Here is a 243616-nt window from a genome sequence, read left to right on the forward strand (position 1 = left end):
CCGTTCTGCCATCTTTTCAATTCCATAAAACCACTTTCTTTAGTCAATTTTAAATATGCTTCTGAATCACTTGCAATCCATTCTTCCCTCCCTCCCTCCCCTCGATTTCTGTGTTGCGAGTAGGTGCTTGCTTTCGCATGTAGAGTCCAGAGAAAGCCTTCAGAATTCCCCTCTCTGGCCCTATCCATCCCGGGGGTTACAGGCGAGTGTCATCATGCCTGAGTTATGAAATGGGGGTGTTGGGGTCAAAATCGGGCCCTCATGCTTGCATGGCAAACACTTTACCCACTGAATCGACAACCCCCCATAACCTCCTCTATCCACTGTAGTTACTATTTACGTTTATTTATTCGTGTGTGTCTGTGTGTGTGTGTGTGTGTGTGTGTGTGTGTGTGTGTGTGTGTGTGTGTGTGCGCGCGCGCGCGCGTGTCTTTTGAAGGTCAGGGGATATCTTTTGGGACACAACTCTCTCATACCCTGTGGAATCTGGGGATGGAATTCAGCCTGGCCATAAGTTGTTTTTATCCTCTGAAGTAACTCTCCAACTCAAGGTACATATTTAAATAATGATCAAGTTCCTAGGGAACAGAGATACCGTTCACTTCTTTTGTCTCTCACAGCGGTTGACAAATCTCTATGCAATAAATTGGTGAAACACTATTTTTACTGTAATTTGGCCGTACAAGCTTAAATCTCAGAGTCCTGTTTCTGTGTAACCATCTCCGCCGCCGTCTTGATTGGTTCACTGTGGGGCGGAGGACTTTGAGAAACTACTTTTAAAAGAGGCAGTTAGTGGTACTCCATAATTGACTTTGAAACTATTTTCTTTCCTGTGTACGGTGTTGGACTTATCAAATGCCAAGCGAGAGCTCTATCACCAGCTTCTCGTCTGCTGAGACAGACTCTTCTGATGAATTCCAGTCTTGTCTGGATACATCTTCTGAGTGCTGGCATTACAGGTGTGAGCCACCAGGCACAGCTCTAATTTGGAAGGCTTTTGAATCACTTGCAATCCATTGTTTTGGTTTTTGTTTTTGTTTTTTTTTTCATTTTTCATTGATTCTTTGTGAATTTCACATCATGCATCTCAGACACCTCAATCCCACTCATTTCCCCAACCCTCTGTATCTGCCCTCCTTCCTTGCAACCTCCTCCATCCCAAAAGAAAACAAAAACAATCAAACAAGACAATCTTGCTATGGAAACTGTGGTGTGTCACAAGGTGTGTATAACCCAACCCCAACCCCACCCCCAAACAGCTTTACTGGCAAATGTTCATAACAATGGTCTGGTTGGATGACTCTGGCTCCAGTTACACCATCAATACTGGATCTTCACCAGGACTCCTCTAGGATATCTTGTTGTTGCCCTGTGTCATGGAGCTCCTGCAGCTTTGTTATACGAACCGGTCCCTTCACGGGCACCAGCTCATAGATGGACTAGATGCTGGGGTGGGCCAGCTCAGAGCCTTGCATCTGGGCCTGGGTGGTAGCTGAGTTGGTCATCTTGCTAGTTTTCCTGAGCTCACTCCATCAGGGCCACCTCTCCCAGGCGAGGGAGGGGCAGGGCCAGCTCTGTGCAGCCCACAGACATCGACATGGCCCCAGCCCAATCCAGGGACATCCATTGGCGGTAACATGGGCCATGGACATAGACACAGACCCCTGCTGCTGTAGGGCCATGGACCCATACATGGCCCTCTGTGGCAGCCTGGCCTGGGACAACACTGTGGCCTCAGGTGGCATCTAGGGCTACTCACATTAGGCTGTTCCTCATCACCCTTGAGTATCTAGTTCCTTTTGTCTTCCTAGTACAGAACTCACTCCGCTTCTCTTTCCCATCTCCCTACCACATGCCTGCTCATCGGGAGTAGTACTGGGCAGGCCTCTCTAGTTTAGAAGATTTAATACGTTGTCAGCGAACCCTCTCTTCCTACCAAGTTTTATCCCCCATTTACTTATGAAGTATAGTGATCCATTGTTCCAAGGAAGATGCGGAAATGTGTTATAACCTCACTCTTTATTAGTCAGAATACCACTCAAAGAAGAACTTCCTTCTCCACTTATATATAAGAAAAACAAAACAAAACAAAACAAACCAGTCTCCAAGCTCTTGCTGCTTAGCGAATGGTGATATAGAAAGAACAGGGCTTCAGGCATCAGGAAGTAGAGGCAGGCTCAGCAGAGAGTTGAGAGAGTGGTAGGTTAGAGTGAGGCCCGACCAGACACCACCCATCTGGTCCTACATTGCTACAGGGCGGTTCTTCCAAATGCTCAGTGGAGAGGGAAATTCTGGGATTATTTGCCTTGTAAATAAAGGAGGGCATCAAGTAAGATCCCACAAGACAGTGGCAGCTGTCATACTGAGCTGTCAGGACTGAGGTTAAATGTTCTTTGGGGTTTTTTTCCCCACATAAGCGAAGGCGACTGCTGGTAATATGGGAAGGCGCGGGAGAAATAATATTTCATTTAGCAAAAATTAGGGGCCTCGTTTCCTGCCCATTAACATCAACTCATGTAATGATTTTGCCTCAAATGGTGAAGAGTTAAAATCAGGCAGTTTGAGAGTAAGCTTCAGATAGGGACCTCAAACTGGATCTTGAGCATGCCCACTCCAGGGAGCAAAGCCAGTCACTAGGAAATTGGGGTATCGACTTGCCTTGAAGGGCTCCCTCTTTTTCCTGAATCACAGATCATGGCCTTCTTAGAAAAGTGCTCTGTGACACTCTTATTGATCAGGCTTCAGAAGGGAGCAGAGCTGAGAGAGGGGGTTGGGCGGCCTCCCACTGTACCTCCCTGAGACCATGGCCTCAGAATGTGCTCTGTTCACCCGGGAAGGACCTCCCTCATCTGACTGGGATTCTCAAAGCTTTCTAACTGGTTGATTCCTAGGTTCTCCTGGTCAGTTGCTCTCAGTGTATTTTCTCCTTCTATACCTGCTCCATGTTGTCAGGTCAATTGTCATATGAGGTATAAGGGGAAGCTCCTTGTCTCCGGACAGAAGACACTTAGAAAAATGTCATTCTGTTTCCTCCCAGCTCTTCCAAACACTTTTCCTCCGTGGAGAGAATCCTAAGTGACAAGTACAGAGATAAATGGTTCGTCTGGAAGACAAAGAAACAGCAGAACAGTATTTTCTTAGGGTATTAATTAATAACCTGCTAATTGTAGGATTTAAATCACATAAATGGCGGATACTGAAGTGCCATTTTGAAAGAGGCTCTGAGAAAAAGCATGAAAACCCAAGTTCCATCCCTAGAGTCTCTCTCACACACACACACGCACGCACACGCACGCACACGCACGCACACGCACGCACGCACACGCACACAAAGCTGGGTATAGCGGCACGTGCCTTTCGTTCCGGCACCTGTGTGTGCTCACAGACACCACTCACACCCACTGACAAAGAAGCTTTGCACCAGGTATCTCATGTCCCCACAGAGTCACCCCTGTGATTTCCTTAAGTGATCCTGATAAAGCCCTGAGGTTTACAAAGCGCTTTTAGACTTATTTCTTTTCCTCTGGTCACCATGAGCCAAAGCACAATGGGTGCTTCCCACTTGTTTTCTAAATGAAATGAAAATGTAGAGCGATGTTAGGTGCTCTGTTCAAGGCCACCCCAGCTCCCTGCAGCCCGGGTCGCTCACTGCTGTTTCTGAGCACAGACCAGCTGTGCTCTGTTGTGGAAAACAGTGTGTTCCCCTTAACACTATTTTGTGGGTAGGTTTTACTTGCCTTAGTTTTGCACCCAGACACCCTTTGAAATGTGATTTTGAGCTGGGGAAAGGTGACTTTCACGTACCCAAGAGAGGCTTAGCTGGTTGTTCCCTAGCATGTGCGGATGACTAAGAGAGCAGGGTATCTCAAGTGTTCCTTTGGTTCTCTCTCTCTCTCTCCCCCTCCCTCCCTCCCTCCTTCCCTCCCTCAGATCTCTCTCTCTCCCTATTAAAATAATCGCCCGTCTGAATGCACTGGAGATATATAGTAACCAATGGGAAAGAGAGACTGGTTAAAAAGTGACTTTTAAAACAATGATAGTAAGTGAGAAGAATGATTCTTTCTAGGTTGAGTCAGAAGCAGAGAGAGTTCCTCAATATAAAGTTCTGGGAAAAGCAGCCCCTTCTTTAACAGAAAAGACCAACTTCCTATATCAGACTTGGAACTGGGGCTGCTTCAGTAGTGTCTAGGGAGAAGAGCTTATGACCCAACCTCACTGAACACATACCTGGAAGTTTGGAAAGACAAATGGAACTGATGGGGAGTCGCCAGGACATTTGTGTAGCAATGTGACCAGGATTAGTTCCGGCCGAGAGACACTTCCTGGCTCCGTAGCTTCTAAAGTATCTAAGACAGTGGAAACGTTTGTGATCAGCTTCGAGAATGTCGGGATCAACCCTGATGCTTACTGATTAAAGCAAGATTTGGCAGGGTTATTTTTAGGTTTTCCTAAGACAGAATCCCAAATCACCACGGCATTAAATAAACGGAGTTTCTAGCCAGCGAGGGTGAGAACATTGCCAGGGCCCAGGTTCACCTTGAGCTCAAGAATTATCACCTCCTCAGGCTCGGAGGTGCTGACACCACGGGCGAATTTTCCAAATTGAGAATTTGGGTCTCTTACTTTATTTTTGAGGTCTTTAAAAGAAGAAATGATAACCCGTTGGATGCCTGCTGTCATGTGACAGCTGTTAGGAAAACAGAAAAGCCGAGTGGGTGACTCATTGTCCTTTGAACAGGCCACTCTCAGTCTCTCCCACCCCACCCCCACCTCTGTTTCTGCTATACTCTACTTGGGGCCTGCTTATCCTCCCCCACTGTTCTACAGGAACGTGGCCACAGGCCTTCACCATCCAGAGTCAGTCTTCTCTCAGGCCTGCTCCACTCCTCCTGATCCCCTGGACCCCTAATCTTCTGCCCAACCAACACTTTTACAACCCAGCTTCCTGTGTCTGCTTCCTACCATTATCTTTCAGTATCGCTGAGCTCCATCCATCACACGGTGCATGGCTCTCTCTCTCTCTCTCTCTCTCTCTCTCTCTCTCTCTCTCTCTCTCTCTCTCTCCTGATAGCATGCCTCACAGCAAATAGGTAGCCCACCCCCACTGTCTAAAATCTGCTCTCTGGCTTGTGACTCATCGTCCCTTGGTGTAGGAGACAGGACTGTGTGTTTCTAAGAGCGGCCGACTTGTCATTTCTTCCCTCAGGTTTGTGCAGACTGGCTTCTCGTGTTCTCGCCTGTCAGAGCCAAGGTCATGTAAAAGCACTCTATTTGAATGTCTGCTCCCTCTTATCTGGGGCTATTGTCCTAGCCAATGGCAAGGACATAATTTAGAATTATGAGGACTCAGGAAGGCAGACTGGCTTAATGGAATGCCAAACCTAGCTTTGAGAAGGCCGGGGAGATAAGAGGAGGAAAAGGACTTCAGCTTGGGGAGCCCTCCCTGCCCCCAGCTGTGGGAGAAATGAGAGACTCGCTGTGTTGTCACTTTATGGGTTCCCCTGATTCAAAAAGGGGGTAGAACAAATGAATTCTAGTTCCCGGTATGAAATGAGGCTCGTTCCTTAGTTGACAGAGTATGAGGAAGGGGAATAGGGACAGAGACAGCAAAAAAACGTTATCTAGAGGAGTCAGAGAGGCGCCGCCTCTGGGAAGGAGATCTGGGCAGACATGAAAGTTCTCTTGGGGGTGGGGGGGAGGGGGGAGGATTTGCCAGAGCAAAGGATTCAATTGCATGGGAGAAAATGTTAGGGGAATTTTTGCCTGCCTCTACAGAAAACTTCGCTGAGTTAAGGGGTAAGTAACAGATCTGAATTCTGATGATCTAAGGAGTGTGTGGGGCGGGGCGGGGCGGCCGCACAGCAATTAGTAGCACAGGCTTGGAGTAGAAGGAGCAGGGTTCTGATCCCAGCTCCTGCATTTCCTCAACAGCAGACTAAGAAAACAAAACAAAACGAACAACAACAAAAGAAAACTCTCACCGGGAAGTAGCTACACAATGACTCCAGCGGGGAACTGTACAGAGTATTAAGGGAGATACAGCAGGCGGTTAGTAGACTCATTGGCTCTTAGTAAATAACAGTGCCATCCATATAGACAGATGGGATATTTCTTGATCTCCCTTTAGACAGCTTTGGCTTTAGAGTGCCCTGGGGATGCCAAGGAGGGACACACAAGCGGGCAGACATTCTTCACAGAAGGAATGGCCAACGCGTTTCTAGGAACAATAACATCTGATGTTAAATTTGAAATTATTTCCTGCTCTAGGCAACAGTAGCTCTGTCTGTTCTCATTAGCCACAACATCTTTGGGAAAGTCTGCTGCTCACGACTGCTTCGTGTTAGTGCTGCTTTAGGACAGAGAGGAGACAGGCAACGTCTGGGCTTTGCCCGTGCCTCAAGTGGGAGGAAAGAGATGGAGCAGGAAGCAGGATTTGAACTCTGGGAGTGATGGATGCACCAGAGACAGCAATAGAGACCAGCAAGGGCAAGAGGCTTCCTGAAGAGAACTGGAACTTATCACATTCACACTGTCACAGGCAGAAGAAGAAAAAAAAAATCCTGAAACACTGTTAGTTACTGAGCTAATCAACCCAGGGCTGGAAATTGACACAAGGACTGTCTCAGGCTCTCTGCCCGGGAGCAGTTTATCACTTCTGATTACATTAGGTGACTCACCTGGAGCGTGTGTAGCACATTCTAAAGTCTGCACCCGGCATGTTTGTAAAGCCAGCGACACTGTCCTTTTGCTTCTGTGTACTGCTCTTCCATGACAGGAAGACCCTCAGGTCCCCACCCTCAGACACAGGTGCAACACAGATTAACAACCACACAAAAACGCTTTTGCTCCAGATGGGATAGATTCTAAGGTGTTTCAAATATTCCTGTGCTCAGGGCTGCCCAAACACTTACAGAGAAGTAACTCTAAACTGAGGCCCAGCCACTGCGATCACTGCAGTTACTGCCTCAGTCTTGGCTCCCTTTTAGGACAGTGCCCTTACACACTCAGGCATCCCAGGCCTGGGGCCTGGAGTCCCATCCAAACTCGTGTTCCTCTCAGGCCCGGCTCCTGTCAGGTGGTACCACTGTGCCTGTGACCCCTCCTACTGTAACCTTGGGCTTTTCACCATACCCCAGTTCCATACTGTTAGGGTTCCTGGTTCGATCCCTGTGTTAGTTTTGTTTTGTTCCCCCACCTCCCCACCCCCCATCCCCACCCCCACCCCCACCCCCACCCCCACCCCCGAACTGAGGACCGAACCCAGGACCTTGTACTTGCTAGGCAAGCGCTCTATTACTGAGCTAAGTCCCCAAACCCCGCTGTTAGGTTTTACATCTCGGCCTGTGCCTGGACAGAACACACCGAGACACCATGGTTCCACGTGAAGAGGTTTAATGAGAGAAGAGTAGAAGAGCGGAAAGGCGGCCGGCCACGAGCACATGGGAGCGGGGGTGATGGGGAAGGGGACAAGAGCAGCAAAGAACAAAGAGCAAGAGAGGGTAAAAGGAGGAGGAGGAGGAGGAGGAGGAGCGGCAAGCAACCCCTTATATAGTCAGGCACAGCTGGCTGTTGCTAGGCGACTGTGGGGCGGAGCATACCTGGCTGCTGCTAGGTAGCTGCGGGGGTGGAGCTTAGACAGAATACCAACACATACCATACCCAGGAGATTCCCTCTACGTTCTGCCAATGGCAAGGACAGAACAATTACTCATTACCTTTTCCTGCCTCTTACAGAAGCTCCACAAGTGCAGAAGCCTGTCTGAAATTTCTAGAATTTCTTCAGGCCACCTCCCGCTTGTTCATTTGCAAACGCCTGTTCACCTCAGCCTCCCTGTCTTCTTTCTACTCTTCTCCCTCCCTAATTTTGATTCTATACCTCAACTTCCGTCTATGTTGGAAGGGACTTAAGCATCCGTTTGGACAGGGCCCCCAGCTTTTCTCTGCCTCAACCTTCTAGGGCTAGACAAAAACCTGTGAGACTCTAGGCACCAGGAGGCGTGGAAACTATTAAATGTATGTTGAGAAAACCAGAAGACAAATATAAACGCCAGCCACTTACCGCTTAAATACTTTTGTGAGTGGCTAAACGTTCTTCCTCGCCCTCACATTTTGGAGGCCTGATTGCCGGTGCTCAGAGTCCATGGTGGCTGTCTAGCAGCCATGTTCTCTTCCCTGTTCTTCCCAGCCTCCTGCTCTACTCACTCACAGCGGCCTGGGAGGACACAACCGTCATTGCCGCCTGGCCCAGCCTACCTCATAAGAGCCGGCGGAGCTGGTGGGCTCAGTCCAGGTCTTACTTTTTGTTCCCTTCCCTCAGGAAGCCTACGTCTTTTTCCCCCTCCCACCTCCTGAGGACCCGTGTGTGTCTGGTTTATCTCTGCGGCTGGATGTGATTGAACTGACTGCTACTCACTGCTTCTCTGATAAAGACTAAAGCCTGTGGCTCTGTGTTCTGTGTAGTGACAGGCGCTACACTGGAGCTATGTGCTGGGATCTCAACTGTCGCTCCTTCCTCCGGGCCGGCTCAGCCCTTCAAAGTGGGTAGAGATGGTGAAAGCGATTTAAGCAACAGGCTGAGACAATTGTTTTGAACCCAAACAAATTACACGGGTCACGAGAACATCCATCATTTCCCACCACCAGGACCGAAAGCAGCGGAGATGGTCATGCATAATTTATCACTTAATCGATGGGAACCAAAGGCCACCAGGAGAATAACGGGTCTCTGAGGAAGACCTCTTTCTAGCCTGCCTCCAGCCTTTCTCTCTTTTCCCTTTCTTTCTTTCTTTCTTTCTTTCTTTCTTTCTTTCTTTCTTTCTTTCTTTCTTTCTTTCTTCCTTCCTTCCTTCCTCCCTTCCTTTCTTCTTTCTTTCTTTCTTTCTTTCTTTCTTTCTTTCTTTCTCTTTCTCTTTCTCTTTCTCTTTCTCTTTCTCTTTCTCTTTCTCTTTGTCCAAGCTCATTCTAACACAGGCTTGCTTTTTCTCAGCTTTACTCGAAGCTGTTCCTCATGATGTCATTCTTCTCGGCATAGCCTTCCCTGCTTGCCTTCCCAGACCTTCTTTGCAATCAAGGGCAACTACCTGCCGGCAGGGCTCTGGCTTTAATTATTAGTTGCTCCCGCTGAACCCAGCTTTTTTTTTTTTTATTTTTTTTAAACGACTGTCTCATAGGCATGTTGAGGAGGAAGCCTGTTTGCCAGGGAGCCCAGAAATGGCCTCTGCTAACTTGAGTGCAGCCCCTTCTGAGTTCCCCATGCATCCCATCATCCTACTTTTCAGTTCCGGGCCACCTTTGCTTGTTTTCTTCTTGGGTCTCGCGTCCTTCGTGATTTTCCTCTAATGCTCATTTTATTCTTTATAATTAACTATCCATCTCTTTGTGTCGATCCCTTCAGAGTGCCCTGCCTGTTTATCCCTGTCCTGCCTCATAGCAGACACAGGTGCAGTGGAAGACAAAAGGAGCCAGCCAGCCTGCTATTTTGGATCGGATTTATAGGTCCCACCCCAAAAAGAGCCATTTTCAGTGTATCCCGATGGAGATGCTCTCTGATGAACCCTGAGGGTGGGCCAGAGAGAGGCAGCAGAACATGTGGGATGAAGAAATCAACAGCTTTGAACAACAGAAACTGCCTCACAGTCCTGGCAGTTAGAACTCCAAAAGCACAGTGTAGGTGGAGCTGGTATCCCTCAGAACCAGCAGAAGGAAATCCTCCATTGCCTCTTCCAGCCACTGCTGGTTTGCAAGCGTTCATTGGCACTCCCTAGCTTGCTGCCCCAATGGTGGATGGATGCGCCCCTGCTTTTTCCCCTTTATATGTCACTCTTCACGTGGCTGATGAGGAGCCTGGCCGTACTTGGATTAGAGTCCACTCTAATCCAGAATGACTTCGCTTTAACATCTACAGTGACCCTACTTCCCGGTAAGGCCATGTTCTGAAGTACTAGGATTTCAGCTTACCTTTTTTTTTTTTTTTTTTTTTTTTTTTAAGAGATGCAGTTCAACTCATGACAAGGAATATGCCCATTCTGAGGACAGCCAACAGATAAATTTTGCTGGAAAGAGGGGGGATAGGTAGGGATGAGTAGAAGATGTAAAAGAACTTAGCAGAAAAAACTAACTGGAAAATAAAACTATAGACTAATTCACTTAGTCTACATAGCAAAGGTCTTTGTGTCTCTCATTCTGGTCTAGTACTTTAAAGGCCTCTGCCATCCATCAAAAGTTAAGTGTATTCATTACTATTCTCATGGCTTTGGCCAAAATAACTGTCAGGGTGGGAGGATTCCTTTGGCTCACAGTTTCAGAAGATCACAGTCCACCAAGACAGAGGTCTGTGGCAGCGAGAGCATGAAGCAATGGCTTCTTCCCATGGCCACTAAGCAAGAAGTAGAGAATATAAGCTAGAACTAGAATCATGTAAAACCCCCAAAGGCTCACTCTCACCAACCTGCTTCCAAATGCCCAGGCCCCACATCATAAAGGTTTTGCAACTTCCTGAAACAGGGTTTCGAGCTTGGAGGGACCAAGTGTTCAAACCCATGAAGCCTCTGGGGGACATTTTACATTCGAACCACAGCTGTAGGATAGAAAGCTACCACACGGGTGAGCCTGCCCTGTTTTCCTCATTTGCTCGTCTGATAGTCATTGAGTCATGAACAAGGAGGAATCCCACACAGTAGGGACTCAGTGATGGATATTACAGGCATGAGGGCTGCCACCCAGAGAAACAGCTCAAGGGAAGGTATTCCTAGTCCTCCGTCTTGACCTTCCTTATCTCCGAAGAAGAGTGTTTAGAAGGAATTCCAACCCAGAAAAAACTACGGACAAACAAGTGGTAAAGCTGCAAAGGCAAAACAGGAAGTCATCTTACAAATGGAAAATGGATGGACACATGCCCAGGACGGTGGCAAGCCTGAGAGAAGTCTCCTGTGTCAAGGCCATGCCCTCTGTGGTATCAGGTAACTAAACCCTCCGTCTGCTAAGGCACACTTGTTATTCTTGTAACGAAAACAGAAAACCCTGAAGTGACCCTTCTGGACGGAACAGTACGACACTGTCCAGTCCTCAGCCAGGAGCTCAAGTTCAAGGGACACTGGGAAATTCACAGCTATGTCTCCCATGAATCACAGAGACCGGAACCAAGTCTGGACAAGTGAAGTGACTTGGAAGCCTGCCTTCCCCTCTAATCTGGGCCAGCACACTTGCTGGGAAATTGTAGAATGCCTCATGCTTCCTTGGAAAAGAGGAGCTGCTGATGTGTGACTCAGGGGAGGTGTAGTCACCAAAGTTCACGTTTTCCGTAGACTACAGACGGCCTTGGAACTAGGCTGCATTTGCAGAAATTATGTGCTACTCCCTATAACACACCTGCATGGGATTACTTTTCAAAGTAAAGCAGCTCAGGGCTTGCTTGTCATTCAGCAAGTGACTGTCCCGTGAGGGGCTTTCCCTTGTGAAATACAATATGCTTTTGCAGACAGTAGGAAAGGAGACTAGGATGCTCCTAGCTGTGTTTTCTTCTCATTCCACCAATGTAGTAGGACTGCACTTTGTTCCAGTTTTAAACCCAGAATGAGCTCATGAGGTACATGCAGAAACGACCTGCGCCACCCTGACCAGGTGACTGCACCAGTGCACGGTTTTTTCATTTCTCTCTGTGGCTGCTTTAGAGATCATGGAAACAGATGTCGTGTGTGTGTGTGTGTTTGTGTGTGTGTGTGTGTAGTGGGGGGAATCAAAGATTGATGAATTGAAGTCACTGAAGTTTGTAGGGATTTTGTTAATGCTACAAACAATCTATTTGGCCCTGATTGGTATCGGCTGTGAATTCTTCATATAACTCACTTATTCACAACCTATATGTTCATAGACAGAGTTCTCAGGCAGATGGGAGGTATAACCCATAGGGGATTTGTTCATGTGTGCACCTGCCAAGGTAGATCTATCAGGAGGCCAGAATAAGGCTCCAGATAAATTATAAAGGTTTTAGTAGGGAGCTTCTGGAAAACATTCCCATTAATGTTTAATTGTATTAGATCAGCGGTTCTCAATCTGTGAGTCATGATTCCCCCATATCAGATGTTTACATTATGATTTTTAACAGTAGCAAAATTACAGTTCCGAAGTAGCAATAAAATGGTTTTATGGCTGGGAGTCACTACAACACGAAGAACTGTATTAAAGGGTCGTGGCATTAGAAGGTTGAGAACCAGTGTACTAGATACTTTAGTTAACTGTGAAATCGTTCAGTATGCTAACCGATATTTCTACCCACAATTCCATAGCAACTTCCATAATCTCCCCCAGGAAAGGTAGCGAGCAAATGGAAGAACAGACAATTCTTTCACTCTTGGGACATCTGAGGTTTCCTTTTCCACGGCCTTATCCCTGTCTCCTGCTCGCTTTGTTCTCCCGGCTTCCTAACCAACTCCATATGTCTCAAACCACTGTCCTGCAAGGGCGTTACAGAGCTGCAATCACATGATCTTATCCACCTGCAAGGTCCCTTCCTTTGCTTTTTTTTTATATTCAAATCCAGGCTCTCAGACCCCATTCTCAGGAGGCTCTGGAAGTTTTTCTCCAGTTCCATCCCTCACCCACTTGCTTTTTCTCTGGATTCCTCTGGCAATAACAATTCTGAACACACCACTTAGGGCTGGATTGCATAGCAGCTCACCCCTCTTTCGTGTGTCAGTCTTGTTCTCTGTGTTGGTATGCTTTCCTATCTCTGGGATAAACACCAGGACCACAGGTGACTTGGGGAGACAGGGTTTATTTCAGCTTACAATTTACAGCCAACTCAGGGAAGGAACTGAAGCGTCATGCTTACTGGTTTGGTCTCCCTGGCTCGCTTCACCTTCTTTCTATGAGTAGCACCACCCACGGTGGGCTTGGCCCTCCCACATCAACTGTTAATCAAGAATGTGTCCCATAGACTTTGCAACAGGTCAATGTGATTAGGGCAACTTCTCAGTTGAGGATCTCTCATCCTAGTTGACTCTAGTTTATATCAAGTTAAAAAACAAAACAAGACAAAACTAGCCAGCACACCCTCCAATCACTATGAATAACTTTTCTGCCACCCCCTGTATCCTCCTCTGTCTTATTTCTGTATAAAGCATACATCTGGCACAGAAACACAAAATGAGACAGGCCTTACAATTTAATAACAAAAATGCACACCTGCTTATTATCTAAGGGAGAGTTCAAATTTAAGATTAGTAATATGTGCTTTGGTAAAAGTATGACCCATACTTTTACCGAAGATATATTATAAAAGTTAGATCACTGTTTGAAAGAACATCCCAAATCTGCATGTTTAGGATGAAGTATCACAGCCTCACCTCTTTGTTTTTTAAATATTTTATATGAAAGTGTGGTTTCTTGAATCATTTTCAAAACATACTAGTTTAAAAATTTGGGGGTCTTACAATAAAACTTTTAAACCATGGCAGAAGGATCATGATACCTGCACCTTGGTTCATCAAAGGCTTCTGTTAACACAAAGCAAATATGGCAGGAATTGGACGGCTACTGAATTTCAGAGGCAGAGCCTTGACTGATGATTCATTATTCAGCTACTTTTTTGTTTGCATTTAAATTTATTATAATATACAACCGATAAGAAAATTATAATTTAAAAAGAAATCAGGAGGAAAACATCTATATTAGAGTCGATTAAAACAGCGGGAGCTTGTGTATGTGAGAATGCATGATGTGTGTGTGTGTGTGTGTGTGTGTGTGTGTGTGTGTGTGTGACAGTACGAGCATTCTGTAGTTTACAGGTTCTCCTTTCAGAGCCATAGTTAATGCACTCAAATAACTTACTGTTTTCTTGATTCATTTGACGGCTACTGAAGAGAGGGTTTAATTTTTATTAGTGGCCTACAGATATTCATGGTTATTTAATATCTGAAGAGATTTTATTTATTTACTTGTTTGTTTGTTTGCTTACCGGTTTTTGAAGACATGGTTTCTCTGTGTTGCTCTGGCTGTCCTGAAACTTGCTCTGTAAACTAGGCTGGTCTGAAACTCAGAGCTCTTACCTGCCTCTGCCTCCCTAGTACTAGGATTAAAGACAGGCAGTACCCCATCCAACTTGCAAATTTAAAAAATCTTACAGTCAGGCAGACTTCAAACAAAGAAACCAAGTGGGTGATTTAACTTTCGGTTTAAAGACAGTTTTGTAAAAGATTACTTCGTTCAAACCTATTTCACTGTTATTTCCTGTTTTAAGAATAATATACATGAACTATTATGCCTGATTGTGTTTGCCTGACCAGATTTCCTTGACAGTAAAAACTATTCTGGGCCTTTGATGGCTGACATCCTATCAATTCTTTCAAGAAGAAACCCCACAAAAGTAATTGAAGCCATGGATACCTCCAAGATGAGGCTCAGCGGTGGCCATCGATGTTAATAAAGAAAGGGTGACTCCTCTTCATGTGTATGTACAGGGGTGCCTTGCCTGCTTGTCTGTCTGTGCATCCTGGGCACACCCGGTGCCTTTGGAGGCCAGAATAGGGCAGTAGATCCCCAGAGACTGGAGTTAAGAACAGTTGTGAGCTGCCATGTGAGTGCTTGGAACTGAACCTGAGTTTTGAAAGAGCATGCAGTGTTCTTAACCACTGAGCCGTCTCTCCAGCCCAAGAAAGGATATCTTAACAAGGGCAAAATTAAAAAAAAAATTTTTAACCGCACAAAAATTTCAAATTTTAGTATATCCTAATGTCTTTCTTATATAACTTCTAATAAGCATGCTAAATATTTTAATTCTGTGTACTTTAGAATATTGGCTTTAAGTTTAACATCCTCTAAAATGGGAGACGAAAGTGACGCACAAGTACTTGGGAATGCTAGAACTGCTAACTCACTCAGGGGCAGCGCCAGGCAGATCCCTGAGTTTAAAGCCATCCTTAAACTGCATAGCAACTTCCAGGGCTATATAGACCCTGTCTCAAAAATCAACCAACCAATCAAACAAACCAATACAGCAATAGCAACAACAGAAAGAATGTCTAAAGCAAAAACAACCAAATGGTGGATCTCAGACCACACTTTATGACCGATCTTGCCTTGTTACTGTACTCAGGCTAAGAAATGGATTTCTGAGAACATTTTTTTAAGCTAACCAGAACCTGTGTTCTTCATACGCAGTTCTTATGTGTTTGTGCATAAAAAGTAACAAAATTGGGATAGAGCTGCTGAATTACATACATAATTGGTCTATTCATTGTGCAGTATAAAGGTCAGTCTTAGCAAGATAATCCAATCGGCACTTACCAGTGGCAGAACACAAATATAGCTCTATGTTGCCATCTCCTGGTTATTATGTGTACTACACTTGCACTTGTCTGTTCCCATCAAGATAATGCATATATAAAATATTTTGTTACTAATTTTACTTTACTTTTTTTTTTGAAAAATGACCTAATTAGGTAGCCCAAGGTGACCAAGAACTTAAAATCCTCATGCCTCAGCCTCCAAAGTTATAAGATTATAAACATGTGCCACTACGTCCAGTAGGATCTGGAATCACCAGCAACCTGGAGAAGCAACAAATTCAGAGGACTGTTTTTCTATAAAGATACTATATTTTATGACGATATATATTTATTTCCTTATATCTTTGTTCTTTAAACCAATAACTTAAAGTTTGAAAAGATTATGAAAATGGATAAGAAGATTTTCAGTGTTTTAGTTTCGAGTTCAATGATTTCCTGGAAAGAGCTTTACTTTGATTTTTTTTTTCTTTTCTTTTCTTTTTGTCGGAGCTGGGGACCGAACCCAGGGCTGCTTTTTTTTTAAATTATTATTTTACCCTTTTAGTTTTTTGAGACAGGATTTCTCAGACTCAGAGATCTGCCTGCCTCTGCCTCTCAAGTGCAAGGATTAAACCTGTGTGCCTCCACTGCTTGGCTGCTTGTGTATCTTGAGAAAGAGTTTCTATACATAGTCCAGGCTGGTTTCAAAATCCCCATCCTCCTGCCTCAGTTTCCCATACACAGGCAAAGAACTTCCCTCTCAAGGTACCTAACTGAAAACAGTTTGATGTTCTCTCCTTCCAATAAAACCAGCTCCTGGCCCCTTTAATGTATTCTGAGCGCAGTGTGTTGGTTGAAGTAAAAGGCTTAGACTTCTTAGAAAATCTTAGTGGCTCAACATGGTGACTCACCCAAACTCAAGGCCGAAGACGAACCCTTTGATATTTGAGGAACAGCTTCTGGGAGGTAATGCGCTCACCAGGGGAGGCCGTCCAGCTTCTTTAAAGCACACCACTTGATTTACACTCTAAATTTACCGTCTCATTCGAGGTTTTCTTTTTAGGTTTATTTCTTTTATGTGTATTTGCGTTTTCCCTATGTGTGTGTTTGTGTATCACGCACTTGCCTGGCGCCAATGGAGGCCAGAAGAGGGCGTCAGATCCTCTAAGGCTGGAGTTACTGCAGTTATGACTGTCACCTGGGTGACGGGAATCCAAATCTTTCAAAGCACAGTCAGTGTCTCTAAGCCACCTCTTCAGCCCCTATTCTTAATTTTTAATGGGAAATTGAACCATCCTTGAGATTTAGGAAAACATGATTTTTTTCTTCTTTTTATAATCACAAGTTTTAGTCATTTTACACATTCCACAGTCTCCAAGGTTAAGGCGACAGGATCCCTGTTGAGATTCACAAAGCAGTGTCCTGCTGACTATTTGAAGGTGTTTATGTGAATTTCAGGATTGTGGAAATTGAATAACACCCTTTTAGTGTCTCACTTGCTTATCCACCCAGGGTGCTGCCAATGTGCTTCAAGAGTGGGATTAAAGGCCACTGTTTCCTTTATTATTCCTAAGGAAATCTGCTAACTTACTTTATTGATGTCAGAATAAGCTATAGATCTGTAACAACGTTACTGTCTTAAATATTTGCAACAACAACAACAACAAAGTAGCCTTTAGTAGCTGAAGTTTCTTCTGTTGGGAGAAGTGGATGGCTTTACTATTTAGTTGTAAGAGAGAAAAACAAATAAATGTTTGAATTTTATTAAGTAAAGCAAGAGATACTCTGCTTTTTTTTTCTCCCGCTATTGTGACTCCCGCAACGAGTTTCAGCCTGGCATGCCCTTCTCTGTGGTACTCACAACATTTTATTGCCCTCATTCATTTACTATCTGTAAACACTTAAAAGAATGATGACCGTGTCTTGTATATATTTACCCATTTATTGATTTAATAAAAGACTTCGCTTGGCACCAGCTGTGAGGAATACAGCAACAACAATAAACTTCCTTTCCCGCAGAGAACTTAAGGAGGGTAGAGGTAAGAAAGAAATGGAACACAATTATACTTCAGTGACCAGAGCTGAAGGAGTGGGAAAGTGTGGAGAGAATTATGACTTTTTATAGGTTAGGCAAGGAAGTGTTGACTTATGGGATATTTGAGCAAAGACCTAAAGGGTCATGTTTTTACTTCTCTAAGTAAGCAGTGTTTACCTAGCAGGAAATCACGGCAGTTAGTGCAATCTAGAAGCACATCAGCAGGGCTCTAGAGGCAGATAAGAGGGTAGACAGTAAAAAGGCAAGAGCAAACCATTCGGGGGTAGAATGTTCCAGAAATGAGGATGAGCAAGTACCAGTGCTCTGTTTGTCTGTCTGGTTGGCTGGACATCCCTGTGGCTTGGCTGCAGTGAGAAAAGGAAAGAATCATTTTATTCATCTTACTAGTAGTGTGTGAAACATAGTAAAAATTAATGTATTTTTAAAAAAACTAATCCATCTATATTTTGTGTAATAATATAGAAATATTGTCGGGACTGATGAGATGGTTAAGATCACTGGCTACTCTTCCAGAGATCTTGAGTTCAGTTCTCAGCACTTACACGGTCTGATGCCCTCTTCTGGTATGCAGGCATACATGCAGACAGAATACTCATACAATAAAAAAAACCCATAAAATTTTAAAATTATTAAAAAATATTGTCAACATTTCACAAAACCTGAATTATTCTAAATATTTCTCCCCCCTCCTCCGCTCTTTTTGAGACAGGGTCTCTCCGTGTACTCCTGGCTGTCCTGAAACTCACAATGTAGACCAGGCTGGCCTTGAACTCACAAAGATCTGCCTACCTCTGCCTCCCTAGTGCTGGGACCAAATGGGACACCATTTCTGGTTTCAGCTTGCGATTTTTCCTTCAGACAAGGTTTCACGTAGTCCAGGCTGGTCTCAAACCCGACGCATAGCTAGAGATGACCTTGAATTTCTGATCCTTCTGCATCAGTATCCCAAGTGCTGATGTTGAAGGCAAGTGCCCCACCCCTGATTAATGCAGCACTGGGCTCAAGCCCAGGGCTTTGCACTTGACAGGCAAGCTCTCTGCCAACCAAGCCCAAGCCCCGAGAGTCCAGTCACTTCTATGACAATGAAAATATTTTGATTGCTGTCCTAACTTGGTGCCATTAAAATCGATCTGACTTTTGTTTGTTCATAGTTTTAGATCAGTTCAGGATGTTACATTGGAAATATTTTTACAACATTCCTACCTGCTTCTCTTTGGGCTTCTGTCAAAAATCATAAGAAGGAACTATGGTTTATAGGGAACGTGAAAACACTGGGAAGTGAGAATGGCCACGCAGAGCTCCTGGCACGGTTATCAGCTCTTCTCAGGATCATGTGAAGAGACGCCTGGTTTAAAGATTTCGTTTTGTTTTAATAATTTACCACTCTTAGGTATATCAGGTCAGCATTTAATTTTCTTGGAGAGATGTCTCGTTTGCAATGCACACACACATGCACACACACACACTATAACAGTAGTCACAGGCTGGACGAATGAGCTCATGAAGCTTCTGCCTGCTCCACTATAGTCCATTGTGGTCCACTGAAGCCCCCAGGAGCTAATGTTTTAACTGTTGTTTTTGGTTTTGCATTGTTTGTTTGAACTCATAGCGACTGTTAACTTTTATCTGGAAGATTGTATTTTCCATTTGCCTCCTTGTTTTTTTCCGATTCATACAAACATATACCTTTCCCAAGAAACAGTTGGACGGTGTACAGACCAAAAGCCCTGGGTTTCATTTTTGGCATTACCAAAAGAGAAGGAAAGAGGAAAACAAACTGAAATATAAATTGTAAAAGATTTGTTTTCTCAAAATCACTAGATCTGTATAACTTGGGGCATGAACTGAATCTGCAAGGGAATAAAACATTTTTTTTTTTTTTTGGTTCTTTTTTCGGAGCTGGGGACCGAACCCAGGGCCTTGCGCTTCCTAGGTAAGCGCTCTACCACTGAGCTAAATCCCCAGCCCCTAAAACATTTTTACTAGCTGTGCCACACCTGTATTCCCAATCCAGGAGATGGTGGCAGGTGGATTGTGAATTCAAGGTTAGCCTGGGCTCTATACACAGTGAGACCCTGTTTTATAAACTGGAGACTGATCGATAGCCCTGGGTTTGTTCGCCAGCCCTGGGAGCAAAAGTGTTGTCAAATGTCTGAACCTAACCAGAGAGCCCTAGCTGCAGGAAGGGGGAACTCAGAGCATGGGAGTCATGGCTCTCCAGGTAAGAGGGGGCTAAGAATCAACTCACAGGCTATGAGCTTTGTTTAGTGATTTGAGAGAGGAGCTACAGTAGCAGGGCTTTGCTCTACATTGGCTGCTGTCAGGTGACTAGGGCATTTCTGTGACTGGGCATCCCAAGCTAATCTCTAGGGAGAGGAGAGTCACATGAAAACAAGGCTGTCAATTTTGATGTTTTGTACTCATTTTGACCAAGAAGAGGGGATTAGTGTTTTGTAGTCGGCAGTGGCCTTGTTTTTGCCTGTGCTTTGACATACATAATGAAATGCTTAGCTTTGTCTCATGTTGGCATGGCTTCTGAGTAACTTGTCTGAAGCAGGGGTTTGTGTGTGTGTGTGTGTGTGTGTGTGTGTGTGTGTGTGTGTGTGTGTGTTCCTTCTTTCTTTAATTATTTACTTATTTTATGTATATGAACACACTGTCACTGTCATCAGGCACACCAGAAGAGGGCATTAAATCCCATTACAGATAGTTGTGAGCCACCATGTGTTGCTGGGAATTGAACTCAGGACCTCTGGAAGGGCAACCAGTGCTCTAACCACTGAGCCACCTCTCCAGCCCTGTGAGCTTTTTCTACAAAGCAGAATACATGCATAACTGTGTCAGGCCAGCTCCTCCTCATCCTCCTCTTCTTCTTCCTCCTCTTCCTCCTCTTCCTCCCCCTCCCCCTCTCTCACTTTTTATATTCCCTGCTTTCCTTTATTTTTGTGCAGTACTGAGGATTGGACCTAGGGCCTGGCTCTATCCCCAGGCCTCCATTTCAATAGGATTTTTTATTTATATCTATACAGGTACATGTTTGTGTGGGTATACATGTGTGTGTATGTGTGCACATGTGTTTACAGTGTGAAGACTAGAGAACATTATCAAGTGTTGTTCCTTAGGAGGCCCCACTAACACTTTATGTTTTGAAACAGGCTTTCTTACAGAGCAGGCAAGGCTGGCTGGGCAGTGAGCCCAGGATCCACCTCTCTGCCTCTCTGGCACTGGCGTTTTAAGCACATGACACCATGCCCAGCTTTTTTATGTGGGTTCTGGGGATCCAGCTCAGGCCCTTATGTTTGCACGGCCAGCACTTTATAGACTGACCTGTTCCCCAGCTGCCCTTCATCTCCTGCTTAGTTTCAACATTTTCATTCAAATATAATGTACCAGAAAAGTACACGACTTTCAAGTGAATTTTCAGAAAACAAACACACAGGCTGAAGAGATGGCTCAGCCATTGAAGGCGAGGCTCACAACCAAAAATGTAAGAAAACGAACACACCCAACATGACTTCCACTCACAAAGCAGAATGTTTATCACTTATGTTTAGAATTCGCCTTGTCTTTGTTACTGTCCTATTGCTGTGGTAAAACCCCATGCCCAAGGCACCTTGTGAAAGAAGGCATCTAATTGAGCTTAGAGGGCTTGAGTCCACAAGGGCGGAGCAAAGACACATATGATGACTTTCCTTGGCTGTCAACCTGACTACATCTGGAATGAACTAAATCCCAAGTGGATGGGTGCACCTGAGAGGGATTTTCCTTATTGAATCACTTAAGGTAAGAAGACCCACACTAAATACAGATCTTTTGAGGTGGGAAAATCAACCTCAGAACTCGGCCACACCTTCTGGGGGCAGCCTATAGAAAGGATCTGGACAAAGGAAGCTTTTGCTCTTTGCCTGCTTGCTGTCACCCTGCTGGCAAGTCCACCCCTTCACTGGTGTACCGCCTACTTCTCGAGCGTTTGAATGTGAGTTGAGACATCCATCCTTGTGGACTGAACATGTACTAGATTCGTTACAGCCATGGTTGGACTGGTTGGACCACAGCTGTAAGTTAATAAATCACATTACCCGTTCTATCAGTGCTGTTCCTCTGGAAGACCCTAATCAATACAGCACAGCAGCAGGGACAGTGGGGAGAGCTCACATTCTGATATCCAAGCAAGAGGCTGAGAGAGCACACTGGAAATGGGATTGGGCTTTTGAAACCTCAAAGCCCGCCCCTAGTAACACACCTCCTCCAATAAGGTCACATGTCGTAATCCTTCGCAAACAGTTCCACCAACTGGAGACCAAGTATTCTAACCCAAGAGCCTATCGGAGCCATTCTCATCCAAACCACCACACCCCTTTTCTGTGCCTTTCAATGTTATTGACCCCCAAGGCTATTCGCTATCAGACTTCTAATATGACAGCAGTTTTGCTGATTTCGCTCATATAATCCATGGAGGCGCGTAGTACCTATTCTTTTCGGTCAGGCCTTCTGAGCTCAACATAGTGCTTACGAGGCTCGTTAATGTTGCAGAATACTTTCATTGCTGAGTGTGTCTTACTGTGCAGACACATCATGCTTCACTTGTTCCGTAGATGGCAAGAAGTTTGGCAGCTCCCATTTGTTGAATGGAAGAGCGCTGCCACAAACATTCTTGTTCACGTCTTCGGTGAATTCATGGATGCGTTCCAGCCGTTAGGAGTATAACGCGATACGTTTACTACTTTCAGGGAGAATGGCAAACATATTCTCACACTGAGGGTAACAATTTACGCCAGCAGTGTAAGAAACATCTGTGTAGAAGATTTCCAACATACTTATACTTCCCCGAACACAGAAAAGAATGAAAAAAATTTAACAGGTTTGAAAAGGCTACTATTTTCATTTTCTTAACTTAAAAAAAAAATAAACGTAGATTTAGTCATTTGCTTTGTGTGTTTGCCTGTATATCTGTATGTGTTTCATGTACCTGCTTACCAGTCCCTGGTACCGAGATGTTTCTGAACCATCATGGGGGTGCTCAGAATCAAATCTTTGTCCTCTACTTGGGCAACAACTGCTCTTAGCCACTGAACCATCTCTTCAGCCCTGCTTTTGAAGATATTTATTTATTTTGTGTACTTAAATATGATAATATAGATTCACAGCTCTTACGGTCTAATATTATCTCCATCAAGTTGTACTAAAAGATTTAACATTTCACAGTTCTGGAGGTAGGAAGTCCTAGATCAGTGTTTTAGTTTGCCTTTTACTGCTATGATAAAAACACCGACCAAAAGCAACTTGGGAGGACAGGGTTTACTTTGTCTTACAGCTTATAGTCCATCATGAAGGGAATTCAGGGCAGGAACTCAAAGCAGAAACCTGGAGGCAGAATCTGAAGCTGAGGCCAAAAAAATGCTGCTTAGTAGCTTGCTCTCCTGAATTGCTCATTTCGCTTTCTTACACTCCGGGTGCCAAAAGCCAGCTTTGGTATCACAGGGTAAACTGAGGCAGGCAGCAATGGGCTGTGGTATTGGTGCTCTGGGCCAAAAGTCACTGACTTTCTTGCTATTCTAGAACCAACTACTGCTGGCTTCCTGCAATTTAACTCTTTCTTGCTATTCCAGGGTCAAAAGATTCTGGCAATTTTACTCCTGATGATAGTGGCAGGGGTTAAGAAAAAAAAGCTTAGTTACTTGGGTTCATTTCTTTTTGGCTCAAGGGCCCCTCACTGGCCAGTCTAGAGGCTCAGGGTTTGTTAACTCTTTGTGAGACAGAGAGAAAAGAAAAGAAAGTCAAGCACATACATGAACTCATGCACACACACATACACACATTAGTCAGCCCTGACCACCTTTTTCATCAATTTCACAAGTGCACACACATACTTACATATGTACAATATGCCTACATATATATACACACATATAGACAGACATATACATGTATAGATTTGGTAGAGGAGAAGAGCCCCAAACAGTCACACTTTATTTTTTCTCTCAGCCTTTTTATACTGTCTTAGACAAAATTTCTTTATAAAATTACCTTATAGACAAAATGTTACACAAAAGGGTAATTACAGAAGGATTTTGATAGTAAGTTAAAAATGGTGTTTCATTCTATAAGCTCATTATAAGTTCAAAACAACAGTCTCACACAGCCTTGCTTTATCATAGTACATACCTATGGCTTCATCCTTGGACCCGACCTAGAATGAATGTTTTTCCTTGATCTCAAATTTCTCCCAAGCCTACTTCTCTTCTTAGATTTATGAAATCTCATTGTATTCCTTATTCTGTAGTCTTAACTTACTATTCTATGAGGAGGGGACACATCTATTCTTGATTCTAACTTTATTACTTTTCTATTTCTGGCGAAACAACTAAAACCACCTCTCTAAATATTCTTCCTAAAATTATTTGAATCAAATCGGGACTACTATAAAGTCATTAGTTCATCTAAACAGCATTAATTCATGAAAGTTCATCTTCATGTTGATCATCAGGAAATTTGCCCAATAGGGTAGACCGATGCCCAAGAATCATTAGGCTATGTAATAATGGCAGGAAAAGCAAATCAGTAGCGAGAGACGATCCTGAGATGAAGTCTCTGGGCTGTACCTCTCCAGAGCGCATCCATCACAGCCTTGCAAATTGGTGGGCCATCTCCAGGAAACTCGCTTGCTTGCCGTAGCCTTTCCTACATGACTTCTGTCACCCAGGACTGCTTGTTCATGTCTGGTTCTGCCCACAGTGGGCTGGGCTCTTCCACATCAATCATCAATCAAGAAAATGCCCCTGATCTGTAGAAAGATTTTTAATTTAGCAACATAGCTACTCTGACTAGAATATAGACATGACCTTGGTATACATCTTTAATCCCAAACAATGAAAAGTTAGTTTGTAGAAGGAAGCACCTATATTTGAAATTAAAAAGCAGACAAAGTGATGAATCAGAGAAAAATTTGACAGAACAGAGGGGGAAAAAAGAGGCAACTTAAGAGAGAGCAATGGATAAAGAAACGGAGAGAGGACAGTTTTACTGGGACTGTTGTACAAAGACCAGTTGGAGAGAGAGAACAAGCTAGACACAGGTGAAGACAGAATGAGCCAGAGAAGAAGTTTAGAACATATTGCCAAAGATAGGTCTGAGGCCAAGTAGAACAATTCAGTCAGAAACTGAGAGAAGCCAGTTTGAATCAGTCAGCCCAGAGAGAAATTTGAGCTAGAACAGCAAAGTTGGACCAGCGATCCCGAGTTCAGAAAGAGCTAGAAAGGGTGAGTTTACTCAGCAGTAAGTCTCAGAGGCTGAAAACATCCTAGGCCTAGATAAGACTATACAGAAGCTAGAAGCTTCCAGGACTAGGCCTAAGATTAGCAGTAAGCTTCCAACATGACAATTATGTCAGGTGAGTAAAAGATACTTTTACACTTGCCTACAGGGGTGTCTGATGGGGGCATTTTCCCAATTCAGTTCCCCTCTTCTCAGATGACTCCAACTTGTGTCGAGTCGACAAAAAACAAAAACAAAAACAAAAACAAAAACAAAAAAAAAAAAAACCAAACCAAACCAAACCAACCTAATCAGCACAAAGGAAAACCATGTTAATGGAATCTATAAACAGGTATTTTAAAATAAAATATTAGCCAATAGAGCCTACAAATCCTTTTTAAAAATCCAGACCTGGGGCTGGGGATTTAGCTCAGTGGTAGAGCGCTTACCTAGGAAGTGCAAGGCCCTGGGTTCGGTCCCCAGCTCCGAAAAAAAAAAAAAATCCAGACCTGTTGTTGGCTATTTAATAACTCGGTTAGTTCTTATTTTGATCCAGCCAGCCCCCCAATAATTGAGACAGAGTCCTATTAATTTATTTAATCAGTTTTAGCATAATCGCTGGGTGATTACCCCTAACCTATTTCTCTGTGCTAGACTATGCATTTTCCAACTGCTCTCCCACGTTACTTGCTGTTTGAGTCTTGCCTGGGCTGTTTCTGTTCCAGTAGTCTGTCCTCAGGGTGCACCACTCTTGGCAATGTGTTCCGGGTTCATCCAGTCTGACAGCGACCTCCTGTTCTCTTCTTTCTCCTCCCCCTCTCCTCTCCTTTTCCCCCTCTCTGTTTCTTTCTCTGTCTCTCTTTGTGTTCTTTACCTGTGATACCCAGCACCATAACTGAAGCCCCACCTACCTCTATTTTCTCCAACAATTGGTTTCAGCCACTTTTATTCATTTACTTATTAATCAGTCAGAGAAAGACTGACCAGCAAAGTTCATATAATATTATTTGGTAAGAATGTGCTCATCTGGAATGCAACCAGATCTTGGAGGCCAGTATTTAGCATTTGAATACATAGCAGCACCAGACCAACACCCCCAATATAGACCAGAGTGGAGACTTGATAGTCTATTAAAATAGATATTAATATTTATATTAATTTATCAATATTAGTTATTACATTGCTAGTAATTCATTAAATATCTATTAAATCCTGGCATTGTAAATATAATTTAGTGATATAATTAATTAAAATTGAAACTATAATTCTTTTCAAAGATTAAAGGAGAAAAACCTTGATCTCTGGGGCTGCCAGATGAGTTGTTTGTAATATTTCCACTTCTGATAAAGACTCTAGAGACAGCCAGGCATGGTGGGGCAGGCCTTTAATACTAACATTTAGGTGGTGAAGGCAGGAAGATCTCTGTGAGTTCCAGGACAGGCAAGACTGTATAGTAAGATCCCTTTCAAAAACCAAAATAAATTAAAAATTTAGAAACATAGAAACATAAAAGTCTATGAAGCTCTCATTCAATCTACCTTCGAGGTTCATAATCTGCTGCTCCCTGTGTTCAGATTATCTCCTGGCTCAAGTCTTTGATTTTTCTTCCCTTGCTTTCCCACTTAAGACCTGAGCAGCTTTGGGCCTGTGGTGTGTCCATTTTGTTGATTTCCTATGTATAAAGCAGAAACAACAGTATCTATCTTACATGTTAAAGATTAGACTCTCAAACAGGGGCTGAAGAGATGGACCAGCAGTTAGGAGAACTATTTGCTATTCTAGAGGGTCCTGGTTTGATTTCCAGCACCCACATGACAGCCAACAGCCATCTATAACTGCAGGCCAGAAGATCTGATGACCTCTTTTGGCTCCTGTGGACACCAGGCACACACATAATGTACAGGCATACATGCGGGCAAAACATTGATATGCATTAAATAAAATTAAAAGTATTTTTTAAAGACCCCTGAAGCTGGACAATAGTGGCACACGAACTTAATCACAGCACTCGGGAGGGAGGTGAATCTCTAAGTTGAGGCCAGCTTGGTCTACAAAGTGAGTTCCAGGACAGCTAGGGCTCCACAGAGAAACCCTGTCTCAGAAAAACAAACAAACAAACAAACAAACAAACAAAAGATTCTCAAACATTAAGAGATTTAATAAGTCATTGTCATTAAAGAAACCTCCTTCCTCAAGACCAGGGCTATAAAAGCAGGACTGAGTTGTCAATCTCCATGGAATTCCAGAGAGCAGTTAATCCCCATCACTACCCTGGAGCCAGAAGGCCTCAAAAACCAGGCCATCTGGCTTCTCTCCCACCCTAGTGAACCCCTCCTCCCCTCAATTCTCCATTCCAAAGTCTGGTTCTCAGACCCTGCACAGCAGTCTCCTGTCTCCTCAGATGCTGAGTCACAGAGTTTGGGGACACCAACATCTCAGACCAATAAAGTCTGCTGTCCATCTAGAATTAAGTAAGTCCATCCTTTCAGTCTACTCTGCTGACTTATTCTCTTCAGTTATCACATTGTCTTAGTGAAGACACACCACGGTCACGGCAACTCTTATAAAGGAAAACATTTCATTGGAGCTGGCTTACAGATTAGTGCATTATCCTCATGGCGGGAAGCATGGTGGCACGCAGCCAGACATGGTATTGAAGAGGTCGTTGAGAGTTCTACATCTAGATCCACAGGCAGCAGAAAGAGAACAGGAATCTCTAGGCCTGGCTTGAGCTTCTGAAACCTTAAAGCCCACCCACCCTCCTCCCCTCCAACTCCCCTCTCCTCCCACCCTCTCACCCCAACATATGTCCTCCAACAAGGTCACACCCACTCCAAGGCTACACTCCAACAAGGCCGCACCTCCTAATAGTGCCATTCTCTGTGGGCCTATGGGGGTCAGTTTTATTCAAACCACTATGGATGTTTTAAATGGGTGTATTTGCCCTTGTTTTTCCTTCCGAGGAGGGACTAATAGTGGAAACATTCATTCTCTATTCTCAAAGACTGTTGAATTCAGATGCAAGCCATTGAGCTTCTTTCTGTTTCTCATTGTTCACTCATTCTGCCCAAAGTTTTGTGTAAATGGTCAATCAATAACCATTCTTTGTAGCTCTTTGTATCAGCCTTATGTTTACTAGTGTTTTTATTAATTTTATGCCATTACTGATAAGTGAATACACGTGTGTGTGTGTGTGTGTGTGTGTGTGTGTGTGTGTGTGTGTGTTCACAACATTTAGGACATACTAGCCACTGTTGATACCAAAACCACATCCCTCATTATCTTAGTTAGGGTTTCCATTGCTCTGAAGAGACACCACGACCACAACTCTTGTAAAGAAAGCATTTTATTGGGGCTGGCTTACAGTTTCAGAGGTTTAGTCCATTTTCATCATAGTGGAAGCATGGCAGCAAGCTGGCAGTCATTGTCCTGGAGAGGCAGCTGAGGGGTCTACTTCTCAGATCTACAGGGATCTGGAAGAGTGAGCCACTGGGCTTGGGTTGGGCTTTTGAAACCCCAAAGCCTATCCCCAATCATATATTTCTTCCAACGAGGACCCACTTCCTAATCCTTCACAAGTAGTACCACTTCCTGCTGATGAAGCATTTGACTATATGAGCCTATTGGGGCCACTCTATTTCAAACCACCGCACTCATCTTAAAGATGAATAACAGCTTATTCTGGAGTCACTTTGAGTGACCACAAATTTAGGTTACCCCAAATCCATCATTTCAATGTGGAAACAGTTTCATGGATTTACAGAACAAAGAAAGTCATAAATTAAAGCAAGCTAAAAATACATTGGTAGGTAACATAGAAGCAGTAACGTTGAGATGGGGAAAACTTTTCTATAAGCCCAAGAAGATAGTTGATGACATTCTTAGCTTTTGGGTCGGTGGAAGCTACCACCACCACCACCACCATAACCACCACCACCACCACCATCACTACTAGCATTACTAGTAGCACTACTAGCAGTAACACGCGTGCGCGTGCGCGCGCGCGCGCACACACACACACACACACACACACACACACACACACACACACACACGTTGATGTGAGACACCTCAACAACTGAGAGCCGTTTCTTCAAGCAACATCCCACGTTGAGGTTCTCAAGACCCTCCCTGCAGGAGAGAACACTAAAAGGTGTTTTTTCTAAAAACTGATAGTAAATGTACGCGGTCGATGGGTGGATATAATGAAGTTTGTGTATGCGTATAGTTTTTCTTTTTGACAGTGTGCTGGCTGTGGAAAGACCTGTCCCTTTGCGACAGAGCTACAGGATTTCTGGGTTTCACTTCAAGAAGTACAGCCGCAGCAGAGATGAGGTGATGCTAAAGGAAGGTGGTTCGAGGGGCCTGGGGAAGCCTTCTCTTAAAACGGGAAATGAGGGGTCAGCAGGTATGGAAAACAAAACACTGATGGGAGTCATTTGACCATTTAGACACACGGTGGGGGCAGTGAAGGAAGGTTCCAGCAGTTGTTGATTCGCTATTCAAAACAGTGAGTGGTTAGGAAAAGGCGGAACCTTTGTCTTCCGCTCTCTGTTTCCCGCGACTCCACTCCTGCAGCTACACTGCCTAATGGACCGCCTCCTTCCCTTTCCCCGGGGGGCCTATCTGGGTGAGTTCCGGAGTTTGTGACTCCAAATTTCCACCAAATCACGAGCGACCTCCCCTAACATTGAGGCCGACCCGCACTGCGCCCGCCTAATCCACGACTGCCTTCTCGGGAGTGCGCGGGCTCGCGGAGCAGGCGAGGTCCCGTATCCACGGGCACGTGCCCGGGCGCGCGTCCCGCGGAGCTCGTTCCCAGCTTCACCTCCCAGCTCTGGTCCCAGTAGCTCGCCGCGCGCCGCCGGCTTCCCCTCACCTCCCAGCCGAGCGGCCTCTAGACCCCGCGCCGTTGGAGCGACCTGGGCGAAGCCAGGCGCTCGGTCCGCCCGAGGGGAAAGGGGAGAAGGACTGGGCGGTCCTGTGCGCCCGGGTAGGCGGAGTGGCAGAATCACCTGAGACCACCAGACAGCTAGCTGCTTCCCACTCCTGCTCGAGCTTCTCACCCGGACTAGTGGTCCAGGCCCGGGAACCCGCGTCACACCGGAGAGGACTGATCACAGCGAGCTAGTGGACATGGCAACACCATTTCTACCCGCGGGGGCCACCACGGGCGACAGCGGTGGGGAACTGAGCTCCGGGGACGACTCCGGTGACTTGGAATCCTTCCAGACCCCTGAGGCCGAGGCGACCCGGAGCCTGGCGGAGCTGTTTGAGAAGGCTGCCGCACATGTTCAAGGCCTGGTTCAGGTGGCCAGCAGGGAGCAGCTCCTGTACCTGTATGCCAGGTACAAGCAGGTAAAGATGGGTGGATAAGAGGACACGGGCTTTTCCTCCAAAAACTTAATAGTAGATGTGCGTGGCTAACGTTCGAGCGTGATGAAGTTTGTATATGTGCTTCGATTTATTTATTTGTTTATTTTTGACCCTGGAGAATAGCATCATTCCGGACGTGGAAAAAAAAATCTCTCTGCTGTCCTGCGAATGATATTTATATAGCCGGGCACCGAATAACAGTGTTTCAGTGGCCTTGCCTCTGAACCTTTACAAAATGAGGATGAGAAAATAAAATTTGTCATTCGCTGTTGCCAACTGGACATGTGGTAGGAACTATGGTAATGCTAATAATAAATTTGGAATTTAAGGGAGTATTACTATATATAAAATGCGAAATACAATATTACTATTGTGATTCTTAGAAACTGTAAATGTAGTTGCCGTGTTTTTAGCTGAATTTGATCCTGCTAGATACAGTCCCTACACTTTTTTTTTTTTTTAAATTAAGGGCTCCATGCAGGCAACATGGAGGGCTGGTGATGAACTCTCGACTCAGCATCCTGAATCGCTTTCATTTCCAAATAAAAGACCCAGGGGAGTAGGCCACTTAGAAAGTTACATGGATATACCGGAATTAAAGTGCAGTTTTTGACTCTAAAACTGAACTTTACCTGAAAGTAAGGAAATGTATGAGTTATAAACGGAAGACTGATTTATCTTGCAAGGTTAGGTACCACAAGGAAAGACTGTTGCTTCCCCTTAGTCAACAGAAACAGCTCAGCAGAACACTGGGTGTTCTGTCTACAGAGAATTCGAGGATGAAAGAACATGATGACACCGCCTTTAAGAAGCTAACAGGATTAGTTAAGGAGTCTAGATGTAAATGTGAAAAAAAAAATCAATGGTTAGGAAATTAGGAAACCCCCAGCTCTTTAGAACTTTGAAAGAAATGAAGTTATGGATAGTAGCCTCTTTTATTTTATTAAATTAAAAAATGCTTCTTGATAGAGTTACATATATTTCTTCTGAACTCTTGTCTTTTTTTTTTAGGTAGTCGTGAGGACCCTCCAGTATTTCTAATTACATTTTGTATTGGGTGTGTGTGTGTGTGTCTGTGTGTCTGTGTGTGCGTGTGTGTGCATGTGTGCACTCGGGTGACAGTGTAGGTCAGAGGACAACTTGCAGGAGTTGGCTCTTTCCTTTCAGTGAGTTGACCCCAGGGTTTCAACTTGGGTTGTCAGGCTTGCTAGCAAGCACGGTTTACACGCTGAGCATCTTGCTGTATTCTTAAACCTGAGATACTGGGTAGAGATGAGCCTTCTTTAGAGGACTGATGGTTATTATGAACACATGCTAATAGTGATGTGGCCTGAGAGGCCCCTGTACAAGGGGTAGCCAGCATCTTGTGTGATGCCAGGTGTGCTGGTGCATGCTCTTGTTCCCAGCACCTTGGGGAGGGAAAGGTGGGTTCTCTCCAAGACAGCAGGTTGCAGGTTAGTTGGAACAACACGGTAAGCCTGTCTCAAAACAAGCAAAAAGTCGTGTAATGGAAAGAATACACAAGCACTTCTGCTACATACCTGGTTATATTGGTTATTTTGAGGAAATTGAGGACAATCAGATATAATTGAATTACAAAGTCAACTATGTTCTTTTTCCTTGGGACTTCGTTTTTACTTAACCAAAACTTTATGGACTCCTTTTAGATGTGGGTGTTTGGCAGATAGTTTCTTGAAGATGAAGTGAACCTGGAAGACAGCTGTAAACGTTTGTTGCCAGTGACTATATTTGAGCTGTCCAAGGAAAAGTAGAGGTTTGGGGAACATGGAGTCTACCATCATGAGCTTGACAGCTCCCCAACGCTCACAGAGTACTTTCATGAGATACGTGTTGGTGATAATGAATGGGAAGTTTCAGTAATGTCTAATGCAGTATGTCAACATTTGGAAATGTCGACTGACGCTGAGCTGTTATCTCTGTATTTCATAAGATAATGTTAAAAGTCAGTGTGAGCAGAAGTCCCATTCAACATGAAAATCAGACAGGTGGTTTTCACTACAACTGTGTAAAAGACCCACAGTGCATTCAGATTCTGCATCATAACTGGTCTTGGGGAAACTAATATTTATTGAGTTTGGGTGTAATATCAGAGAATATCCACAGTTCCTGGGAGTGCTATAAAAATAATTTCTAACACTATATGTGCGATTGAAATTGCTTTATGGCCTCCATCCAAACCAACATACAGAGATAGGTCACTGAAGTATGGCAGTACGACTGTGCCAGACAGTAAAGAGATTTTAAAAAATAGACAATAAGATTTTTTTTTTGTTTTCCATTCTTTTAGTTTACAATGTAGTTGTTTTTCCATACAATTTTATTACTTAAATTATCATATACTAGATTTATTTTTAAATAAATTAATAGTTTAGAGATATGATTTATTTTTTTGTACATGTATGTTCACATGTGTGGGTGCATGTGTGTATTTGTGAGTGTATGTAGAGGTGGGAGGTTGATGCTGGGACTCTTCCTGGATTGCTCTCCGCCATATTCATTGAGACAGGGTCTCTCATGGCACTCAGTTGCTGATGTAGCTCATCTGGGTAGCCAGCCAGTCTGGCCTCTCTAAAATCACATCAACTTCTGAGTTCTGCTACAAGTATAAATTTGCAAATATAAACTATAAATACAAATATAAAAAACTATATACACACTATAGTACATGAGGCTATGCAACTTCTGCCTAGCTTCCAGGACTGGATATATACGAAGATTACAATCAAATACCTTGCTTAAAACAAAGGGGGTGGGAATACTGGAGAGCTAGCCCAGCAGTTAAGAGCATGTGCCTCAGGGATCCCTGTCTTCTGAGATTAGAAGTGAGTAGCCATGCTTACCTGGCATTTCGTTTGACTCTGGGCATCTGAACTCAGGTCCTTACACTTGCAGGACAAGCGATTTAACCACCGAGCAATACCTCCCACCCCAGTCCAAGTTCTCATTTCTAATCTGTATATAAAACAGGTAAAATCCACACATACTAAAGCTCTTTGGAGATTCTCATTCTAAAAATTCAAAGGAATCACATGACCAGAGTTCAAGAACTCCTATTTCAAGTTCCACTTCCATGGCCAGAGACTCTCACAAACATACTATGTGTGTTCTAGTTCAGGTGAAGCAAAGAGGATGAACTCCTTTTGTTTTTTGATTGTTTAATTTCATTTGTGTGTGTGTGTTTGTGCGCGCGTGAGTATGCAAGACACAGTCTGTGTGGAGGTCAGAAGACAACTTTCAGGTTAGTTGTCTCCCTCCACTGTGGGTTCCAGAGATTTAATTCAGATTATCAGGCCTGTGTGGCAAGTGCTTTTACCCACCTACCTGTCTTACTTGTTGCCCTAACCCCTCACCTCTTGAAAAAGTTTCAGTCTGAGTGGGTGTGCATGGTGCCTGCCAAGGCTGGAAAAGGTTATCAGATCTACGGGAACCGGAGTTACAGACAGGTGTAAGCTGCCATGTGGGTCCTGGGAACCGAACCCAGACATTCTGCAAGAGTGGCAGGTGCTGGGCTAGCAGCTCTCCAGCACCCACACTCCTTTGTTTTTAAACAAGATATAATCTTCATATACATCTAGTTGGAGAAGCTAGGCAGAAGTTGCGTGACCTCTGTACTATAGTGCGTGTCTAGTCTGTCTGTCTCCCTTTGTATTTGCAGCAGGGTCTGGCAGTTTATGTGATTTAGAGATGTCAGGATTGAAACGTGTAAGACAGATGATACAGTGAAGGAGTCAGGCCCTGATAAATCCTGATAACTGATCCAGGATTTGCTTATGTGTGAGTTGAGAACATGCTCTTGAGTTTCTGTATCCTCAGTTGTAGGACGGGTTTGTAAAGACCTCACAGGCTGATTGGTGATTATTTACTCTCTGTCCAATTATAAGACAGTGCTCCTGCAGAAGTGTGCTTTTTAGTAAGAACCAGAGGACTACGTGGTCCACAGCTGAGGAAATGACTGGGGTGACACTTGTGGGGGTATACTGCATGTGTGCAGGTGCTCTTGGAGGGCAGAGGGTGTCAGATTGATCCTGAAGCTGGTGGTATTCAAAGACAGTTGTGAGCTGTCCGATGTGGGTGCTGGGAACTGAGCTCAGGTCCTTCAGTAGAGCGACAAGCACTCTTAACTGCCGAGCCATCTCTCCAGCCCCATGAGTGAGTATATTCAGTGTTTATAATGGAGGTTATTTCTGGCAGTGGTAAGCAAGAGCTGAATTCTGTTCTTGTATGACTTTCATTTTTACATTGTTATAATGAAAAGAATCTATAATTTAGCTACAAATGTCATTTGAACCTTAAAAGTCAGGCATAGTGGTATACACCTGTAACTCCAGCCTTGAGAAGTAGAAGTAGGAGGCTCATGAGTTAAAGATAGTCTGAGCTACGTGAGACCCTTGCTTGAAACAATAGCAAAAGTGGTGACCACATGGATGGCATTTATACTATTGTTGAGACTTGAGTGGTTTTTTTTCCAGCTTTTGACATCTAAACTTATCTACTGTGGTGCACTTATTAATTTTATATGTGTACATATATGTGTATGTGTATGTGTACGTGTGTGTGTGTGTGTGTGTGTGTGTGTGTGTGTGTGTGTGTGTATGGAGACAGTGTCTCACTGTGTAGCTCTGAGCTTTTTTCTTCCAGCTTTTGACCTAAACTTACCTACTATGGTACACTTATTAATTTTATATATGTACATGTATGTGTATGTGTATGTGTATGTGTACGTGTGTGTGTGTGTGTGTGTGTGTGTGTGTGTAGACAGTGTCTCACTGTGTAGCTCTGAGCTTTTTTCTTCCAGCTTTTGACATCTAAATTTATTTAGTATAATGCTTTCATTATTTATTTCCTTTTTTTTTTAAAGAAAGAGTTTCACTGTAACCCTGGCTGTCCTGAAACTCACTCTGTAGACCAGACTGGTCTGGAACTCAGAGATCTGCCTGCTGTCATCTCCTGAGTGTGTATGTTAAAGGCATGTACCACCATGCCCAGCTAGTATGGTACATTTTTAGTACAGTGTGTCCTGGATTTGAGGAGGGATTAAGTGCTAGTAGAATCATGAAAATCAGCATTAAAAAAAAACCCCAATATATGAATTCTGAAAAACTGAACTTTATATTTTGTTAACTACCTGTTATGGGGTGGGTGAAATGACTGAGCATGTAAAGCACATGCTATGCAAGCCCAACTTTTTCCCAGAACCCACAGAAAAGTGGGAAGAAAGAGAAGCTACTCCACAGAGTGGCCCCCTGACCTCCCCTACGTACACACACAATAATAAATTAAAACTTACAAAGTTGTATTCTAATGGCAGTAAAGACTATACTTTTATTTGTAATTTGTCTTATAATTAGTCTGCTAGTTTAGAAACTGAGTTATTTGTCACCCATTTTTCCCTGTGTGTTTAGTAGTTACCTTATGTAGAAAGCTGAGACTGCTTGTGTGCTGTTTTTATTTTATTAATTAATTTAGACAAGGTCTCACTGTGTACCTGCCCAGCCTGGAGGATGTTGTATAGACATGGAGGGCCCTGAACTCATAGCTTTGACTGCACAGAGTTCCACGTGCCCCTGTTGCAGGTACTGCTCCTCCTGCTTCTGTTACAGGTGTACACCACCACACCTGGTGCTGCTCCTTGTGCCTCTGTTGCAGGTGTTGCTGCTGTTTTCACCTCAGATTATTTGATATTTTTCTTTTGTCTGCTTTTTGCAAAGAATGTTAAATTTTATTATCATATATATGTGTATATATATAATGTATAGTTATTAAATATGTGTAATAAACTTGAAAAGACAAAAGTTCTCAGATGTTCTTTAGAATAGTAAAATAAATTCTTGATATTTTTCCCCTTTTCTTTTTTAGGTCAAAGTTGGAAATTGCAATATTCCTAAACCAAACTTCTTTGATTTTGAAGGAAAGCAAAAATGGTAAGAACAATTCTTGGAATCTTTAATAAGGTTGTCAGAAATGACTTAGGGGTTTAGGAATTAGAAACGGGTTTAAAAGCAGATTAAAGAATTATTTTTATATTAATCCCTTTGCTGTTCGCTGCTAATGACTGGGAGTTGGGAGGATTAAAAGAATCTGCTGTTAGCTGACTGTAAAGGATCTTTGGCACTGAAGTCAATAAGCGTGCTCACAGCAGAGGGCGCTCTCATGGGAGAGCTCTTTGTTACGCATTGCTCAAGGTTGTCTCCTTGCGTGTTCCTCTGGGGATTGCTGTTTTCCACATACAGAAGCATCATTTTGGAAACACCAGAGAAAGGGAGGGAGAACAAGATAAATCCCCATCTCAGACTTTTCTTTTCTTTTTTTTTTTTTCTTTTCTATTTTTCGGAGCTGGGGACCGAACCCAGGGCCTTGCGCTTGCTAGGCAAGCGCTCTACCACTGAGCTGAATCCCCAACCCCCATCTCAGACTTTTCAATGCCTTGGCCTTGCAGTGGGAAAATCTAAAAAATCCAAAACTAGACCCAGGTTCTCTGTACTCTGAATACATTTTTCACCTGTAATTCATATTCTCACATACTATTTTTTCTTACCTGGCCTAAGTAAAAAAAGAGAAATTGTTAAACAGTAGTGAGCATAGTTACAGAAAAGATTTGTGAGCATCAGCCCTGGTGGTAAAACCAAACGAACACCATTTGGGTGGAGTTATTTACTGCACTGTACCCATTATGTTAAGGAGTCAGTCCTATGTCTGAATAATTACTATAATTCTGGTACCTAGACTTAAGCCCGTGAACATGACTTCAAACCTAAGTTAAAGTTGTCCGTCGTAATTTGTTGTACCCAGTGTCAGTCACAGTCTAAGTCACATGGTTCCTTAGGAACACCTTCCTGTATTTATGCTAAATACTTGGGTTAAAGATCTCTTAGAATAGAGTTTTGTTTGTTATGTTCATTTTTAGATTTATTTTATGTATATAGATGTTTTGCCTGTATGGATGTCCACCACATGTGTCCTTGGTACCCATGGAGACCAGAAGAGGGGTTTAGATCCCCTAAAACTGAAGTTACAGATGGTTGTCAGGTGCTGGGAACCAAATCTTGTTCCTCTGTAAAAAGCACCAAGTGCTCTCTTAACCGCCGGATCATCCAAGCCAAGAGTGGAAGGAGGTTTAGAGAGATAGGCTAATGCATGGATTTGCCCATATAGTCTGTCACTGCCCTGCATAGAGTGTGCGCCCCCGGACACTAGTGCAGCTGTGAGGAGGGCTGAAGCTCAAACCTGGACAGGAGCCACACTCTATAGTTCAGATGGCATTCTGGGGTTATTGTTGTTCTGCTTTTTGAGACAGAGTTTCTCTGTGTAGCCCTGGCTGCCCTGAAATTCACCTTGTAGAGGGGCTGCTCTCAGGCTCAGAGATCTATATGCCTCAGCTTGATGAGTGCTGGGACTAAGGGTGTGCACAGCCACTGCCCAGCATGTGGGATATCCTCAGGGCTTTGATTTAAATTTTTGTCAAATTTTCTCTTAATGATAAGCAGGTTTTGGAATTTTACTTTATTCTGGAGCCTGTCAAATGTAAACTTTTCTCTGAGCTGCTTTGTTTTGAGAAATTCTATCACCTTACTATTACTTTCTCTAATGCATTCCTTGGTTTTCTGTTGTTTTTAGAGTATTATTGAAAAGTTTACATATTTTTCACTGCCTCCCCAAGTTTCTATTTTATAGGCACTCTTATTAATTAGTAAACCAGAGAGCCGTCAGATACCGTCATTGCCAGCACATCAGTCTATTAGTTATAGGACAGACTGACATCCCGCGTCCCTGTTGTGATCCATTGTAAAGGACATGCCACTTACACATTGCTCTTACCGAAATATTTAATCTCATTTTAATCATGATTAATCATTTTGACAAGAATGCTATTTAGGTGAGAAAACAATTAGACAAATCCAAACTGAGTGGTATTTTGTAAAATAATTGTTTTTGACTCTTACAAATGTCAGTGTCATGGAAAGAAAGAGAAGGATAAATGAAGCAGTGTTGTGGGTGAGTTTGCTTGGCTTCTGGTCTGGGAAGACAAAGTCATACAGGGCGTTGTGGTGACAGTCCAGGGACTCTGGATAGATTGTGTCTATGTAATAGAATTGATATGATTCCCGGGTGATACAAACTTACGTATTTAGGAATGAGGTGTTATTATATGTATAAATAACTATCAAGAGGGCCAGAAAAATTTTAGAAAACCTCAGAAAGACCTTGCTTTCTTCATAGAGGCAGGAAAGTAGGGAAGAACAGGACCAGGCTCTCTTTATAATACAGTGAAGATAGAGAGACCTGGTTAGAAGGGTAGAGTTGGGGGTTGGGGATTTAGCTCACTGGTAGAGCGCTTGCCTAGGAAGCGCAAGGCCCTGGGTTCGGTCCCCAGCTCCGAAAAAAAAAGAACCAAAAAAAAAAAAAAAAAAAGAAGAAGGGTAGAGTTGGCTGGGGCAAATGGAATAGGCTGTCCTGGTAACCTGGGTAGTTAATTCGTAAGACAGGAAGTATTCTACTGGTCTGTAAATGATACAGTCTCAAGAGGGTGACTCTGGGCTTAGGGAGATTAAATAGTAGAATACCATAGTTTGTGATATTTCAAAATTCAACAGGTCTGCAAGATATCTGTGTTCTAAAATTTCATGAGAGAGGGCAAATAGGGGAAGAGTATTTCCAAAGGTCCTAAGGTAGTAAGTTTTATACTTCTATCAAAACATAATTGGAGTGCTTCTCCTCTACACAGTTATCTTTGCCTTCAGATCACTGAAATACACATGTAAAATATTAATAATAGGAAATACGGTAGCTGGATGTGATATTGTGAGTTTAAAGTCAGCCTGGGCTGCACACTGAGATCCTGTTTAAAAACCTGCTGTTTGTGTTCTTGGCTGTTCTGTGCTGTAGGGAGGCATGGAAAGCCCTCGGCGACTCAAGCCCTAGCCAAGCAATGCAGGAATATATCGCGGCAGTTAAAAAACTAGATCCAGGATGGAATCCTCAGGTAAGACTTCCTAGCTGTATACTTTCTGAAAACTTACCTTTCTCCCAAACAAATGTCTAACTAAGCTTTGGTGTGTAAGTAACATGTCTTAAGCTTCAGTTCATTAAAAAAAAAAAAAAAAAAAAAAAAAACAAAAACCTCTAAGATAATTGCAATATTTATCTGTGAAAATAACTACTTAAATATTACCATGAGCAGTAACTGATACAGTAACTGATACCTCTGAGGTATAGTTTAATCTTGTAAGAACTGAATTTATATCAGAATTTGGAGACCATCATCTTGGGAGTAAGAAAACTTCTTTTAATTAAAAAAATTGGGTGGGGTGGAGAGATGGCTCAGTGGTTAAGAGCATCCACTGCTCTTCCAGAGGTCCTGAGTTCAATTCCCAGCACCCACATCAGGTAGCTCACAACCACCTGGGAGAACAACTTCAGGGGCTCCAACTCCTGGATTCCATGTCATTTACAGACACCCACACAACAGACATACATATAAAGAAAATAATAATACAGCTCTTTAGAGGCAGATGCAGGTGGATCTGAGTTTGAGGCCAGTCTGGTCTACAGAGTGAGTTCCAGGGCAGCCAGGGCTACACAGAGAAACCCTATCTCAAAAAACACAACCAAAACCAAAACAAAAGTTTGGATTTATTTATCTTATTTTATAGGAGTGCATATGTGGACCCTGTGAGTGCAGTGCCCTTGCAGGCCATAAGAGGGCGACAGTTTCCCCTGAAACGGTGTCATAGCTGATAGCCACCTTTAGTGCAAAGTACTGGGGTGAGCAAGGGCTCTTCACTACTGACCCAACGCTCCAGCTCCTCTTTGATATTTTAGTGAGCGTTTTCTATGCAAGTTTGAGAGACAACATAAATATGACATCATTTCTGCCATCATGTAGTTTAAGGCATGAAGGAATAATAAAACACTTTAAGATTCATGTTTAACATATAAATTCTAGAGAATTGCACAGGGAAAAAAATGACTGTGGATGTTAGAGGCATTGGATAATGTTAACTTACATGGACTGCCTTTCTAGGATACTTATGGAGAATGCCTAGAAAGAATTTAGTACAGCTGGGGTTGCTAATTTTATTTTGAAATATTTTTAAAGGCATTTTAAAATTAAATTATTGTGTGTGTGCTTGTACCACATACATTTGGAAGAAAATAACTTACAAGGGGTTCTGTTTTTTTCCTCTACCATGTGGGCCTTGAGGATTAAACTCAGGTAGTCAGGCTCAGAGACAAACAGCCTTTACCCTCTAATCTATCCTGATGTCCCTGAAAAATATATTTTAAAAAATTTAACGTGTATCTGTGAGTCTTCACAAGTATGTATGTGCATTGTGTGCATTCCTGGTGCCCACAGAATGCAGAAAAGGGTGTTTGACCCCCTCTGGAGTTAGAATCGCAGGGGTTATGAGCTGCCATGTGGATACTGGGAACTGAACGCCAGATCTTAGAAAAGATATATGTGCTCTTACATGTATTATATATGTAATATATGTATTAGCTGCTGAGCTCTCTCTCCATTCCCATTTAAAATATTAAAAGAAAATAAAACCAAAATACTGGTAGAAAGGTACGCAGGATAGAGGTTGGGTCAGTGTGATTGCCTGGGATGCAGAGGCAGACAGAGTTCAAGGCCAGCCTGTTCTATAGATTGTGTTCCAGGACAGCCAGCACTACAGAGAGAAACTATCTTCAAAACCAAAACCAAACACTGTAATCTCTTAAAGATGCCAGGCAGAGGCAGAGAACCAGGTAGATCTCAGCCTGGTCTACATCCCAGAACAGCCAAGAGAAGTTTCAGAAAGCCAAAACCAGTCCTTCTTGACTTCCTTTTTATCCACCCCCACCCCCCTTTGCTTTTAGACTGGTAAGAGGCATACTACCCGACCTCAGTGTTAGGAGAGCTTTGACATTAGGTTTGATGTTAGCCGTTTAGGATAAAAAGAGTGATTTTCATGGACTAGATAGAGATGAGCCCAGTGTTAGAGCGCTTGCTTAGCAGTTCTGAAGCCCCAGTTCAAGTTACAGCACACCCCCTCAAAGAAAAAAGAAAAGGAAAAAATTACTTTCTTTTGCCTAGTTGTTTCTAAGACATAAACTAAACACACATTGTATATGGCTTAGGTTTACATGTATTATCTTTTGAAATTACCATAGAAGTCTTAGAACTATTTTTGTCTATATTTTAGAAGTTAGGAAATTGAGACATAGAGAGAGGTTTATTAACTTCCCTACAGTTAATAAGTAACAAAGACATTAGAAACTTCTATCCTGGGGAAGTGGCTCAGCAGTTCCTCATGAGGTCCTGAGTTCAATTCCCAGCAACCACATGGTGGCTCACAACCATCTGTAGTGAGATCTGGTGCTTTCTTCTGGCCTGCAGGCATATATGCAGGCAGAACGTTGTATATATAATGAATAAATAAATCTTTTTTTTTTTTTTTTTTGGTTCTTTTTTTCGGAGCTGGGGACCGAACCCAGGGCCTTGCGCTTCCTAGGTAAGCGCTCTACCACTGAGCTAAATCCCCAGCCCCAGAATAAATAAATCTTAAAAAAAAGAAAAGAGAAGAAAAGAAAAATAGGATCCATCTTAAAAATAAACAAAGAAATTTCTACACAAAGAAATTAAAGTGACTTAACCTTGCCACACCGCTGTTTGAATCACACATAGACACATCCACACACAAATACAAACACAAATACAACCAAACCAAACCTTTATGTTTGACTATGTAAAGTTCCAGGCCTTCAAACAGTTATTTTTGTTAAAGCTACATAGTGACTTAATACAGCCCTCTGCCTGGGTTTTACTCAAGAGTGTGTTGATCGGTGGGGATGGAAAAAGAATCCTTTGTTTTTATGTAATTTTGGCAGGGAGAAGTAGAGTTTTAATACAGACAATTAAAATTTCTAATAGTAGAGGAAATGTCTTTGTAGATGGCCTTTCTCTAGCTTTAGCGGTTATATTCACTCTGCCATTCCGTTTACATGTTCTCACACTCATCTGTATCTATAAACTCTGGTAGTTTGTTTTGGTTTCTGAGACAGGGTCTCTGTGTCACCCTGGCTGTCCTGGAACTCACCTTGTAGATCAGGCTGGCCGGCTTCTGCCTTTGAGTGCTGGTATGAGCCACCACCGCCCAGCTAAATATTTTTTTCTAAACTGTTTGAGATAAATTGGTGACATCGTGTTCATTTTCCCTAAATACTTGCATGTTTATTTTCTAAGAACAAATAGCTTTCTTTTCATAACTATACCTTAGTAATCAAAATCAGGAACTTTATTTTAATTTTTATATTTTTGTATGTATTTTAGGAAGCTGTTAGGAAGATTAGAAATGTTGATCCATCCTTATTGTGGAATCTGCAGTGCATATTCAAGTTTTCATTTACTTTAACGATGTCCTTTCCGTTTATTTGCTAAAGTTCCTACCACAGCCTGGTTTAGCACTGTGCATTGTATCACTTGGCGCTTGTCTTTAGGCTCCTACTTTGCAACAGTTTGAATATAAAAGTAAACCTGTTATTTTGGAGGATGTCCGTCATTTTGGATTGCTTATAATCAGCTTCAGATTGCACATTCTAGGAGTAACACAGAAGTGTGTTCTCGATGCGTTTTACCAGCAGCGACTCCAGGATCTCTGTTTTGGTATTGATGATGTCAACTTTGATCACTTGGATAATGATGGCGTCTACCAGGTTTCCCTACCGAGAAGCTCCTGTTTCTTTATAATTAGTGAGTAATTTGAGGAACTCTATGAACTGTATGAAAGCATCCTGGCTAATTTTATGTCAGCTTGACACAAGCTAGAGTTGTCAGAGAGGAGGGGCCCTCGATAGAAAATGCCCCCATAAGATGCTCTGCAGGCGAGCCCGTGGGGGCTCTTTCTTAATTAGTGATTGGTGTGGAGGGCACGGCCTGTTGGGTGGGGACCCCTGGGCCGGTGGTCCTGGGTTCTATAAGAAAGGATGAGCAGGCCATGTGAGCAGTGCCCTGCCTTTGCCTCTGCCTCCAGGGTCCTGCCCTGCATGGGCTCCTGCCCTGACTTCCTTCAGTGATGAACAGTGATGTGGGATCACAAGCCGAATAAACCCTTTCCTTCTCAAGTTGCCTTCATCATGGTGATTCACCACAACAATAGTAACCCTAACTAAAACAGAAAGGACTTTTCATTTCTCCATTCATCTGTCCATCCACCATCCACCCATAAATTCCTTAAAAAAAAGTGCGAAAGGTCTGAGATTTCGCCCTGTATACAAACTAGGTTACCCTATTTCTGTTTCTTAAATGCTGGCAGAAGCATTTCTTCTGGCTCCTGGTCAGCCCAGGGCTTGGCAAACTGCATGAACTTCATCTGTTTGCATCCATTTCCCACATCTCCCAAGTCCCAAGGAGGACACAGGTAGGGTTAGCTGGAGTTCTGCATATGCAGTGGGTTGTGCATATAGGGAAAGAGAGAGCACTGGGTTGCAGGAATTCACAATGTATAGCAGCCCTGCTTTTTGTTAGGGGCTGGAGAGATGTTACTGCATTCCCAGAGGTGTTTTGGTGGTCACACAGGCCTGAGAAATGGCCTACGTAGAGAGCGGTGAGGACCTGGTCAGTTGAGCGAGAATGCGTAGGGATTTCAGTGTCTGCGGTAGCTTGGCTTTCCCAGGGTCCGTGCATTTATTTTATATAGACTGTGGGTTTCTGTTTTATTCATGCAGTATAGCCCCTTGACCACAATTTGTCCGCTAAAATCCTTCAAACTGGGTCCTCTGTCCTTTTCACATGCCCTTGGGGCATTTTCTTTCTTACTTATGGACACAGATATTCCAATGCTATAGGTTTTCTAGGGGTCTGTAGCAAAGTGCCACAAGCTCCTTAAACAACAGACATCTATTTTCTTACAGTCTAGAGGGTAGGTGTTGGAAAGGAGGAGTTAGCATCTATAGGGAAGAAGCTTCTTTCTTCTGGTGGCTTGCAGACATTCTGTGTCTTGTGGTGGCTGTTTTAGCGTCCTCCTCTGTTGCTGGGACAAAACAGCAGCTGAAAGTAACTTGGAGAGACAGGGGTTGTTTGCCTTATATATTACAGTCCATGACTGGAGGAAGTTAGGGCAAAAACTCAAGGCAGGGACCTAGAGGCAGGAACTGAAGCAAGCCGGTGACGGAATGGTGCTTTCTTGTATAGCCCAGGCCACCTGCTTAGGGGCAGTACTGCTCACAGTGTGCTAGGTGGCCCCCATGTCAACTAGCAACAAAGGAAATACCCATCGGACATGCCCACAAGCCAGTCTATTGGAAACAAATCCTCAGTTGAAGCTCCCTCTTCCCAGGTGTGTCAGTCAGGTTGGCGACCAAGGTTAGCTGTCACAGTGGCCAAACTCCAGTGTCTTCACACGGTTGTCTTGCTGAGGTTTCTCAGCTTCCTCTTTCTTATGTGGGGACATCAGTCCACCCTAATCCACTGTGACTTCAGTTTACATCTGGAAGATGATTTTCTTTCATTTTTTTTCTTTTTGTTTTGGTTTTGGAGACAGGGCTTCACTGTGTAGCCCTGGCCTTCTAGAACTCAATCTGTAGACCAGACTGGCCTAAACTCAGACCCCTACTTATGCCTGGATTAAGGGCATGCCCCCCCCCCCCCCGTGGCCCTTCTTTTAACTGAAGATGATTTTCTATCCCCCTGCTCACCTTTTAAAGACAAGATCTCACTATTCTTCCAGAATGGCTAATATATTCACCAGGCTATAAAGTTTTTTTCTAAATTAAAAATCAGAGTTTTTCAAGATTCCTGAAGACTGCTTGGCATTTTCCTTACCTCTTTGAAGATATTCTTGTTTGGTAGTGAGTAGTGTGATGGCCGCTGTCTCTCTTGAGCTCTTTACGAAGGTTTCTAGTGCTCACAAAGAATGTGATTAAATTTAAACTCTTCTCCAGATCTCACTGATTAAAATACACCATCACATATTTTGAATGTGTACTTGCATTTTATCCTAATATGTAAAAGATTATTGTTATAGTGAACCAACTATAAAAGACTTTTCTAAGATTTTAGTTGGCTTTATTTTGCAATTCTAGTGTTGATAACCCTCAAATAGATTGGTTTTTAGACTTTAATTGGCTTAATTTTGGCTTCTAGAATCAGACAGTCCTTCATTCTATAAAATACAATAACTATTTTTCTTTTCCCTAACATCTATTAAATGATTGTTAATTATCACCCTATGCATTGGTTGTACTTTATCTTATATAAGTTATAGCTCGTGGAACTAGAATATAGCTGCTGGTAGCATAGGCAGACAGTGTCTGCCGGAGGAGCGTCTGCTGCGGCGGGAGTAAGTGATGTTTAGGTACACAGCACGGCGCTTTAGAAGGTGATTGGTGTATGGACAGAAAGCGGGGAGAAGCAGAGGGATACAGGAGGCGGGAGTGAGTCCAATGTGCTGAGCAGGGAAGGCCCACTTAAAAGGTGACCTTGAGCATTAAGGAAGGGAAACAGTGAGCCACATGTGTGGAAGAACATTCCAGATGATACAAGAGATGGCTGGGTCATACCTGCTGTGCTTTACAAACTGCCAGGGCTAGTGTGGGAGGGAACGAGGAGCAGAGAACTAGAAAATTTACTGGACAATAAACATAGTAGTTTACTGTCAGGATTATGACTTTTACTCTAATGAAAAGGGAAAGAGTTCTATGGAGAATATACTCCAGTCATAAGCTTGTAAAAGTATAAATATTCTATATTGTCCAGCAAACAATACCTTAATAAAGTTAATGTAGGCATAAAATATATGGGACAAAAATATGAAACACATGAACGAGTGTAAAATGAAACCTTGCAACACACATGCCACACACCAAACCATGTCTTTAGAAGTGTGGCTCCATGTGCGCAGTTCTGAAGAACTGCATGTGATACTGAGGTGCTAATGTCAGCAGGAGTGGCAGGGATGCGAGGCACGGGGTGGGGTGTGAGCGTGTGTGCGTGTGAGCGATCACAGTGCATTCTGATGCTTGCACAAAGAGTCACGTGCCATGGCCAGTGAGCATCTGCAGGTACTAACAGTTCCAAAGGCTGGTAAGTTTCGGTGTCTCAAATATTTTCCAGCTGAAATGTTTCTAGTAGATTAAGAGGTAGAATTTGAACATTTATTTGTTAATCCATAAGTGGTGAGTCTGGATAGCTCACGTAGATTAGTGTTTCTTCATCTGGTACTGTATTTCTCCTCATCCCTAGTCAGACCTCTCGTGACCACCAGAGGGCGGAAAGCTCATAGGAAATGAGATGAAGATTTTATTTGGGAGTTAACCAGGGCTTCCCGAGTGTTTCAGTGCAACTGTCCGTACTTCATTTTTCACCGATTATCCCCTCTCCCTTAAAAAAGAAAAAGACGAAAGCTTAGATCTTGACATTTACTTAGAATGTCATTAGTAAGGTCATTTCTCTTTGCCTCACTGGTCGGGCGACTCTTGGATCCATTTTATTTTACCTGTGTGTTATCTAGAAAGATAATAGCTATGAGAACTGAGTCTCCAAGTAAAGTAGTTGTGTAGATGTCCAGCAGCCATCCAGCCTCTGCAAAGCCTGCTTCGTCCAGTTTGGGTAGCAGCATCTACTGGTCTTTTATCTGTAAGAAATCATTTAAAAACCCAGGCACCGAACCCAATGGCTGTCACCCTAGCTCTTGTGGGGTGGAGACAGTTGCATATCAGAATATAGACACGTGAGCAGCACGCGGGTAGGCCTGGCATCTGTCTTTGCTGTTTTTTGTTTGTATGTGTCACCAAATTAATTTGGAGCACATCCCAGAGTTGTGAGTGCCCGCTGCCCCACACCCTGCTCCTTTGAGTATTAGTTCAGTTGTCTGTCTTTACTAGCTGTGTTCTCAGCCCGTTCGCCTGCAGGAATAAGCTCCCTTCTGTTGTATTACCATTTGGAGTTGGAGTTATCTTTCTCTCCCATTGTACTGTAGGCATCAGAGTCAGGGCTGTGCCACAGTCACGGCACCTGAAACAGAAGCTGTGGATTAGTAACTGTTAGGCCTAACTGGACTCACAGGACTTCTGTGGCACCAAACACAGATGTAAGAAGAGGGCTGAGGTGTAGCTCTGTGATGAAGCAGTTGCCTAGCACACATGAGGCCCTGGGCTCCTTCCCCTGCACTGAACAGTCTTACAGAGGAGAATAATTTGCTTCAGGAACAAGCTGGCAAGAAAAACCCAAAATTTGTTGGCTGGACTGTACTGAATAAATTCAGTCGTCATTTGAAAAGCTGTCCTATAGAGGGCAGTGTTTCCTAGTTGACATAGCCTGTTCTGCCTCTCACGTGAAATCCTTGTGCTCATTTTGTGTGTTTATCTCTCTTGTAGACACAATAAGATAACTGCTAGGAATTAAAGTAAGACATTTTGAGTATAATTAAAAATAAAATTGAAGGATCAAGATGACAGTTTAGAAAAGAACATTTATTATCTTTGTATCAAAAATGTTATTGTCTTGTGTTAATAGATTAAAACCTATAAGATGAGGGTTTGCTTTCCTGTGTAGTTCATGTAAGTTAAGAAAATTTAGTGACCCAAATTTCCTGGTGACCCTCACTTATTGAAAACTTTGGAGGAAACTAGTATTCCATGCAGCTTCTTTCTCATCGGGACCTGAGCCATTTTGCTTGTGCAGTAGAACAGAGCTTTTTAATTAAAACAGTTGTACATTTAGGTAGACTAACTGAATTCTGATGTTAAAGCTCGAAATAATGTAAGAATAAGTTTTGCTTAGTTTAAGAAATTATTTTTTTTAAATTTTGTGTTAAAAAGTAACCAGAATATTTTAATTAGAAATTATGTTATTATTTTACCTACTACAAAATCATTATTCTAATAACATACTTTATTATAATGTGTTCTGTTATATTAGAAACAGAAATCTATTTTGAATCAAATTTATTAGTCTCCAAATATAGGATATTTCTTTTTTTTAAAATTTATTTATTATATATAAGTACACTGTGGCTATCTTCAGACACACCAGGAGAGGGCATCAGATCTCATTATAGTTGGCTGTGAGCCACCATGAGGTTGCTGGGAATTGAACTCAGGACCTCTGGAAGAGCAGTCAGTGCTCTTAACTGCTGAGCCATCTCACCAGCCCATAGGTTATTTCTGATACAGAAAAGCACCATGTATAGTAATAATACAGAGTAATCTATACCATATTGCTTTTTAAAGGGTTGGAAGTTTTCTAGGAGCTATAGAATTCTTCTGTCTTACTTCAGTGTACCCATTTAATCTACCAGAACCCTGACTTAAAGGGGTGTGGTCTTTTTGTTAGCTTCAGGAGAACTGGCAAGATGCATATAGCAGCATTCCTGTTGGGGTTTTCAGTTTCTTCTGCACATGCATTTATCTGAGCTTCAGAGTTTTCCTGTTCTATTTGCCAGTTAAGGAAAGGAAGTAATTTGTTAGTCTGTATTTTCATGTTTGTATAAAGCACAGCTTCATTCTTTATTTAAAAGTATATATTATATATATGTATATAATATGATACACACATATATACATATATGTGTGTGTATATATGTGTGTGTGTATGTGTGTGTGTGTGTGTATATATATATATATATATATATATATATGGTAACAAAACTTGTGATACGTTTAGCTTGAGATAACTGTGTAGTGTCCACACTGGGCCTAGTGACATTAGGTTGCTTTGGAATCAGACACATGACTACTTAATTATGTAGACGTAATATATAACTCAACATCTTAGAGTTTTTCAGTTTTTCCTTAAGTTGAGTTTTTAATATATTTGAAAAATATTAGTAAAACTCTAAATGTCCTGTGATTTTTGGTTCATAAAAAGAGGATTGTGGGGCTGGAGAGATGGCTCAGCAGTTAAGAGCACTGACTGCTCTTCCAGAGGTCCTGAGTTCAATTCCCAGCAACCACATGGTGGCTCACAACCAGCTGTAATGGGATCTGATGCCCTCTCCTGGTGTGTGTGAAGACAGCTACAGTGTACTCACATACATAAAATAAATCTTTAAAGAAAAGAGAGAGAAGTTAACTAATTTAGCCAGGAGACTGAGTCAGTTCCCCATACAAGCACACTCGATCGTAAGGTCCCAGACAGCTTGCCTCATTTAGCCTTTTGGGTTATTTTTCTCATGCCACATTATTCAACATTCAGGATTTTCTAGCTCTTTGGTATATGGGTTCTACATTCTGTCTCCTTACGGACCCCGAGACTTTGGTCCATTTCTTTGGAGCCCGTTGACCTTTCCTGGGGCTGCCATTGGTCTCAGGTACTTCTGTGGTTCTTTCAAAAGAGCACTAGCTGTGCTGGAGCTCAGGTCCATTACTCTGCAGCTGTGCCTTCTGCCTTGACAGCACAGTCCTGTTTCTCTCTGTATTTACCAGTGATGTGAGTGAGTGTTGGCAGAGTCATAACAAATTAGGGATCGTAAAGCAATAGACAATTTGTCTTCTATTTCCCGGTCTTAAGCTGAATCTCTAAAATGACCTCAGTCAGTGTGTGGCCTTTGAAGTATTTAGAAATGCTGCTCTTATATTTAGACGTACACTATGAAACTTCAGCATGGATTGAAATATGGAGTTTCATAATTTTAATCATGTTAAGTGTAAAACGACTAAGGGTATATGTGTCTAATGTATACACAGATATTGGTATGGGCATCACCACTTTTTAATGTAAATAAAAAGTTTCAAAGTGTATCAGAAGCGAGTGTAGACACTGTTTTGGTGGTGGTGCTTTCCTTTTCTGTATGTGCATACATGTGCATAACCTTCCTTGTTTTTACTACTTGCTATACATCATTCCATATTGGCTATTACAGAAGAAGTTTGATATTATTGATAAACAATAAGGCATTTCAAACCCTGAATCGGCAAAACTGCATCTCCGTTATGAATGCTGCATTCTAAATACTGCTCTGACCACTACTTGAAAATTTCAAAACTGTTTTGAAATTTATCTTTAGGTGTTTCAGTTCTTAACATTTGGGAGTCTTTAAACTTGGTATTATGAATCTATTTGGAGGAATTTTGAGGTTAATTTCCTTTCCTGTACCTATCCTGTGAAATTTGGCTCAAAATTTTATATATTGAGGGACTGAATATTTCAAGTCTAATGTTTATACACAGCTAGTTAAATCATTTTTATTTTAATCTTGTTTGCTTTTTTTAAGTATTCAGTGAGCATTTCTCTTGTTTGTGTTTATCCCACTGAACTCTGTGTTGTTGTTTTCTTGGGTATTCTGCAGCATTTCTTCATTTCTAAGTGTTACGGTTTGTTTGTCTGTTTTTTAAATATATTTCTATTTGCAATGTAAAATTGAAGGTAGCTATGTTAAACTTATCTTTGGGAATTGATTCATTTAAGATGTATTGAGCCCCTTCGGGCTGTATTAGTATAAACTAATGCTGGAATCCCTCTGAAATCTTACAATAATGATGATTAACTATGTATCCCCTTCTGAATTTTGTTTTGTCTTTGTTTTTGCTTTTTTAGAGACAGGATCTCACTATGTAGCTCTGACTGTCTTGGAGCTCATGATATAGACCAGGCTAGCCTCAAACTCACAGATCCACCCACTTCTTCCTCCCAAGTGAAAGGACTAAAGGCAGATTCCTTCATTACTGGCTATCTTCTAAATATTTTAAGGAATTAATGTGCTTTCTAATGTGATTTTCCCAGTAAACTCAAGATTGCAAATGACTCAGTTTTTAGTGTCTTCTACCATTTCCGCTGATCAGTGTAGAATCAACAAATCATATCATCCACTGTCATTGACTTACGATTTCGTAAAGCTGAGTTAGGTCTTAAGATTCTTTCAGAGGTTAATATTCTCTCTCTCTCTCTCTCTCTCTCTCTCTCTCTCTCTCTCTCTCTCATACACAGACACAGACACAGACACAGACACACACACACACACACACACACACACACACACACACACACCGTCTCTCTACCTTTATAGTGGTTTCTAAGGAGAATTTAAAGTGAGGAAGTTTCTCTTTAGCGCAGCACCTGACCTCTTCTGGTTTGATCAGGGTTCAGCTCGTGTTGACCGGGTGCTTCGGCTGAGCATGTCCGTGGAGCTGTTGTTCTGATTCTCTGCTTCATTCTTGTCTGTCAGTGATGCTGTGCTCCTTTTTCTCTGTAGTTTAGTTTTTTTCCTAGTGTCACCCAAGCCCATAATCATCTTTGAATAGTGAAATGATGAAGAATTAACACATTTGGTCCCCAAGTGATACCAACAGAGCATCACTTAAAGGATGGTGACACTGAGATAGACAGTATCATGGAATCTCTTGGGTCAGCACAGGCGCTGTGAGTTTAAACTGCACCGCGTCAGAAGTGAGTAGATGCACAGCTTTCGTCATTGGAAATGTAAACATTTCTGTGTTTACAGATGTGCACGCACACGTGTGAGAAAGGTGTTTTTGAGGAAATACATGTGTGTAGAACAATTTTTTTATCAACTACATTTGCTTGTGTTTGATTATTTCCATGCTTGGATAATATCCGGTCTTTTTATTCATTACCTGTGCCCAGTGGAGAAGTGTCATGTGCCAGTTATCTTCTGTCTTATAAATTCACCACGTTGCCAGAAATATCAGCCACAGAGGAAACAGAACAATAGACATTCAGGTCGCCAGTTTCTGCTTGTTTCATTAATAAGTTTTGATATTTGGAGAATGTAGACTGTACTTCTGTTCAGACAACACTCTTTTTCCTGAGATTTGCATTACTGCATAGCCCATGTCAGCTTTGAACCCGTGATTCTTCTGCTCCACCTCCCAGGTCATAGGACTGCAGATGTGCACCACAACAGGCAGCTTCAAATAGTACTTGTAAGAAATTGATTTAGCTTGACAAAATAAATAGAGCAGTTAAGTGTTTTTATCCAGCTCGACACAGCGGCATTTGGTTTAAATACCATTTAATCATAACTTGTAAAAAAAATCAATTCAACTTAAGTTCATGTATTCTTTTAAATATACTTCATAGTGTGATAAAATGTGGATTAGCTCTTGTTTGTATGAAAACACTAGAAAAAAAAAGAGCTAGTTTCTTTAGGCCTTTAAAAATATTACTTGAATTTCTTGTTGGTGATATAAATATAGAATAATGGGAGACTTGGGATCTTCTAGGTATTTGAAGTGGGGTGTGTGTGTGTGTGTCTGTCTGCATGCATACCTAAGCTTAAGTGTGTGCTTTTTTTTTTACAGATCTCCCTCATTTCATACAGAGCCTGTTAAACAACTCACATCATTGCTATTCTAAGTCATGCCTTTGCAGTCAAGCATTTGAAAGGTGATTGACTTTTTCCCTATAGCTTCATAATTTGTAAGAACACATAAAATGGAAAGACCAAGATGATTTTGGTACATGTTTATAATCTTAATCCACTGTGCAGCTTAAAAATGGAATCTGTTTAGAATAGACTGGCTAGCTGACTGGAGCCTGGTATGTTAACTTCTTTTCAGTTTTTAGTTGTGGGATTTTTTTTTTCTTACTTAATTTGTAGGTGTTGGGTATCTTTGATTTTATGTCTGTTGAGAAATTTATGATCAAGTACTTTCTTTATGACGTTATAGTCTGAGCTTAGGCAGTTGATTGAAATACAATATAGGAAATTTAGCACGCATTTTTAAAGCTCAAATTGGGAAAGTGAACCAATATGGATTTGCTTTAGGGCAAGCAAAAAAAAGGCATAATGGGTTAATTTCTTTATATTTCTGTTACCATTTCTTGCTAAAGCCTTGCTTGCAGTATTGACACATTTGCTTTTGGAGGTCGGCTGTGCGTCGTCATGTTGTTGAAGTGAGAGAAGAGACTATAACTTAGCGAAGTTAGATAGATAGAAAGCAGTCTATAAACTGTAGGTACAATTAAAACGTAGAGGCAAGATTTTATTAATAAATACGCTATCAAAAGTAATCGAGACTCAATGCTACTGCTACTAGGAATGTTAGTCATACTGTAGTATTCAGTGGGTCCTTTTGAGTAAATGACCAAGGTGAAGTTATAGAAAAATTATTGAGAGGCAGAGTTAACATCTTCCCTTTCTGTGGCTGTTCAGTAGCAAACTTTGATTCTTACAAAATCTAAGTCATATATTCTTTAGAATTGGGAAGATAGTTTTTCTCCAGATCAGTTAGATCAGTTGAGTGAATTAAATTCTGTGAACCAAGTTGAAGATAAACGCACTCCTTGTTTTTCAGTACTGTTGCAGACACAGGTTTAGGACAGTGTCAGAACACTGTTTTAGGTACACTGTGTAGTATCCCTTTCTGGGACAATGCACTTTTATTTCACAGTGCAAATGGACTAGAGTTTGTGGTCTTTGACATAATGTTTAATTTTTAAATATCTACTTATATTTTAAATTATGAGGAGTGGTGGCATGTGTGTGTGAGTTCAAGTGCCATGGGAGGTTAGAGGTGTAGGGCCCTTCTGGAGCTGGAGTTACTAACTGGATGTGGTGCTGCTAACTGAGGTCATAGCAGTGTGCACTCCTAACCACTGAACCATCTCTCCAGACCCACTGTTTGAGAACATTACTACTTTATAGTTCTACACTCAGAGCTAATTTGTCTGTTAGACTTCTACTTCAGAGAATGGCCAAGACAGAATGGGGAGAATTAGGGGAGTGGATTGAGCAGTAGGTCCAATTCAGAAACAGAATCTGAAAGAACAATCAAGTTCTTCAAAAGAAAAGGGGGGAAACATAATTTAAAAAAGAGATAATGTTGTTACAAATACATGGTATTATAAATACTTGCAGTCTGAATTTCCCAGTGCCCATCCTTGTATGGAAATAAGTTTTTGTGCTGATTAAAGTGGTTGTCTGTGGTCACAGTCGTATGTGATAAAAGAGGCTTGCAGCAGTCACCAAGCAGGGCTGGTGGAGTGGCTCACAGAAGTCCCGGCAAGCAGGTGGTGTCCTAACAGTGAAGCATCCTCTCCAAAGTCGATGACCTTAGAGCAACTGCGTGAGAGTGCAGAGCTTTCTTACATGCTAATGTTCTCCTGACCTTGCAAGATTTGATTCTAGAACCTGGGGATAAGTTAGTATTCGCATCTTTGCCATGTCCTCTTTGCTACATCTAAGGACTAAACAACCACCAAGAGGTTTTATGGTGCTGAATTCAAGCTGACTGGTTGCCTTCACTGATTTATAAGCAGCCTTAAGTAATTTTAGGAGGTAGGACAGAACTGAGTGTAGCAAATTCTTGCCATAATTGTCTTGTCTGTGATAGCAAAGTGAGAAAAGCTCACCTGAAGTTTATAAGCGACAACACGTGCCAGAAGCAGGACAGCACGTGGAGCAAACAGCCGGCTACTTCTCTGACGGATTGCATTAGAAAGGCGTTGGCAGGGCAGGAAGTCCTAGGCCGGTCTCCATCACCCACCTATAGTAGAAGGTGGGGTTGGGGTGGGCAGGACCTTGTAGGATGCACTTCTTCCCCCTCTTTAACCTGCCTGTACCTGGCCTCCTTGGCTGCGAGGGCCAGCTTTACCAGGACTGCCAGTGACTCACACCTACAGTCTCAGATGTCAATGACAGGAGTTACTCTGAGTCTGTATCCTTCAGTGACTACCGAGGAGTAGGTGCCAAGCCCAGAGCTTCAGGGGCACATTTGACTGAGGAGAGGCAGAAAGCTGAAAGAATTGGCAGGTAATTGCTGTTCCCTTCTTCCCTTTCCTCCTACTGCAGTTGCAGGCTCTGACGGTGCGTAGCCTGAACGGAGACAGCCTGTGAGGCCTCGGTCAGTGGAGCAGCTCTGTCAGCAGAACTTGTGTTTGTCTCTCTTCTTTGAGGATTCATTTTCTTTCCTCCTCATCATTCATATACTGGGATTTTACATCCCAAGAATTACTCATTTTGGAAGCTTTGCCTCAGGTTCTGCTCCCTAGGGAATCCTGGGAAGAAGCTAATGGCTAACTTCTGAAACCAAATAACAATGTCTGCAGGTTCCAGAAGGGATGTAGATGTGGATACATTGCTAAAACATTATAGCAGTCAACAGGGAATGGTTAAACAACAGCATATTGTTCAGAGGAATACTCGGTGAGAAGTGGTACAGGAGGTTGACTGCATGGAAATGTTGAGACAGAAGTCAGCATATTTAATCTGCTGTCATCTTGGAAATTAAATCTTTGAAATGTGTTCACAAATGCACACTGGCAGGTATTAGAGGAATGATGTGGAACCGAGAGAAGGATGAAAGGAACTTTTGTTTTACTTTTACCACAGACTTGTTGTAGATTAATTTTTTCACAATGAAACAATGGAAAGTGATTTATTTAACTGCTAGAGACAGTGTGATACTTATTTAAAATGAAGAACAAATGTTTAAGAAACAGAAACCATACTAGAGTACTTATACTTGATCTTAGCGAAAGGCTGAGAGCCAGGCTGCTAAGGCACATGGTTTTCCAGTTTTTAAAGTGTGTGTGTGTGTGTGTGTGTGTGTGTGTGTGTGTGTGTGTGTGGTTTCTGTGTCTGTGTGTAAATGTCTGTGTGTAAAATAGCCAGATTGCATTGTCTTTGGTGGGTGAAAATATTTTTTTTTCACAAAATGGAAATAGTTTTTATTTTTGTCTGATTTTTACTTTTTATATGTGTCAGGAATTGAACTTGAGGCCTTGCTCATCCTGAGCATAAACTGTACCACTGGGACATAACTCACCCCTCCCCCCACTCTATCACACACTTTTTAAAGAAAAGTAGGCAATAGGACTGTTTGGTGAAAATAAGAGTTCTTTTTATGTTCCAATTTTGAAATTTTTCAAATTCACATGCACACAGAGCTGGGATTTTATTTGATTTTTCTCCATACATGTGATTTCTGATGCTTGCATGCTGTTCTGTCGTTTGGGCAAGCCCTGACTGCGTTCTCTGTATATTCAGCTGCTTCCTCATTCTCCCTTCCCTCTCTTTGCTCTTTCCCACTGTATATGCTGCAGCAAACATCTTTCCACTTATATTTTTGCACACTTATCTAATTATTTCTTCAGATGAATTCCTAGCAGTCAGTGGCCAAATTTTATAGTTTTGGTTATTGATTGATGACGTAGACTCATCAAGTAATGCATTATTTGTCTAGGAAGAAATACAGGCTCATGTTTTCTATTAGTCACTTGTGACTTTTCATTAGTGGTTAATAATTATCGACTGCTCACAATGGGTACTGAGAACACTGTGAACATGACACCGGAGTACTAGGTCGGACTTTGCTCTGCTCAGATCTGAGCAGACTGGGGCAGAGGTGACTCATAGCTAAGGATGAAAACACTATGAGAGAGAATAGTCCTTTATAGGATTTAGAAGGGAAAGGACAAAATTTAGTTTTAAAACTGTAGCATTTCTCTTCGTTTGCATAATATTTTTTCTGCTTGCATTATAGTTGACTATTTACATGTCTCTCGTCTCCTTTAGACTTTAAGCTCCACAAGAAAACGTATCTGCCCGGGTTATGACTATGTTCCCAGTGAGCAGGCAGCAAGCATCTGTGGAGTTATTTACTAAATGGGCAAGTGCATGCACACAACGAGCTATGCATCTGTTTCCAGTGTCGTTTGTGGAAGCATGGCTACCAAGCTTTCGGGCATATGTTATGATGTTGCTAAAAATAGTCTTCAACTGCATAAAGAAAGGGACCCCACATTCTTTATTTAATTAAATTGCATCATTTCGTATGTTCATACCATTTCATAAAGCAAGAAGGTAAACCATCACTCTGCTTCCACATTATGCAGCCTAATTATAAACCCAGGGTCAGACCTCTGTACTGGGAGGCAGCCGTTCAATAAATCAGTATTACAAATGATACGCCCCAAAGGAGTATTTACTGGTTACTTTAGCCAACTTATAAATGAGTAGCTTAAGACCACAAGTAATTAGATGGGGTCAGGAGTAAAGAATACCTATAAAATAGATGGCAAGTTTTTCCTATTCTTTGAGGCTTGTTACTTCCTTTATGCTGATTTGTGTTCTAAATTATTGTTGATATGAGGGTTCCAATTTTTGCTCTTTCCTAGTAAAACGTAAATAATTTTGATTACAAGCACTAAGGAACAAATGACTCATTGAGGAGCAGAAAGCTCTCTGCGCCAGTAAGGAGTTATCTTTATGTTTCAATGCACATAATGCAGTCAATGAGACTCTAATCATGCTCTTACTTGTGTCAGCTTCTTACCATTCATTTCGTGTGTGCGCGTACACATGCTCATGTTCACAAATGCACATGTGGAGGTCAGAGGTCAGCTTCTGAGTGTTCTCTCACTCCACAGTGGGGGTTTGGGGGTTGAACTCAATTTTCAGGCTTGGTAGCAACTACTGAGGAACCTTGCTGGACCTGACAAACTATTAATTGGAGGTAAGTTTTATGCAGACTTATTATTGTTTTCATAATAAAGTTTTAAACATTTTAATATTCTAGTAATATGTTCTTAATTTCTTTTTTTAACAAGTCAAGAGTACTTACAGGTGTTGACACACTTTTAAGCTCTTATTGAACAAACTGCCAGATTACTTATCAAATATTTTAAATACCTATCAAATGTTTTTATGTGATTATAAGTAATTCCAAGACATCCCACTCAAACACACTGTATATTCCAGTTTCATGTTCCTGTGTTTACTGCTTTGAAATTGAATGTAATTAGAATAAACACAATTCTGGTATTTTGAATCATACCTTCATCTTTAAATTTTTGTCTTAACTAAACACACACCATTTTTTCTAGAAACCCCACTGCTAAAGTCGGAATCTGACATTACCGGATATCCCTAAGTTCATGCCAGACTCCCTTTGTCAAAGGCTTTCTCTACCTGGGAGATCCGGGACCCTACACCCACTACCTGAGGAATGTCATGTACTCGTTAGGGAAATTACAGCTCCAACTCCCTTTCCCCCAATAAGAAACCTGGTCATCCAGACCTGAGATTCCTGCAGTGCCTCCCCATGCTAATGGGGTATCTCAGTGCCTTAGCCTTCAGCCAATGACCTTTGCCCTGGGTATCCCTGACCCCATCCCCAAAACTATATGACCCTTGATTCACCCTGAATAAAGTGATCTGTCTCCCCGAAGCTGATCCCAGAGATAAGTCTGTTATTTTGTTGTACTCCTGCCATTCACATACCCTGAAACCCTGTTGACCCTGCTCCCTTTGTCCTCATGGGCTGGTGGCCAGCAACCTTGGGGGGAAGGGAGGACCACTCTAGCTTTAAATGTTTTGATTTTTTTCCCTTTGTGAAATTTGGTAGTGTTTTATAAATACATGTAGATTATGTGATGCTTGTTCCCTTTATCAACAGCCCTCATTTAGTATAATAGAGCTCCAAATAAGGGTTTATTTTGTAAGAATTAATGGGATAAATAACAAATTGATTTTGAGTTTTTTCTCTGTGACACTTGAGGAACTTGGCAGTGCCTGTATTTGGCAGCTAAGCTGCCAGACTATTCTGGTGTGATGTTTAAACCAGTGAATGGAGCATGTGAGGACACTTACTAAACATAGCTGGTAATGGGCACTTCTAGCAAGCAGATTTCCGTGTTCAAGATAGAGGGGTTTCAGAGCTCTAGTCTTCCTTTTGCCCACTGCCCCTGTCTCTAGGGCAGCATTAGTTGTTGGAGGTTGAGTCCCCACTTACTTGAACACCTTAGCTGCTGAGGCTGAGTGCCCACTTCACTCTATGAACTGCTGTTCAAATTCCCTCCATCCCCCTTTGGGCAAAGGCTTCTCGGTGTAGTCCAAGCTGGCCTCACACTCAGAGACTCACCTGCTTCTGCCTCCTGAGGGCTGGGATGAGAGGTGTGTGCGACCACTACTGGGCATCAAGACTGTGTGACTGTAACTGGAGGAAAGGACTAGTGATGAACTAGTGACAGGCTGTACTTATGGGAAAAGTGCAGAAATACTAAATTACTGACCATGGTTTAAAAACGACAGAATGGAACTGGAGAGCACTTGCCCAGTTCCCAGCTCCACGGGGCAGCTCAACCATCTGTAACTCCAGTTTCAGGGGACCTAGCACCCTCTTCTGACCTCCTTTTGCACAAGGCATGCAGGTGGTACACAGACATACATGCAGCACAACACTCACTCATATATATAAAATAGAAATGAAATTTAAAAATAAATAATATGGTGGATAAAGCCAAAATACTGCACCTTTAGAGATTTCTCTTGAACAGTATTTTTTCGGTTGGGCTATGAGATTGCCTGAAAAACTTATCACTTTCAGTATTTTAATATCAGGAGTAATATTAGAGTTTTGTAACATGAATTATAATTTAGTTCTTTAGTGAGACCTTAAAATATCACCTTTACTAGAACTTTAAATTCTTTTTTTTTTTTTTTTTTCCCGGAGCTGGGGACCGAACCCAGGGCCTTGCGCTTCCTAGGCAAGCGCTCTACCACTGAGCTAAATCCCCAGCCCCCAGAACTTTAAATTCTAATAAAGCATTCTGGTGGAGCTTGAAAGCTGGGTCGCTGTGCGGGTGGTTGTGTGTGCAGAAGCCAGACAACTTAGCTGTCGTGCTGTCTGTCCCTTGTCCTTAAATGAGTGTGGTTTTTCTATGCAGCATCGTTTTCCACAGCAACAGATGTTTTGAACTGTAAGTGACAGGCCAAGGATGACGCAGTTTTCTGCTGCTTGTGGCTCGTGAGCTGGCAAGCTCCGATTGCCCACCCGCCCGCCCGCCGAGATTGGGTGAGAATGGAGTGAGAGACCTTTCTTTTCCTAGGACTCCGTTAACACCAGTAGAAGCTAGGATTTCCCTTAGGTAGAGCCGGGACAGTCAGCTTACCAGCATGGCGTTCATTGAGAATTTCAGGCAATATGTTTGGATCATATTCTTTCCTTCCCCTCCCCGAGATGCTCTTCCTTCCCCACTCCCTACCAATCCAACTTTATTATGTTCTTTCTCTAGCTAAAAAAAAAAAAAAGGCAAACAAACGAACAAGCACAAAGTACCAAAAATCATGGAGTCCTATTTGTTGAAAGTTTTGTTTTTAATGTTTGTGTGTGTTTTGCACGTACATGGTGTCTGTGTACATGGGCATTGGATCCCCTCAGACTGGAATGATAGATCCTCATGAACCACAATGTGGGTGTTAGGAATCAAACCCAAGTCCTCTGGAAGAACATCCTGTGTTCTTTTTTAAAACATACATAATTTATTTTTATTTTATGTACATGGGTGATTTGACGTTGTATCTGTCTGTGTGAGGCTGTCAGATTCCCTAGAACAGGAGTTATAGACAGTTGTGAACTGCTATGTGGTTGCTGGCAACAGAACCTGGGTCCTCTGGAAGAGCAGCCAGTGCTCTTAACCACTGAACCACCTCTCCAGCCCCTATTTAAAAGTTTTATATTGACTATTGTTGGTCTCACTAAAGATCAACGTTTAGTTACATTCACTCTGATTTTTTTGTTTTTGTTTTTAAAGATTTATTTATTAATTATATAAGTAGACTGTAGGTGTCTTCAGACACACTAGAAGAAGGCATCAGATCTCATTACAGATGGTTGTGAGCCACCATGTGGTTGCTGGGAATTGAACTCAGGACCTCTGGAAGGGCAGCCATTGCTCTTAACCACTGAGCCATCTCTCCATACCTCCTTTTCAGGTATTCTTCATTAATTGGAAGTAGAAATACCCTTTATTATTATGTATGAGTTGTACCTATTTCTTGCTTTGTCAAGTCTCTCAACAAAGGACCTTTTGTGTGCTTTCTTAGGGCGGGGTTCCTGCATCCCAAGTGAAGTTTCCTGTGGATTTTCTTCCACCTGACTCTTGGTAGTAACAGAAAATGGCAGAACAGTCTTTGCATACACATCAGTGACTTCAATCTTCACACTTGCATGTAATTGCTGCTGTCAAGTACAGTTACCGTCTGCCCAAGTTTCCTTCCTTGGGGACAGCTATGCCATGTTTTGATAAAGAGTTATAAATTACGGGTTTCTGGGGCCTTTTGAAGGTTTAGAACCTGTCTTCTTTGAAAAATTGAAGCTATAAAAATAAAATCATATTGTCTTTTAAATATTTTATAAAACTGACCTGAATCACTTTGACAATAATAAGAATAACAAAGATTTGAAGGCTTGCTGATTATATTTCCGAATTAATTATGAATATATTCCCTTTATGGATTCACGCTATTGGTCACACAGCTCAATACATGTAAGATCCCAAGATCATAGCGCGTTTCCCTTTCAAACATATATGTATGTGATTCCTGCGTCACACAGGATTATTTCAGTCCTGTGAGTTTAAGACTACATGTTCCACTCAGGCCTCCTCTACTCCAGATCTGGGGAATGAACTACAGTTCTATCTTGGCTAACAGCAGTCGCAGTGTAAGACACATGTCAGTAGAGGAGTCTAACTGTGAGAACACCAGAGTGTATTACACAGACTAAGGTAGCTCTGAGTATAATAGGTAATGAAGTCTTGTACTTGTTATGTGCTTTGTCTCTGCTCGCCTGTCTTCTGTGCAAGTGGGCTTTCTTGGCTTTCTGGACGCATGTTTTTATTTTCTTCCCAGGGTTATCGCCTCTAGACCCATTAAGGCATAAATGGTCTGTGTCTAGTAATATAAGCTTTGTACTCACTTCAGGTGCTGTTATAGTTAAATCAGAAATGCCCCACAGGATCTTGTGGGTAAGGCCAAGAGTCTCTCTATCCAGTCTTGCTGGCCTGAACCCATTGTGCGTGCCTGTGCATGCTTGCCCATGGAGGCCAAATGACAACCTCTAGTGTTCCTCAGGAGCCTTCTTTGAGACAGGGCCTCCTATTGCTGTGGAGCTCTATAGGTCGGTGAGGCCAGGAAGCCCTAAGGACCCTCTGTTCCCCACCTCCCCAGCACTAGGATAAGTAAATGCACCATACTTGGCTTTCTGTGTGAGTTCTGAGGATTAAACTCAAATATCATGCGTGCTTGACAAATACCTTACTGTCTGAGCTTTCTGTCCCTTTATAGATGCATGATACTCTTTTGTGTGGATGTAACACATTTTGTTCATTGTTGTTGGACTGTTGGGCTATTTCCACTATTTTAAATTATTTGTTTATATGTGTGTGAGCATGCATGAGTATTTATGCACCACTAGCCCTTGGAGGTCAGAAGAGGGCATTTGGGTCCAGAGTTACAGGTAGTTGTGAACTTTCATGTGGGTGCTAGGAACCTAACCCTGGGCTCCTGCAAGAGCAGAGGCGTTCTTAGTGCTGAGCCTCTCTTCAGCCCCACAGTGGTTCTTTTGAATCATGTTGCTGGGAATATTATGTACAACTCTCTATTGAATATATATCTTCACATAGGATATAAACCTAGGGGTGGAGTTGCTTTATCAGAATCTGAGCATAATTATAAACACAGTAAATCCTAAATATCAAACATTTGCAAGACAAGAGAGCCCTAAAGTCTTAGTCCCAAAAGATTAAAATACTGAATGTTGAAACCCCGACAACCAAAATTATGAAAGTTGGAGTTCCTTTTCAAAAGAGAATGCTACCAAAGAAGGTAAAAGCTAATCTCAGTGCTTGGGAGCCGAGGAGGAGAATCACTGAGCTCAAGGCCATCCTGGACTACTACAAGGCTATTCCAGGCTAGCCTGGGCTAAAGAGTGAGGCTCTTTGTCAGACAACAAAAAAGTAGAAGCTGAGTTTCTGGGTAAGGGACTGATGTCTGGTCAGTGCTGTGCTTGCCTTTGAGGCTGCCCCCCTTCCAGGATAAGTGGACAAACCAGTACTCTTCTAACCACACCACTGGTGTTCGATTGCCACGGAAGGTACAGTTTCCATTTAACCACCCACTCTAACCTTGAAGGACCAGTACATGACCACTTTGCCTGCTTGGTAGTATTTTCAAAACTGTCTCAGTGTTTGTTTTGTTATGTTTCTTAAATCAAGTTATAGAATTCATGCCCTTGTGTAAACTGAAAATTTAGAACTCATCCTCTCATTTATTTATTAATGATGGGGAGAGTGAAGGACTTTATAGTTATTGATTTGGAGATTTGGTGGACCTTGCAGAAGAAAATAGGTTTCAATTGAATCCCCAAACCATAATGATATATTTGAGGTAGGGTGTGACTGAGTCTTCTTCTGAAGGTGCATTTAAGATTGCTACCAATAAAATTCCATTTGACCCAGTATATTTGATGGAAATTTTTGATGGATTGGCCAAATAATGTGGCAATGACTATTTTAAAATGCACCATTTATCTGCATTGGAATGCCATCGAGCTCATGAAATTCCAGAAGTACTTAATAAATTAAAGTCACATTTGTCTGAAGAACCCATTCAGCTGCTGATTGGTTTGAAAATAATTACATGCATAGCAGGATAAGAAGACCCCATCATGTCACTATTTGATCAACGACACTGTTCCCGTCAACCTTGAGGAGTGCTTTTATGAGTACCCATAAACTGTATTTCTGCATAACCAGTGTAACAAAGTGTGGTCCAGATGAGAAGACAGGAGAATCTAATAGGGAGTGACCTATGTTTTAGATCCTAGGAGAAGCATGGAGAAGATGATCGTGACTGCATCCTGTGAGGACGGACTTCAAGTGGTAGAGGGCTCGACAGCACAGTTAGTAACTGGGAGATGGCCAGCTGTATCTGGATTACCTTGGTCCGGTTGCCCCAATTGTCATTTGCTGCAGTATACGTTTTTGGTTTTTTTTTTTTTTTTTTTTTTTTTGGTTTGTTTGATTTTAGTGCCTCACCCCTCTTAAGTGGTTGACATTATTTTACAATTTTTTAAGTTTTATATTTTATCTTCACATCATTTCTAGTTCATTTTATGCCTTTTGTTGCAAAACAGACCGGACAAGAAAGTGTTATCACTTACATTCCTCATAGAAGCAGGGCAAGAGGGGATGGGAGAGGGGGAAACCGGGAAAGGGGATAACATTTGAAATAAATGTAAATACAAAAACTATCCAATAAAAGAAAGTTTTGCTGAAAATAAAAAGAATTGTGCAGGTGCATAAAACTCAAAATTTTCTCAGGAGAGGTGTCCTTTTTGTTCGTTTGTTCGTTTGTGCAACATAAAATTTCTTACTGTCTTGACCCTTTGGGTAACTCGTAAATTTTGATTTGTCTCCTCAAAACACTTAGGTTTCCAATTTTATTTAGTTGTGATTCGTGTGTGTGTGTGTGTGTGTGTGTGTGTACATGTATGTAGGTGTATGCATGTTTGCCATGTATGTTCAGGTGCCCTGGGAGGCCAGAAAAGAGTATGAGATCCTCTGGAGCTAGAGTTACAGGCAGATGGGTGCTGGGAGGCAAACTCTGGTTCCTTTGTTTTGTTGTTTATTCATTCATTCACTTTACACCCCAATATCAGCATCCCCTCTCCTAGTACCTCTGCACAAAGCTTTTCCCTCATTTCATTTCCCCATCCCCTTCTCCTCTGAAAAGGGAACCCCCCCGTATATCTCTCTCCCCCCCCCTCTCTCACACACACACACACACACACACACACACACACACACACACACACACACACACACACATCAAGTCATCACTGCAGGACTAGGCGCATCCTCTCCCATTGAAGCCAAACAAACAAGGCGGTCCAGTTGAGGGAATGGGATCCACTGGCAGGCAACAGATTCAGGGACAGCCCCTGTCCAGTTGATGAGGGACCTGCATGAAGACCAAGCTGCACATCTGCTACATATGTGCCTAGGTCCAGACTATGCTTGCTCTTTGGTTGATGGTTCTGTCTCTGGGAGTCCCCCAGGGTCCAGGTTAGCTGACTTTATTGGTCTTCCTGTTGAGTGTCTATGCTCTTTGGGTTCCTCAGTCTTTCCCCCAACTCTTCCATAAGACTCCCCAAACTCCATCTAACGTATGGCTATGGGTCTTTGTATGGTTCCATTGAATACTGAGTGGAACCTCTTAGTGGACAGTTATGCTAGGCACCTGTCTGCAAGCAGAAAAGGAACTCTGGTTCTTTAGTCTTCTCTCTCCCTCAGGATATATTAGACAGCAGCACACTCTCTCCCTCAGGATATATTAGACAGCAGCACACAGAAAGCAAAATAAAGTAAAACGAAAGGTTCTTTGAAAAGATTAGCAAAATTCTAAAAAGAAAGGGGAAAGATTATGAAGTCATGGAGTGTAGCTGAGGCTGGCACTGTGTGGCAGGGCTGTGGAGTCCCTGAAACTAGGCTGGGAAGGAAAGGCCATTGGTAAAATTGCAGCCTGAGTTTCAGCTGAAGCCCCAGGATTTGAAGGGATCATGGAGAGAAGTTGGAGCTTGGTGCCCTCTCTGTGCCAGGGTTAGGATCCCTGATTAGAGCCCAGGAGAGGCTATTGGTAAAAGTTCAGGCCACTTGAAACGGGAGACAGCAGTGTTTTGGGGATGCTAATACCATGGACAGTAACCAAGACCAGCAGCTGAGGTGGAGTAGAGCTCGGCCCAGCATATTCGTGTTTAGAAGCTCATAGTTCCAGAAGTCTGACACTGACACTGAGTCTGTGTTGTTGATCTTTGCTTTGTCAGTTCGTCCTGCTTTTCCTCCTCCTCCTCAGAATAAGAAAGTATTTAACTTTTTTTCTTTTTTAAAGAAAGGCTTTAAATTTTTAGAGATTTTGGATATTTTAGAGAAACTTTGAACCTGGAAGAGATTTTTAGGTGGTTTACATTTTAAAGGGACTGAACTTTTAAAGTGTTTGAAGTTTTAGAGGCTATGGGACTTAAAGTTTGGGATATGTTTTATATTGATACTGATATTAGTATGATATGTTGGGACCACAAAAAGGGAAAGGTTATGGCTTAACAGTGATATGTTTGTGTGTCAAGTTGACAAGAGGTCAGTTGTGCTGAGTAAGTTAGATGTCATCTTGATGTTGGCTGAAGTCATTGGGAAGAGGACCTCTCAGTTGAGAAGTGCCCCCATCCGATAGGACTGATCATAGTTTAGGCTGATGGTTGATGCAGGAGGACCCAGCCCACTGTGGGAGTCTCCACTCCTGGGCAGATGGTCCTGATGTGTAAGAGAGGATGAGCAAGCCAGTAACCAGCACTCCTCCATGGCCTCTGCACCGGCTTCTGCCTCCTGGTTTCTACCTTGTTTGAGTTTCTGTCCTGAAGCCCCTGCATGGTGGACCACAAGCTGTAAGATGAGATAAATGCTTTCCTCCCCATGCTGCTCTGAGTCGTGATGTTTAATCAGCAATATAAGCCATAACTAAAATACTCTTCTAATAACTTCAGTCAGATAGATTATGTAACAGAAATGTATGAAGTTCTCAGAAGTACAGTTCACCCAAACTGACAGATCGGGAGTTAGGAATTCTGAGTATAATGTATTTTTTGAAGAAATTAAATCTTTACAGATCTTACTACAGTAGCTAAGGATGTTCCTTAGTGATAGAGGCTTGACAGTATGGCCAAGGCCCAAGGATGGATCCCAGCACCGTCCAGTGACACCCTCTCCTGACCAGAATCCTAACCACAAACCTTACACAAAGAAAGCCTGAGGTTAGGACGTCTTCTGGAATGACTAACTTTTAGTAGAAACAGTACACGCTTTGGCTGTCAGAATCCTTTGGGCTGAAATCCACTTACTGTGTCATATGGCCTACTTCACCTGTCTTCAGGTTTCCAACCTGTCAAACCTAAGACAGACAGACATCCAACTTTTTAACATTTTGAAATCTGACCGTCTTAAAATTAATGGTAGACCACACATATTGACTGTTTCTTTTTTTAAAGACTTCAACTTTATTGGATAAAAAATTACAAATGATACAGCAATTAGAGCAAAATCAGTTCTTGGGGGGCTATAATTTAAATACAACAATAACAAAAAAAAATCTAATTATATCCTTGGTTTTACCAAGTCTGCATGTCAATGCCATCCTCACGATGCAGATTTACCGGCAACCATCAACCACAGAGAACAGAGTAGTTCCAGTGTGAGAGGTCTCCTTTCCTGTGTCCTAGAACACGAAATGCTTCCAAAATTAAAGCCGTTTACAGTGTTGAAACAGCAAAATACTTCAAGCAAAGTTTTAATTCTTTCCCGTGGAGCCGAAGCTTTCTGAGCCCCTCTCAGTGTCGCCCTGTGTTTGCACCTCCTCTCACTAGTGAGCTGCGCAATCAGATCGCCTTTTTCCACCTCAAACTCTTTTCCTAAATTGAACAACACTGCGACCACATTTCCGCTATAATGGTGGTCTATGACACCGGCTCCTACATCTAGGAAGTGCTTTACAGCCAAGCCAGAACGTGGAGCTACTCTTCCGTAGCACCCAGAAGGAACAGCTATCTGAATGTCTGTCTTCGCAGTGGCTTTCTCCAGGGGTGTATATAATGATAGGCACTGTACAGGTCATAGCCTGCAGCTCGAGCGCGGACCCGCCGGTGGGTGCGGTGGCGTGCTCCGAGAGCCGCACAAAGCGCTGAGAAGCGCCATCCTCCTCTCTTGGAGACAGAGCCGGTCGCAGGGGTGGGAGCGGGGCATGGCGCCGGGCGGGGGAAAAGCAGAAATCAATGAGTGCACGAGCTGGCCCCGACTGTTTTTTCTTTCTTCACATTGTAGAAAATAGTGACACTTGCGATACGGTGCCAGTGCCACATCTCTGTACCCTTGTTCGGAAGCTGAACCGGGATAATGTAAATTTCTGGAAGATAGTGACCAGATGCTAGTCTTCTTTTCCTGTTCTCCATTTTCCAGCAGAGTTTGCATAAGGCTGGCATTATTTTTCCTCTTATCATGTGAAAGAATGGGCTAGTCCTGTTTTGAGAGGTTTATGTTAATACGATAGAAGAATCACAGGGTAACAACTCCCAGTTGGATCCTTTTCCTCCATATCCGAACATCTCGCACCTGTGCTTCTGAGACACTGAGGGCAATGACTGGATCTTACTACATCAGCTGCCTTAGATGATCTGGATGCTCTTCTTTTTAACCAATTTAAGACCAATCTTAAATCCTGAAACAGTCATTTGAGCTAGGTAAATATTTCCAGCTTTACACATGAGGAAAGTGAGACAGAGCCATTAATTTGCACAAAGTTCCAAAGTCTGAGCTGCAAACAAGTTAAACGCACCAATAGGAAAGAGTCCAAAAAGGGATCCGCGTGGAAATGAGAAACCACCTCATGTGTTATTAGTGTGGTAATTTTTGTAGTATTTTTCTAATAGAAAAGAGTATTTGTTATTGGTTTTATTTTGACCCCGACACCATGCTAGAACACAAAGCAAATGATAAAGGTTCATAGAGCTGGCTGCCTTGTCCTCTTTCATGAAGGAACATTTTGATGCCTTACATAATATAGCTGGGATGCTATAAGCATGGGCAGATTTTCTCACGTTGGCTGCCAAATCAGTCTTTTCCTTTAACTGCTGAAGCAACATAAAATAACTTCATGGATTTTGAGTAGAGAAAAATAGGATAAACCTCTAAGCTTTAAAAAAATTAATTACATTTATTTATGTGCTGGCAGGGACATTTATGCCACAGCAATCCTTAGGAAGTCAGAGGACAGTTTGCGGGAGACTCTTGCTCCACCGTGTGGGTTTAGCATCGTTTGTAGGATCTCTGCTCCTCAGTATGAAAGCAAGAGGCAAGGTGAGCCTGAGGTGCCTGGGCTTCTTTCCTGGAAGTCGAACCTTCCCTTGAGTGTCTGCTCAAGACAGGCTCAGTGCTCCACTCTTTGTTGTTAGGAAGGGAGGAGAAGACCAAACACTGTCTTCTAAGTCTCCCTGATTTGAAAGGGCAAACACTGGAGAGGACATTCTGCCTCGAGCTCCAAGGACCCCTTTGGCTAAATGCTAACCTGTGCATGTATGCAAGGTAACTGATAATCCAGGGGAAAAAAACCCAGAAAACAGGGGTTAAGCCATTTTCCTGGAGCTAATACAGTCATAAGAGTGTTTTCTCGCTAGTGACCTTATGAATGTGTCTCAAAAGGGTCAGACAGATGTCAGGTAGCTTTATTAACTTGGGCCAAAACAGAGCCCACCATAATGAAAATGTTGTAACAAGATCTGGAAAGCAGGAATGTAAAGTTTACATTGTGGCTTACAATAGAAGTCTTTAAAGCAAGCAAGAAAAAAAAATAAAGATAGGAAATACCCAGGAGAATAAAAAGACAATAAAAGCAGATGTAGAAACGATAGTGTCTGAGGGTTTTATTGCTGTGAAGAGACCCTATGACCACGACGACTCTTACAAAGGGAAACATTTAATTGGGACTGGATTAGAGTTCAGAGTTTCAGTCCACAGTTGTCATTACTGGACGCATGGCTGCAAGCGGGGAGACGTGGTGCTGCAGAAGTAGCCAGCAGCAGGACGAATGAGTGAACCACTGAGCCTGTCTTGAGCATCGGAACCCTCTAAGCCTGCCCCTGCTGACATACTTGTTCCAACAAGGGCACTCCTACTCCAACAAGGCCCCAAGGTGCTGCTCTGTGAGCCTGTGCGGGCCCTTTTCATTCACACCACCACAGACAGAGATGATGAAACACCTCTTAAACCTCTTCACCTTTTAAAGATGCTAAACTATTGCCTGTACGTGTGTCTTGCATACTGTTACATGTTTCTTATATGGAAGTCTTCAGAGTAGAAGAAAGCTTGAGCATCATACAGAGCAACGTAAAGGCCGCATAAAGACCCAGAGGGTAAAGACCTGTACAGTACAGTACTGATCTACAGTGAGAAATACACAGCGAATTAGAGATGGCCTAAGGAAAGAGCAGTGGACTGCAAGATGTAGCAAGGGAAGCTAATCAAATGAGGCAAGGACATAAGAGAGTAAGAAGACAGGAGAAAACAAACAGGCATGCAAGTAACCAAAATTCTCAACCTTTGCCTAAAACTGCAAACCAGAGATTTTCAACCTTCAGTCATTAGTATTTGGGACGGCAAGCATTCCAGGTATTGTCCTGAGTATCATAGGTCAGTTACTAGCGACTCTGGTCTCTGTTTACGAGGTGTGATTGGCACTGCCATGCAGCGGGAGAAGCAGTCACCCCTGGATGAAAATCCCCTCCCAAACCCACAGGTCTAGAGACTCAGGGAGCCCCCTGCAAGGAAAGTTAGCAAATTGTACTAGCAGCCACCATCATCATCAGACCAGCGAAAAAGAAAAATCTTGGAAGCAACCAGACTGCAAGCATGGTCCAGAGACTCAAAGGGGGTGAGAATGGTCGCCAGCGTCTTGCCAAAGGGAAGGACCCCAGCTTAATCTGGACAGTGGTGTAACTTTCAAGAGTGAAAGTCGGTGTTGTTGAACACTCAGATTCTCCGCTAGTGTGGTCTGATTCTCCGTCTTCCATTTGACGCAAAGCTTTTCCCGAGTGTTGTGGGCTTTTGGGTTCCATCTACATTTCCCGTGAGTTCCCTTCAGTGTGACTGTCTCTACTGAGTTCGGTTTTCAAATCCTGGGCCTTTTCCATCTCACCAGCCTTGTGCTTTCATCATCTCGGGCATCCTCAGGGTTTATCCCCTCTCTGTTCCTTGAGCTGCTTGTCTTTAACTTCCCTTAATTCTTTGGTGGAGTTCACCGTTGTTCTTTCGATGCCTTGGGATTGGAACAGGTGATTCTCACTGGAGAAGTTAGGCCTGGTGGACTCGGAGCAGACGTACTGTTTTGGTTGTCATATTGTTTGCGGTTTTGCAGTGAAACCTGAGTGTGAGTGTTTTGTTAATGATTTTGTGTCTCATGAACACAGTGAGTTTCACAGTGTTTCGTTCCAAGCTGGGATGTTCAGAGATACAGGCAGACCTCCCAGAACTGGGCCGGAGCCCTGGGGTGGGGTGGGGTCCATCTGAGAATTGGGATAAGCGTAGGAAGGGGGCTGAGGGATAAGAGGGTGGACTCACCAGGCTCGGCCACAGCACAGCGTGTGCTGACTTGGCTATTCTTAGGATGCCGTGGCATGAGGCCATGGAGTCAGGTCTTGCAGAGTGAAAGCGAATGTTTATAATATGATCGTGGACATTATAAAAACTCAGGCACTGCATCTCTGTGGTAGAGATGGAAACCTTCCCTTGTGATCAGCAGGAAGGCAGGTGGCTTGTATCACCACTGCTGTGCGACACTGAATTGTAAATCCTAGCCTACAACGAGAGAAAGTACTAGTCACTTCTAAATCAGAAAGGCAGCAGCGGTACTGACTATCTGATAGTACATAATGTTGTTATGTAATTTGATCTTACATAATAACGTTAAAAGGTGAGCTGCTTTTAATCCACCGTCAGAGGTGGACTTGCCGATCTGACGGGCTTGCCGAACCCCAGCCCCTTTCGTAGGCGTGGATCCAGTCTCCTTGATATTAGGCATCTTACTTCTGCATCATGTGAAACAGTCTATGAGTTGCCTTTCACGCTCTGTGACAAAAGCGCACAGACCAGGACAGAACGGAAGCGAGCCTGGGTTAGAGTCCCCAAAGGTGTGCCCACCTCCTGAGGTGTCACAGCCCTCCCCCAAAACAGCACCACCCGAATGGCGCTGTCTCTTCAAACCTGCATCATAATCTGCTTTCTTATTATTGGCTTTTAATGATTATTTGAGTGTTTTAGATACCGGGCTTTATCAATAACGTGTTGGCCAAGTTTTCTTGTTTGTAGCTTCATTGTCTGACCAGTGTGTTTCACAGAATACAACTTTTTAAATCTTAATAGAAGCTACTAATTTTTTTCTTTATGAATCACACTTTTGGTTTTATATCTAAAAACAAAAACAAACAAAAAAACCCAATCACTGACAAGCAAAGTTGTCTGAGGTTTCAGCTCTATTACCTCTGGGGTGGTTTCGTTTTAAGAGACTCAGTACTTGGTTTGTTCTCTCCCCTCCCCCCCTTTCCCTTCCTCTCCCTCCTCCTCCTCTTTTTCCTTCTTCCTCCCAGTTTTCTTATTTTCATCTTTATTTCAGTTTGCATTTCCTCTATTTGTTTATTTTACAGTGTGGGTGTTTTGCTGGCGTGTCTGTGTACCATGCGCATGCCTGATGCCCACAGAGACCAGAGCAGGATGTTGGATCCCCTAGAACGGGAGTTACTGTCAGATATGAGCCACTATACAGGTTCTGACTAAACCTAGGTCCTCTGAAAAAGCATTAAATGTTCCTAACTTCTGAGTCATCTCTCCAATGCCACGGATGTCCCAGCTTTATTCTGCCAATGGGGCAGAAATTTAAAACATTAGAGGACTAAGTAAAGCAAATTGGTACTTTGCACTCTTCTTGTATAAAGTAAAGCATTCTCAGACTGATGGCAGCTGTAAGCTCAGCACTCAGGAGGCTGAGGCAGGAGGATCGCCATGAGTTTGATTTTATTAATCACCTTAAAATTATTACTAGCATTGAAGAATTGTTCGACGATAAGTTTTAGTGTCCCTTAGAAACTGATGTCTCATAATTTTTCAGTACGTACTGCGTTGGTCCGTGTGTCTTTTTCCATCTTGCCTTTTTCTTCCACAGGTGTCAGAGAAGAAAGGAAAAGAAGGCAGTAGTGGGTTTGGTGGTCCAGTCGTTAGTTCTCTGTATCATGAAGAAACAATCAGGTAATTTCTGTTCTGATTTTTGACAATAGAAGTGTACGTACAACATGCATGCATATATGTTATGTGTGCACGTAAGTATCTATGTATATTTATTTTAATCTGGTAATATACAATCTGAAACATTATTCTTCCTTCCCTGTTCTTCTTTCTCTCTTTCTTTTTCTTTCTTTCTTTCTTTCTTTTTTTTTTTTTTCTTCTTTTTTTGAAACAGGGTCTCTATGTAGCCTGGGCTGTCCTGGAACTCAGTATGTAGAAGAGGGTAGCCTTGAACTCAGAGATCCATCTGCTTCTCCTTTTTTTTTTCTTCTTCTGGTATAAAGGTGTGTGCAGCACTGTTGGCTTATTCATTCTCTTACTTGGATTTGGAAATATACTATTTAACACCTTTATTAGTTTTTGTGCTGTGTAAAAATGTCATAATCCTTTTTCTTCAATACCATGTAAGTCAGGAAAGGAATCCTGTGCTACTTTAAGGAATCATGGAATAACTCTTAAGATTGTCACTTTACACACTAAAGGGGAGAGTGTTTAATGCCTTTATCCTTTTAGTTAACCAAACATTGCCTTGCTTCCTCTCCAGTATCAAATGTTTCAAATGGAAAACTCCATTTGGCCTCCCCAAAATTTACTGAGGGGGAAATGAAGAGAGGGTTGTACCAGAGAGAAACTATGAAGTTTTAACTTTCCAACAGTATCAGTCACCTATCTGTGGTAATGATCTTTATTTGTGTGCTAGTTTATGCAAGGGCCCAAGATTGAAAGTATTTTCCAGAATGACTTGATTAGTCTCTCTTGGAGCATAGGTGATGTGAATGAGGAGTAACTTGGCGGGACAGAAGCCCATCAAACGTCTTCCAGGAAAGCGAGGTAGCGCTCTGGGGAGAGCTTTCCTGAGATAGATGTAAGCTGATTGGAGTGGGTTGATGTTGCAGGGCTTTTGGGATCCTGCTTGTGGTTTAGTTGTAAGGACACAGAGACATCTATAGTATAAGCCTGCTGGCCTGTTTGCTGGGGCAGTCTCTGAGCCAGCCCATTTAACTTTACCCAACTTCCCCGCCATTGCATCTCTCCATGTGGCTCTCTCTGCTCTACCCCCTGCCCTTCTTCCCTTCTCCCCTCACCCACTTCCTAAAGCAATGGCTCTTAGATCAAGTCTGATGGCACAGAAGAATATCGCTTGTTTTGGTGACATAGATTTTTTTTTTATCTGTGTGTTGGGTGAGCATGTTGAGACAAGGTTTCTTTGTGTAGCCCTGGCTGTCTTGAAACTCACTCTATAGACTAGGCTGGCCTCAAACTCAGAGATCTTCTTGCCTCTGCCTCCTGAGAGCTGGGATTAACAGCATTTCCTACACCCCCAATTCTAATGGAGATTTTTAATTCAGCTCAACACGTTTTTACACATCTACTCTGAGACAAAACATGGGTATTTGTCTTCCAGCTTCTTCACTTTGAATAGTGTTTTCTTAGAGCTTTTTGTTGTGGTTCTTGTTTGTTTTTTGAAGTAGGGTTTCTCTATTACGTAACTCCTGCTACCTAAAACCCTCAATGTAGGCCTGGCTGGCCTCAAACTCAGAGATCCCAGGAGCTGGGGCTAAAGGCGCGTGCCTCCATGACAAGCTACTCTTAGTACTTCTGTTTCTTTGTTGTTGCTTTGTTAGTGTTCTTAAGACAGGGTCTCATTTGGTCCAGGTCAGCCTGAGTGCACCAGGTGGAGGATGACCTTGAGCTCATGACTTTCTCGCCTCCATCTCCTGAGTGCTGGGATCATAGGTACATGACACATTTGCCTTTTCTTAGTACTTTTGACACTTTCATGTATGTATAATAAATACTACTGAGCCAAATATGAACTTTCGCTATAGGTAAGCCTGGTTAGACCTGGTTTGATCTTTATGCTATTTCTGATTTTTATTATATGCTTATTCATTGTATGTGTGGTTGGTGGGGCAGGTCTGAGCCACAGCGTACATACAGAAACACGAATGCTAAGACTCACTGAAAGTCCTTATGCTATTACAAGCAAAATAATTCTCTTACTACTTAATACAATAGATCTGGAAACATAATCAGTCATGCTTACATTAAGAAACTTCATTTGAATAAAGTGGAATAATTCTGTTATAGTAAACTTAACCCTAGTAATGTTTTCCTGCTTTGAATGCTGGATTACTGCAGTGAAGTGCCAGCTGTACACTTTTAGAATTTCTTCCTAAGTATTAAAATGTTTTCAACGATGAAAACAGGCTATCTTCTGAAGTTTATGTCATGGGTATTTGGCGGGATATGGTACTACTACTTTTCTAAGATGAATTGTGTTTTAACTGATGTTATTGACACATTCTTTTTTTTTTTTTTTATTAACTTGAGTATTTCTTATTTACATTTCTTTTTTTTTTTTTTTTTTTTTTTTTTTTTCGGAGCTGGGGACCGAACCCAGGGCCTTGCGCTTCCTAGGCAAGCACTCTACCACTGAGCTAAATCCCCAACCCCTCTTATTTACATTTCGAGTGTTATTCCCTTTCCCGGTTTCTGGGCAAACATCCCCCTAATCCCTCCCCCTCCCCTTCTTTATGTCTGTTCCCCTCCCCATCCTCCCCCCATTGCCGCCCTCCCCCCAACAATCTAGTTCACTGGGGGTTCAGTCTTAGCAGGACCCAGGGCTTCCCCTTCCACTGGTGCTCTTGCTCATTGCTTCCTATGAGGTCAGAGTCCAGGGTCAGTCCATGTATAGTCTTTAGGTAGTGGCTTAGTCCCTGGAAGCTCTGGTTGCTTGGCATTGTTGTATATATGGGGTCTCGAGCCCCTTCGAGCTCTTCCAGTTCTTTCTCTGATTCCTTCAACGGGGGCCCTATTCTCAGTTCAGTGGTTTGCTGCTGGCATTCGCCTCTGTATTTGCTGTATTCTGGCTGTGTCTCTCAGGAGAGATCTACATCCGGCTCCTGTCAGCCTGCACTTCTTTGCTTCATCCATCTTGTCTAATTGGGTGGCTGTATATGTATGGGCCACATGTGGGGCAGGCTCTGAATGGATGTTCCTTCTGTCTCTGTTTTAATCTTTGCCTCTCTCTTCCCTGCCAAGGGTATTCTTGTTCCCCTTTTAAAGAAGGAGTGAAGCATTCACATTTTGATCATCCGTCTTGAGTTTCATTTGTTCTAGGCATCTAGGGTAATTCAAGCATTTGGGCTAATAGCCACTTATCAATGAGTGCATACCATGTATGTCTTTCTGTGATTGGGTTAGCTCACTCAGGATGATATTTTCCAGTTCCAACCATTTGCCTACGAATTTCATAAAGTCATTGTTTTTGATAGCTGAGTAATATTCCATTGTGTAGATGTACCACATTTTCTGTATCCATTCCTCTGTTGAAGGGCATCTGGGTTCTTTCCAGCTTCTGGCTATCATAAATAAGGCTGCTATGAACATAGTGGAGCACGTGTCTTTTTTATATGTTGGGGCATCTTTTGGGTATATGCCCAAGAGAGGTATAGCTGGATCCTCAGGCAGTTCAATGTATTGACACATTCTTATCAGAATTGTGTTCAATTGATACGAAAGCAGAAATAAATTTAGAAATATCAAATAATAGATGGGCGAAAGGAAAAAGGCTTTTTGCATAATCACTGTTTTTCCTTAGGAGATAAACAATGTATTTTGAGTGTATTGTGAAGTTCAGGAAGTCAGCAGGCTTTTGAATAGCTTGGGACCAATGGTTCGGCTCTCCTGGCCATGTTACAGATGAGCTCAGAGCCCAGTTAGTGACCTTCTGGTTCAGATCTTTGTTTCTGCCGTATAGGAGAAAGTGACAGCATGATGTCATCATAGTATAGGACTCTGTACCAGTGTCCCAGAGGCCACACAGGGCAGCTAGTGCTGAAGTTAGTTAATTGTTGTGGGCTCCACCACTCTAGCTGGGACCTGAGGAACTTACTCATCTGTAGAATGGGGTGATAGTGTGGAATATACAGATGCATACAAGTGCCTAGAATACTTCCTGGCAGAATATGCATTTCCATAAAGCTTTTATTAGCACTCAGCACAGAGGGCACCACAAGAGACCAAGCGCTGAAAATAGGAACCAAAAATTACAGTTCAGCCTGCTTACAAGTCAGGTGCAAACTGTTTACTTTTGCAAGAGATTCTGGAAAACTAGGAAGGGAAAGCCAGGCTATTAGATTTGGTACACGTGTAATCTTATCATTTGGTTAGCTGTAGTTCTCAGATGAGCTGTATTTGTTTATACTCCCACATGCAGGGGTACTGTCTACAGGGCTCTGCACATGGTGCAGTCACCAAAATGACTTCAGTATGCAGTGAACGCCTGCTTGTGTTTGCTCTAGAAGTCAACATATGCATTGAAAAAAATTAGGGCCAGAATTAAAAATAGAAAAAAGAAAAGGTATACTGCCTAGCCAGCCTGCAATAAGATTTGGTCTTCTCTGTTATATTTTGTAGTTTGATGCCTTATAATCTGTTAGAATTTTAATTCCACTTACTCAGGCAGCCATCTGGACCTCCTCTCAGTGAGACCAGTCTAGTATACAACTGAAATGATTGATGGGCTCTGGAATTGATTAGTTGTTCTGTGAGACAAATGAAGTGTTTTGGCAGAAAATGCCAGAGGTCACTGCTGTGGTCAGACAAAAAAGCATGCAGAATTTCAAAGAGATGTTTGCATTGTTGACTTTACAAAGTTTCCATTTTTAAACAGTAATAACATTTGAAGACTATTTTGAAAAATAACTTTTCATTGGTTGCTAGTTGTTCTTCAATATTGATTATAAAGTAGAAGAATATAAGTAAAAACTAGGATAAAAATGCTTGCTTTATGCCTTGTTTTCTTGGTTGAAATATAAACTAGACTGAAAGCACAGAAGCTTGACACTGATACAGAAACTATTGTAAATTTTTTGGAAGCAAAATGTGATTGGATAACAGGCAGCAGTATGACATAGTATTATTGCTATTTGTAAAATTCGTTGGTATAAAATTCTACTTAGGGTTTTATTCAGAGCCTACCGTCGTTATATACTAACCTGGTTTTCGCAAGTCTGTTTAAGGACTGCCATTGTTAAACATCTCTTATGTTTTAAAGATGGAGTCTTTGATCCTTACACTTTGATTAGGCCCAGTCATCATGAGACACCACGGTCCCAGTGACAGCACCGTTCTTAGCACTAAGAGCATCTGTTTGGCTGGCTAGTGTAACCCTTCCCTATTTCACTGTTGCCTGCGATCAACACTGTGTTAACACTTTGGCGATCGGGAATAAATTAGATGACATATGTCTTGTTACAGTCTGGTCGTTCCTTGAGGACTCACAAGTGTGCACAGGCAAGTGGGCAACCCTCTCTTGAGGATCTGACTGCTCAGAATGAACTTGAGCTATGGATTTATTCAGCCTGTAAAACCTCAGCTGGCATAAATAATTGAGAAAGCAAAGGTTTGTCTGTGGTGCATACCTCAGGGACTCATGGCTCCCTTCCTGCTCTCTACCTCCCTTTCTTATGAAAATGATCCCAGTTGCACTCCCAGATAATAACACACCAAGCAATTAAAAGCCATGGGTGGCTGGAGAGAGGAGAAAAGGTTTAGTTAATGAGCTTTTCCTCTTCCAGTGCCCATGAGAGCCTCTGGAATGACAAGGCGATTAAAGCAAAGAGATAATTATAGATTATGTGAAAATGGGTCCCCGGGGACTAGCAGGTCTTGACATAAACAGTAAGTGTTGTAACAGCCTCCTGGCTCTCATATCCTCCCTTTTCTGGTGTGCTTCCTCGGCTTCTGTGTGCTCGGTGCCATGATGCCGACCAAGCATTCAGGCAGATCCACCTGTTTGCAGATCAGAGCTCTTTGAAAAAGGGGTCATTCATCAGCCACAGCCATGGACTTCCCTTTTATCTCCAATCCTGTTCCCTTTCCTTTGTTCCCTCTCTTCCCACTTTGATCTCTACCTAGTCCTGCTCTCCTTCCTCTCTGATATCCTCATCTTTAGCTAGCGACTGACATGCTTACACTCGTGTGTGTGTTTCCTGTGTGTTAATGGACATGCACAGAAAAGGCTAGAGTTCATAGTTTTGAAGACAGTATGGCTATTACAATATCAAGAGAAAATATGTCGGGGCTGGAGAGAGAGGGCTCAGCAGCTAAGAGCATTCATTGGCTGTTTTTTTAGAGGTCCTGGCTTTGATTCCTGGCACCCGCTTGATGGTTCACAACCCTAGTCCCAGGGGATCTGACTCCCTCTTCTCATCTCTGGGCACCTTGGACACATGGTATATGGACATACATGTGGGCAAACACTCATACACATAAAAGAAACTTTAGAAATTAAACAAGAGAGGCAGTGTACGCATTATAAGTAAAAGGAACAAGGTCCCTCACCACGACATTAGGAATAGTCTTCTCTTATGCTTTGGTCACCCTGCTCAAGTCACAGTGCCTTATTTTTATTTTTCAAGGTCTGATTAATATTGGGTTTATTGGTGGATTGATTGATAATGATAATGTCTAAATATGATAAATTATCCCACCTTCAAACATATGATAAATTATTATATATTTTAGATAAGGTCTGACATAGCCCAGGCTGGCCTTGAACTCTTGATTCTTCTGCTTCTACTTCTTCTTACTCTGCAGTTAATATAACAACACTATCATCTATTGACTGTTTATACTCATATGATGTTATATGAGCTATCTCACTCAATTTTCATCCTGGATTTGTTAATGAACATCTGTGTCACAGATGAGGATACAAATTCAAGGTTAGGTTACTTGTCTAGGGTCACTGTGGCTAGTAGCTCTCCTACAGTTTGTGTGCCCTGCTGGATCCTGAAATGGCTGAGGAGACATTGTAATTTTTAATTAATGAAGTGGAATTTGACAGCTGGTATTATAGTTCTATACTATCTTCACTTTAAAAATTAAATACTTTTTCCTTTCAGCATTCTTAAGAATATACTTCCCTGAAAAAACAGATGATGCTTCCTCTGTATTGTTTCATTGATTTTTAAACAATTTAATGGTTGGGAATGTTAACTCACCCTTCGGAGAAGTCTTTTAGCAAAGCAGGTGTGTGAATTTTTCTGGTGTTGGCACTGACTTTCCAGGGATCGATCAGAAATTTTATTTTCTTGGACACATTAAAGCACCACAATTTTCCTTCAACTTTGCTAAGAGGCAGATTTTAGAAGGTAGAAAGGACTTCCAGTAGTCAGTGTCTTTATAAAATCATAGTTAATTTTTCCAACATAACTAATTATCTCTAATCAATGGGTGACTTCCACATACATGTCTGTTTGACATGCAGGGCTTCAAGAATAACATTACAGTAAACCAGACAATAAGTGCTTTAATCTTAAAGGGTATGCCTTAAATGTGATTACCGTTGAAACAAGTGTTTGCCAACACTACGTCTTTGCTTCTTGGTCTTGAAAAAGAGTGTTTCAGGAGGGAGCTATGACTTGAAGGATATTTGTGAAGCTAACAGAACAAACTCTCAGTAATAGTTTTGATAAAATTAAGACTCAAAACTGGTGTTCTATAGGGAAAAATTATCATCTAAGATTTTAATTACATATTAAGTAAAAGCAAGAATTTTTTTTTTTTTTTTTTTGGTTCTTTTTTTTTTTTTTCGGAGCTGGGGACCGAACCCAGGGCCTTGCGCTTCCTAGGTAAGCGCTCTACCACTGAGCTAAATCCCCAGCCCCAAAAGCAAGAATTTTTAATACACTAAATTAACCCTTGTGTGAGTAAAATTGTTTTGTTTGTAAATATTTGTTTGGAAATATTTACTTTGGGTTGTTGTAACACAGTAAGGGAAGGCATCTGCAGCAGCAGTCTGCCGAGGTGTCCACGAGGCAGGCTCCCCTCTGTTAGTACTCACCTCGTTTGTGTAGAAGGACAGTGTGGTGTCCTCTTGCCTCTGATCCAGAGTGTAGGGAACTTACCTTTGTTCTTCCCCAGCTAACTCGCTGCACTGCGCCAACATGTACAGGGCTCTGTATGATGGGCTGTCCTGCCTACTCCTCCAGTGCCACTGGTACCTCAACCACGGCTGTGGACAGTTGCTTCTTCCTTTGTCCATGCAGTCCTTTTTATTTTACTTTTTTTAATTGAAGCTCAATTTATTAATTTTTATTGGATTTTTTTTATTTACATTTTAAATGTTATCCCCTTTCCTGGTTTCCCCTCCAGAAACCCACTATCCCATCCCCCCCCCCCTGCTTCTATGAGCGTGCTCCCCCCCACTCCCTCCTACCTCTCCGCCCTGACATTCCCCTACACTAGGGCATTGAACCTTGGCAGGACCAAAAGCCTCTCCTCCCATTGATGCTCTACAAGGCCATCCTCTGCTACATATGCAGATGGAGCCATGGGTCCATCCCTGTGTTCTCTTGGGGTGGTGGTTTAGTCCCTAGGAGCTCTGGTGTGTGTGTGTGGGGATCTGGTTGGTTGATATTGTTGTTCTTCCTATGGGGTTGCAAGCCCCTTCAGCTACTTCAGCTCTTTCTCTAACTCCTCTATTGGGGACTCTGTTCTCAGCTCAATGGTTGGCCATGAGCATCCACCTCTGTATTTGTCAGGCTCTGGCAGAGCCTCTCAGGAAACAACTATATCAGTCAGGCTCCTGTCAGCATGCACTTCTTGGTCTCCACACTATTGTCTGGGTTTGGCGTCTGTATATGGAATGGATCCCCAGGTGGGGGAGTCTCTGGATGGCCTTTCCTTCAGTCTCTGCTCCACATTTTGTCTCCATATTTCCTCCTGTGAGTATTTTTGTTCACCCTTCTAAGAAGGTCTGAAGCATCCACACTTTGGTCTTCCTTCTTCTTGAGCTTCATGTGGTTTGTGAATTGTATCTGAGCTTTTGGGCTTATCAATGAGTACATTTACTTTTTTTAAACTTTTTATTTTTATTTTATTTTACTTTATTTATAAGGTCTCATTTGTAGGCTCACTTTCTTTTTTTTTTTTTTTTTTTTTTTTATCGTGTCAAGCCAGAGGAGAGAGAGAGAGAGAGAGAGAGAGAGAGAGAGAGAAAGTGACACAGAGAGAGAGGGAAAGACAAAGTGACACAGAGAGAGAGGGAGAGACAAAGTGACACAGAGATATACACACAGAGAGAGACAGAGACAGAGACAGACAGACAGTACTGGAATGATGTGGGCTTTTGAAGCCTCAAAGCCCACTCCCAGTGACACACCTTCTTTAACAAGGTCACCCTCCCGGGGTTGGGGATTTAGCTCAGTGGTAGAGCGCTTGCCTAGCAACCACAAGGCCCTGGGTTCGGTCCCCAGCTCCGAAAAAAAGAAAAAGAAAAAACAAAAAAAACAAAAAAAAACAAGGTCACCCTCCCAACCCTCCCTATCCCATGTTTGGGAACCAGACATACAAATTAGACTCTTTGGGCAATTCTCACTCAAACCAACACACTCTGTTTTCTGTGGTCCCACCTGCGTTCTGTATTGTCACAGACAGTAGAATCTTCTTCATTCATTGCATTGTGAATGTCACGTCTCCTTCACCCATCCACTCATCGATGGACACACATCTAGGCTATTGAAATAATGCAGATACGAACATGGAGTGCAAATATCTCCTCATAGCACTTCAAGTCCGCTAGCTATACACCCAGAAGTACACTTGCTGGAAACATGGAAACTTCATATTTGTTTTTTTAGGCACTCCTATAATTTTTCAAAATGCTCTATTATTAACAGCATGTGGGAGTTCCTTTTCCTCCATGTTCACCAGTATTTGTTAACATGCACCTTCTTGGTAATAACTGGTTTAGTAGGCAAGAGATGGAGTCTTATTGTGGCTTTAATATTCAATTCACTTCTGATTAGAATTTAAATTTTTTTCTCATGTGGCTATGGGTCATCCATATCTCTTCTTCTCCCCCCTATCACTTTCCCCTTTCCCCCTCCTCCCTTTCTCCCTGTTCCCTCCCCTCCCCCTCCTCCCTCTTCCTTTCTCTACCCCTTTTTCTTCCTCCCCTCCCTCCCCTGCCCCCAAGAAATGCCTGTTCCGACCCCTTTTCATTTAAAAATCAGGGTGTTTGTCTTCTTGCCGTTGAGTTTTTGAGTTCTTTACACATTTGGATATTCTTTATTTGGGGAGCTGGCTCCTGGCTTCTGGCCACTCCTGTGCAGAGTACTGGGTCAGAGCAGTGGTGACCCAACATCCTTTTGTAGTGCCTGAGGACTTTAGGAAACATTTCCAATTTTTTAATAATTGCAAAAGATAATGACTTTACTTTCTATAAATGATATAATTTTTAAAATAAATTTCACTTCAAAAATGTGGTTAATGAAATTTAAATAAGGTGATAATAATTCTTTTTTAAAAAAAATATGTGACAGTTATTGAAGAATTGGAAAGGGGTGATGCATGGGAGATGTTCCCCCAAACCATGTGATGCTTCGGTTATCTCAAAAAGCTATATTCTGATTCTGATTAAAAAGTGTGTGAGTGCGCTCTCTATAAGAAAATTCATATACATTTCTTCTTAGTTTTCACTTCCGTGTTTCTATGTGGTCATCATGTTATCACAGTTCTCTACAACAAAATATGTGTATAAGCTGAAGGTTAAAAATTGTGTTTTCTGAGACATCACTTACTTTTTTTTATTTGTGCCTCTTCAATTATTATATCTGAATATTTGATCAAAGTAATTCACATGATACATTTTGTTAAATAATTAACTATACACGCTTTAAAAAAAAAAACCAATGGAGAAGAGATTGTTTGAGTGAAGAAAACACAGGAAGGGTGAAAGGGAGTGAAATTCTTAGCGCCTGAAGTCCTGTGGGCAGATGAACACAGCAGAAGGTGTTGCTTAGCTGAGACTGGGGATGAGCTCCCTGGCCAGCACATCCCCTGGAGGCCTTTGAGTACTTGTATCTTCCTGGGCCTCTGGTCTAAGTAACCATCGGCATTTGTTTGTATCTTTTTGGTTTTATTTTATTATTTTTTTTTCCAGAGCTGGGGACTGAACCCAGGGCCTTGCGCTTGCTAGGTAAGCGCTCTACCACTGAGCCAAGTCCCCAACCCCTTGTTTGTATCTTTTTAAATGTGGTCTTACTTCCTTTGAGTTTTAATCCCTCAAATATCTCCCACTATCTCTTTACTAGAATACTGCGCTATATATCAGTCTTCAGTTGCTTAATATTTTGAAGTAAAGTGAAGTGTTTTCTGAAGACTAGATTTCTGAGCTGGCACCATAAGTATATTTTTAATTTTATGAGATAGGTGAACTAGGAACTGCATGGACTTCATGGATCGCATGAAGCCTACTTGAAAACAGCCTTTGGCAGGAAAAGATAGTCTCTGCAGAACGTGGGACAGACAGCAGTTTTAGGAATGAGCAGGGCCCTCTCCTCTTGAGATTAGATGAAGTAGCTGTGTCAGTCAGCTTTGCATTGCTGCCACAAAATACCAGGGATAAATGAAGTTCAGGAAGCCAAGGTTACTCCGGTGCACTTGCAGAGGCTACGGCTCTCCAGTGCTACAGGCCTGACACTGAAGGTGTGCTAGCAGGAGTGCGAGCCACAGGACGTTACCCCCACGGCAGCCAGGGAGAGAGAGGTGGGTGGCAGGCCAGATCCAGGGACAGAACTTATCCTTCAGAGACATCCTCCTCATCTAAGGTCTTCCAAGGAGCCCCACCCCCTTAACAGTCCATTCAGCCTGCACTGGTCAGTAAGATTAGTCCCCTCGTGGTCCAAGACTCTCTCAAGACCTCCACCAGCCAGAAACCAAGCCTTCAGCATAAGAGTCTTTTAGGGAGACTGCATGTTCAGACTGTAACAGTGGCCATATTCTAACACCACCCCCATTAGGGTGTGTCTTTACATTTCAAGTGAATTTGAAAAATGCCAGTAGGTTCTTTCCCCTTTAGGTATAGTGATATATTTTAAACCTTTGGAGTGATCTTAGAAGAGACTTTTGTCTTGTGCTAGGAAAAAACTCATTCACCAAAGAGGAAAAAGATTATTAAGTAAAAATCATAAGAGAAAGGGAGATAAATCAGAAGATGCAGAAAGGCCCTAATTAATATTTCTAAGGTCTACACTGTATAAGGTTAGGGTCACTCGTCTCTTAAACAGCATCAGAGGGGGCTGGGGATTTAGCTCAGTGGTAGTGCGCTTACCTAGGAAGCGCAAGGCCCTGGGTTCGGTCCCCAGCTCCGAAAAAAAAGAACCAAAAAAACAAAAAACAAAAAACAAAAAAAAAAACAGCATCAGAGGGTGATTGTTTCAGAGGACTTCTCGGGAGATTGCAAAGGGAGGAAAAAAGTTTGGTTTGTATGTGTCAGATGTGGTAACACGTACCTGTAATCTAGCTCTTAGAAGGCTGAGGCAGGAGGTTGCAGATTTGAAGCCAGCCTGAGCTACATAGTAAGATCCTGTTTACAGGAATTAAAGTGGTTGGCGGTGGGGTGGGGTAATTATTTGATTTGTTTACTAGTAAATAAAATAGTATTCTGGTGTAAGTATTGATATACGTATATATTTAACAGATAAGACCAAGAATATCTTTAGTGTTTTTTAATATTAGACACTTGGCTTTGTAGCACATTTGCAGTGGTTTTATTAAAGTTTTTTTTTATATTTAAATTGTATCCCTTACCATGTAGTGTTATTTTAGATGCCTCTGCCTTACCTGTTTAGCAGTAAGAGCTGCCTATTATAAACAGGTAATAGATTTTAAAATGTCTGCTGCTCTTTAGAAATTTTCATACTAAACCGAATAGTTGATACAGGTAAAGCATCTAGGAAACATTAAAAACGCATTAGACAAGATACACAAGTGAGTGTGTCTGTGCTGTTCTGAGTGCTAAGGGGCAGGCGTGCATGGCATTGGGAACTTGTGTTCAAAATGGAGCAGGCTAAACGCCCTCTCGCCCATGAGTAACCCTTGCATATTACCAGGAGTGGTGGCCCAGGTGGCCTGCAGTTTTCCACTCTGCCCCACCCCAGCTGCCATCATTCCCAAGTCAGAACCGTTGTTCCAGAGACCGAGGTTCGTTCTGCTTCAGGTGATAGAATCATTTTCTCCAGCAGTTGAGGTCATCGCCGCTTGAGTTCCAAGGCCCTGTTGTTCCCAAGATGGAAATAGAAACCCACTTTTTAGCAGAAGTAGTGTTGCCATTGGTAACCAGTGACAGCAAAAGTCATAGTATATACAGCCATAATTTTAAAACAGACTTTTCTAGGGTTTGGCCTTAGTTTTTCATAGTTTGTTTGTTTGTTTGTTTTGGCTTTGGGTTTTTTTTTGGGGGGGGGTGTCTAAAGCACACTTTGATTTCTGTGAAACAAGACATGGTTTCTTCCTTACAACCGAGCTCACTTTCACTGGCCGGAAGCAGGCCGTTCCTTCTGCTCTCCTTCAGTCCTTTCCCCAGGACAGACTGCCCGATTTAATGATGCTTATAGTTTGTCACTTTTACTCTTCTGTCACGTTCTTGCTCAGCCTTGTACCTCTGGTTGGTATCACCTTGCCCAGTGCCCTCTGTGTAGTGGGCGCACAGTGAGATATAATAAATGCTTCAGAAAGGCCGTGTGTGGTTGCTGCCAGAGTTGTGTGTTCTGAGATCGTCAGCTACGGTTGCAGTAACTTTTTACTCTGCATGGGTACTCAGATTGTCTTTTAAGGTAGACAGATTCTGAAGGGTTTCGATTTTTTTTAATGAGTAGATGATAAGGTCTTGAAAATAATAAAACACATTAATGGCCAGTCGGTGGTGGTACATGCCTTTAACTCTAGCACACAGGAGACAGAGGCAGGAGGTTCAAGGCCAGCCTGGTCACAGAGCAAGTTTCAGGATAGCCAGGGCTATACAGAGAAACCTTGTCTCAAAATAATAGTAGTAGTAGTAGTAGTAGTAGTAGTAGTAGTAGTAGTAGAAGTAGTAGTAATAAATTTGGGAATATAAAAATTCTTTTATACCTGTCCATAAAGTTCATCTATTTATTAGAGATGTTAGAGATGTTCTAAATTACCTATTGCCATTTTTTGAGTCACTAATCTAGAAAAATGCACACATAGGCATTACAGGGATAATTCTATGTAATATTTTTGAGGTCTTATTTATCTTTATTGTATGTGTACATAGGTGTTTGTCTGAATGTGCCCGTGCACTGCATGCATGCAGTGCCCATGTAAGCCAGCTGAGGGCATTGGATGCACTAGGCCTGGAGTTAGAGACAGTTGTGAGCCTTGTGGATGCTGGGAATTGAACCCAGGTCTGGTGGACAAGCAGCTGGTCGTAACTGTTGAGGCATCTCCCCAGACCCAGTTCCAGGTAGTATTTTAGAGAGCTTGCAGACCTCATACTAAAACAGTCTGCCATAAATTCTGCACTGGACTGCCGCCGACTAGTGGAGGCACATGACATAATAGAAAATATATTATATAAATAAAAATCAGCTGCTCTCAGTGAGTTCTGTTTTTAAAGATTTTTAACTGTGTGCGATGGGGGTGCCGTCTATGCACTTGAGTGCAGGTGCCACAGAGACCCGATGTGTCAGATGCCCTGGAACTGGAGTTACAGGAGGCTGTGGGCTGCCAAGAACTGCACTTAGAGCCTCTTCAGGCGCAAGCAGTGTGCGCTCTTAACTGCTGAGCCGTCTCTCCACCCCCACAGCTTTGCTTGTTTGTTTTTACATTTGATAGATGTGGGTTAATTTGCAAGGTTATTTAACCTCTCTTTGCCTGTGAAGTGAGAGTATTGTAAAAAATGAAGACTAGGGAGAAGGGGCTTGGCTCACAAGAATGAAGACTGATTTCAGCTTCCAGGGCCTAGGGCAGAACTCAAGAGGCAGACAGGGGATCCCTGGTGCAATCTGGCCAGCTAGATTTACGGAATTGGTGAACTCTGGGCTCCTCGAGTGACCCTGCCTCGTGTAAATGAAAGAGCAATCAAGGACATCCACACGTGCTCACCCGCCTTCACACACAGGTGTGTCCTCACACTGTTGACACAATTGCCATGTTACCACAGTGCTGCTCTAAATGAAAGCCCACCTCCCAGGAATGTGCTGTCAGGGTATGAAAGTGACCGGTGCAGGACAGGGTGCAGAAAACCCACCTTGAGGCAACTTTGGAGGAGGGGAAGTCTTTCCTACAAGGACCACGGTTTCTGTGGTCCTTTTAGACACTGGATTCATTATGTCAACTGGGAATCTAATGCTCTGCCTGTCACTTTAAACCCACTAAGGTCTATGTCCTCAGAGAACAACTTGTGTTAAGACCATGTAACCTTTGTGTTTTATCCAGTAGGACAAACAAACAGCTTTTTTTTTTTTTACTCTAATTAGGGAAGAAGACAAAAACATATTTGATTACTGCAGGGAAAACAACATTGACCACATAACCAAAGCCATCAAATCGAAAACTGTGGATGTGAATATGACAGATGAAGAGGTATGGAAAGCAAGCCCTGGAGTGCCGATGTCGTGCATGGGTGCTGCGGGTGGCCGGTTACGTCCTATGCGTTTGTTGTTCTGCTGCAGTGACACTTTGTCACTGCCGTGCTTCTCAGCTGCGACTCTTAAGTGGAGCGGGGCCAAGGGCATCTCAGAGAGCATCGTCCATGCTGTAAATTAAGTTAGGAGCTGAAACTTGCCAAGTAGCTTCCATTTGTCTGTGGTAAAGGAGAGGAGCCATGAGCACGGTAAGCGATATCTGTAGGTATGCCTTCGGTTATGCTGTAAATGTGGCGAGTCTTGTTCAGAAATATATTCCTAGAAATCTGGCAGAAGTTTTGTAAAGCCAGTCATTTAAACGCTGGCCCACTATACTAAATTATTTTGTAGGATATACTACTTTGCAGCTGACTTTGTGTATAAAGTTGCAGCATACCGAATAATTGAGTTACAGTTAACACAGGAGCAAAATTTGCTAGTTACCGTTTAATGACTTCTTGTTATTTTGTGATTCTGTACAAGAAAATAGAAATGGTCATAGGGGCCCTTGGAGGGGTGGTGTGCACAGCTGTATAGTACTTGTCCAGCGCCTGCAAGACCCCAAATTCCCTCCTTGCCACCAACAAAGGAACAAAGAAGGGAGATCTAATAGCAAATGGCTAAAACGCAGTCGCTCTTAGGAAGGAGACACACAGCGTCCATGGGCGATCTGCTGAGGTACAGACAATAACTGTGTGTAGTTAAGAGCTCTGTATACAGGCAGCCTTTGGTAGCATCTCACCTTTAGGAAGCATCCTCCCTATACTATGTTGTCAGTGACTTCTGGAGGTGAAAGGGTAAATTACTATTCTACAAATACTAGAATACATTTGACTCTAGCTCACTTGAGGCCAAAACTTTGAATTCTTTAATTACTTCTTTTGTAATTTCTATATATCATGCTAAATGACACACTTTTGTCTTTTCAGTTATTGAGTGCCTTCTGTTTTGTATTTGCACTTGCCTGTTTTAATCATCTTGCTCTCTGTCTTTCTCTGCCCTCTTAAATTTCAGCTTTCTGGTAGAATATTAAATTGGTGTTTATAATTCTACACTGTGTAGACACTGCTTGTGGTTGAGCTGTCAACTGTACTATGTTATTAATCAACTTTTGCTGCAGAAATGAACAACTCCCAGAGTTCAGCAGCTTACAGCGTCTTGCTCATATCACCTTCTGGTCATGGGTGATAACATTTCCCATATTCCGATATTCTTTTACTTCATTTCCTGTTCGATGGTAATCTCTCTATTTCAGAAGGGCTTGGGATTAGCTGAGGCCTCTGCAGGTTCTCCTGGCTTTGTTTGGCCCAGTTCCTCTTCATTTCAAGTGGCTTTTCTCTCAAAGGTAAAAGGTCAATGAATTAGATACTGTGGGGTAGGAAGAACTAAAGATAGGCACAGCCAGGCCTCCCTCTACACACACTCCACGTCCATTAAATGTTTCATTACAAGTGTTAGATATCACATCTACCTACATTCCTTTGGCCAGAACAGGTCACAAGACCAAGGATTTTTGGTGGGATGTTCTTTCTGATTACAAACTAGCAAGGCAAAAAAGAATCAATGACTATATAACTGTACATAGTAATACCTACTTACTGTGGAATAACATTTTGTCTTGACCTGTTGTGTGCATGTCATCCTGGGCCTTTTTTTACTGTTTTGAGATTTGTTTTCTCTCTTGCCTGGCTTCATGTTTTCTGTGTCCTGTGAGCTTTTCTTTTATTGTTTACTTCCTTGATTTCCTGGAGCATCTCCTTCATACCTTTTCCTTTATTATTCATTTCCCATTTTTGTGAGTCACCTCTTCTAGTAGCTTCCTTTTTTAAAAAAAAGTATGAATGGCTTGAGAGCTCATTGAAATTCTCTCAGAATTCTCGGCATACTCCCTGAATAGCTAATGAACTAGTGAGTGACTAGGTAGAGATAATGGAATAATGGTGGAGGCAAGACCCCATGGATTCACATCCGGTCCCTATCACTTTCAAGCTCCACGACCCACGTGGAGCTTCCTGTGCCTCAGTTTCCTAATGATAGATGGAGATAGTGGTGCTTGTGTGGATCACTTTGAGTATTAGTGAGTTAATATATGCGTGTAAATTGTACCCACCACGGTGAGCACACAAAATTGTCACCTTGTTAACTTTAATATGAATGAAAAGTGATAGCAAAACTAAGAAATAAATGAAGGAACTCGCTCTCAATAGCCACTTTCCGGGGCTGGGGACTTAGCTCAGTGGTAGAGCGCTTACCTAGGAAGCGCAAGGCCCTGGGTTCGGTCCCCAGCTCCGAAAAAAAGAACCAAGAAAAAGAAAAAGAAAAAAAAAAAGAGCCACTTTCCATAGAAAGTATGCAAATACCATTTGACCCGTTAGCGTTTTTATCTTTCCAGAACAGTACTTGGTGCAGCGTCTGTAAGAGTCTGCAGTGCATTTTTACTTCTTACTCTACCATAGTGACAGGAGCTCTTTAAGTTAAATTAGATTCTTCTTTATCCCACAAGCAAGAGCTGACATTTGGAGGTGAGCATTTGCCTTTTCAGTGCAGACAGCTGCCAGGTAGGAGTGAGGTCCAGCAGAGTGCTCGCCTCTGGACCCAGGGAGCAGCAGCAAAGCCAGGGAGCAGCACAGGTGCCCAGCTCACTTAGGGTTTGCAGCAGCCACTCTCCCTCCCTCCCTCCCCTCCCCCTTTCATCCCGAGCAGTTGTGAAGGTCATATCCAAGTGCGCCCTCTGCAAAGGGTAGTGGGTAGTCCGAGTAAGTGAGTGACTGCAAACAGCTTACACAGCAACACATTCTTGTTGATGGAGCTGGAAGAACTGGGAAGGCTGTTCTTGACCACTCAGTGTTGGATCAGCGCGGCTGCTCAGCTCCTCCGGTTTCTTACCCACGCAGCTGCCGGTACCCCAGCCTGCCAGAACACTGTTTCCACGACAGATGAAGTGCTTACACATTCATAGACTGAGACGCCGAGAATTCAGTTGGGTTCTCTCATTGCTCCAAGCAGATTTCTGCCTTTCCAACCATGACAATGCAGGCTGAGCTTTGAATACTTACGGCAAGCCCTTTATTATCGATCAGGGATTTCTATGAATTAATTTAAGAACATGGGGACCTGGGGCTTCAAATCAGAATCAGATTTGACAGCCTAAGTGAAATAAACTGTAGTGCTTCATGGCCTCGAAAGCTCTGACAAGTAGAACATTTGGTGAGCGTTGACGATACTAAATTAAGTGCCGCAAAGTTGGGCTTCTCAGCTGAGAAGGGAGTTTAGTGTCAAAAGGGCAGCCTGTCCATGAGTCTGAGTTTGAATTTAAGGCGTTTCTGTGCAAATTGTACAGGATTTCTGAAGATACCATTATCTTTATTATTTTTATTGAAAATACTCACCTAACAAATTCAAACAATTTTAGTCTCGCCCTTATGTGACTAAAAATTACATTTCTTGCTTATAAAATTTGCGTATAATGAACTTTGTAACTTCATTATAGTCATAAAGTGAAAAGCACATATACTGTGAACTATTATGCTAAAAATATTATACTAAAAATGACACAATAAATTGGTAAATTATTTTAAATATATTAATCATTTTATCTAAGATTCACGTGTTTGGACCTGACTATCATAAAGTAGGAAAATATGTATATGAAAGGCCTTTTAAATAAGCTGTGTTTTCTTGTACAGTGAGGCTGCCTGAGTATATATAGGTCCATATTCGTCCATATTTACTATGTAATTGCTCATAACATAGTAAAGCCAGAAGCTATGTTTCCTTTGTTTCCTTTTTATTTTTATTTTGCTGTGTGATTAAGTCTCAGGCCTTAGGCATTGGGCCACACTTTCAGCTGAGGCCTATTATTTCTAGAAGAAGTTTTTTTTATTCTTTGAGAATTTCACATATGTGTTTAATAAAATATGATCATATTTACCACCCAGGACATGTATTTCTAATTTGAGAAAGTACCATGGTCTTTTTAGTTGACGAAATTAGGAGATAGTACTTTGCGTAAGAGAAAAGTTCTTGTAGTTATTCCTTCTATTCGGGAAGATTTTCTGTCAGGTGTGTTTCAAAAAGTGTATAGGAATTCGGTGTTATATGGGATGGCTTTTACATTTAAATTACAACTTTTACTGTAATTTTAATATCTACAAATGTTTGGAGCATGAGAATTATGAGAAAACCTGAAGGGTCGACTGTCAGAGCCGCTCTTCATTTCATATACCAGCTTGGGCTGTGTATGTGAGTCAGGGCTGTGTATGTGAGTCAGGGCTGTCTGTGTATGTGAGTCAAGCTGTGTATGTGAGTCAGGGCTGTGTATGTGAGTCAAGCTGTGTATGTGAGTCAGGGCTGTGTATGTCAGTCAAGCTGTGTATGTGAGTCAGGGCTATGTATGTGAGTCAGGGCTGTGTATGTGAGTCAGGGCTGTGTATGTCAGTCAAGCTGTGTATGTGAGTCAAGCTGTATATGTGAATTGGGGCTGTGTATGTGAGGCAGGCTGTGTATGTGAGTCAGGGCTGTGTATGTGAGTAGAGCTGTGTCTGTGAGGCGGGCTGTTTCTGTGTTCAGTGCTCACTGCATGTGTAGTGATGTCTTGGAAGGACAGGAAAAAGCATCAGATCCCCTGGAGCTGGAGTTATAAACCCTCCTGGGCCACCAATGAGTGTGAGTACTAGGAACCAATCTTGGGTCCTCCGGAAGAGCAGCCAAGTACTCTTAACCTCTGCACCACCTCTCCAGCCTCAAGAAAGAGTCTTTTAAGGGGGAAAGAAGGTATAAATAATTTGTAAAGTATATTCATGGCATAAGCAGATTATTATGAAAATAAGCATAAATTATATAACTTTGTCTTGTATATTACTTCTCAATAAGTTGCATAAATAAACACTTAATAAACACTTAATATTTACTGATGACATTTGAATAGTATTTTAAATCTTTACAGTAATTCGAGTTTAGTTTAGAACACAGTAGTGATGTGCTAACAATGTTAGAGGATGACTTAGGGTTTACTGCTGTGAACAGACACCATGACCAAGGCAACTCTTAAAAGGACAACATTTAATTGGGGCTGACTTACAGGTTCAGTCCATTATTGTCAAGACAAGAGCATGGCAGCACCCAGGCAGGCATGGTGCAGGAGAAACTGAGAGTTCTACATCTTTATCTGAAGCTGCTAGAAGAAGATTGTCTCGTATGTGATTAGGAGGAAGGTCTTAAAGCCCACACCCACAGTGCACTCTTCCTCCAACCAGGCCACATCTCCAAATAATGCCATTCCCTAGACCAAGCATATTCAGCCTGCACAGGAGACAGATTCTCAGTGCGTGTCTACCACCAGCCCCAGTGTGCTCACACACGAGGCTTGGTTTCTGTACTTACACAACTGGCTGCTTTAGGTTGGTTCTTTCCCTTCTGACCGCCGAAGCCATAACTGGTATCATTAGCTACCACCTGTATGTCTTTGCTCTTTTGTACACTTTGAGGGTCACCTTTCTGTTGACCCTGTCACTTCCCCTTGCTTTATTTTAAATCGGTGTCGTATAGCATAATGTAATGTACAGTTTTGGCTCAAGACACAGCTGAAAACTATGATAAAACTGACAGTGTTAACCCAGCAGAAAGTTAAAGATTTAAGTAGCCTTTGAACTGAAGCCAAGTTCATGATTTTATTTGAGATTTGGAAAGGAAAAGAAGAAAAAACACACACAAGACACTAAACTGAAGGAACTTTTGTTCTCCACGCTGATTGGGAAACACATGACTAACTCTGTAATTATGCGTATTTGCACTGGTACAGGCAATGGCATTTAAAACCAGTGGCTATGATTTTCATTAGCAAAACTGCTACAGTCATACATTACATTAGAAACTCACACTTGCTGCTGAATCAGATAGCGAAGTAGCTTTAATTGGATGAAGTAGACATCTTCTCTCTTAGATGGTAACGGACACATACCGTTGCTGCTGTATTTATGTGTATGTTGGTGCAGTCGTCTCCCTCCCATAACACATCTCCCTCAGCTGGAGCTCTGTCACACTGCATCAGTCTCCTTTATTGTTTTAATTTTTTATTTAAAAATAGTTTTAACAAATTTATTAATAAATTTAATGACAATTTAATAATTAATATTAATTAATAATTTTTAAATAATTTAAAATTTATTTAAAGGTTATAGAAAAGACAAAACAAAGCTTTCATGTACTTTATGGTATTCTTTATTAAGCCATAATGGCATTTTTTTCACGGACAAACATACAGACAAGTATGCTACGGTTAAGAAACTTTCTTTTCATGAAAGAGTCAAAAGTCGCAAGGTAATTCCAGGGGCTTTTCAGTGACATTTCTTATTTTTGGGGACTCTGGGAAATCCTCAGCCCCTACAGGTACCGTAAATGCAGCAGATTCCCCTTTTATCGGTATACCAGTGAGGGAAGCAGTGTTTACACAGCCAGCTAGATGTCCAGCCCATGGATTCTCAGCTCCCACAGCAGCTTCTGGACAGTTTCTAGTGGCGCTTATTTGATTTCCACTGTCTGTAGTGTGGAAGTTCCAGTTTACCGTGTTCTTGTTCATGTCCACATCTGGAGGCCAGGTCTGACAGCAGTTGGACCTCTCAGGGCGTTCTCCCATTCTTTTCGCAGTGCTCTGCAGGCCTTATGTCAGTTGGATCACATGTATCTGCCTTCTTCTGACTGGCTACTTGTTTAATTATCTGCTAATTATATGGTTACTCCCCCCCCCAATAAATATTTGATACAATGGCAAGGGGAGAACTCTCAAAAACGTATATATAGCAGCTTTAACCTGTTCTCCTTTTTTTTTTAAACCTAATTTTTTTAATAAGACAGGGTACATATACTTTGTATATGATCTCTAAATACCATAAGAATACTCATTTAAGTATCTGCATTTAATTTTGTGGTGTGTAGGAGAAAAGTCTCATTTTAAAATTCTACATGGTTTAGGACAATTAACGATATCAAAGAAACATCTAAAGTACTGAGACCCACTTTCTGTTTTCTAGAAGATATAAAAGTAATACCACTTAATAGCGTTTGCTACTGTGCCTTCCAAAGCACTTTAGAGTCATCCGTCTGTCTAAGGAGGACGTGCTAACACCAGACATGCTAACACCATGTTAATAGATGAGAACCTTCCCTCCCTGCATTTACTACATTTGAATTGCAGAATTTACCCAGAGCTCTCCATACAGTGCTTGTAGTGTTCTGAGGGCCTAGCAGAACCTTTTTAATAACCATCTTCTCGTCCCCTAGCTACTACCAAGATAGTTTTCAGTAGGATTTTAAAACTAGAAACATTATATTTTTTAGTAGTGAGAAATATACTTAGCTCAAAAATTTGTAAGAGATTATATTACTTATTAAAACAAATTTGGAAGAAGTTTTTGAGCGAATGTAGCTCAATTCTTGTACCTACGGTAGTGCACAGCTGTATTCTGTTAGCCCATGCGGGATGTTAACCAAAACGGGAAGAAACCGCGGTGTCGCCCGCCCCTGAGCCTGTCTCCCACTGTGAGGCGGCTCTGCATTACTGGTTATGTCCTCACTGGGAATCATCTTAGATGAGGGCATGCTCTCAGAAACGATAACCTGAGGAAGTAAAGGGTACAGGCACTGCTGTCCTGACACTTCCTCATCTAATTTACATGCAGGCGAAGTCCCCAGCCTGCTTTGTCTGTCTGTCTGTAAATGCTTACTCCAGAAAACAGTAATCATTGATGTGGATCTCTCTAGCAGTTCTACAGAAAGTCATTGTCAGAATTTATTCTAATTCAAGGTTAATTAGTGTACCATTAAAATAATGTGTTACAAAAATTAATTACAGTGCAGGTCAGAATACGTGTTAAAAAGCAAGTGCAAATGTCTGCGAGTGCATCATCCTTCTTAGGCCCGACTGTACGCCATCCTTCTGGAAAACGCATCCAAAGGGAAGAGCACCCGACTCCGCCCACAGGTGTCTCCTCTAAAGTAAATTTTGGCACCACATGTGACAAACTTAAAATATAACCCCATTAACGGTGAGATGTGCTGCTCAGCTGCTCTCCCATCACAACAGTGAAGGAGCCATAGGTCAGCATTCGTCGGTGAAACATGACGGGGTCAGACCTAAGGCAAAGTCAGGAGCCTGCTTGAGAGGTAGAAATTACCTATTCATCTTGTGGTATGAGTACGCAGTCCTAGGTTTTCTAACGATGATGTCCTTCTCATGTACACCATGTAAGTATGTCACGCACCTTAATTATGCAGTGAGTCTTACTAATGGTTGAACTTACTACCTACTCTCCAAATACTTAAATTGGACTAAAAATGATAAGCTTTTATCTGATTTTTTTTTTTTTTTTGAGACAGGGTCTCTGTGTAGTCCTATCTGCCTCCCTAGTGTGGGAACTAACGGCGTGCACCACCACACAAGACTGATTTTCTTTTTTTTTCCCCTCAAGAGAAACAGTTTATTTAGAATAAAACAAAAGCAGCTCAACTGTGAGCCCATGTTTGTGTGGCAGCTACTTTAAGCTGTGCGAGCCATAAAAAGGGTTTTTCTTTACTTTTGTAGAAATCTTGCGTACACAGCACAAAGCAAAGAGGTAATTTTTCCACTAAAAACACCGGCTTTGGCATTACTATAGCAGATACACAACGTTAAGCTGCCATTTTAGTAAAAGGCACAAAATACTGAACAGATTAGCTTTCTTCCATCAGAGGCCCATGTAGCTCCACATAAGCCACTTCTCTTCAAAGAGGTCCATTAGAGCTTTGAATTCCGTTTCTTCATCCGCTGTTCACCAGTTTTGCTTGCAGGAGGAGGGAAAAGGTTATTCAGTGCAAACGTTCACAGTATTAAAAATGTGTAATTTCCCCTGTGCCCTTATAGATGAACATAGTAGGAACAAGTCCTTAAACTTTAACTTCAGAAAGCACCAGTAATATCCACTGGCACAAACCTTGAAATAAATTTACTATATGAATACACAAATAACAACAATATGGCTTGACTTTTTAAAAGACTTAACCAAGGTTTGTAGAACTGGAAATATTGTTTATCCTCAAAAAACTAACGAATGGCCAAGTGTCCAGGAACAAGTAAATTTATAATTAACCAATATCTTCTAAATATAACTAAAAACATGGAACAGAAAGATGGAGTTAGACAAACTTAACCCCTCGGAGCTCATTTCTGTTGTTTATGTGAAGTGACGAAGACTGGTTAAAGCTACTAAGCCGTTAACAAACCACCTTTACCTATGTTACCAAAGACAGTAGCTGTCACTTTCTGTAAGAAAACACACCTACAGTTTGCCATCCACACTTTCAAACTCTTGTTTCCCTCTTTTACAATTTTTATGTGTGCCAGATCCTTTTTAGGATTTTGTGTTAGAAAGTAGAAACTCACAGATCAATAAAATCAGTCAAGCAAGTTAGACCAATACAAAAGGGAATCTGCAGGGAGGAAGTTGTCCTGGCTATTTACCTGACTAGTTAGGCTGACACATGCATCCAGACAGTCTTGAGTGGTAAAAAGCAGCCTAGGCAGCTTTAGAGAAGTTACCTTGGAGGCTGCGTTTTAAGGTCTCCCTTGCATCAACTTCTGTATATTTAGATCTTTTCTACAGTGTGGAAAAGCATCTTATTCTCCATGAGATATCACTGCTGCCCTCAAAGGAGAGTTATGCCATACACCATTCACCCCCTTGTTCAGAGGAGACCAGCAACCTAGGAGGGGTTGTTTGCTGGGGCAGGAGAATAGGCTTCACTTATTAGGTACACCAAGATTTTCTGACAGTCAAAAAGCACATTAATAGTACTGTAAGTCTTTGCTAGCTAGAAGTCCATAGTAGTAGTACGTCATGTGGCTGAAGACATGGCGTGGCCGTGAGGTCATTCACTCAAGTATTTTGATTATATTTCATATGTTTATTTGTGCAAGTATGTGCACACATGTGTACCTGCACAAAGACCAAAGGCCAGCTGGCAGCGGGCAGTTCCCTTCCTGGAAGTGGAGCTCAGGTCATCAGGCCTGCAGCAGGCATCTTTGTGGGCCAGGCCGTTTCGGCAGCCCAACTCAGATACTGGTCTTGTTGTTTGTATTACCATTTTCCGTTATTCAGGTAAGGAGAGTGATTAAACCAAAGCAGTTACGGGCCAGCGTGCGATCAGATCAGAAGTAGAACTCAGGCCTTCCCATTGCTTGTCTATTGCTTTCCCATAGTGCACCTTAAATCATTCTTAGAACAGCAGTTTTCCCATCTTCCTCAGCCTGTGAGCTCTGTATGGCCCACACATATTTAACAAGTTCCTTTGCCATTTGCTACTCACAGGGCAGAGCTCTGCTCCACTGGGCATGCGATCGAGGACATAAGGAGCTGGTGAAAGTCTTGCTACAGTGTGAAGCCGGCATTAATTGTCAGGTAAGAGTACATTTAAAAGGAGCTTGCTTTTCTTTTTAGTTAAGATTCATTCATATTTGTTATGTGTATGGGTGTTGTTCCTTTATGTATGTCTGTGCATCATATGTGTACAATGCGACAGAGGCCAGAAGAGGGTATTGGATCCTCTGAGAGGAATTACTGAAGGTTGTGAGTCTTGGGAATCTGATCTGGGTCCTCTGGAAGAGCAGCCCACACTCTTACCCACTGAGCTAGCTCTGCAACTCTACAAAGGAGCTTTAATATGCACGCGCGTGCGCGCGCACACACACACACACACACACACACACACACACACACCTGAAGTAAAATTCTCATAAGAAAAATGTATGTGATTAGATGTCTTAAGGCATATGTCACTCGAGCCCCTGCTGTAGAGTTCCGCAGAATCATGAGGCAAGTGCTTTCCTGTTTTCTTTCTCATACTTACCCTCAAGCTGTGTAAGTGGTGGAGCACACCACAGGACCTCATTCATTTTTATGACTAGATCGCTAGTGTATGAGCATAAATGACAATGGTGACATGATTTCGATTTACGTTTTCCTAACGACTAAGCAGTACTGAGCCTTTTTGGGTTTTGGCAGTAGAGGGGCTGGGATGGGCTGTGTGGCCCTGGCTGTTCCAGAACTGGCTCTGTGGATCAGGTTGGCCTTCGCCTCCCTGGTGCTGAGATTAAAAGTGTGTACCACCACCCAGCTCTTCTGGCATATTTTAAAATTTATATTATATTATACTTTTGTGACCCATTTGTTCATGTCTTTTGCCTAATTTATTATTATATTGATAACTTTAAAAGAATTATATAGGAGCTGGAGAGATGGCTCAGTGGCTAAGAACACTGGCTGCTCTTCTAGAGGTCCTGAGTTCAATTCCCAGCAACCACATGGTGGCTCACAACCATCTGTAAAGAGATCTGATGCCCTCTTCTGGTGTGTCTGAGGACAGCTGCAGTATACTCATAGCATAAAAGAACAAATAAATTGTAAAAATATTTTAAAAAAGAATTATATAAATATTTTATGTAATTTTAAGAGATTATAAACATTTTATGCGTCTTAAGACAAAGTTTAATACATATGTGACATGTTAAAACTGTTCCTCATGCTTTTTCCTGAAATTTTCTCCCTTTCATGACTTCTTTGAGCCATCTAGAATTACCCAATGTTTTGTAAATGTTAATAGAGATTTTACTTTGTCCGGATGCCCAGCCAGTCGTTGTAATGATGTTTACTGAATAACCAGTCCGGATGCCCAGCCAGTCGTTGTAATGATGTTTACTGAATAACCATGCTTGCTTCTTGCAACTCGCAGCAGCTTCCTTAACGTAGTCTCTGGCTTCATCTCAGTCTACCTCTGACTTGTTCTCCTGTCCCATACTCTGTTCTTCCGTATGTTCTTAGGCTGTGTTCCTAACAAGCATAGCTTCAAACGTTTGAACATTGGATAAGACTTCACTGTTCATTCAGAAATTTTTCTACAGTGCTGCTTCTCATTTTGTAAATGTTTGAAGTTGTCTTCTTACCCTCACTTTACTTTCACTAAGTTAAAGCAACGAGAGAACCCCCCCACCCCCCCCACCCCCCCGTGCACACTTGCCCACACAGGACTGTAAATTCGTCAAGGGTACTTTAAAGGAGGGTGTCCCCACACTAGGCCTTGTCTGAGGTTTCTGCCAGTTCTGTGTTGGGTTAGTACGAGCCTAACAGTCTAACAGTCTCAGTCTCTGCCTTGTGTGACATTAGAGCATCGTGGACGCCAGCTTTAATGCAGCCAAGGTTCCATGCAAGTTTTTAGGACGGATGGGTTAGGACCGTGCTGCCTGACACAGTGCTCTCCTGGTTCTCTGCATTCACGCAGCCATTTTACGGTGCTCTGACTTTGTTCTCGACAGTTATAATCTGATCTCTCTATGCCGATATTGGAAATGGTTTGGCTCTCTCAGCTTGAGCTGGTTACAGGCCTCCAAGTCAGAGGGCTTCTGCACTTGGGTCTCAGAAGGACTTTCCCACTGTTGTTTCTCTTTTGGTTTCCTTACGGAACAGCACTTTTCAAATAGAGACAATTCAAGCACAATAAATGGACATAAAGATTCACCTCCCTCATGACTCAATCTTTCTTAAACAATATTATTAGTGACTGGCTTATTGGTTGCCAAAAAAAGAAAATCAATTTTATTAGGACTGTTTGCTTGGCCATAGATCTTGGTACTAACCCAGCACAGGCAGGCTGATGTGATCAACTGAACAATAACCTTCCTGAGAGCCTGGAGGGAAATGATTAGAGCTGTGTCAGGTCTGTTCCGTGTATTCCCGTCATTTTACTCTGTCCGTCTCATAAATTCCTTTACTGAACTGCACTGGTTGGATTCTGTGGAACTGGTGAGGTTGGAACTAATATTTATTTCTAAGAAAGATCTTTTATGATTCCATCTATTGGTGTGTGTTAACAGATATTTTGTTTCTTCCTGCTTACTTGTGACTTTTGCTTCCACTCTGGAAGTTGGGGTATTGTCATATTTAGTGTTAGGGTAATGGTGTAAATGCTGTGTGTGTGTGTGTGTGTGTGTGTGTGTGTGTGTGTGTGTGTGTGTGTCTGTGCAGACTCATCTTTTCAGTTCTTGAAACCCCTCCACAGCACATGATATAGATACTTTTGTCTTGACATAAAACACTTTAAAGCAGCTTAGGGAGGAAAGGGTTTATTTTGGCTTGAACTTCCAGTCCCAATCCATCACTGAGGGGTCAGGAATGGAACTCGAGCAAGAACTTAGAACAGGAACCATGAAGGAATGCTGCTCACTGGGTCACGTTCACCTAGCTTTCTTATACAGCCCAGGGCCGCCTACCCAGGGATGACCCCACTCACGGTTGGCTGGCTCTCTACATCTTACCTTAGTAAGCACAGTCTTTTATGGTCTTTCACAATCACAACACGAGCAGAAGGCCAGTAAGATGAAGGTCTCCCCTTCCCAGATAACTCTCAAGCATGTCATGTTGACCACCAGACTAACCAGGGCAACATTAAAAACATTTGGAGTGTGAGATTCTGTGTGGGATCACCAGTGTGAAGGCTGAGGCAGATCAAAGCACACACAATTTGCCTAGATGAATAGAAGCACAAGCTCAGTGTGCCTTCAGTGTGCCTTTCCGCTAGCTATTTGTGGTAAAAGGTTTCCAAAATGCGAGAAACTACGGCATAGTAAATAAACCATTGGCGACACCTCTGAATGTGGGGTGAAACTTCTCCCAGCACTGACATGTGCCCAGTGTTTTATGTGCACTGTTTTAGTCACCACATCAGCCCTGTACTGTGCACATACTTTTCTTGTCCTACTGAGGGAGAAGCAAGAGCCTAGAGAATCCCTGGAGCGATCCTAAGTTTAAGCTCTCAACCTCGCCTCTGTAAAATTTGAATGCATTGCAGTCTCATCTTTTCCATATAACCACTTTTCTTTTCTTTAAACTTTTTGAAGTATAAAGCAAATTCAGCAAGGTACATTGTATATAAATCCTAAGGATACGGGATACACACATGCACATGCACCTGCCCTTGTAACTACCATTTACATCAAAAGGCAACATTTCTTGAACTAGCAGATTCATTCTCTTAAGCTACTTCCTGTTAAAATCCACACTTCCTGTACCACCCTGAAATGACTGCTACTCTGCTTTCTTTCACCACTGATCCCTTCTGGCTCTTGGTGAAATGTGAATCTTTATAATAGTGTTCAGTCTACAGTGTAGAATATAGGCATTGGATCTGGCTTTTACACTCAACACAGTATTTATGAGGGCGATATCTGTTGTTACATGTATTGTTCATTTATTTATTCATTTATTTATTCATTCATTCTTTATTTTTATAGCTGGGTAATATTCCATCGTACACACATGCTGCTGTTGGACAGTTAAAGTTTCTTTTTTCCCTTCAGTTTTTCGTTTATTATGAATAAAGCAGGCTGAGAACATTGTTGAATGTGGATGTACATTTAAATTCTCGTTCTTTTCAGTATGTGTTCCTAGGAGGAGAATTGCTGGGTCGTAGGATAACTCTGGGTGTGACTCTGAGGGGCTGCATGTCTTTTCTAAGAGTGGTACCATTTTACATACACACCAGCCAGTATGAGGGATCCAGTCCTCTACATCCCGTTGACACTTGTTTCCTAAGCACATATAAAATGGTGTTTCATTGGGCTTCCGATGTTCAGGTGTATGACAGTGACTCCAGTTTCTGTCCGTGTGCTTACTGACCATTTACACATGCTCATGGGGAAATTTTCTATTCAGATACCATGTCTGTTTTATTTTATATTATCTATTTTACTTATTTATTTTTTTTAAAGACAAAGTCTCACTGACTGGCCTGGAACTCACTGTGTAAACCAGGCTGGCCTCAAAGTCACAGAGATCCACCTACCTCTCTCTGAGTTCTGGGTTTAAAGGAGTGTGCTACCACGGCTGGTTCTGTGTCCACTTTAAAAAAAGCAGGGTTGTCTGTCATGGAGTTGAAGGGGTTGTTTATGTATGCTGGATACAGACCTCTTCACATACATGATTTGCAAATATTTTCTTGTATTCAGTGGATCTTTCTTTTATTGATAGTGTCTTTTGAAACAATGTTCTTGTTTTAAAATTTTTAAAAGTGTGAATCCTATTTACTTTTTTATTTTTGTGTGTTTTTAGTATTATTTCCAAGAAACTATTGTCTAATCAAAGATTGTGATAATTAAGTCCTTTTAAGAAGTTTACAGGTTATCTATTTGGTAATTGATTCCTTTTGGATGGTTTGCATAGAGTATGAAATAATAGTTCAACTTCACTTTTTATATGTAGATATCTAGTTGTTTAATCATTTGTTAAAAAGTCTATTTCTGGACTGGAGCGATGGCTCAGTGGTTAAGAGCACTGACTGATCTTCCAGAGGTCCTGAGTTCAATTCCCAGCAACCACATGGTGGCTCACAACTATCTATAATGGGATCCGATGCCCTCCTCTGGTGTGTCTGACAGCTACAGTGTACATACATGTACATGTACATATATACATATATACATATATTTTTTTTAAAGTCTATTTCCACTTCCATTAAACTCCTGTGGTGCCTTGTCAAAACACTTGACCACAAAGGTGGAAATCTGTTTTCAGACTCTCAGCTTTCCCCAACTGTCACTGTGGAAATTAACAGCCACCATCGTCTGCATATTCCTTCTGATCTTCTCAACTCTCCACTGCCTCTCCTTCTGATAGTCTCATTACGTACTGCACTTTCTAAAACTGGGGTTCTTGCTTCCCCATCCATCCATCCATCCATCCATCCATCCATCCATCCATCTCTCTATCTCTATCTGCATCTAGTACTGGGCTGGGAATTTTCATTTTCTCAGTGTCAAGGTCTCTGATCTCGTCTAGCCGTAGTTACCTTCTAAAGGCCATTCAGGTATTCTCACGTGGGAGGTAAGAGCTTCAGTGCACATGTGGAGAGTGTACTGTGTTTTCATATTAACATATGTTCTTTATAAACAACATGTTGTTAGGCCTTAATTTTTGTCCTGTACGATAAATAACTTTGTCTTTACTCCCCGTGTTCCATTCGTTAGTATTTAACGAGACTACTGCTATCGTTTATTAAGCGCACTGATTTGCTATTTGTTTTCTGTTTGTTCCACCTGGATGAGTGCTTTTGGTCTCTCTTTCTTTATTAACTTGTTTGGCACTTATCAGGTATTTTTTTTAATTGTTGAATTTTGCCTTCTCTATTGAGTTTATTTCGTAGATCTTTTAAAAACTGCTTTTTAGTAGTGGAAATTACAAGTTAGAGTAATATACTTGTTGTGTCTTGATTAATATAAGAACTGTAAAATAGTTTAATTCTGTTCTTTTCCCTGCCAGTGTTGCTATGGTTATGGTGTGTTTCTTTTTTCTTTTTTTAATAGATTTCATAAGGTGCTCTTTGAATCAGATAGCCTTTTAAGATAGTATTTTGCCTGATAATACTTTGCATTTCTCCTTAAACCTCCCTGACACCTCTGGTATCTTTCCTTTAGCCTGAAAGACTGACTAGGATGTGTGCTGTTGCATTGGCTTCCAGTGTTGAAGTGTCTCATCCTTTCTTTGTATGACGGTGACTCACTTACAGTTTAGATGCAATAGTGATTGATGAGAAAGCATTGTATATTGGCTGGAAATTTTGTGTCTTTGTTTTTTGTTTTGTCTGTCTGTCTGTCTTTCTGTCCTTTGTTGTCCTCCCATTGTCTTATAACCCACATATTTTCTACAGAGGAATTAGCTGTAATTCTTATTATTCTTCAGATAAAATGGACACATTTCTTGAGAAAAAGACTTACTAAAAGTGACAGGACTTTAAAATGTGAATATTCCTAGATCTATTTAAGACACTGGAATTACAAACTTGACTTTACAGTTCAAAACCCCAACCTTGGGTTGGGGATTTGGCTCAGTGGTAGAGCGCTTGCCTAGCAAGCACAAGGCCCTGGGTTCGGTCCCCAGCTCCGAAAAAAAAGAAAAAAGAAAAAAACAAAAAACAAAAAAATCCCAACCTTGCTCTGATGGCTTTTAAGATTTTTCCACACGTTCCATGCTCCCCAGCTTTTTACCTCACAGCTCCTAAAGTTTGGTCATGTAGAGGTGAAGGTTTGCTATTGCTTCCTCTCTTCTATTGTTGTTGCTAGTTTGTGGAGTTCGCTTTTTGTTTTTTGTTTGTTTGTGTTTTTCTTTTGCTTTGTTTTGTTGGTTTGGTTTTAACTAGATCTTCCTGTATGTCCCAGACTGGTCTGGAACTCACTATGTACCCCAGACTCAACTCAACTTACAATGATCCCCCTGCCTCAACCTCCAGAGATCTGGGATTATAGGCATGAGTCACCACCACTGTTGTCTCTACAATTTGTTGTTTGAGACACACCCCCCCTCATCTCTTCAAACAGAAAATGTTTAAAGACTGCTTGAGATTTTTGTGTGCTCTCTACACATGGTGTGGGAGAGCAGCTACTCTGTGTCCAGAAGTTGTGCTGATTTTATTTTTGTCACTGTCTGTTCCACTTGCACTAAGCTCTGGCAGAGTCCTTGCAGAGTCAAGAGCGGTGCCAGAGAAGCAGCCACAAGACACAGTTGATTCCTCCCAGTACCCCCCTGCTTTAGTTAGTTTGCCTTTTGTTTCCATGACTCCACATGTCTTTATAACTACAATCTTGTCTATTACCCAAACTTAAAAAATGCTGCAAGGCTAGAGAGATGGCTCAGTGGATAAAGCACTTGCCACACAAGCAAAAACACTGGAGTTGGGAGTCCCTAGGACCCATGTAAGTACCCAATAAGCTTGGCAGCCTGCCTATAATTACAGCACTTGGGAGAGCAGGAAGGTAAATCTCTAGAGTAAGCTGCTAGGTTAGCAGAGCTATCAGGCTGTGGATTGAATAGAGGCCCTGCTTGGGGAGAGCTCAGGGCCACAGCTGACATCCCCTGGCCTACACACACACACACACACACACACACACACACACACACACACACACACACGCCCAGGTATACATGACATCCCTCCCCCAACCAAAAAAATGCTGTCATGAGAAAACTACCCTGATTCAGTGTCAATTCTACCTAGAACCGGAAACCAGCCATATAGATTTGTTATGTAGTGAGCACTTTTCTATGCCATTTGCTACGTTTTCAAATTATTTTTTATTTTCTTTTTTATTTAAATGTCTTTCCCAACTGTAGATTTTATATCCTTGGCAAGAACAGAATACATGGTATAATTAGAATATATGAAAAACTGCAAGATAAATGTGCTGCTTCTTCCCAAAGAAACCATTTTCCTTAAAAGTTTCAGAGTACAAATAATTTAATTTGAAAGTACCTGTAAATCACTTTATGCATACACATACAGTTGTAGATTGGGATATAGAATTACTTAGCTGAAAGGAGGCATGGTTTCATGATCTCACTACAACCATCAGAAAGGAGAGTTTTGATAGTTTCCCAGTTCTTTTGATTTTTCATCAGTTTTTCTAACTTTAGTGACATGTGAAGTTTCCTTTCGATGAACATCCCTTGAAGAAACACATCCCAAAGAAATAAGCGGCTGCCTTTTCTTCTATTACAAACGCAGATGATTCTGGGACATGAAATAATAAAGTAGATATGCCACAGGTATACATGTAGACTGTAAGCTTACTCAGTATCTGCGAGTGGTCCACTGTTTTCATATTCTCAATTCTTCAGCCCATTTCTAAGAGCAGTTTACAGAGACATGGCCAATATGCTCTGCAGCTGCTGTGGGTCAGCAGAGTCGAGCCTTGGAACCACAAAGCAGCAGTATTTGGCTGCAACATTCAGTTGTGATGTGTTAAACAACCACATTTAATCAGCTCTAGGATGAAATGTTTTCCTTTACATTTTAACGTCTTGAAATTAACGTAGTAATAAGTTGTGATAAGTTGTGAGGACTGTGGGAGTGGATGTGATCTTGACTGTCAGCATCTCAGTTCAGTTGAGTATATCCACTGCTGTGTTGGCTTTGTTACTTAAAATAGTTTCAGAAGGACTGGAGAGGTGGCTCAGCAAGTTAAGACCCCTGGCTGCTCTGGAGTTCTGTTCTTAGATTGGGTGATTCACAGGCGCCTGTGACTCCAACTCCAGGGCGTCCAAATCCTCCAACCTCTGCAGGCACCTGCATTTACATGTCCACACCCTTGCAGACACAGACACATCGTCAAAAGTTATTTTAAAAATAAATCTTAAAATCTTTTTTGAAAATAATGACTATAATTGAATATTGAAACAAAAGCATTATTGTCTCTGTTGAGGAACAAAGGTAGGAGTAGATTTGATATTAGTAGGACAAATGTTCATCATAAGGAGAACAGCCATTGTTCTGTATGTATGTTACTTACTTTTTGTGGGGTTTCTTTGGTTTGTTTTGTTATTGTTTGTTTTTGATTTTTGTGTTTTTGTTTCTGTGTGAGACATGCTATGTCTATGTAGTCCTGTCTGTCCTGGAACTCACTATGTAAACCAGGCTGGCTAACAGACATTTCCTGCCTTTGCCTCCTGAGAGCTGGTATTTCATGTGTGCGCCATCACATCAGCCATTTTCTTGACTAAGATCGATAGGGAGAGATACAGCCCACTGTGGGCGGTGCTACAGCCTAGGCAAGTTGTTCTAGGTTATTTAGAAAAAGCAAGCAGGATGTGCCATAAAGAACAAGCCAGTAAGCAGTGTTCCATTATGGTTCCTACCTGTGTTTTTGCTTGAGTTTCTGCTCTGACTTCCTTCAGTGATGGACTTCCTTCAGTTGCTTCTACTCGTGGTCTTTATCACACTCCAGTAGAAACAACCTTAGACAATGGTTTTTTCATATATTCCTTCTTGCTTAATTAACATATTTCAGATTTATTTTGGTGTGTGTGTGTATGTGTGTGTGTGGTGTGTGTGTGTGTGCGAGTGTGTGTGTGTGTGTGTGGTGTGTGTGCGTGCGTACGTGTGTGTGTGTGTGTGTGTGTGTGTGTGTAAGTGCCCACAGAGGCCACAGGCATCACCTCCTCTGGAGCTGCAGTCAGTTATAGTCAGCTGTGAGCTGCCCGATGTGGATTCTGGAATGAAACTTGTGTCCTCTACAAGAGAAGTATGTCCTCTTCACCACGGAGTCATTTCTCTAGTCCATAAATGATTATTTAGAGAAATCATGTTGTGCTATTGGGTGCACATGTGCCACAGCACCACACGCTGAGGTCAGAGGGCAACTCTGAGGATTGGTTCTCTCCTTCTTCCACCTTATGGGTCCTGGGAATCAAACTCAGGGCTTGGGACAAACGCTTTAATCCATCATCAGCCATCTTCTTTCTTATAGGTAAGGTATATTTTAGAGACTCTGACACACACACACACACACACACACATAATAACAATTTTTAAGATTTTAAAAAATATTCTCTTGCCGTTCACATAACATATTCTACAAGTTACTCCATCTCATTTCTCTGAGTGATTTCTCTTTTATTCATACATAAGTTATTCAGTCTTTTTCTTTGTGCATGTAGCATACTTTATTCAGAGCCCTCTCTCCCATGTATGGGCTTGTATGTTTCCAATATTCGGCAATTACCAACCTAATGCATATGTATTTCCCTATAGTTGGAATTAGACCTTCAGAGAGAGTTCTGGGAGTAGAGTCAGTGGGTCAAAAGTATGTGCATTTGTATCTTCGGTAGGTGTTGTCAAACATCCTTCTAGAGGAGTTTCCTGGCTTGCATTTTCCCAGCTGTCCGTGAGAATGCCTGATCCCCTACCACCTTGTGGTATATCTTGCTGCCAATAGATTGTACTTTTTAAAAAAGAATTAATTATTTATTTATTATATGTGAGCACACCGTAGCTATCTTCAGACACACCAGGAGCTGACATCAGATCCCATTACAGATAGTTGTGAGCCACCATGTGGTTGCTGGGACTTGAACTCAGGACCTCTGGAAGAGTAGTCAGTGCTCTTAACCACTGAGCCATCTCTCCAGCCCAGATTGTACTTTTATATTTTAAATGTTTACTCTTGACAGAGAACTGGCCTCAGTGGTATTTGAGTTTGCATATTTCTGTAAGTGAAGTGTTCATCTCATCATACGTTTATGTTTGAGAGGCAATTTATGTCTATTTTCAGTAAATTGTCCACACATTCTTATCAAGTTTATTCTTTTGATATTTCCGTTTTGACGTATCTCTCTATATTAAGAATATTAACCTTTGTGGCATATGAAGCAGATATTTTGCCCTCATTTTTTTATGGCACTTTTTGCTGTGTAAGTGAAAATGTTTTTAATTGCTAGGTAGAATTTTTATTGTCCTGGATCTTAAGTCAGAGTTTTCAAAAGCTTCTTGCTGGGCATGGTGGTGCATGCCTTTAATCCCAGCACTTGGGAGACAGAAGCAAGCAGCTCTCTGTGAGTTCGAGGCCAGTCTTGTCTACATAGCAAGTCCCACGGCAGTCAGTTCTTCATAATGAGAGCATCTCCCCAAAAGGCACTAGACAAACAATGCTTTTCCTGCAGAAAACTTAAAGGGAATGTGTGTTCTCTTTTAGTGCTTGCTTGGTTTCATAGTCTACAGTTAGATCTCTGGATGTATAGTTGGACAGACAGATCGACTTTCACATCGTTCCCCAAGTGTCTACTTAGTCTAACCAGCACTGTGGATTGATATGGAACCTAGAAGCTGCCACACTCATTTACTGCAGTCCCGTGTGCATTTGTGTCTAGTTCTCCTGGTCTCATATTTATGTACACTCTCTTAATTAAAAGTCTTACAGCAGACTCAACACTAGGACAGTTATTTCTCCCTCACAGTTTCTCTTTTAAGTGTTTTCTTGGATGTTCTTGCCTTTGTAAAATATGAGCTTAGGTATCACCATTTTGCTGCATAAAAGAGCTTGGGTTATTTATACTGGAGTTGCACTGAACTCTCTCCAAGCAAAATATCGTCTCCAATTGGATAATCGTCTTTACGTACTCAGGAGTCTTTAGGATTTGCCTCATATAGGTTTTGCCCATTTCTTATATTTGTTCTATTTTTGTTGCTGTTTATGCTTTGCAAACAGGGAATTTTAGATCCTGATATTTATACTTTCACATTGACTTTATTCCATTTAGTGATGTTAAGTATTAGGAATAAGTTCAGGGTCTCAAAGACAGACCATCATTGGCACTGTGATGCCTGGGCAAAACTGCACTCGATCCAGAGGATGTGAGTCTGAAAAGAATTGGTGCACAGGAAGTGAGGGGAGAAGAAAGGGGTAACTGTCCCAGGGAGAAAGTGAGACCTGGAGCACAGCAGAGGACCTTTGTGGAAAGAAAGGTTTTACTGGGTTGGGGGGGATTAAACATTTGCATAGAAGTCTTAGGGGAGTGTCAAAAGATTTGAATTCCTTGTCCTAAACACATTTTATAATAGTTGACAGAAAGGATACATATTTGAAATCCCTTACATTAAATCATTGTCGATATTTCAAATACTCACATGTAAGAAAAGATGTCATGCCACTGTGCTTAATTTTCCTGTTTTCCCTGGTGTATTTCCCCTCATTAAGGAGTCATTGGAAAAGGCTGGGCTAATGTGTTAAAGCACCTGTGTGATTTGCTATTATTCCATTAAGAACATTGCAAGTTAATGAAGGCCAGGTGTGAAAACAGCTGCTAGTGCCCAAACCCTGTGTGTTTTGTCATTTGATTTTTTTCTGGAGGTGGAGCACTGCGGAAGCAGCCTTTCTCTGCAAATTCTTAATGACTTCTCTTAATATTTCCCGTGCAGTCACGAATTTTATGAATTGTACTTTCTTCCTAGATTGCCAAGATGCTTTGAGAAAGAAATGTTTACTAGTATTGAGCATAGCAATGAGAAAGTGTAAAACACTCTCTAAAATGAGTGTTTCGTGTACTCTTCAGACCCATCATCAGTATGCCCACCTACCTCAGTGTGTCCAGTGACGTGGTAGGGAAAGGATGAGCCGGTGGCCTTTAAATCCACGTCTAAAAGTGAATATAACTTTCTGTTACAGGCATCATTTGTACATGCCAGTTCCTACCCCACACAATCACGTGATGGGAACAATTCCATTTTTAAAGGTTTCATAAGGCATTGATTGAGTATAGCATCATTTGCGGTTTTATGTTGAAGATGTGCCTTCCAGATAAGCTTGCCGTCCTTACCAAGGTGAGGGCAGAGTTTAATGCTTTAATTTTGCAGTGATTTTAATAATAAAATAATGCCCAGCTCGGTGGCTCATGGCTTCATTCCCAGCACTCAGGAGGCAGAAACAGGTAGATCTCTGAGTTCTATGCCAGTTTGGTCTACCTTGTGAGTTTCAGACCAGCCAGAGCTACATAGTAAAACCTGTTTTGTTTTGTTTGTTTGTTTGTTTTTTAAAATGAATGAGTTAGAGGCTGGAGGTGGCTGAGCAGTTGAGCATACTTGCTGGTCTTGCAGAGACCCAGGTTTAGCTCCCAAACCCCACCTACTGGCTCACACTGTCTGTAACTCCAGTTTGGAGTATCCAAACTCTCTTCTGCCCTCCACATGCGTGCACCAGGTATGCACAGGAAACATGAAGCGCACACATAAAATACATATTACTATTTCCGGGGTTGGGGATTTAGCGCAGTGGTAGAGCGCTTGCCTAGGAAACGCAAGGCCCTGGGTTCGGTCCCCAGCTCCGAAAAAAAGAAAAAAAAATCACTATTTCCCTTAACCTGATCAATTCTTTTCCGTATGTTCTTTGGAGCCAATGAAAAATCAGTATTTCCAGAATTAAAAAACTAAATGAGTTTTTACTGCATCAGAATTATCAATTGATTGTGTGTTATGCTTTTAAGATCTCTTTATACTTTATGAAGATTGGTCAAAGTACCAAATGCCAAAAAAAACCTGTCCCAGAATATTGACATTCTTTTTTTTTTTTTTTTGGTTCTTTTTTTTCCGGAGCTGGGGACCGAACCCAGGGCCTTGCGCTTCCTAGGCAAGCGCTCTACCACTGAGCTAAATCCCCAACCCCGAATATTGACATTCTTATGTAATATTCTTTACATAGTCAAATACATTTTCATGTATAGGGGCTGTCATAAAGTTAGAACAATACAGTGTTGTTCTAACTGTTGTTGTAAAGAACATGGTGTAGAATTCCCATTGGCCTATCCCACTGGCTTCGGAATTTTAAAGTAAATAGATTTGCACATTCCTATTGTTTTTAAACTTGGACATTGCTGTCTTGGTAGTATATCTGTCTACATCTCATGTACTGACTAGCTTGATAGGAAAACTGCATTTAGCTATTGGCTGGCCTTTTTCTGAGATGGCACAGTGTGTGTGAGAGTGTGTATATGTGTGTGTGTGTGTGTGTGTGTGTGTGTGTTGCTCTTTTCTTGACATACTTACGAATTTCTTTCTTATTTATTTATACAAATCATTCTTTGTGAGTTACTGTCTAGTGAAACCCTGAAGTAGCTCAGAATGCTAACATGACAAGTCCTTCCATCTCTCTACCCAAAGAACTAGTTTAAAAACTGTAAGAAAAGGTGAGTTTACAATGAACAAAAGGAAATAAAAAGTAAATGAGGTAATCAGAGTCAGAGAAACTGATATTGGCAGGTTGTTCCTAGATGAGCAATCTTTCAAAATACTTCTTGTACACTGCCACTATTCCTTTATTTATTATTAAAATAACATGATCCATGAGGAGCATAGGGTGACTCTCGGCCTAGCTAATTCTAATTAATCCAGTCAGAGAGCAGTAGGGTAAGTGGAGCAGTCTATCGGATTGAAATTCATAACTTAATTGAGGTCAAAGTCCCGGTCTGGGAGAACAAAAGTCTTTTGCTGGGACCAGGCAGATCAATAGCAATAAATATCTGGCTTGGATACAAGTCGCTTATAGTGACAGATTATCTGACACTGGCCAGAGGTCTTGGTTCTGTTAAGGGCAAAGTCTTGAGCATGCCATGGTTCTTGCAGATGTTCAGTCCGTACCCATGACACTTGGTAAGAAGAAATTCTCTTAAGAACTCTGGGAAGTCTTAGGGAAGCAGTTTACATGAACTTCCACATGGCTTGCTATTATCCAGTGAACATTTTCTAAGGATAATTTTCTTTAAATGGCAGAGTGTTTCTGTCACATTGATGGTAAGACCAAAGGATATACAATGTTGGTTAATGTTCTTTTTCGGTGTGTATTCACTATATAAAGAAATGGATTTCATTATGACACTTCCCTATTAAATGCCAAATATCCTGTCCTCCCTGTTACCCTTTCTCATTACCCACCCTCATTCTGTTCTCTTTCCAAATAGTCAAACTGGTTAATGTTTTGAAAGGTGTGTGCATGTGTGCACTGTGTGTGTGCAGGTGCCACAGAGGCACGACGTCCTGGAGCAGGTGTTAATAGGCGGTTGTAAGCAGTACATGGGTGCTAGGAGCAAACTTGGATCCTCTTGAAGAGCAGGAAGCATTTTTATCCAAGCTATTTCTCTAGCCTCTATTCAAAACAATGTATAGAATTGTTTTCAAGCAGAAACGTACTAAACTATGTTGTCTTTGTTTATATATAATTGTAAAAGTGAAAGGGACAGTGTCAGTTGGTATTAACTCTTTTAGATGTGCTAATGGCATTGTGGTTACATAGGAGTATATTTTTGTTTTTAGGTCTGTACTGATATATTTAGAAACGAGGTAATAATGTCTATAATTTCCTTTTTAGGCAAAACAAAAACATAAACATGGGAAGTTATTCAATCTGAATAATGAGTCTCTACTGTATATATTTGTGTGTGTATATATATGTAAATATACATATATAAATATAGATATACAAATATATATATTTTTGTTTGTTTTTCATAATAAAAAGTAACAGCTCAGGGGCTGAATGATGGCTCAGCAGTTTAGAATACTGACTGTTCTACCAGTGGACCAAGGGTCAATTCCCAGCCTTCCTCTGGTGGCTCACAGCTAACTGTGACTCCAGACTTAGGAGCTCTGACCCTCTTCTGCCGTCCACAGGCACTGCAAATACATGATGCACAGAAATACATGCTGGCAAAACATCCACGTGCAAACAATAAAAGTAAATAAAACCCCCCCAAAAAAACTTTTTAAAGCTTAGAGAGCCTGCACGGTGAGACCTTTAGACTGATGTTCTGACTGTTGTGAGAAAAGGCTTACCTCTGTCTCAGCCTGTTTGTAATCTCTCAGATCATCCCGAGCATGGTGCTCTTTACCAATATGGCACTATTACAGTTAGTTAATATTACAGCATTCTGATATACCTCTCATCAGCCAATACTATTGCCACTGAGATTCAACAACCTTCCGACTTGGGAAAATAAACCCTTGAGGTCAGCAGTTGTTGGCCTTACAGAGTGTGGAGAACTTGACAATCAGGATTCTAATGTGTTTCCAGTGAGCTCCAGTTTCAGTCAGTTCATCATCGTCAAGTGAAGAAGGGCTTCATGAGGAAGATGGCTTCAGGCAGAACGAAAGGCAGGGCAGCGTGCTACCAAGTCATTTTCCTAGCATATTTCCCGTTAAGACAGATACTGCCCTTTATTTATGTTGTGACCTACACATGTCTTATAAGTTTATACACATACCAAATAATAATGAAACAATAACACCTCTTATGCCAAATTAGGAGAACAACAGTACAGTCTTTAGTGGGTTGTAAAAGCCAAATCTAGGCCAAGTCTAATATCTTAAATTTGAGAAAGCATAGAAAACGTCTTAGCCAGAGGAGTTAAGAGGATCATGAGCTTTCTAGAAAACTTACAGACATGTCATGTAACTTTATAAATAAATACATCTTTATGTACAAAGATGGATTTGTACAGTCTCTGCTTTAAATCCATTCACTCTAAGATCTCCTTTTTGCTGTCCTTGCAAAATATTTTTTAAAATCTGTGGTGGAAAAATTTATTGCTGTCTTATGATTTTGTCTGTCATTAGATTTGGGCTGATTCTTGTGATTGAGAACTGATATTTTCCCTGTTCTCAATACCTAGTATTTTAGTGGACATACACTTAGTATGTTCAATATAAACAAAGAATAAAATTTTAGAGTAGAAGTAATAGTACATCAAGATGTGATGAATGATGTGTTTTAGAAATTGAGGGAAAGGGAAGTAATCTGTTTAAGTATCTTTGTGTGGAGATGTGGTGTGTGCATGCACACTTCTGTGTGGAGACCTGTGTCAGCATTGGGTGTGTTTCCTTGTTTGCTCTCTGTAACCTCACTTTTTGAGACAGCTGTCACTGAGCCTGAATCACATGGAGTTGGTTAGGCTAGTCAACCAGCAAGCGTCAGGGGTCCTCGTGCTTACCTAAAAGGTGCTTTGTCAACTCAACTCTCTCTACAGTCACAGAAAGGGAAAAATCTCAATAGAAATGCTTGACATTATGATACTGTAATATTTCATGACTTTCTTCATACATCTTGTAAATATGTTTATTAGCTTTATAGAGACTGGTTTAAATGTAGTGATCTAAACAAATATAAGAGCCATTCTTGAACCGCAAATGTGAAAGACTTTGTTTTAAAAATAAATCTACTCTCTTTTTAAAAAGCTCTGTGTATGCATATTTGTGCATCCACATACATGTATGTGTGTGTGTGTGTGTGTGTGTGTGTGTGTGTGTGTACACACGTTTCTCTGTATGAGTAAAGGCATGTGCCAAGGTAGGTGTGTGTGTGTGTGTGTGTGTGTGTACACATATTTCTCTGTATGAGTAAAGGCATGTGCCAAGGTGTGTGTGTGGGTGTGTGTGTGTGTGTGTGTGTGTGTGTGTGTGTATACATGTTTCTCTGTATGAGTAAAGGCATGTGCCAAGGTGTGTGTGTGTGTGTGTGTGTGTGTGTGTGTGTGTATCCACATGTTTCTCTGTATGAGTAAAGGCATGTGCCAAGGTAGGTGTGTGTGTGTAGGTCACAGGACAACCTGAGTGTCACTGCTCTCCTGTCTCAGGTTCCCCGCTGAGTAAATGCGGCCAGCTGGCCAGTGAGCTTCCAGGGATTCCTCTCTCCCTGCCTCCCATCTTGATGTAGGACTTTTCAGATCCTGGGATTTCAAATACGTGCTACTAAGTCTGGCTTTACATGGGTTCTGGGTATCTACACTCAAGCCTATGTATTTCTGTGGCAACTTTTCAGGCCCAGATGTGCTTGTTTTTGAGACAGGGTCTCACTGTATGGCCTTGGCTGGCCTAGAACTCCACCTGTCTCTCCCTCCTCAGTGCTGAGAATGAAGCCCTGCGACCACCATGCCCAGCTATTCGTACATGCATATTGCAGTGCCTATTTTTAAATAATTCATTGTCTTTGACAATGGACTGAGTGTATTTCATGAGGCTGTTACTTGCCTTTTTTCAAACATTTTTTTAGAAATCTATGTCTTGTTTTAATATTTTTAGCACTATAAATGAATTGAAGAAAGTACAAAGAATTTCCTTAAACGGGTAGAAGACCTTAGCTTGTGACTAGAGCAGAAGGAAGAGCTAAGGTATCAGATAAAAGTACTTCTCTTTTATTTCTCCCTTCCCAAATGTAAAAGGGACACCTGCTTTTCTAATAGCGTCTTCTTTTTTTTTTTTTTTTTTTTTTTTTTGGTTCTTTTTTTCGGAGCTGGGGACCGAACCCAGGGCCTTGTGCTTCCTAGGCAAGCACTCTACCACTGAGCTAAATCCCCAACCCCCTAATAGCGTCTTCTAACAGAATTGCAATGGGCTCATAGGACAGTCCAAACTGCACAGCTCAAGATGTGCACAGCCAGGGCAGGCCTGAAGAGTGGCCAAGGGACAAAGGACTGGGAACTACAGGAGCAGATGAAGAATGGCCCGGGAGTTGCCATGGCTGTTCTCATGTAGGGGAGGCCTTTTGTGATGTGGGGCCTCCATCTGTACTTGTACTGAGGACCCCCAGAGATGTTGGTGGAGATGTGCCCACCACCTTGGTGGCTTCAGAATGCGCTGTAAATCTTCACAGTGACCTCAAACTTTCCATCTAAACCTAGAGTTTTACCTGTTTTCAGATTAAGCTTCCAAAAAGATTGTTTTTTTAAAAGTTTCCTATAAGGGGTTCATTAAGATTTTGAAAGCACATCCAGATCATCCTCACACCCCACAATGAAATCCTTTTTCTTTCTTTCTTCCTTTCTTCCTTTCTTTCTTTCTTTCAGATTTATTTATTTATTTTATGTATATGACTATTACTGTAGCTGTCTTTAGACACATCAGGAGAGGGCATGGGATCCCATAACAGATGGTTGTGAGCCACCATGTGGTTGCTAGGAATTGAATTCATGACCTCTGTAAGAACAGTCAATGCTTTTAACCACTGAGCCATCTCTTCAGCCCCCAACAATGAAATCCTTATATGTGAACATCGTACATACCTGGTCTCCCTCTTTAATAAGTCATTTTTATGTTGAATAGTCACTTCTGCTAAGTTTGTACATGAGATTTAACTGGCTCACAGTCTACTGTGAATCAAGTTCAAATTACTTTGAGTCAGAGAACACCCAATGTCACGTTATTTTTACATCTAACTGAATTATAGGACACCATCAAAGTGTTATGACCTTATACAGTAAATTGCACCCTCTTAACAGTTCCCTGGCTACATTCTCTCTTGCCATTGTTAAAAACCTGCAGTCGTTGACATCTTACGCTCTTGTAAGCTTGAAAATAAAAGAATTGTTTTTTTTTTTATATCTCTCAAATAACCCTCTTGACCTAGAGATTTCAGACCTTCATGTAAATCATACCGTCTTGTAGTGCTTAAGGCTGATTCTAGCCTATGCTTAGTAATTCTATATCTTTCTACTTTTTAAGAACTCTGGAATAGAGGTGGATTGTGCAGAATAATCACCAGGAAATCTGATGATAGTAGTGAACAACTCATGAGTAATGAGGCTGCAGTGTAGCGCCGAGCAGACAAAAGGCAACAGTACCAACCGCCACAGAGAACGGGAAGATAATCCGTAAAGGCCACTGCAAATACTGTTGCGCATGTGCAGTTAGCAAACTGTTTTAATATAAGGCATAAAGCTTTGCATGCTTGTAGTCCAGAAAAGATATGGATAAATCGGAAGAGTCTAGAGTAGGATTATTAGTTTGCATATGTAGTTTTTGAGGCATAGCTTATGTTCACATGGGCGAGGTCTTTTTGCTTGACAGATCTGTTATCCACAGTCTTTTGGTTTTAACTGCCAGTTAATTCCACAAAAGTACAGGCTCTGCTTCTCTTTAAAAGACTGAAACTATGGCACCCTGGCTGGCACTTGCTCAGATGGCCCCAGTCAGCTAGAGCTCACAGCTGCTGCCCGCTGTTGACAGGCCTGAGCTCGTTTCCTACCATACAGCTTCTCTCTGACCCAGATGACCTCACGCTAATGTTTTCTGCTTGGTGGCGTTGTGGGGGTTAGTGACTGTTGTTTAAAAAGAACAGCCTTGCTTTTCAGATACTTGGTTTTCATTTTATATTCTGCTGCTTGAATAAACCATAATGAGAAATCCTAAAGATAGAGAGAAATGTGCTGATCATCTGGTTCAGCATCCGACATTTAAGACATTTCACTGCTTACCATCCAAAGGTGCTTAGCCAAACTAGCCCTGGAAGAAAGTAGCCTGTGCCATTTTAGAGATTCTAATTGTTGCAGACTTTTTCTGTATGCTGGATCTACGTCCGTCCGCCTGTCTGTCTTTCTGTCCGTCTTTCTGTCTTTCTCTCTCTCTCTCTCTCTCTCTCTCTCTCTCTCTCTCTCTCTCACACACACACACACACACACACACACACACACACACACACACACACAGAGTCATGCCATCTTTGGGTTCAAAGAAGACAAGTCAAACCTCCCTCTCTCGTGTGACAACCTTTGTTGTTATATTTGAGAACAGTGGTCATTTCTTTCCTAAGTCATCTAAACTAATCCTACCATTCCACTACCATTTCCACAGTGAGTCATGTCCTTTCTTAAACACATATTTTTAAAGCACTCAAACTGTGTGTTATGCAAGGTGTCTGCACAGTAGCACAGAAAACAGCACAGTGGAGCTGTGAAGCAATAGGTGGAGAGCAAGGGCAGGCGTCTGCCTTTACACCTGGTCTTGTTTCAAGTTTGCTTATGAAGAAATGTTCTTAGCCAGCTGAGTGAATGTTTTTACAGCAAAACATTACACAGATGTATCCTGTTAGACTGTCTTAGCCCAACCAGCTTAGAGGGTTTGTAAGATTTGTAGCCAGCCTTTATTGTAGCTTTGTTTCAACTACTTGCCATCTTCAAAAAAAAAAAAAAATTAAAAACAAAAACTTTAAAAGGTTAAAAATGCAGATCTGGACATATCTTGTTTTCTTACTGGTGTAATGGCATTTGTTGATGTGGTCATACGTTTTAATTTTCTGGGACTTGCAGACTTAATCCCATGAGCTCACTTCTAATTCAGGAAAGGGTATGAGCTGTCTGTGTGGTTCAAGATGCCACTCAAGAGCTTCTCCTTCCACTGGAGCTTTCTAATGGAATTCAAGGTTCCTTCTAAGGGTGAGCATTACAGAACCTTCCCAGGCTGCCGTGGGAGGGATTATAGCCTGGGTTCAAGGACGCATACAAGGTTTAATGTGCACAGCGAGCCCTGCTCTTCCGCGCCTGCTGGCTGTGATTGGCAAGGTTAACTCTGAGAGGCTGCCGCTCCTTAGAGTGATTTGATTAGACCCACCACTCTGATCCTCTCACCCCCTCCCTCCTCAAGAACCACACAGCCCTCTTCTCTTTGTCTTTACCTTGCCGATATCCTTTTAAATCCCATCCCATTTTTCAGTCAACTTTGTTGTTATGTGAAGCAAAATAAAGAATTGAAACATAAAGTAACTTGTCTTTCTGAAACTTTGACAAGCCCTCCGCTTTGACTAATGGCATAAGAAAATACAGGGTCGTCATCGTTTCTACTAGTGACTCACAGAGATTGACAGATGTCATCCCACGTACCTCCATCAAGACTAGGTTTGTGCAAATGGGTTTCCCTCATGGCAGATGTTTAAAATCCTTTTTAATTACAAAAGCTTCAGCAACACTGAGACTTAAAGGCAAGCGCAGTCACTGTGCTCGAACACCTGTGACAGTGCTCCTGTTTCAGCAGCTCCCTCTGACCAGGCTAGTTCAGTCTTCACTGCTGTCCCCTGCAGCGAAGGACAGCGGCTGCTGTCACAGATGGAGACAACATACAGGTCGAGATCTGGAAACAGTTTTAGTAGGTCTGCATATTTGGAAGTGCTAACTCTAGCTGGCCTGGAACTTGTGTAGACCAGGCTGGCCTCCTACTCAAATCTGCTGGCCTCTGCCTCTAGAGAGCTAAGGTTAAATGCTTGTGGAATTCTTTTTAACAGGCTCCCTCGTTTCCAGGGTCAGTTGTTTCCTCTGATTGCTCATCACCTTTTCTTTAAAGACGATGCTTTTTTTTTTTTTTTTAACTGATGGTGACACGTTTGGGAGACTAAGCATCTCAACTTTAAGGCCCAACAACTCAGAGTCTTATCTGGAGCTTCTAAATTCTAATTGCTAGCAGCAGCTAAAAAAAAAAAAAAAGCTGATTGTGGTACTTGACCACAGGGCAGCCTTTCCTCAGCATGCTTCTCCTCCTCTGTCAGCTGGTACTTTACTCAGTCTCTTTCTGGTCTGACTGTGGTCAAAGCAGCCAGTAACTCTGTGTGGTGGTGGACACTCGTACTTGTTGAGGTTGAGGCCGAGTGTTGTTGAGTTCTGAGCCATAAGTCAGTACCCCGTTTAAACAAACAAACAAACAGACAGACAGATCCGAGCTGGGACATGGCCCCAGCAACCCAAAGGATTTTTCCATAAAACCATTTCACTGGGGAATTTCATACTGTCCAGCCTTTATATGAGCCAAATGTACGTTAAGATTTATCTTATTATTATTTTGCTTTTGGTTTTGAAACAGAGTCTCAGTGTTTGGCTGGCCTCAAACTCATAGATATCCACCTGCCTCTGCTGGGTGAGTCCTGGGGTTGATTTATCTTTATTTTTAATTACGTTTGTGCATGTGCATCTCTGTGAAGTATGTCTGTGCTCAGCTGCCCACGGGGCCAGAGGACGGTGTCAGGTTGCCCTAGAGCTGGAGTTTCAGGTGGTTGTGAACCACATTAGTATGGGTACTGAGAACTGAACTCAGGTCCTGCTCAAGAACAGAACACGTCCTTAACCACTGAGCCATCTCTTCAGCCCTAAAATGTATTTTAAGTAGATACTGAAAAAGCAGTGATCTAATTCAATTACTAATTATTTTATAATACTAGATGTGTTGGTTTTTGTTTTTAGTGTGGTTTCTCTCTCCCCAATCCCCATGGAAAGAGGGACTAGAGTAAGAAACAAACCCCTCATTTTAGATTTTTAATCCTTGACGGTTTTGTTCAATTCCTTCACCTGTTTGTGTTTTCCTATTATTCTTTAAGGGATGTACGTGTTTCCTCTTCAAGGGCTTCTACCTGTTTACCTGTGTTCTGCTGTATTTCGTTAAGGGAGTTATTTATGTCTTCCTTAAGGCCCTCTACATCATCATGAGATGGGATTTTAGGTCGGAGTCTTGCTTTTCAGCTGTGTTAGGGTGTCCAGGGCTCGCTGTGTTGGGAGAGCTGGCTTCTCATGGTGCCAAGTGGTATTGGTTTTTGTTGCATATTTTTTTGTGCTTGCCTCTCGCCATCTGGTTATGGGTATTAACTGGCCTTGCTGTCGCTGACTGAGTCCTGTCCCTCCTTTGAGCCTGTGAGCCTGGTTGTGATGGAGCTCCTGGGAGTCCTGGTTGTGATGGAGCTCCTGGGAGTCCTGGCTGTGATGGAGCTCCTGGGAGTCCTGGTTGTGATGGAGCTCCTGGCTGTCTCTGGGTGTGGGAGGGGTCTGGAGCGCTGACTCTGCCCTGGGCCTGAGTCATGAGCCACTGGAAATATTTTTAATTTTATTGAAAATGGTGGAGGGGCCCAGTAACAGCAAATGTCCTAGAATGTTTAGTGACTCTTTTTGACAAACCAAAATAAATAGATGACTGTAGACAGTAAATATAGATCACCTTGTCACCCTCTTTCTGTGAGTGAATGTAATCCGTGTGACACAAACCACGTTTGTGGTGGCCCTGTGGAGTTTGAAGGCTGAAAACCTGGGTGTTTACCCCCCACTGTATGTTTCAATCCCTTCCAGCAGGGCACACATGGGTCTGTTTCTTGTATAGTGTTTGTTGGCCAGAATAGCTAACTAACCTCTATTCTTTTTTGAGGTTGGCTTTACTGAAGAGTGCCACTGACAAAATCACTAACCATTGTTTTTGGTCTATCTTAAAACATATTTTTGATAAAAATATCCATAAAATTTGAGGTGCTTTATAGATTCTGCTGTTTTCTTTGCTGCTCGAGCTGAAGTTACGTTCTCAATTGTTTGAGGGTGTGCTCTGTGTAGAGATGCCTACCTGTGCCCAAACACCTGTTTTAAAGAGGAGAAAGTTTCTTCTAATGAAAACTATCTCTACCTACAATTTATTAAACCTTGACATACCGTGTTACTTAAGAGTTCTCAGAGAAAATTAAAACCCTTTTGACTGGGTTTTTGCAATGCAGGGAAATTTTTAGTGACATTTAAAAGGGTTCTCTTGTGTCCCTCTAATGGGATAAATAAAAAAAAGGCTTGTTTTAGCCCAGCAAATAGGGGGACAATCCAATTTCCTTGATTCCATCAAGACACTCTTAAAGCATTAGCTGTGCAGTTAAAAAAAAAAAAAATTTCAGCTGACCCCCTTTGCCTGATGGCTTTGAAAAGTGTCCTATGCATAGGTATTTGCTCAATACAGCATCCTTGGTTATTGCTCTCCCAACACATCCGTTGATGGAAGAGTCTTATGTGAAGCTCCAATAAATGTCAGCTTATGTTATAGAACTATAAAAGCAGTGCACAGACGGTAGCGGTCTCCGATCTGCAGCCTCTCACTTGGAGATGAAAAGAAATCCTGTCAAGTATGCTTAAATTAAAGAATACAATAAATCATGTAAAATAGCATTCTAGCAAACACTTTGGTCACTTCAATGACTTCCCTTGGGTTGATATTTATTTTTGTTGTTCAAAAGATGGTTCTGGTTTACAAAGCCAAGGGCAGTGGTTCTCAGAGAGTCAGCCACAGAAGGAAGGAGTTTTGATTCAGAAGGGATAAGGCAAGACCCAAGAATTTTAGTTTCTTAAAAGATTAAACTATGATGCATGTTTATTAAAAAATATAAATTTCTGGGTTGAAATCCCAAAAATTCAGTTCTGAGAGTATAGGTTGTTGTTGTTTTATAATTAAAATATAATCATAGCACTTCACCCTTCCCTTTCCTTCCTTCAACTCCTCCTCCACTTTCTCCCATGTCCTTACCACTCCTCAAAGTCACAGCCTTGCTGTCTGATTATTATTATTACATACAGGCATAACGATATACAGAAGCCTCCTCCTGAGTCCATCTAGTGTGGCTTGGGTCTAGGACCTACACTTGGATAGCAGCTGGGCTTGGCCGTGCATAAAGAGTGGTAGCCCCTATATTTGCTGCTCAAATTCTCAATCAAGGTAATTACTCTGAAGGTCTTCAACATCTGAGCATGCCTCAGTGTGTGAGCAAGGGCGCAGGGTACACATCAATACGTCTCACGCACCAGCATTTATTGTGCATTTGGCTCTATTTTCCCCCTCAGCAAAGTTTAGGTAGATTGAATCCTTAATACCCAGTGTTAAGGTGGAAACTCTATCTTCTAGCATGAAGATAGACTATTATCTTCTCTAGTTTTGTCAGCCATGCTTACTTAGAGCTGCTGTCATGGTCCACTTGTATGTCAGAGCTTAGAGATCAGCCATGTTTTGGTCTTCTAATATGCACTTGTAAAATGTATGGAAGTGTAACCACATTTGTGCTGACTTGTCCACAAGTCGGAGCAGGAAGACCTAGACTGGAAGGGGAGGCTTCAGAACTTTGACACTCTCAAAGCTGTGTGTCTAGCAGGCATCCCCATTGTCTGCTGGAACAATGCATTGCTCTTGTCCCTTCGCTGCTGAACTACTCTGGAGAGAGGCGCAGTGCTCCATGCTACATTTCTGTTCTTGTCCATTAGTACAAGAAATCATAACCTTTGCACAAAATAATATATATTTGCATAACGCTGTTTTTTAAGTGGAGTCTTATATGTATTGATTTCACATTGTCCTCAGACTAAAGTCACAGGAAATCTGTAGACCGAGGTGGAAGACTAGAGTCCTCGCTCCCTGGAAGAAACAACCAGACATTATAAGTACCTTCGTCAGCATTGTGACCTCCTAAAGTATTTGTTGCATTTGGAACTAGCTTTGAAGCAAAACGACACTGCTTTTTTTTTTTTTTTTCATCTTTATTAACTTGGGTATTTCTTATTTATATTTCGATTGTTATTCCCTTTCCCAGTTTCCGGGCCAACATCCCCCTAACCCCTCGCCCTCCCCTTCTCTGTGGGTGTTCCCCTCCCCATCTTCCCCCCATTATCGCCCTCCCCCCAACAATCACATTCCCTGGGTGTTCAGTCTTGGCAGGACCCAGGGCTTCCCCTTCCACCAGTGCTCTTACTAGGCTATTCATTGCTACCTATGAGGTTGGAGCCCAGGACGATGCTGCTTTTAAAGTGATCCAATGTGCCACTTTAGGGGATAAAGTTCTATTTGCGTCATTCAAACCCAGTGTGAGAACAATTCAAGCCAACTTGGAAGTTGCCATAGGTTCCGAGAATGGGGTCAGGTGAGCCCCACTCCAGGAGCCCTTTCTCATTTCCCTGTATCTTGTGATTTCCATTCAGCCCCAACTTTCTCATTTTTCCCCCCTGGCTAAGGAAAGGTAAACCAAGTTAAATGACCCTGCGCATCGTAGCAGGTAGTTTTAAGCTGAACTTTCCCTCAGACGCAGAGATGGAGTCCAGGGAAGACTGGGAGGTCTGTGGAGTGATGGCCGCTAATCTCTGCCGCTCTGATATCCGACAGCTGGTCTGCCGTGGGCCTGGTGCCAGCAGTGTCTTTACAGGCTTTGTAGCAGAGATTATTCAAAGGAGATTAATCGCTCTAAACCCCTTATATTTTAATTATTTCTGTATGTATTTATAAAGCCTGCAGTCTGCTAGTTTCAGAACACAACTGTCCAAGACTGTCTTTAACCTGGTTTCCACAGTCAGGAAGTGTATCTCTGCTGCCACAAAGGGTACACTATTGGTTTGCTTTGTTTTTTTTTTTTTTTTTTTTTACCATTAAACTTGTTTTTATTTTGCTTTTTTGTTTTGTTTTTTTGTTCAGTGTTGACAACATGACTTTTTTAAATGAAGGGTAACCACCCAAGGGCTCAGGGATCATCTTGAAAGAAAAGGCAAAACGATCATAAGAGCCAGAGGTCAGGGAGGATGAGAAGTGTCCTCTGGCCATGACTGGACTGCCATGTCCATGAGCTCAGAGCATCTGTGGCTGCCTGCACCCGATCACAACAGTGTTCTAACATGGCGCAGTGTTCTAGGGGCTCACAGGCCCAACTGCTAATTCAGGAGTATTGACCTTTCATGCCCCTGAAACTGTTTCAGGTGATTGTGAACTACCCAACATGGTGCTGGGGACTGAACCCTAGTCCTGTGGCAGATGGCAGGCATCTTAACCACTGAGCCACCAATAGGCATGTGCACTGTACTGTCCGGCGTTGCCAGGTAACCTTACATCTAACCTGCAAGCATGTAGAACAGAAGTTTTATCAGGGGTCCTAAAACCTCCCCCATGTGTAAGGGCTCGCACAGAAGGAAAGAGCAGAGAGCTGGGAGGGCCCTTGAAGCCAGGCTCCTGAGCATCAGCGCTATGGAGGTGCGGCCGCGTCTTAGAGACGGAAGCGCTGTCTCTATGCTGCTGCCCCTTTACATACAGAGAAAAGGGGGGTTTGGAGAGCTTCTTCCTGAAGCTCTTCCAGCCTCTAGGGAACCTCTAGTAAGAACTATATTCATCCAGAATGTCTCTGTGACAGTCGTGTCTCCCAGCACTTGTTTTTGGTAAGTACAGCGTTGTATGTTCTCTGATGAGTTTATTACAGGAGGTGGGAGTGGGTCCTGTGCTGTCCTACGGCACATTTGCAGAGGTCAGAGGACAACCTCATGGAGTCATCTCTCCCCTCCATCTGCATGTGTTCCAGACATGAAACAGGCGTGCCTGGCAAACAGCTTTGCTGCAGAGCGGTAGCCCCGCGGTTGCCTTTTCCAGTCCTCAGACGCCCTCTCTATTCCTCCGTCCCTAACTGCAGCAGCGTATGGGGGCAGGTGTGCAAAGGGTTCTTGTTAGCCAGAGTAGCAGTATGCACTGTCTCATACTCCATGGCTTTCTCTTCCGCTCCACCATCAGGAGTGAGACACATACCTCACAACCTGCTACTTGCACTATGTAGGTCAACAGCCCAAATTGTTATAATCCTACACTGTGGCTTACTGCATTGTTTTAGACAATTTATTTCACCTTGCTGAATTCGAGTTTTCTTATCATAAATTGGATCCATAAATAACTCCCCTTCTTCAGGACACTAGTTGAAAATAAATTGTTGTATATGAAAGTAGTCCGTCTATAAAATAACATACTAGTATAAGTTTTTTGCCTTTTCAAAATGGCATTTCTGTATCATGAAATGATGTGGAATGGTGGGTAGTATAAAAATTTCACAGTTCTTATTAAGTTTATTTATTATTGTTTATTATGTGTATGTGTGAGAGTGCACACATGCTACATGTGGAGCTCAGAGGACAACTGGCTGGAGCCAGTTTTCTCCTTTTCCCCTGGGAATCCCAGGGGCTGCTGTCAGATACCAAGCGCCTTTACCACTGCTCCATCCCACTGCCCCCCTAGTTAAAGCTCTTCTGTGCCGTCCATATTTTGTGATTGGTTTTGAAATTGACATTAATTGAGCTTTTTCCCTTGTCTATTTCCAAACAGTATATCTTTTCTCCCCTATAGTTATTATGTTGGAAAGTGTCTTTTAGCATAATGGCTGTTACAGAGCTTGACCATAGGAAGTAAACTCTAATCTAATACCTGGTATGAACAACCAATTTGTTCATACAACAGATTCTTATATTTGAGCTGATCTACGCTTCCTCCATATGTATCCTTAATTCTAGTGTTATGCCAAATTCTAATCAAACCCAAGGAAAGCAGTAGGAAATTTTGTCTGATTTGAAGATGACTAGAATACACTTAAAAACTATAAGTAGATAATTTCATAATTAGGAAAATCCTTACAAAAGGGAAAAACCAGAAGTTTTAGGGATGCTCTTGTAGGAGTTAGTGGATGAGGAGATTAGAACCTGGGTACTGCAGGATTCATTACCATGAAAAAAAAAAGGATCAGAGACAGTACAGAAGAGTCCAGCCAACCTCGCATCAGGACAGGTATCTTTAAAGTCATGAGTGATGGCTGCGTAGGGCTCATGTGGGGTCCTTGAAGAAATGTCTTTAAGAAAAAGGACTCATCAGGCTAGAGAGATGGCTCTCTTGGTAAAGCACTTGCCATGTGACCACAAAGACCTGAGTTAGAGTCCCCAACCCTTGAATAAAAGTGCTGCTGTGTGCCTGTAACCCTGGTACGAGGGAGGCAAAAGTACACTGACCCCTGACCAGCCACGGTAGCCAAACCTGTGACCTGTGAGCTCCGGCTTCAGTGAGAGGTCCTGCCTGAGAAATAAGGCAGAGAACAATTGAGAAAGATACCCAACATTGACCTCTGGCCTCCACATGGTACATGAATGCATGTGCACACACCTACACAAAGACGTATACACACATACTCATCACATACAGAAAGTCAGTGTAAGACATCTATGCATAGAGATGTTTTCCCAAAAGACCAATGATAGACTCTAAGAGAAAACTGAATCTTTTTTTTTTTCTTTTTTCTTTTTTTCAGAGCTGGGGACCGAACCCAGGGCCTTGCGCTTGCTAGGCAAGCGCTCTACCACTAGCTAAATCCCTAACCCCGAGAAAACTGAATCTTAATACCTCAGGATGCTGCAAAATCTTCATGAAAATGCATAGGAAAAAAAACCAGAACAAAACATGAAATCTTTGTGGTGCTCGAAAGCATAAGCTTTGGAGCCAGAGACATAGTTGACATTCACTTTGACACCTGTGAGTCCTGTGGTCTTGGGCCAGACGGAGCTTTGGTCTTGGCGTTTGCGGAAGGAGGTCATGAAGGTGCCTACTTGTTGAGGGTTAAATAAAACAGCAGCACGGCTCCCACGCCTTCACTGAGAAATAGTGAAATTAGGGGTGGACTTTTGTTGTTCCTGTTACAGCATATAGTATGCACAAAAATATATGAAGCAAGGTACTATTAAAGTTGTCTAGGGGGTTGGGGATTTAGCTCAGTGGTAGAGCGCTTGCCTAGGAAGCGCAAGGCCCTGGGTTCAGTCCCCAGCTCCGAAAAAAAAAAAGTGTAAAGTTGTCTAGGATATGGAATAGAAGATGGTGTGTATGTTGTTGGTATACAGTTCTAATTCATAGCGGGCTTGGGTGGCATATTTTATTTTGTACTGTATTAGGAATAAGACCTTTTCATTTGTCTTAGTTGTACAACCATATACAAAAGTTATCTCATTACATAAGGATGGAAAGAGGTAGGGTGGAGAGATCAACTCAGGCTAACATTTACTGAAAAGGCAGTCCCTTTAATAAAACTAGTTACTTGCACAAGAAACCGTGCCTCACAGTCGCCTCCTCTGGAATATATGGTCTTTGTCCAGCCCCCCACCCCCACTCCCGGCTTTGTGCCCTACTTTTATTGGGTCCCAAGCAAAGCAGATTATTTAACATTTCTTTAGGAAGCCCAGGCAAGGATTTAGAAGGACTAACGTGCACAGTAAAAATTGAGGTAAACATTCTCCCTTGTTTGTAAACATTTTGGGAAAAAAAATTCCCTAAAATCGAAGAAAGCTTGAAAATGGTAATAAAATTACAATTGATAATATTTGTAGGCAAATGGTTCTGAAGAAATTATAGGACTCAAAAAATCAGAGATTGTAGCTTGAAGGAACATGGAGGGTTAAATCTCTGAGCTGTAGGAGCAGATTGTGTTTTCCTTTTGTGATCTGGTCTGACAAGACATCAGTATTCTATTCATCTGTTGGGAATTAGGCTGTTAATCCAATCAATGACTCTTGAGTGAGCTGTGGCCTACCTCCCCCACTGGGGAACAATCGGATCACACTGCAGATTGTTTAAGAGCACAGTGCTGTCCTCATGTCAGGTGGAATTCTCAAGCGTTCCCTGGTGACCGGGGATAGGGAAAGCTGTCTTGGCACATTTATCCTGCTCCTTAAATAACCAGGGTCTGTCTCATCCATAGGAAGCATTTGGCAGTAATGGCACAGGAGAGCTATAGAAATCCATTAACCTGGACTCACAGAAATGCGGTGAAAGGAGGGACGTTTCAGATACCCACAAAGCCCTGATGCAGGGCTCTCCACTTTATTCAGATATTTTCCTACTCCGCTGCCCTAAATCATTTTCCTTGCTGAGCTATTATTATCGTTATTAATTATCATTTACTCTTTTATGTCACTGAGTTTTGTTAGCCACCACCCGCTCTTGTGGACCCTCCCTACCCTGGATGTATGTTTCTAAGTCAGCAGGTTACAAATAAATTTTAATAAAGATTATGGGAACACTAATTAAATAAAATTTTAATTAAAAAATATCTTTCTCTGAGGAATGCTAATTAAATACAATTTTAATTGTAAAATATCTTAGTCTGAGCATACATAATTTTGACATCTTTTGCAGCCTAGCAAAATTTGATTTCTAATTACTGATGTAATAGTCCATTAGGTACTTTTGGAAATTATTATTGAACTGATTAGACAGAGGTTGAGGGTTGCAGTTATAATCTATAAAATACTGTCCCAAAGTTTTCCTGTTAACCAGTAAGGTGACATGAGCTACCATGGGGTAAATTATCCACACTAGCAGAGAAAATTCCACACAAAGAAGCTATACACTTCCCCAGTCTCCATGATGATAGCTTAAGCAATATTTCCATTGTTTTCCCACTGGATTACATTGGCATATTCCAGAAGATTTCTAAATCCGCCAAATTTATCCAGTCATTCTGTGAATGGATACCTACTGTCCTCTGTGTACTCAGGCTTCTGAGCCTGGAGTCATCACTGTGAAGGACACAGGAGTTCCTATGAGCAAAGCATAACAAAACTGCCTCCGGTGGGTGCTAAAAGATGAAGTGGAGGGATGCTCAGGTGAGGCATTTACTAAGGCGACAGTTAAACCTAAGGTTAAATGAAGAAAAGCCACGCCAATCATTTCCAAACAGGAGCACTGGCATGCTGAGGACCAGGGTGATGGGCCTGCCTGTTTTCAGGACCGGCACCGTTCGGCCGGCCAGGTAAAGCATCTTCATTTTCTTAGGAACTTTGTGAAAATGAAGATATCAGACTGTCCCAGATGCTGAAGGCCTGGGGGTGAGCCAACCAGCCTGCGACAGTGTTGAAAACCACAACTCCGTTTCCTGTGTTGTTGTTTAAAGAGTGTGAATGCAGATCCAGACAGGCTCCTGAATCTGTCTCTCCTCCTCCTCCTCCTCCTCCTCCTCCTCCTTCTCCTCCTCCTCCTCCTCCTCCTCCTCCTCCTTCTCCTCCTCCTCCTCCTCCTCCTCCTCTTCTTCTTCTTCTTCTTCTTCTTCTGCTTCTTCTTCTGTTTTGGGGTTTTGTTTTTGTTATAAAGAATCTTTGAGATGTTTGGGGAAGAAAGGACACAAAATCTGGAACTCAGCTTAAGGAGAAAAAGAAATAAATGAAATAGATATCAAAATCTGTATGGTTATTGAATCCGAGAGATGACTCAGTGGAAGATTTGTATATGTGGAGTTTTTCATTTCAATATTAAAAGAACATGAAAATTTAATGTTTATCTAAAGGGAGCATAGATATTTAAAAGTTGGGAAACAACTTACTATAAAGAAGAGTTTTTCTAAGTTTCAAACATGTCAGTATTTTCTAGAGCATTTCGACCGTTTCTTGGCATAAGCCACATCCTCAGGAAGAAATCTATCATGTTAGCCACCACCAGCTCTTGTGTACCAAGAGCTCAGCCCCCCATCACCTCCCTGTCACCTCCATTTTACATTTAAGATTTTCTAGCATTCAGAATATTTACCTTTTTAGAGAATCAGTCATCATCTGGCCCCTAATGAGATGAAGTTTAGTTTCATTTACCTCACTGAATTCATTTACTTTTCACCTCAATGCTTACTGAAGTGGGAGAGAAGAGGTGTCAATCTTGCCTTTTGTAAATCTAGTGTGATTGTAGGGTAATTTCACAATAGTGAAAAGTTAAGCCCAAAGTCATTACTAGCGTAGCACACCCTTATTTTCAAGTACCCTAACATATCTTACGTAGCCAGTGAAGGCCGCAGGCACCTGATCCAGCTGCATTGCTGCACACAGCTCAGGGCCGAGCCAAATGGCGAAGAAAGTCTTCACGTTCAGGAACAGTGGCTCTTCCCATGACAATAAAAGGGACGTAAAACAACGGAAAGGAATAGAAAATACACCTTAAAGTGAGATCTTTTACGGTTTATACTCATGTCCATAATTAGACCATTTCTGTTTTCAGATATGTAGGAAATGAAATTGAGCATTTTAGTTACATTTTATCTTAATTAGAATAGAATTACTTCCCCATCCCCTTTCTTCTCTCCAAACCCTGCCATGTCCTCTCCCATACCTCCTTATTCATGGCTTGTTTTTATTACTGTTACAATTATAGGATTATTGTTATATATTTATGCACATATACATAACTATATAGCTATAATCAGCTGGCTTCATGTAATGTTGCTTGTGTATTTGTGACTGGGGCTGATCACTGGGTACTGGGTTCTTGGGGAGACCGATTCTCTCTTCCTCAGCAGCCATCAGGTTGGCTGTGGTTCTCTCTTTAGGGTGGGGCCCCTGAGACTTCCTCCTCCGATGTTAGCATGTCTGTTAATGTTGATACTGTGGGGTCTTGGCTTAGGCCCCTGCACAGCTGACTTCTTGGTCCTCTGGCTTGTAAAATGTCTCTGCCCCTTCCTCCGTGCGTTCCCAGAGCCTTCGGGGCAGGAGTTGTAGATGCAGCCACTGGGGCTGGACACGCCATGATCACTTGATCTCTGCATTCCGACCAGATGTGATTTTCTGTATTGATGACTGCAGAGATGAGGATGAGTCTAGGATGCGGTTAGCAATGACACTGATTTAGTACCAGGTTGGAAGTAAGCTCTCCTCGAACGTCAGTGACCTCATTAGTCCCAGGAAGTTAGCTAGAGCAGGCCTTACGTCCATGCAGATAGTCGTAGCCTGCCACTGAGGTAGGCTCACCACTACTTCACCCCTGAGTATCTCACCATGCTGTTGGGTTCGTAGCACAGCTGGGTGAATCCCTTCCTTCTCTTGGTAGCCTGCATGGCACCTTCTGGTCCTAGCAAAACTGGAACTCAGGAGGCTTTCAGGTCAAACCTAGCCAGAATCTTCCAAACCCTGTGTCTGAAGTGTATGCTGTCTTTAGTGATGGGACTTATCTCCAATTCTGTGGAGCAGCCAAGAGGAACTACCATAGCAGCCTGTACTGTTTTCAGAGTGTCTTGGATTATTGCCCTGACCGACAATTTTAAAGAAGTTTTCTCATGTCTCATACTGGGTTTTTGTTAAACTATTGTTCTTGAGGGGACTATTATCAGCCTAAGAGAATAACCTTATTTAAAGTGTGTGTGCAGGGGGGTAAATTTATGTAAATATAAAACAATGTGATTCCTTAAGGCTGTTCCAAGTATCTTTGGTGTTATTTGTCCCTCCCCTCCCTCTGCCCTCCTTCCCTACTCTCTGCTTGTTCTGTTTACCCCTTCATGTTTCAGATATCCTACTAATCCTACTTCTAGCCCTTGCCTCTCCCTGCCCCTCCTTCCTCAGGATTCCTTTATACTTTGCTGGTGTCTGCAGTTACTCCAGGTCATATATTCCTTCTGAAGGGTTAGAACCAGGAGCTCTCAGGTGAGCAAGAACATGGAGCTTTTGTTCTTTCTGCATGTGGGTTCCTTCTCTGAGATAATAGTTTCCATCTCCATCCGTTTACCTACAGACGTCACATTCTTCTTTACAGTCAGCTGAAGTTCCGTAGGGTATATTACCACATTTGTTATCCATTTGTCAGTTTCCGAGCTGCTGTGGACAGAGCAGCAGTGAACACAGCTGAGCAAATGTCTGTAGGACAGGATGTCGGGTCCTGTGTGCTGTGACCAGGAATGGTATGGGTGGGTCATACAGTACTCTGCTCTTTAGCTTTTTAAAGATTCTCCGTGCTGCCATCTAGATGGCTGAACCAGTTTGCATCCCTAACAGATAGGGATGAGGGCTCCCCTTTCCCTGGATGCTCGCCAGCAGTTTTTGTCAGTTGTTTTGTTGATCTTAGTCATTTTGACTAGGGTGAAGTTTTTAAGCCAGCAGTGCAGTTACATTAAGAATGGTTACATTGGGGACTGGAGAGATGGCTTAACCCTTAAGAGCTCTTGTTGCTCTTCCAGAAAACCTGAGCTCGATTCCCAGCACTATATAGCAACTCACAAAGCACTTGTAATTCCAATCTGGGGATCTGATGCCTTCTTCTGGCCTCAGTGGGCACCAGGCACATACGTAGTGCACAGACATGCAAGCAAAACGACATTACACATAAAAATAATAAATAAAAAGATAAACTTTAAAGCACCCAGATTAAAGGGTGCTAGCAAAGTAATGTAAGTTATAGAATGACGTCACAGTGCCTACACTGAGGAGAAAACTTTATATTCTTCTCCATTTTATATGGAGTAGATAGCTACAACTTGGCAATTCCAGTTCTGGGAGATTTTTTAATCATGATTAAAAGAGTAATTGCTAGAAATTTAGTATATAGTCAACCACAGAAGTCAGTAATGCAATATACTCTTAACAGCTGGGCGGTTGTTAGGCTCAATGTAAATATTTTCATTAACTACTCTCTGACCTTGATGTGCCAAGACACGAGGAGACACAAAGGAAGTATGAGTGTGGCCTCTGTCCTCAGGTCATTCCCCATCTAATAGAGGCAGCAAGGAGCTCGTTAAACAACTGGCAAACAGTATCAGGCCAGTCTCTCAAGTGCCATAATGAGAGAGACGCTGGAAGTGCAAAGGTGAGGGAGAACTGAGAGAAATCAATGGAACCAGAGTAGTGAGAGCCATGCTTCAGTGCGAGCTGTGGCACATGAACCACGGTGAAGGGAGGTGATGTTTGCCGGATGCTGATGTGAGGCTAGGGATAGGTAGCAGAAACAGATGGGCAGAATGGGAGAGTTGTACATACTCAGATCAAGATCTCCCCCGCCACCCATGTGTGTGTGTGTGTGTGTGTGTGTGTGTGTCTGTGTGTGTGTGTGTCTGTGTCTGTGTGTGTGTGTGTGTAGGCCAGAAGTCCAGCATTAGTTGTGAGATGCCTACGCATGCTCATTTGTGAAGAGAGAGCCCGTCTTCCCATGACTTCTGGTGGCCTGAGCTGCTTCATGGCTTGCAGCTCTTATCATTCCAGTGCCAAGCTATCTTCTTAGGCTTATATTAAGAAAGGTTCTTGGAAGAAATTATAAAACTTGCTTTCAAATTTCTAAATTGACAGATTAATTATCTGCTTTTATAAAACACAGATCTGAGAGGCACAGATTCCAAGCTTAGAAATATTTCTTAAAATTGTATTATATAAAAAGTCAAACTATTTTTTATCACCACATCTAATTCCTCATAGCCGGTGTTCTTGAGCATTTCCTTTAGCGTGTCGTGTCTGCACATTCTCTTCCTTCTGTGTGTGTGCTTACCATGAGGATCAAATGTGATGATTTTTTTTTTTTTTGGTTCTTTTTTTCGGAGCTGGGGACCGAACCCAGGGCCTTGCGCTTCCTAGGTAAGCGCTCTACCACTGAGCTAAATCCCCAGCCCCAAATGTGGTGATTTTTAACATGCTAATTTGTTATAAGCATTTCTATTACTCTGGAAAAGGGCAGGAAGGCAAGTGAAGATATCATCCTATTCCTGTGGGAATCGGTAAAGCTTCTGCATTTGGGTAGAAAATGTGTATTGCTTTCACATAGGTACTCAAATAGTCTCTTAACAGGTTTGTTAAAGAGTGCCAAGGAAAAATATTTAAACTAGGTGTCCTTAAAAGTAGGTTCCACTGCTGTTGTAGAGGCCGGTGGGTTATGTCTGAATTACGCATTGCTGAGGGGGAAAGGAGAGAACCGATTTAGCAGTGCGTTCGAAGAGGTTAAGGACTTGAGAAATAAAAATCAGTTTTGTGGTTAGATTCAGAGAAACACACTGAATGGGGCGATAATTTAATAAAAATATAGGTTTTGTTCTTTAGTTTAACTAAAGCTGAAGAAACATAACTTTATGAAACATAAACTTTAAAGAAGTTTATAAGAAACATTAACTTTAAAGGACAGAAAATAAGTTGTTTAAACAGAAGGGTGGATCTGCCTGGAGAAGATTGGGCCCTGAGGCTTGTCCTTGAGGACTGTGCCTTGTCTCTGGTGTCTGTTTTTCTGTCTCTTGTTTACTGGGAAGCAGCCACAGTGCTCTGCTCTGTGATTCTCACCAGGGTATTCTGCCTAAACAGAAATGGCCACAAACAGTGGATCATGGGTTGACATCTTTGAAACTTTAAGACAAAATAAAATCTTCTTCCTTTAAAAATAAAAAGGATTTTTTTTTTGCAGTGTCCTAATGTAGTTTAAAATTTTCAGGAAAAAATTCATCTATAAGTGATGCAAAAAACAACTTTGGTGAATAGGCATATTTTTATCACTAATGGCATTTATCTGAAAACTTTAGAAGTCAGAGGAGAGGCCCTTGGTCCTGTGAAGGTTCGATTCCCAGGGTGGTGAGGAGGGAGTGGGTGGGTTTCAGAGGGGGAACCAGGAAAGGGGATAACATTTGAAATGTAAATACATAAAATATCCAATAAAAAAAGTCTAGGAGCAAAAGAAGCCAATTTGAATTTTACTTGTTCATACATTGTTTAATATGTCTTAAGCTCTTAGAAAAAGCAATCAAATAAATTTAGAACTGTTTAGAAGGCTGTAAAATATAACTGTCAAGAAATATGCAGTATCTATATATAAAAGTTAATGACCCGTGTTTGCTGTTGAGTGCAGGCTCGTTGTTCCTGCCTGCGGTCTGTTCTCTGCAGTCCGTGTAGGCGCTCTTCAGTCTTGGTCCTCAACTCTACCTACACTCATCCTTGTTCCATTCATTTTAACTCAGGTGCACACTAACGTGTCTGATCCAGCTTCCGGTCTAAACCTCAAACCCTGATGATTCTCTAGACGAATTACCACATTGTAACTCAATTCCTCACCGTTTGTCCATTTATTAGTTTGTGGTGCCGGAAGTCAGAACCAGGATCCTTAGAACCCTAGCTTGTGCCCCTGGGTGGATAACTCACTAATTGTTTTTTAATTTAGTGGGGAGGGAGAATGATTGTGAATCTCACTTATAGATCCTGCTGGCCTGGCTGTAAATTCACTATATGGCCCAGGCCTCAACTTTGACCTGTCTCCTCGCTTCTGCCCCCACCCTCCTATTGCACAGGCATTTGCTACCACCTGGCTCCTTAACTCTTAATTTCTCTTATTTTCTCTGCTTGCCTGATCCTTATCATGGCTCTCAACCCAACCTGAATCCCAGAGCTAATCTTTTTTTTCCCCACAGTTTAGAGCAGGAACTGAGAGTGGCAGTGCCAAGACTGGAGCTCACAGTCAGTTCCGTCCCTTTCCAGATAGTGACTTACTTTCTGGAAAAGACTAGCTGCTGCCAGCATTATTACCGTCAAGATTTTATTTTTAATTTGCCCAAAAAGAAATTTTAAAAGAGGAGTGGACCCTGGCATTACTACTCTCATCACTTGTTCTTTTGTGCATTCAACAGATAGTTATAGGTGCCTACAATGTGGCACCGCACTTTTAGAGCAAACATAAAGCCTGTCTCGTATACGCTCAGTACTTAGAGGTGTAAATGCCCATGAAAGAGACCATAAAGAAATGTCCTGGTGTGCCTACTGGTCGGTCGTGTGAGACGACACCCCAGGGCGGGAGCCAAGGAGGGCTGCGACAGCGGTTCATCTTATGTTGGGAAGCTTGTCGTCGTCATTGTCGTCATCCTCATTTTAAAGATGACTGGTTGCGGTCTCCTCCTCTAATGGTGCAGTGCAGATCCACTTCCGGGCAGTCTGGATTCCTGCTTCCCGATGTGTCCTCTTTTGATGCTCAGTTATTTTACTGTCCAGCCTGGTGTCCGGCCTTCCACTGAGACCCTTTCTCTTGTCTTGTCTTGTCTTCTTTTCCATTTCTTGTCTTGTCTTGTCTTCTTTTCCATTTCTCTTTTTTTTTTTTTTTCTGGAGCTGAGGACCGAACCCAGGGCCTTGCGCTTGCTAGGCAAGCGCTCTACCACTGAGCTAAATCCCCAACCTTCTTTTCCATTTCTTGTCTTGTCTGTTTGGTTTTGTTTCTTTTAAAGAAGATACTGTCTTGTAACAGATGTTCTGGCCGTCTGGCTCTTTCTAGTTTTGTGCTCCCTCTTCGGCCTTCCCTGAGCCTTAGGTGTAGGGATCACGTTGTCAATGTTACACTAGGAGCAGGCACTCCAATGAGGAGTGGCTCTCAGTATTTTGACCCAGTATGGCTTTTGTAATAGGCTCTGTCTGCTGCACAAAGAACCTTCTTTGACGAGAGGGCAGCGCTGCACTTACTTGTCAGTATAAGTAAGTGTTTAGAACGTGGTTAGAAATTATACTGACTGAAGAGAGTTAAAGTAGTAGGTTCTCCTTTAGAGCCCGTGCTCTCACCAGCCATGGGTAGTTGGGTACATTTACAGTGTGAGGCATGGACTCCTTCCTGCCGGGTGGGTAAAGTCCACTTGGGTGGCCGTTGGTCTCCACCAGTGTAAGTGCCCCTATTGCTGTTCTCAGAATATCCTGCTCTTCTCATCACTGCTGTGGTTTATAAGCATTGATAGTTGGATAAGAGTATTGATCACTATTCTCTTGTGGCAGCTTGTGCCATTCCTGATATTCTGAGGGCTACTCCTCAGGGAAGAGACTTCTAGGTCAAATCCAATGGACTTCCCCAAGTTCTATTACGTCTAACATGCTAGTCTGTAGTTTGGGAGATGAGTGCAGTCACCCCACGTAGTATAGTTTAAAATACATGTATGTATATCCACACAATTTTGTGCATATATACTTGTAGGTAATTTTAAGTATGTATAAAATAATAATATTACCTATGGGCTTTTTCAAATATTCTCGTTCTTCCTCCTTCCCTCTCCCTTCCCCAAGCCCCACCATTTTTCCCATTTCCACCTTCTAGCAACTGAGTCCTACTGGTCCCCATAGAGTGTCTTTCCCTAAGTGAGGTGTAAGTATACGGGGGAGATGGTTTAGCACTAGTTATTCTTCCATAGGACCTGGGGTCAATCCTAGTGTTTCATAAAGGCAAAGAGTGACCTCTTGTTGCCTTCTCAGCTCAGCTAGAATTCTCCCATAAAGCGAGCAATTAATTATTTATAGCATGTTTAACACAGTACTGTTGTCTCTGTACCCAGATCCTGTGGCCAGGTACTTAGTGCCAAAGCCAAAAAAAGTTGGTCAAACTGGTTTTCATTCCAATAGTTTATTTTTCTTTAATCTTCTTTAACTTTTATTATTATATAAAGAAGTTTGGCATGAAGGAAATTTGCATCTATCAAATTAAAGTATGCCATAGTCCTTGTCTTCAAAGAGCAGAAGATGACCTACAATCACAAAAAAAAAAAAAAAGAAAGAAAAAAAAAAAAACAAGAAAAAGATGGAGGAGATTGGAGAGAGTTTTAATGCAAATGGAAAAAGCTCAAGATTCTCCTTTATTTTCTAAAAAGAGAGTTGCAGGTGGAATGTACTATAGAATGTACTATAGGTGCAGTGTTCTATAAGTGTACTGTGGATACAGTGTTCTATAAGTGTACTGTGGGTACAGTGTTCTGTAAGTGAACTATGGGTATAATGTTCTATATGTATACTATGGGTGTAGTATTCTATAAGTGTACTATGGATGTAGTGTTCTGTAGTGTACTGTATAGATACAGTGTTCTGTAGTGTACTGTATAGATACAGTGTTCTGTAGTGTACTGTATAGATACAGTGTTCTGTAAGTGTACTGTATAGATATAGTGTTCTGTAAGTGTACTATATAGATACAGTGTTCTGTAAGTGTACTGTATAGATACAGTGTTCTGTAAGTGTACTGTATAGATACAGTATTCTGTAAGTGTACTATATAGATACAGTGTTCTGTAGTGTACTGTATAGATACAGTGTTCTGTAAGTGTACTGTATAGATACAGTGTTCTGTAGTGTACTGTATAGATACAGTGTTCTGTATACAGTATTCTATAAGTGTACTGTATAGATACAGTGTTCTATAAGTGTACTGTATAGATACAGTGTTCTATAAGTGTACTGTGGGTGTAGTGTTCTATAGATGCACTGTCCTGGAAGAGAAGGCAGCCAGATGAAAAGGGGCTTTTGTGCGTCTGCATCATTGTAAAGCGATGCTAGCTAAGAATCGTGCACATGACGCTGCGTTCTCTTTTGCGGGGAGTGTGGGATTCAGAGTTCTATGTTCCGTCCTCATTCCCCTCGGTGTGGGTCTTATCTCTGTGAAAAGGAATGGAGGATGGGCTCTTCTACCTTTATAGTTTCGATTTTGGGCAGTGGTGGGTTTTGATTCATTTTAATATTACTCTGCTATTTTGGTTTACTTTTAATTCAACTGAGTAGTCTTATTTTACCCAAATGTATCATCCGTTACACAGATTTCAAGCCCATGACCAATTCTAATGTATTGGAGTATATTTGGCTGTTCTTTATAATAACTCCATATTTATTGAATTTGAACATTTCCCTTAAGCTGAAACAGAAAAGGAAGGATAAATAACTATGACAAACAGCTTTCTTCTGCTGCGCTCATTTGAAATGAAACAGCCAAAAAATTTAATCAATTTAAATCTAGAAAAATTAGCTGATATAAGTTGTAAACCAAATGAATAAGAGCTGCCACTTACTCTTTCTTGACAGTCAATTCCATTTATTCTTTCTAATATATTTAAAACGGAATGCCTGTGAGGACCAGTGTTTGCCTCGCTGTTTCCTTTTCTGAGGTTATGCTTTACTCTAACGTCATTCTAACGTGTACATAGAAATAATGCTTTGTTTGAGCCTCATAATTATAATAGTTTATTATGCCATGGATGACTTAAAATAATTGGTTTTTTTTTTTTTTTTGGTTCTTTTTTTCGGAGCTAGGGACCGAACCCAGGGCCTTGCGCTTCCTAGGCAAGCGCTCTACCACTGAGCTAAATCCCCAACCCCTTAAAATAATTGTTAATAGTGATTTAAAAGCCTAGAGAGTCTTGTATTAGTGGTCCACAATCATTCCAAATAAGTTCACAGGATTATGTTTTGAGTGCTTATTATTTGCTAGAAATACAAAAAAAAAAAAATGGATAAAAGAACAACTTACATTTGAATCCCTAAAGCCTACAGTTAGGTAAAGATTACCTTAAAATAACCGTCTTTCCCATTTCACCCAAATACTTGTCTCCCTTAGATATAAGGTGCTTAGATGTACAAGTTATTCAGAGTTTAAGAAAATTCTTTTAAGACTGCTTCTTTTCTCTAATACCGTTGGAAGGCAGAAAATAGAATTACAAGACAGCCAGTTGGTCTCCTCTCTTCCTAGTTCCCCTTTGCCAATCAATTCTGTGAGCGGAGTCATGGTTCTTATGTTCATGCCCCTGCTCTAATTGATTTCTAGGTGAGTATGTGCCTTAAGTTAAAAGGAAAAAAATCTCAATATTTCGTATTAAGCACCAGGACACTTCAACCTGCAACATCTGAACTCGAAAGCCTCAAATTAGGCATGGTGACCCACAGAATACATCAGACAAGGCATGGATCAGGAGGTGGGGATCAGCTATGGTGCTCAGACTTGTGAGAACTCATTAATTTAGAAATAACATTTTAGTTGGCTTTGTATTAGAAACAACTAGTTATCTGGATGGTCTTTGTGCACCCATACATTGTAAAAATCCATAGAAAGTACAAGTGGTTGTATAGTAACTATTTCAAAATTTATATGTATAATTTAAAATTCTTCTAAATAACAACTATGAAGAAAAATTATAATCATACATTTAGTCCCCAAGATAACCTCTCATTACTTATTCTTTTTCTTACAGAGACATACACATTTTAATTCCCAATTGGGATCATCCCATATGTGATTTCATAATTTAATTAAGCACAGCTTTTTATATACATATATACAATTATTTCTGGTGGGGCTGGAGAGACAGCTCAGCTGCCCTTCTGGAGGACCTGAGCTGGGTTCCCAGCACCCACAATGATCAGGTCACAAGCTCCTAAGACTCCAGATGCAGGGTCTGATGTCCTCTTCCGTCCTCCGCAGGCACCCACACACATGTGGCATACATTCACATAGGCACACACGAAAGCATAAATTAAAAAATAAGATTCAGTGTATCTGGTTTTATGTTGAGCTTTGTGCACGGTGACAAATATGGGTCTATTTTCATTTTTCTACATACCGACTGCCAGTTAGACCAGCACCATTTATTGAAGATGCTTTCTTTTGTCCATTGTATATTTTTGGCTTCTTTGCCAAAGATCAAGTGTCCATAAGTGTGTGGTTTTATTTCTGGGTCTTTAGTGCCATTCCATTGATCAACCTGTCTGTCTCTGTACCAATACCGTGCAGTTTTAATCACTACTGCTCTGTAGCATAGCTTGAGGTAAGGGATAGTGATTCCCCAGAAGTTCTTTTATTGTTAAGAATTGTTTTCTCTATCCTGGGTTTTTTGTTTGTTTGCTTGCTTGCTTGCTTGCTTGCTTGCTTACTTGTTTTTCATATGAAATTATGAATTGCTCTATGTCTTTGAAGAATTGTGTTGGGATGTTGCTGGAGATTGTGTTGAATCTGTAGATTGCTTTTGGTAGGATGGCCATTTTTACTATGTTAATCCTACCAATCCATGGGCATGCGAGATCTCTCCATTTTTCTGAGGTCTTCGACTTCTTTCTTGAGAGACTTGAAGTTCTTGTCATACAGATCTTTCACTTGTTTGATTAGTTACCCCAAGGTATTTTACGTTATTTGTGACTATTGTGAAGGGAGTCATTTCCCTATTTTCTTTCTCAGCCCATTTATCATTTGTATAAAGGAAGACTACTGATTTGTTTGCGTTAATTTTATATCCAACCACTTTGCTTAAGTTGTTTATCAGCTATAGAAGTTCTCTGATAGAATTTTTGGGGTCGCTTATGTGTATCCCCTTGATCTCCTTTTGTTGTCTTATTGCTCTATCTAGAATTTCAAGAACTATATTGAATAGATATTGGGAGAGTGGGCAGCCTTGCCTTGTCCCTGGTTTTAGTGGGATTGCCTCAAGTATCTCTCCATTTAATGTTATATTGGCTGTTGGTTTACTGTATATTGTTTTTATTATGTTTACGCATGGGCCTTGAATTCCTGATCTCTCCAATACTTTTAACATGAAGGGGTGTTGTATTTTGTCAAATGTTTCTCAAATGCTTTCTCAGCATCTAATGAGATGATCATGTGATTTTTTTCTTTGAATTTAGTTATATAATAGATTATGTTAATGAAATGTTGTATGTTGAACCAATCTTGCATGCATCCTTGGGATGAAGCCTACTTGATTGTGGTGAATGATGGGTTTAATGTATTCTTGGATTCAGTTTGCGAGAATTTTATTGAGTATTTTTACATTGATATTCATAAGTGAAATTGGTCTGAAGTCTCTTTCTTTGCTGTGTCTTTGTGTAGTTTAGGTATTAGAGTAATTGCAGCTTCATAGAATTAATTTATGTTCCTTCTGTTTCTATTTTATGGAATAGTTTAAGGAGTATTTGTATTAGCTTTTTTTTGAAAGTCTAGTAGAATTCTCCACTAAAACCATCTGGCCCTGGGCATCAGGAAATGGCAGCCCAGAAGCAGCAAGGTTTCTTGGAAAGGAAGGGGACAAGGGCCCAAAATCCACTCAAAGACACACCTCAGGTGACCTAAACTTCTTCACCTGGCCCAGGTGGTAATCAAACCTCCATCTCATTGTCTTTCTGTTATGACATCTGCATACCCATGTGCCATGGTGTGCTCTGCTCATATCTGTCCCTTATTACCCTTTCTTGTTCTACCTGCCCATTGTTAGTAACAGTTTTCCTAAATGTTCCCATCTACTTTCATGCTGTGTGTGAGCATGTGTGTGTGTCAGTGTGTGTGCCTTCGTGTGTGTGTGTGTGTGCCAATGTATGTATGTATGTATGTCTGTATGTATGTATGTATGTATGTGCATGTGTGTGTGTTTGTGTGTGGTGTCTATGTGTGCCTGTGCATGTGTGTGTGTGCCTCTGTGTGTGTGTTTATGTGTGTATGTGTGTGCATGCGTGCATGGATGAGTGTGTGCGTGTGTGTGTGTGTGTGTATAAAATCTAGATTCTGGGCTAATGAACTCATCAGCTTACTAGGTAAAGTTCCTTGCCACCAAGCCTGATGACTAAGTTTGGTCTCCATGACCCACATGCTCTTAGTAAAGAACACGCTCTTGCAAGTTGTCCTCTGACCTCCACATTTACACCATGGTGCACACATGCACCCCTACCACAAAATAAATAAATATAACAAAAGTTAAGTTTAATCAAGTTTAGTTTGAAATATATATTCTTCTTGAGCTAAAACATACTTGTCTTTCTGTGTCTGACCTGTCTTGCTTACCATGGTGATCTCCAGTTCCATATATTTTTCTGCAAATGGCATAATTTCATTCTCCTTTATCCCTGACTGAAATTCATATATATGAATTTCTCATGTAGTATATTGTACACATATGTAATATGTGTGAATATATCACATAGTATATGATGTTATGGATAAGATACATCCTCAGGTCTCTAGAAAAGAGTTTTCAAGCCGTGCACTCTGGGAACACCTCCAACTGATTGTGTTGGCAGCTGGTGGAGGTGCCAAGGGTCCAGGACTTGGGTCACTGTTCTGCTCGGCCAGCGCAGTCTCTCTTTATGTGAACTTCATTCATCACTACATGCAGCATTTGGCTTCCGGCAGACTTTAAAAATCGGAAATGACTCATTTTAAGAATAGAGTCTAAAAACAAGATATAACTAACATGAAAATAGAACACAGAATCCCTGACAACCCACCTTGTGAGACACCAGCAAATCATAACCCATGTTTCCTGAGATGAGAAGGGGAGGCTGTAAAGATCCGGGCCCACTGACAGTAATGCAGGGGAATTTAAAACCCTCTCCCCAAAAAGGAGCTGCTGTTGAAGAAAAGAACCAACTCAGACTCAATAAACAAAGGGAACTTGCAACTGCTTATTAGAAGGTCAAAGTCCTATCTACCTGGGACTCTCCAAAGGCATCATTTATAGTATAGTGCGTGCAATAAAATACGGTTTCGTTCACTCATACTCTCCAACATTTGCCTTGTCTATATATTGAGAGAACATGGTCAGCTTATGGTTCTAACTCCAAATCATCAAGAAAAAGTTAAAGAGTCTCGACAGGACGAAGGGAAGTAAAATGCTTTGGAAAGAACTATATGCAAGAGAGCTGCCAAGCATGGGCGGCCCAGCACATGGGAGGCAGAGACAGGCACCTGGGTCTATGTAGTGAGTTCTAGGACAGCCAGGGGTATGTAAAGAGACCCTGCCTCAGAGAGGGCAGGCGGGGTGGGGACGGGGGTGTTTCAGGCGCTTGAAGGTAACATTTCAATTGTTTGGAAAAACCTGCTGGCAGGAGCTGCATGCTTTCCTAGAGACACCAGTTAACGGGGTATCAATGTACATACATTTTCTTTCCAAGAAAGACAGAATATGCCCAGAACTTTCAGTGAGCAACGTATATTAAGAAAAGTTCTTAAAAGAGTAATCACTTTCAATTTTCTAAATTGTCAGATTGATTTAATCATTTTCTGATACAGTTGCAGACCTAAGAGGCACTACATGCCAGACTTAGACATAATTCAAAACCACAATTAGTAACTCAAAAGATGTTAGCCTGACATCTAATTCTTCACAGCCAGCTTGCTTGAGAGCCTCCGTTATAATATAGTCTCTTCACACTGTTGCTAAGTGCGAAACACTGAACAGAAGGAAAAAATCTCATTTTCATTCCCATCACCATATCATGGGAAAATGCCGTCCTCTGCTGCTGTTAGCTAACCCAGGAAGCCTGTGGGGGTGGGGTAGGTGTCCTTAGAAGGACAAGACCGCAGGCTGCTTCTCCACGCTGCCCAGTGGGTTTGAGATTATACCCTTCTCTCCTACTGCAGTTTCCTCCAAAGGGAGCCTTGCCACTTGCTCTTTACGTTTTGTAGGAAAATCATACAATTAATTTTATTATATATGTGTTGTTTTGAGATTGGACGTTTTATAGCCTAGGCTGCCCTTTAATTTGCTATATGACCAAAGATGACCTTGAACTCCTGATCCTCCTGCCTCCACCTCCCAAGTGCTGGATGTCAGGTATGTGTCACTACACCCAGTTAAAATGTATCATTTTAACCACTGTTAACTATCCAGTTCATTGGCATTAAGTGTTGGCAGCCATCACCATACCAACATGAAATTGTACCCACTAAACACTAACTCCCAATGGCTCCCTCTTTCTTCCCCTGAGAATTTAAGCACCTTAGAGACCTCATATAAGCAGAACCATCTGTCTTCTTTAGTGTCTCTCTGGTGTCACTTTGCTTTTAAACTTGTAAAAAGAAAAGCACCTTCTTCACTAGACTTCCTTCCCTTTGCTCCATTTTGAAGACTCCTGAGAGAAAACTCTCAGGCATGGCTTGGGTAACATGCTTGCTTCCAGAACAGGGTGACAAGTGCTGATTGCTAAGCTGGGTTACGTGTCGTTTCGGCATCTTCCCAATTACCAGTCTTCTAAACTGTCCAAAGTAGTACCCAAAACCACTCTACTGAGTTACTCTGGTCTATTTTCTTCCAGAATACTTGGCTTGTGTGCATGTGTGCATGTGTGTACGGCTGGTTTTGTGGTTTTGTGTATCATCTTGACACAAGCTAGAGTAATCAGAAAGGAAGGAACCTCAATTGAGGAAATGCCTCCTTGAAATCCAGCTGTAAGGCATTGTCTCAATTGGGATCAGTAAGAGAGGGCCCAGGGTGGTCCTGGGTTCTTTAAGAAAGCAGGCTAGGACTTGAGAGATGGCTCAGCGGTTAAGAGCACTGACTGCTCTTCCAGAGGTCCTGAGTTCAATTCCCAGCAACCACATGATGGCTCACAACTCTCTGTAATCGGATCCAATGCCCTCTTCTGGTGTGTCTGAAGACAGCTACAGTGTACTCATACATAAAATAAAAAAAATCTTAACTAAACCACCAACCAAAGAGTACACATGGAGGGACCCATGGCTCCAGCCGCATATGTAGCAGAGGATGGCCTTGTCGATGCCTCAGTGTAGGGGGATGCCAGGGCAGGGAGGTGGGAGGAAGTGGGTGGGTGGGAGGCAGGGGGTGGGGGATGGCATAGGGAGTTTATGAACAGGAAACCAGGAAAGGGGATAACATTTGAAATGCAGATAAGGAAAATATCCAATAAAAGAAAAGAAAAAAAGAACAAGAAAAAAAAAGGAAGCAGACTAAGGAAACCTTCCATGAGGAGGGAGCAGTCAGCAGCTCCCTCCATAGCCAGTGCGTCAGCTCCTGGCTCCAAGTTCCAGCCCTCCCCTCCTCAACTTGCCTTTTGGTGATTCCTCACAGCAGTAGAAACCCCAAGATTAAAAGAAATTAATTCTCTCTTCCGAGTGAGGATCTGAACTTTCTCGCTATGTATTGTATAAACACAGTAATTAAACATGAACGTTTGCTCAAATGGCAAGATAATCTTCTCTTCTCCTTCCTTCCTTCCTTCCTTCCTTCCTTCCTTTCTCTCTCTCTCTCTCTCTCTCTCTCTCTCTCTCTCTCTCTCTCTCTCTGTCTCTCTCTCTCTCTCTCTCTCTCTCTCTCTCAATTCCCAGGTTTTTTTTATGCTGTTTTTGTTTGTTTGTGGACAGGGCTTCACTATGCAGCCTTGGCTGACTTGGAACTCAGTATATAGAAAATGTTGTCCTCAAACTCACAGAGATCTGCCTGCCTCTGCCTCCTGAGTGCTGGGATTAAAGGTGTGCACCACTAAACCCATCTTATCCCCCACCCCTTCCCCTTTTTTTGAGACAGAATCTCTTCCTGTATCCCTGACTCATTTGGCATTTACATTGTAACTCAGACTGACCCTGGGCTTAAAGCAGTCGTGCCTGAGCCTCCCAAGCACTGCGTTACAGTTGGGTGCTGCCCCGTCGGAGAACTGTGCTTGTGAAAGATTTAATGATGGGAGAAACGGAGAGTCCTAATATCAAACTAGACTCAAGATTGCAGTAGATCCCTTCTGGATCGTGGTTTTGTGAGGCATTTGTACTGAGACTATAAAAGTGAGTATAAACCTATCATACATTTTCAGTGCCTAACACTGAAATCTAGCGAGATAGATTTGAGTCTTAAGCTGTTTTGACTGGTTCTGCTCTCCCCACTTGCCCTTAGCTATACCCAGAACCGATCAAACTCCCTGTTATGAGATGCAGGCTCTGCAGTGGCATTGCTCTGACCTACCCTGTCCATAGACCTCAGCTCCCTCCTCACTCTCCCCTGACCTTGTGGGCACAGTGAGATGACTGTATCAGTTACTGTTCTGTTGCTGTGATAGAAACACCCTGACCAAAGCAGCTCACGGAGGAGAGGACATGCTCACCCCTATGGCCCCAGATGGCTTAGAGGCCTTCATCAAGGGCTGGCACAGAGCAGCCTGGAGCAGCTGGAACAGGGTGCTGAGACTCAGTACTTCACTTAATGGTGGCGAAGCAGAGAGCATGTAAAGCGCTGTAAAGACTTTCTGCTTCAAGCCTACTGTCAGTGATGATGTCTCCACCACGGCTGCACCATGTAAACCTTCTGAGCAGCAGCACTGATGGAGGACCTCAGACCATACCTAAAACTGTGGGGACAGCTCTCACTCAGACCGCACCAGGGACCATCTGTGCTTCTCATTTCCCATTGCCGTGGGCTCTATCTTACTGTTCTTAGAGCTTATTATTATCTTTATTGTTGTTGGTGGGCACCCCAGACTTAGCCACTGTGGCACCCCAGCCACATGTACCCTCCCCACCCCCTCCCCAGTTACTTCTGTCCTTTGTTGACTCACCCACTCAGAGGCACCTCACCTCTAAATCCTTTGAGAAGCGTGCGTGCGCGTGCGCGCACACACACACACACACACTCCCTAGAAGGACAACAAACTCCATTGCCCCGTGCTTGCTCCCCTGCCTCCACCAGCCGCCATCCTTGCAGATTCTAGTGCTAAGAAACCCTTACGGAATGACTTGTTCTCTTTCTCTCTTCCTGTCCAAATCAGTAAATGGCGCTTCTTGCATTTTGTTTAGAAGCTTAAATAGAGATGCCCATAGGCAGAAGTTTTGGAGGTAATCCCCAGCCCCGCATTAAGTGGGAACCGGGTACAGAGTGCTCAAGGACAGTGTGACACTAGTTCAGCTGTCATTCATTCTGTGACAGTTGTTGTAGGCACAGGCTCTCTCTGCATTGGGGTGGCTGCTAAACTGCCTTGTGCCTCTGACAGTTTGTTGCATGTATTCTGTCTGCAGTCTGCTCTCAGTTTAGGAGGTAACACTGCTTAGAAGTAGCAGTCTGTGGGCTGCAGAGATGGCTCAGTGGTTAAGAGCACTGGCTGCTCTTCCAGAGGTCCTGAGTTCAATTCCCAGCAGCCACATGGTGGCTCACAACCATCTGTAATGGAATCTGATGCCCTCTTCAGGTGTGTCCGAAGACAGTGACAGTGTATTCAGATGTGTGTGTGTGTGTGTGTGTGTGTGTGTGTGTGTGTGTGTGTGTGTGTATAGACATCTGTTCCATTGTTCTCCATAGCTTGGGTTTAAAGAAAAAAACTGGAAAACCTCACTCTCCTGTGGGAGATCTTGTTCTTAACTTCTGGAACTTACATATTTTGAAATCACCTACCTTTATGATGTTTAATCTGGTTAGAAAGCCTAACATCTTTAGCCTTGAATTTGCAAATCTTTTTAAAAGATATTAACCCTACTAAAAGTCACAGATTCCTTATATTTGGGTAGAGACTTAGAAAACAGCATCTAGGGTTGGAAAGATGGCTCAGTGGTTAAGAGCACTGACCACCCTTCCAGAGGTCCTGAGTTCAATTCCCAGCAACCACCTAGTAGCTCACAACCATCTGTAATGGGATCTAGTGCCCTCTTCTGGTGTCTGAAGATAGCTACAGTGTACTCATGTACATAAAAAAGAAAAGGAAGAAATCAGCATGTGGTATCCAGGGTAAATGCTACAGCTGAGTTCTTTCTCTAAAGCAGTGACCATGCTGCCACATCTGGCTGGCTCTCCAGAGATCTGTTGTTCTCTTCCTGTGCTGTAGCTGCCGCCATGCACTGTTAACAGTTCTCCAAGGTTACAGCTTGATCTCAAGTGACTGAGGTGCAGAGAAACAGGGCTTTCCCTGCGTCCCATAAACCTGCAGAACTCTGGTACCCTGTGTGTTTACAGTAGTCTGTGTACTTTGACATTCTTGCCGATCTTTTCTAATGTTCTCGTTTTTGTTCTTTTTGTAGGACAATGAAGGTCAGACAGCGCTTCATTATGGTAAGATGTTTCTGAATCACTGGTCACACCTTAACAGCGCCTCTGTCTAAGCCCGTAGCTTAGCTCTGGTAGAGCTCGTAGAGGTGTGGCAGTCATCCGCGAGGAGGCTTCCCCACCCACTGCTGAAACGCTGTTATTTCATTCCGGGTGCTGTCAGGAACAACCAGGATACTAACCTTTGTATTGTAGAATCGAATTTCTCCTGTTATTTTGTTTTTTTTAAGGGGAAAAAAAAAAACCTTTCTTGAGGCTCAGTAGTAAAGTGCTCTCTGTGCAAGTGCAAGGATCTGAGTTCAGATCCCCAGAGCCCACATAAAAGCCAGGCACAGCGGCATGTGTCTGAGCCCTGGGCAAAGGCAGAAAGATCAGTGACAGACCTTGTCTCAAAAGATGAGGTGGGACTCGACAGAGGGAGACACACACCGTCGACCTGCGGCTTCCACATGCATACAGGGCCCCGCCCTCCTCACATACAAATACACCACACGTTTACAAAAACAGTAACTGTTTTGAACCCCTAACCTGCAGTTTTACTATTTGTAGTTTTAGTTGCCCACAGTCAATTACAATCCAAAAATATGAAACGTGAAAATTCTACAAATAGACAGTTAATAGATTTTAAATTACATGCTGTTCTGAGTAGCATAAGAGACTCTGGCCTTGGTCCTTCAGTCTGGGACATGGCTCATCTCCCTCACTGACCCGTTGGAGTTATGTCTGTACCACACTCCTCTGCGTTAGTCCCTTGGCAGCGTCTCAGTCACCAGAGCAGCTGATCACAGTGCATGTGTTCAAAGGACCCTTTGGTGGCAGCCTGACCCCTGGGCCGACACTGCCATCATTCGCCCCACTGTATCCAATCACATGGACACCGAGTCATCTCACAGCATCACAGTAGTGAGTAAAATACACTACACCACGTTTAGAGATAGTATATTCATTTATCTCATTGCTTACTACGGGAATCTCCTAATACATCATACATTTCTCTGAGTGTAGAGAAATAAAAACAATGTAAGCATGTATATACACACATATACATATGTATACAGTGCGTGTGTGTACATGCTCATGTGTATGTGTGGTGCTCCGTCCTGTCTTCTCTCAGACAAAAGGAGAATACTATAACTGAATAAAGAAAACAAATTTCATTCTTAATTTTTGTTTCTTTACTGATTATCTTTACTTCAATGTATGAAATCGAGTGGAAATGGCTGTAAAGTAGAAATCATAGCATGGCCCTTAGGGAACATCAAATGAATTCAGCTAATGCAATTCAGAGATTCTATTGTGTATGATGTTATTGAAAAAAATATAGATATCAATGTTTAAATCAAGCTAAGGTTACCCACCTGTGGCCATCTCAGAAGCGAACACTCAGGCTGCCTTGCCAGTCGTGACACTGCTGGGCTAGGATTAGTATCAGGGGCCCCGATGCCCTTCTGTACCTTTGTCTGGTCTGAGCATCTGTTTAGGAGCCGTGAGCATCGCTGGGTCACCTGGGAGTCTAGACTGCAGACTGTTAGCTGCACATGCACATCAGACTGATAATGAAAATTGAAATGTCTAAAAATTTATGAGTTTACCTGGTATTACCTAGATAGTAAAACTAGCAGGCAGAAAGGAAACTTGTGAGTCCAATTCACTTTTGAACATAAATACCAAAATCCTAAAGAAAATACTAGCAAACAAAACCGTCATCGTATTTTAGACACAAAGATATGTCATAATCGTGTTGAGCTCTTCCCAGAAATTGAAGGATGGTGTAAGGTTTTAAAGTTTACTAGTATGATTTTCTACATTTCCAAGTTAGGTGAAATGCCCAATTCAGTAATTCAGATGTCTAAAAAGCTTGTGAGAAAAGCCAACACTCAATTTAAGAAGTTTACAAAAGTAGTTCAGACCTCCTGGGATTAAGACAGACTTGTGTCTGACATTCGAGGTCTCCTGCCGACTCTGCACAGATTGTGTCAACCACTTACTTTAGTTTACACTTGACCAAACAGGGCCCATGGCCTCAGACTAGGTCTGAGAATGTAAGGGGTTAATTTATGTGAAGTGCTCAGGACAGTGTCTAATACCTGCCATGTGTGCAGTAAGTGTTAGCAGGCTCTATGACAGAGTCCTTGGATAAACTAGAATATGGTATTAAGGTTGTAGCATTACTATATAACACTCTCACAATACATTCACCACCAAAGGAAACTGTGTGGAAGTAACGTTCCTCACATCACCGGAATTTAGCTAGTTTAAATATGAAGATGGTTCTAGTAAGTTTACATCAAGATGGTAGAGTGCTGATCAAAAAATAGAAAAAAAATCATTAAAGAAGCTAAAATCCTGTGTTAACCCTGTAGAATGCTGTGTGCCTGGTACAAAGCAGCAGTGAAGGAAAGACATGGAGCAGGAGGCAGAGTCGCAGATGTGACTCACGTGGAGAATAAATGAGTGAATAAACACCTGTGCTGTCCTGTGGCCTCCATGTGCAAGCATGTACATGCATATTCACGCATGCGCACCTGAGTGCACACATAATCATCGTCATATATGCACAAGCACCCACATGCACACTGTATTGTAACTTTTCTATTACTGTGATTAAAACACCCTGACCAAGGCCATTTACAGAAGAAAGAGTTCTTTTAGGCTTACAGTTCCAGAGGGTTAGAGTCCATGATGGTGAACAGGGGCAGCAAACAACAGACAGCTCGAGCAGCAGCTGAGTTTACATCTCAGGCCACCAGCAGGAGGCAGAGAGAGGAGGCTAACTCCAAGCCCACCCTGGCGCCATGCTTCCTCCAGCAAGGACACACCTCCTAATCCCCGGCAAACAGCCACTGGGACAAAGACTTGAGGGGAACACCTCACACATGTGCATGCGCACACACATACACACACACACACACACACACACACACACTCATACACACATGCACACACACAATCATGTATACACATGTGTACACACAATCATGTACGTACCCATGTACGTATCATGCATGCCTACACATACAAAGAGCCAGGCAGGTTAATACATGTCTGTGGTTGAGCTTCTCTACAGGCTGAGGAAGGGGATCTCAAATTCAAGGCCGTAGATCTCACTTTAGGCACTAGAATGAAATCACCCCTAGAAGGATAAACAGGTGAGGTCTGGGGGACACCAGCATGAACGAGTTGACTTCACCACAGAGGTTACAGTCTGTCAGTTATGGCTGTCACACAGGCGAGGGAGAAACTGCAGGCCCAGTTACTCTCCTGTGAAAAATGTGTATTTCCTGTTGATGAACTGACCTGTGAAAGGGCTGGATTCGTAAGTATTTCCAGGAAGAGGTTAAAGTGATGAACTTGATGTCAGGTGACTGGTCTTTTGTGGGAGCAGATTTTGCTCCATGTGTCCCAGTCCTCTGCAGGGTACAGAGGAAGGTACATCAGGACAGCAGAACATTTTACCCCAATATGGGAATGATTAAAACTACTTTTTATTCCCAGGATTTGGAAAATGCATAGAAAGATTATCTTACAGATTTATTATTAGTTCACTCATAACTTTAATTTAGGAATAAAGTTTTACTGAAAATTTATAGTCTATTTCATTCACATACAGGAATTGTATATTAAAAGAAAAAATCTTGCTCTTGCTCTCTTTGTTCTTATTTCTCTTGCCCCCTCCCTGTCCCTTCTCTCCCCATGCCCTGCCTTCCCTCCATGTGCTCATGGCCGGCCTCCTTTCCTCTCCTTTTCTCTCATTAAACCTCTCCACATGGAAAAAAAAAAAGAAAGAAAGAAGGAAAGAAAGAAAGAAAAAATCTTGCAGTTTTCAGTGTTTTTTAATTTCATTTTTATAAATATGGAGTTCAATTATGAAAAATTAAAGATATATATGTCTTTAAAAGTTTTACAAACTTTTCAGTGACTTTTTCAAAAAAAATTTAAAAGATAAACATGTTTTGTTTATAAAATTTTTGATTTAGTCTAACAGTTGCAAAAAAAGAAAAACAGACTATCTACATCAGACCAGTGTCTAGTTGGGGGAAGTCCTATTTCACACAAATTTAGAGTTCAAATTTATATTCTTGATTGTTTGGGAAATCACACAGTAAGGTGAATAAGGAGCTAAGGTTAGTGCACTGGTCTGGTTTGTCCTCTCCTGACAGAAGTGTACACAGTCCCCACTCCCTCTCTACCTGAACCTGGAGCTCACCAGTCCTGCTAGAGCCAGCTGAGGTCACCTTGTCTCCGCCTTCCCAGCCCTGGGATTACAGGCACACACCACTGCACCCAGCTTTCTTGCATGGATGCAAAGGTCCCCTTGGCTGTTTGTTCAGCATGCACTGTACTGACAGCACCATCTTCCTGCGCCTGAGTGCTAACTTCTCCCAAGGGCACATTAGTGCAGCAGCACTCTGAAGTTCTGTAGATGAAAATGAGCTCACGAGCTAAAGTTACAGACTCTAGTCACATGCCAGTCTGCGGGTGCAGTAAACACGGGGTTCGGCATCTTTCACGGTTAATTGTTAGGAGAGGGGTGCACATTGCCACAACACACATGTGGAGACAACTTGCAATTGGTTCCCGTCCTTCACCATGTGGATCTCAGGAATTGAACTCAAGTTGCCAGGCTGGGTGGCAAGTGCTTTGACCTCCTGGGCCACCTCACCAGCCCAGGTTTCTATCTTAAAGGGCTTTAGGGAAACCGTTGGATAAGGATTACCAGGGCAAAATTGTAAGGAGGGGCTCAACAGCACAAGAGTGGCAGATGTGAAAGAGAGCCAAATTGAGGGGTTTGGTTTCTCTGTGGCGCCCTGGCTGCTCTGGAACTCACTCTGTAGCCCAGGCTCACCTGGAACTCAGAGATCCACTGCCTCCGCCTCCAGAGTGCTAGGTTTAAAGGCCTGCACTGTCATGCCCAGTGCCAAATCGGATTTAAATAAAAAGTTTAACAAATAGAGAAATTTCACAGTGGTTAGGTTAAAGCATGGAGTTAGCACAAGTAGTAAAAGAAAAAAAGAAAAGAAAATGGTGTGTTGAGAGCTGTTTGTAAGAAGTCACCAAAAACGCAGGACAGGAAGGAAGAGACAGAAATGGAGTAGAACCGTGGCTCTCAAGCGGCGGGCCGGGCCTCTTTAGGCTACATATCAGATATGCACATTATGATTCATAACAGTAGCAAAATCAGCTATGAGACAGTAACAAGAATAATTTTATGGTTGAAAGTCACCACAGCCATATTAAAGAAACCATATTAAATGTTCTAAGCATTAGGGAAGTTGAGAACCATTATATTATTATATTAGAGCCTAATAAAAAGCCAGAAATGTGGCCCAGTGATAAAGCACTGGCCCATGCCTTGATCTCTACCACCATTCATTCATTCATTCATTCATTCATTCATTCTCACTCTCTCACTCTCCTCCCCACCCTTGACTTATTTTTATCTTATGTACATGGGTGTTTGCCAGTGCTTGGTGCCCACGGAGGCCATAAGAGGGTGTTGGATTCATTGGAACTAGAGAGGCCATAAGAGGGTGTTGGATTCATTGGAACTGGAGAGGCCATAAGAGGGTGTTGGATTCATTGGAACTGGAGTTACAGGTGGTTGTGAGCCACCATGTGTGTGCTGAATCCAAGACCTCTGGAACGGCGGCCAATGCTCTCACCATCGAGCCATCCCTCCAGTTCCTCTGCCATCATTATTGTTGGGTTTGTTTTTGTTTTTGTTTTTGTTTTTTTCAAGACAAGGTTTCTCTGTATAGCCTTGGCTGTCCTGGAACTCACTCTATAGGCCAGGGTAGCCTCAAACTCCGAGATCTACCTATTCTGCCCACCAAGTGCTGGGATTAAATGTGTGTGCCATGACTGTCCAGCTATTTTTTTTTTAAAGGGGAAATGAGAAATTTATAATACATGTTCCAAGAAGGTTCTAGGAGAGTGAGTGTATAAGAATATGTACTGGCAGGGTACACTGTACAGTGGCATGTTTTAGTCCTAGCACTAAAGAGGCAGAGGCAGGTATCTCTCTGTGGATTTGAGGCCAGCCTTATCTATATAGTGAGTTCCAGGACAGCCAGGGCTACATAGACAAACCCTGTTTCAAACAAGCAAACAACAATAAAAAGAATATTCATGGTAATTTCTCAAGTTGGTAAAGCACTGGACTCTTCAGACCTGGGAACTAGACAGCATAGTTGTGGCAACCTGAAGTGATTTCTCAGCAGGATTAAGAATGAGCACAGCTTAGAGCTCTCACAAAACACTTGGAGTTCAAGACGCTGGACCCAAGAACGCATGCACTTTCTGTTACGTGAAAGTCAAAAATGGGGAGACTCCAGCATCAGGAGACGGGGGTGACTAATTTAGCAGAATTGTCTTGGTGAAAGTAGGAGGGGTGCTTCTGGGATTCCTATACTGATGTGATAATGTATGTGTACAGTTACATGAGTAGACTCATCTTAAAACACAGATATGACTGATGTCCTCTTGTATGTATCTTGTAGCCTATAAGGCTTACAGAGAGAGACAGGGCCTGAATGACGTAGAGATCAGTAGCAGTGTTGCCCTGTTTGATTTCTAGTCCTCCCAACAAATGGGCAAGCTTAGGTGTTTCTTCCCCCACTGTGGGATAAAAATCTGGTGGCTGGGTAGGTACTAGGACCTTGTCAACAATCCATCTGTAGAGAGCAGAGTCACCGTATGTCCAAGATGGATGGGGCCACATTGACTGCTTGTGCTTGCTTGCTTGCTTGCTTGCTTGCTTTTCATTTCCTTTATTGGATATTTTATCTATTTATGTCTTAAATGTTAGCCCCTTTCTCCCCCCACCCCACCCCCGCTTCTATGAGGTTGCTTCCACTCACACCCACCCACTCCCACTTCAACATCCTGGCATTCCCCAATACTGGGGAATCAAGCCTTCACAGAACCAAGGGCCTCTCCTCCCATTGGTGCCAGACAATGCCATCCTCTGCTACATATGTGGCTGGAGCCATGGGTTCCTCCATATGTACTCTTTGGTTGGTGGTTTAGTCCCTGGGAGCTCTGGAGAGTGGTTGGTTGATATAGTTGTTCTTCCTATGGGGTTGCCAACACCTTCAGATCCTTCAGTCCTTTCTCTAACTCCTCCATTGGGGACCCCATGCTCAGTCCAATGGTTAGCTGCAACCATCCTCATCTGTATCGGTAGGGCTGGCAGAGCCTCTCAGGAGACACCCATATCAGGCTCCTGTCAGCAAGCAGTTCTTGACATCAGCAATAGTGACTGGGTTTGGTGGCTGCATATGGGATGAATCCCCAGGTGGGGCAGTCTCTCGATGGCCTCTTTATCTCCAAATTTCCTCCCATGAGTATTTTGTTCCCCTTTCTAAGAAGGACTGAAGCATCCACATTTTGGTCTTCTTCTTGAGCTTCACATGGTCTGTGAATTGGGTATTCCAAGTTTTTTGGGCTAATATTCACCTATCAGTGGGTGCATACCATGTGTGTTCTTTTGTGACTGGGTTACCTCACTCAGGATGATACTTTCTAGTTCCATCCATTTGCCTATGAATTTCATGAAGTCATTGTTTTTAATAGCTGAGTAGTACTCCATTGTGTAGATGTACCACATTTTCTGTATCCATTCCTCTGTTTAAGGACATCTGGGTTCTTTCCAGCTTTTGGCTATTATAAATAAGGTTGCTATGAACATAGTGGAGCATGTGTCCTTGTATGTTGGAACATCTTTTGGGTGTATGCCCAGGACTGGTATAGCTGGGTCCTCAGGTAGTACCATGTCCAATTTTCTGAGGAACCTCCAGACTGATTTCCAGAATGGTTGTACCAGTTTGCAATCCCACCAACAATGGAGGAGTGTCCCTATTTCTCCACATCCTCACTAGCATCTGCTGTCACCTGAGTTTTTGATCTTAGCCATTCTGACTGGCCTGAGGTGGAACCTCAGGGTTGTTTTGATTTGCATTTCCCTGATGACTAAGGATGTTGAACATTTCCTTAGGTGTTTCTTGGCTATTCGATATTCCTCAGTTGAGAATGTTTTGTTTAGCTCTGTACCCCATGTTTTAATAGGATTATTTGGTTTTCTGTAGTCTAACTTCTTGAGTTTTTTTGTTTATATTAGATATTAGCCCTCTATCAGAGGTAGGATTGGTAAGGATCTTTTCCCAATCTGTTGGTTGCCTTTTTGTCCTAATGACAGTGTCCTTTGCCTTACAGAAGCTTTGCAATTTTATGAGGTCCCATTTGTCGATTCTTGATCTTAGAGCATAAGCCATTGGTGTTTTGTTCAGGAAATTTTCCCCAGTGCACATGTGTTCGAGGCTCTTCCCCACTTTCTCTTCTATTAGTTTGAGTGTATCTGGTTTGATGTGGAGGTCCTTGATCCACTTGGACTTGAGCTTTGTACAGGGTGATAAGCATGGATCGATCTGGATTCTTCTACATGCTGACCTCCAGTTGAACCAGCACCATTTGTTGAAAATGCCGTCTTTTTTCCACCGGATGGTTTTAGCTCCTTTGTCAAAGATCAAGTGACCATAGGTGTGTGGGTTCATTTCTGGGTCTTCAATTCTATTCCAGACTCCTGTTTTCTACTCTCATGCACTACGGCAGTGCCAGAGAGAACTCTCATTATTTTCTGGAAGATAATTAAAGAGAAAGGAGGCAGAGGGGAGGGGTGTTATCTTGTTTTTTGAAAGAAGGCCCTCCCCTATCGCCAGGATTAGCTTGGACTTGCCACATATCCCAGGCTTGATACTGATACTCACACTGATACTCCTGCCCAGACAAAGTGCTAAGATTACAGGTATGCACTGTCACATCCAGCCTGGAAAGTAACCTTTTACAGGACTAATAAGATGGGGAAATCCCCTCCCACTGGTCTCCTTGGTCAGCAAGGCAGAGCCATACCCACAACTATACCATGAGTAAACATATCAATGCTAACATCCTGTGTGCTTTTATAATCTTTCTGTTCACTGGGACGTTAGATATTAATAAAAATCATCCTTAATTTAGACCGTGCCTAAACACCATCTACTGAAACATCTATTTCTGTCTCTCAGATCATATTACTGTGGAAAAACCAAGCAAATAACCATACATGTTACAATCAACATAATTAAACACTAAAATAATATTGCCAGTCAGACATCTTGACATTAAAGATATATAAAACAAAAATGTTTGACAACTCAGGATTGTTTCATGAAAACATTTTCAAATTAATAATCACTTTTATAGTAATTCGCCTTTAGTTTTGTTTCTTTACTAGTTTACTGGACTTGTAATAGATACTTTTAGAATAGTCAAAACCATCTTGTATGTCAGAATAATAGTGATCATTTATTAAGCACCTATTATATGTCTAGAAGTCTGTTGAACATTTAGTCATTTAATGTTATTCAATCCTTCTTATTTAGTGGGTGCTCAGTGGCTGTTGATTTGATTTGGTTTTTAGGGTCTTAACCTGTTCTTGGAATTTTCATAAACCTGTAAGTGTGGTTAAATACAGTGTGTGCAGACAGTGTTGGGGAGGTCCTCAGGGGCTCAGCCATTACTTTTTATGAATTATGGTTGAGCTTGACAGCTGTCCTTGTGTTGACAGCTCTTCTGATTATAGCAGTTGTCAAACTCCATCCTTAAGCAGGTTGTAAATCCTGGCTCCTTCCGATTAAAACTGGGTCAGAGCCAATCTCAGGGTAACTAGAGGCTGTTATTGTACTATCGGATGTCTTTACTAGTTCATCCTCAGTGGTCTTTGTGTGGAAACATTAAAACCCTTATTTCCCCACATTTTACCTGAGTGTTTTGAGTCTTCAGATACTGGTCCTCTTGTTCTTTTGTGTTTAACCGTGGTCCTTGCTGGAGTACGTTGCAGTAAGTGTGGTCTCCTTATAAATGGCCTGTTAGCTTTTCTCTCCTCTTCCTCCACTGGGAATACTAATATCATTGCATCTGAGTCTCCCAGGGGAAATCAAGGTTTTTCCGTGCACGTGTGGTCATGTGATTGCAGAGTGGGCCGGCTTTGTATCCTCATGAGCCCTCAGGCGTCCACGAAAAGTACCATCTGTTCTGTTCCTTCCACACTGTTTCAGGGCAGTGGGAGGAGGAATTAGAGTGAAAATAAATAAAATAAAAAAAAGAAAGAAATTCATCATCAAAACCCCAAGGATTAATGGAGTCAGAAGGCTCACTGCTCTGAATGGGAATTCATCTTCACCTGGGCCAGTGTCAGGACTGCCTGTAAGGCACTTGACAAATAGAGGTTCCCAGGGTACCATAAATTCAGCAACTGTGCTGGTCCCTGTAGACTGGCTCGGGCTTTTCCAACATGGGCCTCTGACTGTTCTTGTATTTCCCAGCACAGTGTGGGCACCAATACGGCCCTTTGATAAGTTGGTGTGTGATATCACTGGTCCCCCTCTCCGTTCTTGCCTTCTTTCTCTTTGCCTTTGTTTTGAGAATATGAGCAGATGACAAGTTCTGGCTTGTGACCTGTGGTTCTCTAAAGATGCAAAAGGGAGGGCATTGAATTTTGAGCAAATTCTAACTTCTCAGCACCATTGTAGACAGAGAGGACAGCCAAAAAACAAGAGAACGAGACAAACAAAGCAAGCAAGCACTGGGCTAACTCACCGTGTGATTGGCGGTCCAGGTCCATTTCTTCAACTGCAATTTGCTGGGCATCTGTGAGGGCCAGCCTCCCCCAGGTACCATCGTGCTCCTAACGTCCCTTCCTGTCAGCATAACATTCACTTGTGTGGCTTTATAGGCAGGGCCCCATCATTTAAGTCAACCTCATTTTTCTCTCTGCTATTACTCCCTGCTTGCGTATGCTTGTGTATGGGTCTGTCTTTTTCATAAGCCTCAAGTGCTTATTAATAAAATCCCTTTATACAGGTATGTGTACCACACCCCTGCTCCGAAATACTGTGAGTCAAATCTCACTTTTAGTTAGACTGGAGCTAGGATTTCACTCACGTCAGTCATGCTAGGGGACTGTCACACAGGGCAAGTACTGTTTGCTTAGTTGGGTGGCTGCCGTCAGCTAGCTATGGGATTACATTCTTACTCCCTCTGCTCCTGAGTCTGAATCCTGAGATCATTCCACACTTCACTGCTGGGAAACTCATCCATGTACAACACAGGTGGAACCATCCCTGTGCCTGAAAACCATGGTCTGCATCTTTAGCAGACGTCTGCTTAGCCCCACTCCCCTGTTTACGTGTTAGCTTAGAAGAACTAAGATTCCCAGCACAGTGTGGGCACTGATACGGCCCCTTGCTAAGTTGGTGTACGTTATCACTGGTCCCCCTCTAAGTTCTTGCCTTCTCTCTCTGTTCATTCATCAAATGTTTCTCTCACATACAAGAGATCCCACAGCACTGAAGGCAGAGAGAGGGTTCTCATGCAATCTTGTGTTAGCTCAGAAATTCTCCACTTTGGCTCACTTAGGACCAGGTTCTCTCTGATTATGTTCAAGAGTTTAGTGACTGAGTATATCAGAATATGGAATGTAAAAAGGAATCGGAAGGCTGCTGAGATGATCCAGCCATGAGAAGACCGTGCTCGCAACCAAAAGAATAAAAAGACACCAGAGCTACACCAGTTTATAGCCCACCATAACCTGGCTTTTGCTCAACAGCTCTTGCTTCACAGCATAAAACCTGAATGCTCTAAGCTAGAAAGAAGCACCTGTCTGGGAGTGGAAATAGCCAAGTTCTTCAATTATTAATACCAGCAGGGCAGGATAGTACACACGCGTGCGCGCGCGCACACAGACACACACACAGACACACACACACACCAGTTTGGCTGACTTGAAGATTTAGGGAAATGCAGAAATCATCACCCCTGAAAGCTAATGAGGACTGTAGCCAACTCAGAAGGACAAGGCGCTCCCATCCCATCCCAGGATACGCCTCAGCCCCAGGAATAAGCAGCAGTAGTCTCTTGGGTGGGAAGTAGCAGGAGGTAAGAACGGACAGGCTCGCTCTGTGGTTCTGCATGTGGAAAAGTACACAGTGTACACAGAGAACACTTTTCAAGATTATTAGCAAGTAAAATACACCCAAACACACATGAAGTATTACCTAGGCATCCAAATTGGTTTGATGGTTTGAAATCATTGCATTTTACCATAGCAATCGACTCGAAGCTTAAAAACATCCACTCTAGGACTGTTAGTAAAATTCATCCTCCTGTTGTGGCTAAAATAACCACCACAGAGAGAGCCTGGTGAGTTCACCATTAATTAACCTGCACTCAGGCCACAAGGGCAGATGAATCTCTGAGTTCAAGACCACCCCAGTCTACATGGTAAGTTCCAGGACAGCCAGAGCTACACAGTGAGACCTTGATTCAAAAAGCAAACAGCAAAGTAGGAGAAGTGGAAGCTTCCTCGGCCTAGGAAAACAGCTTTGAAAAGGCCAAGTGCTTTCTTCAGTTTCCTCTTTCTCCTCGGCCTGAGCAGTGTGCCCTGCACAGCATTTACTCACTCCTTACACTAGAGTTGGCTGATGACCTTTATATGTTCTTAGAGTGGACTCTCACCTGTATCCTTGACAGGACTGGTACAGCATTTGCTCAATGAAACAGTCTAGGGTCCACCGCCATTGCCTCTGTGCCTTTTCTCAGACAGCTTCCTGCTGTTGTATGATGTGTTGCACCACAGAAGCGACTGAAATGTCTGAGTAAGGGGAATTACAGCTGTAGAAAATATGTCTCCTCCCTAGCTTAAGAATCAGGAACATCACCAGTACCATCTCGTGAGCCTTCCTGTGTGCCTCTCCAGTCACGTCCCTCCTTAGTGCCCCCGTAACCATGGTTACCAGTATTGCACTATTTCAGTTTCTGTTAACTTCATTGAAACAGGGGCTCACTGTGTGACTCCATCTGGCCTAGAATGCACTCACTCTACAGGCCAGGTTGCCTTGAACTTTGACCTCCTGCCGCTGCCTCCCAGGTGCTGGATTTCAGGTGTGTGCCACCCTGCCCAGCTTTATCGTGGGTTTTATATAAATGCTTTCTTTTATAGTTTCATTACATATGTGTATGTCCACGCAAACATGTTTAATTCTGTCTGTTTTTACATACTTCTTTAAGTAGAATCCTATTAAACTGCATTATTCTGAGTTTTCTTCTTATTCTTCAACATTATGTCTTTGAGATAAACCCAGTGGTGTATGAAGTTGGAGTTCCTTAGTTTTCCCTTCCAGATGAACAGTGTCTGTTCTACATGGGAGAGCTCATGACCATTTGAGCCCATCAGGAACAAGGCTGATACATACATTCCTCAAATACCGGCTGGGGAGCACGTGCAGAAAAACCTCCACAGGCTGTCACTAGACGCAGATCCTTCATTGAGGGACGACCTATAATGACAGGCTATTGTCCCAAGTGACTGCCCCAGCATGCTCCGGATCTCAGGGTGCTTTCCCTGCACCCGGCCTCCCCTGCTCTCCTTCAGGTGTTAATCGCTGTTATGATTCATTTGGGGCAAAGTGCCTGACTTGTCATCTCAGAGCCATCTAATTGTTAGATCTTCTTTTCCTCCTTGTTAGTAACACTGGCTTTGTCATAAATCTGATCTCTGTTTATATGCCGAAGAGTAGATGACTCTCTGCTCTAACCTTTGGTCTGTCTGTCTGTCCTGGGGCAGTAACAATACCATCTTCATCTCAGGTCTTGATGTTTGGAGGTGTCCCCTCCTGTGCCTTAGACTCAGTGACCCAAGTCATGCCTGTTCTCTCCTCTTAGGGTTTTAGGGGCTGGGAGGTGGCTCGGCTAAAACACCTGCTGCATAGCCACTAGGAAATGAGTCCAGGTCCCATCACATACACACATACTCGCAGGGATGCACATCTCTAACCCCAGTTCTGACGGATGGAGACAGGATTCCAGGAGCTTGCTAGCCAGCCAGTAAGAGACCCTTGTGGGGAGCAATGGAGGAGGATGCTTGCCCCTGAACTTTGGCCTCCATACACACACACAGGAGAGCACACCTGCACATACATCTGAATGTACAAACCTACACACGAGATTTCACACAGTGATGGTTTAATTACTAGACCAGCTTTTCTCCTTCCTAAATTCAATTATAGACACACACACACACACACACACACACACACACACACGTATGTATTCAAAAGCAAAACAAATGGTTTTATTTGATACAGTGCATGTAGCCTTTCGACATGGGTTACTCAACTATTATTATTTGACAATACAGATCGACATAAAACCATTGCATGTTTTATTCTCTGCTGTTACTCTCTCCTTGCAAATAGGGTCAAAGTCTCACAATTTTACAAAAGAGCTGTGTGGTTCTACACGAGGATAAAGATATAGTTTCTTAAGACTTGTTCTGGCTGCAAGGCCCAAGCGTCCTGCAGCCACCATGAGGGTGGGCGCTGTGCAGGCCTCCTTACTGCCCGCTCTCGCAGTTCCTGCTGCATGGAGTGGCTCCCTGACCTACGTAAACTTGGGTGTATGTTTGTCACTTTCTCTTGCAGCTGCTGCCTGCGAGTTTTCGGACATTGTGGAGCTGCTGCTCCAGTCTGGCGCTGACCCCACTCTCCGAGACCAAGATGGCTGTTTGCCAGAAGAGGTGACAGGCTGTAAAGCGGTCTCTCTGGTGCTGCAGCTGCACAGAGCTGGCAAGGCTTGATCCAAAGCCTGGAGCAGCACAGTTTGGCAGAATAGGACTTCCAGGAGAAAAGACACTGCAAAAATAACTTCTTTTACCATCCATCTTTGGTATGCATTGGCTAATAAAATCAGTTCGAGGAACTGGGATTTTTGACGTCTCAGCAATTCATTCTCCATGCATACATTCTGGGGGAGTACGGGTTTTGGTGATGAACATGTGTACTGTGCATAATATAATCCAAATCTGCCGAGCATGCTTTGAAATTTATCACTGCTGTGGAAGGTGGGGGAGAGGAGCAGACAGATCATATTTCACAATATTAAACATGGCTCCCCTCTCCTCCTCCTCCTCTCTCTGTCTCTCTCTGTCTCTCTGTCTCTGTCTCTCTTTCTCTCTGTCTCTGTCTCTCTATCAAGTCAAGTAAAATGTGCCCATGAGCGCTACATTGACAACTAGGGAAGTTCTGTGAAACCCAGCCTGGCAGACAGCAAGTGGCCCTGTGACATTTCACAGCTAATCTGAATAGGTGAAACGGCTGTTCTCTAAAGTCAGGCTTGAAAACATAAGGAGGAAGATGATGGGAAGAAAGTGAGAGGAGGAGAGTTTTGTCAGCCAGGGCTATGGAAGTCAGATGGACAGTGGGTACGGAAAAGCTCAAAGCCTTTAGCCTCTCATGTTGTACTCAGCAACCACACTTGAGAGTCCTGGCTTATCCATCAGATCAGGATTCCATAAACACAGAGCAGGAAGAAGTTCCCTACCGACTCTTAATTAGCTAGAACGTCCTTTGAGGCAGTGATCTAAAAAAATAACCAACTGAGACCCAGCCTGCCCTCCGCTGGGCTCTTTGCTTGCCCTTGCCCTGGTGTGCTACTGCTGGGCTTATTTCCAGGTACCAAGGAACCTCTATTCTGTAGTGGGCGAAAATAAGCAGGCAAGTGTGCCGGGCTTTTCACTCTAAAGGCAAGCCAGTGTGCCCTTCCTGAGCTGACTCCCTTGCAAGAGCTTCACCCAGGGAAGCCCTCGGTGTTCCTATTATCTAAGAAAACTAAATAGCAAATGAAAGGAGAAATTAGTCACAGTGCAAACACAGCCATTAAGAAATAGTTCTCGGGGCTGGGGATTTAGCTCAGTGGTAGAGCGCTTACCTAGGAAGCGCAAGGCCCTGGGTTCGGTCCCCAGCTCCAAAAAAAAAAAAAAAAAAAAAAAAAAAAAAAAAAAAAAAAGAAATAGTTCTCTAGCAGGTGTGACTGTTAGACTGGGAAGTGCCTTGCATAGTGGGGCCACAGCTTACAGTTTTTGTTAGCCTGAGCTAGTCTATCCTGGAGCAAACCCCTCCACAACATAAGGCTTATGAATACTGCTTGTTTTGTGATTTTTTTTTTTTTGTAGCCTACCTTCGTACAATCTGAGATGCAAAACCAAACCATTCACCAAAACTAATCATGTTTCAATTTATCTCCTAAGGGCCTGTAGAAATGGTGCACACATTGGTGCATGCCGAGATGCTAGTGTGATTCTCCTTTGTTCCTTTACCGCCGTCCCAGCTGTGTTGAGCCCACCTTTACCCTAACTTTTTTGTGGTCCACACTCATCAATATATTTGTAAAATGCTATGCATTGGTTACAGTAAAAGCAACCTACACTCCATGTGCTTCTTAACTGGCATTGCCTCGTTCGTCTCTAGAGCCTTGGCAAATCAAGTCACTCGTTCATTTAAACATGTCAGACTATTTGTCTAAGCAAGGAAACATCCAGGAACTTCATTTTCCTTATTTCTTCCTTTTACAGACCGAGCTCAGTATTTCTTAGACACATTTTTATTGTTCGTTCTGCCAGGTTTAGAACTATATAGACTTTAAAGCCCTATTATTTAAACCCCTATTCTTTTGTTCCCACTCTCTGAATTTCCTAAAACCCTACTATCACAAAGTCATCTGTGGATCGTTTCCCTGGGTCTTCCATAGATTTCATCCATAAATGTCAGAGAACACTGAGTCATGGTTAATTCCATTCTCTTTAAATTATTGAATTACGTGCTAGCCCGTCACATACCAGTCGGATCCTGAGTTCATTACCGAAGGCTGCAGTTCATCAACAAAGAGCCCTGCCCTGAAGCAGACAGCCTGTCATCTTCCCTGATGCACACTTTCCCTACAGTCAGTCCAGCAGCTTCACGTCAGTCGTGGGTAAGGCAGCTGATCACTAGGGAACACCGTAGAAAGCCTTCTCCTCCCAGGAGATGCATTTCTGTTTATTCCTCAGCAAACACTTGAAGATGCCTAGCTTGTTTTGGTTTTGCTTACTAGTTAGAATTCATTCTTTCTCATCATGCCTTCAGTTTGCTGATATTTCTAATCCATACAGGCATTTTTAAAGTGGTTACTAGACACTGGCAAAAGGACTCGGAAAGTGGTAGTAACTAGACACACCTGCTTCTTCCCCACCTCCGTTTCTAGACTGCACACACTGTCTTCCCATTCCGAATGCGTTCCAGAGCCTTTATTTCTTTTGTTGTTGCCCTGAATGCCACCTTCGTAGATATGTGCCTCTGCATGAGCACGTTAGCCTTGCGTCCTGAGTTCCTTCGTTTATTATCATTATTATTATTATTATTATTATTATTATTATTAATTTTACTGAAGATACTGTGATCAAAACCATGCTGTGACTTTCTGTATTTAATATTTATTCACAGTTGTCATTTACTTTGTCCTCTGCCTGCTGATCTAAGAGGCCCTCATTGCCTCTACATTAGTCTCGATGCAGTCACAATAGTTTCGGTGCACACCGATGAAAAACGAGGAATAAAAAGAAAATCGTGTCAAGGCATATCACAGAGAAGGCATAGTGTCTGACTCACTTTAGCTTCAGAACTCAGGCTGAGTGTGTGTGTGTGTGTGTGTGTGTGTGTGTGTGTGTGTGTGTGTAAATAACACTAGAGCCTTGGTGAGCTAGGCAAGCAAGCTGCACTAACCCACACCCGAGGCCTTGCTCGAGCCTGACTTCAGTGTGAGGGAGTTTCAAGTCACTTTGAAAAGCTGCCTTGGGACAGTGCTCCAGTTGGAATGGAATTCTGAGGGCTTTATGCTTTCCAAAAACCCATCCTCTGACGCCATTAGTTCCTGGTTCCTATCACAGGAGGAAAACCCTTGGTGAGCTGCCCAGTGCCTCCAGCAGATGATATGCATGACGTGGCTGTGCCTCCTTAAAAGAACTGGGTAGGAGGCGAGCTGGTGGTAATGGTGGTGGTGTGGGTGCTAGGGCTTAAAAGCCAGGACCTTGCACTTGCTAATGCTTGTTACCAGGCTGACTGTCCAATCCCAAGTCAATGGTGATTTTGTTTGCTTGTTTGATTCTGTTTTGTTTTTAAGTCATTGGCCAAGAATCTAGCCATAATACCTAATCCGTACTGACTACCACACTCAGAGTGGCCGAGACGTTGGTCTCTGGAGTATTTGGTCTCAGATCTGTTACGGTACAGAAGTGAGCTCACCGGTGGCACTGTGGGTATCTGCTGGGATTTTACCATGTCTGCTTCTCCTTGACTTTCTGGGATGATTCCATAGGCATTCTCTCTGTATTCACCCCACTTGTATAGAGAGGCAGTGCCAGGACGAGGCAGACACGGGCAGGCTGCTTCGCCCAGGAGCCACGGGTAAGGACAACTCTACTGAGTCCTAGTTGCTCTTCTTGTTTGACCCCCCAATGCAGTGTGAAGTTTTCCAGCTTTTCATTCAACCCTCAGACAGTTCTCAAACCTATTGACAGACTCTCTAGCCCAGCCCACTCACTTCCCACCAGCGCAGATGTTAAGAATTAATGTTCTGCCTATCTAGACAAATCTAAAATCATGAATTGTCATCAGAAACTGCCTAAATCTTAATAATCTCTCTACTACTGAAGAACAAGGAGTCAGTCAGCTGGTCACATGCTGCTGTCCCCTTGCTTGTCAGGTAGAAGGAGAATAGCTGAAGCCTCGTCTCTGGAATTCTGTCTGTTCTGTCCAGTTTTAATGTTTCAGCAGTTTCCAGTTAAAAGGTTCCTATAATCCAGTGACCCCTCTTATTAAATAAGTATTTCATAGCTTCCTGCCAGGTTTAACTACTGGGCTATAGGTTATTATTCTGTGTACGGCACATCATCTCCAGGATTAATGAGCATGTGACTGGCAGAGCCAGCTGTTGAAGGGCTCCTTATCTAAGGAAATATGTCATCGATTTAACGTGAAGACTTTTACCTGTTTATTCTTTAAGTTGAAACGCGGAGGATATTATCAAACTTCAAGCCCCTAAAACTCATGTTATAAATGCTTCTTAACACCCAATAAAAGTGAACCTACCCGATTCCATTTCATAATGAGAAAGATTAAGTTTAAATATTTATCAACTCCTGGTTCCTAAGGTGACTTTGGCCAAATGTTTTCAAAGTAATTAAAATACTAGGTCTAGTTCTAAGGGGCAAATTTCTCACATTTACATTTTTGGAGTTGGCTGCCTCACGGGCAGTGCTGGGCGTGGCTCATGCTGTGGTTTGAAACGGAAATGTTCCCCCATAGACTCGTGCTTAATACCTGGTCCCAGTTGGCAGAGCTATTGCTTTGGAAGTCTGTAGGACATCTGGAGCTTGGGGCTTCCCTGGCAGACATAGGGCAGCAGGACCAGCCTGGAGGGACACAGCCTGCCCAAGGTCTGTGCTTCCTCCACCTCTGAGGTGTGGAGTCCACAGCAGCCCCTACTCCTGCCGCTGTGCTCCCCGCTGTGATGGATGTGCCCTTACACTGTCAGTATTCTCCAACACTGCAAAGCAACAACCATGAAGTCAGTTGTCTCTTTACTTAAGGAATGTGTACACTAGCATGGCCCCCATCAGTGATGTCAACTGCAGTGTACAAGCTGCTATCTGTATGCAACATTAATTCCTGGGAACTTAATTCAACCTAAGAATAATTGTAAAGATAAAATAATTGCCATTTCCCCTAGTCTACCAAGTAAGGAAATTGAAACTCAGAACTGAGACATTGCCCGAGGTCAGAAACTAGGAACTGGGAAAGACCCATTTTAAGATAAGCTTCATGATATTATAATATATACATTATACATGAATCTTATTTCTCCAAAATCTAAGGGATTTTCTAAGCCCTTTGATACCAAATCCAAAAGTTTTCCCCGAGTCATATTTTCAGGATAAGCAAAATCGCCACCTTCAAAAGTTTCAGCATTGGGCATTTAGTGGATTTTTGTGGCCACCTATCGGGCTCTCTCTTGAGAAAGCAGGACTTCCTTAATGTGACTTTAAGAGTATGGGGATATTATTGAACTTTGCCTGGAGCAGGCATCTGCCCTGTAGCCATTCACAGTCCCTCAGAGGTTTTGGTGCAAAGCTTAGAGAGTGTCAGGCTCTAGGGAGGGAATCGTCACTTATTCTCGTACTCATCAGCTAGTATGTGTTACACCCCACGTATGATCAGTTCTTCAGACGTGTTGACTGGTATCTCACTGAAGGGTAGAACAGGCAAAACTGTGAAGCCCAATCTGTAATCAGAGCCCCGAGATACCCTTGGCATGCGCCTCCTTTCAGGCAAGATGCAGATCCAGGCTGTGAGTCTTCAAGCTTTTCTCCGTTAGTCTCCGTCAGGTGACTGACTACTTGAAGTTTTAGGGTGCGCATGCTGAGCACTTGAGAGTCATATTCCTTCCTTCACCAATGCCCAGCTCCCTGGCCCTAACGAGCAGGGTGTCCCCAGAGTGCCCACTGCTTTGTCTGCAGGACAGAATCATCTGACTGATTTTCCTGACTCAACTTCTCAAGGAGTTAGCAGTCAAAGCTAGAAAACAACTAGAAACTGTGTGGTGATGTACGCCTGTAGTTTCTGCACACGGGATACTGATGCAGGATGTTCAGGGCCAGCCTGGGCCATGTAGCAAGATCCTGTCTCAATTAAGCCAACCAACTTAGCAACAAAAACATGGAACCAGGAGGAGCTGCCCTACAGTGGGACCTTGAAGGCAGTCACTTTCAGCGGGCTGCCCCACCCCCGCCCCATCACCAGGATTTCTCTCTCTCTCTCTCACTTGTGTGGCAATCCTGATTTCTATTTTAATATTTAGAAGGTAAGTTCAGTTGATGGACACTTTGTGCAATAAAAGGCTCTCTCAAAGCACACGCGCACCGACGCACACAGGATAAAAAGTGGCACCCGGTGCTGTGGCTTTCACAGAGTACATTTGTGGAGCCCAAAGCTTAGTCCTGGGTATGTTTATAGCACTTTAGCCCTGTCTGTGAGTTTGGAACCCTTCCAGAAAAAGAAGAGAAAGACATATATCATTGTCTATAATCTGCTTTATCCCGCCAAACCTTGACTGAACAGACTTGTGGATTGCTGTTTAAATCCCTCGGTGCCTTTAACTACCGATGCAGAAAGTGGTTAATGCGCATTCGGAACAAAGCTTGGCATCCACTCCAGGAAATCACTTTAATTGAGGAGCATTAAATGTTAAAATGATTTTTTAAAAAAGGAAAAAGCCAGCACACAACACGGAGTACGAAAGTCCCAGCCTACCAGTAATAGAGTTTCTTGGTTATCATACATACGCCTCCAGCCCGGGTGAAGCTCTAACTAAGCCTTGCAGTTGACAGGTGCTGAAAATGTAACCTCGATTCCCTAGGTCCCTGTCTGCAGGCAGCCACCCCTCAGCTGGCCAGAGAGCAGTCAACTTCCAGGACTCCACTTGAGAGAAGAGGGAGCTGTCAGGTCTGGATGCTTGTTTTTCTGCAATAATAAACCAGTCCCGGGTGACTCAGGTATGAGATTTAACCCCAGAGTCCTTGCCTGTGCTTTCTGTTACTGTGGAAGAGCCATCCGTTAAAACCCTCTTACCATTTTAATAGCTCAAAAAAATAAAAAATAAAAAAAAACACAGAAAAGAAAAGAAAAAGCTGCTTATTTCCAACTGGAAGGATACGCCAAGACCACTTACTTCAGTTTCTATTTTATCTTTCATAGAGCACCCCCCTTCACAGATCCCCAAGTCCCTCCCACACACAAAAGATGCTGGCCCAGGTTTGACTAGCAAGAAAAAGATAAAGCGTTGCAGTAGTAGTAGTAGTAGTAGTAGTAGTAGTGGTGGTGGTGGTGGTGGTGGTGGTGGTGGTGGTGGTGGTGGTGGTGGTGGTGGTAGTAATGAGAGCAATAATAATGATAATAATAACAATAGTAATATTGATAGCAAGGTAGCTCAGCCAGTTTAATGTCTTTGGCCAAGGCTGCCAACCTGAGTTTTTTTTTTTTTTTTTTTTTTTTTGGTCTTTTTTTCGGAGCTGGGGACCGAACCCAGGGCCTTGTGCTTCCTAGGCAAGCGCTCTACCACTGAGCTAAATCCCCAGCCCCTGCCAACCTGAGTTTTAATCCTTGGGACCCATATAGCGGAAGGAGAGAACCAACTTGTGCAAGTTGCCCTCCAACCTCTGCCCTCTGCATGTGCACTGCAGCATGTGTGCAAGCACATGTACACAATAAATAAATACATTTTAAAGCTGTCAAAAAAAAGTAATATATAAGCTGGGCAGTGCTGGCTTCCAGCACTCAGGAGGCAGAGACAGGGGTCGGCGGGGGGGGGGGTCTCTGTGAGTTCGAGGCCAGCCTGATCTATGGAACAAGTTCCAGGACAGCCAGAGCTACACAGAGAAACCCTGTCTTAAAAAAGCCAATAGTAGGACTGGAGAGATGGCTCAGTGGTTAAGAGAACTGACTGTTCTTCCAGAGGTTCTGAGTTCAAATCCCAGAAACCACATGGTGGCTCACAACTATCTATAATGGGATCTGATGCTCTCATCTGGTGTGTCTGAGGACAGCAACAGTGTACTCATATAAATATAATAAATCTTAAAATAATAATAAACATAAAATCTACATCCTGGCCTTGTGAGCTCTGGCTACCCTGTCTGTGTCAGTGACCACTTGGAAGCCATTTATGTCCTAGGAACCCCACCTGTGGTGCTGTTCTTGACCATATTGTTTTGAGAATGGGCCTCCTGTCTGAAGTACAGCCTATGACTTGTTAAATTTAATTACAAAGTAATATGCCAGTGTGTGTATGTCTGAAGTCAACCTTGTGTTTGAGATGAGCAAAGGGAAAAATCATTCTCCGGGTGGGAGACCTTGAAGTCACATTGGCATAAAAACACAATAATAAATAAAGGAGAGGAAGGAAGGGGAGAGAAAGAGACAAAGGCTTCTTTGGGGGCGGGACCTGCTCTCTCTGAGAGGATGCCAGCCAGGGCAGATGCCGATGGCGTCAGACATTTAAGTTTGGAAACCTGGCTTTCATGACTCCTTTAGAAAACCCGTGTTTGCTGGTGATTGGCCCACTTTACAAGCAGTGTTTCCCTGCCCCTAACTCCCAGCGTTTCTCCAGTAGCATTGACCACATTGTTTCCACCCCACAACAGCCATGATCCAATAGTCCTCCCTAAAGGAGCACTGCACAGCAGCAGAGCGACTGGCGGAGCCCCCTGTGAAGGCGGGCACTGAGAACTCTGAACGATGTATCCTGAGGAAGTATGGTAGCCGTGACGGAGCAGCCTTCCCTTTGGTGATCCGTCTGCCTGGGGCTGGGATGGTCGGCATCCACCTCCACACTTTCTATGCTTCCCACTTGAATTCTGGGATTGAAGCAAGGTCACCTGTTTACCAACTGAGCCATCCCTTCAGCCCAGTGGGTCTTAGTTAATGCTTTCTGGCCTGTGGTTTCTTGTCTGTATCCTTGTCTGTCTGTTTTTGTTTACTTTTAAGAATTCGTTTGCTGAGACAGAGTATCTCTGTAGTCTTGGCTGTCCTAGAGCTTCAATGTACACCAGGCTAGTCTCAAACTGAGGATGCCCTTGAACTCACGTCTCTACTTCCCAAGTACAAGGATCATAGGCACGTACCCGCCACATCTCATGTGTCAGAAGGGAATATGCTCAGATACCAAGGATAGTCTCACACTCACACATTCACCTCCCTCTGCCACCCAAGTGTCGGGATTAAAGGCGAGCACCTCCACGCCTAGCTCCATTCTTTTTTTAGAAGTTATTGTTTTTAATTAGTATATATGTCATGAAAGGATCATGCTCATGTTGCGTGAACGCCTGTACCTCAGGAAGCTAAAGGTGTTAGAGCACAACCCCTGGTGCAGGAGTTAAAAGCACTTGGAAGCTACTTGATGTGGGTGCTGGGACTAAATTCGGGCAACTCTGGAAGAGCAGTGCATGCTCTAACCACTAAGCCACTTCTCCAGCCCCCACCCTATCGCTTCCTTTTGTTATTTAAGTAGTTGCCCTCTTGAAAACCAAGGGTGGGAAGAACATTGAGGTCCTCTTTCCTTCAGCAATTCCAAAAGTTTAGCACTGTGGTGGGAGCGACCGACACCACAGCACAGGATGAAAATGGTCCCATGGGTTGTCAGCAAACTGCACTCAGGACAAGCCAGACTCACAGGCTGGCCAATGAGGGGCTGAGAATGGAAGCCAAATGAGAGACTCTCCAAGGTGGGTTGGCAGCAGTCCTAGTATCAGTGTTTCATTAATACATAGTGAAGACGCCAGCCGGGAGGCCCCAGAACTTTTCCCTGTCACTGTGGTTTTCCCTAAAAACCATCCAGGACTGGTCTAGCTAAGAGAAAAGAAAAAAAACTATTTCCTGTTGATGCCTTCATCTCTTCTCCTTTTCTTTGATACATAAGCCAGCAAGACCTTTAGCCCTCCTTGGCCGAATAAAATACCAACCACAGGTAATGAGTTTGGCAAAGGACTTAAATCTCCTCCATAGCAGACACTGGGGCACAAGGTGTGTCTAAGACTTTGATCCAGTCTCAGCATCCCAATGGCAGCAGTACAGACCTCGGGCCCAGAGTCCAGCCTCGGAGTTTGGACCTTACGCAAGTCAGTTGAATGCGCTGCTTTAAACAAAAGGTGTGTATCCATGGAGGAAGAGAGGGGAAAGAGAACCCAAAGGAAGGCAGACATTTTCCATTTCAGAACATGCAGCTCCAGATAGCCCAGGTGGGCCAACAGCTAAACGGGTGACAAGAGATCTCCTGGCCATTCTTCCTAGCCAGACTTTATTAGCGCTGGCCGTTGGGCGCTTCTGCAGTGCGAGAAGTTACATCGCCCTCATACAGTAGCCCCCAGTCAAAGTAGCTACTGGGCGTTTGCAATGCAACAAGAGTGAGAACTTTCAGGCTCACTTCCTATTAATCGCTTTAAACTTAAATAGCCATGTGTGCCTTGTAGCTACTGCTTAGGACAGCACAGCACAGCTGTCGGGATCATCTCTTCAACCAGCAACTCCAGTGTCTGGTGGGGGTGGGGAGTTTTTTGGTGGGGAGATGATTGTATTATTGTATAGTTGTGTGTCTGTGTGTGGATCTGTGCACATAGCACTGGTACCTACAGAGTTCTAAGAGGGTATTGGATCCCCAGGAGCAGGAGTTATAGCAGGCTGTAAGCTACCCAACATGGGTGCCAGGAACCAAATTCTGCAAGAACAGCAAGCACTCTTAACTGTTGAGCTATCTCCCCAGTGCCTTGGGTGGTGGTGGTGGTGGTGGTGGTGGTGGTGGTGGTGGTGGTGGTGGTGGCGGCGGCGGCGGTGGTTGTCATCGTCATTGTTTTTCTTGATGATGATGATGATGATGATGATGATGATGATGATGATGATTTTATTTAATGAGATGGTCTATTGCTCTCCTCGTTTTGACTAAACTTCATACTAATATGTCTCCTGCAGAGAAAAAAAACGGTAATTTCCCCAGAAAACACTTGTCTAAGACCCCTGATCACTCGGGTGGGGGTTTCTGCCCTCCTGTCTTCTCTCACCCAAATATAGACATCTGCAGATGCTTTTTAAAGAAGAAATCATAAATGTGAAAGACTATAAAAACATAGGACAGTCATTACTAATCACGTGGTCAGTAGATGTTTTGGTCTGTTTTCTTCCTGTGGAAATTGATATTTGAACACGAAGACGGGACCGCAGTCATAGCTCCGTGGCTCTGAGCACCTGCTGTGTAAGCAAGCCTGAGTTTGGATTCCCAGCATGCACTGCAGAGCTGAGCTGGGGCGGGCGGGCATGGAGACAGCAGAATCACCAGGGCTTGGTGGCCCGCCAGCCTGGCATCTCGTGATATTTCAAGGCTGTGATTTTTTAATTCAGAATTATGGTTTGGGTTTCTTTGTGGTGCTGACAGGCTCCTGTGTCAGCCCAGCTTGCTAAGCTACCTATGTCAAGAGAGAAACTCCAGAGAACCAAATAAAAAGCAAGACACATCAGCTTCTAAAGAATCTCCATCTTTATTTTACAGTTTTACCATACACATCTCATGCCAGCACACAGGAGGCATATACAAACAGACGCACCAGTCGGGCTCTCCAAAGTCACATGGCAATAAATAAGGAGGGGTGGGTGCTTTTTTTTTTTTCCTTTTCTTCTCTTTTTGCCAGGAAATGCAACTTCGTTTCTTTTTAACTGTACAAAATTTACACCATGGAGGATGGGGCGACAATCCGATGCCTAGGAGATCTGGGACTTTGAGGTCTTAAGTGTGAGCTCAGAGCAGCATCGGGGGTCCTGTGGCCCTGAACCTGCGCCTCTGACCGGATACATCGTCCTCCTCACACAGGAAAGTCCCTCGTGATCCCTGCCTGTAGGTGGCAACGTCAGGTGGGAGGGGAGGTGGCCTGGCTCTGTCCACCTGTGTTCTGCCTCACTAATCGAAGGAACGCTTGGTGCCCCTCCCACACCTGCAGCTGTCCGCTCACCCGAGCTAGCAGCATGAATCTGTGCTTTTAGTGTGGTCCTAACAAGCAGAGTGGGGATGGGATGGCTTTGCTGGACTCTCTCTCTCTTTGGCTCCAGTCACTGGTAGAGCAGTTGGAGCAACGATTGCAAAAAAAAAAAAAAAAAGGAGGGGTGGGGGGCCCTTGACCAATCCAAGAAAGAGAGAGCCAGTGGTGTGCTTTTATTTAGCTTTCAGCGTGCCCAGAGCCCTTCAGCAGCAGGCAATAAAACAAAACTCATTTCCGCTTAATTGAATTTTTCTTCATCTCATCTCACTGTTTCCAATTTTTAAAGTGCACCGTCAAAAAATGAGCCTCCGGCCCCCGCTGGCTGAGGAGGTATGGTCATCTTTGCCATGGTTAGAGCTAGGGGTCGGTACTGGGGTGCGGGAGGGCCTGTGTGGGGACGCAGGATGGCAGACTGTGGTACAAGCCCCAGCTGAGAAGCCTTGCACCCTTCCTGGCCCCACGGCCTCAGCCTGAGCGCATCACGTGTGGGACTGGCCTTTCTTCCTTCTACAGGTTTCTTTCTTTTACACGTGTTCTTGCAAATTGGGCTTAATAAGGATGAGCTAAAAGCCCTCAATTATCTTACTAGATTTTATGTTTTTTAAGGGCAGAAGATCTTCAGGCCACACCTCCCAGTGCTTTTCTCGGGTCTTAATTTTGGTCTCTCCCTGTGGCTTGACTGTATTAATTAGCGGGTACCAATTTCTCAATATGGTCCCTGGTGTTCACCTCACATTATAACCAGCAGAAGGGGCCTGAGGGAAATGGACCTGCACTCACAGACTTCACCAAGATCACCGGCCCAAATGACCAGCAGCCGTGGGGTTTGACATTTTGGCCATTTTGATTACCTTCCCACTTTCTGGAGAAAGACTTCTTCAGACTTATTCTGCCTCCACCCTTGCCTAATCCAGATGGCCCTGGAAATGGGATTCTTTTTAACTTAATTTTTAATTTTGTCCCAGTGTTCAGAGGTCTGATGAACATGCCCTAACATGTATCAATTAAGTCTTAGAGCCAAAGCTGGGCCCAAATGCTGTAAGTGACTCTACAAGGTCACACTTCGTGTTTTGAAATCATCTTTCCTCCAAGACTAGGAGGGAAAGGCTATCAGAGGGCACCTGGTATCGTAGTGTAGACCCTCCTAAGGAAGCATTTCCGTTCTCCATCTTGACCCACAGGCAAGCCGTAGGTCTTGGCATGCAGTGCCCACTGGGATACCAGCCCAGCCGTAGTCTGAACAGAACTTGCAGGGAGATCCACTTAAAATCTGAGCCCTGTAGTGGCTGTGCTTCTAAACGGGTCCCAGAGTGTGCTGCCCTCAGGAGAGCTGGCTCTGAACAGAATTTAAAGCCCTCAGAGCCTCCTACCCAGTGCTATCCTAAGAGCCCTGCCAGCCCAATGACCTCCAAAGAAACCCAAGAAGCGTCTACCAACATCACAGCGGTGCTCACCAACTTCCTCAAGACACTCGTGTTAGCATGAGTGAGAACAGCCTCCGTCCTCCCATTACTGAGTCGAGAGTATAATTAACTCATTTACAAAACCAAAACCCAATCAACTGCAATCAACAATGTTCAAAGACACAAAGCCAGGAGACACCAACCGACAGTCCAGTCGAACTGAGGCAGGGGCCACCTCGGGCAGCCTTTCACCTAGAGGGCCCAGCCTGTCTTGTTCCTGTGTGTTATCGGCTCTGCTGAGAATGGGGTGTTTATGGTGTTTCTTCACATGTCCTGTTATCTTGCATCTGTCTCTCCATTGCCCCCCGCCCCAGCATTCACATTTTTGGGGAATTCTGTTAGCACTGACTTGTGGATATCATCACTTACAGAAGAGATCTCAAGAAAGAAGTCTGAGTTTGTACTCTCCAAAGAAAAGCAAGACCGGCCCACCAAAACACTACTACAGAGCTGAGCAGGAAACTTGTCCAATGAATACGTTTAACTGAACTGAGCTTTGAAAGAGGCTTGCAGAAAAGACAGCAGCCAAAGAAGAAATGGGTTTCTTCCTCTCATCCCCCTGCCACCTCAAACCCTCAAAATATGGCTGACTGACTGACAGGAAAAATAGGGCGAGGGTTGGGGGTCCTTGGGCCTTTGGTCTCATCACTTCATGTAAAAGAAAGGCAATGCCCTCTCCCCTTTTCCTTCCTCTCAGGTCTTGTTTAAAAGAATGTGAGGCCAGAAGAAATCAACCAGTTTCCTGAGGAGGTGGGAATGAATTCCAGCTGACTAAGACCCCATTTTGGAACCGGAGCACCTGAAATGGGCCACGCCAATGGCAGTTGCCACCACTCACAGCAGTGTCTACCAGAGGTGCAGCCTTGGTGACAGACTGAGAGCCAGGCTGGGCTCCCTACTGCAGGTTTAGTAAAGCAGTAACTGCCAACCTTGCAGGCAGAGGGTCCCTGCCTTGGGGCTGGCCAGAGAGCTGGGGCTTTCTAGGTACAGGGCTGGAGCCTGCAGTATGGCACAAGTCCAACTAGAAAACTCTGTTATTCTTCCGAAACAAAACAAAACAAAACAAAACAAACCAGAAAAAGAAAAGTTTGGTTGGTCCCTGGAAGTAACAAAAACAGAATCAGCTAGTGCGGCAGAGGAAGCCATTGTTTTAAGAGAAAATAGCCTTGCAAACTCATCAAAGCCAACTCTCTCAGAGTACTGTGGACTCTCCCGGCTTACTTCTGCCCTATCACAAAACCAGGAGGTGGGGGAAGACTGACATCCGAGTGTGGCTAAACAGACCTCGTGTTGGGGATCCAAGCGTATCTATAAATGTCTTCACTGATTGTCATTCTGGTCTGTGTGGGCTAGCGTTGATCATTTCGTGGCCCTCAGCCTGTCTAGGGGAGCAAATTAAAAGGCACTGTGTACCAAGGGGACTCATCAGACTCTGTGGGAAGATCCAGAGTCACTCGGCTCCGTGAGAGTCACTTGCAGTGGAAGCCATTTCTTGCCATCAGGGGTTCAACAATATAGACAGGATGTTTTTTTAAACCCAGACTGACTCTGGGTTACGTTTGCAGGTAGGGAAAAGAGTCATTATTTTCACAGCAGCAAACAGAATGGGATGGGGTCATTTTTTTTTAAATATCAAACTGGCCGTGGTGTTTTTACTAGCCTTTAATAACTGACTTTATTTTGAAAATTAAGGTGTAATCAAGGAGGTCCAGAAACCATTTTATTATTCTCAGGGGACCATGGTGCCTCTCCCTCAGGAATCCTGATTCTGGTGAGAGGGGTGATTAGGGAGGCCAAGTGAGAAATGTACCAGCTGGAGCAGAGTTCCCAAAGGCCAAGGTGGCCTGTCACGGTCACCTGGTGCTGTCCAAGCGCTGAGCAGCCAAAGCCTGTAAGCAGGGTGGGAAGGGAGGGAGCCAACAAGCCAGCATCCTTGGAGTCCTAGGCTGTCCACCCCTGTGCTGTGGTAGAGATGAGGCCGCTCTCCTGTCTCTTCCCAAGAAAGCAGCATCCTAGTGTGGTCTCCACCTCCTAGGAATCGGCCGAGGCCTTCCATTGAAAATAATGGAAATTCACATTGGCGTATTTTTGATCCTTGAAGACATTCTCTCCCGCCAGGACAAGTAAGGTGGCAAGGAAGGTCTAAAAAGGAGGATGGTCCATTTCATCAAGCCAGGAGGCTGGGCTAGTTGGAAAATCAGGGTAGCCTACACTGCTTCCTGTCGAGAGGTCAGAGGTGGGCCCCCCAGCCATGGCTCTCAGTGTCTGGCTTACTCCCTGCCCTGGATGGGCAATGACGCCCAGATTACTGTCCACTGTGTAATCCAGCCCACTGAGCAAAGGAGCATGGGATGGCAAGGACGATATGGAGGATGGAGACTGGGGGATTCCATAGGGGCTCCCATCCCTCAAGTCCTGATAGGATTGTCCTGTCCCATCCATGGAGAAGCTCCCATTCATTAACTGTCCGCCTGTAACGTCCCCCACGTTGCCATAAATCCTATTGGTGTGGCCAAGCTCTGAGAGTATTTGATCTTCTGTGGACAAAAGAACGGAGATTGATCGTCAGTGCCCAGGACTCTTGTGGCCCCTGCTTTTCACAACCAGCAACACAATGGCCAGGAAGGATGCCCAGGGACAGCAGCTGCCTCCCTGCCAAGCCCGGATCAGACACCAACACGTCAGCCTGCCACCCAGACAGCAACCAACCAAAGGGAAAATAAGGAAGGCCTGTAGCCAAGTCCCCAGGCCCCAGGGGCTGGAAGTGGCTGCTGAGCTTGGTGGTCTAGAGTAGCTCCTCTGGCCACCCTGAGGAGAGTGAATGCCTGCCAGGGGTCGGTGGACCACATTCCCTCACAAACGGAAACCATGCTGATCTGGTTCACTTTGAAGGTTTTCAAACCAAGGAAAGTACTTGTTTGGGCTGGTTGAGAAACAGGCCTATCTGACAAAGGTGGCTAAGGACCACTCTTAGACTTGTAGGTAAAGTCCTGATCCATCCCAAAACGGAGTTCAATATCATAAACTCAGTGCCTTTCTATATCCCATAACCTACTTACTGAGGATAAGAAAGACTCGATTAAGGTAAATGGACCTTCTGGTTTCTTGAAGAATTTCATTAAGGGGATCTAATGGAATTTTCTGAAGGAATTTCTCTCTCCAACAGAGGTGAGTAGGTTTAGTCTTAAGAATTACAAGATTGAGTATTTCCCAGAGAGAACACGTTATTGTCAGATGCCTGCCCGTGCCCAAGAGAAACAAACCATGAGAGATAGTGTTCCTCTGTGTTCCAGGCATGGGTTTGAGCAGCTCGGATGGGATTAACCTGTTTTCCCAATCTTGCCAAAAGGCCTGGGAATGGCACAGATCTCCTTGGCCCTCCTTGGGTCCTAAGCATTGTGTCCTAAGCATTTGGGCTCAGTGGCGCCCTGGGCTCTGGTCAGAGACGTCACAGCTTTGTGCTTATGGTAAGCAAGTACTCCGTGTCCTCCTTCCCCGTGTCTACCAGTCCACAAACAGCCACTGTGACTAGACTTCAAAACCTCGCCTCTCCGATTCCCAAACACTAAGAAAGAGGGAGCATGTGTCGTTCAAAGGGAGCAGGAAGGCGGAGGTTAGACTCTTCCACAGTAAAATGGCTAAGTTGGCCCTTCGCCTGGTACCTGCAGTCCCTGTGATAGGCTACAATGGGAACAGCCATGCCATCCATTTATCTTCATGTACAGAGGTGTGCTTATCTTTCCCCAAGCACATCCAGAGCTGGGTGTGTCCACAGATGCCAACTCTGTGAGATGGGTAAGGACGACATCCCCGGGTAAAGCCGTTTCGGGAGAAACGGATGCTTTGGCAAAGCTACCCTAGACATCAGGTCTCTGACCCTCGGCATAGGACTCTTCCCTCCCTACCCAAAGTAAATAAATAAATAAATAAATAAATAAATAAATAAATAAATCTGTATTTGCGGGCTCGGGGACCAAGAACAGTCGTGGCTATTTGTAAACAACCTGAGGACCCACTCATGCGGTAATCTGCAGTTTTGCTGATGCACAGATTTGAACGTAGCGCATGCTGCAAAGCTGGTGTGCAGAGGACAGATGGAGTGAGTGGTGGGGGGAGGGGTCTCAGAACCGCAGCCAGTTCCCCGTCATGCACTCACATTATTGATTTCCCAGGAAAAGGCCTGTTGAGCATGTCCTCCTTCCACCAGGATTGGAGGACCGGCTTACTCTAGGGGACCGTGGGAGGAGCTCAGTGTCCCTGCAAAGGGGAGAGGTGCAGGAGGGCTGGGGCAAAGACATGGCCATCTGCTCACAACTGTGTGGGCTGCTGAGGGCATCTCTGGCAACAGGAAAGTGGGAGGGGCCTCTGGGCCAGGACAGGGCTAGGCTGGGTCCCCGGGACCCCAGCCTTTGTATCTCAGCAACCGCTGTCTGTTCTCTTGCTCTTTACTCCTCGCCCCTTCTGGAAGGGCCACGAACGCCCTTCCCACCCTTTAGTGAAAGTCTAGGAAAACCCTGTGCCCAAGAGGTTGTCAACAGAAAGATCCCTCCTGCTGGCAAGGATTAGCGTCCCCTAGTGTCTCACCTAGGGCCTCAGCCTCACCCCTCCAGCCCTGCTCACCTCGGAAGCTCAGCTCACTGTCACTAACCCCACAGTCCTCTGCTGAGCTCTCCTTCTCCTGCTTGCTGCCTCCCCGGCTCCTCTTGACGCTCTTGTAGAACTGCCCCCAACGATGCCGCCCCGCGTCCTTCTTCAGCCTTTTCTCCTTGGCCCTTCTGTTCTGAAACCAAACCTGCCACAAAGCAAAGGGAACACATTCAGGGGTTACCTAAAGACCCAGACCCACAGGAATAACACTCAGGCGGCACCCAAAGCCCCTGGAAAATGGGCCAAAGCTTTGGTAATGCGCCAGAGCTAAGTACAGGGTGCCGTCCCCTCGCCTGAGCCCCACACCCCAGAACTCAGCTCCCTGTACACTAGCGCCACCGCTCACCAGGTGTCACTCATGTCCCAGTTGTCCCTCAGGCGGGAGACACAGACCTGCCTCAGGCCTGGATCACTCAGGGGCAAAGCGGTGGAGACTGGCTCACCTGTACCACTCTCATGTCCAGGCCTGTCTCGGAGGAGAGCTGCTCCCTCACATGCCGGGCAGGCTTTGGGGAGTTCTTGTATGCATTCTTTAGTGTCTCCAGCTGCTTTGCCGTGATGGTGGTCCGCGGCCGCTTCGCCCCAGCCTCCGAGTCATCTGTAGTGGAAACCACCTTAATGGGATCAGCTGAGTGGAAGTAGCCAGGCCTCCTCTGCCCCACTTCCTTCCTCCAGACAACCTCCAGGGAAGAATAGGCATCATCGTGGGGAAGTACCCATACCCAGGGACACTGACACTGGTGAGCTCACTGTTTGATGATGCAAATCTAAATTATATAAACAAAGTATGTGCTTTCAAAATATGCAGATGGCCTTCATGTAAAAACTTTCAAATCATGAAACAGAAAAAAAATGAAAAAAAAAAAAAAAGAAAGAAAGCCTATCTAGATAGTTCCAGCTACTCTAGAGGCTGAGGCAGGAGGATCACTTGAGCTCAAGTGTTTGAGGCCCAGCTGTGGACAACACAGCAAGAATCCCTTCTTCAAAAGAAACAGTGTGTGTGTGTGTGTGTGTGTGTGTGTGTGTGTGTGTGTGTGTGTCAGGGTATGTGTGTCAGGATTGTGTGTGTGTGTACATGGCAGGACATATGTGTGTGTGTGGTGGTATATGTGTATGTGTGGCAGGGTGTGTGTATATGTTGGGTGTGTATGTATATGTGTGTGTGTATGTGTGTATGCGTGTGTGTGTATGTGTGTGAGAGAGAGAGAATGTGAGTGTCAGGGTATGTGTGTCAGTGTGTGTGTATCAGTGTGTGTGTGTATGGCAGTGTGTGTGTGTATGGCAGGGTGTGTGTATGTGTGTGGCAGGGTGTGTATGTGTGTGTATAGCAGGTGTGTGTGTGTGTGTGTGTGTGTATGGCAGGGTGTGTGTGTGTGTATGGCAGGGTGTGTGTGTGTATGGCAGGGTATGTGTGTGTGTGGCAGGGTGTGTGTGTGTGTGTGTGTGTGTATGGCAGGGTGTGTGTGTGTATGGCAGGGTATGTGTGTGTGTGGCAGGGTGTGTGTGTGTGTGGCAGGGTGTGTGTGTGTATGTGTGTGTGTGTGTGTGTGTGTGTGTGTGTGTCAGGGTATGTTTGTATGCTTGTGGCAGGGGAGGAGACCCAGTTCCTAAGACTCACTTAGTTTCAGCGAAGCTTGGCCGTGTGAACTAGAAAGCATTTCCGTGCAGCCCATGCCCGTGCCCGTCACCAGGGCACCTTGGTGCCATAGCCACTGCCCATGTCCACGGGACTTTCTTCATGTGATTATGGGAACTATTATGCTGTTATTATAACATTCGCTGTTATTATAATTTAAAATCTTTTTTATATCCTATAACAATGTCATCCAAGTGTTCATTAAGTGGTGGTGGCAGTGCTCATGCTGAAAAATGTACCCAAAAATCAATAACTTTGGTGCGGAAGTTAAATGTGATAAAAAAAAACACTATGAGGGAGGCCAAGCGAGACCATGACACCCTGGGCTGTTAATTTAGGAGAGAGCATTCAGCAAGGTACTGGAGATAATGCTGAGGAAATAGAAAGTAGCATTAGGGCGACCTACAGTTTGGTTATGGATTGGTGTGAGACTGCGAAATACCTCCCCGCAACACACACTTACAGCGTTAATCCCCGTGGAAAATTAGCCTTAACATATGTTCATTTTGAATTATGCAGTGTCTCCTGAAACCTGTCCCTGGCATAAAATGCAGTGTCGTCGTATTGAAAATATAAATATCAAAGGAGGTGAGATGAATGAACAAAGCCATTCCCACCACGATGCAAATCGCTGATATAAGACCCTTTGTTCAGCTCCAGGCAGGTTATTATGAGTCCCGAAGAAGGTTTAGAGAAACGAGAAGGAATGACAGCTAAAAAGAGCCAAACGTCCCCTACCATGTCAAGGGTTCCTGCATAGGAGGGAGGGCCCCAGCCTGTCTGACGGCTGGAAGCAAGGGATACCTGGGAACCAGGAACAAGGACCTTAGGCTGTTTTTAATCCTTTAGCGTACTTCACTTCCTGTCTACATTTCTCTCTGCTAGGCCCTTGTTCTTGTTTAGTATTCCCCTTTATAAGCAACTTCCTGTCAGTCCCAGGAAACACCCCAGTGTGACAAGGCCGAGACTCAGCCTGTCATACAACTTGCCAGAGAAGCTCCAAGCCTGTAAGCTGCCCACACAGCCTTGGGTGCCAAGACCCGTGTCCTACAGAAGGCTGCAATGAGATACCCGAACTCCTCCCAGAAGATGACAAGACCTGTGATGTCATTCTGGCCTCCCAGGTGACACTCCTGACAGCCTCCCTCCCCTCTGGAATCACCCACAGAACCAAGAGGTTCTGGGCAGAGAACACACAGGTCAACATGAGGTCCTTGACAATTCAAGCCAGGACAGGCCCAGGAGAGGTATTGCTTTCATGAAGGTCTGGTAGAGGTGACAGAGTTCTGATGGCCTTGCTATCTCTGTGTTGACACCCTTCTGTGACACCCTGGAGCAACAGCATGGAGCTTTAGGAACTAGAGAAGTGGTTGTCAACCTGTGGGTTTCAACCCCTTTGGGAGTCACCTAAGACAACTGGAAAACACAGGGATCTATAGTATGAGTCATTTTACAGTGACGAAATTACAGTTACAAAGTAGCAACAAAAATAATTTTATGGTTGGGGTCACCATAACATGAGGAACGGTATTAAGGGGTCACAGCATTGGGAAGGTTCAGAACCCTTGAACCAGAGCGATTGAGCACATTAAGGTTTGGGTGGGATCTAGAGAGGTCTCTGGTCCCTGAGAGAAGAAGACCAATGTCCTTGGTCCACCAGGAGAGGCCAGAGCTAGGAGTCCCCAAGAGAGAGAAGGCTCCTGCCCCATCTTGCCACAAGCCAAAGCCAAGGTTGGCTCCACTGAATCACATGGGGCCCTGAAGATTTGCCTCAGCCTGCTCCACACCATGAAAACCTAATTTCTCCATGTATTAGACCCAGATAACATGGGTAACTGAGTCCAGGAAAGACCTAGAAAGAAATACATAAAATTGGTTGGGGCTTTGGGCACTCAAGAGTCAGTTCCCCTGAGCCCACAGTCTGAGGAGAGGGAAGAGACAGCTGAAAACAAGCCAGCCCTGCAAGTCCTGTGAGGAATGAGATGATGAAGGAGGTGTATGCCCCAAATATACCCCTCACCCCCATCAATCAAGCTCCCAGCTGTGCTCCAGGCAAGGAGACCACTGAGCTCACAACTTCATAAGGACCTTAGCAACTCTAATAACCACAGCTTTATTAATGCTTTCACAAAGCCAGCAAGGTCTGAGGGTTTGGGGGTTGCTCAGAACGGAATCTCACTGTAGAGCTCTGGTTACAATTCTCGGACTAGGCTGAGTATCCGCGGGGCCCAGAGGGCTGGACAGGAAGGATGGAGAGAGGCAGGCACCTCAGTGCGTAGCTCACAGTCTGCAAAGCGCTGGAGGCATGTGAGCAGGGCCACTCCGCTTACCGTTCTGCTTGGCTGTCTCGTAGTCTTCCTTGCACACTAGCCGGCCATCCTCCATAAGGTAGAACTCGTCCCCCGTGGCCAGCTGCCGGTTGCAGATGATGCAGGCAAAGCAGTGCAGGTGATAGACGAAGTCCTGAGCCTTGCGAACCACCTGGGTCGGGGGGATGCCCTGCTGGCACGCTGTGCATTTTGTGCCAAAGCGCCTGTCAGGGCAGCAGGGAGAGAAGCAAAAACAGGGGGTCAGGATTGGGGTCTCATCCACCCTCTCCTGCCCCACCACTCTGGTGTTCATGGAACACCAAAGCTCACCGGTACTCTAGGCCACCGACTAGCTTCATTGCTTTGTGTCCCGGGGGCTGTTACAGTAAACAAGGGGAGGGGGGGCGTATCAGAGCCAGAGTCGTCAGTAGTTCCCTTCCAAGGTTGACATCCCAGGGTCCACAGGGACACCCTCCATGCATGAGGCAGTGGGAGGGGTTCCTAAGTGCCCTCCAGAGCAAGAAGTCACCCTTTACCTCCTGCCTTTTGTGGTGTTTCTTAAAGAACACCTTCTTCCTAAAAGAACAGCCTGCTAGGAAACCCTGTATGCTGTGGGACACTCAGTCTAGCATACATAGCCTTCTGCAGGGTTTCCCATAGGAGGAGCCCTGTGTAGCTGACTGAGGGACAGCATATGTGTGTTCACACATTCAGCAGGGTGAGGCTCTCCTGAAGTCTCCTCCCATTCTGAATGCTTATCCCCCAAATACACACACACACGCGCGCACACACACACACACACACAGGAAAGCCCAACCTTCTCCATGCTCTGGGATGCCATGGTCCTAGGTTGGCCCAGGAAGCCACACTGCCAAACCCTTACTATATTCTCCAGAAAGGAACTTGCAGATCTCACTTAGAAAAAGCCTGCTTCCAGTAGCTCTCAGGAAATGACTGACCCATTCGCTGCCCTCCTTAACCAGGGCTAGCAAGGGAAAAGAAGGTTGCACTGGAAGCAGCATCCAATGAGACAGTTGAAGTCCATCCCCGCATCCCAGACACACAGAGACATGGCAGTGGCTACAGAAGCCAGTGAGAAATGCTAGCATCGAGGCAGCCAAGGGGGTGCTTGTCCACAGGTAATTCTTCCTTGGTCTGGAAGGGAAGCGGGAGGGAGGCAGGAGGGGCCGGGAAGCTGGGGCAGAGTTTAAAACAGCAATCAACCTAATTATTCATGACACTTCACACAGAAGAACTTTATCTTCTTCAGGATGAGAGACTTTGCCTAATGGATCTGGGGAAGGTTTGATTTTAATGGTCCTTTTAACTAATGCTTATAGGCAGCCTGATTTCCCCTGAAAGGACAGTACATATTTCATCCACATTAATACCAAATAAATTAATTATGGTCATGGCTATCATGATGAATCCCAGATTAATGCAGAATGATGGGTCGCTTATGCAGCAGTGATACCTGCTGAGGGGGCTGCAGGGGCCTGCAACAGGCACAGACAGCCGTGGTTTCCACAGCCCCCACCCTGGACGTGGTGTCCTAGAGAGAAGTGGGGGTTTCCATATCAAGAGGAATTCCCCAGCAGCCAGTAGTGTGGCTGGGTGTGAGGGGCTGAGATGTGACTCTAGAGAACGCTAGCCTTACAGAGCAGGAGTTTGGGGTTCTTATGAGCCCCACAAATTAGTCAGAATTGGGTTTCAGAGGAGCCTGGGCTTTGTCAGACTTTCTTAGGGATGCAGAACCCAGAAGAGCAGTTTCTATTTGATGAATTAAAAAAAAAAATCAGAGGACGTTCACAGAGAGTTAAACGTGACCACAGTGCTAGGTGTTCACCAGCCTCAACTCCCCACAACATGGATGATACCCAGGCTTCTTCCACAGGCCGCAAAGCTGCAGCTGCTCCTGGTTGAAACTCAGTCAGGACAGCTCTGTCCTATGTGTGCACGTGGCCGTGTGTCCCTCTGTGTGGGAGAGTGGGACAGGAGGCAGACAGGACGGAAGCCTGTGTCTGTGTCACTAGAAAATATTCTCAGCAGTTCTACACTTTTGCCATCCACCCCCACCAATGAACAATGCCTCTGACGCGCTTGCCACAACCCTTCCAAGAAGCTCCAGAAGGAGTAGGGGTGCCCTCCACACCTGCTGCACAAGATGCCGGGGCAGAAGCCTCTCTCCAGGAAAGACCTCTCTAAAGCCAGACCTACGGATACCAAGGAGGAGAGGGCTGAGGGGAGACTGCACAGCAGAGCAGAGCAGAGCTGTGCAGCTGCCTGTCTCACAAGAAAGCCACTTCTACCAGCCTCTGAGAAGCCACTGGGCTTTCAGTAGCCAGAAGCCAACTGACACCAGAGCAACGGAGATGTGAAAGATAACCGGGGACAAATTTAATCTCCTCCCGACAGTGATTCATGCTCAAGGGTGCAAGTGCTCAAGGAAAATGAAAAACAAATGCAGCTACCGTGTTTTCCGGCCGCTGAAGCAATTTTTCTGATTGTGGGATTTATACCAGTGAGATGTGGAAGCTCCCCCCATACCTTCTTCTCCTGAAGCATGGCCACCGGGATCCTCGACAGAGGTACTTTGTGCACTGCCTTGGACCTGGAGCTCCCTGGCCTGTCCCTGCCCCAAGGAGCACTCCAGTCACAGCCAGTTGTCCCAGAATAAGTGGGGTGGGGCAGTTTGTATGAAAACAATGGACTCCAGTGTCCAATATGAGACCAGGAAGAGTCTCGGATGGAGAAGCTGTGGCAGGTGACACATTCGTCGTGTGACCAGCAATACTGTAACACACTGCCATGTTAGAAAATCCTGGGCCTAGGCTGGAGGAAGGTCTCACAGCACAGAGCACATTTCGTTCTTGCAGAGGACCTGAGTTCAATTCCCAGCACCCACCAGGCAGCTCACAACAGCCTAGAATTCCAGCTTCAGGAAGTCGATAGCTCTCTCACCTCCTCAGGCTCATTAACAGACACAAACACTCACAGACATAAAAATAACTGGGCCCAAAATAAACTAGAATTCTGAGCGTGGCTGCTAGACAGAGAGCCAATAGTCCCAACAATAGTCTGACTGGCTTTGAAGGATGCTGGGTGAGGGAAGAGGTGGACATGAGCTACAGAGGTAAGAGCTGGCTTCCGGGGGATTTCCCAGGCAACACCCAGCCTGGAATTTACTGCATGCAGGCACTGCCTACTCCACGAATCCTGCACCCTGGACTCACTCTCAGAAGGCCATCCCTGCCACCTGTGCCTGGCTAAAGCTCAGGGGACAGCAGGGGACAGCAGCTAGAGCATATCCAAGCACAGAAATGCACAGAAGGGGCTGGGGACAGTGGCCTGGGAGAAGGAATGCCTAGCATTCCCAAGACACTAGGGTTAAACCATGCCACAAAGAGAGAAATGGATGCTAGGAAAGATGCTATGTCAGCCCCTCTTCCTAGCCTCACTTAGCATGCAGGAGGGGAGAAACCAGATCCACAGAATGAGTGAATGAGTGAATGAGTGAGTGAATGAATGAATGAGTGAGTGAATGAATAAGTGAAAGAATGAGTGAGTGAGTGAATGAATAAGTGAGTTAATGAGTGAGTGAGTGAATGAGTGAATGAGTGAGTGAATGAGTGAGTGAATGAATGAGTGAGTGAGTGAATGAATGAGTGAGTGAGTGAGTGAGTGAATGAATGAGTGAGTGAGTGAATGAATGAGTGAGTGAGTGAATGAATAAGTGAATGAATGAGTGAGTGAATGAATAAGTGAGTTAATGAGTGAATGAGTGAGTGAATGAATGAATGAGTGAGTGAATGAATGAATGAGTGAGTGAATGAATGAATGAATGAATGAATGAATGAATGAATGGGTGAACTTCTGAAAGGTGTACTCCAGTAGCCAGGGAAGAACGACTCCCAAGAGAAAACAACAGCTCTCTTCAGAAGCTTTTCTAGTGAGGTCATGACATAGAGTCCCAGGCTGAAGTTTACTAAAACAAGGACAACTGCTGCCATTGTCACCAGTCATCTCACAGATGTCCCCAGAGTGTCCCAGCTGAAAAGTGGGCACTGAACCACCTTGTAACCAATGAGAAACTGGGGCAGAGAGAGGTGCCATGCTAACTCACCAACAAATGAGAGGACAGAGATCTGAACTCAGCCCCTCCTAAGCACCACAAGTGGCACACGGCAAGCCACCATCAACGGTGACAAACACAGATCTGGTGCCTGGGTGGCTTAGGATGTTCATCAGCCTGGCTGATTGAGAGGCATCTGAGAGGTTAGTAAAGACCACTCTGCTATGTCTGGGAGGGCATTTCCAGAGGTTACTAAGTGGGGGAAGACCTGACTCAGTGGAGATGGCACCATCCCATAGGTTAGGGGTCCAGGTGCAGTAAGAGGAGAAATGCTGGCCCGCAGGTGAGTGCCCCATCTCTCTTCTCTACTCCCTCATCAACACAAGGCTAGCTGCTCCACAACCATGCCGTCTCCAGCATAATGAGAAGGAAAATCTTGCCAGGCAGAGCCAAAGCGAACCGTTCCTCTCTCTAGTTGCTTCTCTCAGGGATTCGGCTCAGCAACAAAAAGCTGGTACAGCACCCCTGACTAAAATCAAGCTTGAATACAAGACCTCACATCCCTCACATGTCCCTAGCACCTGAACCATAGGGTCTCCAGTCCCATAAGGCAGGGACCGTTGTAGTGGCCCTCACCCTGAAGTATGTTCACCCACCACACAGCTCAAGGGCTAAGGAAGTCCAAAGACATCAGAGCCATCTCTCAGCGCTTCCTCTGACCCCAGGAAGGGCCAGTCCTTCTATCTTTGCTCCCCCTGGTCTGAGCTCCTGTCTCTGACAACCCTTCTGATCTTGCTGGGCCTGAGCTGGGGTATTCACCAGAGCAAGGACATAGTCACAGTGTCTGCATCCTATGGAAAGACACCAGTGGGCCTGCAGACACAGAACAGCTAGAACACAAAAAACCCTACACACACCTCACCCTTTGATGGTTTAAATACTGTCATGTGACCAGACCCACACAATTGTAGTCACTGAAACAGCAAGAACTGTCCCCATTCACCAAGCTCCTGTGCATGGCAGACTCTGTGACGAAACAAGCCACCATTCCTTACAACCTCACCTCACCACTCTCTTGTCTTCCCCATGCTACTGACTCTCACCCCAGCACCCCATACTCAGTCCTTGGTGACTACAGTCCCCAACTCAGCATCGTGCCTGCCAGCACTAGTGGCCTCGTCAAGCAGGCCTCCCGTGCTGCCTGTTTGTTAGTTGATCTCTCCCAGAAGCTCACAGCCCTCACATTCCTCAGCTGCTCATTCTGATAGTCTGCCCAAATCCTTGACTCCAGTCATCCCACCTTGGGATGACATCCCCACGCCTACCTTCTCAGAGTGCCCTCCAGCACTGACTCCAGGACACTGTGCTGTCACCGCCCCTGCTTCTGCCTCTCACACTCCGGCCCTGTGGCCTGAGTTTTATCTCTGTCCAGCTAAGATTCCACATCCATCTGACTGATCCTTCCCTCACACCCACTGGCTTTCCTGGCTTCTCTACCTTCACCATCCCCTCTCCCCTAAAGCAGAGGTGTCTTGAAGGAAAAGAGAGTTGAGGAAAAGTATCCACCTCACTGCTTAGGCTTCCTATAAATAATATGCACCACAAGCAGACCCCGGAAATCAATCAATATAGACACAGTTTCTGATTTTCCAAAGAGTAGCCCTAGAAAGAGATCTACTATGTGTTACGCCAACCCACCCTCCCACTCACCGTGGTATCAGGAGACTTCCCTGGCTTCCTACAGTGGGTCTGAGCTACTTAGAGTCCCCAGAATCTGTCCCCTCTGCCTTGCACATCACTCTACCTGGTTCCTTGACCCTTCCTTTCAGCACAAAAATCAGATACTACTTCTGATATTTGATCCTACATTGGTCATTTACCACCCATTTCCCTATGACCCTCTAGAGCAAAGTCCACACCTCACCCCACCTTCTACACAGCTCTCTACTTCCTTTAGCAAACTCCTCTGAGGAGGTCTAGGACCAATGATTCCAGTATCCCTGGGCCAGGCTTCTCTCGAATCCAGCCACTCAGTGTGCTACCTAGACAATCAGGTCTGCCCTTGACGGGTCATGGACGGCCTCACACTGCCAAGTCCAGTGGTCAGCTCTCATCTGCTCCCTGAGCCCAACATCCTATCCCTAGGAATGTGTCCCCTTTCCTAGTCCAGAGCCTGGCTTCCAAGAACACATGAGAGCCTACTCCCAGAGCATCCACACAAGAGCCCATTACAGATTAGAGATGGGTAAGGTGGCGCCACCTCAAATCTGAGACTCATGGTGATGGGATTGAGTCCTAGAGCCCTTCCCTGAGGCTCCTCCTGCTTGCTTGGCCACTGGGAGGCAGGCAGTGGGTGCCAGGCCAGTTCAACCTCCCGTGTGTGGGAGCTGCCACTCCATGATGCACCGTCCACCACCCCAAGGAAACAAAATACTGCCTAACTTGATTTTATGCTTTAATTGCGCGCTGGTGATTTATAGCCGGCCGTATATTTTTTTCTCGGCTGACATTTTCCTACATGTATTTCTTTTATCTATCACCGCACTTGACAGGTGAGTTGTTGATATTTACTGTCACTGTATGTACCAATATTTCCAACATATATCACCGCCCACTGTAAGGCCACAGCCATGTCATGGGCACATAAAGCCCTGCCCGGCTGTGGCCAGCCTGCTCCACACATAAAAGGGGATCCCAAGATCCCCTGCTAACAGAGCCCCTGCTAACAGCATGCAGTCGCACAGTCACATGTCCATGGTGTCACTGTGATCTCAGTTTTAGTGTATATTCAGTGTGTGTGTGGTATGTATATGGGCATGCATGTTTGGGGGCTGTAGCATATGTGTGGAGGTCAGAGAGCAGTCTCGAGCGTTAGGCCTTGCTTTTCACCCTCTGTGAGGGAGGGACTCTATTTTTTGGCTGCAGAGGCCAGGCTAGCTGGCCAAAGATGGCCGACATCCCACCTCACGATAGGTGTGCTGGGTTTATGGTGTGCGCTGCTAGCCCTGGCTTTTCGTGGGTCCCCCCGCTTGCAAACCATCCACTTTACCCGCAGAGCCACTTAGCCCATGATCTGCTCTGTATTTGGGTTATTATTATTATTGATGTTGTTGTTGTTACCTTTACTATTTTGGTTTTTCTCACTGTGTAGTCCTGGCTGACCTGGAGCTCAATCTGTAGAAGACCAGGCTGGCCTTGAACTCACAGAGATCTACCTGCCTCTGCCTCCCAAATGCTGGGATTAAAGCCGTGTGCTACCATGGCTGACAATTATTTGGGCTATTAATGTAATATTGTAAATTACTTCAAAGAGTATGAAATGCTGTTATTCTGAGGTGAATGTTACCTGAGAAGAAGTAGTAATCTAATCCAATCCCCTCAGCTCATACAGAAGGAAACTTGAGCCCAAAGACAGGCAGTGACTCTCTTGAGACTACACAGCTCAGCCAGTAAGAAAGAGGCTGGAGTTAACTTCCATTGTCACTTGACCGGATTTAGAATTATCACATAAGTGACTCTGGGCATCCCTCTGAGGATGTTTTTAGGAAGGTTTAATTGAGCAGGAGCCCCCACCCAGCATGTCGGCCATACCCTTCCATCAGCTGAATAAACTGGAGTGAGTGAGCTCAGCACCAATACTGACTCCTCTCTGCTTTCTGAGTGGGGACACAGGGTAAGCCGTCTTGCCTCACACTCCTACCACCATGCCTGTGCAGCTGTGATGGATTCTTAGACAGGGAGCCAAACCCTTTCTTCCTCAAGTTGCTCTTCTCAGGTCTTCTACCACAGACAGCAATGAGAAAACCAAGGAATACATAGGCCACATGTTCCCTCTCCCCCTGAGGGGACCTGCACCCCCAGAGCTTTCAGAAGGCCATGCCTTCCCCTTGCACCTCCTCCAGCCATATGTCCCTTCCTGCCAAGCCCTTCCCTGGACACCTCACTCCCATTGCCTCGTGAAATTTCCGAGCTCAGCATTCCTGATCCCACAGTCTGGCTCCCCTTCATCCACTGCTGAATCTCTGGCCAAGGTCACACCAGTGTTGTCAGAGCCAGTGCCTGGCCTGTGGAGTGCCCAGCCCCCTGCAGTTTGCTAAGGCACCAAGCATGTCATTTGGATAACCTCATTAAAACCTTATTCAACAGCCTGGTAGGTCTCATAGATGGGAATAGACTTGGAACAGTCTCTTTGGTGCATGGTAACACTTTAGGCCTAAGAGAACCTCTTTACTCTGGATTGCTCAGCTTCTGCCAAGGGGCCTGCTCCACCTGGGAGGAAGATTCACCTTGGATATTTGATTCTGGGCCGGGGACCATGCTCTTGACCTCATGCATCTGCACACAAGAAGTCCGTGCTTACCCCGTGCAGCCATGCAGCTAGAGATTACTTGATGAGCTCTGAGTCCCAAACTACCTTGGAAAGGGGACTTGGAGACAGAGCGCCACCTAGTCCCTTAGGGTTTTTTGGTTTGGTTTGATTTTGCTCTGCCCGTTGCTAACACTGACCACAGACTCCAAACCTCTTCTGTTTTTTTCCCTCTCAAAGTGGGGTTCTAGGGACATAGACAGTTCTCCGGGAACGGAGTCACAAATCAGACACTGACTCTGACAACCGAGGAGTGACCTTGGCTAGAGACTCGGCAGAGGATGAATGGACGACAGATTGTGGGACCAGGAGGTGGTGGGAGTTAGTTGATCAGAGAGGGCCCCCGGCAGGAAGCGATAAATGGGTTGAGGGAGGTCTGATAGCATGGGTAACGCAGAAGTGTCTGTCAGGAACCTGTGGGACAGGCAGCAGAAATGACAAGGGGCTTTGAGGCGAAGCACTGTGACTTACCACCCAAATGGGCAGGGATGAGAGTGCAGGATAGAATTAAAAGGCTCGCCCGCCCGTACTGCGGCTGGCCTTAATGCTGCTCACAGCTGCCACTCCCGTGTCACCCAGATCCACTGTGCTTGGGGACCTTGTTTCCGCCGCCCAGTGCCATCTGCCCCCCAAGCTGATTTGCAACTGTTTGGTTCCAAAGAGTCCCCCATGGCAGGAGATCCCGAGATCTGATTTCCACAGATGTCGGGAAACTGGGCTCCAGAGGCTGGACATAGGGCCCAGCTGAACTCAAGGGCTCTGGGTGGTCAGATAATCCTGGGCTCATCACCACCTGATATATGGCTGCTGGTCCCCCGGGAGACCTGCTGGGCTAAGTAATTGCTTCTGCCTTGATTACTGGCTGTCACAAATGACTGTGGCTTGGTCCCTCCAGTGTGTTCAAGTCTTACAAATCTCCATGCACACAGGCACTATCGGAACCATCCGATCATTACCTTAAAAGGTGTAATTTGTTTAGCAAGGGAATTAGACTATAAACTATTCAGAAATTATGGAAACCACATGTCAAAGAGACCCTCCTGCCTGCAGGTTCCTCAGTACTATGTGTGTCTGTGCGTGTATATGTTCGTGTGTCTCTTGTGTGTCTATATGTGACTGCACATCTGTCTGTGTGTCTGTCTGCCTGTCTCCCAGGAGGTATATAGTTATTAGAAATACAAGGTGGCCAAGCAAACATCTGACCCCAGACCGCATTCACAGCCACTGACAGTCCCAGAACAGTATTGACTCAGAGGAACAGGCTCCCAGTCCACTCCCAAATCAAGATCCACAGTTCCCATGACGGACGCTGCCACAGCCTCTGCCCGGAGCACTGTCTGACCCCGAGGCTTTAGAGCCTCATCACCTTAGCCTCTGACCCTACAAGCCTTCTCTTGCTTTCCTACAACTGCCTGGACACATGCACCATCACTGCCCTAGTGAGACCAGCTCACAATGGCAACCAGCCGGCACTTGCCTCGTCTTCCTCAACCCTAACAGTAACTCAAAGGGGCTGACTTCTTATTTCCACCTTAGACACAGCCACATGAGTGGCTCCGTAACGCCTGATGTCTCAGGTTCACGATGATCGTGGATTAAATCCCAATACCTACCCCTTTTTATGAAGTCCACTCAAGAGGAGGCCAACCTCGTTCCTTAAAGATGAGGCCATAATCTATGGGCTCCTGCCTTCAAATCCGATAACGAACAGAGAGGTTCTGGTCACTGAGGGATTAGGTGGAGGACACCAGCAGAGACCTGTGCACAGCCAGGAAAACCACCCTGTGTCAGCCAAACAGCCAGCATGCTGCAACACAGTGTCCTGGACTGCAGGGATAAATCACACAGCCCCAAGGACGCTGCCTACCTGCCCTTGGCTGACAGCCACCTGCAGATTGACTGGCTGGGGGAGGGGCTGGCAAGGCGAAGAGAATGCTCGCCCACATAGTTCCCTGAGGCTGTGTCCTTCACCCCTCCAGAGACCCCTTAGCTACCTGGCAGGGTGAAAGCCTTGGGATCAGAGGGGGTACACCCCCTAAAGTACTACCTTTCATATAGGAGCCTTCTAGGACCACAGCACCCTAGAAAGCCTGCATCTGTCTCCCACAAGCCCTGACAGGCAGAGTCTAGATCCCCAGTCATCCGGGTCAATTGAAATGCCCTGCCTCCTGGAATGACCTTGAAGTCTTCCCCTTACCCAAACACTGTATGAACCTCACTCCCAGCTATGCTTGCCCTGGCATTTGAAGCATCGTGGTTTCTCTCCCAAGCCATATCAATCAACAGGACCCGTTTCTCTGTGACTTAGCCCCTGACACACTGCAAACACCCTCCACGTTGCCCTACCTGGAGGTGAGCCACTCCAGACAGTTACAAGTCATCTCTATCGGAAGCTCTCAACTCGGAAGGAGGGCGAATAGGAGAGGTGGGAGCAGCCCCAGCCTTGAAAGAGGAGGTTCTAAGAGCCATGTCCTCTACAGCAGGACCAGGCTCCCAGAGTTAGCCACGTGGGCACGGTTACTCACTCTAGAGGTAACCATGTAGAAGTGTGCACTCCCGAGAGGCATAGAAAGGCTGGGTACTTGCTTTTTTTTTTTCTTTTTTCTTTTTTTTCTGACAGGCAGCTAGTAAAAGAGAGGATGGATGCTAGCAAGCTCCAATCTGGGTTCACCAAACTGCTTCTACAACTCCATTTTGCAGAATGGTCCTGTGCACTGTGGGTCTTCTACAGCAGGGGACATCAGAATTCTCACCTTTCCTAAAGAAAGCACCTGAGCCCAGAGGTACTAAGGGATCATCTACCAGTGCAGGAACGCATCTGCCAGGGCAGAGACCCACCCTAGGTGCACTGTGCTTCAGTTAGGGGACATTCAGGGCTCCCTGTCACTTGACGGTGATGAAGGGTGAGCTTGGAAGACCTATTCCCAAACCCCTACTCTCCTCAAGCCCTGGCCCTATGTGTTATATTGAACACACAATCTGGAAAAGACGTGCTTAACAAATGCAGTGCAACAGGCTTCAGGATGCCTTCTGCATGGAGGCTGGCTCTCCTAGTACTGACTGGACTCAGGAAATCACAGCCCCTTTCTCTGTATCAGTTGGGTATCTCTTCCCTCAGGCTTGAAGATTTTATCTCCTTTGGAGCAGAGAAGCTAAAGACCCAGAAAGAAAAACAGCAGCAGCAACAACAACAAAAGAAAAATCAACCCATGTTACTGAGCAGGTCGGAAGTTAAAGGCCCTGTCAGAAAGGAGCACCACCAAGGGACTGGAGAGAGGGCAGAGGCAAGATGATGAAAGGAACACCATTGTTTGCAAAGCATTGCAGTAAGACACACAGCTGTGGCTCTAAGGCCTGCCACCTTCAGAAGTCGACCTGTGGCAAATGCGGCTACCCTGCCAAGAGCAAGAGAAAGTGTAACTGGAGTGGCCAGGCTAAGAAACGAAACACCACCAGGACTGCACGAATAAGGAACCTAAAAATTGTCTACCGCAGACTCAAACGTGGATTCTGTGAAGGAACAACACCTAAACCCAAGAGGGCAGCTGTTACAGCATCCAGTTCATCTTGAGGATTTTAATCAGTCATAAAATAAATGTTCTGGTTTCAAAAACTCAAAAGAAAGAGAAGGTACAGGAGGGAGGGAGAGAGGGAGAGGAAGGGAGGGAGGGAGGGAGGGAGAGAGAGAGAGAGAGAGAGAGAGAGAGAGAGAGAGAGAGAGAGAGAGAGAGAGAGAGAGAAGAAAACAGCACCACAGAATGCCACCTCAGATCTCCCCACAGTAATTCTTCCTCCGGGTATACAACAACATCGCCCCCTGCTGCCTGTGGCCAGTATTACCATGGCTCCGCGGTGGAAGCCCAGCTCTGACCGGGGCTCTCTCAGTTCCTGCTCTTTGCTGTTGAAATAGTACACACTGCGAGGGCATTCACTCTTCACATCCTATTCTTGACTTGCATATTGCACACAGAACACACGTGAAGAACGACTCTGCAGCCGTGCAAAACAATAAAGTTATTGCCCTGCTCCATGTTGCGGACAGGTTATTCCAGTCATTCCAGGACCTTAGAGCTGCAGAGCCAGTGCCAGTCAGCAGATCATTGAATCCTTCCCTGTCTCAGGGCAGGACTATGCAGTACCTGCCAGAAAAGACCACAGTTCTTCCTCTGTTTCTCCAAGGGCACAGAGAAAGGATTCTTCCTGGCTCTGACCAGTGTCTTCCAGATCCCACTGTGGCCTGAAGGGAAAGTTCGTGGTACCTATCACCGGTTTTTTTTTGGGGGGGGCAGGGTTCCCAGGGGACAGCCTGCTTCCTCCTCCCCCTATTCTTACCTAAGATGGGACCTGCAGCATCAGTTCAGTCCCGGAGAGTTGGATGAGGTTCATAAATCAAGCCTCCTCACTGGACACTTGGGAGGTGCCAATCTTCCTCTCTGGTTAATGGCCTTGGCTTTAAGTTCCTCCTCACAGCACTCCTCACAGAGCTAATGGCCTGCTTCAGCACTGAGCCTGTGGCCAGCTCCCTCCACATCAACCGGGAGGCAGCTCAGCCCAGCAGTCTTGCAGAACAAAGGAAATAATTACAGCTGCGTTTCCCAAGACACCAAGCAAAACACAGAAGAAATTGTTCACCGAAGCCCCTGCAAACCCATTATGGTGTTTACTATATGTTTCTCAAACGCAGCAATGGTCTGTGGGCAAGGGTTGGGTGTTTATGTGGAGAAATAACACAGGTCCTCAGCCAACAAGGAAGACAGGCTCAAGAGGAACAAACTAGAGTCAACCATGTGAGAAAGAGGACAGGCAGAGGGTGTGATGCCCCCCAGGGCTCCTACTATCAGGAGCTGTTCTCTGGGCTCCCATGGAATGGTGGGTAATCCTCTGCCTGACACTTGTGCTGAAGCAGTAAAGAGAGGGAGAACTGAAAGCCCAAGTTAGAAGCCTCCGAGAATGCTGTCTGGTAAGGGGCTCTGGGGAAAGACAGAGCTGGGATTTGGCCTATGCTGCGAGGAAGGGCAGCTGGTCTGGAGAGGCTTGTGAACTTCAGGAAGCAAGTGACGGCCAGTCAGGAGTTGTTGCTACAAGGCCAGGAAGGGGAAAAATGAGAGGCAGGAGGCAGGGCTGCTGGGGTACTCGCCTGACTGAAGAAGAGCTATGGTGATCCCTCTCCTGCCTCACCTAGGCCCCTCCTGGGTCTAGGGAGACCCTCTTTCCTTGCCATTCTTTCTCCCAGACTCTTGCTTCCCACCCCCTTTCCCAAGCTGTAACCAGCTGAACAGGTCAAAACCAGACAGGATCCTAAGGCTGTGCTGGGGGGCTCAGGAGGTGCTTCTGACTGGGGAAACTCTGGTCCATGGCCCTAACAGCCTCTGCCTCTACCATACCAGTTACTCTGACCTGCCAGGCTGGACCAGCTAGAATCCCCGTGGACTCTGATGTCTGACCCAGGGGCATCTCAGTACCTGTTCCGCCTTTGTCTCTGGGTGTCTGAGAAGGTAATTTGGACTTTACCTCTGGAGCTCTCTGGGGCTTTCCAAAATACAAGGACAAACTGTAGGGTGGTGTCCCCTTCCCCAGCTTCCTCTGACTCTACACACACACACACACACACACACACACACACACACACACACACACAAATGCAATGAAACACACAATACCAACGGAATCCAGTCCACAAGGGTTGCCACATTGCCTGGCTAGGGCACCATTGAGGCAGCAAGACAGAAACAAGCGTTGTCACCCACTGGGGAATGGTGTGGTCTAAGGGGTAGAAACAGGGAGGGTCAGAGGTGGAGAAAACCAGAGGGAGAAAGAGAAGCAGTAAACACCCCCACCCCAAAGGAAAAGAAAGGAAAAGACAGGATCAATCTCTTCAGGGAGACTCAAAAGGGATTTGAAAAGCCTCAGAATTTCCCACTATTCCTCCTCCTTGTCTCCAGAACACATGACCAGGAGGCTGTGACTGCCCCTCCCCCAGCCGGCCACTGGTCATGAATGCTTCAGGCCTGGGTGAGCCTCCCTGGCAGCCCGTTTCACTCTCAGGAAGCTCCCCATAGTGTGAGTGAGCGCCAGACTCAGTGGCACTGATGTGTCACCCCACACCCTGGGCTGGTTCTCCTTTGGCTGCAGGCTCCTGTTGACTAAAGCATCAGACTAAAGGATGCCGAAAATAAATCTTGGGAGACTCTCGCTTGCCCAAAGCCCCAGCAGGATTTTCCTGATGAACTCAGTCCCCAAACAGAAAGTCCAGGGCAGCGTTTAGAGCCAATGTCACATGACACTGCCTCCCAAGAACTTTACATACGTTACTCTATTTAAAACCGATGTGACATGAGAGCTCTATTTGTAGCCCCACTTTCAACAGACAAGCAAACTGAGACACACCAAAGTTCAGTAACTGACTAAAAGAACACAGCCAAGTAGTTTTAAGCCCAGCCAGGGCTGGGCTCCTGTCATGTTTCCATTCCAGACAATGAAACCTTCTCTCACCTCTGAGGCCTGAAAGCAGCCAAGGAGACAGCCTTGAATGCTCCTTCAAAGACAGGGCACAAGCTAAGAGCATATGCTCTGAGTCTCCTGAATGATAGGGCAAACCCTGAGCCCCGACTCACTGAGACAGAAAGCTTCTCCAGACTGGTGAAGCCTAGCCCATGCCCTTGGTCAGATCTCCACTCTGAAGAGCCAGGGTGAGGTCAGGTGCTAGTTCCCAGGTTGCAATGCAGTTCAGAAGGACTATAAGGAAGGTACCAAAGACACTGTAATTTCCCAATCCTCCCTACTGCCTGAGAAGACAGAAGAAGCCGTAAGGAGCAGTAGGCTGTGACTCACTTGAAAAAATCTTCTTTGCAGTAGACACTCCCGGCCCTGGAGAAGCACCTGTCAGCTAGCTGCATCTGGCAGTCTGCACACTTGAGGCAGGAGCTGTGCCAGTGTCTGTCCAGGACCTTCAGGATGAACTTATCCAGGATGTGCTGGTTGCAACCGGCGCACTGGGGAATCTCTATGGAGAGAAAAGAGAGGCAGAGTATGAGCCTTTCATAGCCAGACCAAACCCTGAAGTGGGTGCACCCACCCCAGGCTGCCACATTTTCAATAATGGGTAGAAGTTGTATTAAGGCATCATCCCAAAGCGAAGCATCTAGGCATGGATGAAGGCCATCTGGTCCGAGAAGCAAATGCTATCAGGAGTGGGGTTAAGCCAACGTCCAGGCCTGAGGGTACTCAAAGGAATCTCAGTATCTTCCTGAGCTGAAAGACATTCAGTGACTCAAGTAGTATGACCCTGGTGACGTTTGCTTCTATAGTTCACACAGGAAAGTTATATGTTGGTTTTCCAGACTCCCTGCCAGTTTGGGTTCTGAAGTGACAGGGATAGAATCCAGGGTCTCACACACACTAGGCAAGTACTCTACAACTGAACCACTTTCCCCATTCCCGGTTTATGCTTTGATTGAAGTCCACCAACCTGAAAGGAACTTTAATTCAGAACTGGGTTGACCGGATGACAGCTGAGGAACAGGCTTGTATCATACTAGTGTGGGTCTCAGTAGAGGCAAAGAAGGGCTGTGGTCGAAGTACCCTGACCAATCACGGCCAAGGCAATGACATTCTAGAGGGAAAGGACTGTCTCTGGATGCTCAGCATTACGGTGTCACCTCTGAGTTGAAAGTCACTCAGCACCTGGCAATGGACCACTGTCCACTACCATAACGAGAGTGGGGTCTGTAGCCTGCAACCGAACTCTAACCACTGCCCTGTCCTTTCCCTCTGTGACTTCCTGCTGCTGTTTTTTTTTTTTCCAGACAATTCCATCAAGGGATCTGCCTGAGGTTCGATAATATCTTAGACCACTATTTCTGTAAAATGACCAGGTTCCCACAGCTGGATGGACAAATGTGCTAGTATCTTTGGATATTTTTCCCTATACTCCTACACACAGATACACACACACACACACACACACACACACACACACACACACAGAGAGAGAGAGAGAGAGAGAGAGAGAGAGAGAGAGAGAGAGAGAGAGAGAGAGGAGTGTAACTGAATGTAACAGATAGTAAGATTAAACAGGTAAAGGTTCAAGCATTGCCTACCCAGATACGCACTCACAGGGATGAATTTCTACAACCATGACTTTCCCTTATCTGTTGTAACTAATTTTTTCTCCCTCATCATTAGCAGGTGCCTGGCACAGAGTTCAGCTCCACAAGGTTATGTACTCCACACTGACTCGCACTCCCAGCATTCACTCAGAAGGGTTCTGTGTTTCCTCCGTGCTCTGCAGTGCTGACAAAAAGCATCGAATCTGAACAGCTCGTGAATCGCGAGCTGCGTGTGTCACACGTGTCATGCTCAAGAGCGAGGTATTAATTTTAAAATGTTAGCTTGGGGGAAAACACTGAGGGCAAAAAACCAACATATCAAAAATGTGCGTGGCCACTGAGATTCCATCTCACCCTCAGCAGAACGTCTACAGAGAAGAAAGGAACAACAAAACAAAAGAGGCGGAGGATGTGGGTGGGGAAAGAACCTTAGTCACTGTGGAAGGGAATCTGAATTAATGCAGCTGCTATGGAAAATCCCACGGCTGTGCCTCAAAACACGAAACCAGGCATTTGCCTAGCTGCCCCATTCCTGAATATATGTCCCAAGGAATGGCAGATAGCACACACACAGGCACCTGCATACCCATGGTTCTCCCCGCACTCTCCACCACAGTGGCATTGTGGGATTGGCCTGGGTGTCCATGAACAGGTGAACAGATAAAGAAAACAGGATGTGGTACTGGAGAGGCAGCTGAGCAGGTAGGAGCACCTCCTCGTCTTCCAGAGGAACTAAGTTTGATTCCCAGGACCTACCCATCAGGAGACTCTCAAACCACCGTGACTATAGCCTCAGGAGATCTGATGTCCTCTTCTGGCCTCAGTGGGCACCCGCACACATGTACACACACACAGAGACACACACACATATACAGAAAATAAATCTAAGAGATAAAAGAGAATGGAGCTGAGTGTGGTGGCGTATACCTTTAATCCCACCACCAAAGAGGCAGCAACACAGTGAGACTCTGTTGCAAGGCAGGGAGCAGGTGTATTTACACGTAGAGTTTTTATTTCATTTATAAATATTGAAATTAGATCTGAGTAGATTCTAGTTTTTTTTTTTTAAAGGTGGAGCTGGAACTAAGGCTCACAAGTTAAAGGCTCACAGAGGACGGAGTTGTGTTTCCAGCCTGTGGTGGCTCACAACCGTCCTTAACTCCAGCTTCAGAAGATCTAATACCCTCTCTGACACCTGCAGGGGACAGCCAGGCACATGGTGCACAGGCATGCATTCCGGCAAAACACTCATACATATAAAATAAATTAACAAAACGTACGTCTGAAAGCAGACGTGGCGCAGGTGACCTGTCATTTCAGCTGTTGGGAGACGGGGGCAGAAGGATCAGGAATTCAAGGACAGCCTGAGTTACATAGGAAATGTGACCCCAGTCTGGGTTACAGGCCATCCTGTCAGAAGGAAAGAAAGGAAAGAAGAAAAGAACGGATTGGAATAGAAAAAGATTATCTGTGAAGGGGTGGAAGATGGGGGGGACAGGGAACTAGAGAGATTATGAGGCAAACAAATGTGATCAAAATATATCATCTATGCATAGGAAACTCTCACGAGGAGACTCATTATTATGCACAACTAATGCATGCTGTCAAAAAAAAATCTCAAAAACACCCATGTTCAGAGAAAGCTTTCTTAAATCTCGGGACACTTGTTTGAAACATCAATAGCCGGGTAACACCCAAGTGGCTACCTTGGAGCCAGTTAGGCTCCAACCTCCCCTGTCCCTTTTGGAACCTGAGAACCACCGGCATTCATCTGAAAATCAGATCTGCCAGTCAGATCTGCTCCCTGACTCCTGCACTGAGGCAGCAGCATGTAGGTGGGACACTTGCTAATTATCAGTTTTTATTCTAGGATTTTTTTTCTTTCTTTCTACTTCACAGATGTTTTTTCCCCCCAAGCCAGGAATGTAGCACACACCTGTTATCCCAGCACTTGGGAAACCTAATCAGAAGGATTAAGAGGTTTAAAAAGCAGATTAGGGTTGGGGATTTAGCTCAGTGGTAGAGCGCTTGCCTAGCAAGCGCAAGGTCCTGGGTTCGGTCCCCAGCTCCAGAAAAAAAAAAAAGAAAGAAAGAAAGGAAGGAAGGAAGGAAGGAAGGAAGAAAGAAAGAAAGAAAGAAAGAAAGAAAGAAAGAAAGAAAGAAAGAAAGAAAGAAAGAAAGGGAAAGTAAAAAGGAAAAAGCAGATTAGGCAGAGCCCTGTCTCAAACAAAGTAAGTTTTCCTCTGTGAGAAAGACATCTTTAAAAAAAACTGGTAAGTACTTATGGAGGAGTTCTGATGCCTCATGACAGCAACTTAACAAGAGAGACGGGAAAGACACCGGGTACCAGACTGTGGGCGTTTGAATTCTGGCTCTTCATTGGCACCTTGAACAGATGACTGACTACTCTGCCTCAGTTCTTCACTTGGAAAACGGGGTGTGTGTGTGTGGGGGGGGGGTGGCCAACACTTTCTCTCGGGATTACAGAGGAATCGACATGTGGGGGAAAGTCAGGGCAGGGCAGGATACACAGCCTTCCTCCATCAGGGTTCTCTGTGATTACAAGGGGGGTTAGCGGTTCTAAGTTCTGCCAGTGTGTGTGTGGGCTTCACCTCTCTGGACCTTGATAGGCATGTCTCTCATACAGCTCCCTCCCCTCCAGCGCAGATCGTAGGGCAAGCCAGAAAAGCTTGAGACATACCTGCCTGCCACTCCTGTGGTCTCTATCTGGGGCCACAGTGGGCGGGGTGGGGGAGGGGCGGGAGGCTGCAGGGCAGCCGTGCTGCTGGGAAAAGGCTTGGGAAGAGCGCTGTCCAGGAGAGACTGCGCGTGAGCACAGCCCAGCGGTGGACAGAGAGGTCAAGCCCAGCCTCCAGCAAGGGACAGCGGCTCCTTCATCGCTCGCTGAAGGTGAGGGGTTAGGTTGGAAGTTAGCAGGGATGCCTGCACCCACATATCTGTCAGGGAAAGGCAGACAACTCCGAAGCCTTCCAGCTCAAAGTGAATCAAGGACAAAAGATGCAGAACGGGAGATAGCTGAACAAGGATCCTGAGGGGCGGTCACAGTACAGCACCTTGGCCACTTGACTGCCGAGTCGACTGTCCGCTGTGCCAACCACCTGCCGCCACCGCTGGGCATCACCCTCCCCACCCCCAACGCCCCAGGAGAACGCAGTTGGTTATGCTTCAGTCCCAATGGCTCACAAGGGAGTTCTTTGTGGGACCGAACAAGCCTGGTCCTGGATTCTGAGTAGAAGAATTGGACTAAGCAGCCGCCTCCCCCTTGGCTCCAGGACCACAGCCTAATCCTACCCAATTGTTTAGTCTACTCGGTGCGACTGCTTTGATATGACTGTATTTCTCCTCCAAGCTACAAATGCATGTGATGAGGGCGAGGATGTATGGCCATAAAATTTATTTCGAGCAAGGTACCTAGCGAGAGACTTAATATGATGGGTATTCGGGAGAGAATACATTAGGGCTAATGTATGCAGGGAGCAGCGCCGGGGCGGGAGCGCAGAGCACACCGCGAGAAGCACCAAAGGCTACCAGGCGATCCGGCTGCAGGCTGCAGGCTGCAGCCAGGAGACATCACAGCTAGCCAGCCTGGGACATGAAACTAGGGGTAGCCAGGGCATGTCTGGGGACCAAACTAGACCCCTGGGTTTGACACAAATGTATAGGCTAAAGACATGTTTTATGTTAAAAACAAACAAACAAAACCTTCCAAATACATTCTACTACCAACCGAGAGAGATGACAAAAACAGAGCCGGGGGAAATTTTAAAGTAAAAGTAAGTTAGAAACAGTTGCAAAGCCCAGGAAGAATAATAAAACCGGGTGTGGAGGGCCTGTTGTGAACTGTAGCAGGGACATTTTAAGTTCAGATTCCCACAGGGAAGCAGGAAGGGTCACCCTCACTCACAGATGAGGAGATGCTAGAGGGTCAGAGTGTGACCAGAGCATCCAGAGGGGATGAGAACGGAGCCTAAACGGCTGTACTCTTTAAGACAGGCTGACCCAGGCCAGTGCTGAAGGGGACTGAGCACCACCTTACCTTTCTAGATAGAAAATGAAAGCAGACCCCTGTGCTACCTAACATTTGAGCACATGTACATTTCTGAGACACATATTTAGGACACATATTTAGGATGTCATGGGATGGAGGCCTAATACTCAGGGGAGGGCTGGGAGCAGGAAGATCCCGCCCATGAGAGCACTTCAGCTGGGAGGTGCTGGCTTCTTGATGGCCTGTCAACTTCAGACCCATCCCTTCCCCTCAGAAGGTGCTGACCTATGAACTCAGACCCCACGTTCTAAGATATACAACCCCATGTGATGAGTTAAAAAAATGAAAATTATCTAGACATTTTTCAGACAGTTACAATATTTTTTAGTATAATGACGTATTATTGCTATTATTATTATTATTATTATTATTATTATTATTATTAGTTTTTGATTTGGAGAGTCTAACCAGGACAGAAGTCATATAACTTTCCCACCAAGAGTAAAGCTGTAACCATTTTAGAGGCATGAGACCTTCCAGGTCTCCAGTCAGCTCAACTTCTGACAATATTTAGTGAGATCACAAAGTCCTCCTTTGGAGACTGGAATGTAGAAAGACCTTCGGAGTCAATAAAGACACACTCTAATCTGTAAGTTCAATTCCCTGTTAAGAGGAGTAATTCCATCTCAAGTGGAGGCTTTAATCCTAGCTGCACATTGAGTTACTCTTCTCTGCTAAAGCAGAGACAGGAAACTCAGGCTTGGAAAGACAGCTGAAACTCTGGGGTAGCCAAGGAAGGAAACAGTGGCTCTGAACACTACACACCACTGTCCTGCAGACTGCTCAAGTATGAAGTTAGGCCCAGCTGCATGTACACATAGGCATGCTAATTGCCCATGCAGACCTCCTCACATACAGCCACATACAGCCACACACAGGGGCTCAATATACAGACATGTGCATGCATACACAGAGAAACACAACCACAGATAAACAAACATACACACACACACATTATTTGGCTAGATTCTGTCATTTTATAGAGGATAAATGAAGGCAGAGATGGTCTTGAAACTGCTGTTTTGCAGTGACAAGAAGAGAGATGAGCCGCTAGCCAAAGGGTGCACACTTAGTATGCACACACCCCCACACACATGTTCACAAATACTCAGAGACACACATATAATCTAGCTCGGTGCAAACAGGCCACCGGTTTTGCACACAAACATGCACATATCCACAGGCCAAGGCGTTGTCGATTTGGCAAAGAGCCAAGTCTGCAGTCAAGCTTGGAGAAAGAAAGGCACTGTTGACTGAGGGAGCTGTCCAGCCTGCGGTGGCGGGAGAGTGCACTGGAGTGCCACAGAAACCCACCAGGAGGGGAGTAGAAACGTCTCTCTTCTTTCTTCTTCTTTGGAGGGGAGGGAGAGCAGGAAAGGGACACACACACATACACAGAGAGAGGGGGAAGGAGGGAAAGGGAGAGGGGGAGAAGAGGAAAAGGAAGAGAGGGAGAGGGAGGGAGAAGGGAGAGAGATCAAAACTCCTGGGTGATTTTGAACGCTTTCAAAGCTGTCTCAAGTTTGGACCTTCAAATCTTTAGGTCTGCCCTGTTGCTTAGAGACTAGAGCCAGACCCATATGCAGATCCCAGATGTGAGCAAATTACTAAACTTCTTTGAAACTCAGTTTTCCTAAAATGGGAGTGATAGCCCCTGTCTGTAATTGCCAGGTCGTGATCACGTGAGCTGAGTAGGGAATACCGTTGTCCAGCCATTAGTTCCCTTCTGCGTGATCCACAGCCAGTCACCAACAAAATGAGTTTATGTGTTTGAGATGCATCAAGACTGGGTCAGGACTGGAGCTGGAGCTCAGTAGCAGAGCATTTGCCTGGCAAGAGCAAGCCTCCAAATTCAACCCCAGGTACTGGGGGGGCGGGTGGAGGACAAAACAAAACAAACAAACCCTGCTTCACACTTCACCATCTCCCACAGTATACCTTGCTTCACTGATATACTCAAAACTCCTCCACTCCCTGACTTCTAACTGGTCCAGATGCACACGCCTTCTAACCATCTCCTAGAGAATGGAAGACAAAGGAAACTCAAGACGCCCTTCTGTGTGGGAAGGAGACGTCTAGCAGACTCCGCCTTAGGATGAGGTCGTTGGCATTTGCAGGTGAGAATGGAACAAGGTCTGAGGAGCTTTGGGGCCTGAAATGTCCAAAAGACTGTAGAGTTTTCCCTGGAACCATTTCTTCACTAAGAGCCTTCAGAGACTCACAAGACTGGCCTCAAAGCTCCTGAAGTTTTTGCAGGAGAGCCAGGAGAGGCTTAGTTTCCACAGTGACCCAACAGAGAGTGGGTTGTTCTTTCAAGCCCCCAATTCCTCCATCAGCAGCTCCAGAAAGCTGGGGAATGAAGCCTGGTGTGATCTGTGGTACATCAAGCCACCCATGCCAGAGAGAGAGAGAGAGAGAGAGAGAGAGAGAGAGAGAGAGAGAGAGAGAGAGAGAACCGACCATTTTCAGTCCCTACCTGTGTGGTTTTTGTTTTTCACTTCCCAGAAACTGCTTTTGAGGAACCAGAAGAACCAGCAAACATTTCAGAGGGCATGGGTTTACATGATCGATTTTAATTCTTTGAAAAATGGTGTTTTCTATCACTTTGGTCAGAGAAGGTCAACAGGGTAAAAGGAGGAAAAATCACTCAGGAGACTACCACACCCCCAGCAATGCCTTCTAAAACGTACTTAAGAAAGTGCACCTTCCGAGGTTGGGGATTTGGCCCAGTGGTAGAGCGCTTACCTAGGAAGCGCAAGGTCCTGGGTTCGGTCCCCAGCTCCGAGAAAAAAAAAAAAAAAAGAACCAAAAAAAAAAAAAAGAAAGAAAGAAAGTGCACCTTCCTGGGTAAATGAATCATGGCTTCAAATCTTTCCAGTGGGATCACAATGCTGACGCATGGCTCTGATGTTTTTAAAGCAAGTTTGTTTATACCAATGGCGATAATGTCCACTTGTCCTTACTCTGATGCCAGATTAACATCTCGCAAAATCTGAACTTGCAGGCTTTGTGGGGCATTGCTTTTTAACTGCCTTTTGGGTGGATATAGTTCAGTTTTTCATAGTACAGTTCAGCAACCTGGTACCTAGAATGTGAATTCTTCTAGCTGCTTTCAAGAAAGGGCTATGTGGAAGTGCTTGCATGGGTCCCTGTCTGTAGACCCCACAACACTCCTCAGGCTCTGTTTGACCGGTTCTTGCCAAGGAGTGAACCCAGCTGCCCCACCTGCAAAATGAGAACTGTGATTCTGGTCTCTATGTCTCTTATGGTGACCTCTGAACACTGTCAAGTGCTTTTAAAGCTCCATGCTCATTCATTCATTCCCAGACACCATTTGAAGAAGACCACTTGGGGACTGAATTGGGGATAGGGGCTGACTGAAGGTCATGGCTTCCACTGATGTCACCAAAAACGCCTCTCTGAGGCTTTTCTCCTCTGTTCTCTTACAGGTGACTTCAAATGAATAAGTCATTTGTTGATGTAAGTTTCAAAAAAAAAACCCACAATTTTTAAAATTTAAGTTTCTTTACCAACTTTTAAAATGGATATGAAGGAAATTCATACACAACTAAAATATCAGGAGCACACTTTTTTCAAACATGTCCATTCCTGCCTTCTATGGAAGAAGAAGAAAACAATGTCAGAGATTTTCCCTAAGAACAAAGCAGGGAACCTGTTTTAAAATTCTGGGCTTGGGGGGCTGGGGGTTTAGCTCAGTGGTAGAGCGCTAACCTAGGAAGCGCAAGGCCCTGGGTTCGGTCCCCAGCTCCGGAAAAAAAAAGAACCAAAAAAAAAAAAAATTCTGGGCTTGGGAAGATAATATTGTGGAAGCTCATTGGTTCAGTCTCGGAGTGACCAGTTCTAAAGCATCCCACGAGCTAAGATAGGACTTACCAAAGGTCAGATGTAAGGCTATGTTGAAATTAAACTATAGTCTTGTGCCTGGACAATTGTTTCAAAACTAAATAATTCAAAGTCGTTACCATTACTGCTGGCAGTAGACTTTTATTTTCTGATCACTCACTCTTTTGTAAGTTGCCTGATGGCTATGACCTATAGGACTGAGGGCTGATTCATCCAGTAATTTACAACTGGAAAGCCTACGTCTCAGGACTCAGTCATATGAAACAAATTGTGACTAGATGTCTGTGACATTCCCCACCTTCTTCCTGACTCTATGTTACTAAAGACATTGAGTTCATTTTTACTGGGCAATTTATAGTGACTTCTTAGCATTTCTATTTATTCTGGTGTGTTTTCAAGAGACACTAGTATAACTTTCCAAAATGTCATAAAATCGTAAGTGATTTTCATAACCTAGTAGAAACAATCTAAAAGCCAGCATGACTAGAGCATAGAGTTATGATGTAAATTATTTAAAAACAAAGAGAAAAGATGAACCGAACATCATAATATCTCTAAGTAGATGACACAGAGACAAAGGCCAGGCCACAGAAATGTTGGGGAGGGACCCCAATTTAAAAATTGGCATCACATGTAAAGTAACCATATTCTCTGCATATTTAAAATATGTCCACCTACAAGTGTCTTATTATCTAATTTCTTAATTTCCCTGTAGTTTGTTTCAAGCAATGTCTTAATGATTGGGAGTCAGGGAATGCTGGTGTCAGAAATGACAGTGTCCTTCTCTCGGGTTCCCTTCCATTTCTTTCTAGTTCTCTTTCCCCAACAGATCTTATCTGTTCACCTGACAGTCTGGGGTCTTTTCGAAAAATCTCCTTTGTTCTGTTTCTGCTTGGACAGTTCAAAAAAACACAACAACAACAACACAAACTCAAACAAGCAACCTAGCTCTTTAATGAAATCGTAGGTTAAACATGACGCCAGAGATGTTGCCGTTTTAAAGCTGTCATTCCCATGCTGTTTTAATATGAGTCCAGCAGCAAAACAGCACACAAATGTCACATGTCTTTGCAGAGAAAAGATAATCTTCCAGAAGACGGACTGACATGGAATTAGTGTCCTTCGCTGGTATATAAAATATTCCAGCGACTGTAAATAAAACAGGAAAACCCACTAAGCCAATCCAAGGCTGTCTGGGAGAGGCTGGAGACAGATCCCCATCTCTACGCTCTGCTCTCTCCCATCTAATCATTCCTAAATCTCCACACAGTGTTTTTCCGATGTCACATTCGGTAGCAATATCCCATATGTTTGGCAGCCTCTCCCTCATAAGAAGAAACTTCCAATTAATTTGGCTGTGAAGTTTTTGCTCTATTTGTCTGTCCTCCAGAACCAATCCCTTAACCCCCCAGCATTATAATTAAAGCAAATTATGATTTAAGGGCATCTGGGGGCGAGGCACTGCAGTAAAACATCTGTGGCTAGATCCAGCCTGACAGAGAAGATAGCAGGGAGTGTGGGTGTTTGCTTGTTTTTAACGCCTAGGAAAATAGTTGCAGAAGCAGGAATTCACCTCTCAGGATGGCCTTCCAGTCTGTCCCTAACACGGTTATTAACCAAATACATTTTGCAAGGGAGAATCAATTTCAGTTTTGCCAATTAAGGCCAACCTGGCCACCTACCACCACCAACTGCCTCAAAATGGTTGACAGATGCTCCATTTTGGTGAGGGCCCCCTATAAAATCCAAGGTCAATATATATATATATATATATATATATATATATATATATATATATATATATATATATATATATATATAGTGAGGCTTACCACCCATACCTATTTGCAGCTAATTTCTATCCCTGCCACAAACAGCCGGCTGGAGCCAGCGGCAGGAGCCAGCATCTTGCAGCTCCTACACCTGGTACCTTGGGTTGTCAATCCTGCTGATCCTGTACCAGGGGCAGGAGACAGGTCCCACCACCCTGAAAGGTTGCTGGCACACCACCTCTAAGGAACCCACTGTGCTGTGAATTTCAGCTTGATCCTACGTTCCTGCAAAGATTTTGCTAAGAATAGGAGGAGTGGAAGAAGAAAGATGGGAGGGGAGTAACCAAGAGGAAAGGGCACTTTCCACCAAGCCAGGGTAGGCTCTGTCTGCACACGTCTGTATTATGGGTGTTGCTAATATTAACTCCAGGACGGAAGAAATGGCAGAAAATCACTGCAGCGGTAAATGGGGGGCCCATCAAGCCATCTCCAGATGCATGCAGATGTGCCTTGTGCCTGCCACAGCAAACCGCAGCTTCAGAGTCTCTCTAACCTTGGGTTTCCCAAAGTGAGTAACATTTCACACTCTTCCCTCCCCATCAGCTCTATTCTTGATAAATCTCCCTAACTGTAAGAAATAGCACAAGGTCCCTTCATCCAATCCTCCCCACCCTCCACCTCTTCAATTTAGAAGAGCGTCCGCATTTCCCAGCTAGAGAGACCCACCAAATAGTCACCACGTCGTCGGTCCCCCAAACCGGAGTCTCAAAGGACATTTTTTAAGGCAACAGAAAGTACCCTTAATCCCAGTTAATTGTCCACTCCGGCAGGACTGCTAGCGGCTGCCCTTGGTCCTGGCCTCTTCCTCCACAGTACCGGGCACTCTCCCGCTGTCCAACAAGCCCGCTAAATGCGGGTGGTAAGTAATCGCTAATTGACTGTACTGTGGAGCGAAAGCGCACTAAAATCCGAAGCAAATGGGAAATTGGGACAATGCAAATATTTGGGACTTGAGGCTGTCTACACCTGGTCAGCGGGGTCAGCGGGTCACTGTTCAAACACTGTCGCCCATGTTATTGTCTACGCAATGGGAAGAGATTGCTTTGTGGGAGTCCCACTTCTCTGGGTTCCTGCTTCGCCTGCAGAAAAAGACTCCGGCTTAAAATCATTCTGGAATTTGCAGTCAGATTGGGGGTGGGGGTGCTCAACGTCGTCTGGAGGGCTCCGTAATCCCCACCGCATTCAGTCCACATTCTTGTCTTAACCTCCTTTGTCAGGGTGGAGGTCGTCCAGGCAGGTTCGGCCGCCTGCCCTCCCCTAACTTCCTGCGGTTTAATCCTACGCCTTCTTTCCTAATAATTCTTTGTCATTAGTTGCACCTTCGGATCTCTTAAAAAAGCACGTTGCCCTTATGTATAAAAGTAACCTCAATATTTTTTTTTTCCTGTAAAAAAAGAAAATCGGATCTAGGAAAAGCGGATCCTGGAGTGGCACAGGACGAAGCCCTTGCATGGTCATAAGCTAGGTGCCGCCTTCTGGAAACCTGAGAGTCACTCACGACCGGTGCGGGCTCGCCTTCACCCGCAAAGGGTTACCAACTAGTCGGCCACGGACGGAGCATCACCCTCTCTCCACCGAGAGGCCTTGATTATTTTTCTCAAGGCTGCAGGGTTCCAGACCTCTCCAAGTCCTCAGTGAGGGAACCGAGACTCGAACCCGGAGAAAGGAGCGGGCCGTGCGACCCTACTGCTGGCCGCCTCCTGGCTGGGGGAAGGAAGCTGTGGCTTCCCGAAGGCAAGGAGGCAAGCAGCGTTTCCCTAGGACCGCGGTGTCCTGTGGGAGCTCTGGGCTGGCGCCACTCTTCGCTTCGGTCTTTACCGGAGTTGGGCGCGAATTGGGCGCGGGCCGCCCACGAGGTCGCAGCGCGGCTTCTTTGGCACGGTGCGCTCTGGCACTCGAGCACCTGCCGCTCCTCCCCTCGCGGTGACAGACCTGGCCGACGCTCAGAAACAAGAAACGCGTCCCCCGCTCGGCCACCGCAGTTAGATCAGACCTTGGGGTTTGAGAAGGAACCCAGAAGGGGAAGCGCGAGCGGAGCCTAGAGTAAAGGGGCCAAGTGCGCATCCAGGGGCAGTGGCCGCAAGCTCTCCTGCCCTTGTCCCACTCAAACGGTAATCACACTGTCCAGGACGCAGTGCGCGCAAAGTCCCGAAGGACAACCGCGGTGGCCTCTGCCTACATCGGCAACTGTCCCCCCAAACCCAGGGCACAAGTGGTGCACACATTTGCAAGAGCACGCGCCACTTGCAAGTTCGCGGAAAGGAATCCAGCACTGTCGCCAGGGCCACCCAGGCCCTCGGTACCCGCGAGGCAAAAAGAGGTCACACGGGTCAGGCTCCCAGACCCAAACACGCCACTCCCCCGCCTAACACCGCTGCAGCCAAGCAAAGTAGCCAGCACTAAATCAGAGCCGGGTTCCCTGCCTCACTCCCGACTCTGCAACTTCCCGGGACATTGAGAAACTGCTGCGCGCAGACCTTTGCCCTTCGCCCACTTCACCCTCTCCGCGGCGTCCATGATGAGGGTTAATGGTTAAATCTACAGCCAGGGCAGAAGGGGCCGCGTGGCTTCCCAAATTTCCCTCCGCCCTTACTGCCATCCAAAAAGGGACTGCTAGATCCAGCTCGCCCCTGCTCGGTCCAGACCACCCGTTGTCCTAAGAGTTGCTGTCACTGGGGTCTCTTCACGTTGTCTTCTCTTTATAAGTCTGGCGGAGGGCTGGGCTGCGTCCAGCATTTAGAGAAGGCAAAACTCAACTCCCCAGGCATAAAGCGTTAGCGGGGATAACCATCCTGAACAGGGAAAATACAATAGCCTCATTTTGAGGTGTGTGTGTGTGTGTGTGTGTGTGTGTGTGTGTGTGTGTGTGTGTGTACCGGAGTCCTGCAGCGCACTGTGCTCGATTGAAATTCCGTATCGGAATCTGTTGACTTTCTCCCGTGTCTACAGTCAGTTTTTGTGGGGTCTTCCTCTCGCCGGGAGACAAGGCAGAAGCGGAGGGAAGAGCGCTCACGACTTCCGAGAGAAGCCCTGACGTGGAAAAGAAGTTCCCCACCCCAGGGCAGCGGTCAGGATTGTAAACCCTGCTTGGAGCGCAGGGTTCGGGATTCGCAGAAACGCGGCTCCTGATTTTCCACTCGGGACCGGCTCTTTCCTTCTCCCGTAGAGGTTTCCTCCCACTTGCCCGCCAGCAATCCCCCATCGCCATTTTTCGCCGCCTTTCTCCTTGATGCCGAGGAAGCCGTGTGAAGATGGGTTCAACCCCGGGGCAAAGGGCAGACGATGCTCCTCACCTTCCTACGCATCTGAACTTTTCTAAATGTCTTTTAGTGCGGTAGAGGGACCAGGCCAACGGTATCCAGTGCACGGCGGTGGGAACTGAGGGGTTGTGAGGACTCATTCACCTGCAGCCCTTAACCCATCCATGCTGCCCCAGAAAGACACATCGAGCTCTCTGAAAAGGAACCTGGAAGTAATCTAGCGGATGTCATCAAAGGAACAAGAGGGCCATCCAACTGAAGGTGCGGTGTTTGGAATTCCTTAGAAAACAACGGCCCCCGCAAGGGAGAACATGGGACCAAAAGGAGACCTAATTAAAGGGGACACTATATCTCTACCCAGGTTGCTTTGGGCATCACTGCCAGCATTCTCTCCCCAATCTTTCTGAACCCAACATCTGGACAGCTGCAGGTAGAGGCACAGTTTATCAAAGAGCGCCTTCTGCATCCTGCTCGAGGCCATCTGAACTGTGAGGCCAGGCAGGGACCTCTGAGGGATGAAGCACAAAGGTTGCCACTGCGCCTCGGAACTGACCTGTGGCAGAGCAGTGCATAAGAGCTATGGTGTTGTGGGCGGATACTGGGGGAGCAAACATCAGTGGAGATTTCCGGAAGAATTTGTTTTTACCAGTCCCCAAACAGGCAAGGCGACATTTCCATTTCTCCCCCTCCTTCTCCAACCCCCTGGATTTAAAATCCTAAAACGTCTTTAAAGTCTAGGGCATCAGGGGTACCTAGGTTAGGGATCCATATACTACTGTCAGACACTCTTTATGTTTACGGTGGTTCTGAGAATGGAAATATAGACAGCATCTGTGAGGAAGGCAGTCAACCCAAACTTGCTTGGTCTGCTTGAGGGTCCATCTCCCTGGAAAGAGTCTCTCTTTGTACTATCTTTTCTAGGGGTTAAGAGAGTCCATAGTCCTGGGGTTACCCCATTTCTCCCCCATGCCCAAGGATGTACCCCCATACTCTTCCAGCTTGGTTCTTAGATCATTAAGCCTTACAATCAGGAAAGAGGGGATTTATGTAGGTTAAGAGGAGGAACCATTCCAAACTTGTCCCCCAATCACAGTAATAAAGCTGGTGGATAGATGTGCTTGTGAGGGGAAGGAGAAAGAAGCCTAAACTCTTCCGGGATTGGTCCCTTCAGTCTTGACTGGTGCCTCCTCCCACCTACCTCCTCTTTCTTCCACAGAACCCAAGAAAGACAAAATGGAGGGCTGACACCCCTTCTTGGTTGGCTTTGCCCTGGGGAACCACTCTAGTAAGTGGGTTCTCTCTTCCCCTCCCACCCTCCCTCGCTCCTTTCTTCCTCTCTGCCCAGAGTAATTTTCTTTGCCTCTACAGTATGGGCCCAGACTCAGCCTTTGGAGAAGCGTATGAAGCTAAAATAATTTCCGTGTCTTTTTAGCAAAGCGTGTTCCTGACATTCAGCAGCCCTGAGCAAAAGACAAATATATATATATATATATATATATATATATATATATATATATATATATATATATAATAAAATCAAGATAATCTGGATTTTGCTTATGCTAAAAGTGTACGGTCAGAGGAGAGTTCCAGAATCCGGCAGAACATCTGTGGAGGAAGTCATTAGAATACAGGTGCATTAAGTACGGGGACGGGAGTCACACCCCCACATCCTTTATCCATTCACAGACCGCCCTCATGCGCCGCAACATAGCTACAAGTAGTTTAAGAACTTGAGTACCCGGGGTTGGGGATTTAGCTCAGTGGTAGAGCCCTTGCCTAGGAAGCGCAAGGCCCTGGGTTCGGTCCCCAGCTCCGAAAAAAAGAACCACAAAAAAAAAAAAAAGTTCACTTTTGTGTTTGTGCAGATGAGGACCTACAGGCTCTGCCCCGGGTGGGCTGTTGGAAGCAATCACCAGCATTGCCTACAGAATACGCGAGCAGTCGATTTTCCAAGGTGCAGCGAACTTTGAAACTGTTCCACAACAGGTGACACAAAAAAACTGTAGGCTCCAGTCGAAGAACAATCTAAACCAGGCTCGAATGAAGCTACCTCTTCCATTTTCTTCTCAAAAACTTTACAATAAAGCTCAAGACCCTGGCTGAACTGAGATTTGCTGATACAGAACCCCTGCGATGGAGAGCCAGGGCGCAGGAGGGCGCGCTGCTGCGCCCTGGATCGTAGGTACTCTCCATCCCTGGGTGAGCCTGCTCTTACTTACAATAAACTCCTACCGCATCGCTAAAGCAGTCATAGGCGGAAGTACAGTCTCTTGGCAAGCCCATCGAGGGAACCCTTCCTCTCTCTAGGGTGCCCAGGGGTACCTAGCCCAAAGCAGCTGTTTGTGGACCCAGACTTAAACCTGGGGCCCGCCAGCGCGCGCTAAGCTTGATGACCTGTTTAGGTGTCTGCACGGATTCTCTCTGTCTCTCTGCTCAGGAGTCCGAACCGGATTCCCTCCCGAAAGATCTCTGCGGCGTGTGGACACGCGTACACACCAGAAACCTGAGGTGAAAGGACCTGTCTTAACTAATTGCAGGCTCTGGAAAAAAATTGAGAGAGCTAGTGAAGTGCTCACAGGTCTAGAGTCTCTCTCCCTCTTCCAACCCCGTGCCACTAAGGTTGCCTACCCTCGCCAAGGCAAAGGCTGCACGCCGAGTCCACAACTTCGTTCCAGAGCTTCTCGCCGCTGCATTCCTCCGCTAGCTGGAATGTAGTGAGTGCACTCGCTCACCCGGAGCAGTCTGTCGGCTGCGACACAGGCAGCAGCGACTGGGGACTCAACCAAGTGCTCCAACTGCCGAAACCAAGAGTGTGGCAAGGGGCTTCTGCCCAGCCCTGTGACCCGGGACGCGCTCTCCAACTTCCCGCCAGGTTGGGTAAAGTTGCACCGGCGGTGCTGCAAGCTTTGGCCATTGCCGCGAAAGCTAATCATTTGGGGGACCACTTTTGTCCTCGGGCCTGGCCTGTAGCTGGAAACATCTGTTGTCCCCAAACAGCATCCTCCCCAGGGTTCCCATAAAAGCCGCGGCCCAAAAAATGCTACTTTCTTCACCCTGGGGCCCTCCACCATCAGTATCCCGGAAGCTTTCGCATTCGATCCCAAACAGAGCCAAGCCCTTCAAACACTGACTGGTAGTACCCCCAGCTCTGTGACCGCCTCTGCACCCCGACCCCTCCCGGCCACTGCCACGAGCGGCGTCCGGCCTCCCCACACCCGCTGAGGCTGTTAGCTGTCTTGTTATCGAATTAAATCGGCGAGAAAGGAGGGTGTCTTACGTTGCATCGGCACACCGAGCATCTCCGGGAGCCCCTTGACAGCCCCCTCCGCGGGGACAGCCGCGCTCTGCATCATCTTGGAGCCAGAGGCAGCAAGTCGCAGTCTACCGAGATCTCTCGCTCTCTCCCTCTGGCTGGATTCGGAGATTTGAAAATAATAATAATAAAACCAACCAGGCCGCTGAAGTCACAGAGGAAGCCGAGCCCTCCGCCTCTCCGGGAGGACTCCACAAGCTGGCCGGCCCCCTCCCCCCTCCAGTCCTCAGGCTGTTTCAAATCCCTTTGATCTCGCTCTCCCGGGCTGGTGCACATCCCGGGTTGAGGAGACGCTGTTGCTGCGGCTCTGGCTTTCCAGCCCCCCCTCCCTTCCCCGCCCTCTTCTCTCCCCCTCCCCCTCCACCCTTCGCGTGCCGGCTGCCCGGGAGGCCGCGGTCACCCAGGCATTTTGATTCTTTCACACTGCAGGAGCGGCCGTGACGTCGCTTTCCGCAGGGAAGCCCGCCCTCCAGCCTTTGCTGCCAACCGGGCAGCCCGCTGCAGACCCCCGGCTGGCCAGAGTAGGGGGCGAAGCGGGGGGGGGACGAGTTCGGTAGCCCCGTTTCTGGTCCGAGGTGCGGAGGGCGGGGCCGCCGGACGGGGGGCGGGGCCTGCAGCCCCTCCCCCACCCGGCCGTGCGGGCTCGCGCCCCAGTATAAATACTGCGGCGGGCTGGGTCGCGGCAGCAGGTGGTCCCGGAGCGCGGCGACCGCGCCAGGCAGGTTGCTGCCGGCTTTGGGGATTCCCGGTCAGTCCCCAGCATCGGTCCTCTAGGATCAAAGAGGGGGCGGGGTGGGCCAGGACCCGGCGGACCCCGGGTTGGCGCTCGGAGTTCAGAGCTTCTCCAACCCACCGAGCGTGTTCTGTGACTGGATGATTCCATCCATCCTCCACTTTTTTTTTCCTGGCCAATTCCTTTCCGGCCGGTACTAACCAGACCCTACTCTCTCTCCCCCGCGTCTGGCTGAGGCTGGGCCAGGGACAGCTCGTACTCGGCCGGGAACGCGCGAGTCACGCAGCGGGCCGCCGCGGGGCCCGGTGCAGGAAGGCGGCCTGGGCCGCGCACGGGGGTGGTGGGGCGCGGGTCTCGGTGCGCGCCCACACTCGCCTCGGCCTTCCGCCACAATCAGCTCTCTCATAACCCCCGGTCAAGTCCTACTCCCACGCCTCCCGGCCGCGGGGCCTCCCAGGTGGGTCTCCAGCCCGCATCCACCCAGATCCGCCCTCTCTGGCTTCGGGAGACCGCTCGGCGGAACCGGCTGCCACCGCGGGCACTTTAAACGATCCTCGGCCGCGTGTGCTCTAGGCAGAGGCGTGCACCGGCCCCTGGGGCTGGCCTGCGAAGGGCGTGCTTTACTGTTGTGTTTACACACACACACACACACACACACACACACACACACACACACACACACTCACAAACGTGCGCGTCGAAAACTCATTCTCCCCATGCTCATTCCTGGAGGCAATAAAGCAAAGATCAACCTTAGGGCGAAGTCTCTAGCACTCTTCAAACACTCCACGCCTCCTGACTGCAGGCGCGAGAAGCCCTGGGCCCAGCTACCTCGACACTACCATTCCTAACTTAATTGCTAACATCAAGTCAGATGGGTCTTTCCAGCCCCATGGGTTCCTGCATCAGCCGGAAGGGGGACGTTGCGCTGAGAAGTTGTTTGTTTTGTTTTTGTTTTTGTTTTGTTTTGTTTACTGCTGGTGTTCTAGGGCTGGTGTTGGAGGAACGTGAACAGTAAGAGGAGGGCATGGCAGTGTGTACTACTTAGGATCTGTGTCCAATAAGGTCACAGCGACTTCTACAGGTCCTGGCACTAACTAGTGTCCTGTCTCGCTCTTTACTGTGAGATGTCTACAAAGTGGAAATGCTACACTTCATTAGCAACAAAACACACAGAAAACAAAACAGTGTAGCCCCTAGTGTTTTGTTTATCCGTGTGTTAATGACCACCTGGGAGGAAATAGGGTATCACTTGGTATGGGTGTTTATAAATGGTTCTCTAACAAACGTTGCTGGTGTCTTTATAAACTCTTAATATCCATTTGGAAAGAAATTTGAGGCTATTTATTTGAACCATAATTTTCCCCTATCTTGTAGCTCGCGTAATTCCATTTTGAGTGTTTAATACACAGAAGTAACCTAGAATATTTTTAAAAGATTTATTCATTTAGATGTTTATTACACCATTATAATCTGTAGGGGGGAAATTTACCTAAATACCCAGGGAAAGAGCATTTATTGGTTGGAGTACATTATGGGTCGGTTTGGGGGTGCTATGGCATTGGGAGGCTGCAGCTCACAGGTTTGGAGAAGCATATTAGATTTGCTAGGTATTTTTTTTTTTTTTCGGAGCTTGGGACCGAACCCAGGGCCTTGCGCTTGCTAGGCAAGCGCTCTACCACTGAGCTAAATCCCCAACCCCGCTAGGTATTTTCCTAATCATTGAAACTGATTATAAGCAACATAGTAATTCTGTGAAACCAGCAAAAAATGTTAATTAGAAAAGCAAGGATACCCATTGTTCATTTGGGTGTGAAGAAAACAGGAAAAAATCACAATGAGAATGTAACTGTCTTCTAAGGGCATTTGGACAATGGTTTGTTCTGCACAGCTGGGGATAGAATTTAAAGCGTTGCATCTGCTGAGTAAGTGGGCATGGGTTCTACCATGGAGTTATAGTCCTAACCTGGGGTAAAATATTTTAAAGCTTAAAATGCCATTTATACAGAAATGTATTCAAAGGCCATGATCAGGAACAGTTTGAACATGAAGTTACAAGTTATTCGTACTTTTAAAAAGAAAATAACATACTGGTTGAGAGAATGCTCAATTGTAGAAAGTAGGAGGAGACACAGGAGCTGAAGGGAAGGAAAAAAAAGAAAGGACAGGAAGGAGAAAGCAGATGGGGAGATAGACTCAGGGAGAAAGCTGTTCAACAGAATGGAGCAAACTGAATGCTGTGAAGTCACTAGAAATAATAGAATGTAGAAAATGTTGGGTATATAATAGAAAGTTGGGAAAGAAATTATAAAACAGTATGAATTTGAGAATTTTGAAAAAATCATAGCTAGAAAAATATGATAAAATGTAAAAGTGTTTGTCTACATAACAGACAGTTTATTTTATTCCTTTTGCCTTCTTAAAGGCAACTTATTTTGCCTTTATTATATTCTCGCATTATTTTACAAATCAGGAAAAACTGATAAAATTGCTTTTAAAGGCAGAGGGGGGAAACAGAAGGAAATAGATCAAAATACTATTCAAAAATCTATTTTCAAAACATATTAGAGAAAGGTATTATGAAGCAATTTTTTACATTCAAGAATTTCTGTCATACAGCTATATTTTTCAATGTTAGTAAACAAGAGCCTATGTAATGAACTGTTCAGTAAATATAGCAATTACTCAAACATCCAGCATTATTCAAACATCTAGCACCTCATGTAGCCTGGGCTACCTTACTCTCCATATGCAGCCAAAAATGGCCATGAACTCCTGATCCTCCTGCCTCTCCACTTTCCAAGGGCAGAGATTATAAGTATATAACACCATTCTTCAATCCATTCTCACCCTACCCCACCCTGACCTGTGACTGTGTCTCACTTTGCAGTCCAAGCTGGCCTAGTCCAAAATGTGTATCTCAGGCTAGCCTCAAACTTGGGGAAATGCTCCTGCTTTCAACCTTCTGAGTAATTACTTTATAATCTAAAATCATACTTTAAGCCAGGCAGTGGTGGTGTCTGAATTTAAACCCAGCACTCAGGAGGCAGAGGCAAGAAGACCTCTGGGTTCAAAGCCAACCTGGTCTAGAGTGAGTTCTGGGATAACCAAGGCTACATAGAGGAGCTCTGTCTTGAAAAACCTGAATGAATGAATGAATGAATGAATGAATGAATGAAAACAAAATAATATTTTTTGTATCATCCTCTGCAACTTTTGTCCCCTCTGGTATAAACTGGCTGGGTGTTATCTGCTTCTCCTTTGCAGGGTACTGACCAGTCACCAAGTGGGAGGTAATAGGACTAGGGTAGGGTGAAATTGTCATGGTGCTGATGTAGGGAATGCCAGTGTCACATCTGTCCCTTGAACCTGTGAGCTGCAGCCTCCCAGTGCCATGGCACCTCCAAACCGACCCATAATGTGCTCCAACCAATAAATGCTCTTTCCCTGGGCATGTGTCCCTGGGCGAGTTGCCTCTTATTCCCAGGGTTATTACATTCCGCTTCCCTTCTGAGACCTCCGCTTTTGTATTTGCCAGTAGGGGAACATCAGTTAAAAGTGTTCCTTAAACCGAACGTTTAGTGTCTGGTACAGATGGCAATGACTAGAACGACCCGTATTTACTGAGGGGTTATAACTGAACCGAGCCCCACGGTAAGTACTTCCACTCACTGTGACAAGCAAGAAGCGGTACTAGGAGGATGAACAGACAGGCTAAGGGGGGCTGAGCAACCTCTGCAGTGTCCTGCCCAGAAAGAGAATGACCAACTCCTACAGAGAGACCCAGGATGAGGAATGGCCCAGAAAACCCTGGGTAGGACTCAGAATTTAGGCCTCCACTTGATACAGTTGCCTTTGTTCCCCAAGCACTCAGGTTGGAAGGTGGTCTCTCAGGAATAACATTCCTTAGGGCCAGATACCCTCAGATCCTATCTCTGGGCAAGAACCTTCCAGAAAGTAGGCACCAGGAGACAGGTACTGGTGGTGGTATGGCTTTCCTTAGGTCGGTCAGAGGTGCTGGTCAACAGCCAGCACAAAGAATCTAGTACTTTCTAGACACTTCTGGGGACCAAATCTGACATGTCATTGGATCCGATTCCAAGGGGGGGGGCGACATCCAATTTAGGAGGCTAATGATAGCTTTCTGTTTGTCTACCGCTTACATTTTACGAAGGTCCTCCACATGGTTTATCTCATTTGATCTTCAACATTACGCTTGGACTTGGGTATGATTATCAGGAACCAGAGAGGTTAAGTGGTTTGCCTGAGGTCACAGAGCTAATGAGCTGCAGGGCCAACTGGAAATTAAACCCAGTCTTTTGACTCCGGACTGAGGCGCTCCTTCAGCTCGCTCAGACTTGTGTCTGGTAACCCTTACATTTTTAGGAGTTTTGTGAAGTGGGTGAGCTAGGAATCCTAGCCCTCTTTTCCACTGAGGGAAAAAAAATCTCACTGCTCTTGCTCCTGCCACCCCATCTCTAATCATCCCCATTTCTCTCCAGCACTTCCCTCATTTGCATTTTGAAACTGTTTCCTTAATTATTCTGCCTCCGTTGCAAACCTGCTCTCCCCGGCTTTGTGGCATCCTCTGATTTATCTCTGTCTGGATAACAGCTCCCCGATTCTCCTCGGGGAATTCAATTTTCATTCATTTTTCTGTAGGACTAGATTGATATAGACCCTCTGCCCTGGTCCATATTACTCATCTGGGCAGAGAGAACCAGGGAGACCAAGCCTCCACCCAGCCCCTGGGGAGCGTCTGTCTTGTTCAGGGAGCTGTGAGGAGTTCTCCAATAAAAGGACAGGGGCCTTTGCTCTTCTGCATCTGTCCACCCAGTCCTTCCAGTCATTTGTCACTGGCCCCTTTTGTGGACCCACCACTTTGTCATTTGTCTCCCTCTCTTCCCAGAACCTCAAAGGGATCTCCCAGCCAGGATGCTGAGCAGAAGGCCACCCCTGCTCCCTAAACCTGCCCCATGTCCTTGATAAAGCAACTTAAGGGACATGGAAAAGACACTTGAGCATTTCAGTCGTCCTCAGTAAGTGACAGAGAAACAGGACAAGGACTAAGATTCTTAGAGGAGTCAGGCAAGTGGCACTTATTGGCAATGGTATTCAGAATGCCCCTCCGTGTTGCTTACTTAGTCCCCCAGATCTTCCCAGGTCTGTTATCAGCCTTGACCTACAGAAGAGTGAGGTAGAGCACAGAGAAATCCTTCAGGTTGCACAGGGGGCGAGCCAGTATGTACACCCAGGTAGGTAGGCTCTATCCTAGCCAGTGTTACCAAATAAGTCTCGTTTGAGGCTCCCTGGGCATGGATTCATGCAGTGTACATGAGTCAGCAAGACCAAGGCCTCTAAGAACCATCTGCGCCACCACCTTACCCCCACAGACCCAGTACAGGTGGGAGCTGGGAAGCAAATCTGGGGATTGGCCTTGTTCTACTGTCGGTTACTGATCTTTCTGTCACTCAGAAATCTAGAGTGCCTAGATCATTCACGCATGCATTCGCTGGACACCTACTATCTGCCAGTTCGATGGTTGGCCCTGGAAAGCAATGACTTGGAGTGCTCAAACCATAGCGCTCTTTCACAGTACGTCTGTGAGGTACAGCAGAGCTCTCCGGAGGCATCTGCCTTCTCTGCCTCAGACGAAATCAGAAGTGGATTGAGCAGCAGGCCGTGGTTATCAACATTTAATTCTCAATTTGAGTATTATCCTTCTTGGGGCAGCTGCTGGAAAGTTCCTGGCTCCCCCCCCCCCCCATTGGCTAATTGGGAATAACAGAATTCTCCTTGCATGGTTACCCAGCCCTCTAGAAATGTCTGTGAGTATCACTATTGGATACTAAAAATCCTCCTGGATTTTTAATTTTTTTTTTTTTTGGTTCTTTTTTTCGGAGCTGGGGACCGAACCCAGGGCCTTGCGCTTCCTAGGTAAGCGCTCTACCACTGAGCTAAATCCCCAGCCCCAGGATTTTTAATTTTTAAAAAGGTTCTTGTATCCACTGGGCTGCCTTGGAACTTGCTATGACACCAAGGGTGACTTTGAACTTCTGATCCTGCTGCCTCCACCTCCCAAGTGCAGAGATTAAGATGTGTGTCACTACACAGTTTATTCATTGTTGGGGATTGGGGCAAGCACTCTGTCCACCAAGCTGTCTCCTTAGCCCTGCCCTGTATGTTCTTGACTGAAAATTTGAATTTGGGAGATCTTAGAGTTGAGTCATGGCCCTGGACTTTCTCTGTCTTTTCCCCCTTGGAGGCAGAGACTTGTTCTTTCCATTCACCTTGTGGTCAGCATGCCCAAATTTCTCCACTGTCTTGGGGAAGTTCCCTCTCCACGACGGAAAAAGCCACTTTGCCTTTGCTCTGTACAATGGTATGAGAAAATACAACTGGGGCCAGGTCTGCATCCTCTCTACCAGGCCTATATACCCATATCTCCTTGCAACTATGCTTTCTCTGTTGTGTGTTTCTGAGTTACTCTGTCCCCATGTTTATTTAGAGAACAATTTGGGGATCCAGGTGCCTTCTGCTGAGCCTTCCACCCCTCTCTATCTCCCTCTTCAACCTCTTGAATTCAGAGACTCCTGAACCCAAAAGATCAATTCAAGGAACCAATTTGCTAAAATCCCTCACAATTCTTTTTTTGCCTTTTTCCCTCATGGAGTAGGCAGTAATAGGTTCTTTCTAAAGGAAACTGAAACTCAAGAGAGCCAAGCCGTCTCTTCTGAGATCCTAGGCTCAGTCCCAAAGCTTCTAAGGGTCTGATTCATTTCCTCAGCTCATCAAGTGGACACTGCCCATGGGGAGCCAAGAGGGGAGAAGGCCCAGCCTGGCTGCCTTTGAAATAGCTGCAGGTGTCAAAGCTAATCTATAAAACAACCGCTTCATCATCTTGGGGAAAGATTTTTACTGGAGGAGCTTAACTCAGCAGTTTCCTCTCAGGAACTGACTTACAACCAAAAAGTGTAGGTGTGTTTGATGTATATAGAGGTAACAGGAAAACAACCCGGAGGCCTATGGGAGGAGAAGAGTGAGACAGAAACCAAATTCCTGACACTGGAACCTGATGCACTTCAGGGTCAATGTGAACTTAGCTCATTGTTGGAGGGTCAACCACTGTGAGCCTTTACTTACCTGCTTGTGCAATAGGATCTCCATCATTCCAAACTCATGGTATCAACAGAGGGAGGCAGACCCGTTAGCACCAAGCACCCCACAGACAAATGCCAACTGTCTCTGGTGTCTGAGGACAGGGAACACAGCAAGTGTCATGGCTTGGCCATCCCTTCCTATGATGAGCTTGTTCTTTCTCACTAACCTGTTGGCTTGAAAAATCAGCCAGCCAAGAAGGGAATGGGAGATGGGACTAATTGTAACCTTGGAGCAATCAAGGAGGAAAGGCTAAGAGTTTGAAGGTAGGGGTGAGGAGAGGACATTAATCCCAGTTCATTCATATCCGTGTTTTATGGCTATAGGGCTATAGGCTCTCTAAGCCTGGTTTCCGGTGCTTAAACAGGAATGCTGGTGCTCAGATAAGTCTCCTAATTGTTGGAGGGGAAATCGTACGTGATCTTGTATGGGGACATTCTAGGGTCTCATACCACTGGCCCTTTAGGCATGTCTATGCTTGTAATCACATGGGGGTTTGGTTTAAATACTATAGATTCTGGCTTGGTGGTGTGATGTCTGCAATTCTGTCTTTCTAATGGCTTTTGGGTGCTGCTGGCCCCTGAGCCTCACTGAATGCATCCCCCTCCAGGATTCTGCTGTGCTGTACAGTGGCCACTGACCACATGTGGCCATGGAGCATATGGTCAGAAGAGAGATGTGCTATAAATGTAAGTTATGCATCAAGACTCTGAAGGCTTAATACATAGAAAAGAATAAGGACTAGTTCACTGAGAGTTCTTTTTTTTTTCTTTTTTTTCTTTTTTTTTCTTTTTTTCTTTTTTTTTTTTTTTTGGAGCTGGGGACGGAACCCAGTCACTGAGAGTTCTTAAACTCACATATCACAATGATTTTGGATACATTGTGTTAAGTAACATCTCTTATCAACATAGTTTCATTTGTTTCTTCTGTTTAGCACCCCTGAAAGGGAATATAAAATGCCATAGCCTTTCTAGTGCTTTCTGACTTGCATGGAACGGTACACACACATGCACACACAATACATAGAGGCCCAAAGCAGTCCCTCTCCTCTTAGCATTTAGCCCAGCTTCTAGCAATCAGTAAGGAACTAATTAAGCATTCGATAGGACAGATGAAGGGGGAGATGTTCACAAATGCAACCGGAGGAGCAGCGGGCCCCACACGGAGAAGAGACCTCAGCTGCACACGTTGCCAATTGCTAAGCACTGAGCAGGTGGCCGGCCTGAGGAATGACTGTCTCCCCTTTGCCGTTGACCCTGACCCACTGCCCATCCATTCTGTCATCTTCGGTTCCACCCCCTGCTCTTTTCAAAGCTTTGACAGCAAAGAAGTAGGAATTCCAGTGCTCTCCAGCCAGAGCTAGCAGTTAAAGAACACTGGCTGGAGAGGACCCTCTTGGGATTGCCTGAGAGGAGGGCAGAGCACCCCTGCTTCCTTGAACCCTCCCCCTAAGCTAACCCCAGGACTCCACCCTCCACTCACAGCTTGCATCAACCTCTGGGTTGATCCTGTGATCCTGTCTCAACTCGGGGATTCAGGACAGTAGAAACCTGCCCAGACCTCTCTGTACTCTTGACACTCAGGAGGTGGGGCTACTAAGGGGGTACAGAGAGAAGGAAGAGACTTCTGAAGATAACCCCCATGCACCCCCAAGCTGGGGTTCCCACAGTTTCCAAGATTCCTAGAGATGGAGGTACTTCAAGGTACTGCAGTGGTCAGGGGTTGGGGGTTTTGCCTTAGGGTCAGCCAGTCCCAAGAGCAGCACTGGTGAGGAGGAGATCCCCAGGGCATCTGGGCATCTGGGTGGTATCCCAAACCACAGATCTCTGAGATGATCTCTGTCCCCTCCACTGAGGATGAGTGGGCCACACCCTCCCATCTCCGTGTCTTCCACACCCCTTCCTGCCCATTGTGGTTGCAGGCCTTTCTCACTAAGCAGGACAAAGGGAATTCTGGGCCCATGTGAACTTACCAGAGGTCAGGGGAAGGATCTGTCTCCATGGCATGGACTGGGGACTCTGATAGGAGCAGCTGTTCTCCCTGCTGTGGAGGGAAGCCAGAGTCAGGAGAGGGGAGTGGGGTCCCCATCCAAGGAGGGACGGTGGGGGCACGCCAAGTATCAGGACAGAGCACAGAGGAGGCCTTCTCCGCTTTCTCTGGTAGAAGGCTCTCTGCTCCCCCTCATAAGCTGGGAAAACCTGGTCTGCTTAGGGGGAGGGTAGCAGAAGGGTTGGAGACCGCCTCAGAGAAAATTAAATTGCACTTGAGGGCAAATTCTATTAGGGAATAGAGCCTGTCTCTCAACAGCCTGTGTCCATTTAGGTGATTAGCTAACCCCAGCACCTCCACCCAGAGCTGGGCCAGCTCTGTCCCTCCGCCAGGAAAACCAGGTGGGAGGCCTCTGGGGGCCCAGCCATCCTTCTCTCTGGTGCCCCAGCCTGCTCTGTGAGCATCTTCCCTCAGCACTCATGGTGCCACAGGACCTTCTTGTGGGTCGTGTGATGTGTGATGTGAGTGAGCACTGTTCTAGAAGACTCCCTGGTGGGTGACATGGAGCTCACACAATGACAGGCACATCAGAGGGGCTGTGTGTGGAGATCCATACTGGGTTTCCAACAGGGACCAGGGAGGTCAAAGGTTGCTGGGGAGACTCTAGAGATGAAAGATGGAGAAAGCCACTAGTGGTGGCAGAGATAAAAGTGAGGAGGTGGGTACAAGGCAGGATCCAAGTCAGGAGGGATAAGAACTAGGCAGCCAGTGAAGAGGACCACAAAGCTAGTGAATGGAGAATAGCAAATACAGTGGTAAGTTAACTAGTGCACTAACTAGTTAACTAACTAGTTGACAGCAGAGGGTAAAAGGAATGTATCTGTAAAATAGGCTTTACAGTAACGCCATACACCTTGCAGTCTGTTGTAAAAGTTCTTTTAGGTACAAGGGTTCCACAAACCCTGGGTTAGTAACTATTGAGAGCTGACCGTATGCTCGTGCTGTTTTCTGTCTGTGATTTGGTAGAAGAGTCCAGAGCTGATGTCACTTCTGCACCTCTGGCCCCTCAGGCTCCTGAGCTGGACTCTGTCTCATGAAGAGAAAGCTCCTCCTCTCTATGCTGACTAATGAGAGACTCTTGCTTGGTGTTCTAGCTATAAAATCATTTCCTCTGCTTTAGCAAGACTTTTACGCTGCGTCTATGGAGTGTTCTGAGGAGACCAGTTCACAGCTCTAAAATATAAAGAAACAAGCACACACAACACACAGTGAGTTCTAATATATAAGGTTACACAAAGCATTGTCTTGGGCTGGAGAACTGACTTGGGCTTTAAGAAGACATCTTGTTTTAGAGGACCTGAGTTCAAGTCCCATTACACACAGCCGGCAGCTCCTGGCTCCAGCTCCAGGAGGATTTGATACCTCTGGCCTTTGAGAGTACCAGCACTCACATGCTCATATTATACATAATTAAAATCAAAACAATAAAAACTTAAAAAAATAAAAGTTTCCATCTAGCTACATCTGGTTGGGGGTGGGGCTTTCTCAAGGCCACCCATGCATCCCAAAGGCACAAAATTTTAGCTCCAAATGAGCTGAATCTTCAAACCAAAGGTTGAAATAAGTATTTATTTGTCAAGATGGTTACACTTAACCAAAACATCAGGGACTCGTGCTCTGGGTGGGAATGGGCTATCAGAAAGCTAAGGCTCGGAGAGAGGGAGAGGGTGTTCATGCCATGCCGGACAAGGGTGTCCCCAGTCTGCAGGTTGTTGATTTCCAAGCTTTAGTCCACAGAGAGAATCCCAGGTCTGCCCTACTCTTGTCCCTCAGCTCATGGAGTGGAGGGGATGCTGTACCCTTCCCCATCACAGACCTGTGCTGGGCTATTAGGATGCAGGTTTCCCATCTGGAGGTCCCGGGAGCCCTGGGAGCTTGCCACTGGGGCGGAAAACCTAGTGCTGAGTCAGGGGAGGCTGCTCCACTCTTCCAGGATCTGCACTCTCCAGCCCCCCCCACCCCCCACACACACACAAGATGCAGCTGAAGAGTTTCCTGTTCCCCAGGAACACTTCTTCCCATTGCCTCCTCCTCATTAGAAAGAAGCCAGTTCTCTTCCTGGGATCCATTCAGCAGGCAAGACCATGACCTTGATAGGCCCTGGGTACTTATATCTTATTTTAATCATCTTCGCATGGGGACACTCTGAGTGACTTTGAGAAGGTCTTGAGGACTGTGGAATCCTCTTAGCTTCACTTTCCAAAGTGCTCAGTCCTGGGGCTGTGGGCAGGCACTCAACCAGGCAGCCGCTGCCTTAGTCTCTGCCTCTCAGGCGTCAGTGTCTGCCCATCCTCAGATACTCTACAGTCAGCCACTGTACTGTCCAGCTCTGGGGTCTTCTCCTTACGGTTCTCCAACTGTAAAGAGATCATCTTGTTCACTGTTCTCTTCCCACACAGCCCAGCATAGAATGCCTTCTTCGCTAATATTTGTTATGTGAACGAAGGAGGTAAATAAATAGATAAAAACCCCTCCACTGCAACTCAAGAATACGGAGTAATCCCAGGATACCCTCCTGGGTCTGTGAGGCTGAGGAAGTGGAATTTGCTCCAGGGAGTAGCTGATGGTCGTCTGTCAGTCCTGGTTAGGTTACGGGAGTAGTTATTGGGGCAGTCAGCTGGCGAGAGAGTCAGGGTCCCTCTTAACCTCTCATCTGTAATGCTCTCTGTCTTTTTTTTTTTTTTTTTTTTTTTTTTGGTTCTTTTTTTCGGAGCGCTCTACCACTGAGCTAAATCCCCAGCCCCGCTCTCTGTCTTTTTATATACTTCCTGCTCTCCATGCAATACTCTGTGGACTTTATTACATCCGCCACATGGTCTCCTGTGACGAGAGCTACAAAAGCAGGAAACCTCGGGAAATAGTGCAGAAAGACTGAGGCACAGGCTTTCTGCTTTAGATCTTGATGGAAGTAAGCTGGAAAGTTCCTGCCTAAAAGCTCTCAGTGAGGCCCCCTGGTCAAGGTGTATGTCTACCTGCCTTCCTGCCTGCTTACCTGCCTGCTTTCCTTCCTTCCTTCTTTGCTATCTTCCTTCCTGCCCTTCCTTTCTGCCTGCTTGCTTTCTTCCTGCCTCCTTCCTTCTTTCCTTCATTCATTCCTTCTTTCCTTCCTTCCTCCCCTTCCTTCCTGCCCTTCCTTCCTTTCTTCCTGCCTTCCTTCCTTCCTTCCTGCCCTTCCTTCCTTCCTTTCTTTCTGCCCTTCCTGCCTTCCTTCCTTCCTTTCTGCCCTTCCTGCCTTCCTTCCTGCCCTTCCTTCCTTCCTGCCCTTCCTTCCTTCCTTCCTTCCTGCCCTTCCTTCCTTCCTTCCTTTCTGCCCTTCCTGCCTTCCTTCCTTTCTGCCCTTCCTGCCTTCCTTCCTTCCTGCCCTTCCTTCCTTCCTTTCTTCCTCCCCTTCCTTTCCACCCTTCCTTCCTTCCTTCCTGCCTTCCTTCCTGCCCTCCCTTCCTTCCTTCCTTTCTGCCCTTCCTTCCTTCCTTTCTGCCCTTCCTGCCTTCCTTCCTGCCCTTCCTTCCTTCCTGCCCTTCCTTCCTTCCTTCCTTCCTGCCCTTCCTTCCTTCCTTCCTGCCCTTCCTTCCTTCCTTCCTTTCTGCCCTTCCTGCCTTCCTTCCTTTCTGCCCTTCCTGCCTTCCTTCCTTTCTTCCTCCCCTTCCTTTCCGCCCTTCCTTCCTTCCTTTCTGCCCTTTCTGCCTTCCTTCCTTCCTTTCCTTCCTTTCTTCCTCCCCTTCCTTTCCGCCCTTCCTTCCTTCCTTCCTTCCTTTCTGCCCTTTCTGCCTTCCTTCCTTCCTGCCCTTCCTTCCTTCCTTCCTGCCCTTCCTTCCTTCCTTTCTGCCCTTCCTGCCTTCCTTCCTTCCTTTCCTTCCTTCCTTCCTTTCTTCCTCCCCTTCCTTTCCGTCCTTCCTTCCTTCCTTCCTGCCCTTCCTTCCTTCCTTCCTTCCTTCCTGCCCTTCCTTCCTTCCTTCCTGCCCTTCCTTCCTTCCTTTCTGCCCTTCCTGCCTTCCTTCCTTCCTTTCTGCCCTTCCTGCCTTCCTTCCTTCCTTTCTTCCTCCCCTTCCTTTCCGCCCTTCCTTCCTTCCTTCCTTCCTTCCTTTCTGCCCTTCCTGCCTTCCTTCCTTCCTTTCCTTCCTTCCTTCCTTTCTTCCTCCCCTTCCTTTCCGCCCTTCCTTCCTTCCTTTCTGCCCTTCCTGCCTTCCTTCCTTCCTGCCCTTCCTTCCTTCCTTCCTGCCCTTCCTTCCTTCCTTCCTTTCTGCCCTTCCTGCCTTCCTTCCTTCCTTCCTTCCTTTCTTCCTCCCCTTCCTTTCCGCCCTTCCTTCCTTCCTTCCCTCCTTCCTTCCTTTCTTTCTGCCCTTCCTGCCTGCCTTCCTTCCTTCCTTCCTTCCTCCCCTTCCTTCCTGCCCTTCCTTCCTTCCTTCCTTCCTTCCTTCCTTCCTTCCTTCCTTCCTTCCTTCTTTCCTTCCTGTTTCCTGCCCTTGAACTCCCAACCATTTCCCGAAGCCAGACTCAGGGCCTGTTCTTCTTTCAGGATTCTATCTACTGGAAAATGTCTGAGAGTCCTCATGCCCACACATCCAGCTTCTGCAGACTCTCTCCGCAGCATGGCCTACAGTTGGGTGGAGGTCCTTTAACCTAAGTGCAGACACTTAGGGTGTCAGAAGTTCAGTTTTTAGATGCCATCAGGGTCATCTGTAGGCACTTCTGGCCCAGAACACTGCTCTCCACAAAGGTTTTCTTTGAAAAGATTCACTGGGCGGTTTGATTTTCCTCTGGTTATGTGCTATGCGTGCTTTGCAATAAGCACTTCACCTACTGAAAATGCTTGAAAATGACTTCAGTGTCTGAGATTACTTGGTCTTTAAGGTTTTGTCAAGATTCACTTATTTATTTTATGTATAAATGGTCAATCTTCACGTACATCTGCAGGCCAGAAGAGGGCATCAGATCTCATTACAGATGGTTGTGAGCCATCATGGGGTTGCTGAGAATTGAACTCAGGACCTCTGGAAGGGCAGCCAGTGCTCTTAACTGTTGAGCCATCTTTTTTTTTTTTTTTTTTTTTTGTTCTTTTTTTTTTTCCCCGGAGCTGGGGACCGAACCCAGGGCCTTGCGCTTCCCAGGTAAGCACTCTACCAACTGAGCTAAATCCCCAGCCCCCTGTTGAGCCATCTTTAAAAGTTGCTATTACCTCTTTTCCTTTCTAGAGCAGGTAGCTGGTTTTTAATGGAATTATAATTGTAACTATTTTCTTAAGGGACAAATATGACATCTGATTGCCATTGACAAGACCACATCCTGAAGATGATGTGTTGTACTCAATACCTTGTGACAGTTCCTTCACATGGAGGAGCCCCTGAAGTTTATCCTGCTTAGAAGAGGCCACACAGCAATGTTACACAGGTAGTGCCAATGGCCTGCATCTCCAATATCTTTATACAGACCCTCCTTCTCAATTTGGTCTTCCTTTCTTCCTTCCTTCCTTCCTTCCTTCCTTCCTTCCTTCCTTCTTTCCTATCTTCCTTTCTTCAACTTGTCTTAATTCGTAAAGACACATATGGACCAGTGAGATGGCTCAGTAGGTAAAGGTGCTTTTTTTCAAGGCCAATGACCCCCGTTCCATTCCCAGAATTTACATGGTGGAAGGAAGGAGTTGACTCTTCCAAGTTATACACATGCATGTATAAAATAAGTAAATGCAAACATCAAAATTGCTTTTTTAAAAAAAAAAGAGATTTATTTATATGAGTACACTGTCATTGTCTTCAGACACACCAGAAGAGAGCATCGGATTCCATTACAGATGGTTGTGAACCACCATGTGGTTGCTGGGAATTGAACTCAGGACCTCTGGAAGAGCAGTCAGTGCTCTTAACTGCTGAGCCATCTCTCCAGCCCTAAAAGTGCTTTTAAAGAGAGACACAACATATACAACACCATGTATATAGTGTATATATGTATATATAAATACATACATATACATACATACACACATACATAGAGAAAGAGGGAGAGGGAGGGAGGGAGGGGGAGAGAGAGAGAGAGAGAGAGAGAGAGAGAGAGAGAGAGAGAGAGAGAGAGAGAAATACACATTATTTCAACTAAGCCCAGTCTTTGGCCTGCCCACGAGCTGAACACAGCCACATTAATAATCCTGGCAAGAGCTGCGGAACTGCTGTCCGAAGGAAGCCAGCCTGGACTGCAGAATCACGTGCAGAGAAAATAAGCACAGTCTGAAGCCGTTGCACTGGCAGTGGTTTGCTGGCGAGCTGCTGGTAGCTGAGACAGGCCACAACCGCACAGGATTAGAAGGAACCCTGGTGGCAGAACAGGCAGTAAGTAATTGGCAGGAGGAACTAACACTGTTTTCAAATGTCTTCTAGAACATGTGGCTTCCTTGGTCACATTGGTATGTGGGCCAGAGGAAAAGAACTCTCTCCCCAGAGGCTCTTTATTGCTGAGGGGACCTCTGTCCTTTCCCCCTTCTGTCTCCTTAGCTGAAACTAGTCACATGGCTGCATCTCCCTGCAAGGGGCTGGGACAGGGGAGCAAACGGACTCACTGCCTCTGGCAACGTTCTTGGACTTAATGTTCAAATTCTCAATACCATTGAGTGCCTTTCAGTTCTTTAGGAAGTAGTAATTAGTCATTCGATGGAAATAGAAATTGTCCCCATTTTATTTTGTGATGGAAGACACTTCTCAAATAATTCAATCCAAAGGATATTATGACAACAAGCGATGACACTTGATCCCATGAGGGCAGTGGTGAGGGAGCGATGGCATCTGAGACGGCAACTCACAAGTTCTACCATCCCACCCGAGACCCGGTTGGCTTGTGGAGGTGGCCAAGGGGGCAGATGAAGACACAGGCAAGCATCAGAACCAACATGGACAACCACACCAAGGTTGACTAGTGAGCACAGTCCAAGGAGAACCGGGACCTCAGGACTGTGCAAGATGTCTTCCTAGGGACTTCAGAGACTGTCCTGAAACTCACCAGCAGCCATTTCTCCAGGGTCCCGCACTCACTTCCGGGCTGTTTTTTCAGGCCCATTCGCTGTCTGTCTTTACCTCCTCACCTTAATTAACCAGTCACATTAATTTATTGGCAAACTCTCTGATTTTCCTATAAGGTCACACCCCACGCCACACCCCAACAACCCTCACCCCTCGTGGGGAGGAGGTGACTGCCTACTTTCCAGGTGAGTTTTGCGGGACCCCATGAGACAGCATCCTTCAGGACAGAGCACCCGTGAATATCAGTTATGGGTGTCACTGCTCCACCACCTTTATCTCCCTCAGGAGCAGCACACCGTCATCCTCTGGAAAGCCAGAGTTTCAGGAGAGGTTATTTGTAGGTAACTTTTCATTCCTTGAACGAAGCATCTGTGATTGCTGCCTCTCATAGTAACTTTCAAAATACATCAACAAATTCTTTGAAGTTGCGGCCCCCTCCAGTCCCTAACACACCCAGAACATTGATATAGATTCTACCCCCACCCCCAGGGACTGTGGTGACAAGAAATGTTGCTTGGGCAGCAAGCTGGACAAGAAAAGGAATTCTTCCAGAGAGAAACAGAATTAGCCACACCACGTCCCCCTCCCACTTGGAGGCTGACAGCTTCCTTCAGGCCAGTAATCCACCATGAAGGCTGGTTTCACACTTCAGTACTGCAACAGGCCCTTGGGGAATTACTCTCAGGGTTGAGAATTAGAATTCGCCTGGGCAATTTGTCCATTTTACCACATGCCTTTCTGGGCTGTGCCCGGCCAGGATTGAAAGTGGTCTCGGAGTGTGCTGGGTCCCATTGGCCCCAAGTTGGGGGTGGGGCTTGGCTGATTAGAAGACCTGGCTGCTGGCCCCAGCGTGTCATTTCTCTGTGGTGTCCTTCCAGCTCTTGTACCTCCCAGATGGAGGCAGGGAGAACCTCCAGCCAGGTCTACCCATGAACGAGCCTGGGGTTTGTCTGGGGAGACAGCAGCAGGGTTAAACATTGCAAGTATTTTCTCTCAGATGTGTTTTTCCCTCACTTTCGTTTAGACCCAAATTCTTCATTAAGAGCCAAGAAGTGAGGGCTGGAGAGATGGCTCAGTGGTTAAGAGCAATGACTGCTCTTCCAGAGGTCCTGAGTTCAATTCCCAGCAACCACATGGTGGCTCACAACCATCTGTAATGGGATCTTGGCGCCCTCTTCTGGTGTGTCTGAAGACAGCTATAGTGTACTCATATATAAAATAAATTAATTAATTTAAAAAAGGAGCTAAGAAGCTATGAACCATGGCCTTATGACCTGTGTGTCCTGATGGTCTTTTAAAAGTATTTTTTATTAATTTTTGGAGAATTTCATATGATGAATTTTGATCATATTCATTCCCTACCCCACCCCATCATCATTTTTTAAAATAAAACACCCTTAGAGAATATTGACTCTCCCTCCCCCAGAAGCCACCACTACCCATATTCCTCAATTAGGGGTGGGAGTCTCATGAGCCCTTCCCTCTCCATGCCAGAACGACTCCCTTGATCTTGTATAGGTCATGTGCAGACAACCATAGCTGCTGGGAGTTCATGTCCCGTCCTGTCCAGAGGACACTGTTTTAGCTCTCCTCCATCTTTGGTCCTTGTGGTCTGTCTTAGTCAGGGTTTCTAATCCTGCACAAACATCATGACCAAGAAGAGGGTTGGGGAGGAAAGGGTTTACTCAGCTTACACTTCCACACTGCTGTTCATCACCAAAGGGAGTCAGGACTGGAACTCAAGCAGGTCAGGAAGCAGGAGCTGACGCAGAGGCCATGGAGGGATGTTACTTACTGGCTTGCTTCCCCTGGCTTGCTCAGCTTGCTCTCTTATAGAACCCAAGGCTACCAGCCCAGGGGTGGCACCACCTACAATGGGCCCTTCCACCCTTAAGAAAATGCCTTACAACTGGATCTCATAGAGGCATTTCCTCCTGGGAGATTCTTTTCTCTGTGATAACTCCAGTTTGTGTCAAGTTGACACACAAAACCCGTATGGTCCCTGGGCCTTGTGGGAAGGTGTCCTATTTGGGGCTGAAGGCTTCTTATTCTTTGTAACTTGACCAGTTGTGAGATTCACCATCCACTGCTCAAAGAACTCCTCTGATGAGGTCTAAGAACTGTGCTAATCTATGGGCAAAGAGAGATACAAATTTATTGGGCCATTTGATCCTGTGTCCATCAAGTACAATCAAGCCCCCAGTGGCGCTGGTTGCTCTTAGGACAGAAAACTTCTGGCTGGGAGGAAGACATTTCAGTAGTGTCCTCTGGAGGGGTCTAACTGTGCGCTACCTGTTATAACGACCTGTGGCATTGCACCTTTTAAGACTAAGGGCACTGAGCCATATCAAGAACTGTTGTAAAATTATAAAAATGGCTGCCTTTTACCCCCTCTACCACAGTGCCCCAAGATATCTGACAGATATCTTAATCTCAGTCAGCAAAGCCTCTCACCTAAAAGCCTATCACACAGCCGAAGGCCTCTCTTTGAGCCTGGCAACAATCTCTCTCCCCATCCAGTTCCTAAGGCAGGCTGCCACCATGGCAGAATATATATCCTAATTCCGTGGTGGCTCAGTGTCCCAGCTGCCACACACTCTCTTAAACTTCAATCACTACAAGAAAGAACACACAACACAGCAACCTCTGATCCAATTGATAAGATATAATCCCTCACCTAAACACAGAAAGCCCTGTCCACATCCATCCCTTAAGAACATTCATAACAACCTGTAAAGGTACAGCGTGGGATCTTAACGTCAGCCTCCATGTTCTCTCCTCGGCTTCTCCGCCATCTTCTCTTCTCTCTTCCTCCTCTTCCTTCAAACTTTTCTCCTGCCCATCCTTCCTTTGCCTCCAATGACAGGCCTCGTTCTATCTCGTACCTGCCTCACCTGTAAGGTGACATCATCCCACAAAGGAAACAGGATGTGCTTTTGCTTCTAAGGCACTGCTGATCTTGGTTATTGCTGCTGCTGTTGCTGTGGTTTCTGAGAAAGGCTCCCTGTGAAAGTCCCCAAATAATAGCTCCCTACTGCAGTGTTCCTCACTGTAACAGAAGCTCCAGGACTCCATCTCTCTCTCTTCTGATGCTTTGTGCTTCCTTCAGGGGACTCGCACTGCTCCTCGAAGCCTATCTGGCCGCCTGGCTTTTACTGTTGTTCTGAGCGCTGTGCACAGCCTCAGAGGGCTATACAAATAAACACTACATTTTGGGAGGTGTGCATCCTGCATCTCGTCCCTGTGCAATCGAGAGATGGTATTGGAATGTCTGATGTGCAGAGGCCCTGTGGTAAGCCGCGGACTGCAGTGGGAGAGAAGGCGTCCATTCTTTTCGTGTAGAGCCTAAAGCAGGTGGAGAGGCAGAAGTCAGATGCCCTTCCTGCAGTGGGACAGGTACCCTTGTTGGGAGTCCTGGGGGCTCTGGATAGTGAGGCAAGGGCTTAGGTTTGGGAGGCCAGAAAGGCTTCCCCAAGGGAGTGATGTCTCAGTTGAGCTTGACACAGGATCACAAAGGAAACGCCTGTGGGGCAAGAAGCAGAGGTGTTTGTTGTGGCTAGGTCCACTCTTAGATGCAGAAGGGTTCTCCCCAAAGAATACTTCCACACAGATAAGCCTGCCTTCAGGACTTCCGGAAATGTGGCTCTGTAGTTAGAGGCCTAAGTGCATGGGAAAAGTCCCTTTTCTTTGTCAGAACTCATGTGGAAGGTAAGGGACAACTGTGAGTGCTCTCTTTCCACCCACACTGGTCTTGGGCCCAAACTTAGGTTTTAGTAAAAACTTCTGATTATTTCCTTAGCCTGTACTTTTGGCATTACTGGACCGAAAGACATAAATGTTTTGAAGGCCGATCATATCAGCACACGATTTTTCGGAAATACCTTAGAGCTACACACTACGGGCTTCTCGGCATCAAGCTGCAATGTTACAGGACGGTATAAAATGACGTCATGATGAGTTTTTACTCCCTTGAATTTTTTGTTTTGTTTTATCTTGAGCTAGGGACTGATGTAGCCCAGGCTGTCCTTAGACTGGTTGCATAGCTGAGGATGAACCCCTCATCCTCCTGCCTCCACCTCTCGAGGGTTGGGATTGCAGCCATGTCCCGCCATCCTTAGCTCACACCTTTGATTATTAGAGGCGGCTGTTCACGGCTCCTCCTCCCCTCTCATCTCCTGACAGAGTCACGTGTATACCACACTAGGCTGGAATGCACTATGTTGTCTAGACATCCCTGGAATTCCCATCTTCCTGTCTCAGCCCCCGATTCCTCAATCCCAGAAGCTAGGATTACAGTTTTATGCTACAATGCCTGGCTTGGAAAAAAAAAAATCTTTGGAACATAAAAAAGAAAAAAAAAATCCTGCTTTAGTTCAGACAAAAGTGCTGAGTGAGTGGTCAGCCTGTGATTCTCTCCCTCACTGTGACTTCGGTACTGGGAAGGAACCGAGGGCAAGGCACTAGCTAACCGATTCACCTTTCAGGAGATGGCTGGAGGTGCTGATGCCCCGAGAGGCACAGCGGAGGCCGGGGCTTAGCTGGATCCAAGGTGGCCACTTGGGTGTCACAGGACTCTTGATGGTGTCTAGTGAACTTGATGGTGTCCCAATGGCCTGTTTACACATTCGACTTTATTTTTCTGATCCCCCTGCCTCTCCCTCCTGGCTGCTGGAATCGTGTCACTGTGCAGTTTACACAAAGCTTCACACGTGGCCACCAAGCCGTTCTGCTGATTGACTGCATCCCCAGGTCAGGTCGAGTTCTTGGCTATTAAAAACACTTATTGCCAGGTGTGGTGTCAGATGCTCACAATTCCAGGTCTCGGTAGTTTGAGGCAGGAGGGTCATAATTTGAGGCTAGCTTGGGCTACGTCACAAGAGCTCTCTCTCCCTCCCCCTTCTCTCCCTCCCTCTTCCCCCTCAGAATTATTACTGCTATGATGAAACACCACGGCCAGAAACAACTTGGAGAGGAAACTGCTTATTTAGCATATACGTCCACATGGCTGCTCACTGAAGGAAATCAGGACAGGAACTCAAGCAGGGCAGGAACCTGGAGGCAGGAGCTGATGCAGAGGCCATGAAGTAGTGCTACTTACTGGCTCCTCAGCTAGCTTACCAGGCCTACTTTCTTATAGAACTAGGACCAACAGCCCAGGGATGGCCCCACCCACAGCAGGCTGAGCCCTCCTCCATCAGGTAATTAAGGAAACACCTTACAGGCTACCCACAGCCGGGTCTTATGGAGGAGGCTCTTTTAAAATTGAGGTTGTCCTCTCAGATGACTCCAGCTTGACCAAACTGACAAAACAAACAAACAAAAACCAACCCCCCCAAAACCAAAACCCCTAAATAGCCTACATCTCGAAAGGAAAATGCTTTTAATTGTACATAATAATTTTAAAATACAAAATGAGCATATAGAAAAGAAAAAAGGAAAATAAACACTCATAATCTCTATATCAACTTTATCTATACCTATACCCATCTGTATCATTAGATCTATATCATATTTCATATCTATATATCTATATATATATGGATTTATTTTTAAATACAGGGTTTCTCTGTGCAGCCCTGGATGTCCTGGAACTCGCTCTGTAGACCAGGCCAGCCTGGAACTCACAGAGATCTGCCTGCTTCTGCCTCCCGAGCTCTGAGATTAAAGGCACACGCCACCACATTTGAAACTTCCACCCAACAATGTAGTATAAAAATAATTTCAGGTTAAAATAGTCAAACAGTTTTTAGTGTTGTGTTGTTCCATTGGAACAGATCAGTTTTCATCAATTTCCCATTTGGGGATATATTCTAATCTTATTTTGATACCATAAATATGCATCAGGTAGTAAATCTCAGTAAGTACTCCCGATTCGTACTAAGGTTGTATTCAAGAAACGGAGTCACTGGATCAAAGGTTACATGTATTAAGACTTTTAAAACGTCTTACCATCTCTGTTACACTAGGAATTACTGTACATGTTTCCTGAAGGCTCAGTTCATCATCTGCACTGACTGAGATCACCCAGGGATGGACTTTAATTTTTGAGGATGGCCAGACAGTATAGTTTTCCAGAACTTTGTCACATCCTTCAAGGGGTGGTGATCTCCGACCCTTGAATCTGTGCAGGCTGGTGTTTTTACATCCACAGTCTGAGTGAGTCGCTGGCGCAAGCCTTAGCCCACAGAACAGCAATGCCCCTCCAGGGCTAACCCTGCTTTAAGTCTGCTCACATCGGCGTCGTTTAGAACCACAATTCATACTTCAGCGTGTGTGTATTCCTTCAGACTTTTTCTAGACCAACGTTAACAGACAGATATAAACAACAGCTTGTATGCTTACCAAAACAATGAATACATGTTGACCTAGCTCACTTCCTGGGTTGCATATTATAGGAGGGCATAGTCTTCTGTTGTCTTTAGAGCACATATTTTTCTACTTATTAAGTATTAAGCTTGATTTTTATGTATTTTTTAAAGTATCATTAGCTTTGTGATATAATATACCTATAATATCAGAATTAGGAAGGCTGAGGCAGAGGGAGCCTGGGTATGCAGTGAATTCCAGGACAGATTGGGCTACACAGTGAGACCTTGTCTCAATAAAACAAGGGCTGGAAAGAAGGCTCAGGCGGTAAGGTATCTGGCTGGCAAGCATCAAGTTTGGAGCTCTGGAACCACATAAAAAGCTGGGAACTTACCTGGAGAACTCTCTACATCCTCACCTCACAATGCAGAGGGTTGAGGGAGGAGTTAGGAGGATCCTGAAACTCATTGCACAGTTGGCCTGGCTGAATTCACAAGCTTCAATTTCTCTGAGAGACTCTGTCTCAAAAAATAGAGGTGGGATGTCAGAGGTGGACTGCTGGCCTCCACATGTGTATGAACTCATGCACTGTGGTGGTTTGAATAAAAATGGCCTCCACGGGCTCACAGGGAATGTCACTATGAGGAGGTGTGGTCTGGTTGGAGGAAGTTCATCACTAGGTGACTTTGAGGCTTTGAGGTCTCGGAAACTCAAGTCAAGCTAGTGGCTCATTTCTCTTCCTGATGCCTGCTGATTCAGATGCAGAACTCTCAGCTCCTTCTCCAGCACCAGGCTGCCTGCATGCTACCATGATGCTTCCAACCCTGACAATAATGGACTAAGCCTCTGAACTGTAAGCCAACCTCAATTCTTTTGAAATTCTTTTTGAAAAAAAAAAAAGCATGCCTTTTTAGGTAAGAGTTGCTGTGGTCATGGTAACTCTTCAGAGCAATGGAAACACTGAGAAATACACATATGTACAAGTAACAAATACATACATCAAACACTC

General features: G+C 44.4%; 3 protein-coding genes, 1 long non-coding RNA gene and 1 pseudogene across 14 annotated transcripts; 2 read left to right on the forward strand and 3 right to left on the reverse strand.

Annotated features, from left to right (window-relative positions):
* Nucleotides 1–2003: 2003 nt before the first annotated feature.
* Nucleotides 2004–5008, reverse strand: LOC102547468 (uncharacterized). Its single transcript, NR_132127.1, has 3 exons — nucleotides 4963–5008; nucleotides 4228–4346; nucleotides 2004–3103 (listed from the first exon to the last, which is right to left on the reverse strand). It is a non-coding gene; the product is annotated as an uncharacterized LOC102547468 (long non-coding RNA).
* A 24161-nt stretch (nucleotides 5009–29169) lies between these two features.
* On the forward strand, nucleotides 29170–164732 carry Acbd6 (acyl-CoA binding domain containing 6). 8 transcript variants are annotated; one of them, NM_001011906.1, is made up of 8 exons: nucleotides 29211–29931; nucleotides 35827–35891; nucleotides 38854–38950; nucleotides 72447–72529; nucleotides 87862–87967; nucleotides 98349–98438; nucleotides 149909–149939; nucleotides 164450–164732. In NM_001011906.1, exons 1-8 carry the CDS (start codon nucleotides 29710–29712, stop codon nucleotides 164602–164604), a joined length of 849 nt encoding a protein of 282 aa, NP_001011906.1. In that variant the 5' UTR covers nucleotides 29211–29709; the 3' UTR covers nucleotides 164605–164732. The 8 variants fall into 8 exon arrangements, 5 of the variants coding, with proteins under 5 accessions (XP_006250093.1, XP_006250098.1, XP_038946396.1 ...); XR_005492218.2 differs by lacking the exon at nucleotides 87862–87967 and having other exon boundaries at nucleotides 29184–29931; nucleotides 164450–164478; XM_039090468.2 differs by lacking the exon at nucleotides 98349–98438 and having other exon boundaries at nucleotides 29184–29931.
* On the reverse strand, nucleotides 66722–67509 carry LOC100526819 (deoxyuridine triphosphatase pseudogene; annotated as a pseudogene).
* An 11169-nt stretch (nucleotides 164733–175901) lies between the features above and the next one.
* Lhx4 (LIM homeobox 4) lies at nucleotides 175902–229471 on the reverse strand. Of its 4 annotated transcripts, XR_005492253.2 has the most exons (7): nucleotides 219322–219627; nucleotides 201740–201911; nucleotides 186492–186694; nucleotides 182969–183123; nucleotides 182499–182670; nucleotides 182035–182135; nucleotides 180277–180415 (listed from the first exon to the last, which is right to left on the reverse strand). XR_005492253.2 is itself a non-coding variant. In XM_063272478.1 (6 exons), the coding sequence occupies exons 1-6, from the start codon at nucleotides 229252–229254 to the stop codon at nucleotides 180021–180023; spliced, it is 1131 nt and encodes a 376-aa protein (XP_063128548.1). In that variant the 5' UTR covers nucleotides 229255–229471; the 3' UTR covers nucleotides 175902–180020. The 4 variants fall into 4 exon arrangements, 3 of the variants coding, with proteins under 3 accessions (XP_063128548.1, XP_063128549.1, NP_001101818.2); XM_063272478.1 differs by lacking the exons at nucleotides 182035–182135; nucleotides 219322–219627 and adding an exon at nucleotides 229221–229471 and having other exon boundaries at nucleotides 175902–180415; XM_063272479.1 differs by lacking the exons at nucleotides 182035–182135; nucleotides 219322–219627 and adding an exon at nucleotides 199241–199467 and having other exon boundaries at nucleotides 175902–180415; nucleotides 201740–201862.
* On the forward strand, nucleotides 192491–198516 carry LOC120096286 (60S ribosomal protein L37-like). Its single transcript, XM_063272694.1, has one exon. It carries the CDS (start codon nucleotides 198198–198200, stop codon nucleotides 198477–198479), a length of 282 nt encoding a protein of 93 aa, XP_063128764.1. The 5' UTR covers nucleotides 192491–198197; the 3' UTR covers nucleotides 198480–198516.
* Nucleotides 229472–243616: the final 14145 nt, after the last annotated feature.

The sequence above is a fragment of the Rattus norvegicus genome, chromosome 13 (assembly GCF_036323735.1).
Source record: "Rattus norvegicus strain BN/NHsdMcwi chromosome 13, GRCr8, whole genome shotgun sequence".
Lineage (NCBI taxonomy): Eukaryota > Metazoa > Chordata > Mammalia > Rodentia > Muridae > Rattus > Rattus norvegicus.

Coding starts and splice junctions, on each gene's coding strand:
- Acbd6 (NM_001011906.1), top strand. CDS start 29,710: ATGGCAACACCATTTCTACCCGCGGGGGCCACCACGGGCGACAGCGGT. Junction 98,439..149,908: donor AAGCCGGCATTAATTGTCAG/GTAAGAGTACAT, acceptor TTCTTTTTGTAG/GACAATGAAGGTCAGACAGC. Junction 149,940..164,449: donor TCAGACAGCGCTTCATTATG/GTAAGATGTTTC, acceptor TTTCTCTTGCAG/CTGCTGCCTGCGAGTTTTCG.
- LOC120096286 (XM_063272694.1), top strand. CDS start 198,198: ATGATGAAAGGAACACCATTGTTTGCAAAGCATTGCAGTAAGACACAC.
- Lhx4 (NM_001108348.2), bottom strand. CDS start 219,397: ATGATGCAGAGCGCGGCTGTCCCCGCGGAGGGGGCTGTCAAGGGGCTC. Junction 186,695..201,739: donor TGCAAAGAAGATTTTTTCAA/GTGAGTCACAGC, acceptor CTGCCCTGACAG/GCGCTTTGGCACAAAATGCA. Junction 182,671..182,968: donor TGGACATGAGAGTGGTACAG/GTGAGCCAGTCT, acceptor GCTTTGTGGCAG/GTTTGGTTTCAGAACAGAAG.